Source organism: Erpetoichthys calabaricus, chromosome 16 (assembly GCF_900747795.2).
Source record: "Erpetoichthys calabaricus chromosome 16, fErpCal1.3, whole genome shotgun sequence".
In the NCBI taxonomy this organism is placed as follows: domain Eukaryota; kingdom Metazoa; phylum Chordata; class Cladistia; order Polypteriformes; family Polypteridae; genus Erpetoichthys; species Erpetoichthys calabaricus.
The window spans coordinates 47,473,256-47,738,139 of NC_041409.2; the positions used below are offsets into that span (position 1 = coordinate 47,473,256).

The 264,884-nt window shown below is 39.1% G+C and overlaps 2 protein-coding genes across 2 annotated transcripts; one reads left to right on the forward strand and one right to left on the reverse strand.

Annotated features, from left to right (window-relative positions):
- Window positions 1-27,680: 27,680 nt before the first annotated feature.
- vangl2 (VANGL planar cell polarity protein 2) lies at window positions 27,681-129,270 on the forward strand. Its single transcript, XM_028821129.2, has 9 exons — window positions 27,681-28,358; window positions 72,479-72,559; window positions 79,036-79,356; window positions 80,966-81,086; window positions 96,839-97,446; window positions 113,609-113,745; window positions 114,531-114,666; window positions 119,342-119,573; window positions 124,384-129,270. The coding sequence occupies exons 3-9, from the start codon at window positions 79,286-79,288 to the stop codon at window positions 124,642-124,644; spliced, it is 1,566 nt and encodes a 521-aa protein (XP_028676962.1). The 5' UTR covers window positions 27,681-28,358; window positions 72,479-72,559; window positions 79,036-79,285; the 3' UTR covers window positions 124,645-129,270.
- Window positions 129,271-149,704: 20,434 nt separating this feature from the next.
- ncstn (nicastrin) lies at window positions 149,705-208,637 on the reverse strand. The gene is made up of 17 exons (XM_028821161.2): window positions 208,470-208,637; window positions 197,704-197,808; window positions 197,479-197,602; window positions 195,735-195,853; window positions 195,496-195,641; window positions 191,981-192,131; window positions 185,470-185,579; window positions 185,090-185,248; window positions 184,072-184,176; window positions 183,383-183,460; window positions 172,872-173,041; window positions 163,155-163,257; window positions 162,689-162,787; window positions 161,791-161,878; window positions 152,829-152,992; window positions 151,346-151,558; window positions 149,705-150,987 (listed from the first exon to the last, which is right to left on the reverse strand). Exons 1-17 carry the CDS (start codon window positions 208,525-208,527, stop codon window positions 150,865-150,867), a joined length of 2,115 nt encoding a protein of 704 aa, XP_028676994.1. The 5' UTR covers window positions 208,528-208,637; the 3' UTR covers window positions 149,705-150,864.
- Between the last annotated feature and the right edge of the window lie 56,247 nt (window positions 208,638-264,884).

Consider the following 264,884-nt stretch of genomic DNA (forward strand, 5'->3'; position numbering starts at 1 on the left):
ACACAGCATATTATAACACCAGAAGCTTAGCCCATCTAAGTTTAGTATTTTGTTGTGGTGATATCTATTTTTAGTTTAATATAGATGAATACTGTAATAATGCAAGTTATCATGAAGCCCACCAGATAGTACTTATAAGTTGCATGGATACTCAATTCTGAAAAAATGTTCTTTACTTAGTTCTAATTAGTTCTTGCAGTGATGAATCCTTTAAAACACTATAATAATAATAATAATCAATAATCCGGATAGAATTCAGTGGGAAGAGGTGAATGAAACGTTAGGATCTAGCGGCCATCAGTGTTGCCAGATTAAGCTGACCATTTCTAGCCCAACCACAATTTAAAGCCCCACTTGGTTCAATAAAAAAACATCCAATCAAAAACCTTTCAATTATCTCTGAATACCACAAGCCAGGCCATTACACACTTAATAGAAAACACAAATAAGCATCAAATCTGCTTCAAATAATGCATCAATAAAGTGTATTTTGTATGGTTCTTACATATGTATGCACAGACACACACACACACATCCAAACAAGCAAGCAGAAAGACTTTTTTTGTGGCGGTATGAGCTTCTAGGATGTTAAATTGGATTCTGACTTTGGTATTACAATATTGACAATGTGTCTTACACTCATCTTTGGCGACAGAGGCAATTCATATTTTTAGTTCTGGATGATCTGTCTCCCATTTCTTTCGATGTTGCTTCTTGTACTTTCTCACTTCAGCATGATGATTTCAACCGACATTTTGTCAAATGTCAAACCTGCCCAATATCATCTTTCTACAAGAACTATGAGAACACTACTGTGAGAGTTCCTGCCATCATCAGTGATTCCCTTCCCACACAAAGGCCTAATTCAAATAGTTGTACATATATTTGCATACCGACAATGTGTCCAAATGTGCAGATACTGTGCAGATGCAGCGCTTAAATTATTAGTTACACCTAGATCATAAATTACTTGCTCACATTATATACAAAATTTGAAAAGAGTAATTCGCTTCCCGGGTCTTCCCTGCGTGGAGTTTGCATGTTCTCCCCGTGTCTGCGTGGGTTTCCTCCGGGTGCTCCGGTTTCCTCCCACAGTCCAAAGACATGAAGGTTAGGTGCGTTGGTGATCCTAAATTGTCCCTAGTGTGTGCTTGGTGTGTGTGTGTGTGCGCCCAGCGGTGGGCTGGCGCCCTGCCCGGGGTTTATTTCCTGCCTTGCGCCCTGTGTTGGCTGGGATTGACTCCAGTAGACCCCCGTGACCCTGTAGTTAGGATATAGTGGGTTGGATAATGGATGGATGGATTGAAAGAGTAAACAGATCAGTCAGCCAGTTCACGTTGAAAAGCCCCTGTGGCTAAAAACCAAAGAGTGGACAGAACCTGCAAAAGAACAGGTAGAGAACAATTCATCAAAGTCTGCTTTTCTAAAGCTGGCCCCTGTTCAGAACACAACTCCAAGAGTATAGCTCTTGGAAATCTAAATCAACTTAAAAACCCAGTCATCATCATGGGACAAGAAATCAGTATAATCCCTAAATATGCACTCTCTTCTAATTCTCCCATTTCCAATGTCTTCTAACAATGCTAAAGCAGCTATGGTAGTTGAAATAATTTGGCCATTCCATGCACCAATATGTGGTTACAGATTTTGTAAACTATATGCATTTAATTTTGGTCTATTTGATAAAGCCCACTTCATGGATGCAAATCTAAAAAAGAAAGGACACTGGGAGCTGCCCGTTTACAAAACCGAGCAGAAACATGCGTACACATGGTCTGAGGCTGCTGTGAAAATGTGAGTGGCGTTATGCCAAGTTTAGTTTTTAATCCTTTTGGATGTGAGCGTGGAAATAGGCATATGCAAAAAAAAAGCTGAAAGATGGTCATCTTCCCCCTCTTTGCTCTGGTACCCCTGGAGCTTTCACTTCTGGACAAAACAACAGGATCTCTTTGATTTTTCCCAGCAGCTACTGTCTTCTCAGATTGGCACATTGAGGTGATTGGTCACTTAGACAAAAGTGCGGTTCCTGTTTGGTAATGTACTTAGCACTGTGGCATCTTTGTAGTGTCCTTTTCCTTGGCATCTCCTTTCCAGTATGAAGGTGATGTTCTGCCAAGCCTCTAACACAGCCATCATCAGCTCCTGCTTGTTTTGGGGGCTTGTCCCCTTAAAGTTTTTCTTCAGCATATGGAAGTCCTGCTCAATTAGATTTAAATTGAGTGGCTGGTTTTGCCATTCAAGAATTTTCAATTTTTTAGCTTTGGAAAATTCCTTTGTTGCCTTAGCAGTAAGTTTGGCTCATTATCTAGTTGTAGGATGAAGCACCGTCCAGTAAGTTTGGAGGCATTTAATGGAACTTGAGCAGATCAGTTGTTTCTATACACCTCAGAATTCATTTTGCCACTGCCGTCAACACTTCCATTATCAATGAAAGGAGTGTGCCAGTACCTGTGGCACCCATACATGCCCAAGCCATAACACTGGAGGCTGAAGACTCACTATTTTAGAGTAGTATACCCATCTTTGAGTGAATGGTGAGGGTGTTAATGTCACTTATTAATAATTGTGGCAATCTCTTGCATTATTTCTTATTAAATATCATTTTCTTTTGTTTGCTTATCTCACTGGAGTTTTCCCAGTGACCATTTAACCATGTGACGCTGGACAACTGCTTTGTTAGGCACCATTACTATATATATAATATATATATATATATATATATATTGTAAGACGCTAGGGGTCGGTATAACCCCTGTAACCCCAACAGACAGATATGCTGGACACAGGTTAAAAACAATAAGAAGTTGTTTTTAATTTTTTCTTTTAAATAGTGCCCTTCAAGCGCCATCACCACCACCACTAAATAGGCAAATCAACTTAATAATATTCACAAAACACACAAATCTCTCCTCCACACCTCCCAGCAAGCTCTGTCACACTCCTCCCGTCTTCCGGCTTGCTTGCTGGGTTCCCATCAGTCCTTTAAATATTCCTTGACCCAGGTCAGGTGGAGCACTGGTTTTTCTTCAGCCCGTTAGTACATCAGGGCTCCCGTCCTCATGACTAGTGAGTACTTCTGGGCTATGAATGAGGCATGTTTCCTTTGGTCCTGTTACAGCTCTTCCTGGAGGCACCTACGGTGCCCAAAAGAGCTGAGAAAACACACTCCAAGTCCCAGGATGCCCTTTGTCCAATAATGCATCAGTCACAAAAAACCCGTGGAGAGTCCAGCCAAAACCAAAATAAGATTCTGAAATCCAAGACAAATTTTGTATTCATACTGTACTGGAAATTATACAATATAAGTGGATGTTCCGAACAGTCTAATGTGAAAATCAAATACTTGAGTACTTCAAGAATCGCTTTGTTTCTGAGGCACCAACCAAGGGTAGAAGTAGCTGCTTGATAATGTAACAGGGGCACCTTGTGCACCACAAGGATACCAAGAACATAAATAAAATAGAAAAGAGTCAGATTGTCACACTTATATTTTTGTGCAAGCAAATAATAAAGAGAGATGCAGTAATAACAACTACTTAGCAGTTCTTATTAGGGTTTTCTAGACTAAAATAGTGAGTCTTTTGCCTCCATTCACATATTAACAGTTTGGAGACAACACTAATACAATCAATTACATCATTCCACAACTCTGAAGGTACTGTAGCTACAAGCTTGACCCTCCACTATTATTTTACTAATCCCTGAAAAATTTAGTAGATTGTGCCAGGGAAATATTTTGTAAATAAAGAAATGTCTTTAGTCACCTTCACAAATGTAATTCAATATGGCCATCTTTATTTCTTCAAGCTTAAAGGAACTGGTCAAAGTGCACTCTTCCAGTTTACTCCAGCCAACTGACTTGAAATGACAGCATAAGATTTTAATAAAATAAGTTCATTTACATATCATCTGAGTTATTTAAATTTAAATTAGTCAACACACAGAAAATTTAAATGTCCTAATGTCATAACAACATTTATATAATAATCTGACCATAAGTCCCAAATTTGTTAACATGTTAAAAGTCTGACACATTCATTCATTTCTAAAGAGAAAGTTCTTATTTATAAATTTCTAAAATTTGTTTAATAATAATTATTGCATTGTTCCCTTGGTGACAAGGACACTGTGGGGACAGAATCTCTTTGTTTCACCGGAACAACACACCCAGAACACTCATATGTTCACAAAGAAAGAAATAAAACACAATGGGATACATTTATTTCCTTTTCCACTACAGTTCCTCCCTTTTGTTGTTGATGAACAATTAATCACAATATTATTCTTCTCATAAAAATGCAGCATAGAAAGAAAATTCTGGTGCTCCTCCAAACTACTTCAATGCTACTCACTATAATATTTTTCCTGCCGCAGCCATCAATTGTCTGAGTCAATAGCACAAATATAATTGTCAAAAACACAACAAAATAGTTATGTTTAACATAATAACAATTGGATGACAACTTATTAAGCCAATCTTTCGCTGTAGGCAACCAACTTTTTAAAGAAGTCCAACCAACTATGACTTAATGTAGATTTAATTTCCTCATGCAATTAGTACCTTCTTAACCTTGTCAGCTTTTTATTGTGTAATCATTTTTTAACAGTGGCATTTGTTCTGTTTCCCTTCTATAAATCTTAGTAATGTGCTGCTGTAAGCTTTTCCATAGATGTGGCGGTTCTAAAGGTGATGGTTGAACACTATCAATGCCTGCTGACCAAGGCCATATCTGTCCCTTAGTTGAAGTTAGTTTGATTTCTTTCTACCCAGTAAAGGCTAATCAAATTAGTTTTACAAACTCTACCTGGTCCTTTATTTTGTCTACGATCAGACCATTCTGTAGTTCCATTGGTAACAATAAAGGCAACAGTGGCATTTACTTCAAAATTCACTTGTTTATGTTGCCAATGACATTCTCCAAAGCCAATGTGTGTACCATAATGACCAGAGATAGTAGTTCTCATACAAACAAAACCAATCCCCCATTTATTACACATATCTATAGTCTCAGAATCGCCATGTTGGTTAATCCAGTCATGGTCTATACTGAATTACCACTCTTGGATTCCACTAAAGATGGCAAGTGTCTGTGTTGAACAGTAGGTCTTATTCCACTCACTACTCACATTGATGTAAGACTCTGGTCCTTTTCATGGTCACATTAGAATTGCAAAGGTCATACCCAAGTTTCTTTACTGATGTTAAATATCTTCTGCCACCAGTTAGGATTGTTGGTTTGCTGCTGTACTTTCCAATTCACAAACTGCACACTCGCAGCCACTTGATTCATGAAGAACTCTATCTCTGTCATACTGTAGTGCAATCACGACCTTACTCAGCTTCAAGGTACCAGGTACAAGGTATTGCAATTTCCATATTGCTTTGGAAGACTTGTTGGAGGGTTTCACCAAATTTCGGTCCCCAAGAAGACAAGATCTTAATAATCTGATCTGTATCATCACCAACAGTTTTTAATTTATTACTGTATATATCTCTGCTAGGCTAATAAAGTTATTCACTCCAGTACCAAGTTTTACTGTTCTTGAAACACTATTAATACCTTCCTATAAGCTTTGTTTACTTCTTTTAATTATTTTCAGAAAATTACCTGGAACAGGCCAAAAAACAATAAATCCTTCATGCTTAGTTCCATTAATGCTAAAACCTGTACTATACCCTGTAATCTATGGCGTAGCAATGGATTGTGCAGATTGTGCAAAGCACAAGGGCCTACAGGCTTGAGGGACCTATTTGGGGCTGTATAGATTTTTTTTTAAATCTGAATAACTTAACTGAAACAGCAGTTTCACAGTCTCAATGCAGTGGCTTCAACGTTCAATGCCTTTTTACCATCAACTCTAACCTCGATGGCTGATGACGAATATGCTGCTGCTGATCTTTTCGTTGACTGCTATAGTACCAGCATTTCACCAGCATTTTCCACTCCATTGTTGTCATCTCATGTATGTTTTCAATCCATCCTGTCAACACAAGTCGACTGTTTTTCGAAGTAGCTGAACTGTTGCTGATAGATCACTGTGCACTGCTCTCTACTTTCAGTGATGTTTGCACGGTTTACATGTTAGTGCTGACCATATCAGTAACTGTTGCTGCATGTTAACGATCATTATCCAATTTAAAACTCATCAAAAATTACCTCAGAAGCACCATGTCGCAAGACAGACTTTGTTGCTTTACTGTACTCTCAATCGAAAACAAGCGTACCAGAAAACTTGACGTGTCTAACATTGTTGAGACTATTACGCAACAGAAGAAGTGATATTATAGGTAATATAATTTGTGACTTGTCAGTCAGTTCCATTTTTGTAAGCTTTAACAGTTTAACATGTTTATAAGCTGTTTTATTGCATACCTTATTATGGCTTACTGTGAATTTGTGTCACTACTGTGAGGATTTGTGAGTGTGACCACTTTATGATATCCATTTTCTCAGAAAACATGTAAAACGTTTCGATTGTGTAGTTGTATCCTTTCAGCTGGTGTTGTCATTTTAATTTGTTACAAATTGAAATTGCTTCATTTTATAGCACAGAACAGTTTCTACTTTTTAGCTTACATAACATTTTAATCATCTTCCTTCACAAAGTTGTCTTGGAATAGTAAGCGGGTCCACATTTTACATATGTTTATGTACTACTACTACTACCCACACCTCCCACATTTCATTTCCGCAATTTTTTTTATTTTGGATAACTTACAGTGACTGTAATGAAGCAATTCAAAAAGTTATTACAAATTCCGTTTAGAGAGCCGGCTTGTTTGTCACCAGCATGTAATTTGATAATGACGCAGACGCCACTGCCCAGCCAGGCCCTACAATCTAGTTGTGAATAAATTACTAACAGCTGGTCAGGATAGGCCCACCATAGGGCGCTGCACAAGAGCCTTAAGCAAGCTAGCTACGCCACTGCCTGTAATGTTAACATTAACTACCAGTAATGCTTTCATTGGGGTGACTCTGGTTGGCATATACGTCTTAAAATACTGGTATTAAACGAAGGGTCTTCTGGTGGAAGTCTTATAATACTAGCATTAAAAGAAGGGATCCCTGGCAGCATACTTCATTTTATGTGTTACCATTTGTCTCCAAAGGCAACTTTGTTATTCCCCATTTACTTTCAAAGTGATACAAATAGATGTGGTAGAGATTCAGGTTTCCTATAGAGCAATCAGTTTCTAAAATAGTATTTGCTCCCAGTCCAACTGCTACAATAGTCTTTGTTTCTGAATGAATTGCATAACCCATTTTTAACATTGCACGATTTCAAGAGAATATTGCATTACTTTTTGGTCTGTCGTGCTTGTGCTATCCTACACTAACATTCCCACTGTAAACATAACAATCCAACAAACAAATAATACATTTAAATTGTAGGGATGTGTTGCAATGGCCTTTTTTGTTCTACCCATTCACTTTATAGCTTTGATCCTTCTTGGTAGGCTTTGTTACAGAAAAAATAAACATCAAGTTGTGGCAAAATCCTCTTCACAAGTTGTTGCAAATCCTCTTCTACTGTATATTGGGCTTTTTTAATTAGGCCTTGGGATGCAATATCCCAAGGCTAAGTTGTCAGACGTTAGCAGCATATCTTTTTCTTTTATTATCATTTTTAGTTGGCTTGTTTATATTAAAGATCCTTTTAACTGATGTTTAAGGACATTGCAGTGAATGGAGTTTAAGTTGTCTGAAGATGGAACCTTTTGGTAATGGGAAGTGTGGACCCAGTTTGGTCTCCCTTTGAGTCTCAGTACTATGTTTGTTGTTAGGCTTACCTGGCATGACCCATTTCATCTTAAGGTCAGGCAATTCTTCCTCTTGAAAAAGTCTATAATAGCCCAGTGTCTAGGTTCAGTTCATGTGTCATTGACTCCAATGAGATGGGAAGAGCAGCTATCATCTGCAGCTAAAAATACTTGAGATTTTTCTCATTATTAAACAGTAGTGCAACATTTCATCTGACATTGCTGAAAGCGTTTCTGAGTCCACATGGGAGAGGAAGTTGCCGGTTGTTGCGTTGATCTTTCCATTAGTACCTCATGAGGTGTTGGTTCTGCAGTTTTGTGATGAGTATTGACATTAACACTAGCAGTACAGCAGTTTGCCACTTTAATCCAGTGTGTTTATATTTTGATTAATGTGTTTTTAATGGTCATATTGATCATTTCCAACTGTCCTGAACTTTGAGGATGGTAAGCACAATGAAAAGGTTTTTCAATTTGTAATCCTTAACATAGATCCTGAATAACAACATTTACAAACTAGGTCCCATGATCAGAAGACACAAGCAAAGGAACTCCAAACCTGGGTATGATCTCCTTTACTAAAAACTTAGTACCACTGTATTAGCATCTGCTTTAATTGTTGTTGTGGCTTCTACCCATTTAGAAAACATCATCCACTACAAGTAAATATCCATAAATCTGATATTTTGGTAACTGAGCAAGGTCTTTCTGAATATGTACAAAGGGACACCATGGATTTGGGTAAGCTAATGAAGAACATCTAGCCAGTCTCACAACAGTAAATTTTTACTATATCAGATAGTTGGAACATACTTACACTACTATAGAGGTAACCCTGGAGAAAACTAGTCTTTGTTTACAAACCTTTTTAAATGTGTGAGGATATATGTGTCAATTTTGTTAACCATACAGTGAGGTGGGGACCTCAAGGGTTCTTGTGAAGAAATCCACGTTTCAATCTTAAACAGCTGCATTCAGTGTGCTAATGGCTCCTTATTTAGTAATAAGATGTAAAAGACAAAGCAGCCAGAAGTTCTCCATCTAGCAGCTAGGTGGAGAACTTCTGGCTGCTTTGTCTTTTACATCTTATTACTAAATAAGGAGCCATTAACATACTGAATGCAGCTGTTTAAGATTGAGATAAGCAATTAAGGGCGGGGAGACTTAACAAGCGAGACCACTAAAATGAAGCATCAAACTATCACTTAAGCAATAAGTGTTTCATCAGCAATAATTGATTGCTCATTAAGAAACTGGGTTGGAACAAAAACCTGCAACCACTGCGGCTCTCCAGGACTGACGTTGCCTAACCCCTGGCATAGTCTAAAATCCACTGTTGGGAGTAGTTACAAAGTCCCAAAAAAGGGGAGGAGTCACTTGCCTTTACTGGGTGTCTTCTCTGTACTGTTAAGGGAACAAAAGAAGAGACGGTTAGCACTAATGCCCCCTTTCAACCTGGTTTGGTATTACCCCCTTAGAATAGCCTGGAGGGTGATCCACAAACATGCATGCATGAAAGTGTGTAGTGACTCTAGGAATAAGTAGAATAGCAGTTACTATATCAGGGGTGATGTGTTGTTGGTCTCCTTTAAATTGGAACCATAGATAGGTAATGGATTCTTGACAAATTTGTTTGGAGATGAATGCTTTGTACCCCTTCTCAGCCAAAGCTTTCAAGAGGATTAGTGAATCCTCAGTGCATTCTGCCACCAGCATGGTTTGCATATGGGCTTTCCAATTGGCTGATAGTGAACAGAGCAGCAAATAATCTACATATTGAATTAACATGGAGTTTTGAAAAGTCACATCTTTTAAATTTGGTTTCAATGCTTGACTGAACAATCTGGGTGACTCACAGTAGCCCTGGAGCAGAAATGTCCTGGTATACTGCTGTTCTTCAAATGTGAATGCAAATAGAAAATATGAGTCAGGGTGGAAAGGAATTGAGGAAAAGGTGCTGCAGAAGTTCACAACAGTGTAGTGGGTGGTTTCTGGTGGGACTGAATAGAAAATGATTGATGGATAAGGTACCACTGGGTTCCTGTGCAATACTATTGTACAGATCTCCAACAGTTTGTTCCAAGTTTCTGTACAGGAAAAATCAATGTGTTGCATGGGATAGTCAAGTCAAGGTGGTGAGCATGCACTGGTACAGTGCGTTGCTGCACCCACTACACAACGAAACAACTCGGGATCCTGGTTTGCAACCCCCCAGGCAGACACGCGGTCCAGTCCCACCCTCCGGAAAAGACCCTCTATCTGCCGCAGTCAGGTGTTACATGGGCAACTCCTTGGTCTGGTCCAGCCACTCGGGTCCCCAACAATGAGGATCTTATGAGCTGGGTCACTCTCAGGGAAACGCTCCACATGGCCGTAGTGCCGTAACTGACACTCCCTCACAATGCAGGTAATGTGCCTCATTCGGGATTCCATGAGCAACCGCCCATTTGACACAAAGTCAAACCAACAGTACCCAAGGATTTTCTGGAGAGACACAGTACCAAAGGAGTCCAGGCTTCATCTCAGGTCACTGGATAGCATCCATGTCTCGCAACCATATAGCAAGACAGGAAGCACCAGGACTCTAAAGACTCTAAAGACTTGGACCTTCGTCCTTTTGCATAGATATCGGGAGCGCCACACACCCCTTTCCAGCAACCTCATAACCCCCCCCATGCTCTCCCAACACTCAGACTCCTTGCTCAATCTCTCGAGCGCCCCGATCAGGGCCTCCATTGACTCCACGAAGATCACAGCATCATCAGCAAAGTCAAGATCCGTGAACCTTTCTTCACCAACAGATGTCCCACAGCTGCTGGACCCCACGACCTTGCCCAACACCCAGTCCATACAAGCATTGAAAAGAGTAGGAGCAAGAACACACACCTGACGAACCCCAGAATCAACTGGGAAAAATCAACCTGCCTCCACTCTGCACAGCACTCACAGGACCAGTGTACAGGCCGGTCATGATATCCAGCAACCTCGAGGGTATCCCACAAATCCTCAGGATGTCCCACAGGGCAGCTCGATCAACTGAGTCGAATGCTTTGCAAAAATCGACAAAGGTTGCAAAGAAACTCTGCCGATATTTGCGTTTGCGCTCCATGAGAACCCTCAGTTCCAGGATGCGGTCGATGGTAGACTTCTTAGGCATAAAATCAGACTGTTCCAGTTGCTGGTAGGAGAGCAAGTGATCAATGATCCTGTTAAGGACAACCCTAACAAGGACCTTACCTGGCACCGAGAGCAGTGTTATCCCCCTGTAGTTGCTGCAGTCCAGGAGATCACCCTTCCCTTTCCAAATAGGGATGACAAGTTCCGTTTTTCAGTCATTTGGGATGATGCCAGTCTCCCAAATGGAAGCAAAGATTGCTTGCAATGCCAGGAGGACAGCCTTACCACCAGCCTGAAGAAGTTCACCCCGGATACCACAGATCCCTGCAGCCTTTCCCCCCCCCTCAGCTGGTTCACCACCTGTGCAATCTCAGTGAGATTGGGTGGTTAACAGCTAATTGGAGGGTCAACCTCAAGAACTGTGGACCCAGAGATATCCAACATCCTAGCCGGAGGATCAGCTTTGAACAACTGCTCAAAGTAGCCAGCCCAGCGGGTCACAACTGCAGTGTCATTCAAAAGGACCGTTCCATCAGCTGCCCTGACTGTGACTCTCCGAGGAACAGATTCAGATGTGTGTAATGCTTCGATTCCTCTGTAAGCAGGACGTGGGTCGCTGGACCACAGATGGTGAGTCACTTGCTCACAGATTCCTCTAACAAACGCCTCTTTATCTGCCCTCAGAGCCCTCGCAGTTGTCCTTCTCAGTTCCCGGTACAGACTATAGTTGCCATTGAGCTGTGCGCTGTGACTCCTCTCAATGATATCCAGGGTGCCCTGCGAGATGAAACACCTCCTTCTGAGAACACTGGTAACACCAACACAACCATCAGCAACCTTCAGGATCTTGTCACGGAAGGTCTCCCACATCACATTAGGATCAGCAGTCGTACCCAAATCTGCATGGGATAGTAAAGGGTATAGTTAGATCCTTAGTAATGAATTGTTTCAGTACTGATCTAACCTTCAATTGCCTCTTTCTTTTAAGTGAATATTGTGTTACACAAGGATTTCACATGTTTGATTTTACTGTAATCAACAAAATCAACTTCATCTTTGCACTTCATCTGTCCTACTTCATTTTTAGAGGTTGCCCAGACTGCCACTGGGAGTTAAGACAGTCTTGGAATGTGGTATTGTCTTTAAGAGGATACTCACTGCTTCCAAGCACTGGTCTTGAATTGTTGTTTCTACGGTAGGGAAGGAATGCAGAAGTAAAAGGGCTAGTAGGTGACATTGAAATTACTTCTAGATAAACTCCATCTGACGAGCATGCAGCATGGTACCTAAGTTTACACATGTTCTCGGTGGAAGCAACTGCAGGTGAAATGGGGTGCCAAATCAGTCATTCCAGTTTAATTGAAACAAACTAGCAAATGGAAGGTGGTCTCCATGGTGCCACACAAATGAAAAATCAGGGTCCTTTTTTCAAGAACCTTTCTTTGCTCTTAAAGTCTCGTACAGTCCCGATAGGAAGGAGCTTCATCCTGTGGTACATTCTCTCAATGAGTGATGACACCTTACAATAACCACTGGATATATAGCAGTGTGACCAGAAATGGCAGAGTAATTTGCTTTCACTGGGCGTCTTCTTGGCACTGTGGAGGAAACAAAAGAAGATAACGTTAGTGCCAGTGCCCCCTCTTGATCCAGAGTGGAAGTACATACCTCAGAACATCCTGGAGGATGATCCACTAACATGCACATGTGACAACAGTAAATCTCAACCTAAAAGATTTAATGTAATCTAACAATAAGAAAGACTGTTTTGTTGTCAATGAACGTATTTGTATAGAAATGTGTTGAGTTTGGGTTACTGCATCTGGCTTACCTCCTATTCCTATGACCATGAGGCTTTTACTCGTAAGTGGTACTTGAGTCAGGTTTTTAGTCCGAATTGTTGAAACTGGATCCCATGTCAATCAGGAAAGTCATTTCTTTATCATGCACTTTAACTTGAATGGCAGGCTTGCAAACAGCAGAAAAAAGAAGCTGAAAGAGTCAAGCACTCCAAAGAAGGACCAGTTAATTGTTGTAACATAGGATTTTGCGCATTGAGAGGATTCTGAACAGTGAAAGGCATGTTGGGACTATTCCGATTTCCCCTTCCTAAAAGGGAATTCTCTTTGCCAATGTTCTGTCTGCCCACATTGATGGAGGTGGTTGTGGTGTGAGGCCCATTTGTCTTCTTCACTGACCTGATTGACATTATGGTGTACTTTACCATTGTGTCCAGTCTGGATTAAATTTACCTCTGCTGCAGCCTCCACCTTGTCTCCTGGAAGACTGGTGTAAAAGGCGCTATATAGCGCCCGACCCGGCACAGACTCAGGCAGAGGCACGTACTTAAAAAAATACTTTTTTATTTCTCTTCAACCGTGGGGCACCCCTTCCCCGTGTCCCACTGGCCCAACACAGTCCCAAATACACTCACAATTACTTTCTCTCTCTCTCTATCCACCTCAGCACCACCACTCCTCCTCAGGCTTAGTCCTCCTCCTCCCAACTCTGGCTCTCTCGAGTGGTGGTGGCTGGCCTTTTTTATACCCCACCCGGAAGCGTTCCAGGTGCTTGATTACCTGGTCCTAATTGACCTTCTGGGTGGGGCTGACGAGTCGACCAGCTGTGCTGGAAAGTCCACGCAGCTCCCCCTGGCGGCCATCCAAGCCCCCAACCAGGCTGTAGAGGACTCCATCTCCCATGGAGCCTTGCGCCAGGTTGGGGAATCATTGTCCACCAGGGAGACTGCCACCAAGCGTCCCGGGGGAGGTACTGAGCTGCCCATGGTGGCTCCCCCGGAACAGATGCAGCAGGGGCGTCCCTGTCGGGCATGGGACCCGGCTGTCCTTCACACTGGTTAGTCCAATTTCCCTGTCCATTCCTGTATTCATATAAAACAAATTTATAGCTTTATCTTGTTTCTTTATTTTAAATTCTTCTTCCTTTTCTTCATAACATTGTACAAGACTTATTCGTTTAAAATAGGATTATCTTGTGCTAATTTCCTAAGATTGAGTGGCAAGCCTGGTAGAAAATTAGTATAATTAGTAAAATTAGTAAAATTAGTATAATATAGAGTCCTGCCATGTGCAAAAGTTCGCTGATGACACTGCTATCGTGGGCTGTATCAGGAATGGGCTGGAGGAGGAGTATAGGGACCTAATCAATGACTTTGTTAAATGGTCCGACTCAAACCACCTACACCTGAACACCAGCAAAACCAAGGAGCTGGTGGTGGATTTTAGGAGGCCCAGACCCCTCATAGACCCAGTGATCATCAAAGGTGACTGTGTGCAGATGGTGCAGACCTATAAATATCTGGGAGTGCAGCTGGATGATAAATTAGACTGGACTGCCAATACTGATGCACTGTGCAAGAAAGGACAAAGCCGGTTATACTTCCTTAGAAGGCTGGCTTCCTTCAACATCTGCAATAAGATGCTGCAGATGTTCTATCAAACAGTTGTGGCGAGCGCCCTCTTCTACGCAGTGGTGTGCTGGGGAGGCAGCATTAAGAGGAAAGACGCCTCACGCCTGGACAAACTGGTGAGGAAGGCAGGCTCTATTGTTGGCATGGAGCTGGACAGTTTAACATCTGTGGCAGAGCGAAGGGCGCTCAGCAGGCTCCTATCAATTATGGAGAATCCACTGCATCCACTAAATAATGTCATCTCCAGACAGAAGAGCAGCTTCAGCGACAGACTGCTGTCACTGTCCTGCTCCACAGACAGATTGAGGAGATCGTTCCTCCCCCAAACTATGTGACTCTTTAATTCCACCAGGGGGGGTAAACGTTAATATTTAACATTATACATAGTTATTGTCTGTTTTTTTTTTTTTTCACCTGTATTATTATCATTCTTTAATTTAATATTATTTATTGTATCAGTATGCTGCTGCTGAAGAATGTGAATTTCCCATTGGGATTAATAAAGTATCTATCTATCTATCTATCTATCTATCTATCTATCTATCTATCTATCTATCTATCTATCTATCTATCTATCTATCTATCTATCTATCTATCTATCTAAATAATCATGTTATGATCATCTGACCAGATTAAACTGAAATGTTTAATAGAAGTTTCTTTACATCTGTCCCAACATCTGTTGGGTGCTTCTCCTTTCCCCATTCTAATATTATTAGCTGCTCCCCAGTTAACACAAGCGGCTTATAACCAGTGTCACACGCATGCACATGGGAGACAGCTTAAAGGCTTGGGTGATGGTAATTCTCTGCCGATACAGGAGATGGCGCTGTCCCTCTTCAGAAAGGAAGACTGATGGCTTTCCACATCTGATGTCACTTCCAGGGTCCATCCACCTGGAGACATCTCTTCCTCCCAGACTGCCTCCATCTTGGGTAATCAACCTAAACTGATGGAAGTGTATGGAAGACTAGTTTAGCATTTTTACACTGTGGACCACCAGGGAGTATACGGCTCACCATCCCTGACACAGACAGGCTGAAACACAAGGCTTGCCAGACAACACACCTTTATTTAAGTGGGGAAGTGTTTTTCTGTTGTTCCCCACTACACAGCACAGTACAAAGCACCAAATATATTACATAGTTCTTGTCTCTTTCTCTGTCTTTCTCAGTCACTTCTATTCCTCCTCATACGCTTTGTCCTCCACCTCACGACTCTGGTTCCTCAACTAATGGTGAAGAAACTCATTTTATAGTACACCTGGAAGTGCTCCAGGTGTTTCTTTACCTTCTTCCAGCTGCACCTCCGGATGTGGCGGAAGTGGTTCCTCTAAGGACTCAGCTGCACTTGCAGCACTCCTTTGTGGTACCCACGGAGCCCAACAAGGCTGCTCCAAACTACTACTCCTGACATGCCCTGTGGGGATCTGTGGTACTGTAGCAACCCAGGGGGGCTGCCCTCTTGTGTCTCGGGGAAGATAATGACTCCAATGTAGTCTCTCCCTCGGTCCTTCCACCTAGCCAGCATCCCGGCCAGGTAATGGCCCTGGCCATCCGTCATAAAACTCATTTTCTTTTCATTCCATCTTTTTCAATTATACAGGGTTGGTCACAAGGTCCGCCTGTCTTATCATTACACCAGACATCAAAAAATTGTCTTTAACATTTTTGTATAGCATCACAATCATCAACCTTATCCCTCAGTTCCAGCCAGTTATACTCAAAATATAACTTAACCTTCTTCCAGTCCTGTTGTCCTATAATACCAGTCAGTAATTGATCAATTTCTGCATATGTTACTTCATATGATGTTAGAACATGCTCCACTCCCTCACATAATTTGTGTCAGTTATTATGAGATTTAAGTGTAGAAAGCAATGTGCAGGTATTATTTTCTGAAGGTGTCCAAGGTTTATAAATCAGCAATTGTCTATAGTAGCTATTTCTATCTGCTATCACATTAACTTGAAATGGTGCCAGTATTAGAACTGAGTCATCCCTGCTTCCCTTTATTTCTTTCTTTTGGTATTATCTCTGTTAAGGCTTCACTACACTTTCTACTTTAACATCATTCCACTTCCTCTCTTGCTCTGAACACTTAATGTTGTTTTCAAAAAACACCAGCCAGAAAAGGATGCAGACTCATCCCTGTGCTTCCATCGTTGATAGAACAGTGGGTCAGGGCTGCTGCATCCCCACATTTTAATCATTAACAATCTGCTGAACCTTTTTTCAAATGATTTGACCAGGCCCTTTAATTGCTTTCCCTGTTTATCCTTTCCATGTCACAATTCACATCCTTCCTTCCACATGTTAAAAACTACCATTAGTGCATGTTTTCCATTTAGTGCTATTCTTTGGATAGAAATCTCAAATGGTCCCAGTCAAGTGCTCATCTAGTGGCTATTGCAGATTTTTAGGTTGCTTTTTAACCTCTATATTTAAATCATCCCATTGCTTATGAAGTTTATTAATTTTATTTTTCACCTATATTGTTGAAGCATAAAGACAACTGGGGAATCCAAAATATATTTCTGCTCTTAAGAAAGATATGAACTCATATTAACTTTTGTATACCTGTGACTTTCAATATACACTATTATATACTGTCGCACATGTGCGAATAGAAGGCAGCTGAAGGGCTTAAAAACTAATAGTAACACATCTGTCCAGGGGGCATCGGGGTCCACTAACTCTCCTTCTAAGTCTCCTGCAGACTTTTCCTGGGAAATCCCACCAGGAGCTGCTGCCTGCCTCACTTCCGGTCCCGGCCCCGAGGACAGCACCACTTCCAGTCCCAGCCCCGAGGACGACATCACTTCCCCCAAACTTCCTATAAAACCTCAATCCCTTCCTCTGGATTTCTGTTCTGTTTTGGACTCTGTCTTGTAAACATTACTCGCTCTCAAACCTTTTTACTTTTGCAGCCAGGAACACATTATAAGGGTGGCTGCCCCAAACCTTTACAACGTATGGTGTCTCTTCTTGTTACAGTGGCATAGTCGGCAGGATGCTGTCCCAGAAGAAACCAGGATGGAACCCAAGGTAGGAAACCATAGGCCAATCTTGAAATCTGGGAGGGCAGAACGGCCACTCTAGTGGAACCCCTAGGGACTATGTCCCACTTAATAAGTCTCTCTCACTCAAACCGGAGCCCGTGCCGAAGCGCCTGGACCACTTGGTGAGCAACCTGTCTGGGAGCAAGGCAGAATACAGGAGGACTCGGGGATATTGTTTGTGTACCCTTAGCAACCCCCTGGTGGCTTCACCTACCGGAGAAATACTTGTCTTAAGGACATGGCGTTGTTTGACTCCGGCAGTAACGTATCTGTCATTGCTCGCCGATATGTGGACTAAACAAAAGACCAGTCTTAGGTGCATACATGGAGAAGTTCGGGGAGGAAAGCTTAAAAGACTCTCCATGGCAGTCCTTCCCGACCCTCCCTTTCCTGTGATTCTAGGGCGGGACTGGTCTGATAGTAAGTGCAGTAGACTACTGAGTACTCCCAGTCTGCAGCTAGGCCTCGCTATAGATGAGGGTAACTCATCTCAGGATGCCTCCATGCCGTGCAACCAGCCGGCTGAGAGCAAGACGGAGAACCACGAGGCCAGCGTGGAGATTCCTGGTCCGTCACGGGCAGTTACATAATCTTCCCGCACCCTGGTGGGCCAGAAGGAATCCCCGCCCCTTCAGGTCACACCAGATCCCCTCTCTGACTTACAATTTCAATTTAGAATAACACTCTGATCTCTGAAATATGCGAAGAATGCAGTAGTTCTCGTCAATGGCCAACACACGGATCAGCCCATGCCACAGGGACCATGCTTCTTTATTGAAAATGACCTATTATATTGGGTCGCGAAGCATGAGGGGGAGGACCGAAAGTTGCTGCTAATCCCACGAACCTACCGGCGACAGGTTTGTGAGTTGGCGCACGCCCACCTCCTTGGAGGCCATCTTGGCTCCGAAAAAATATTAGAGTTAATCAAGCTCCGATTTTTCTGGCTGGAAATCAATGAGGAGGTTCGCCATTTTTGCATTTCCTGTCTGGAGTGTCAACTACAGCAAATTACCATGCTCCTCTTGTTCCCCTTCCCCTAATTGATGTTCCCTTTGACTGAATTGGTGTCAATATACTAGGACCCTTAGAGCCCCCACCCCGAGGACATAAATATATATTAGTCCTCGTGGATTATGCGACCTGATACCCAGAGGCTGTTCCTTTCCGCTCGGCTACTTCTAAAGCAATCACACAGGAACCAGTAGGAGTCTTTGCACGAGCGGCATCCCTAGAGAAGTTCTAATGGACCAAGGAAAAATTCAAGGAAATGGCCAGGTTACTGAAGATAAAGCACTTAAGAACTGTTGTGAGCTGGGGGTTATCATCTGAGAGCTTCCCTGTAGACTCCCAGAGGTAAAGAAAGCTGAAGTGGAACTGGAAATAAAGTGAATGCTGGAACTAGAAGTGATTGAGGAAAGTTTTAGTCCCTGGTCCAGCCCCATCGTCTTGGTCGGTAATCCCGACGGCAGTTGGAGGTTTTGCAATGACTTCCGTCGGCTTAACCAGGTAACCCAGTTTGATGCTTATCCCATGCCACACGTGGACGACCTCCTCGAGAGTCTGAGACAAGCTAGATTCTAGACCACACTTGACATGATGGAAGGGTACTGCCAGATTCCTTTAACGGAGTCTGCAAAGGTCAAGACCGCGTTTAGCACTCCTAGCGGACACTGGCAGTATCGTGTCCTTCCATTCAGGTTACACTGGGCTCCTGCAACTTTCCAGTGTCTGGTGGACAAAGTGCTCCAGCCCCATAATGCGTATAGTGCTGCCTACCTAGATGACGTCGTCATCTATTCCAGCACGTGGAAGGAACGCATACAGCAGGTCACAGCGGTATTGCGGGCACTAGGAGAGGCTGGGCTTCGGATCAATCCCAAGAAATGTTTACTCGGACTGAAAGAGGCTAGATATTTGGGCTACTTGGTGGGCCAGGGATTCTGTGAAGCCACAGTGTTCAAAAATAAATGCTATTCTGAAATGGCCCCGTCCATGAAAAAGTGGCAGGTCCAATCATTTCTCAGTTTGGCCAGGTACTACCGCCGGTTTGTACCTATATTCTCCAAGAGAGTGGCGCCCTTGACCGACTTAACGAAGAAAAGAGCTCCCAACCAGGTGGTATGGTCTGACAAGACGGAAGCTGCATTCTGTGACTTGAAACAGGCTCTGACTTCAGCACCTATATTGATAGCCCCTAGCTTTTCTCTTCCATTTATCCTCCAGATGGACTCTTCGGACACAGGCTTGGGAGCCATGTTGAGCCAAAGCGTTGATGGTGTTGAACACCCCGTCATGTACCTGAGCCGGAAACTGTTGGATTGGGAGACCAGGTATGCAGTGATGGAGAAGGAAGCCTTGGCGATTAAATGGGCGATTACACAGTTGTGGTACTACCTCTTTGGCCGGGAGTTCACTCTGGTGACGGACCATGTGCCTTTAAAGTGGATGGCCCTTCACAAGGAGTTGAATCCGCGGGTCACTAGGTGGTTTCTTGACCTGCAACCATACAAGTTCTGCTCGTTTATCGGAAGGGGTCTCTTCATGCCAACACTGAAACCCTCTCTCTGGCTCACACCTCTCGGTGCAGGCTACCCGACCCAACGGGTCTGGGCTGAGGGGGGGCCTTGTCACACACGTGCAAATAGGAGGCAGCTGAAGGGCTTTAAAACTAATAGTAACACATCTGCCCAGGGGGCGGCGGGGTGCACTGACTCTCTTTTTAATTCTCCTGCGGACCTTTCCCAGGAAATCCCACCAGGAGCCGCTGCCTCAGCTCGGGTCACATCACTTCTGGTCCCAGCCCCAAGGATGACATCACTTCCCCCAGACTTCCTATAAAACCTTACCCCTTTCATCTGGAGTTCATTTCTGTTTTGGACTCTGTCTTCTAAACATTACTCGCTCTCAAACCTTTTTACTTTTGCAGCCAGGAACACATTATAAGGGTGGATGCTAGAAAAACCGTTTGTGATGTCTGGTGTCTCTTCTTGTTACAATACCTAGGAGGGTCTTTAGAGACTGGGCATATATTTATATTTGAATCAAGCCACAAATAACTATAACTTCAAACTTTTATTGAAACATATTCCCTGAACACTTTACTACTTTTTAAACTAAGTATTAATACTTAATTATTTTGCATTCTTAATATTTATATATAATTACACAATCATTGTGTGCTACTTATTATAATAGTCCCAGACCACAGTTACATTTGTGTAATCATCGCAAAGTGTCTCCTAACACATTCTGCAGTTTTGCAGTCCAGTGATACTGAACATATGTGGCACCTTCTATGTTTTTTATCCTGTTTTGCTTCTTTAAGAAGCTGTTTCACATGACGTGACTTGTGCTGTTGCACTCTACTGCCGCTGCCTGCCCCTATCACTTTCAACCTTCTCCTACTCATCTAAGCTCTGCTGCTCCACAATTCCTTACAAAGAACATTCAGGATCTGATGACATCAGAAGTGTCACTCTGCACTGCCTCAGTCTGTTGTACATCATTTGTCTCCCTGCTGTGAGCTTCTCAGTCTCTCTGTGACTCATGATCTGCCATCAATGACAAGAATTTTTTAAGGGCTTCCTATGCTGACAAGTATTAGAGGTACTTCTTATGTCTTATTTCTCTAAACTAATAAATACCTAACTAATAAGAAATATGATAGAAATAGAGCCATAATAACACCTTGTTTTTGTTTTTTGTCTACTTTTACTTTTGTAAGAAGAGGTTTCAGGTGATGTGATGAATGCTGTTTCACTCTGTTCAGTGGCCACCTTCACCTTCATTCTCCTACTTCTTATCTGAGCTTTGCTCTTCTGCAGTTTCCTGCCCACAACATTCATGATCTGACGGCACCAGAAGTACTGTATTACTCTGCACTGCGTCTCTCTGACTCCTAATCTTATATCAGCAACAGGGACTCTTTCAAGGGCTTGCTGTGCTGATATGTGCACAGTAGTGCTTTTCTTGACTCTTACTTCTATAAACTCATAAATGCCTGGTGTAATGAACATATAGACATAGAAAGAAATACTGAAAAAGGCATGTTTTGTTCAAGTGCTATTTACAAACACAGCACTTAAAATGTGCATAAAAAATAATTGACACTTTACCACATACAGTATAGGTTCACTATCGACCCTATATGTTTTAGGTAAATAAATGATCATAATAAAATAATAAAATAACTATTTTGACATTTTTTGGCAATAAATTGTTGCAGATGAAATGAATGAGGCATACCCATGGTGCTGTGTCCAAACTCTATCATATGAATTGTTGAGAACTGTAAACATGACATCATGGGTCACTAACGACACAAAGTATATACTGTATATACAAGGGTTAAACGTGACCCAGACAAGTATATCTCTAATTTAGAAGACACAGCTGCAATCTTAGAAAATTGTATTCTCCTATTTAAACCTATTTGTCTTCTTATTAGCTTTCTGAGCAGGTTTTTTTCTTTTTTCTTTTTGTTTCTTTAACTGGCCTCAATAGCATATTAGTAGAAGGACTCTAGTCCTCTACTCTTTTAATCTACTTTCTTTTTATTTTTTTATTGCATGTTTTTCTTTGTTTTTTATTGAGAAGTACAGCCTCCTCTTTTTTTATCTTTGTCAGGGTCTTGAATACTGATAGTACACCCACCATTTAAATATTTTATTTTTTTCTTTTGTGGGTACTGAAATAACGCACTGGTTATCTTTAGAGATCAAATGTCTTTCACTTGCTTACTACATAAGCCCTTAATCTTAAACAAAAAGCGAGACCTACGGTACTCCTCCAAATATTAGTACTTACTAACGAGCATGTCCCAGACTTTGGTATCGGCAATTCCTTTGGAAAAAAACTCCTACCATTGGCATTCTTAGAAATCGCCTTAGTCAATGGGTGGGCCTCTCTGGCAGCGTCTTAAATTGGTTTGAATCCTACCTGGCAGGGAGAAAAGTCTTTGTTAGTTGTGGTAATTACAACTCAAAGACACATGATATCCCATATGGTGTTCCACAAGGCTCTATCCTGGATCCGCTGCTCTTCTCAATCTACATGCTTCCATTAAGTCAGATTATTTCAGGGCACAACGTGAGCTACCACAGCTATGCTGATGACACACAGTTGTATTTATCAATTGCACCTGATGACACTGATTCTCTTGATTCACTAACACAATGTCTAACTTGTATCTCAGAATGTATGAATAGTAACTTTCTCAAATTAAATAAAGAGAAAACTGAAATCTTAGTGATTGGCAATAATGGATACAATGAGGCTATTAGAAATAAACTGGATGCATTAGGATTAAAAGTCAAAACGGAGGTAAAAAGTTTAGGGGTAACTGTTGACTGTAATCTAAATTTTAAATCACATATTAATCAGATCACTAGGACAGCATTTTTTCACTTAAGAAACATAGCAAAAGTTAGACCTCTTATATCATTGAAAGATGCTGAGAAATTAGTTCACGCATTTGTTTTCAGTCAACTAGATTACTGTAACGCACTCCTCTCAGGACTACCCAAAAAAGACATAAATCGTTTGCAACTAGTGCAGAATGCAGCTGCTAGAATCCTTACCAGGAAAAGAAAATCCGAGCACATCTCTCCAGTTTTGATGTCACTACACTGATTACCTGTGTCATTCAGGATTGACTTTAAAATTCTGCTTATGGTCTATAAAGCCTTAAATAATCTCGCCCCTTCTTATATATCGGAATGTCTGACGTCTTATATTCCAAATCGCAACCTCAGATCCTCAACTGAGTGTCTCCTTAGAATTCCAAGAGCAAAACTTAAAAGAAGTGGTGAGGCGACCTTCTGCTGTTATGCACCTAAAATCTGGAATAGCCTGCCAGTAGGAATTCGCCAGGCTAATACAGTGGAGCACTTCAAAAAACTGCTGAAAACACATTATTTTAACATGGTCTTCTCATAACTTCACTGTAATTTAAATCCTGATACTCTGTATATCCAATTCATTATAATAACTATTCATGGTGGCTCTAAAATCTGTACTAACCCCTACTCTCTCTTCTGTTTCCTTTTCCGGTGTCCTTTTGGTGGTGGCTTGCCACCATCTACTCAAAGCACCATGATGTTCCAACAATGATGGATGGATTAAAAGCCAGAAGTCTGTATGACCATCAGCATCAAGTGACTGCGTGAGAACGCTAACTACAAAGAAGACTATTTCATTTATATTATTAGGTAGAATGCCCAGAGGGGACTGGGAGGTCTTGTGGCCTGGAACTCCTACAGATTTTATTTTTTTCTCCAGCTTTCTGGAGTTTTTTTTTTTTTGTTTTTTCTGTCCACCCTGGCCATCGGACCTTACTCCTTTTCTATGCTAACTAATGTTGTCTTATTTTAATTTCTTACTTTGTCTTTTATTTTTCTTTTCTTCATTATGTAAAGCACTTTGAGCTACTTTTTGTATGAAAATGTGCTATATAAATAAATGTTGTTGTTGTTGTTATCTCTGGCAAATTCCAGAAAGCAACCTCCTTACATTGTGCTAATACACTGAGTGGGGAGGACCATGGTCTTGAGCTCAAGGAGAGCAGCTGATAGGAAGGGGTAACTCCCCGAGACAATATTCAAACCCGACCATGCTAAAGGTCAATCCACCAGTCAAGTCACTCAACACTATTCATACTACACTGCCAATCTCCAGTGTGTCACAGTGAATCTCTGAGATGGCATAAGCTCTCTTTTAGGCAAACAAGAAGCCTCACACAGAGTTTTATATTATCACTTCTTTTTCCATAAAACCTCAAGAATTTAGGGACTTTAACCTCAACAAAGTTTCCCCTCTAAACCCTATCTGTTATAAATGACTGCAGCTGTGAAATCCAGAAAACCCCAATATAAATTTTTAACTAACACTCCATTTTGTGAGATAGTAAGACATCCAGCCTGTTCTCTAGGTAAAAAGGACATTTTGAGAAAAGCATTAATATGTTGGGTTTTTGGTCACCAAACTGTCAGGAAAATATTTTGTAAATAAAAAATGTTTCGAGTCACCTTTGCAAATGTAATGGAGGGCAGAGAGGTCCCAATGATCTTTTCTGCTGGGTGCACTATCCATTATAGGACATTATGGTTAGAGACCAAAACCAGACAGTGATGCAGCTCTTTCACCCTCATGATTGGTCACTAACTCTATTGCCAGAAAGCAATTTACAAAGGTTGGCTGGAACTGTAAAGGCAGAAGGACCTGATGTATGCTGCGGCCTGCTCAAGCCACTTTAAATACTCACAACTGGTATAACACATTACATTAACTTTCTTTCTCATCAGGCATTTCCGTCACTGTTTTAGTTATGGCTTGAAATTGTCTTAAGCATATTCAATATGTCTCTAGAGTTATTTTTTGTAGTTTGGGACTGCATGCATAATATTTCACTATTACACCACAATTACAACCTGACAATCTCTATTTCTGTGTCATATTTTAAACTGCGTAAGACATCTTTTTGACATTTAACTTTCAGCCTTGTTTTCTCCCAGGAGTAGGCTTGGGATCAGAGTGAAAGGTCTTAACCCCACAGCTGACTCAAATTTCATAATGAATAGGGATCACTTATTGTATTTAGTCTAAACACAGTCACTTGTTTCCCTCTATTTATTTACAGAAACATTTGGAAGCAAGACCCAGTAAAAGCAAAGCCAGGAAGCAGAGCTATAGTTTGAAAACAGCGAGTGGTATGAAATACTACAGTGTGATCTATAAACAGAGAAACAGTGAGATACTGTGAGCATTTGAATCATCAGGTGGAAAGGGTTCTGTCATCAGACTGGACAGCCAGCCCAGAGTGGACTGTAGAATGCCCAGTAGGGGGTGAACAGCTAGTTGGATGGGGAATCCAGGACAGTGACAGTGCTTGACTTTGAGTTTTGATTTTCTTTCTTACATGGAGACTCCAGGGGTTTATTTTCTCCAGGGATGCTGTTGACTGTACTTTTTTTTTCTTGTCCTTTTTTGTCAGCTGGCCATAGTTCAACAATTAATTCATGGACAGATATTATTGGTTTACATTTATGTTAAACAGTTTCAAACTACTTTGCTGTCCTGTATGTTTAAACAAACATTTCCTTATATGTTGTGCTAGACCAGCATTTCTCAACCTTTAAGTATTTGCGACCTGAGTTTTCATAACAGTTTTAATTGCGCCCCCCTAACGAAAATTTATTCCTATATTTTTTGCTGCCGATACACCTCTACAAGTTTAAAATTTCCCTAGCGAAATTACGCCACATATGGCAACATTCGCGCCCCCTTTTTTGTTACTTCGGGGGGTGCGCCCCACAGTTTGAGAACCGCTGTGCTAGACAACATGGGTTGGTTGGGTCCAAATGAGATGTGTCCCTCCATGGATGTCCAGGTCTTATGGGGTTCCTCACTGGGCATCTTCTTAGAGCTGTGAGTGAGAAAAGAGACAATACTGTTAGCAATAGCACACCCTTTTTCTCCTGCATGGTATCGCATATCTTTGATGAGCCTGGTTGGTGCTTTGACACACATGCATGACTAATATATACAGGTGGAACTCCATTGTAACAAAATTCATGTGACCATAAAAATATTTTGTCATAATGGAAATTCCATTATAATGAATATGGGAGAAACACGTATACTGTTGTGACTGGGGTGATTCGCCATCTCTAATGGCAGTGGTGCAAGGACAACTCCATAGTTGTTCTGCTGTATCTGGTAAACAGTAAATAAAAGGCAAAGTAATTGGTTGTCTTCTGCAGGATCAGGCTTACTGCGTAATGTGATGTTTAGAACATTTAACAGTGGGCTTTGACCTGCTCTTCCTCGCACTCTCCTGCTCTGCCACAGTAGTTCTGAGTCTCTGGTGTTCTTCTAATCTGAATATGGGAACTAAAGCAGGACAATTCCCCCTATGTTGTGGCTCTTATCTTGTGTGCTTGAGTGCTGAAGTAACAGCTGCTATTTTGAATGAAGTCTTGAGACTGTACCTGCCTTCTCTATACAGTAATAAATTACATGTATTTTCCTTAGAAACCTGAACTTACCTTTGTGTCTCTTATGCAGCACTGTGACCCAAGCTTGGCAATACCTGTACAAAAAAAACGCTTCTTAAACTGCAAAAAAAAAAAAAGATTTGAAAATTAAATGTTAGATTTGACTTTTTTGTAGAAATACAGGTATGAATACAGAATGAAAATGAGATGTTAGATGTAACTTTTTTTTTTTACAGAAATACAAACACACTTCTTTTTTTTCCACTCAGCTCCCAACACCAGATCTTTAACTTTGTCTTTTTTTTTTGATCCTTCAAAAATTTTTTACAGCATTGAAAGCACAATTCTGAACGCTTTCCTCATTCATTTTTCCTCATTCCGATATAATGTTTTTCCACGTTTTTTTTCTTTCAGCGTAAACTGGCACCATTTATCACTTTTTTCTTCATCGCAAAGAAAATTTTGAGAAGCGCCATGAAACACTTTGACAGTACAGTAGCCGCACACTACTCAGTACCTGTGCCCATCATACAATATCTGAAAATAAAGAAAGGTGAAATTCTCAGAAAGGTTGATCTCTCAGGTCACCAAAACATATTGACGATGTTCTTAGAAAAAAACAGAAAATCAACAGTTTTGGAAATGTCTGTTGTGTCAGCTTCTCATTAAAAACTGATTGGAGTGAAATTGGTTGGAGTTTGAAGCTTCAATTGATCTGGCCATATGTCAACTCGTTTCATGTCTCATTTCTAGTATGCTGTTATTTAATGAAGAAAAGAATCAATTCAGAAGACTGAATCCTAACAACATGACTATTAAAATGAAGGGAAAAGAAGTTAATTAGCAGTGAAACCTGGTCACTGATTAGGAAAAGGGTTAGAATGAAAACCTGCAGCTACAGCGGCCCTCCAGGACTGGCGTTTGACACCCCTGGTATATATTAAAAAAGAGCAACAGTCACACCACACCACACGGAGACACCACTTTTAACATCACCTAATTATGAAAAGTTACCCTCATCATGACCGTTTGCTTCCAATGTTTTGTGTGTTCTGAATTGATACTTCTTTTAGTTTGATCACTAAACTTACATGTGGTACCTCATTAAAAGCCTTCTGAAAATCAAGATAAATATATGCACCATTCTTACCGTTATTTATTTAACACTCCAAAGTATATAAAATGACAAGATAGGAAATGTGATGCAGTGGTATTTTTGTTTCGACGTGCAGACATGGCCCTATGCAATTTAGCTGTCTCGGATGTTAAGGGAATTGTATAGTAGTAAGGTGCGCCATTTGTGTGTCAGGCCACAAGACAGTGCTGTTACGCGTTTGTGAACAACGTTCTTTTCCCAGCCGTAACTCATGTAAACAGAGAAGAGACAGAAAACGCAACTGGAAGAGAAAGCTGGGGGGTGGTGGTGGGAGCGAACGTGTGAATTCAATAGCGAAAGAAATGGGGAGGTGGGATTCAGGGTGGAAGAGCCGGCTTCGCTTTTGAATGAGAGAGAGAGAGAGAGAGACGGGGGACGAGCGAGAGCGAGCAAGGAAAGATCCTGGAAGAAGAATCACTGTTGTTTAAAAGAGAGAGAGAGAGAAAGAGAAGAAAGGGGGAAAAAGAGCAGGCAAGGAAAAGCTGAAGGAAACAAAGGAGGAACTGCATTTCCTGTAAAGTATGCGCCTATGATCCTTTCCACCGGAGATTGTCTAATCTGCAATAAAAAATTAACATAACGAGGTATCGGATTTGGACGTGGAGATCGGAGGAATTCGGCTGACTTAATAAAGCAACCTTCTCTGGATGTACAATTAATTGCTAAGGAACTTCAACGTGTGAATGAATTCGCGTTTCTCGGGCATCTTTTAACTCAATGAAAAGGAAACAGCCAGGTCGACGGTTCGATTAACAATAAAGTCAGAATTTGGGAGCTGACCCTTTCATCAGTACAATTGTATTCCCCCCATTGTCTCCGCCTAACTGTGAACGGTAAGTCTGTGTGGTGCTTATGTATTCGTGCAAACACAATTTTCTACAATTTTCCTTGTACTGTATATTTGCAAATTTTCTTTACAAATTCATTTTTCACCATTACTCAATCTAATAATTGGGAGAGTTTATATGGTGATTTCGCATGTATGGGAGCATAATTCGCTTTGAATGTTAAATTAGATATTCGAAACGGTCTCGGCGGCTAACCCCTGCTTTAATAATTCGTGTTCTGAAGAATTGGGAAACGCCGGCATGGGTCCGTTTTCTTCTGCTTCATTACTCCAATGTCTCTTTCCCAAATGCGATTCACAGCAAAGTGGTGCGCGTGGTTTGTATTATGATTGAGGTACACAACTGCCCATCTAATTAATGACATCGGGCAGAAGAAAAATCTGTTGGAACACTGCCGCTTTTCATTTTAAAATGCTGAGAACATCCGCCCAGGAATGTTTACTGCAAATGGAAGAGTCTATTGCAGAGTAGGCAATTTCACCCGGTAATTTTAGTATTATTTAAGCACGTTGAAGTCAGTGGTAAAGTTTTCTGCAGCTGTCCTCAGATCAGGCAGTGCATGTTTAACAACCATTTATATATTTCTATTAAGTTATCATGAGCGGTGACTTTTTGTTTCCATTTCGGTATCCAAGATAAACAAAAGGCCTTCCAGCCTGGGATTCGCCTGCTTGAAGCAGTGCAGCCTAGTGGTGGGATCATTCCGCCAGGATTTGCACTCGAAAGCCAGGAGTGCGGCTTGGCCTTTTTAGAGAGGAACATTGATGAACTGAAACGCTCACAGCTGTTGGAGTTTGCGGAGATGTTAGATTTTATTTCCGTCTTCTCCCTTTCTGTAGCTAGAATTTGTCAAATGCGGCACAGAATGATTCTCATTGTTAAGGTTAAGCAAAGCAATACTAGTGCTTAACTGTTAAAGCTTATTCTAGTTTAATGGCAGTGAATGTTATTCAAATACAGTAGCCATTTCTTTAATTGTGCACTACTACAAATATAATAATGAAGCCAATACAGATTTGTTTTCATGCACTTTCCTACTATGTCCAATAGAATTTATATATAGTAATAGGCAATATTTTAAATCCATGCTTTACTATTGGATCATCTGTTTGTGCTATTTATATTTATAACAGAATAATGTTATGTGTTGGTAAAGAAAGGTGATTTGATGTTTTTTAGAGAGAAAAGGAAGAATTAACAGCCACCACACAATTGACACTTCTGGACTAGCAAATTTTATTTCATGCAATTATGAGAGCCAATGTGTGGTTTGCACACCCTTGGGCGTATGGTTGGCTTTCAGAAAAGACTTCACATCTTTCATGGTCACCTTGCAGTTTTATTTTAACATAACGTGACATTCTCAAACTGGCAAATTTGAGTTGCAGTTGGAATGGTCACTGTACTGACCTTCTCTGTCCTTTGCAGAATTTCATGCTTTAGTAATTGCTGTTAAAAATGCATAGCCAACCTATAATCTGTTCTCAAGTTGGAAATAAAATATTATGGAAAGAATGGGAAAGGTTCTATATAAATAAAAAACATTATTATTAATAAAAATTACCTGGAAAGACTATTTTTATTTTTCTTACCTTTAGGTACGAATTTCAGTCCACCCTGTTGTTACAATAAAAAGCTTGAAAGTAAGATTATAGAGTGCATTTAAAAAAAAAAAAAAGGCTTGAGTTCTAGGCTTTGTCAATCTTATTTTAAAAGCAACATTTCTTTGGTTCAAAGCTACATCATTATGTAAATTAGTTGGTTCTTGACTTTACAATACAAATTATTTTTTGTATAGCGCTCATCACTGAGCGCAGGCACAGAGGAGTTGTTAACAATCCTCAGGTTAAAATAAAAGTATAGCTTATACTCATTACAAAATAAAAAACTGGTAAACAGATGCAGATTTCTTAAAACACACAAAAACAATGCACAAACTGATTAAACATAAATGGAGGCAGAGTGGTGCATTGGTAAAGACTTTGGACTTCCAACTCTGAGATTGTGGGTTCAAATCCTGCTACTAACTCTCTGTACAGTATCCCTGAGCAAGTCGCCACTTCTGCCTGTGCATCATATGGGGGGAAAAAAAATAAATGTAACCCATTGTATCGTTCAAATGTTGTAAGTCACCTTGGATAAGGTCTTATCGATGTAATAAGTAGTAATTTATGCATGTTTGATTTAGAAAGCAGATTTATTTATTTTTTAAATTGTTTTACATTTACGTATTTGGCTAATGCCATTATCCAAGGTGATTTACAGCATTTGAGATACATTTGGTTGTATTTCTTTTGCAATTGGAGGACTGGCAGGTGAAATGACTCCCTCATGGTCACATAGAGCTAGTAGACAGGAATTTGCACCTGCAGCTTTGGGGTTTGAAGTCCAAACCACTATGCCACACTGCCTCTTTATAATACATCTAAAGACTGCTTAATATTTGGCGGACACCTTTTACCAAGGCAGCTTACAACATTTCAGATACGATTGGTTACATTTATTCTGGTTTTCCAACTGGAACACTGGCAGGTGAAGTGGCTTGCTTATAGTCGCACAGGGTCAGTGGCAGGATTTGAACCCACAACCTCTGGGTTTAAAGCCCAAGACTTTAACAACTATACCATAATGTGAAGTTAGTGGAGAGCCACCTCAGCATGCATCTCCAAAAGTTAAAAAAGGTCACATTGAAAAACATAGAAAAGAAGCTTACTGAGACATTTTTTGGTGTATAAACTTTACGCACTGAAGCCTTTATAGTCAAAACCATGTATCACTGTTCTTATTTCTGTTTTCTGTGTTTGTGCATAACTTATAACTTTTTCTTGTCTTAAAAATTACTTTTGAACAGTTTCAAAAATGCACTTTAGAAACTGAAGACCTTGAAGAACAGTACTAGAACTGAACCAAGGTCAATGAACCTGTGAAACCAATATGATTCTAGTTTGGTTAACTTTACTACACCTGCCTGTTAACACTTCAAAGGTTGTGGATCTGCCAGAAGAGACATGTTGTAAATGTAAATGCAGTAACTAATTACAAAAAAAACCCACATCCCCCAGCAATTTTTATTAAAATTGTATGGCAGGATAGTTAAAATCAGAAGCAGTGCCAAACACATTGTGTATGTTAACTGAAGTGTTAAATCGTCAATACAGTGATTATATCATTTTGACTACACTAGTACTCTGCACCTCTGCTATCATGGTGGACAGCTACAGCTGCATTGACCCTATTGATTGTCAAGCAGCAGTGGTTTGTTAGTTCTGATCTAGCCTTGGGTCTAATTGTAGTGAGAAGATTGTTGTTATTTTGCTAGCCTGGAATTTGACATCTGTTAAGTAAGGATTAATGATGAGAATATTCACTATTACATTAGAACAATTAGCATGTTTTTTTTGGCCCCACATTAAAACCTGAAAAGGCTGTCATCACCCCAATTTATTTAAGACAGAGACTGGAAAAGAAAGATAAGAAGGTGTATCTGTGAGCATCAGAAATTAAGGACTGTGTGTAATTTGTTTGACAAATCTCAAGTTATTTTGAATATCCTATAATAACTTGTCTCCTAAATTTATAAGTGCAAACAATAACTCTAAGGTGTTAAATTAAGGAATGTGTTGTATAGTTTAGCAATGGTTAGGAAATATTTTAAAATAATAAATGTATAATATTTTTAAAATTAAAAATTACGAGGACAATATCACGTTTGTCTGATATTTGCACTTCTGTCTGTGAATGCTTGATCTAATGACAAGGAGAACAAGCATAGGCCATGGTAACACTGCATGTTTTCTAAATTGTTTGATTTATGTTGTGAAATCAACTTTTTGGAGAACTCTCCTCATACTTGTTGTTCATAGGTGTTGTGGAGCATTTACATTCCAACATTTTACATCCATTTTTACAGTAGAAATGGGCAGATGATCAGAGGTATAATTTCAGAAACAACTTCTCGTGAACTTCTAAAATATAAATCAGCACTTTATAATTGGAAATAAATTTACATACAGTAGAATCCCGGGTCACGACCGTAATTCGTCCCAAAACTCTGGTCGCAACCCGATTTGGTCGTGACCTGAAGCAGTTTCCCCCCCATAGGATTATATGTAAATACAATTAATCTGTTCCGGACCGTACGAGCTGAATGTAAATATATTGTTTTGAAAGATTTTTAAGCACAAAAATAGTTAATTATACCATAGCATGCACAGTGTAATAATAAAATAAATGTAAAAACATTGAATAACACTGAGAAAACCTTGAACAGAGAAAACTAACATTGCAAGAGTTCACGCTAATAGCCTTACGACCCGATGGCTGTAAACACTTTTTTTTAATGAGTTTTAAGCACAGGGAAGAGAAGAAACATTTGAATAAATCCGAACTGTATTTAAAAACCAACTATAAACAATCAAGAAAGTAACATTGCAGGAGTTCACACTAATAGCCTTATGACCCGATCGCTGTAAACAATTTTTTTAAGTTTTAAGCACAGGGGAAAAAATGAACATTTGAAAAATCCGTAATTTATACAAAAACTAACCATAAACAACCAAGAAAACTAACCTTGCATGATTCGAGTTCTGGCATGAAGGAAGTGAGGAGGTACTGGGTGGAGAGGAGATTACAGTTTTTGGTAAAGTCCCTCTGCGCGATGCACGTCTGACCGAGAACAATGTACTGTACAGGTATAGGGAGAGACTGAACATGTGTGTAAATCACCGGCGCGTACGAACCGGAAGGGAAACGAAATAGAGCACAAAGAGTTCACAGCAAATGCACAGGGAGAGACTGAACACGTGCGGAAATCATCGGCGCGTACAAACCGGAAGGGAAACTGTCTTGTTCGTCACCCGAGTGTGCGGTCGTGAACAGATTCAAAAGTTTGTCTAACTTTTAGTCGTAACCCGATTTGTACTTGTTCAGAGACGTTCGTGACTGGAGGTTCCACTGTATCCAGCTTTTTTTCTATCTCTACTTACGAAGTCTGCACTGCCACCTTCATACTGTGAGTGTTTTGCATCCTTGATTAGTAAATTAAACAAAGCAGGCTTACTGTAGCTTAAAAAGAAAAATAAAGCAAAACTCAAACCAACTGCAAGCATTTTTGACTTCAGCTTAAATTCCATTTCAGTCCAAAAAATGTGCCTTCACTTAATAAGAACACTTCCCTTGACACTAATTACAAATTAGAGATATCCTTTTATTAAGGCGGATGTTAACAACAGTATAAGTGTCTGTGTATCTGTGTGTCCATCTGGTTGCTGTGTTCCTGTCATTCCAACAGATGATGCATCAAAAACATTTATAGTAATAGCATGCATTTCAGTTGTCTTTCATACATATGACACATTACAAATATTAACACTGCTTTTATGAATCCTTTACCAAATGGCATATAACAGAGACATAAGTAGTGCATTTGTCATTTCCAACAGATGGCACATCACAAACATTTGTGTTGATAAAATGCAGTGCATTTGTCATTTCAACAGATGGCACATCACAAACATTTGTGGTAGTAAAATGCATTTCATTTGTCTTTCCGACAGATGGTGCTTCACAAATACTGCTTTTATGAATCCCATACCAAATAGCATGTACCAGAAACATGCATTGCATTTATCCAAAACATGGCATTTATTGTTACATGCATTACAAAATAAGTTACTATTGAAAGCGCACTGCTTCAGTGTTAGCGCAGAGGTCTACTTTTGATTATTTAGATTTCAGCCCGTCTTAGATGGGTAGCTGTTAGTATAGCATAAAGCAAATGCAGTATTGAAACACTAACAGAGATATACTGCTCATTCTGGATGGGGATTGAATGCTAAGTTATTTTCTTTGTATTAATTTTGAAGCATACTGTTGTATGTTAATCATATTTATTTGATTAAGCTGTATTCGCTTGTAATGTTTTTTTTTCTAAATAAAGGGCAAAAAAACATGACGTTACTTCACTGTCACTCTTTAAACATATGAACAGTGCATGTGTCAAGTATTTTTCTATATATATTACTTGCCCCAACCAAGGCCATTTATATACATATAATGTACCAACACGGTTTGTTTATTTGTAAACATGTGAAAGTTTTTCTCATCCCACTCTCCACTGTTCTAGGTACTGTGGTTGCAGCCTGATGTACTTCATGACAAAGGCTAATTACAACTATTATAGTACAGTACTAATAGTCTGACTGTGGATCCATGATTAGTGCTGACACCACTCTGAGCCACACCAAGTTCCTTAATTAGACTCTAAGAAGAAAAAGAACATTTGAAAGATTTATACAACGTAATGGCCTAAATTATTATAAAGCAATATGAATATTCCCGACAGCAGCTCTAACAAGCATATGCTCCAGTAATGAATCTTTATTCTTGAATACTGAATACTAAGGCAGAAGAGACGTCACTAATGTAGCTAGATCATTACAGAGTTAATAAGGTCTGTTAGGCATGGGAGCCTAAATCATTTATGGTTTTATATGTATAAAGGAGCATTTTAAAATCTACTCTTAAGTTAAATGGAAGTCGGTGTAGTAATTTAAACATTAGAGTTATATGGTTGTACTTCTTAATTCTAGTTTTCAACATGTCTCTCAACATGCCAACAGTGTTATAATCCATATTCATAATTATTTTATACCTGCTTTACTGAACTCTATCCTCAACAAATAACATCCTTAAATCTATTTTAAGTTACTGAATCCATTTATGATAATACTCTTTGGTTTAGAAGTAATTTTCTACTTGTTATCTTTTCTGTATTTTTCCAATGACATTTTGGTTTTCCTGTGCACTGCTATTTTGGCCAGCAATTACTGCTATGCAGTATTCCTCACAGATGCGCAATGCTATTGTCATCACTGCGATGGGACAAAAGGTTGGCACTGTGCACTTTCTGGTCTTCCAAGTTTGCTGATAAATCAAAATATATATCTGCATATTTGATTTTAGGAATTATGTCTAGTGTCCAGACCCCCTTTTCTGGCTTCTCGGTTTTGATTTTTGGTTTAGTATTTAGGACTGACAAAATATAGGACAGTCCTTTCCTTTCCTTCCTTGGTTTGATTTTTGACATTTCTTCTCCTAGTCACCTCCATTACTGAAAGTTTTCCTTTCCTCAAAATAACCACAAGAGACAGCAGATAGGAGCTAACCCTGTACCGGGTGCAAGTCCATCAAAGGGCACATACTCAATAGCACTCATACCACTCCAGTTTAATGTGGCCAGTTAATCTAACAAAGGTATCTTTGAAAAAGGCTAATATACTGTAAAATGTAATTAATCTTCAACGACCATTTTGCTGTTTAATAATTGGAGCTAATTTTGATGTTGCAAAGCTGTCTAAATTTCCAAGCTGTGATAGAAATACATAAACGGTTAAAGACCATGCAAGAAGCTATATGATTAACACAATGACAGAGCATAAATGATATGCTATTATTTTTTGAAGAACTAATGTATCGGTACTCGGGTGTTGTCTTTCATTTGATACACTGATTTGCAATATAAATAAGTTACAAAGAAAGTGCACAACAAAAATAATAATGCTTCACAGCTCATAGACATATTATGTTTCTGTATCACTGTGATATTTGCAAACCCTAATTCAAACAAATATGTATTGATTGGCATATCTATATATATATATATATATATATATATAATTCACTAAGCCGACAGAACAAGCAAGACAGCCATGGGATACGCACGGCATAGCCACGCCCGCCAACTCACAGAGACCCGCCCACCAACGCTAAGACCATGGGATATGATGACAACTCACAGAGCCATGCCTGCCGACAACACAGAGCCCTGCCCACCAACAATTCACTAAGCACCCGACCATGGCACACGCCCGACAACAGTTTGAGCGAGAGCGAAAGCAGTTGCCAAGAATGTTTTCATTAATCAAGAACGAAAGTCGGAGGTTCGAAGACGGTCACATACTGTCATAGTTCCGACCATAAACGATGCCGACAGGTGATCCGGCAGCGTCATTCCCATGACCCGCCGGGCAGCCAACCGGGTAACCAAAGTCTTTGAGTTCCGGGGTGGGGAGTGTGGTTGCAAAGCTGAAACTTAAAGAAATTGACAGAAGGGCACCACAAGGTGTGGAGCCTTTCGCTTAATTTGACTCAACACGGGAAACCTCACCCGGCCCGGACACGGAGAGGATTGACAGATTGATAGCTCTTTCTCAATTCTGTGGGTGGTGGTGCATGGCCATTCTTAGTTGGTGGAGCGATTTGTCTGGTTAATTCAGAAAACGAACGAGACTCCCGCTTGCTAAATAGTTACGCGACCAAAGAGCGGTGAGCGTCCAACTTCTTAGGGACAAGTGGCTTTCAGCCACGTGAGATTGAGCATTAACAGGTCTGTGATGCCCTTGGATGTCCGGTACTGCACGTGCGCTACACTGAATGGATCAACATGTGTCTACCCAGCGCCGAAAGACGTAGGTAAGTCGTTGAACCGCATTCGTGCTGGAGACCGGGGCTTGCAGTTGTTCCCCAAGAACGAGGAATTCCCAGTAAGTGCGGGACTAATGTTAAACCCATAAACACTTATTGAACTTTGGAGTTATGGCAGGAAAAATCAAAGTTGGTTAGATACAGTAAACCAAGATCTGAAGTCACTCCACCTCACAACAAAAGTTTCAGCAGACAGTAGCATTTAGAGAAGCAGAACCCATGAGGCTGATGGCTCACCAGTGAGGGACTTGACAGCCAGAAGGAGGGAGAAAAGAACTGAATAGACTGTTCCTTTTAAAACTTTATCTTATGTTATTTAGAGCTTATATAACTTGGCAAAGCTGTTTGATTTACAAAACAATAGAATGCTGAATAAAGTTTCATGTCTTCCTGAATATATTTAATCACTTCAGATATTAATGCAGAATATTTGCATAGAATTCTCTTGTACTTCAGACAAATTGACACATGCTTTTGAAGTTAATGGCATTTCTAATGTGTTTGTTATGATTTGCAGAGCTGTGGGTTAGAGTTGTAGTATCCAAAATTAAATTCCTTATGAGATCAGCAACCCTTTGGGTTAAGGTTAGTGGTTAGCTGTTTTTTTTTTTTGTATATCTTGATTGAGTGTGTGTTTTTAGTTTTTCTTTGAATGCGGCATTGAATGTTGCACTATTAGGATGGCATGTTTGCACAGTGGTAGCGCTGGGTGTTCCCTCCTTGGAGTTTGCATGTTCTCCAAGTATTCTAGTGGGTTTCCTCTGAGTGACCCAGTTTCCTCTCACAGTGCAAAGAGAGGTGAATTAAGTTAAGCGAGCTGGTGTTGCTAAATTGACTGGTGTTTGTGTGTTTTCTCCCTGTGGAGGACTAGCACCCTTTCTAGGTGTTATTTCTACCTTGTGCCCTGTGATTGCTGGGATAGAATTCAACTGACTTGTGACCCTGCACTGGATAAGCGGACTAGGAAGATGGATGGATGTTCTCCTATTACAGATACATTTTACTTTGCTGTCCAAATGTATGGAATATTCATTAAAAAAGTATTTCCAAATGTTTTTGCTTATTGCATGCAGAATAATGCAATTTTTCCTTCAAAGATATGTATTTTGGTAAAATTCTCCAATATTGTATCTGTTTTTCTGACTCTTTTATGCTAATTGTGTTTTTATTTAGGTGTCTTAAATTTTAAAAATTAAAAAATTTATATTTAGAGTATTTAAATGAGAGAGGCATGGTTTGAGTCTTTATTTTTCCAAAAGATTTTATTAGTGCCTTTAGCTTCTAATAAGCCATTTCTTTTATTCCCTGATTTGGAACATGATAGTCCATGAGTAAATAATGGCCTGCACTGGGTATTAACCAAAGGGTTCCATTTCTAGACAATAAAATTATGAGGCTCATAAAGAACAACTCAGCTACAATGTTATTTTTTTACTTTCTCTATGCTTCTCATTGATTTCATGAAAAAATCAGCTTTGAGGTTTCAAAGAAAAAAACAATTTTTATATCCATAGAATTTGTTTTGAAGATGCATGCAAATGTATATCCACATTATGTGTGTCTATGAAGTAGGTTTATGAATACTGTAAGTCAAGAACTAATAGACTAATTCTTATAAAATTCTGTGAACAACTTTCACTTGTTAGTCTTAACAGTGGATTATGTTTTTGGTGAATTCCTACTTTTCAGCTTTGAGATGTTAAAGTTCAAAATTTTTAAAACTGATCCCAGCAGCAGCCAAGTGACTGCTAAAAAGTTCACCGTTCACAGTTCTGAGCTTAATCCAAAGCTTGTGCTTTGAGCTTTTAACTTGAAAAACTGACAAATGCTATAGTGGTGGCATCTTGCATTTATTTTGGTAAACTCCTATCCTATACTGTGTTAATGTTGTAAATTTTGAGAAGTTCACATGTTGGCTACATCCGATTTTTTTTTTTTTTTCTTGATAGGAAAGTTGCTAAGGTGTGACATGTTTAGTTAGGAATATTCAGACTGAACTGTACCTAGAAAACATCTCTGTTCATCTGCTCTGGGTGGCAAAACTGACTTGTTTATTACTGCTGGTTTAATGATTCCTTTGTTGTTAGTCCACTAAACCCAGGATACTCCCATCTTAACCATTTAAGTTCATAAAGCCCAATATGACCTTGAAATGTTTGTTTAGTAACACACATAAATCTGTCATCTCACATAAAGCAGTAGGGACAATAAAAGTGAAGAAGGACAATAATAGTAGAGTGCAGAGTTAATTGTATTTACTTAATGATTATTTTTTGTGATGTGCATGAGTCACAAAGAAGTTGCAAAGACCTACTGCGGGTTATAAAATACTTGCTTGACAGAAAGCAAAATCAGGCTGAATTTTCACACTTCATTTTCACATCTCGTGCTCCCCACCCCAAACTTCTCTGCTGCTTTAAAGTTAGCAGATTGGGCTGCCTCCTTCACTGGGGGCAAATACCATCTATGAGCAATCTATGATACTGTGCGGGGCAGTATCTGATGGCAGGTGTGTGTCATTTTCTTTCCTTAGTTTAAGTGACATGTGGTGGGTGCGGCAACATGCTGTATCAGCACATTCTCCTAACCTACCTACCTAAGTGTAGAGTTACTACCCTGTTTTAAAATGTCTTCCTTTACTAGTAAGTTCTGTAAAACTTTGCAAAGAAAGCAAAGTTCTGCTAAACAGTCAAGCCCTACAGTCATTTTCATTGCCTGTGTCCCTGGTTCAGTCATATGTGTGCTGTAAGTGAAGACTCTCTGGTATTTTTTTTCCCCCAAATTTTTCCAGCTTTGTTAACACATATACCATCTTAATAAAATTCTTTGCAATTTTGCGAGGCCTGTCCATAAAATTTCCATATCAGCTTTTTTGGTATTTTTGATCGCATATGACTCAGCCCTTCTGCCTGTGTGAAAGGATACTTCATTTGTAACCTTACTGTAAGCCAATGTGACATTACATGCTATAAAACAAGGAGTAGACACTGAATAAGGTTTGAGGCATATCTGTGACTTCGTATAATGAAAATAAAAAGAAATTGATCTTTTTACACAGATAAAGTAGACGTCTGTTCAGATGGGAGTCCGATAGTGAGCTGACTCAAAGATAGCCAAGCGACTGGTTATATAGTTTTCAGACAGGAAGGGACGGGTCCAAGAGGGTGATGCCAGAGGTGGAAAAGCCATCAAGTTTCCATTCTTCAGAGTGAGGAAGAGAGAAGACATTAAAACATGGCACTAATCCCTGGTTTGGCGAGTTAACTACCATCACCAGAGCCCTTACCCAAGCACATGCACGTGACAGTACCTTTTAGCTGTGGAGTATGTCAGACTTGTAGACTGGTTTTTGCTGATGTTGTTGCTGGACCATATCAGTTTATACTACTGAAAATTGCTAGACAAATCACATTTAGCAACTGGCTGCTAACCTATCAGCACAGTCGCGCTCACCCCTTTTTGTCACAGTCAATTGTCTGCTGAATGACAGAACTGGTGCTATATGAAGGATTAACAGGTACAGCAAATTCAGCCGTAATCTCTGTCCTTTTCCTTTTTCATTCTGTCATGGTACGTAAAACATGAGACATCAGACAGACAAGCCTCTCTTCTGTTTGTCATGTCCAAAACACCTATGTTCCTTATTTCTTGTTGATGCGTTATATGAAATATATTTCCTGATGAATATTCTCAGGCTGTTGACTGTCATGCACACAGAGCTAGCCCCTACACTAATTATGTTGAAGTAAGTAGAATTTTGCAGTGGTTGGTTGCACTTCTGGACTGGCTTCAGGGAGCATACCGCCAATTGTTTCTGATACGCTAAGATTTTGTGAAAAGACCATAGCTAAAAACTGATGCAAAAGTTGTGCAATGTGACATTACCTTTAGTAAGTAAAGGTTTTCCCTTCATACGCATGTGCTTCTACATACAAACCCACATATGTTCTTTGCAATTTTTGTTAAACACTTTAATACAGAGTTGAACTGGTAGCACACTTAACTGACTGCCTGGGTAGAAGAAAAGTTTATTACATTGTAGGCTTTGTGGTGTGATAAACCAGCAAAGGGTAGAAAAAAACAAAAAACAATCATTTATTTGTCCTGTGAAGGTTATTGTTTTCTGACAAATAGTTGATGTATTTTCTATTTACTTGTTCTGATCTATGTTACGCAATGTATCATTCAATCAAACGTACAATATTTGCAGAGTTAACGTTATTTTGCACTGTTATACAAGTGTGTAGCACAAACCTGTTTGTTTTGATCACACTAATCTTGGAAACATTAATAAGATGGAAGGAAGCAGGGCTAATGGAATAAAGAAAGTATGTCAGGAAAACATCCCTTCCTAGTACTGTATAAGAAATAGGAAGCAGCACAGAGGTGCAATAGTTTGCACTGTGGTTTCATAGCTGCAGTGATGTAGGTTTGATTCCTGGCCATATGTAGGTCTGTTTGGAGTGTTGGCACATTTTTTTTTTCCTTTATCTGAGAGTGTTATCTGTACTTAATGTGGTTTCCTCCCATACATGTGCAAATTGGTTTCCTTGGCCACTGTATATTTTCTTGATGTGAGTGAGTGAGAAAGCGTGACTCAGCCCACTGATTTATCATCTAGGATTGGTCCTGTTCCTGATAATGTCAGATGGGGCTGCAGGTCTTTGTGACACACTGACCCTATAAAATACTGAGAGGGTTTAGCAAGTGAATGGTGTAATTGATGCATATTTCTAAACAAATAAGTCAGTTTTGTGTTGTAGCAAATTAATTTGTCAAGGAGATTATATCATTGACCACTGTATGTGTTGTAATCATTGCTCCATGGATCACTGGATCTAACATTAAGAGGTTTCCTTTTTTACATGCTCCTATTCATTTTTTCTTGAGCCATTTGAATCAACTTAATTTTCTTATGTTGTCTAATCATCATCTTCTTCCTTGTCTTCACTTCTTGCACACCCCCAAATACTACTGGTTTTGTTAATCTTTTATGCTGCATTCTGTTTATACTGTATATCCAAACATTAAAAAATGAGTGTTTTAATCTACCACTGTTGTAATTCATTTCTAGTGTTCTCCTATCTATTTGTTGCTTCAAACGTATCCTCATTATTTCAAATTTGGTTAGCCTCTCAGTGTTTACTTTTTAATGTATGTATTATGCTTCCATTAAATTTAAGACTAAAGTTTATGTTTCTGTTGTTTTCTTAAAGAAGTAGAACAATTCCAGTATCTCATGATTGTCAATACTACTAATAAACAGGATCATAGGAATTTTGGCAAATTTGTTAAAAAAAAAAACAAAAAAAACTGAAATATCATGTTGACACAAGTATTCAGACCCTTTGCTGTGATACTTGATATTTGGTTACGGTACATCCCGTTCTATTGATCCTAATTGAGATGTTAATACACCTTGTTTGGAGTCCACCTGTAGTCATTCCAATTAATTGGATATGTTTAGGATGGGCACACAGCTGTCTGTAGATAGTCCTACAGTTGATAATGTGTACCAGAGGACAAAAACCAAATCATGAGTTCAAAATAAACTGCCTGCAAAGATTAGAGACAGGATTGTGTCGAGCCACAGAACTGGGGGATGGTTGCAACGATTCTTCCATCACTGAAGAGCCAAGTGGCCTAATTAAAGTGCAGCAAACACGATTCCTCATAGAGCTTGCTGCCCAGCCAAACTGAGCAATCAGAGGAGAAGAGCCTTGGTAAGAGAGGTGACAAAGAACCCAATATACACCCTGGCTGAGCTCCAGAGAACCTGTTTGGAGATAGGAGAAACTTCCAGAAGTACAGCCATCATTGCAACATTCTACTATTCTCAGCTTTATGGTAGAGTGGCCAGATGACACATGGAAGCTGATTGGAGTTTGCAAAAAGGCACCTAAAGGACTCCCAGACTATGAGAAACAAGATTTTACAAGATTGATAAAACAAAGATTGAACTGCTTAGCATCAGTTTCGAGTTTCACAAACCAGGCACTGCTGATCACCTTTGTAATACCATTATAAGGGTGAAGCATGGTGGTAGCTGATCAGGGACTGGGAGACTAGTGAGGATTGAGGGAAAGTTGAACAGAGCATAGTACAGAGATGAAAACCTGTTTCAGAGGGTTCTGGACCTTAGGACAATGACCCTAAGCAAAAATCAAAGACACCACAGCAGTGGTTTAAGGATTGTTCTTGAGTGGCCAAGTCAGAGTCCTGACTTGAATGTAATCTCTGGAGAGACCTGAAAATAGCTGCTCCACCAACAGTCTCCATCCAGCATGACAGAGTTTCAGAGGATCTGCAGAGAAGAATAGTAAAAAAAAAATCTTCAGATCCAAGCATGTGAAGTATGTTGCCTTATAGCCAAGAAGACTCCAGACCCTAATCACTGCCAAAGGTGCTACAAGTACTGAGCAAAGGCTCTAGTCTAAAGGATTGTGCCAATAGGATATTTCAGTTTTTCATTTTTAATAAATTTGAAAAAAAATTTTTAATTGTTAGTTCTTGTTTTTACTTTGTCATTTTGAGGTATTGAGTGTTACTAGATGAGGGAAAAACTGAATTTAAATTATTTTAGCATAAGATAACAAAATGTGAAAGAGTGAAGGGATCTGAATACTTTCTGAAGGCCCTGTATGTGTTTGGCTTAAGACATGTGCCTTCCCTACAGTTATTAAATAAATATGTGGATATGTCAAGGTCAAATATAAAGAGAAGAAATAGAGAAAATATGCACCATCCGTGGTCTGTTCTAGAATACGGCATTGTCCAAATCAGAGTATGTGGCTGAGAAGGGTTTTTAGTTAGTAAGGCCTTTAAGAGGTCTTAGGGAAATCTAAAGAACGTGCAGTCTCGTGGAAATAGAAGAAACATCTTCTGTCTTTTGGACATCATGTGAGAATATGAAATTAAAGACATTGCTAAAATACTTCTGTCAGATCATATTTACAGTTTACCCTACGGACCAAGTGCATGAAGGTTTTATGGTCTGAAAAGACCGAAGTGTGCATTTTTTTGTCTCTGTTGTGTTGCATTTTGGGTAGTAAAAAACTTGTGCTATGGGTTTGTTTCACTAAAGCAAAATGTAGAAGACAATTTAACCATGGATGGTAAAAATTCATTCTCTACATTGCAGAAACTACTTGGAGTTAAACCTTCTACAAGTCTGAAAGAGATTTAACATATGAAAGAGGGTTAATTTTTCATTTAATCACTGATTCAAAAATGTGCAGAAAACGCCACAATAGGTTCAATTAAAAGCAAAACGTTTTGGTGCTCTAGTGTGACCATTTGAAAACCTTATTCCATATCTAAATACAGTATGAGGCAGTGCCTTATATTGTAGCTCAGTTACACTCTCTATTCAACTTAAGGGGCTTATGCAATTTTATGAAAACATAAAAAGATAGTTGCCCAGTGTGCAATAATGGAATAATTATTGCCCTGTGTGGAATAATTATTGAATCTTTCTTTTATTCTTTTTTTTTCTTTTAAATAAAGGATTTTTATTTTAATAGGAAAAATGGCAGTGTGTGTTAAGATGTTAAGACTTTAATGTCCAATAGGCAAAAGAAAAATTTGAAAACACTCACAGTCTTGAAGTTGAATCCTGTAATACATCCAAAAGGAAATTCAAAACCCGTTTTTAGGTAGCAACAGAAAAAGGCAAATAAACGAGAATAAGATAGATTTATTCATGCATTACTTTTTATTTTTCACATGCTCTCAGGTTTCATTTTTGTTAATGCAATGTTTTCTTTGAAGGCCATTGTACTATTCCTTAAATAAAAATGTATACTTGGCATATATCCTATTGCATTAAATTTGATTCTTTTCTTTGTGTCAGTTTTGGCATTAAACCAAAATTCTCTTTGAGGAATCAAGAAATGCTGGTCCAGGTTTCTCATGTAGCAATACATCATACTTATTCTCCTTCAATAAACAATTATGAATACACAGTGTGTTAATGGAGGAGGTGAAAATGTATTTGTATAAAAAAACCCATTGTACAGTACATGGCAAATAGCATAGGGTTCATTACCAGAAAACAATGAAGAAAAGCCGGGGTTTTCAGATGCATTCAACTTAAGACCATTCATAGTTCTTTATAACCTAAGCTGTTTTTACTTTGCTTTCCAGTTGTTGCCTAGTCCTGTCCAACCCCACCAGATAATTAGATTTCAGTTCAAATAATCTAAAACCTCTCACTTCAGCTTATTTTACATTAAACTGTGCCACTGTTTATTTGCTAGAAATTCAGACATCTCCAGACACTGCTTTATTTTAAAGAATGTTTATGCTGTCTATTGCATTTCATTGTTAGTGTGCTGGACTGTGTTTGGAACCTGAAATCTAAACATTTCTTGGATGATGTAGCCTAACAGTAATACTGGGATGGTGGTGAGATGTAACTTTTTTTTTTTTTATAAATATCACACTATTTATGAAAATACATTTTAGCTATATTGTATTGTCTCATTATCACATGCTGGTTTTAATACTGGATTTTGTAACAGTTTATTTATGTTCTGTAAGTAGTGTATTTCTGCATAAATAGTTTTCAGGACGGAGTGTCTCCTGGGAAGCATAGAGAGCTAGTTACGTCATATCAGAGTTCATGGCAATAAAAACCACTCATCTGTGTAGTGTCCAGGTAACTTTGCTGCTGTGTATTTTTGATATAAATATGTAGACTGGGCTTATTAAGTCTGATGGGTTTCATTAGCACAATGTGTTTGCACTAGTGTTACCAAAGCATTTGCAGTATACAAGTGAAAAATTAATTCCTAAACAGTATAAAAGTTCGTGCCAATGCCTTTTCGTAGATTTTGTGTTTGAAGAGCTCTGGTGCCAGCGTGGCTCAGTGTTTTTTTTTGTTTTTTTTCTCCCCCCCTTCATGGTGGGCCTGTGGGTCAGTTCAGGAGGTGTTATTAATCTTGCTGGGGCATGTTAATACAGAGAGCCTTCTCTTTCAACTTCCTTAGCTGGATAAGCATTTTTCCTCTTGTAGTCTGGGTCTATCTGTGTGCCTAAGCCCCCAGTTCAACTGTGTCTACCATTCAGATTAGTGATGGTGTCAACTTTTGTCTGCCACCTGGGTTTGGAAGAGAGGAAGATATCTGGCCAGAGATATTAATTTATCCTACTCATTTAAATTATATTGGAGGATCATTTTGCAATACAGAAAAAATAATTCTCCATGTATTAGGGTCTGTTTCAACTAAAAATTACACAGAAAATCAGAATGCTTCACCAAGGTTTGAATTTTGTATTAAATAACAAAAGTGAAAGCATACATGATATTACATTTGCTTACACCTTTATCTTTAGAAGTATTTAACCTATCACATATCCTGTATGTGTTTCAAAACAAAGCCTAGTTTGTCACTTCTTTAGGTCTTGTTAAAACATACGTGGTCAGTATGGCATATTAACAGTTTCTGGTAGTACTGTCACATGATGGAAGGGCAGAATATACCTTTTGTCAATGATTTCATTTAGTGCTAGGCGGTATGACCAAAATTCTATATCATGGTATTTTTCAAAATTATACCGGTTTCACGGTATTTGACAGTATTTTTTTCCCATGCATGAGTGGATGTTAACCACATTTTCCACTGCAATTACTGCAGAAGGCTGGCTAAGAATAACCTATTCCACTGTCATGAGAATTGTACATTGTACAAAAAAACATTTTAATGTGCACACAAGTATTAATACAGGTTTGCATGGCCCCATAAAGTGATAGTTTTCAAGGAGGTGGCATTGATAAAGAGAAGGAATTACATTGCATGACAGTTGCAGTCAAAATATAGAGCCTTTTTATTGAACATATTTTGCAAACAACTTAAACTATAATTTTGACAACATATTTTCAACCATCCAAAGAGGCACTTAGACTTAGTAAAATATCCAGAGGTGCTTGTCAGAAGTTGTATTGCACTGAACATGTCTTAGAAAAGGAACGAATAGTAAATATTTTTTGTAAACCAACTACACTTTCTGTTAATGTTAACAGTCTGTCCACTGACACGTTAAAGTGACTTTTTAAACAACTTTACCATCATTAAACTACATAATATTTAAACTAATAAATAATAATAGAATAAATAATAGTGCAACTTCCAGTAATAATACTATTACTTCAAGACTTCAAGCCCAGGTGCATTACACAGTATTCACCAAATAAAAATAAAACAAAACAAGTGCAACTTGGTGAGATGTATTTATCAACTGAACCATCATTAAGGCAAATTGCATTAATATGAACCTTGCTTCAAGCTAAGCTATATACATAAATAATAAAACTGCAACTTGCATTTATAATGCCATTTGTGGTATAGCCCTATGGAAGCGTATTCGGGTCACAGTGAAGAAAAAAAACTATATGTCGAGAATAAAGTCGACATGTTGACTTTATTCCCAACATTTCCACTTTATTCTCATAGTTCATTTTCTCATTAAAGTAGAATGTCGTAAACTAAACTTCACCCTAAAATCAGTGTTTAATTTGCTAGATTTTCTCAAACCCTGTCATAAGTTAATGCTTTGTGTTGTGTTCCCCAGCCCAGTTTTCAATTGCTACGTGCTTCTTAAACTGACTTCCTCTGCACTAAGAGGAGGCGCAGGCAGGGATTGCCGCACAGAATACATTCACTTCATGATATTCCTGCTGTCTGAAAATTTATAATGCTAAGATAAATACTTGATGCTAGCCAATGCCCGCCGTAGCATACGGCGGTGTAAGAACAGGAACGGAAAACGGTGAGAAAGGAATTCAGAAATCAAGAAGAAATAAATACTTCTTGAAAGACGCAGTTGTGCATAGGTGTTTTGGTGGAGAAGACAGATAATGAGCCGAAAGATCTAACCCTAGAAAAAGCCACGTACAACTGACCATGGCTGAAGACAGGTATCAGGTCTGTGCTCTGGTCTTTGGGTATCCGACAGTGTATGTAGAATTTCCGGCCAAGCAGGATTACATGTGAAAGTGATAAATAAATCAGACTTTCCGAATTTACTCACTATGGCCATGGGTATCCTGATAGTTTTGTTGCATGTATCTTGGACTTCCTGGAAATGTGGACGGTAATATGATCATTTTGCCTACACGTACGTTGTTATTTTCAGCGTTTGCTTGCAGTGCGTCCAATAGTCCTTTGTATTGTTCCACGTGCAGATCTTGTTGATGTAACCTGAGATAGTTGAGATGCGTGCCCTCTGTTTCAACATACACATCTATGACGTACTGTTGGAATTGTTTGCCGCTGGAGTGCAAAATACTAAATGTATTCCTCATTGCTAATCTGTACGCATAAAATTAGCATTGAGTAAGCCTTATTCGCTTGGCGGTTCTTTTATCGGGAACATGTTGTAAATCTTTGTGCCAGCCAATGTCTCCGTAAGGGAATAAAAGTGGGTAAACTATAGGATCGCAATTCATATTGAGCGTGGAATTCTGTTTACAGGAGTTGCCTATGGGATAGATGCAAATGTCCCTTTCGGCAGGCGGTTCGCCATCTTCTCCGACGAAAATCCCTGCAACATCGGTGTGACATGTCGGGGCATTGTATCATCATAAATCCTGCTTAGGGTTTTCCTTGAAAACCATTCATACAGATACTGTTGGATTGGACTGAGCAAGTTCATGCATGTGTTTGTATGATTTAGCGAAGGGGTTGATGGTTCTGAGCATGGAATCTAGCTGGAGAAGTACATTTTCGCTGCATGCAGAGTTTGCTTTATTTTGTAAGCGTACTTCAGTAGCTTGCACTGTGTCAAAAACATAAAACTGTCCATATCCTGGAGAGGTAGAAGTGTTAGCGTATAGTGGAGAGATTTGGTGATAAATTTGCCCGTGTATTTTAAAACAGTATGGTCCGTGGCCAGGAGGTTGAGTTATCTGTGCACCCATGGAAGCAAACGCTAGAGAAGAGTTGTATTCTCGAATGTGTTCACGATAATTAGCTTCTGATGTTTGCTGTGTAAGAAGCTGCTGTAAAGACACAGGAGCCGCAGGCAGCATGGGGAAGGGTTTGGAAGAGGACGAATAGGAATCATAAAATGCCGTGACGGCTGCGTGTGGGCGGAACTGGTTTTGAAGTAGAAGCAGGACGAACCAGAAGAGAAATATATATATATATATATAAGAGATCATTTTCATGATGAAATGCATTAAAGCAGGTATTAAACATGCACGGTAGTGAGGCAGTAGTGCTGCTCCTTCGCAGTAAGGGGTCCCCAGGTGTACGTTCAGTGTAAATTTTATGGCAGGTGTGATGAGGCGTCAAAAAACTGGATGTATGAATGGGTATCGCACAGGTTTAACTTAAATATTGTGTAAATGTTGGGTTTGTGATCTGGTGGTTGGAGACACGAACACGGAAATCGATGGATGTTCTTCTGAGTAGGCTTTCTTTATTGCATGCATGCTGTCTCTATCTGATGTACCAAACCCCCAGTTCCTATCCTTTTTCTTTCTCCACATAACCAATCACCACACGATAAACGTCTTTGTGAAATTAAATCTACTTATAAACTTAGACCACGGAGCGTTCAGAACTTTAAAAAAATCTTTGTTATACATGTTTAAATATGAGTGGCACAGTGGTGCAGTGGTAGCGCTGCTGCCTCGCAGTTAGGAGACCTGGGTTCGCTTCCTGGGTCCTCCCTGCGTGGAGTTTGCATGTTCTCCCCGTGTCTGCATGGGCTTCTTCCGGGCGCTCCGGTTTCCTCCCACAGTCCAAAGACATGCAGGTTAGGTGGATTGGCGATTCTGAATTGGCCCTAGTGTGTGCTTGGTGTGTGGGTGTGTTTGTGTGTGTCCTGCGGTGGGTTGGCACCCTGCCCTGTGTTGGTCTGCTGGAATTGGTTCCAGCAGACCCCCGTGACCCTGTGTTCGGATTCAGCGGGTTGGAAAATGGATGGATGTTTAAATATGCCATCCATTCAGGATTGCGCCCATCCCAGCAAGCATTGTGTGCGAGGCAAGAGCAAATCCTGAACGAGGCTCCAGCACATCGCAGGGTAAATACAAGCAATACATACACAAGCAGGGTCAATATAGCAGAACAAAACCCCACATCCTACATGACTTTGAAAGGAAACTGAAGCACGCCAAGTAAACCCACCAGAAAAACATGCAAATTCAAAGCAGGGAACACCCGGGACCCCTTTGCTGCGAGGCAGCAGTGCAACCTCCACACCACCGTGCTCCCACATGATTAATACATGCTTTAATGCATTTCATCATGAAAATTATATCAAGTACTTATCTTAGCATTCTAAATGTTCAGGGAGCTAGAATATCATGCGCCTCCGCTTAGTGCATGAGGAAGTCAGTTTAAGAAGCACGTAGCGAGTAACATGGCATGAGGAACACTTAACACAAAGCATTTAACGTGCTACATAACTTATGACGGGGTTTGAGAAAATCTAGTAAATTAAATATTCATTTTAAGATGAAGTTTAGTTTACGATGTTCTACTTTAATGACAAATTATGAGAATAAAGTCAACATGATGACTTTATTCTCATCATAAGCGTCAAGATTAAAGTGGAAATATCGAGAATAAAGTCAACATGTTGTCACACTATTCCACAGTACCCAGGTACATTACACAGTATTGAAATAAATAAAACAAGTACAACTTGGCTTGCAGTATTATCCAGTAGTGTAGAAACAGTATTCACACATTTGGACATAATGGTTCACATCCAACCTTTTAAATCCAAAGTATCTCCAGACAACAGATGTGACTCCTTTTTCCAGCAAAAGTTCTTCTCTGTCATCATGTTCAACTTTATCGTCTGCTACAGTTTCAATTTCGAAATGTTCTCTGTCCATTTTCACCGCACAACACCTCCACTACTGCATGTACTCCGTTAAATGCCTGTTTAGCGGTGTAGCAGTGAAAAAGAGCCCCCGCGCAACACCTCCACTAACACATGTACTGTACTCCATTGTATGTGTTTAGCGGTGTAGCAGTGAAAAAGGTCCCCCTTAAACAGTTTCCCACTGCGCCACGTTCCGAACGTTGTTCAGGCAATTTAAATCGGTGTTGCGGTATAAGAAAAATCCATAACAAAAATAAAAAACGTTTTTTGGTATGAACCGGTATACCGCCCAGCACTAATTTCATTATTTGGTTTAGCTTGTTCATCATTCTCATTTTTTGGTTGGCTCATTGCACCAGCTTGTGAATTAGCTTTAGAAAAATTAGCCAGTAAGCTATAGCAGTTAATTGTTGCTTGTGTTCTATTACTTGTTACCTAACAAAAGCACATACAATGTTCAGCTCTTCAGTTTGTTTGTTTTTTTGTTTTTTTTTATATGCTTTTTTAATCCCTAGGGGGAAAGTTTCATTTTGCATGATCTTTGGAGGTCAGAGCGCAGGGGTCACTCCTTTTACAGCACCTCTGGAGCAATTTTCAGGTTCATGGCTTTGCTTAAGGGCCCAACAGAGTAGAATCCCTCCTGGCAGTAATGGGATTTGAACCGGCAGCTTTCCAGATGCCAGTGCTGATCCTTAGCCTCAGAGCCACCACTTGACCCTGAGGTTTTTCATGACAAGCTTGGCAATGTACAATACTGAACTGATGCGAAAATCTGCTAATTGTGTCTGTATGTGCATATATACTATTGTAGAGCATTCCAGTGGAACCCAACTTGAGACTTTGTGGCTTGGGCTGTATTTTATTGTTTCGGCCAGGAGCAAGCGGTTGAGAATTAAAATGTGGGACTATAAAAATTGAAAGTCAAAATAATTCACATTTCAGATGTCACAAAGTACTTATAATACAATTTTCCAAATATCTTCTTCCTTTTCTACATTTGTCACAACTTTAAGGTTAATCGTTATCCATTTTTTTCCATTATGTTTGCATCACTGTACAGTCAGTCAGTCAATCAGTCTGTCATTTTCCAACCCGCTATATCCTAACACAGGGTCACGGGGGTCTGCTGGAGCCAATCCCAGCCAACACAGGGCGCAAGGCAGGAACAAATCCCGGGCAGAGTGCCAGCCCACCGCAGGACACACGCACACACACACACACACACCAAGCATACACTAGGGGCAATTTAGGATCACCAATGCACCTAACCTGCATGTCTTTGGACTGTGGGGGGCAACCCACACAGACATGGGGAGAACATGCAAACTCCACACAGGGAGGACCCGGGACGCGAACCCAGGTCTCTTTACTGCAATGCAGCAGCGCTACCACTGCTCCACCATGCCGCCCATCACTGTATAGTATAGAGGAAATATTAGCTAGTTAATAACACTACTACCATAAGAGAATGCTGTCCATAACCTGTTTTGAAATCAGATGCTGGTTTCTGCTTTCACTTAAAGTTGTGCTGTTTTTCTTCTCTACCTGTTTCATCCAAAGGATATGGTGCAGTGTATGATGTATTTTTTAAGCTTTCTTTATGGTTGAAATGTGTGTGTTTAAGTGTGCTTTGTGATTAATGTGCATTCCCTCCACAACGGGGCATTTTCAGGGCAGTCTCTACCTCCCATTTGATTGGAATGAAAAATGGAAGTGGGAATCAGTGCATTATAGTATTGCAGTTTTCATCATTTTATTTTTTGCATTTTAATCTTATGAATAGTAAAGGCTTTTAGAATATTGATACAGTAGAGTATTGCACTATTTTTGTTGTAATATGCCATTAAAACAGTAAGTACAAGAGTCTATGGTAACTTAGAAACAATGAATTTAATTGGTACGTGCGTAATAGCATGCATTTCTTGAGTACCGTACATACTCGCAGATAAGTCAGGACTTGATTTTACCCTATAATTTTCTGGTATTTTATAATGTCGGTCGTCGAATGCCGAAATCTCACACTATTGGTCCAAGAGATTATGATATGCCAACGCCCACCTGAGAGAGTCACCATGGAGCACACTGCCTTTTTTTTCTATGTATTGTGCCTGCGTGACCACACAGTAATACTCAAACTATTCCGAAGCAACGTTTTCACTTATTTGTGTTTTTTGTATCTCACACCCTCATACACCTTTATCGTAAGAGCATCCCTTATCTATGATGGATCATTCAATCAGAAGAAAATATGAAGCTGGTTTTAAATTAAATGTTGTTGAATTAGTGAAAGAAATTGGTAGCTACGCTGCTGCAAAAAAATTTGATGTATCTGAGAAACTGACGTGAGATTGGAAGAGACAAGAAGATGTAAAAAAAAAAAAAAAAGAAGATGTTAGTGTCGCTCTTTTGAACAGGCATATAAGTCGGGGGTCTGATTTTATGATTGTTTTTTTTCAGGTTTCGAGACCCGACTTATACGTGAGGTTTATATGGTTTTACATAGATGGCATACCACTCTCATAATGCATTCCTTTAATCTTCGTATAAATGGTAAAATTGCTAATGCTGACACAACTTCAGAGCTTCTAGTGTTAGTCGAACATTTCTTTTAATTTTGCCTTTCACAGTATTAACACAAAAGAAGGTACATGCAACTTAGAAACAAGTATTCTGGTACACTGCAAACTTGACAGGAGTGCTTGGAGGCTGAATTCTCCACTTTGAACTGTAGGTCTGCTTCTTTCCGTCATATACAGAAGATTTTGTATTCATGAAACCAAATGGAATTGCTCGTCACTTTATGGCTGCAGTGTTCATATTAGTCCTTTATAGTCCTGTGGTGCAGGAGAGCTACATATGGACAAGAAAAAGGTCCTAATGCTTAAAAAAGAAAAATGTTAATAACAAAAAATGTTTGTGACCCCAAATGTTAAATGCACTTTCATATGTATTTAAATGATTGACAGTGTTTTAAATATGATATATTATAATCTCAGTTATTGGTTAAGTCTTACTAAAAATGAGGGCTCATTAATAGAATAATCACCTAGTAATGTATAATACATTATGTATTATAATACATAATGTGCCGTAAGTAAATCTGCACTGTCTCACTATGGGGGTGCTGAGGTACTGAAGTTCATTTCCACAGTTAAAAATATTTATGTGAAATGTATTGCATCAAAGTTTTATTTAATAATGTGAAAAAATCTAATACATTTTTGCCTATACAAACTGAATTTCAGCATGTGATTTTGGGAATTTTGCCTTTTATTTTAAATACTTAATAAAACTGGAAGATCCTGCTGTCATATGAGTAGTGGTGGCAGTGTGCTTTTAGTAGTCCTGTACAACTGATCATGTTTGGGAGAAGAGGCTATTTGGGGTTCTCCTTGGAAGTGCAAAGGGTTGGTGAAATCACAGATTGTTTTTCTAAGAATGAGTTGTTTGTGGGGTGAAGTGCTGGTACTCATTAAGGTAGAATAGGAAAATGGCAGTAGTGTTTGATGAATTCATCATGAAGATCTTTTCGATTACCTGTGTAAAATTAAAATAATGCATAATTTTTTTAGGATTCTTTTTATTTTTTTGAGTTGTTAAATGAAAAGAAGTTTGTGCTAAACAATTTGCAAACTCATTTAGAAAGAATTTATTGTTAATGGTGAAGCTCATTTAAAAAAAAAGTCTATAAAAATACATTTTTTGCTGCAAACCATTATTTAGAAAAAATGATTTATCTCAGCTTACCAAAACATTCTGCTAAGCATTACATTGCCAGTGATTAAACCTTAGAAATCCATACCCTGTTTTGGATAATAGTTTTATTGCTTTATTAAAAATGTGTGTGTTTTCCACTTTACTCTTTTCGTAATGTTCATGTGAGAAATATGTTTGAATGGAAACAGAAAACTTTTTTTTTTTTTTTTTTATTATATGACCATTGTCATATGTCTTTGTTTGGCTCCCTGTAATTCTGGTAATAATCCTCGTGTTTCGTCCTTGTGTGGTACTGCTTTTCTTATTTGGGTTGTCAGATTAAACATTTTAAGAAACCCGGAGTTATCTATATATATATATATATATATACATATATATATATAAAATCCCTATGTGCGTCCAGGTGTCCGTGTGTGGGTGTCTTCTGGTGAAGTGCGCATGCGCGAGAACGCGGTGCTATGCGCGATATTACTGTCAGAGAAAGTTAGAGGCGTTTTACGGAAATACAAACCAGTATTACTGCAAGAGGAAATTAAAGGTACACAATACAGTGACGCATATTACAGCCACATACAAGCCAGTATTACTGTCAGAGGAGATTAAAGGCATATTACCGACGCGCACGCCTGTATTACCACCAGAGAAAATTAAAGGTATATTACGGACGTACAAGACGGTATCCTTCAATAAGGGCGCGCACAACAAGGCGAGCCTCAAAAGGACGACCTCAATTGGGCGCAGCGAATAAAGGCGCGTGTAAATAAAGATCTGCACCTGTTGCTCTTCACATATTCCAGAGCCATTTGAACTAAATTATCTACGCGCCCTTATTGAATAGAGCCGTACAAGACAGTATTACTGTCACAGAAAATTAAAGACACATAATACACGGCGGCAGCCCACGAAGAACGGTCAGCTCAGCAAGTAAACATCAACAAAAGAAAGGCTGAAAGAAAGAAAAATCCGACCAACAAAAAGAATGAGGTCAAAGTCCCTTGCCATTTAATATAGACTGTTCCTACTAATGTTTATGCACTACTGTTCTAGCGCCCGTTATTGTAACAGGCTAAATGACTAGTAATTACTATAAAGACACTAAGATGTGTTGAGCAAATGACTCCATTGTGGTGAACAATAGAAGGAGATCAGGACTAAGGCTGTGTTCACACTGCAGTTAAAAGTGACTCAGTTCCTATTTTTGGGTTATATCAGATTTTTTTGTTTGACTGTTCAAGATAATCTTGCAAACAATCCAAATCTGATATGAACAACTAACAGCATGCTTTTTCTGCAGGACATTTGTAGCTCATAATGCTCATAGCTCATAATAACAAAGAAGAGAAACCGAAAACCAAAGATTAAAGCGGCTGCTTTGAGCTCGGCCATTCCTGCCATATATCTGTACACAGAAACCTGTAGACTCAAGAGTGGAGGCAGAACTGGTGGGGTCATGCTATAGAATTTAATATATTTAATATGGTATTAGTACTTTCACCCTTTTATGTTAAGTCTAATGTTGAGTCTAAAGTTTATATTGTCACTTCGTTGAATGAGACTCCATTAAGGAAGATAGGATTTTACCAATAAGTGCAGAGTTAAAAGAAACAAAAAGGAATATTTAGAGAGTAATAACTTGACAGCAAGTATTTAAATACCATAATTGGATCTTTGGCATCATTGGCTTTGTCTGAGTTTGTTTCCGGTGTTTTTATGTTACAATATTTGTTACTATGATCGGCTGTTCAGTAGCCTTACAATCACTGGACAGAAACTGTCTTACTAAATTTGAGCATGCTAGTGATCCTGTACCATTGCCAGAGGGAAGGAAAAATGACTGGGTAGGTTGGTTGTGGCCTTTAATCATACTGTTTGCTTTTCTAAGGCAGTGAGTGTTAGATATATCCAGAACAGAAGACAGCTGACTGCCAGTAATATTTGTTGCAGCCTTCACCACCCTCTATAGTGCTTTATGACCTTGAATTGAGGAGATGTAGCACCAGGATGTTATACAGCCAATTAGAAGACTATATTGGGCATTTGTAGAACTTAGTGAGACAAAATGGAGAAGTCTTTGGTTTCCTCAGATATCTGAAGAGGTAGAGGTGTTGGTGAGCCTTCTTGACAATAGCTAGAATGTGTCATGCCCACCTTGGTTAATCAGTGATGGTCATTTCAAGAAATGTAAAACTGATCACCCTCTCAGATGCCTCTCCTCAAAATTAATGATGGAGCTGTGGCTGGCCATAAAGTCAGAGCGAACAAAGAGTGCATAATGTGACTTGACACACTACATAGTGGAGGATGTGATGATGCCAATCCACATGTTCTGAGGGATTAAAAATTTATACAGTAATCCCTCCTCCATCGCGGGGGTTGCATTCCAGAGCCACCCGCAAAATAAGAAAATCAGCGAAGTAGAAACCATATGTTTATATGGTTATTTTTATATTGTCATGCTTGGGTCACAGATTTGCGCAGAAACACAGGAGGTTGTAGAGAGACAGGAACGTTATTCAAACACTGCAAACAAACATTTGTCTCTTTTTCAAAAGTTTAAATTGTGCTCCATGACAAGACAGAGATGACAGTTCCGTCTCACAATTAAAAGAATGCAAACATATCTTCCTCTTCAAAGGAGTGCGCGTCAGGAGCAGAGTCTGTCAGAAAGACAGAGGAAAGCAAACAAATCAATAGGGCTGTTTGCTTTTAAGTATGCGAAGCACGCGGCACAAAGCTGTTGAAGGCGGCAGCTCACACCCCCTCCGTCAGGAGCAGGGAGAGAGAGAGAGAGAGAGAGACAGAGTTTGTTTTTCAATTAAAAATCAATACGTGCCCTTCGAGCTTTTAAGTATGCGAAGCACAGTGCAGCATGTCATTTCAGGAAGCAGCTGCACAAAAGATAACAACGTGAAGATAATCTTTCAGCATTTTTAGACGAGCGTCCTTATCGTCTAGGTGTGCGAACAGCCCCCCTGCTCAATACCCCTACGTCAGGATCAGAGAAAGTCAGCACAAGAGAGACAGAAAAGTAAGCCAGGTAGCTTCTCAGCCATCTGCCAATAGCGTCCCTTGTATGAAATCAACTGGGCAAACCAACTGAGGAAGCATGTACCAGAAATTAAAAGACCCATTGTCCGCAGAAACCCGCGAAGCAGCGAAAAATCCGCAATATATATTTAAATATGCTTACATATAAAATCTGCGATGGAGTGAAGCCGCGAAAGGCGAAGCGCGATATAGCGAGGGATTACTGTATTTCAAAGGGTGTTGTTAAATTCTAATATCGAGGAGTTTGATGGTCAGTATTGCTGGTACAACAGTGTTGGCTGTAGTCTACAAACAGGACTCTGGCATTGCAGTTTTTATTGTCCAGATGTGGCAGGGAGTTTTGCAGTTCCAAGGGACTGGTTGTGACATTATGCAAACAGGAGATGATTATAATTATCTGGAATACACTGTTTGATGTGTCCTGGCACCAGCCTCTTAAAGCGTTTTATACAATACAATACAATTTTTTTTTGTACAGCCCAAAATCACACAAGAAGTGTTGCAATGGGCTTTAACAGGTCCTGCCTTTTGACAGCCCCCAGCCTTGACTCTCTAAGAAGACAAGGCAAAACTCCCAAAAAAAACCCTAGTAGGGAAAAAATGGAAGAAACCTTGGGAAAGGCAGTTCAAAGAGAGACCCCTTTCCAGGTAGGTTGGGCGTGCAGCGGGTGTCACTGGTTAGAGTGAGTGCCACTGGTCTGTTGTTATTCAGAAAGTCTGCTTTTGTTTTTCTTAGACACAGTGATAATTGTTGTCCTTTTGAAACAGGTGGGGACCACAGATTCTCTAAGAAAAATATTAAAGGTGCTTCCTCAGATTATCTGAAGGTTGCCAGTTTGCAAATGTCAAGCTGCGCTTAGATTGAGGCACCAAAGAACAAATTCCCAGGCTCGAATATCTCGTCAGATGAGTGGACAATTTTTCCTAGAGTGTATAATTATAGCACAGCCTGTTCAATAGAGCACAAGTCATGCACAATCCCCGCCATGGCAAAGTCAATATCAGACTTTGAGAACAACTCCACAAAATTACCAGTGATAAATGAACACTAAGTGTAAACATGTCTTCACTCTTTCCATATTCACACTTGTAAGAGTTACTTTCACTCTATAAAAGAGTTTGTGTAACGCTGGCAATTTTGCTGTGCACCTGGAATGATACTTTCATAGAACTTTGAAGAAGTGCAACGTGGAAGAACCGTGATTCACCTTTTAACACTTGATAGCCTTTTCAATATTGAAGAATAAGTGATTGGTTAAATGTATTAGGATTTTTTTTCACTGCACAGCAGGAGAATTTGAATACATTAGTATTAAATTAACTTACATTGCATATTGTTTTCTGTGACAGTTTTCAGTGAATCAGTGAGTTAACTATAATTGATTCATTATCGCGCTATACTTCCCTCCTAATCAGGGGAGACATTATATATGTTTTATTCTTTACATTTTTTGCAATGATTCCAAATTTATTTATTTATATTTATGTGTGTTGTTCATGTCCGTAATAGTCTATGTAATGCGTGTATGTTTCAGTTTTATAACATTTACTACAGTAGGTTAGACCTCTGCTTGTAATGTGGCCTAAGTTAGTACACCACTTAGTTCCCCGCCACTGGCACCAAGAAGAACACTGCAAAGGCAGCTAGTCTCAATCTGCTGCTAGTGTGCAGCTGAAGTGCAAAATGCAACAACACTAAACCTCACCGTTTTGTTGCTGTAAATACTAAGATGAAATTATCTTGGGGTGATCCTGTGCTGAATGTATACTAAAACTGCAATAATGGTACTGATTCAAATTAACTTTCAAACAATTTTTTTTAAATTTTCCATACCAATTTCATTAAATTAATTAAAATGAATGTCAGATCTTTATGCTGTTCTGTAGTAATTGTAGTTTTGTCCTTCAGATTCAAGTCTCCTGTATTTTTCTAAATTGTGTATATTGCAATATGGAATTAGTATATAGCATTGTGAAATTTTCAGAAGAATAGTGATCTCTAAGAGTTCACGGAGTTAAGATATAACGGGAAAGAACTTGCACAAAACTCATTTTGTGATATCTTTACACTTTTATAAAATGATATATTACACGAAGACCTCTGATGTAAGATCTGTTCTAGTGTTAAATTATGTTTGGCTATGACAAGTGATTTATTATCATGTTATCTGATACAGCCTTCTGGTCTTTTATACACTTCTGAGCAAATGTTGACATATTTGACAAGCTGTTTTGACTTCTAAGTAAAACTGTTTCAGGAAGTTTATAGCGTATTTGCTCAAATATTTTAAGCTGTGTAAACCCAGCTTAAACTCTTTGTAGTTGTATTGTCTTTTTGTCTTCCTATTAGCCTTGTTTTCGTGGACTCCAATTATTTTGTGCCTTTCTCAGTTGCAGTCAGTTCATTACTGAATGCAAATGTTATTGTTCCCATTGTTTTTCTTTGAATATGCTAAAGGAACGCAAACAGCTGTTCTGTCATTCTGCTTGGATAGACAGAAAATGTAATAAAGCAAGTGAGATCAGAAAATCTAGGTATGAATGTGAACAAATATATTATCTATTTTGAATCGGTGAATACAGTTTTGATTATTCTCCAGTTGTTTCAGAGTAGTCCATTTGCTTAGCTAATCTGATTTAAACACTTGGTGTACAGTTTACTTTATCTATATTTATAAATCTGAAATGAGATTAAAAGGGAAAGGTTGGCATATGCTTTCGGTCACTTTTTAACCTTACAAGATTCCCACTACTACGAGGCTGGACACTTGGCAAGTGTTACCACACTTACTGAATGTACCCAACCACCATAATAGTAAAGGGAAATGCCTTCATGAGATAGCAAGGCAGATCTTGATCCAAATACTGTTTGTTTCAGGTTAGATGAGCATAGTTTAGAGAATCCTTCAATTTGTATACATCAGAATTTACTATCCTTATTTTTTTTTTTTACAGAATTGTTGTTATAACAACATACAACTCAAAATGAAAATAATGTATTAGGTACAATAGCATACTATGAAAGCAATCCATGAAATTCGGCATTCTATTCCCAACCAAACGAGAGCTTAACAACTAGAGAGGTCCGTCTAAAATGATACTTTGTTCAGGACAATCTAGCCAGTAAAATAAAACGTTGAGCACAGGGCCAACATGTTTACTTTAGGATTACATTAATTAATATCTCTGAAAAGGTTCTGAACCGATTATTAAAATTGACTTTAGTTATCAGTTGATTGTCAGCAGTAATCCTCTTTTTAGTCGGACTCTGTTGTTTTTGGGAGGGTACAGCAAAATGTGTAACTTTTTAAAAAGAAGTGTAGTACAGTTGAAATCTTCTGTCTTTGGAATTAGAATATTAGAAAAAATATGACAAGAGGAGACCAATCGCCACAGCAAAACTTGTCGACCCAATTCACCTAATTTAATCAAAAAAGAACATCAAGTCAAATACTTAAACAATTTTTATTGTTTTCTTAGACCTGTTTGTTTTAATTAAATTATGTGTTGTAATTCCATTACAATATCAACAGAAATTCCATTCTGATCCTGTCCTGCTCCATTTTTGCATAGTAGAAATTGTAATAAAGGTGGACAGTTATTTGTCTTGGTTAAACCACACCCCAGTCTGATAATGTGAAACTTCAATGATAAGTTCTGTTGTCCTGATTGACGTGACTTATAAATATACAGCAGGTTCTGCAGCTTCAGAAGTTATGTCAGCCATGGACTTCTTTTGCACAAGTATTTGATTTTGCCTAAATTTCATCCAAGTTTTTTTTATATGTCCTTATATCAATAATAGCACTCCAATATCAAAGGACATTTTTTTTTAAAGACACAGATTCCATCGTCATTAAGGTTACTTTAAAGTCTAAAGCCAGTGGCACATTACACCACTTTTAGTCAGTGGGAATATCAAACCTGACAACTGCTGTTGCTGGAGTCGTTGCAGGCAGGTGTTGGACCAAATGACTAGTGTGGACACTAGAGGCGCTGTTGCCCCGTGAAACCCCACAGACAGATGTCCAGGACACACGTTTAAAAGCGCCAAGAAGAGTTCTTTAATAATTTCTTCAAATAAAGTGCACAAAGCACCGCACACTCCACAATTCTCCAATAACAATAATAATAAACAATAATCAATAATCACAATCCTTCTCTCCACCCAGCAGCTCTGTCACTCTACCACCCAACTCCGGCCCTCTTTGCTGGGTCTTCAGCAGTCCTTTAAATAGTCCATGACCCAGAAGTATTCCTCCCGGGTTAAATGCCACATCATCCATTCTCAAGAAGCTCGTAAGTACTGCGGGCTTCCGTCCTCGTGACTCCAAAGTACTTCCGGGTTGTCGTAACAGTAGGATTCCCCAGTTTCTTTGTGAGCTCCCCCTGGCAGCACCCACGGCACCCAACAGGGCTGAGGAAACGAACTCCATGTCCCAGGATGCCCTAAGGGAATCCAGGGAACCATTGCCGTCCAGGGGAGCTGTCACCTAGCGTCCCAGGGGAGGCAGTGTCCTGAAAAGGCTGCCTTCTTTCATGCTTTTCTTTCAGGGACCTCCCGGCCGGAATGAACCACTGGCTGTCCATCACACTAGAAATAGCAGAGCATGAAAAATTACACAACTCCATGATACCTTTCCAACACAATTTTACATTTCTGTTGAATCGTGAGGTCATCCCTTTTTCTGATGGCCAATAATGTTCTGCCTGACAGAGCTGTACAGATGCTTTCCAGGTTTGGCAAGTTCAGTCACAGTCTTGTCTGCTCTTTTTTTCATGGTGTCAGGGTACATAAAACATCTGACAGACAAAGAGGAGGAAACTTTAAATAGTATTCTGAAAGGCATTGTCATCAAGTGTACACAAAACTGTTTCAAAAAGTCCACTATTCTATTACGTTAAACTTAAAGATGACAGCTTGTCTGTTTTTCTGGATTGGTGGTTCTTTTTTATGTTCAGAGCGATATTAAGTGAGTGGAGTTTTCAAGTACACATAAAGGATAATATGGAACAAGTTAGAAGTGCTGTAGTGTAGAATAATTTGGAAGTAAAGCACGTGTCTTTGTGTTTAGCACCATATTGCTTTTAAAACAAAATTGAAATGCACATGCCCAGGATGTGAAAGTAAAAAGGAAAAATTGATTTTTTGTTGTATCCATCACTGCCTTAATGTAACTGTAGCTTCAGAATTCTTGAAGCTAGCTGCTCTAACTATGCGAGAATGTGAAAAGTGATTTACTTATGTAATCACTTATAAACACAAGTTTGTTGCTCATGTTTTAACTGAACTGAGAGTGCTATAAATTATATTTTCCCATATTTTTATTTTGAGGGTTTTTTTGAGGTTATACCCTATGAAGGTATTTTATCTGTCAGATATATTTACTACAGTTGTGGCCATGGAATAAAAAATGTAGACACAAAATAAAAGAATATGTTTAAGACAGAATTGAAGATAAGCTTGGTATTTTTCAAGTCAAAGTTATTTCTGCAAGGTGTATATTGTATTTCTTTGCCAATGGAAATTGCATTCTAAATTGAAAGTATTTTATAAATTAAATATCCAGCCTGGGGGGTATTTTTCGTACGTCGCTTAAACCATCCGAGATCAGGTGCCTCATCCTGAATGAGTTAATGCCGGTGAAACTCATCCAGATAAGTCGGTTTTTCAAACGCAGCTGTGTATTAGATTAGTGTAGCTGGATCTAATCATACGAGATGAATGCGCGCGCCCGCACTGAGTGAAAAGCCCATATATATTGAGTATAGAAAACATGATCAGCAAGTCTTTGATAGGCTGCAACAAAATGACGAAAGAACGGGCGCATTTTTTTTCACACACGTGGCGCAAGACCTTTTATTCGAAGGACACGAAGAATTTCAAGATTTAATATACACAAGGGGTAACACTGCAAAAGCATCCCAGACCAGAAAAGACGGCTGGCAAAAAGTGGCCGAAAAAATTAAACGCTAAAAAGTGTACATTGTACTTACTGAATGCAGCGTTTCATTTCCTATGTGTCAGATTAATTATTATTTAATATGTCATAATTCCAGATCAAACGTGAGCACAAGGAGAACATGGGAACAGGTTAAAGTGAAGTACAAGAATATACTTCAAACTGGTAAATATTGGTATATAACTATTTAAAGAATTGTTGACATAAAGAATCATATATAATATAAAAAACATTAATTTTAAAGCTAATAAGGAGGCAGACAAGCAAAAAACAGGTGGAGGTCCACGCGGTCCAGACCTAACCCCTGCAGAAGAGTTGGCTCTCCAGCAAAATGCCCATTGCCCTGTTTCTGAGGGCATTCCAGGGGGAAGCTCCTCCTCAGAACCAGTGGCAGGATGCAGTGGTCATTTCATTTCAGGTAAAGGATGGTCATTGCATATTTGTCCTCCATGTGTGCTATAGGTATGTTCCATATAGCCCTCTTTTTTGTTGGGTCAGTTGCAGGGAATGTCATATCCCTTGAACCTGTGTCTGACCAACGAGATATTAACGAAGGTCAAATATTTGATGAAGACACTGTGTCTGATTATTCATCAGGAGGAGAGGTACATTTTCCAAATAATGTTTGATCAAACTCCACTCTGATCAGTTCCATGTGCCCCAATCACATTTGGAAATCCTGGTAATGAGAATGTTAGGCTGATTGTGGCATTCTTTATGGAACTGTGGGTGTTTTAGCCTGTGTATTACCTACCTGCAATGGCATGAAACGCCTCTTTTATTGTCTGCACATGCAGGTGTCCAGGAAACACTATGAAAACCTGAAGGAAATGTTTCAGAGCCAAACAGACTTTACGAATTGCCTGGCAAACTGCACTTTTCGATAGATGTTCCGCATCGCCTACAGTATATAAAAAAGTGCCGCTTGCAAGAAACCTCAAAGCAATGCCTACTGTCTGTGTGGTTGTGAGAGCCCGACTTCGCCGAGTTTGACTTCGAATATACGGAGGTAATAAATCTTTGAGGTACAATATTCCCCCTCGGCTAAAGCGGTATCTTTCGTACAGAATTTCCTCCGGGGGCAATAAAGGATCTTGCCGATTGCGCAAAACCCTCTCTATATGAAATTCTCTTCTTATAATTTGCGCACCAATATCAATTGGTCGCTCATTCATGAACGGCGAAGCCCTGACTGGATGACTTCCATGCACCGTCACTGATCACGTGTGTAAACTAATCCTTGTTTACGCAGAACAAACCTGCTCCGAGCAGGTTTGCGGATTTGGATGTGTTGCTATGACAACACTTCCAGCAAGAGTTTCAAAAAACCGACAGATCCAGGATCAGGCCAAATCGTCAACAATTACATCCGGCTAAACGAGTAATCCACGTACGAAAAATACCCCCCTGGTCTAAAGGAAACTAAAGGGTACTGGCGTTTCAATGTTTTTTTTCTTACTGGCTAGCTTTGGCTTTTATTGATGATCATTGGAAAACACAGTTTTACAGGAAACTATTATTTTGAATTTAAACAAATAATTAGCAGGATTAATGGGAATTTTAGGTATAAATATAAGTCCACCCTGTAGCATTAAAAACTGTAGTCAGATTTAAATATAACACTTTCATCTGTAATCTTGTATCGTTAAAGTTTTAGAGGGTTTAGATCAACAGGAATATACACTGAATCATGGTTTACTTTAACTTTTTACATACACCATTGATGTTTACGGGCTGCACACTTATGTGACCCATTGAAAGAATTGAATGTTTTAAGCACTGTACAGAAAAGAAGAGTTGAGAAGAAAAATTATGGTGACATATGTACATTGTCCACTTCCTGTATATTGTGTCTCTGTGGGGGAACTCTTTACTGAGCTGCACAAGCACTTAAACTTACCAAGGCATGTCATGCCATTGCCCCTGGTATGTGTTATACATAGGACTTGAAATGGACCAGTAAGCAGTCTGACCTTGAAGGGGATACTTTAGTTCTCCGCAATATTGCATATGTTTCACCACCAAAAGCCTCTTGTTCAAAGTATATGTCCTGTATATAAGTGACCTTGACAGTCCACAAGGGTCAGCCCTCACCCCCCAATCCCTTTGAAACTTGTATGTATTTTATACCACATCGACAGAGGAATTCAACAGAAGTAGGGATTACTACACGTATCCAAGGATGCAACTTGCTTAGCATGTCGTCGAATTTTCTCACTTTTGTTTCGCTTCTGATAGTGGCGTTTATTTGCATAAAGTGGCATTCTCATTTGTTTGTACAATTACAGCCTCAACGTGGTCAGCGGAGATCTTGTACTGGCATTCATTTGCATGAATTGCAAGTCCCATTCTTCTGTATTGAGACTAAAAGAGAATGTGGTGCCTAAGAATATTTCACTTGCTACAACATTTCAGATAAATATCAACAAGTTAAAAACACGTGTTGGCTAATTTTCTTTTTTTTAATAATTTCAACAAGTTTCAGTTAAATCACTCAACGTGTTTTTGAGATTTTGGGGTATTTAGTTTTTTCATTGTGAGTGGGTTATAGCAAGTGCCTACCCTAATGTACCATCCTTTCAAATTTCATCTTTTAGCTTAATGAGAGAAATATTTTTGTTCATTTTATTTTTATATGTATAATGTATAGATTCTTCATGCAGTTTCATATGGCAAATGAATACAGTATATACCATTATTGTGAAAAACATCTTTGACTTGAAAAATAAAAAACTTAATCTTTTTAATGATTCACAGTAGTTAAAAGTGTAAATTTGGTAATTATGCAGATGCACGTGAAGGGAAAATAATTTGAAAATGAAATTCTCTCAGACTTTGAGCTGCAAGTACTAACAGCCCTAAGATCTAATTTGTGAAACAGGGTTAAACTCCCACCCTGCCCCCACTGGTGTTTCCTTGGTCTTTGTATGAAATATGACACTCTGTTCTTGTTTAGATTGGATTGCACTTTGTTGCTTTTCCCATCCAATCATCTTTGCTGCCAAAGGGAAAAGCCTATTAGCTTCTCTTCAACAGCCTCAAGAATACAAAAGAGTTGCTTTGGTAAATGTTTTAAGATATTTCCACCGTATACATACTATAAAGCTCATTCCTACCTTCGTTAATCTAATGCAGGTAGCTCGCTCAATTAATGCTGTTTTCAAATATAAAGATGCCTTTTTCTGGAGCTAAAATCCTTTACTCTTTTTTAATCATCTCATTCATATATGTGAGGAGTTAGGTTATTATATTGTCTTAAAGGAATTCTCCACCCAAAAATATTTTTTCTTATTGTATGTTACTTACCCCATGCAACTTTTTATGTTAGCTGAGAAAAAAATGTTTAACTTGGACTTTTTACTGCAGAATAAGAGAAAAACTGTTATGAATGAAACTGGAAAACCATGTGGAGATGCCTATTTTTTTAAATCCATAATGAATTTATAGAAAATACTAAGTTGTAAGATTTAATAACATATCCAAAGATAGAAACTTTTTTTTTGGTTAAAAATGTCAGATCCATTCTGTAGCATTACATTATTCTGTAAGAAATAAATGGTTGAAGAACAGAATAGCTCTTAGCAGGTTAATAACTTCTGCCTCAGATTTTATGTTGCATGAATTTCTTGAATTTGTTCTGAAATTATAAATTAATGTCTGAAAGTTTTAGCACCCCAGGCTTTAACATTCATTATCAAATACAATAACAATTAACCCTTAATATTGGCTAATATGAGCAACATTTTAATGTGTTAGACTGCAACCACCCTCATAGCTAATTTTATTTCCTCTTAACCTGTGGTGAGATATGCAAAAATCTTCTTCTTCTTCTTAAAGATGTTAAGATTTGCATTGGGTGTGACGAGGATGGACAGGATTAGAAATGAGTACATTAGAGCAAGGGTTGGCAACTTCGTTCCTGGAGGACCACCGTGGCTGCAGGTTTTCATTCTAACCCTTTTCTTAATGAGTGACCAGTTTTTGCTCCTAATGAACATCTTTTGAATTCATTTTAATTGACTTGCTCTTGAAGACTCAGGCCCCTTAATTGTTTATTTTTCTTTAATTAGCAGCCAAACAATAATAAGATCCAAAATGCGCCAAAATAAATGGTTTCCATCATACAATATCTGAAAATAAAGAAAGGCGAAGGTCTCAGGAATGGTGATCTGCTCAGGTCCACAAAACATCTTAACAGTGCTCTTAGAAAAAGAAAATCAGCAGTTTCAGAAATGTCTGCTAATGTACCATGAGAGTAGCAACAAGGCACAGAATTAAAGAACAGGTTTAATTAACGACAGGGATCGACTCCTAATTAAGCAGCTGGTTGGAGAGAAATTGGTTGGAGTTTGAGGCCCTGACTTAGTTGGTCTTCTGTTGGCTCACTCACTTCACATTTCATTTCTCTTTGGGTGCCATTTAAGGAAAGGAATGAAGCAATTCAGAGGAACAATGAAGAAATTCAGGGGAACAAATTAAGTCAATTAAAATGAATTCACAAGAAGTTAATTAGCAGCACAAACGGGACACTCATTAAAAAAAGGGTTAGAATGAAAACTTGCAGCCACGGTGGTCCTCCAGGACTGGAGTTGGCGACCCCTGCATTAGAGGGTCAGCTCAGGTTGGAGTCAGAGAGGCAAGATTGTGTTAGTTTGGACATGTGCAGAGGAGAGATGCTGAGTATATTGGGAGAAGGATGCTAAGGATAGAACTGCCAGGGAAGAGGAAAAGAGGAAGGCCTAAGTGAAGGTTTATGGAAGTGGTGAGAGAAGACATGCAAGTGATGTGTGTGATAGAGCAAGATGACGAGGACAGGACGATATGGAACAAGGTGATCCACTGTGGTGACCCCTAATGGGAGCAGCCGAAAGAAGAAGTACTGTATAGTTAAAATAAATACAATGTGAAATTTAGCAAAATACAAAAGTATGTCCTGTGACCCTGTAGTTAGGATATAGCGGGTTGGTTAATGGAAGGATGAATGTATAAGAAATATAAAAATGTGCTGTATGCATGCATCTATAGTGGGGATGAGCTTCATTGGCTAAGTTTTCATTCAGGCACCTCTTTTCATTGTCTCAGACGCCACAAAAGAGCAACACACTGTTTGTCTCCTCTACCATCCAATAAATAATATAATAGCATTTGATGCTGTACCAGCCAAAGAGTTAGTTTTTACCTGCAGGTCATTAGATTGTTAACTTTCATGTGGACTCCATTATGAACAGTAAGCACTTGTACTACTAAGCAGTCTTCAATACCAAATCAATGTAACTGGCCATTCTTTTGCTCAGTTACCTGTATTGTGTGGTTATTACTTGCTCATACTGTATTGTCACGGCATATTTCTACTGGTTGGACTAGCAACAAATACTTTTAGTTGAACTGTAAAGTATAGTGACATTGAATTGAATTGAGCAATCTGGTCATGTTATTCAAATGTTAACCAAACATTCCCTAGGAGAAGGAGGATAAGTGAAAAACAAAAGTAATTTTGGTGTCTTTTTTGCTGAGAGAATGTTGCTGGCTTTCCTTGTCAGTGGCATGAGGCTGTTGCCCTGCTTGTCAAAGGCAGACTCTTCAGTAGAGGTCTTTGTGGGATTTATTGCATCTCACAGCTCCATTACTACATAAATGTTTCTTCCTCTAGTAGCTTAAGTGATATATTCCTGCTGAGAAGCAGAGAAGCCTTCTTTTCATTTTCCATTGTATTTTTCTGACAGTGTGCCTGCTGCATGGCACCAGCATGCACTTAGAAAGGGTATGGAAAAAGCTCAAATAATTTATTTTTTGCTTACATTTCATCTGCATGTCTTTAAAGTAGCTTCTTTTTTGTGGATAAAAGCCTAGATATCATTATGGTGCTGTCAACAATGTCCTGAACTATTTGTTTAAAATCAAACTAACATGTTGTTTTTGAGTAATTATGAGCTATTATGCTTTCTGCCTCTGCCCAGTTTTTAAACACTTCATAGCCATATGTGCCTACTCATATGCTTACATTGCATTTTAACCAGGTAGTGACAGTTTGCACTGGATAGCATGCAGCCAGATCTGATGTTATAACATTCATGGTGTCAAAAAAAAAGTAAATAAATTTAAAAATGGCAAGTTGGATTTACAAAAGTGGAAGGTTGTTGCTTGTTCGTTCTTCACACAGGTTAGATTTAGAGTTAACCACCCCCCCCCCCCAGTGTCTTCATGACACTGGACGAATATGTATCTCTGTGCTTAATCCTAATACTGTAGCTGTCAAGTTTTTTTTTTTTTTCTTTTTGATTCCTTTTCCAGAGTAGATATTCACAAGGTGCTTTTATACGGGATATATTTTCAATTATTGTAAAGGTAATCATTATATGTATAAATATCATGATGCACAACAGTGCGCTTCTTGAAACTGGACAAATCCTGTAGACAGTTGCAGTAAACCATGGCAAAAAATGTTACACCTGACGCCGTGGAAGACATTTTCCTGGGTTTTTTGGAGCTAAAATGGGAATCGACTTAATGTTTGTCTAATAACATGTTAAGATTAGCAGGTTTTTTTGATTTGTTTAGACTTGTGCATAGTTTTATTTTTTATTGTTTAACCTAGTTATTCAACTAGGTGGTCTTATGTGCCTCTAGTCTCTTGATTTTTCTACATCAATTGGGATTTCTATAGTGATTAAATATTAATGTATTATACATTTGTTTTTAATTAAGATCAGCTAAAACAAAGAAGAGAAGAGGAAAATTATATTCTGCAATAATTGCATCTGCCTTGGCCATCCAGCTCCTCCCTAGACTGTCCAACAATGCCACATGATAGCTCAGTCATATAATGGTCGTCTTTTCAAAATGTGAAGAAGTTTCACCATTGAGTCCAGGGTCTACCAATATTTGCATGGATTTGTATCTCTGGCATCCCAGATCCATACATGTTACTCTAACTATTTGAGTGGGCAATGTGCACAATTTAGCTCTGCAGTCTCCAATGGAATTGTTCATTGACTGGGCATCTTCTAGATTGTAACTGAGGATGGACATGTAGCAGGTGAGGAGACAGACCTGTAGTACAGTTCAAAAGTGGAGATTTTATTGTCATAAATCAGGAAGTGCAAATTTTTCAAATTTACAAAAATAGTGCATGGCCCACAAGAAATAAATAAATCTATGTTAAAAACAGAGCCATAAAAATTACTTTGTCCAAAGGGTGAATATAAACAAACATTTAAAATCCAACGAGAAGTAATTTCCTAGACTCAGGACATTACTTTGGATCACTAGGTGTTTGTTGACTCCTTCTGCCCCGCTACTGGTTGCTGCAGCTTCAACTGCACCAGTCCTGGTTGCCATAGTTCCTGAGCTGTGATCTCACTTTGCATCTACAGTACCCCAATGCCACCTTTCCCCCAACAAAATCTTGTCACACTCCAGATCTTCTTTCCTACAAACACAGACTCCCAGTTGTCTCTCTCCATTCTCGTCTGCTATGTTTATGAAAGTCAGCAGATCTGAATGTGCCACTTCCAGGAACGCCCATGGTAGCCCTTAGCACTGCTCTCTTTAACTTGCTGAACAGTGTTGATACATCTTGACCTTCACTGAGAATACCTCTGCTAATGAACCTCTGCCATTATTTTTTCCTGGACTCATCCCTCCACTGTTTAAACTATTGGCTCCAAGTTGTTGCCTAATCACCATACTGCCGGCAGTTGCATCTGTGATTACGTGCCCTCATGTGGAATTTGCTTAAAAGGACCACCGCACGGTAAGTGCTAAAAATGATCAATTAATAAATTAAATCTTTAAAAGCATCTTTACCACTTACCTCAAGTCACAAGTTCACACAGATGAACTGTATACGCAACCCAACAGTTAAAAAAAAAAAAAACTGGAAGCCCTGGCCAGGAGGCAGTGAACGTCACCACTGTTTTAAAAACCACTAAAAGCCCTTCATTCTTAACAGTTCCTGCCCCCCTACCCCCATAAAAAGAAAACAGGTAAACACAAATTGAGGACAATAGAACAATCAATAACTAGAAGCAATTAAAACAGTTAAAATTGTTTCCATCGTCCATTTTGTGTCTTCATACATCCTTCATTCAAATGGGGTAGGAAGCCACCTCTGACACTTTCTCATACAGTCCTGTGCCATCCTCTTCACTCCCTTACTGCCACTGGTCCATCCCACCATTAACACCATAATGTGATGCCAGCTACAAGCAACCCGGGCATCACTCACGACTCAGAATTGGATGAAGGGGTTAAGTTATGGATGGCTGGATGAATGGAAGTACAGGCACTCTTAATATCTGTTTCAGTGCGAAGACCTAATCAAAAATGGCAGTGATGTCAATTTCCATTATATGTCAGGGAGAAGATAAAGGGGATGAGAAATATTTAGTAACAGCCTGTCACATTGATCCTCAAAATTAATATAAATAGCCTCGTCTGCAGCTCCAGCAGGAGTTCTAAAAGTGTTCAATATATACCTACTTTTTTGCTATCTATGATCTTTTCATTGGAAACACTTTTATCAAGTGCAAATTGAGTTTTATGTACCCTCTTATGTTTTTGGGGCAGTTTAAAGGCAGATGTAAGGTCAATAAATAGCATCCTACTGTAACATAAATGTCCCGTCTTTTTTGGAGTTCACAAGTAATGCATAGGGTCAAAGGTATGTGTCATCTACAGCTATGATATTTTGGTGCACTTGAACTATCAGTATGTAAAGAATAGTCATTGAAACATATTGCTTTGGTTTTCTTGGACAATTGCAGTTTTCTTTTTTAATAAATGATCCTGCATAACATTGTTTGGGTTATTATGAATGTTGATGGGGGACTCAATGTTTGAAGCTTTAAAAACATGTGTAAAATGTTATCCGCACATATTATTTACGGTAATATGTTCTTGCTGTTCACTTTGAAAAATGTCTGCATTTTATTTGATGAAGAATTTTTCATTAAAATTTAACCAATCAAAATTCTAATTAATGAGTAGTTTTGTGACTTTTCACCATATTTTATTATATGTTGCTAGTTTATTTTATTTTTTATTTTGCAGTTCAAGACTAATGCAAATCCTGATATACCAATCTCAAAAGAAGGGGGCTCTTCACAAGTGAATTTCCTGTCAAACCAGCAGGTACGCTTTGTGTAATTAAATGGGATCTAATAATGCATATTTTATGAATAGTGTTTTGTTTGAGGAAATTCCTGTTTTGCATTTAATTCAGTCTGTACACCTCAGATTTTAAATGTAACACCAGGCCATATGATTGAAAGAAATTCTAAGATTTCTGCACTAATATGGGTCAGTCAGATGGAGAACTTTTGTTTCTTGATGCCGAAACAATTGTCTGCAACCTATCATTGACAAAACTAAAGAACTGGCCATTGATATTTGCTGCATTAGACAGCCTTTATACCCTGGTTAGTATTCATGGAATGAATGTGGAACTGTTACACTGCTACAAGTACTTGGAAGTCCACATCAAAGACAAACTGGACTGGTCTCATAACACAGAGAAACCATAGAGGAAATGGTAGAGCAGACTCTTTTTTTTTTTTTTTTTTTTCCTTAGGAGACTGTGCCCTGTTACTCTGGGAAATGACATCCTTCACATCTTCTACCACTCTGCAATGGCCAGTGCAATTTTCTATGCTGTGGTGTTCAGGGCTGGTAACATCACCACAAGGGAGGCCCACTGAATCAACAATCTAATTAAGAAAGCAGGCTTAGTGGACCTTCTAGAGGTAAGAGTGGAACAGAGAATGAAGACAGAACTGAGTGCCATTATGAACAAAGCTGCACACCCTCTCTCTGACACGGAGTACTTTCAGTTAATGAATTATTCAGCAAAAAAGTGTCAAGAAACACTACAGGGACTCCTTTATAAAAAACGGCAATAATGACCCATTGTGACTTTGACTGTTCTTTTTTTATGTTTAGTCAAGTCTGAAGTTTTCTTTTCTTTTAGTAATTCTTGTGTTTTTTTGTTTGTTGTAATATTTATGCATGTAATTCCCTTGGAGACATACATCTCTCTGTCTGTCTGTCTGTCCATCTAATCTATCTAATTTATTTCATCTGTATCTATCTAATAATCTATCATCCGTTCTTCCTATTAGGCTAAATTCAAAGCTGATTACAAAAAATGAGGCTAAAATGTAGTATCCCTCTAATGCAGCCAGTGATTAATGCTTCTTCCTTTAAAACAAAGAAATTAATATTCCTAAAATTATACCCAAAAAGCAACTTTTCAACAAGCTTTTCAAAGGATGTTTCAGCACTGACATGATAATTTTAAATTTAAGAAATGTTGTGGAAAATTGACAAGCATCAGTGATCATTAACACAGATAAACAACTGCACCTTGAATTACTGACGTTCATAATAACAAAGAAATAATAACAAAATAGTAAAGAAATTAGTTGCATTTCCTTTTAATAATCTGGATGTATCTTCAGATTAACAGATTTTGTTTTTAAATGTTATAGGCTTTTTTATTTATATTCAGTGTATTTATTCCATGTGACAGATTTTTAAAAAGGGTTGGAGTTGATTCCTCATCTTCTTGAAGTTGTAAAAGTGTTTTTACCTGCTGGACTCTTGGGAGAACCTTTCACAGCAAAGATCCCACATATAAATAGCATGGACTTATTTTATGTTGTGTAAAACTGAAACTAAAGGAAAAGCATCATAAAACATTTAAATTGTGCCTCTGATATGACCCTGCTATCCTTGTTGCAAGGCAGCAGCACTACCACTGTACCACCCTACAGTAGCACCGTGTATGATAAACGTAATGCTTAAACTGCATGCTATAACAACTCTTTACTCACTAACCAATAAAAATGTATGCTTTTAAAAAATATAGATACAATTAAACCATAATTTAAAATATTAAACAGTATTTTAAAATATTGATCATCATTAATCTCTTCCAGCAAAGCTTTTTAAAATAAAGAAAAAATACATATCTACACCTAATGAGGAGATGTGACCAATAAAGGAGGATTATGAAACAAAATAATAAAGGAGTGGAATGAGAATGATTGGGTGGATAGGCTGACTTTCACTGAGAAAGAGGAAGATGCGTTCAGAGATGAAAAAGAATTAGTGTGAAGGTAGTAAAATTGTGCGGTTAACAATAGTTTTGACAAATGCAGTGCAGTGTAGGGAATGGCATGTGTACTGTATTTTCCTCATCTGGTTCAACTCAACTTAATATTGTTGAGTACTCTTTATGGAGGACAGGCTTGGAGATTTTACATATATTTACAGCTAATATTACAATAAAAGAAAGGATAAAACCTGTTATTTAATTTCATAACCCCACATATCTAGGTAAATACAATAAAACAGAAACCACATCACTTTCACATTAAAACATGTCAAGCATAAACAGACTCATTAACATTTGAAAAAATACTTCTGTTATTTTTTTATGTTTACTTAGGAGTACTATGCAGGAACTATCTGTGCCAAGTAAATGTAATGTGCCGATCTTAATGAAGACAGAGAAGAAAAAAGACTCATGTGAACAGGCAGATCAGATTCCAAAGCTGCTTGTGTCAATTCAGGAAAGCATGACAGATAGTGTTAAGAAGAGCACAAAGCATCTGTCACACCAAGTGGCTGTTTTGAGGTATCATTTCAACACACTGCATAATTTTGTGGTATGTTGATGTGGAAGAAAGGAATTACTGTTTTTTAATATACCTGAGTAATGCAGGCGTTAGTTTAGAAGTCAAAAAAAAAAAGGCCCCTTTTCCCCACGAAACAATATCCAATTTATTTTGCACATGTTTTCTCCCCATTACTGGTCATACATAGTATGACTTACTCTTACAGTCACTGTCTGCTTAACAATATAAATCATTTATTGTGACATTTGTTACTGGTTACATTATTTTCATAATAAAATCTTATTGTAATGACAGGTTGATTTTATTAGTTTAAATATCCATCCATCCATCCATTTTCCAACCCACTGAATCCGAACACAGGGTCACGGGGGTCTGCTGAAGCCAATCCCAGCCAACACAGGGCACAAGGCAGGAACCAATCCTGGGCAGGGTGCCAACCCACCGCAGGACACACACAAACACACCCACACACCAAGCACACATTAGGGCCAATTTAGAATCGCCAATCCACCTAACCTGCATGTCTTTGGACTGTGGGAGGAAACCGGAGCGCCCGGAGGAAACCCACGCAGACACGGGGAGAACATGCAAACTCCACGCAGGGAGGACCCGGGAAGCGAACCCGGGTCCCCAGGTCTCCCAACTGCGAGGCAGCAGCGCTACCCACTGCGCCACCGTGCCGCCCTAGTTTAAATATAAAATGTTTAAATTCAGAGCATAGATTCCAAAAATTTTCATTCTGTAATTATTAAATGAAAATGAATGTACTGTCCGATTACGCTGACCCACAAAAAAAAGTTTTATGTTGCTCCCTTCCAAAATTTTGTGTATTCTTTATAGATTTGAGGGTGCCGAATCCAATCTGCCACAGAAATGCTCTATCTCATTTAGTGTTTGAGAGATGAATAATTACAAAAAAATATTTTAGAGGAAAACACATTTTTAAAATGAAGTGTTTAGACTGGGGTGGGGGGGGATGATAAATTTCACGCAATTGTTTTAAATATAATTGTTCTTTACAAAAAGCAGTCACTTGGTAGTTTTGTCCCTCTTATAAATCCTACTGAAGGTGTTCCATGGTGGAATGGCCAACAGATGTCTGTTAACATAGACTCGCTCACCTTTCCATTGTAAAATTTCTCTCCATTGGAGTGAAGTCCTGGTGGAACCTCTCCCCATGTTCATTAGAGCTACAGTCGCATTTCTTGACACACTTCTACTGAATAATTCATTGGCTGAAAGTCCTCAGTGTTAATGTGTCAGAGAGAGGATGTGTATCACTGTTCATAATGGCACTCAGTTTTGTTTTAATTTTCTCCTTTGCTACTACTTTAAGGGGGTCCAGAGTGCATCCTTTAACTGAGCTGGCCATTTTAATCTTCTTGTCAATTCGTTGGGCCTCTCTTGTAGTGATGTTACCACCCCAGCACACTAACGCTGGCCATCACAGAGTTATAGAAGATGTGCAGGATGTCACTACTAACATTAAAAGAACACAATCTACTAAGGAAAAAGAGCCTGCTCTTGCTCTTTCTTACATAGTTCCAAATACTTGTAGTAGTGTGTTCCATCCCCTGAATACTGACAAGACATAGGCTCTTTGGTGCGGCAAAAGCCACTAACCAATTTCTTGATTTTGCTGATGTTAACAACAGCATTTATTTATATAGCACATTTTCATACAAATGATATAGGTCAAAGTGCTTTACAGGATGAAAAAGACAAAATATATAAGAAATAAAATTAGGCAATACTAATTAACATAGAGTAAAAATAAGGTCTGATGGCTAGGGAGGACCAAAAAAAAAAAAAACCCCAGACAGCTGGAGACCGGTTAAGATGCAGACAATTGTCTTTGCACCAAGAAACAAAGTTCTCCACCTGACTCCTATACTCTTCTCCCTTATCAATAGACACTATAAGTGCAGAATCTTCTTCTATAATACGCTACCGTGGCTGTTCGTTTGTCTGTCCAGGATTTTAAATCACCTGTAGCTCGGTTTCACCTATTGACTTGAAATTTGGTACACATATACTACGTGACGTCTACTATCCGCTTTTGGGGTGAAGATTTTATTACTCTTTTTATTTTTTATTTTATTTTATTGTAGAATCAACTCTCGGCAGCGCGCCGCAGGGCGGCCGTGCGGCACATGCGTACAGGCGCTGTTCTCATTCCCTACCACCTTCGCTAATCATTCTTGAGGCAGATTGAAGACTTAAGTGCCAGATTAAGTAATTGCAACACAAAAACTAACTTAATCAGTTTTAACGCGAAAAGATGCAGACGAAAGAAGAGAAGGGCCGCTAGGGTGGAGTAAAGAAGAGCTGCTCGGGAAGCAGCAAGCATATCAAACTCTGAGCAAACGAATGCTAATCGTACAGAGAAAGAGGATGAATACTATGAATGCTGAAGTCAAGTGTATTCACTGCACGTTATCGTGCAGTGCGCCGTTACTGGTCATCTGATAATTTCTGCAGGTGACATGATCTAGTGTCATATTTATAGTCAGAGGTGTACAGAATGAAGAGAAAATGAGACAGGACTGTTCCTTGCGGTGCTCCAGTGTTGCTCACACAGTCCTTGAGCCTCACAGACTGAGGTCTGACTGACAGATAGTCCATTTTCCAGGACACAATAAACTGATCCATCTGCATATCTCCAAGTTTACCCCTTAACAGGAATGGCTGGATGGTATTGAAGACGGTGGAGAAATAAAAAAAAAAAAAACATAATCTTCACAATGCTGTCAGCTTTGTCCAGATGAGATTAAGCCTTGTGGAGCAGATAGATAATAGCTTCCTCCACACTAATCTTTGTCCAATAGGCAAGCTGCAGTGGGTCCAGCTGGTCTACCACAAGAGGACTCCTATAGTCCAGGACCAGTCTGTCAAAGGGTCTTCATGGTATGAGACGTAAGTGCCATTGGTCTGTAGTTATTAGGTGTAATTAATACTGTAATTATTCTAACTGAAGTAACTGATCTACACAAAAGAGTGAATGTGCCAAACTTTCCAACAATAATAATCTCCATTTCATAATTCCGTTTTCTAAAGGAAAGCACTTGAAATACTTCTCAGCATATTTTGGAACTGCCAGTTTATTTTGTACACACCCATGTACAAAATTGCCTTTCCTTGTGAGTTATTATTGTTACCTTTTTTATATTTATACAGACTTCTTGAATTAGGCAAGTACAGTCTCCTTCATTTGGTGTTAGGTCACTTGATTAGACCACATAGTGAGGAAATATAAAAACAATAGGTTTTTTTTTTTTCCTGTCATTTAGATCCCAATGAATGTCAGTCAAGTCAGCAAATCCGTACCTCACACTTTTTTTTTTTTTTTATATATAAACTAGTTATACGTTTTCATTCGGCCCTGTTCTCTTGCACGTCAATTCCCCATGGGTAATTTAATGTAAAATTCAAGTGAGAATCCCATCCCCCGCTGTAGCCCTTTTTTGTCCTTTGGCTTCCTTGCTTCCCACCCTCTACATTGCTCCCATGTTAGTTGCTATTACCCTGACAACGGAGCCTCATTGTTGGCATGGCAATGAAAGCCTTAGTTTAAGGGTGGTATGAAGAGTTTCCACGTTGCCGTGCCAATGTGACCTTGCAGCAACCCAATATGCTTTGTGTGGTTCTGGTAAACTGATGGAGATTCTTAAGAGTTTTCTATTGCCTTCAACATGATTTATCCACTCTTTTTAAAATGCATATTCTTATTTTAAGATTGGTATTTATTTTAAATGGGGAGAAGCGTCTTAAAACAAAGAATAAAATGTGTCTTGCACATCTCAAAATCCATCTGCTTTTTTAGTATCACTGAAAATACAGTTCGAATATATAGCATTATAGTACATGTAAGTAGTCAGAATAATTGCCATGGAATTAGAAATGACTTTGCAATCTCTTCTTAATTTAATGCCAGTTCTCTAACCACAAAACGTTTCAATCTCTCCTCAGGTTGTTCAGCCTTTGGCATTCTCTGAGTGGGTAACACCAGTCCTTCAAAATAGATTCTCTCAGGAGCAAAGTCGACCTTCTGAAATTACCTCTCTCTCTCTCTGCTAAGGCGGTGACCACCCGGAAACTTAAGGAAGGGGGGGTGCCATCAAGAGCTGGGAACGGCCAGAGGGAGGGGGGAGGAGGAGGGGGGAACAGCCACCCCCGCAAGCAGACCCACAGCAGTGTGGAGAAGTCAAGGAACAGCAGCATGGATACTGAGTCCCAGTATTCTGGTTATTCTTACAAGTCAAGTCATTCCCGCAGTTCACGGAAGCACAGGTAATTTGCCCATCTGTACAAGGCAGCATGAAGCTTTCATGTGATACACCAAAGTAAATTTCAGATTAACATAGTAATAGGAAACTGACATCATTCTACTGTTCCTGGAATGTAAAGGTGACTTTTTTCTGTATTCCTAAATACAGAAACATACAGAAATTACATATTTAAAATATAATGACATTTTGAGCATGTTTCTTTAATGCAATTCCAGTTTATCTCTCTTTATATTATTTTTCACATGGTTTCTACAGAGAGACCTTGTGTTGCTCCTTTATACCCTTAATTATCCCATTCTCACTATGTAATGTACTATGTGATAATGTACACACCAAACAAAAATATTGAAAAATGACAAATTATGACTGCACCTACACTTTTTTTCTGGACAGTTTATATTTTTGGGTCCAGTCCCCTAGCTGTAATTTTTTTATTATCTTCCATATTTAAAGATTTAGCATTGCTTTAACAAGAACTGTTTACTTTATAAATAGTGATTTTTATGACCTGTGGTCAGTGCATTTAATAATTTAGCAACTAAAGCTCAATATAGTGAAACATACTGCTGTTTATGTCCTTGTGATATCAATGTATCAAGACCCATAGTTAAATTTCTCATTTTCATTGTCATTTACCAAAGTGAGGCCTGCTAGTATGGAGGAATATTTCAGGCAACATTAAATTATGAAAAGTGTACATACATAAACGTTTCTTGAAATGTGTATTTTGGTTGCATAATTCTTTTTGTACATATTTAATAATTTCTTCATTTATTTGTTTCAGTGCCATGGCATGCAACACAAAATATGCCTTGAAATGAAAATTGCCATTTATGTCTATCAAAGTTGAGAGGGTGGTCTCTAGTGAATACTGTTTTTTGATTGGTGTGCACAGTGGCAGCTTTGCACATGCCTTTGAGCCAGAGGATTAACGAGGCAAGCAAAGCACATTCTCGGTGTTGTGACTGTGCGTGTCCTGGTGGATAGGAGTTGAAGAAAAAGTTTGCCAGAATTACAGCAAGAAGTCCTGAATTAATTTTTAGTAATCTGTATCAGAATGTATCTGCCTATAGATGTACCACACTAGTGCTAATTCACCGGTCAAAAGAAAAAAAGTCCTTGCAAGAGCTCATTCTGCCATCTTTGATGAGTGAAAATGTCAATTTTCATTTAAAGGTGTGTTTCATGATGTGTACAGTGTCATTGACATAAATAAATAAATGAAGAAATAATGAAATACATACATATTTAAGCAACAAAGCATTTCATGAAAAATTGAATTAGTAATGAGTAAACATCATTGTATTCAATTTACTTATTGCCATGTTTCACAAAACATTTATTTGAGTATTTATTTATTTAATTTTACCAAAATATTCCTCCATAGCTAAAACTGACTATAATCAACGCTCGTTTCTTTTTTTCACCTAATAGCAATACTGTTGTGTTGAAAAGTAGGGTTTTTTTTCCACCTGTCTCCTTCATTGTTTTAAGGAGAAAGCTATAAATCTTATTTTGGGTTGGCATTTACATTTTGGATGCTTTTGGGGTGTTTTTATTCCAAGTCTTGCACCTGTGTTTTTCATGCAGCTTCATTTCTCCTGTTACAGAGACCGTAGAGAAAGACATCGATCAAAGAGCCGGGAAGGAAGCAGAGGTGACAAGTCAGTAACAATCCAGGCACCAGGTGAACCACTATTGGACAATGAGTCAACAAGAGGAGACGACAGGGTCGGTTTACTCTTTTGGTATCAGGTTTTATTTAATCTGCTGACATTAACCTTACAGAAGCATCATAAACTCTACTAACTATGTCTTTTAACTTTACGTTTCCTAGTTATTTAGCTCAAGTAATGTCAAGTCATCACTTTGTGTTTCTCATCATGCTTATTTCTGTTTTATACTTTAATTCGTAGTATGCTTTCCTACTATGTATTTTATTGGCAATCCTATTTGTTTAGGTATTTCAGTACCGATACAGTGGATAACAAAGATTTGTGCACTCTTACTGTAAATTTTAGGTAGTACTGATGAAAAGGCTGAAACCAATATGTCTGATGTTTCTTCACCTTTGATGAGATCTTGTAACAAGCAATATTTAAGTGAAAAATACACAGACAATTTTTATGGAAAACATTTTCAAATCTTAACTTTCAGTGGTTTGGTTGTATAAATGCACCTACTGTACCATTCAGCTAATAATTTTAGTAGCATTTTTGTATTGATCACATTAGAGTTTTGATCTATTTGGGTATGTATGTGTCAACTTGACACTCCTGAACTTTACAGTTTTGTCCAGCTCTTCTTTGTAGAAGAGTTAATATTAAGTCAAATTTAAAGGGGATGTCTTTACAGATGAGTTTACAGATTTTCTACAGTCCTTTGACAAGACTCTTGAGTAGGTCAGCAGGATTTGTGCATCAGAATTTCATAGTGAATGATAAATTCTACTTTTTACTTCACCTTTCTGTCAGAGCATAGTATCTTTGTAGCAAATCATCTGGATGTTTAGTTTCACTTCTTCCTTTTCTCACTGGCCTGTTTCTGTGCCTTTGTGCCAAACATCTCTTAGAATTCAATATTTAAGGTTTTACTATGTATTCATCATACCATAAGAGATATTTTACATGTAGTTTTGGAAGGTTAGGTGTGTCTTCTTGTAACCACAGATATCTAAAATGGCACTGCACATTAGAATTGCAAGTTACACTCAACAGGACATTCGGCTCCAGCTTCCTCTGCTGCAAACTATGTAGGCGCCTCATTAGTTTACCCTAAAAAAGATTCAGCACCTTCAGACATCTTACTGTACAAGTCTAGTATATTAATTGACGTATAGAAATGAGAAATTGGGACCACTTAACTTCTGGATAACTAAAGAAGCTTGATTTACCGATGGTCTTCACTCCTTTGTCAGTCTTTTATGTTCTGTACATCTTGTTTATACTTTGATGCTGTTATGTCAAGAACCATCCATGTGCATTTTATAATTTAAGTATAATTTCTCTGGACAGTTACTACTGAAAACAACATGTATGTCTTATCATTATGTTTATATTTTGAATTAGTTAATTTAATGATTCAATGTATTTTCTCTTGAATTAACTTTTATTCATCTTATTTATTACCTCTGTACACAGTTTACTTGTGCCCAATGTATAGTCTTCTGGGAACATAAAAATTAAGGGAATATTTGATGAGAAATTAAGCAAAATGACACGTTTTATTTGCTAATGTTTCATGAAAAACTGGCCATTCAGCTCAGTACTACTGAATGCTTTTTCTTTGGGTAACGGTACAAATTTCACACTTGTTGGCTCCCCAATCCTCTACTTTCAAATCTACTGCTGCATACATTGTATTTATGCTTTTCTAAATGCACCAATGTTTTCAACCATTTTTTACAAAATTTACTCCCAGCCAGTGTTCATCTGTGCCAGTTGGCCTTGTTAAGAAGCTTACATTAAAGTAACAGCTGTCATCACAATTACTGGATCACATTGGAATTTTAAACACTTGTGTCAAGTGTCCCTTAAGTCTTTGTTTACATAAGCTGGAAAAATGTAATTCTGTCCATCTCATATCTTATAGCCCTAATTACATTACTACTTGTCTGTGTTTTCTTGAATGCTGTTATGCCCTTTTTACAATATGTGCACATTAAATGAGCCCTGAATTTGAGATAGGGTCCCAGGTTATCTGCATACTTTTAATGATGTCTGCAGATGTAGCCAACTAGTGTGTTTTGATTTTTATGTAAATCTAATCATTTCTTTTCTAACCCTTTTTTATTCAATTTTGTGATAATCGAAAACTGGGACTTATCCTGACAGTGCTGGAGCCAATGCTGAAATTAATCATGGATTGGACATTACAAGGCACCCACACGTCAAAACCCAGCCTGTCACTCATGTGAGCCTGTTTCCAGTGACTAGTCAACATAACATGCATACCATTGGGATGAAGAATCTGTATCTGTTTGTTTTTAAAAAAAAAAAAAAAGAAAAGAAAAAGAAATCCATGTGGTTACACTGAAAATTTGTGTAATCCACAGACACTGAACAAGCAAGCATTTGAACTCTAGCCCAAACTACTCTACCACCATGCCAATAAGTGAACAGTCTTCTTATATATAAACGTCTACTCATGGAAGTGTGTCTGTCAGTCCGGCCCGGAAGTGAGAGGTGGAGTCGGGCTAAGGGCTCCGCCTCCAAGGAAACAGAAAACTCTCTTAGCCACTAATAACACAAGCGAGGCCAGCACGTTGGGAAAGGGAAACCTCCGAAGAAAGACAAAATCGCTTAGCCGCTAACATCGGCAAAACGGTATCCCTTTTACTTTTCCTCCCACCACTAATGCACAAGCGATGCGAGCACGTCATCAAAACAAATCCTCATAGGAGAGAGATGCCCAGAGTAGTTCCTTTGAATTACCTGACATCTCTACATTTCAATTTTTTTTCTCACGATTTCAGTAGTTTCTAGGACCCCAGGCTTTTTACAGCACGGGCTTACATAGCTAGTTAAGTTATAAAGAGCAGCAGTCATCCTCTAACAAACATTTTTGACTTGTTCCTCTTGCTGTAATCTACTGTTTTCTCTATTCAAGACAGATTTCACCCACTTTCACACTGCACCCTGAACTCATTGATGCTTTTAACGTGCTTATTACTTGGTCATGTAGCATAATTTTCAAAGGGTTTTTCATAATATGGTTTTTCATACTTGCATTTCCTGCACTAATATTGAATGATTTTGTTGCTTACTCTTTTAAGTCTACCTTATTAAGAAAATGTGATCTTCCTGTGTTTGCTAGCTCATTTGTAATGGACATCTTTCTGAAAAACAATAGGTTGTTAAATTACAGTATAATATATAAAAATGCATGAATCTGAAAAAAAATCAATTTTGTGGCAACAAAAAATGTGTTTTGTGCATTTCAAATGTGCATTGGTGCTGAAGAGCTGTTTTTATTTTAAATAATTAAATTATGTTATATATATATATATATATATATATATTTACTAGCAAAATACCCGCGCTTCGCAGCGGAGAAGTAGTGTGTTAAAGAGGTTATGAAAAAAAAGGAAACATTTTAAAAATAACGTAACATGATTGTCAATGTAATTGTGTTGTCATTGTTATGAGTGTTGCTGTGTTTTATATATATATAAAATACACACACACACATATAAACATATATATACATATACATATACACATATATATACATATCTACATATATATATATATATATATATATATATATATATATATATACACATCCACATATCAACATATATATATACACATATATACACACACACACGCTTTATGGGTGATGATTGTTTTACTCTTTTTATCTTTATTTTATTTTATTGTAGAATCAACTCGTATCTGCGCACAGCAGGGCAGCCGTGGGCGGATGCGTATGGTGTATTCACTCCATGTTATCGTGCATTGCGCTGTCAGTGGTATTTTGATAAAAGAATTTGAACAACATATAAGAAGCGTATAAATTATTAAACAGTAAAACATTAACATTTAAGAAGTAAAGTTACATTAAGTACTACTGCAGTGCCTTCGGGTATACCTCATTTTTTGTTTGCCCATTACATGCTTAAATGTATACATTTTTTGGTGCACCTACCCGAGAACATGCGACATATAACCGAGCGTGGGAGAAGCATGGATTTTAAACACGCGTTGAGTTCATCTGCTGGTCTCCATCGTGGAATAACTGGTAATGTTTGACTAAAATCTACAGCGAGTAAAACGACATTACCTCCTTTTTTTTTTTTTACGATCTCTGAGATCTTGCTTTTTTCGGTTCAAGACTTCATAAGCTCTTTTATGTTGTATGGTGTACTTATCCCAAACCATCATCTTTGAATGTTGCAAGACTTTCGCCTTGTATGTAGATCGGGGTAATTACATTCATTGCATTCCTAGTCTGAATCACAATCTGATTGTATGGGTGGTTACCTGGCACTGTAGGGTTGCCACCCGTCCTTTAAAATACGGAATCGTGCCGCGTTTGAGAATAAAAATTGCACGTCCCGTTTTGAATCAATACTGGACGGGATTTATCCCGTATTTTTTTTTATCATTTTTTTTTTAAAGCAGCGTCTCATGCAAATCATCCCACACGCATTTTATGAAGATGCCTCCTTTCCTACTTTTGATTGGGTAATACTTGATGTCATCGTTAGTTTGATTGGTGTTTTTAACTGTCCAGTGAGGAGGGCGTGTCTTTTAAGTAGAGTCTGCAAAGTGTTGGCACTGAGATGTGGCGTCAGCGCCATAGTTGAAGCCCCTAACGTTGCGGTCAGCAAGTCGGCTAACATCCGCCATGTGCCGTCTTTCAGTTGCGAGAAGCAGATCATAGAATGGTTGAAACTGTTGCCCCTAACATTGCGCCACGGCGTGTGGTTCGTTTATACCTCGTGTCTTCTCATTAAACTTTTATCTCGCGAATATGTTATTGCAATCCGCAGCGGGAGCGTTTCTATAAACTTAATTTAAACTTACGTTTTACACCGTGCTTTGTTTCCCTTATGAACATGCTTGTATGCTTAACTCGCTCCGTTCTCAATTGTTTAATTAATTTTTTGCTCTTCGCTGTTTGCGGCTCTTCCTCCATTTCCCCCTACTTCGTTCTTTTATCTCGCGAATATGTTATTGCAATCCTTAACGGGAGCGTTTCAATAAACTGATTGAAAATAGTTTTGCATTTACCTTTTTAGTAAAAGGCGAGCTTTTAAGCCTGAGAAATCACCCCGTAAATGCACACGTTTAATTGGACATGTGTTAATATGTATGGTTACACAGTATTAAAAGACAGTGAACAACGTCAGTTACCTTTGTTCCCGCGTTTGATAAAAGGTGAGCTTTTAAGCCCGAGAAATCACCCCGTAAATGCACACGTTTAATTGCACATGTGTTAATATGTATGCTTACACAGTATTAAAAGACAGTCAAAAATTAACGTCATTTACCTTCGTTCCCGCGTGTGACTCGTGCTGTAAATGTCTTCCTTGTTTTTAGTTCACGTGATTACGTAGGAGGCGTGATGACGCGATACGTGACTCCGCCTCCTCCATTACAGTGTATGGACAAAAAATATGTTCCAGTTATGACCATTACGCTTTGAATTTCGAAATGAAACCTGCCTAACTTTTGTAAGTAAGCTGTAAGGAATGAGCCTGCCAAATTTCAGCCTTCCACCTACACGGGAAGTTGGAGAATTAGTGATGAGTGAGTCGGTCAGTGAGTGAGTCAGTCAGTCAGTGAGGGCTTTGCCTTTTATTATTATAGATATATAAAACCTCTAAGACAAGAGTATTAAGTTGAAAATTAATACTGCATAAAATGTTTACCAGAGACCTGGCATGATATTTTAGAATCATATTAATTAGCTCTTGTCATTTTTTTTTTTTAATATCCTGAAACCTTCCTCAAAAAGAGATTTATTTTTTTCCAGTTTTTAAGATAATTTAAGAAATAACTTTACCATTGATTTATGGGAGGTGAGTTAGGATTCTTCCAGTTAAGGAAAATGATTCTTTGCGCAAGTATTGCATTGTGGGGTATCATAATAGATTATACACTGTGTAATATTATTGTAGTTGGTGTTGGTCTGAATATTGCTGTTAATGACCTGGCAGACAAAGGCTATCTGAGAGATATACAAATACTTTAACCCCAACTAGTCGAAGTATAGAGCATTTGTTAAACAAGTTACCTAGCAAGGTGGGAGCTTAATGATATTGTTCATAATTTGTTTCTTGTTCTGGATACATTTTAGACTATTTTAAATAAGATTCATTTAGGCCATGAGCCATTTTAACAGAATTATCTATTGCATGCATTTTGCCGATTTTACTAATTGAGAGATCTCTTTCACTTTATTTCCGCAGGTCATTTAGGAGTAAATTCCTTGGAATTTGTTAATAGAATTTAAACAAAATTAAAAAACACTATCCAGATCTTTTATCGAAACTAGCCATCAGTTCAGGAAAAGATATTTATGAAAAGTAAAGAAGTCAGTTGGTTTTGGCAGTGCTTTTACCTGCTCGCTTGTATGGCGGAGCATCTACCCCAGATGAAGTGCTTCCATCCACGGCAGAGCTTCAATGACCTGTCAGGCACTGTTGGTGCCTGCCGGAGTTACTTTGAGGCTAGTCTCATCCCAATATAAGTGCACAAGGTGGGTTTGGCAACACCACCACATGGAGCCAGCGTAATTAGCGTTGAACCATGAACCAGCAGTATGCTGTACAGTACATCCGGGCTTCGCTGTGCACACAGGTAAGACTGGCCTATTTCCATTCATAACTTCCCAACTGGACATTTCAGCCTATAACATTATTGCTGCTGGAGTCATATACAGCATACACAGAGTGTCCATACAGTCGTGCAGTGCCTGAAAGGGAAAGGGTGAGAGAGTTAAGCACGGCTGTGCAACTGTAACTTTCTCCTTTGGTCCATTTGCACTCCATTGCATCGTCTAGCCGCCGACAGTGGACTACAGTGTGTCTGAATTCACCACCGCAGTAACACCAGAGCTGGGCTGGGGAGTGGTCCCTCTTTCAAGCCCAGGGATCACCTTCCCTGGGACTGTCGTCTGGGTGCCGCAGGTGGGATAACCAACCTCTTTTCCACTCATCGGGCCGCATGGACTGACTGACTGACCGATGCCATTTGATCTTGACCAGGCTTTATATGCGAGTCCATGATTGCCTTTTATGGGTGTACCAGGTGGTCTGGTAGGGTGTGAAACAGGTAATCACCTGTTCTGCAATCTGTTCTTCAGGACGTAGCAAGTGTACCAGCTTTTCCCACAAGTCAAAGGCCTGAGCCCTTGCTTGCAGCTTTGGGTCAAAGCACCATTCATGATATTGTTGTGCTTGACTGGAGGTGGTGAGACTGTATTGGGCCAAAATCTCACAATTCAGCATGTTGTACTCCACTGCTACTTGCTCCTGCAGATTATAGTAGGCTCTCTGAGCCTTCCCAGACAGAAAGGGTGCAAGGAGATGAGTCCATTCATGGCATAGACACCACTGTCTAGTTGTGGTGTGCTTGAAAATGTGCAGATATGTCTCAATATCATTCCAAGCTTGCATTGGGATGAGCTGTTGTGTGGGCCCCTGCCCCCAGCCTACTTGTAAAACATCTGCTGCCTTGTGACAGACATCCACATCCATTGGCTCTGGTTGTTGCACCTGCAGTTGGTTTGCCAGGTCTGCGAGTCAACACACTGCTTCTACTAGGTTTACTTGGTTGGCCATCCTGCTGACTACTCCTTTTGTGGACAAGTAAGAAATTGTAATTCCCAAGCAAAAGAATGTTGGGGTGCCAAATCGGTCATCCCTGTTTACTTCTCCAAATATTAAAAAAATACAGGTGCTCCCAGTTGCAAAAGCAACAAAATATAAACAAAATAACTGCAAACGGGCTTAAATCAGGGTCAAGCTTGGGGTACTGAAATGCTGCCATGCTTTGCTCACAGCTCGCCTTCTCCTTCTGGCTGCTTGCAATTTATCACAGAAAAACCAGATGGCACAAAGTCAGGTGCCCTCCAGAGGCTTCTTCTCTGTGTTGCTGGAGAAAAATGACTGCATATGGTTAGCAACTGTGCCTCCTCCCACCCCAAAATTATACTACATACCTTACAGGAGCCCAGAAGGTGATCCACAGATAATCATGTGTGACAACAGCTATTCAGTTAATGGTCATTTTGGATAGAACTAGTCATGAAATATCATTGCTTACATATGTTTTTCTTTTTGTCTGTTGTAATTGTCAGGGAGATTTCCTTTGACTTCTTTGTAATATGGGTTGCAACTAAAAGGAGAATGTATAATAAATTGCACACAGGCAGCAAGTATGCTAGTATTCAGCCTTTTTTCCCAGGGGCAGGATCAGTTACCACTGCAGCACCATGCCCCTATTCATTTTTGACACCATGTTTCCCTTTTATTATTACCAGTATTTAGGCGAATATCCAAGATGACTTAACTAATTTACAAATACCATATATTTGACACAAGGCAAAACAAAGAACATGACCCTTTTTAGTCTAGTGTTATATTTAGTTGGCCAAGTAGTGGGCACAGGAGCAAACAATAAACAAGAGTAAATGAATAGAAGAGTGTTAAATGCCTCAGCAGGGGACATACCTTTCACATCTTTATCTAGATAGCAGCAGATGGTAGTGGGGGTTGGGTGACCACTGTGCACATGAACACACAAGCACAAAAATGATATCATCTTAGTTTTTATATAAAAAGCATCTTTGTGTAATGTTAAATGATTAGAATTTGGTTTAATTTTTGAATTGGTAAATGCCTTATATAAACGAGCATGTTACTGTTATTGTAATTATTTATTCTTGCTTGTATGCAGTGCCTTCTGTGTGAAATTTGTAATCTTTATGTTTACACACGTTTTCTCCAAGAATTCTCATTTGAATTGTGCAAGTTACTGCCGTGATCGACAACACTAAAGTGGTATTGCAGTGAATACGAATCCTGGCCATGGTTTCTACTACACAGTTACTACTTACAAGCAGTCTGGTGTTAAGGCTAAGACAGTGAATTTTAATTCCTACTGTTGTTGGTTCAAATCCTCCTGAGATCCAGAAGTAATAAAATAGGTATTTATAGCTGTAATGTTTTCTGAAATTGTATGTCACCTTAGATAAATTCTTCAGTAAAATAACAATATTTTAGCCTTCAACCTGATTCATAATTTGGCTGCACATATTTTGCTACCCTATATATTTCTCTTGTAAAACACCTGAAATTGTACAGTGGACGATGCAGATGGAAATAAGAAGCGGTGTTGCAATTTCTGTCCTTTGTAAATTGGTATTAGTTGGTATTGCATTTGTTAATTTGGTAATTTAATGTCCTGAATTGGATTAAGCTGGATGGAGAATGCTTTATGTTATTTTGTGTCCCTTTTACTAAGATCTGTAATAATTTGTTAAAAAAAAAAAACAGGATTCAAATTGGGTCGTGCAGTTTATCGCTGCTGGAAAAGTGCAGAAAAACCCAAATTTTAAAATGATACTAGGATTTCAGGATTTTCAGTTACAGTACAATACAGCGTATTTCTTGTATAGCATTTGTCATGAAGAAAAGTTCTCTTTCTCTTAAAGAAGGCAGTCTCAGAGACCAGATGGGAATGCATAAACATCTTTGTTACTCAGTGTAACAAAGAGACTTGACCATGGTGCAAGTGCTTAAACTTGGAAGTGCAATGTTTTATATTACATTCCTTATTATCTATGTAAAATACTCTCCTTTTAGTTCTTCCCACCATTACTTAATGTTCAAGCTCACTACTGGCCATTACCTAGTGACCATCATCAGAATTCCATGTTGACTTTCCCCTCCCCTTTGTATCATGTAGGCGAGCAATTCTGTGTCACATCAGGGAGTCTAGACTAAGATTGGGAGATTTGGAGTTAATGTGTTATTTGCTTTGGAACCGTTTTGATACTACTACTAAGTCTGAAAGCTGGAATCCATGCTGAAGTCAAAATTTTTGTACAAATCCAAAACTAATTCAAACCCACATAAAAAGGTGCTCCTTTTACTCGACTAACATTAGTCATTTCAACACCAGTCTGTTATCAAGGCAAATCCTAAGTGTTTTTTTAACATTACTTAAATTAAGTTAAATAGGGTGTGAAAAGTTGAACATATAAGCTTCAAGAAAGGAACGAGCAGTTGCACTGGCTTTGTGACATAATAATAATCATCAGACTCAAAACTTTATTAATAGCAAAGGAAATTGCTTAGATAGATAGATAGATAGATAGATAGATAGATAGATAGATAGATAGATAGATAGATAGATAGATAGATACTTTATTAATCCCAATGGGAAATTCACATTCTCCAGCAGCAGCATACTGATACAATAAATAATATTAAAGAAAGATAATAATGCAGGTGAAAAACAGACAATAACTTTGTATAATGTTAAATGTTAACGTTTACCCCCCCTGGGTGGAATTGAAGAGTCGCATAGTTTGGGGGAGGAACGATCTCCTCAATCTGTCTGTGGAGCAGGACAGTGACAGCAGTCTGTCGCTGAAGCTGCTCCTCTGTCTGGAGATGATACTATTTAGTGGATGCAGTGGATTCTCCATAATTGATAGGAGCCTGCTGAGCGCCCTTCGCTCTGCCACAGATGTTAAACTGTCCAGCTCCATGCCAACAATAGAGCCTGCCTTCCTCACCAGTTTGTCCAGGCGTGAGGCGTCTTTCCTCTTAATGCTGCCTCCCCAGCACACCACTGCGTAGAAGAGGGCACTCGCCACAACTGTCTGATAGAACATCTGCAGCATCTTATTGCAGATGTTGAAGGACGCCAGCCTTCTAAGGAAGTATAACCGGCTTTGTCCTTTCTTGCACAGCGCATCAGTATTGGCAGTCCAGTCTAATTTATCATTCAGCTGCACTCCCAGATATTTATAGGTCTGCACCATCTGCACACAGTCACCTTTGATGATCACTGGGTCTATGAGGGGTCTAGGCCTCCTAAAATCCACAACCAGCTCCTTGGTTTTGCTGGTGTTCAGTTGTAGGTGGTTTGAGTCGCACCATTTAACAAAGTCATTGATTAGGTCCCTATACTCATCCTCCAGCCCATTCCTGATGCAGCCCACGATAGCAGTGTCATCAGCGAACATTTGCACATGGCAGGACTCAGAGTTGTATTGGAAGTCCGATGTATATAGGCTGAACAGGACCGGAGAAAGTACAATCCCTTGTGGCGATCCTGTGTTGCTGACCACAATGTCAGACGTGCAGTTCCCAAGATGCACATACTGAGGTCTGTCTTTAAGATAGACCCTAAAGATGCTTATGTTACAATTATACATTGTTACATTATACATACACAATACATAGACAAAGGCACAAGTAACACAAAGAACAAATATAATAAATAAGCATATAAAGTAAAATAGAATATAAATATCAAAATAAGCTACAATAAATACTCATTCATTATGCTCTACAGGGATGCAGTGAATTAAATATAATAGACTGTATACATCTGAGTATTCTACAAAATCCCAAGTTTACTAAACAGAATAACACAGAAGTATTTCACATAATAATATTGCACATATAGGTGAAATGTTGCACATTTTGAGAACAAAAAGTTATAATTTATTCACATAAGAAACAACAGATGAGTTATTGCACATTGAATTAGTTGAAAAAATGTTCTGGGAGATCCATTAAGGATAAAGGGAACAGCTTATTGTGTGGATGAGTGACCAGAAGAGGAGCTATGGAGTCTGATGGCTATGGGGAGGAAGGATTTTTTGTGACAATTCAATGGAACACTTTATGCTAGTCCGTTTACTGCTAAAAATGCTCCTCTGTTCAACCACAACACTAAGAAGTGGGTGATTAGCATTTTCAATAATAGACTGATATGTAGGCAACATTCTCCAATCTGCCACAGTTTCCAAGCTGTCCAGTTTCTCTCTTACTTCAGAGCCAGCCTTCTGAATCAGCTTTTTAAGCTTCTAAATGTCTGCTGCCTTCATATTGACCATTCCAGCATGCCACAGCTAAAAAAAATGGCACTGGCAACCACACACTCGTAGATCATCCGCAGCATAGTATTACAGACCCTAAAGAATCTGAGTCTAGGAAATCCAGCCTACTTTGACCCTTCTTGCATATGGCCAGTGAGTTCTTAGACCAGTCTAACTCACTGTTCATATACACCTCCAGATACTTGTAGTCCTGAACGAATGAGCTCAACATCCACAGCTTTAATAGACCAGGGAGTAAATGGAGATCATGCTCTTCTCAAATCCTCCACCTGTTCTTTGGGTTTACTGGTGTTTACCTGCAGCTGATTTGGCTCACACCAGTCAACAGAACTGTCTACTGCCCTCCTATATTCCATCTCATCACAATGCCTGATACTTCCCACTATTGCAGAGTCATCAGAAAATTCCTGCAGATAGTAGCCCTCTGTGTATACAAGGTGAAAAGCAATGGTAGCAGCACTGCCCCTTGTGAAGCACCAGTACTAGGGAATCCATTCCCGGACGGGTTTATCCATTCCCGGGAATTCAGGAATCCCTCATGTCATTCCCGGGAATCCCGGGCTCCCGGGAATGACTCCATGCACGGGCATCTCACATGTGAACAGTTTTAGAACAACTGACACTTATTTTTAATAAAACTACTGCAATATGTTGACACAAATAAAAGACTAACCATATCTACAAGCAGTTCATGCTGCCATATAAGTACATGTATCTTTAGTTGCGATAAGAGCGTAGAAAGCACAACGTGTCCAGCGTGCGGTCGTCCATGCGAGAGTGCACCTTCGTGCAGAAGTATGCCAGCCGCTGAGAAAGCACGCTCTGCCTCCACTGAGTAAGCGGCACAATCATCAGATACCGATATACTTGTTCTAAACAACGCCCACGCTTGCCGTTGCACTGAAACACCTCCATTTCAGCTTTTACTGATACATCCAGTTTCTTGTCATCATTCTGTGATGGCAAGTTTCTTGGCACAGATAATACAGATGCAACAGACTGACGCATTGCAATTTCAAGTTGCTGTTCAAAGCTATTGTCTGATGAAGTGCAAGCTGCAGCAATGGCGCCACCTCAATTATTTTCAACTATAACTGTTATTTCTTAATCGATTTTTACACGCTATATACGCGAGCTTGGCCGTTCCTTTTTCCCGGGAATTATAGCAGTTTCATTCCCGGGAATGAAAAATGTCTGGAAATGGATTCCCTAACCAGTACTACACAGCAAAGTGTCAGACACACAGCCCTGTAGCTGCATATACTGTGACCTTCCAGTTAAATACAGTAATCCCTCGCTATATCGCGCTTCGCCTTTCGCGGCTTCACTCCATCGCGGATTTTATATGTAAGCATATTTAAATATATATCGCGGATTTTTTGCTGGTTCGCGGATTTCTGCGGACAATGGGTCTTTTAATTTCTGGTACATGCTTCCTCAGTTGGTTTGCCCAGTTGATTTCATACAAGGGACGCTATTGGCAGATGGCTGAGAAGCTACCCAGCTTACTTTTCTCTCTCTCTCTCTCTCTTGCGCTGACTTTCTCTGATCCTGACGTAGGGGGATTGAGCAGGGGGGCTGTTTGCACACCTAGACGATACGGACGCTCGTCTAAAAATGCTGAAAGATTATCTTCACGTTGCTACCTTCTGTGCAGCTGCTTCCTGAAGCGACATGCTGCACGGTGCTTCGCATACTTAAAAGCCAAACAGCCCTATTGATTTGTCTGCTTTTCTCTATCTCTCTGACATTATCTGCTCCTGATGCGCACTCCTTTGAAGAGGAAGATATGTTTGCATTCTTTTAATTGTGAGACGGAACTGTCATCTCTGTCTTGTCATGGAGCACAGTTTAAACTTTTGAAAAAGAGACAAATGTTTGTTTGCAGTGTTTGAATAACGTTCCTGTCTCTCTACAACCTCCTGTGCTTCTGCGCAAATCTGTGACCCAAGCATGACAATATAAAAATAACCATATAAACATATGGTTTCTACTTCGCGGATTTTCTTATTTCACGGGTGGCTCTGGAACGCAACCCCCGCGATGGAGGAGGGATTACTGTAGTCCATGATCTACGTGACTAAGGGGGCATAAACCTGCATTGCAGACAGCTTACTCCCCAGTCTGGCTGGCTGGATGGTGTTAAAGGCACATTAGAGATCAAAGAACATAACCCTAAGTGTTCTTCCTGGCTTGTCTTGGTAACTAGGTATTGTGCAGAAGGTGGATGATGGCATCTTCAACCCTGATCCTCTCCTGGTAGGCAAATTGGAGGGGATCCAATACAGACTTAACCAGGGGGCGAAGTATTTCCAGGACCAGTGTCACTGGCCTGTAGTCAGAGAAGGCTCTAGGATGTTCCTTATTTGGTACAGGAACCAGACAAGATGTTTTCCACAGCAGTGGCACCCCTATTTATAATTTAAAAGTACTGGGAAAGTCATATTTTGTAACAAAACAATCCATTTCAAACTGTATAAATCAAGTTGTCCTATTTAATTGTGTCTAAAAAATCAGTGCTTGAATACTGTGGGTTAACGTTTAACAAAAGTCCGGAAATCGGAGGTCTTGTAATACAGTAATCCCTCCTCCATCGCGGGGGTTGTGTTCCAGAACCCCCCGCGAAAGGTGAAAATCCGCGAAGTAGAAACCATATGTTTATATGGTTATTTTTATATTGTCATGCTTGGGTCACAGATTTGCACAGAAACACAGGAGGTTGTAGAGAGACAGGAACTTTATTCAAACACTGCAAACAAACATTTGTCTCTTTTTCAAAAGTTTAAACTGTGCTCCATGACAAGACAGAGATGACAGTTCCGTCTCACAATTAAAAGAATGCAAACATATCTTCCTCTTCAAAGGAGTGCTCGTCAGGAGCACAGAATGTCAGAAAGAGAGAGAAAAGCAAACAAATCAATAGGGCTGTTTGGCTTTTAAGTATGCGAAGCACCGCGGCACAAAGCAGTTGAAGGCGGCAGCTCACATCCCCTCCGTCAGGAGCAGAGAAAGAGAGAGAGAGAGACAGAGAAAAACAAACAATCAAAAATCAATATGTGCCCTTCGAGCTTTTAAGTATGCGAAGCACCGTGCAGCATGTCGCTTCACGAAGCAGCTGCACAGAAGGGAGCAACATGAAGATAATCTTTCAGCATTTTTAGACGAGCGTCCGTATCGTCTAGGTGTGCGAACAGCCCCCCTGCTCAATCCCCCTACATCAGGATCAGAGAATGTCAGCGCAAGAGAGAAAGAGAGAGAAAAGTAAGTTGGGTAGCTTCTCAGCCATCTGCCAATAGCGTCCCTTGTATGAAATCAACTGGGCAAACCAACTGAGGAAGCATGTACCAGAAATTAAAAGACCCATTGTCCGCAGAAATCCGCGAACCAGCAAAAAATCCGCGATATATATTTAAATATGCATACATATAAAATCCGCGATAGAGTGAAGCCGCGAAAGGCGAAGCGCGATATAGCGAGGGATTACTGTAAAACATTTAAATATTGATGACATTACAAATAAATTATTGACAATGTAATTGTTCACAAACTATTGAAACTGCTTTTCTTTAATGCAAAAACTGAAATATCTTTTGAAAAATTTGCCTGTACCCAAGTATACGGCTATCCTAATATGTTTAACGTTTTAAATATACTTAGCAAGAAAATCATTCATATTCATTCCGACGGGAATTTGCCATGCTATACTGATCTCTTATATTATGGCATGCATTCTTTGAAAACAATAATTCCAATGATACAGCAAAGTGATGACATTCAGATGTGCGCTTTAAAAATTGATCCATGAGGATTGTATCTTCTCTGAAACTGACTAGATTTTTTTTAATTGGGTTTTTGATTTCTTAGTAGACTCATTTTTCCATTTTAATTTACAGGATGATAACTGGGGAGAGACCACCACAGTAGTCACTGGAACATCAGAACATAGTGTGTCTCATGAAGATGTGACTCGCATAACAAAGGATGTGGATGAATCTGTGACTCCTGACTGCCGTCGTTACCTTGGACCAGCCTTGTCAGCAGGTCTTGGTCTCTTTGCATTTGTAACTCCTCTGGCATTCCTTTTGCTTCCTCAGCTGCTATGGCGGGATGACTTAGAACCATGTGGCACTCCTTGTGAAGGCTTGTATGTGTCCCTCGCCTTTAAACTCTTGGTTTTACTTATTGCATCGTGGGCACTGTTCCTCAGACCTCCTCGGGCCACCCTTCCTCGGATCTTTGTATTCCGCTCCTTGTTGATGGTACTTGTCTTCCTGTTTGTGGCATCATACTGGTTATTTTATGGTGTGAGGGTCCTGGAACCCAGAGAAAGGGATTACCGTGGTATAGTGGAATATGCAGCTTCACTGGTGGATGCACTTCTATTTATTCAATACCTGGCCGTCATTTTGCTGGAAATAAGACAAATTCAACCAGCCTTCTGCCTAAAAGTAGTTAGAACAACAGATGGTGCCAGCAAGTTCTACAATATTGGACACCTCAGGTAAGCCAAATGTAAAATAATTGCTAATTATAAAGTATGTGCAAAGATCTTAATAATATTGTTTATGGTTAATGTTTTAATATTTAGCACTAGTTGTGTAAGCTCTTTAATTTGTTCACAAAATTGTTTACATTAGAAGTGTATTCTAAGATTCAAAATTTATTTCACTATTAGTTTCAATTACAATTATTTATTCAACTGGGTGTATTTCAAGTTTTCTCCTAATGTTATCTAGAATTTGCAGTTTTCAAAATACTATTATTATTGGTGCCTTCAGTTAACTTTTGATGAACAGTCTGTCTAAATGTTAAAATAAAATAACAGCCAAAGTAGATCTCATCAGGCCTTGCGGTGGGGCTTAAAGAAGTTTGAAGTTAGTAAATGGTACTATGATCTAGTAATTACTTAGATCGTTATCACCGCAGCTTGCATCTCAAGCCATGTGTTTGTGTTATAGTGGCTCCAGATTCTTATTCAGTCCTGGCACACTTAGTTTCCCTATAAAAAAATTATTTTATACCTCAGTGTACATGCAGTTGTATAAAAATACATTTTACACTCTAAAATCTGTGAAATAAATAAATAGATTAAAAGATACCCTAAAATATCCCTTATCAGGATTTGTTTTTATTGGTTGGTCCCTCTGTGGAAAATATTCTTTTAAGCAGTATGCGAGGTGGCTTCACATGCCATACTTATGTGCTGTTTGCAGTCTTTAATGGAGCAAAGCAAACTTCCACAATGGAGAAGCAATTTCTGTGTTTTTATTTGTAAATAAATGTTTAAGGTGATCAAAATATATTTTCATGCTGCTGGTTAGCATTGTGTTTAATATGTCTATCCAATTATCCATTTTAACACTAGTGTCTATAGAAAAAGTATCTTTATTTCTCCAGGTTACTGAGATACTTTCACATTATGCCAATTTACAACTCGGGCAAAGAAAGATCGTGAACCCTAACTTTGGATTTAAGTTTCAGAGTTAAAGGAGATTAAGATTCAACAAAACACCAATGAACAGAATTTAAAGTTAGTTATATGAATTAGCAGGTTTATATGTGCTTCAATAACCCAATTATTCACAGAAACTGGATTTCTAAAATGCGATGTAAGCCTTTATTTCGATTAGACAAATCAGGTTACTGGCCTCAGAGAAACCCGATTAACAGACATAGATTTCTCTGCAAATAATTTGATTATGTGGCCATGTAAACCCTTAACCGTGTTACTGTTATTGCTTTTGTAGTCTGTGCATGTCTGTTGCACTTTGTGAATGTGAACACATATTTGCTTCGCACATGCTTTCAGCAGCCAAAATACATTTCCAGAAGAAAACGTTCAGGCAATCATGCTATTCTTTCTCCTGGTTGAAATAGTCTGTCTCAGTATTTCAGAAATTACTACATTTATTTTGATGAGTTAAATGTACTAATGTATGCAGTAGTGCTAACATCACATTAAAAGTAACATGAGTTTAACAGTCTGATTACTTTTTAAAGTAAGGAGTAACCTGACGCATACAGTGCATCCGGAAAGTATTCACAGCGCATCACTTTTTCCACATTTTGTTATGTTACAGCCTTATTCCAAAATGGATTAAATTCATTTTTTTCCTCAGAATTCTATACACAACACCCCATAATGACAACATGAAAAAAAGTGTACTTGAGGTTTTTGCAAATTTATTAAAAATAAAAAAACTGAGAAATCACATGTACATAAGTATTCACAGCCTTTGCCATGAAGCTCAAAAGTGAGCTCAGGTGCATCCCGTTTCCCCTGATCATCCTTGAGATGTTTCTGCAGCTTAATTGGAGTCCACCTGTGGTAAATTCAGTTGATTGGACATGATTTGGAAAGGCACACACCTGTCTATATAAGGTCCCACAGTTGACAGTTCATGTCAGAGCACAAACCAAGCATGTAGTCAAAGGAATTGTCTGTAGTCCTCCGAGACAGGATTGTCTCGAGGCACAAATCTGGGGAAGGTTACAGAATAATTTCTGCTGCTTTGAAGGTCCCAATGAGCACAATGGCCTCCATCATCCGTAAGTGGAAGAAGTTCGAAACCACCAGGACTCTTCCTAGAGCTGGCCGGCCATCTAAACTGAGCGATCGGGGGAGAAGGGCTTTAGTCAGGGAAGTGACCAAGAACCCGATGGTCACTCTGTCAGAGCTCCAGAGGTCCTCTGTGAGGAGAGGAGGACCTTCCAGAAGGACAACCATCTCTGCAGCAATCCACCAATCAGGCCTGTATGGTAGAGTGGCCAGACGGAAGCCACTCCTTAGTAAAAGGCACATGGCAGCCCACCTGGAGTTTGCCAAAAGGCACCTGAAGGACTCTCAGACCATGAGAAAGAAAATTCTCTGGTCTGATGAGACAAAGATTGAATTCTTTGGTGTGAATGCCAGGCGTCACGTTTGGAGGAAACCAGGCACCGCTCATCACCAGGCCAATACCATCCCTACAGTGAAGCATGGTGGTGGCAGCATCATGCTATGGGGATGTTTTTCAGCGGCAGGGACTGGGAGACTAGTCGGGATAAAGGGAAAGATGACTGCAGCAATGTACAGAGACATCATGGATGAAAACCTGCTCCAGAGCGCTCTTGACCTCAGACTGGGGCGACGGGTCATCTTTCAGCAGGACAACGACCCTAAGCACACAGCCAAGATATTAAAGGAGTGGCTTCAGGACAACTCTGTGAATGTCCTTGAGTGGCCCAGCCAGAGCCCAGACTTGAATCCAATTGAACATCTCTGGAGAGATCTTAAAATGGCTGTGCACCGACGCTTCCCATCCAACCTGATGGAGCTTGAGAGGTGCTGCAAAGAGGAATGGGCGAAACTGGCCAAGGATAGGTGTGCCAAGCTTGTGCCATCATATTCAAAAAGAGTTGAGGCTGTAATTGCTGCCAAAGGTGCATCGACAAAGTATTGAGCAAAGGCTGTGAATACTTATGTACATGTGCTTTCTCAATTTTTTTATTTTTAATAAATTTGCAAAAATCTCAAGTAAACTTTTTTCATGTTGTCATTATGGGGTGTTGTGTGTAGAATTCTGAGGAAAAAAATGAATTTAATCCATTTTAGAATAAGGCTGTAACATAACAAAATGTGGAAAAAGTGATGCGCTGTGAATACTTTCCGGATGCACTGTATCTTACTGAAGTAAAAATACCTGCATTGTTGTTATTCCAGTAGCACTGGGTAAGGCAAGAAGCACATGTACTGGCTCCTTTGCAGGGCTCAGGCACACAGCCAAGCAGGAACGAGTTAGCTGTGTGCCATCTGGCAACAGAAACATAAAAATAAAATGTCAATTTGACTAAACATATTTATAAAACACAAGGAGATTTTCATAGTTATGTTCATTTTTCAATTTACAGTGATGACATTTGACTCTGTTTTTGCACAGTTTAATGACTTCAGAGTATTTTGCCAAAAGAGAACTCCACAAGGTTAATTGTGAGTGTAAACGTGGATTATTAAGAAAGTGGGTTTCTGCTTTAACCGGGTTATTCAACCTGATCATGTTTGTGCAGGTAAATGCATTGAGTGAGTGCTAAAAGATACAGTAGCTGAGCAGAACATGATAATCTTGCACTATTAAAGTTTGTAATGATCCAACTGAGAATCCTTCAATTGTCTGATGGCTCGTAATCAAATTCTAGGGCTGTAGTGAGGCTAGTGTTTATCCTTGCAGAATGTTGGAAATGTATATATACATGTAAACAAAAAAATATGCAGTGTAGTTGTTACAAGATGAAGAAACAAACTAATATATGGAAATGCATACACACAGCTTGACAAAGCCAGGACTTTGAGAGAATCCTCATGTGAAGTGCAATCATTCATTTATAGTGAGCAAGCTTGGGAGGTAAGATACGCAGCTCATCTGTTATCGGCGAATAAAAGAGGTTCACTTTGTGCCAACCACCTGATGTGTGCCCAGTTCGAACCATATCTGGTAGAAAACTGATTTTGTAGAGGCTGAGGGTACAGGATTAAATCACTGATTCTAAAAGCCATGCTGGAGAGCTTTCCTAAGACGGTCCATCTCCTTGCAGAACTCTTCAGCAAATTTAAACTGTCCTTTCTTCTTTAATTTAAGCATTTAGTAGACCTATGAAAACCATGTCAGGATAAGTTAATAACAATGATATGAAATGCCTTTCCAGCTACTGATGTTAGGTGGAATTGTTCCAGAAGTACAATTCTTATTTAAAACTGACATATCAGATTTCCTATTTAATGTTAATACTTTGAGTTACAGTTAGATTTAAATCAACCATAGAGAAACAAATGAGGATGTTAATGATTAATTGTTGTTTAATTAACTTCCTTTACAGGTTTAAACTAAATAATCTTATGTTTATATGATTCATTTAAAAATTGCTTTTCATAATAACACAGAAAGCTTTGTGGGATCTAGTATACCAACCCATGACCTCAGTGCCATATTTCCTTTAGACCCAGCAAGGGCCAATTCTTTCTTTCCACAAATGTGAATCTACACTCGTGCGTACAGATGAATTATCTAAAATGCAAATGAGTGGACTCACCTAGGGAACCGTCTTTGAAATTCCATTTTTTTGTGTCTGTACATGTGCTGAAAGTGACACACATGGACGCTTTGGAAGTATAGGAGATATGCACATGTTGAAACTGTGACAACTTGTTAAATATAAGCAAAGCTCTACCTTAATCTTCCAAGATCACCATTTGTGTAGGTAGGAGTTTGTTAGGTTCCATAGCTGTTTAATTTATTGTTTGTTTGCTCCCAACAGCATGTCAGCTGAAGTATGTGGGAGTTCTGACATTTAACAGACTCCAAGCACGTACAGTAGACATGGTCCTGTTTCTAAATCAAAATGCTTAAATTGAAGAGACAGTCGGTGACACATTTTTAATTAATGTTAAAGCAAATTATTTGAATGATGAATAAACAAAACCATTTCTGGGAAATTTAAGCTTTGCATTATTTTCTGTGTTATTAAGCAGGTTTTGACTTTTTTTTTTAAATGATTACCAATTATTTATCTTTCAGAAAAGGTCAACATTATTATGAAATGAGATGAAAACTAGTGCTACCCCCTTCCACCTTGTCTGCTGCACAATATTTTTCCTGTTTCTAATTGCACTAATCACAAAAGTTTCAAACCCCTGGGGTCTCTGATTGCCGTATGTGGTTCATCTGTGAACTTAAAAAGGTAAAATGTGTCCCGGAGCAACATGGCCTGACTTCCATTCCACATATGTTTAAATTAAAAAATAAACAAAAATCTTGCAGTATTACTAGCACTGCCAATGGGTATATAATATTGACGATATATTTCACTGATCATGTTGTGCTTGGCAGCACAGCACAATATGACTAATTGTGCATGCAAACTAGCCATGTGCTCTGTAAGATCTTAAAACAAGCCTTAAAGGAACCCGCACAGGACACGCTGTGAGATAATTAAAACAAAAGATTTATTATTGTTCACAAGGTGTTTCTTTTTTCTTGATGGAAGAAGAAAGTGCAAGGCATCTGCACAGCTACATTGAAATCAAAAAAGATGTTTTCATAGTGTCCAGAGCCGTGACTTTAAACAATGGAATGAGCCAGTCCCATACCACTACTTCGGGGCATGGCTAACGTGTGCCCCAAGATTGGCATTGTCTCAGCGCAAAGATCTAGATTTTATTTCCATATCACTATGGACTACAGTCTGTGGCTGTTTGTTGTACTTTATTTTGTGGTATTTGTTCGGTGTGTCTTTTGTTGTTTGAGGCATGGTGGTGAAGTGGTTAGCACTACTGCCCTACAGTGTAGATCACGTAGTTGGCCCCGATAATCAGTCAAGAATTGTTGGCAGATTTTTCCCTAACCCTCAGGGACACTTAAAAGACCATTGCACCATTAAAATCCACTCAAAACTAGTTCAGGTCCTCCTTCCCCATTGACCCTCCACATTCCACATAATATAAATGTTCCTAAATGAAACCTGTTAGTTTTCATGCATTACATGATAGGATTTTGAGGAGGCTGGTCCCGTGGACAGATGAGACACCTGCCTTCATTCCATCATTTCATGGGGGCTGCATGGTGCTTTGATCAGGCAATGATGGTGCAGACTGTCTCTACTGAAAGAAGCCAAACCTCTGCCTAGCATTGTTTAATGGGGAAATAACTCATTATTTTAGATTAGAAAGAAAACTAAATTCATTCTCCAAGGGACAATAAATACCTTTTTCATTTGGTAAGTTTTCATTAATTAAATAAAAAAAAATATTTTAACATATTAACTGTTGCTGATCCACAGGCTTTGAATGACTACTTCATATAATCCCAATTCAATTTTTGTTCTTTCTAGAAGGATTGAGAAGGAACTATTTAAATATGTTAGATTCAGTCATTTAATTGTGTCACACTTTGCTTTTATTTGTGTTTTAATATATGCATTGTAATCATTTTAAAAGCAGTAAAAGTTAAGCAAATAAGTAAAAGAAAAAGAAAAAAGTAATTCTAACACACTTATGACTCTTGTCATTGTTTAACCCACTCAATCCAGGGTTGCAACACGGAGGGGGTGGTGGCTGGAGCCTATCCCAGCTAGCATAGGGCACAAGGCAAGAACAGACCCTGGACAGGGCGCCAGTCCATCACACAGCAAACACACACACACACACACACCCACTAGAGCCAGTTCACCCAAAATGTACGTCTATGGACAGTGGGGGGAAACCCACGCAGACACGGGGAGAACATGCAATCCTCATGCAGGGAGGACCCTGGAAGCAAACCTGGGTATGCTTACTTTGAGGCAGCAGCGCTACCACTGTGTCACCCAAAACTAATGTCAGTTTGATTAAAGGAAATATCATAAGGAGAATTCCTCACTCAGACTGATGTATGCATGAAATGTGCCGTAGACCCCATTACCCATCATGCATGTATAAATGATTTAATTATCATGGTCTGTAGGGAATATGATATGATGGGTTATCCAATTTTTAATTTAAGGATAACTTATGGCAACTCTAACTAAAGAGTAAAAAGAAATTTAAGATGAATAAAAATGACATTGTCATCTTTATTTCAGTATTTTACATCAATAAAAGCTGAAATATATGTAAAGGAGTGTAGATTTCACATTTTTACTGTACTGTATATATTCAGATGTACCCATCTGACTTCATGACCTAACAAACAAGTCTGGAGGACACTGAATTAATTCAGTTTAAGCAACACGTGTCGTTTTCCAGGTACATTTTAAAAATGTTTCATACCTGTTTTACAGTTGCATATTTTACATTATTCCCTTCTGAAATAGAATTTTTCTAACACATAAATTTAAATAAGACTGTAAAGTTCTGTTTGTAGTAATTCACCTTCAGCATTGATCACCTATCTTGGGTAATGCCTAATTTGCTCAAGGTTTTCTTTGCACTTCCCGGAGTCTTCCTGAATATAATTAGATGACCTGACCTGATCTCTCTATTATATAAAAAAAAAAATCCTGAGACAAGACTTTTTCAAGAGATTTTTTTCAAGTCCCATGAGACGAGACTTTGGCCATGAGATTTTTTCAAGTTGCGCCCTCCTCTCAACCATATTCAACCACACACACACGGTCCTCTCACCTCTCATTTGTGTGAATGCTTTTGACAGACACAGTTCCTGCTTTCTCAGCTCATATAAATTGAAATGTTTTCCTCATGTTTCCTGCACTCTCAGATCTTATAAATTTTAACGTTTTCCTCACTTTAAGTTCCCAATTAAAGAAGACGTATTATGTCCAAATCTTATTGAAGAATTTCATCACAAAGGGTTATCAACAGAAGAAATGAGTACACGGGCAATCCTAGCACCGAGAAACGATGAAGTCAAACAAATTAACACTAATATTGATGATCGGTTACACAGCAAATTGGTTAAATGCGTATCAATAGACTAATATCTACAATATTACGATATTACAATAGAAGAATATCTACAACCCCATTAACATCGTCCAGTCTTCCACTACACAAATTACTATAGAAAGAAGGATGTATACAAGAAAGGTAATGTAGTACATCTTTTGCGGATAACATTAGACAACAAAGGAGATCTTGATGTGCTATTCATATTAAAACATTAACAGTTTTCCAGTAGAATAACTTTTGCAAAGACAATTAACAAATCTCAGAGCCAAAAATTCAATAAAGTTGTTTTATTTATTAGAGAGAGAAACGAAATTCAATCACGGGCAGTTATACGTTGCGTTGTTACGATGAAAGTCCAAACACGGAATCAAAATTCAGTGCGATATTGTTTTTACTGAAGTTTTACAGTAAAAGTGTAAGTTTTAAAAGTATTTATGTGTTAATTTCAAAGCCAAACAGAACAAAATCGTATTACGCAACAAATACCTGTAACGCAACATGAAACATAATTTTACTATTTTTTAATATGGTTAATTACTCTCTGTAATGTAAACTAGTTTGTTATTTTCACGGGAATTGTTACATATGCATAATATAACTATCTGTTTAAATTGTACATCTGCATCCCCATACGCGAGCGGCAGAGTCGCAAAGTGGCTAGCGCATCGCGTCCGCCTGGGAGTTGGTGAGCAAAGCGAGAAGGGGGCAAAGCCCCCTAGTTTAAGAAAGAAAAAAAAAAAGCAGAACACACACACACACATACAGTCTCATGACATTGCCACTTTTATCCCATTATGAAGTTAAGTCAGAAACAGATTTGTGCGTGCTGTGACTTGTATTGTCACAAATTTGAGGAAATAATTAAATTAATCAGAAGTGACAGTCCTGATAAATGATCAGAGGCTATGCATCCATTCTCTGATTATAAAGGGTACTTTTTTGATGTCCATCAGTCCAAGCATCTGTCTAGTTTCCGACTGATGTATACAGTTCTCGGTCACGCTGGGGTGAGACTTGCACACATCCGCAGTTATGCATGTAGGACTGTGGGATGTAGGAGGACAGCCAGCACAAACAACTGTTGTAGCAAGACTCAAACAAAGTGGCTATTTGGCTTGTCTACACCAGCAGGGACATGAGTTGCTACTTTTGTTAATACCAAAATAAAATGTATTTAGTGTTTCAATGCTTCGAACGACAGGGAACTTCTCTCACTATTAATGCAACACCGTACTACATTAACAGAGATGCGTAGTCACCAAAAAAAAACACAGCAGCACAATCAAAACGGCATATTTCATTAAATACAAATTGTAAACACTGAATGTGTGTCATTCTTTTGGCTTTAAGTGCAAACAACCATTCATTAGTATAACCCGTAAGTGAAAACACACATCATGTACAGTGTGTTTGATTGGTACTATGAAGAATATAATGCTGTCTCACAATTATCATTTTATTGTAGTACAGTTAACAATTTTCTAATTCGGGATTTTTACACAGGCATAAGCATTAACAAAATGTGATCCCTTACATAAGAAACCTTGAAAAGAGCAAAACAAATGCTGTTCCACCAGAGTTCTGAAATACAGGATTTGTGTAAAATGACAAGTTTGATTTCACACAGAAAGCTTTAAAGTTGGGACACATGGTTAAAAAAGGGACATATTTGGAAATTTAAAGTACCATGAGTTCCTGATACTTGAAATTTGAATTAATTTGACTCCTTCATTAAATATTACTCTTTAGTAATATTTTTTAAACCAGATAATAATGCAAATATAAATCTTACAAAAGCAAATATTGCAAACCTAACCAATTGGTTCACTGACATACTAAATTTTACATGCATGTTACAAAACTAGCTTTATAGAGTTTGCTTAAATGAAAATATCTGCAATTATCTTGGCATTCACTGATTCAATAATACACATATTATAATGTTTACATTTTTATATTTTAATATGGATTTTAACACATTGACTGCAGGACCATTTATTACAAGGACACTGTAGTCTAGGTCTATGCATATATTTGGTATGAAAAATAATTAACTCATTCAAAACTAAAAGTAATGTATCAGAAAGCAATGGCTTTATTACCAACAATAACACTGTCAAAAATTTAAAGAAACTGTTAATTACTTTAATTACGACTAAGTCTCCATTGGGATTAGAGTCCTAGAATCATGGCACCATGCAGAGTACGACTTTAAAGCAAAAGTGCCACAAATATAACGCGTGTCTTTGTCCACACTTGTTGCACACAACACATTTGGCAGTTGGTGACTGGTTGTGCCCAGTCGGTGACAGAATGTCCATGTACTGCTGTCCTGGCAGTCGTGACAAGTCAGATGACTTGTGATGAAGAAATGACATCGGGGCAGCTCTCCTCATCAGTCCCAGAGTCTACAGGTTTCACACCAGCCTATTGATTATCAGTATCTCAATCACATCTCTCACAGAACATCTCTATATATGCCGTAAACCTAACATCACAGCAATGAGACTTTTTTGATATCAGTAATATTGAAAAAACCGAATACAATACTTCCATGAGGCATATTAATGTTTAAGGTAAGATAATATATGTTGGGGGTACATTTGCAAAATACAGCAGTTTATCAAACAATATTTACACAGATTTCACCAATTTAACTATTTTATGCATTCATTCTTTCAGTGATATTCCACCACTCTGCCTCCTTGCTGTATTACTCTTCTTTTGTCGGATTTGCCGATAATCTTCATGCACTACCACCAGTGCTGTGGCACGAGGGTTGCTCCCCTTTGATTCTCAGACTTGTAGTCCAAGGCTGATTGGCTCTTCACTGCTCAACTCACAATGGCTTGTAAATTTTGCCATGAACATGTACTGTATTAATACAAATCAACCTATCCGTTATTGTGTGAGCTAATTGAAAACCAGTGTTCTCAAACCAGCTATTCTGTCAACCGGAATTTGTTCGGAGATCCAGGATTATCTGATTGTACTTTCTGGAGCAGACCCCAGGGCTGTCGAGTTGGTGCACTAAACCTTTAAGTTTGACTTCTCAGTTTATGGACTCCGACACCTGTATTTGTAATTAGACTAATATATTTACTATGTTGATTAAAACCACACAACATATAAAGATAGAAGGCATTTCGGCAACTGCCAGTGTGAGTCATCAGGCTTTTTTTTAGCTGTTAAAGTTTGGGTGTTAAAGGCTGTAGTGATGCCATTGTGGCTTTTTTATATTTTTTATTAAAGAACTTGCAAACATTGAGTAGCATTAAACATAAAACAAAACTTACAAAATTAAAAAGAGGCTATGTTTTATCAAAAGACTGGAAGAAAAAAATAGTTTAATTAAATTAGTATATGTTTATTTGGAAATTTTAACACATATTTCAGCTGACACTTATTCAGAGCTATGAGCAAATACAAAACATGGACTTAAATAAAATATGAGTCATGGTTAGCAAACATGAGTCACTCCAGCACCATGGTCATCAGGTATTGCTCTTACCTTGAAACCATTGGAGTCTTCTATCTTTCCCCAAAGTGACTTGTTTAAAAGGTAATTTGAAATTCTCAGAGACACTGAGCAATTATTAGCTTAAAGTATAATGGTAGCTTATATTTGAGAAAACCTCCATCAAACTTGCACCCAACACAGCAGTGGAGAAAAAGGCAATGGCAAAGAAGTGGATTCTTTTTTATTACCTGAACAAGGGACATCATTTATTTTAAGCACCATGAAACTTTTTCTTATAATCAAATAACTTCTATTTGAAAAAGCCAAGTTTAAATAAAAAGCAAAATTCAAAATAAAGACTGGTTTAGTTTTCAAAGACACTTACCAAAAATTGTTTGTCTGCAGGTTCAGCTATAAAAAAAAGTCTGTACAAATTTGATAAAATAATATTGTGATTATTTTGACACATGTTGTGATTGCAATTTGAAATGTGATATGATAAACATTTAACTTAACATTTCATATTGCTGCTTTGTTAACAAGGCTAAAAAGCACATTAAAGCACAATAATACCGTATATACTCACATATAAGTCGGGTCTTGAAACCCGAAAAATCGATCATAAAATCAGACCCTGACTTGTACGCCTGTTCAAAAATGCAAAACTTACATTTTTTTTTTTTTAATTTCTTCTTGCTTCCTCCAATCTCGCATCAGTTTCTCAGACACATCGAATTTTGTTGCAGCAGCACAGTTACCAATTTCTTTCGCTATTTCAACAACTTAATTTAAAACCAGCTTCATATTTTCTTCTGATCGAACACTGAATCATAGATAAGGGATGCTCTTATGATAAAAGGTGTATGAGGGTGTGAGATACAAAAAACACAAATCAGTTCAAACATTGCTTCGGAGTAGTTCAGATATTACAGTGTGTTTACATAGGCACAGTAGATAGGAAAAAAAGGTTGTGTGCTCCGTGGTTACTCTCTCAGGTGGGTGTTAGCATATCATAATCTCTTGGACAAATAGCGGGAGTTTTCCGCATGCGACTTATACGACCAGCATTATAAAATACCAGAAATTATTTGGTAAAATCAAGCCCTGACTTATCCGCAGGAGAACTTATCCGTGAGTATATATGGTAAATCACACATAAAAAGGAAAATTTTGAAATTGCATCTTAATATTGACAATTAAAAACAAATAGAGCAAACAGCACTTAATGATGAAAGGCTGCAATTACTTCAGCATCAGACTCGCTTTTTTAGGAAATCAATTACTTAACCAGAGCATTTGGAAAAGCAGAATGAAAATCAGGGTGAAAATATTACCAAAAATTTAAAAAAAAAATTACACTGTTAATATATGACTGTTTAATACATTTTAGTTAAAATTTATCAAACTTGACACAGTGTAATTTCATTATTGGCCCCAAAACACGGAAACTGGGAAAGAACAGCTCACATAGGGTGTACTCAGACTAGGCCTGAGCACAGTTGTCCCCTCTCACTACTTCCCCGCTGGCCTGCACTCATACTGCGCTTTAAAGTTCTTGGCCTGGGCACACTTTCGTCATCACCATGTGACTTGTGCAAAGCCAAAATGAGATCTGAGCACGGAGTGACAGAATGCACGTCAAAAGGATTTTCCTTATATTGTGGTTTTATTGGAGTTGTGTAGGGCAGGATAACGCTCTGCCCTGTTACAGATTTATTGAGTGTGCAACACAGAGTTTTGCTATTAATTGTGCAGCGTGTACGAGAAGATTTTTACAGAGACAAATCATGTTAAAGGAGGAATTTGCAGCTTTTCTTGCCAATTATAATTCACAATCATCTGTAAGGTGAGAATAAAAATGTATTTTTAAATCAAATTGTGTAGAATGAAATGATGTTACATCATTGACGACATGTCTGTGTTCCATGCTGCTCAGGCACATTTAGAGATCATACTGTTCTTGAATCCTGCTGAATGGCGCTTAGGCCTATCTCTTCCAAGTGGGCTAAGGCACGGTACAGTTGGCCCAGCACAGAGCAATCACACTAGTTAAATGAACTAGACTTTGAAGGGGTTACATGTGGACAAACGTGCTCGGGCACAGAACAAACTGCTAGTGTGAGTACATCCTTAATTAGTTTAGGAGTCTGATTTTACAAAAAGAAGTTGATTGGAACAAAAACCTGCAGCCAACAGGGGGCCCCCAGGACTGGGTTTGGGAATGATTGTTGTAGGGGGGCTTCCCCAAAAAGGTTTCACGCTGTAATTGCTGCCAAAGAGTCTTCTACAAAGTACTGAATTAAGGGTCTAAATAGTTACCTTGTATGAATGAGGAATTTCAGTTTTTGATTTTTAATAAACTTGCAGACCTTTCTGAAAGCCTATTCCCACTTTGTCATCATTCATATTGAGCATCCATTTAAAATTAAATCTACAAAACAATAAATTGTGCAGAAAGTGAAGGGGTCTGAATACTTTCCAAATGCACTTTATTTTATGGGCACAAGTCAAAAGAAAGCTAATCACGTGAAAATTTGCCCGCGAGGTGTTTTCGATAATCCAGTTAAAATACATCCAGTTACAATGCAGAATTTTTTTTTTTGTTTTTTTTTTTTTAGGTTCAGGCTGTTCAAAACAACTTCTACGTTATTCATATAGGTTATGCTTTAGAATGCAGCACAGATTTTAACTAGCAGTTAAAGGAAAACCGATGTTCAGAGAAAGTACAGTACTGTAGAAGTGCTGCAGAGTATAATGCAGTCTGCAAGGTGATATGCTGTAGTTTTCATTATGATAGGTACAATAAAAAACAAATATTCATTAAGACACTTGACCTATTCCCATATTAGCAGTTGGTGCTTTAAAGAAGTAAGTAAGCATACATATAAACTGTTAACAGAAATTTCTTCAAAAGTCATTGTAAACTGGGAAAAATCCTAAGGACTGGAAGCTAGCAAATATTATCCTGTTGTACAATGTTCAATCACAGATAAATTACAGGAATCAGTTGTTAAGGAAAACATCGAGCAGCACTTATCTGGAACAAATGTTATAGCAAATAGCATGGGTTCAGATAGGGAAAGTCATGTTTCACTATTTTTCTTTTGGTTATTTTTTATACTGTATTAATATGTCTGAATTCTATGAGGAGTCAACAAAAACATATATTATTTACCTTGATTATTAGTGGGCTTTAGATAAGTAGTCATTTGAAAGATGGGCAGATTTTTGGCAGACAAAATGTAATGAAAGTAAATGTAAACTATTACATGTATGAAATTGAAATGTTAGATTTGAATACACATTGGGAAGTCCAAAAGTTCAAAATACATTTTATGAGAAGGATCTAGGAGATGTAATGGATTCAATACTATCTACATCCAGACAGTGTGCAGAAGTGATCAAGAAGGCCAATAGAATCTTAGGTTACATATGTCGATGTGTGAGAGGGGTTATGTTTGTTATGTAATGCACTAGCAGTGTTGGATAGGAATTAAAAGTTTGACTTCAGTATCGATACCAGCTTTCAGACCCCTGTACTGGTACCAGAATGGTTCACAAGAAAGTAATGGATAACTTCAAAACCCTTGACTTACTCTTCACCACTGCTGTGAAGCCGAAGCAATTAGGGGGTGTGAAGGTTCTGTCGTGAAGTTCTGAGTGTATCAAAGCAAGTCTCCACGAAGTCGCAATCACATCAACACTTAAAGTGGAATAAGAGGATACCCCATGAAGTTCTGATCATATCAAAACAATAGGGGGAGGTGTTCCTCGGCCGAATTGTAATCACATTAAAGTGTGTAGACTCATTTCATGAACTCTTTTTTTTTTTTTTTAAAAAAGGACGACTCAACTCAAGGGCGAACATCAAGGGAAGTGGGATAGGGGATATGGAAGAAATCTGATGTTTACTTCCAGAACCAAAAATCCAGAAATGCTGATATTGTACCGTTTTAAAATTTAGATTTTTCTGTAATTTTACAGCACTAGTATACAGTGCAACCCTATACACTTGTGAGGCCATGCCTGTAGTACTGTGCGTTTTGGTCTACATATTTCAAAAAAAGATGTGGCACTACAGAAAGTCCAGAGGAAATTGACCAGGCTGATTCTAGGACTGAGAAGTATAATTCTTTAATAATAATAATTCTTTGCATTTATATAGTGCTTTTCTCACTACTCAAAGCGCTCAGCAATTGCAGGTTAAGGGCCTTGCTCAAGAGCCCAACAGAGCAGAGTCCCTATTGGCATTTACGGGATTCGAACCGGCAACCTTCCGATTGCCAGTCCAGATCCCTAGCCTCAGAGCCACCACTCCGCCTATGAGAATTGAGTATGACAATTGAAGGAAGCAAAAGGAGATTAAGAGGTGACATGATCAAAGTGTTTAAAATTTATGAGGTGAACGAGTATAGTGGATCCCAGTTGATTTTGCACAAAAACCATAGACACATGGAATAAATTGCTAAGTAGTGTGGTGGAGAGAAGGAGTTTATGCACCTTCAAATTCTCAATTTGATGCTACTTTGGGGAGTCTAGGGGAACGGAATGGATGAGCTTTTCAAGGAAATAGTCCATACCAAATAATCCTTTAAAACATTGTGTGCCTCCTTAATGTAACTGAACATGTTTATTAATGATGCAGAATAATGGTATACTACATATAGACCTCTAAATTGACCTGTATAAATTCTACCACATTTTGCGAGTGAGTTTCCAACTGATGTAGCATGCCTGATTGTCTTTTACTTGGTATCACAATTCTGTCTTCTCTCTCTTCTTCAGTATTCAGCGTGCTGCTGTGTGGATTCTTGAGAGGTACTACAGTGATTTCCCTGTGTACAACCCTGCTTTGCTGAACCTTCCTAAGTCCATTCTCTCCAAGAAAATGTCAGGGTTCAAGGTGTACTCTCTAGGAGAAGGTAATAAAATAATATCCCAGCAGCATTATTAGTCTACTGATGTAATATTTTTCTTGGCAAGTTAGGCTTTTTGGCTTAAAGGAAAAGGTAAAACTATAACATGCAGAAAATGCAAGTCTGATTTAGCACCGCATGGTAGTACAGAATGTATGCTCAAGCATCAGAAAAGGACACATCCTAGAACAGGTGAAATTTCCACAGGACTATGAGTAGAGCTGGGGTAACTGCAGAGCAGAAGATTGAAGAACAGTGCAAAAAGGCTACTATTACCAAATTCAAGTCATACTTTCATTACTAGGCAGTATGCGTGGAGGTGTATTTAATGTAATATATAATTTGCAATTGTTAAATGTGTGACATTCGTGTTCTGATAAAATGATCTACCTGATTTGAATGGGTAGAGTAGTTCAACAAAATGAATTATGCTTAGCAAAATCACGGAATCTCAACATATCCTGCCAAATTAAAGAAATCCTTAGTATATGTCTCTGAATGACAACTGCAGAATTGACAAGCTCATAATCATTTGTCTATTAGTCTAAAGTTACCACGGTTGTAGTTCAATATAATATACTACTGACAGCGTGTTTTCAGCTTGTTTACCCCTTGCCATATATCTTTTTCAAAATTGTGTCATCCTATCAGAAATAAATATGAGCTACTTTGAAAAATGGTTTATCTAATAACTTTCAGCTCATGCTGTCATAGCTTTATGTCAGTTTGGTTACGTGAAATTGTTTCTGTGTTTAAGTTTTTTATTAAACTAATTTTCCATGCCTACTCAGAAAACAGTACCAACAACTCAACAGGCCAGTCCCGTGCAATGATTGCTGCTGCAGCCCGGAGACGAGATAACAGCCATAATGAATATTACTATGAAGAGGCAGAAATGGAGAGACGTGTGAGAAAACGAAAAGCAAGGTAATACTTTTGATGATTATTTGAAAATTGATCGAGACTGTTTGAATTGAAGAACATTTGTGAATTTGTAGTAAGGTAAATAGTTAAACTAACCTGAAAGAACACAAACTAACAAATAATTAGGAAGTCTATATCAATGTGCAGGGTTTCCCCAAAACCCAAAGACTTGCTTTAACTTGGTTAGTGATAAAACGTATTGATATTGATAATGAATTCGTTCAAAGACAAGGTCCTGCTTTGTATCTGAATAGAAGATACATAGCCTGGCCATCTGGTATAAAGAAAATTCTAATGAATTTACATGAGTTACTAGGAAACATAAAAAATATTGTCTGCCACTAGAAGTATTATTTTGAAGAAAGAGCAACTAAACAATGTTTGGGCCATGATTGAAGTGTTTATGCCTAGTGGCCTCTGATATCACATCACATGTGTACCTTGGAATGCTTTGAACTTTGTGTGGTCCCATTAATCCACCTAATAACAACAACAACACTCTTGTACGGCCCAAAATCACGCAAGGAATGTCTCAATGGGGCTGAACAGGGGCTGTTTTTTGACAGCCTTGACCCCCTAAGAAGGTGGAAAAAGTTTCAGTCGGGGGCTTGGGTGGTTGGGTGGGGAATCCCCATGTGAAAATTTGAAAGATGCAGATACAGTCCAACAGTACTTACTGGTACACTAAGTAACATTGTCTGCATTTTAAGTTCAAATTGAAACAGCCCTGCTCAGAAAACTAACAAAGGGAAAACGTACAACAGACAGCGTCCAGATATGGTTATTGAACCCATGCCACTTGAACTTTAAAACTGCATGCCGCAACACTTCAAAGTTATGCTATACAGTAAGTAATACTTAAAAGTCAAGTGTGTCCTTCAGCAAACATGTCATTCACAATAGTCAAAACTTAGGTTCTGATCAAACTCAAGGGTCATAATCCATATCACTAGCATTGAGTACATGTTCTAGGGCTTCCTAAACTGTATGTTGTCGTCTTCATCAAAAAAAGAAAATGACATTTTCTCTAGTACAAACTTCAAGTCTTATTGCATGTCAGCAAAACAATCCACATGTACTCTCACAGAAGCTTGTGTGTTAAAGTGAGTAGTCGCACGTCCAATTTATTTCCTGTCATTTACACACAGCTGTGACATGTAATATGAATGACCAATCATAGACAACTATACATCATTGGAATGCTCTGAACCTCAGCATTGTAAAGAATTCACCCCTAGAGGATCTCAGGGTGAAATGGGGAAAAATATTGTTAGATTAGAATTTGTGTAAGAAGTGGACCCCGTCTGTACAGAAAACTCCTAAAATGTGTCCTGTACATGAGTCAAACGGTGAGCACTGTTGACCGGTGCCCATCTTCACAGGTTGCATGTTTTGGGAGAGCTCTAAACTCAGCCCATTTTGTGTTGGATTTTTTGCATACCTTTTGGATTGGGTAACATGATCTATAAAGGAAAACCTATTGTGATATTCTAGACTGAGCTAAAGTGGGTCACTGGTACATATACTTTAACTGATAGTATGGTGTAGCACAAATAGAATAGCTGCATGCTAGTCCATGGAAGGGAAGACGGTGTGTGCGAAATGCATTAGCCATACGGCACAGCGTGGGTCAAAACATACCTTAAAGGGCCTTCCAAAAGATAGAAAACATATGAGACCATGTGAAATAATAATAGTAATAATAATGAAAGATTTATTGATATTTACAAGGCTCATGGAGCTGGAGAAAAGCATGTCCGATCAAGTTGCCTCTAACCCCAGTGAGCAGTGTGAAGCTTAACCAGTGATAAGAATGTGCAGGCAAAGGACAAGGCAGGCAGCAAAGGTGTTGCAGGGTAGCAGTGGAGGGAGAGTCTCAAAGCCGAGATCTGGACCTGAAACACCATTCATCTGCTCACACACGATGGACAGATCACGTTTAACATCCCTGCTACATCACATGCCAGTACAGCAGTCAACATCACTGCTGTATCATCTGACAGCACAGGGCTCAACAAGTCCACTGTGCCAACTAACTAGGAAGCACTCAAGGGGGTGAGGGCGGATGTCAAAAAAGTCAACATCCTGGGGTAGAGGGCGATAAACAGCTGTAAGCTTTGAAAAAAACTCACTGTTATGGTAAAGGTAGACTCTCTTTGCCTGAAGGAATGTTAGACTTGATGACTTGACATCTAATCCCTGTGTGTGTGTGTGTGTGTGTGTAGCAACTAGTAAACAGTGGCAAAAATGGCATCGACATCTGGAGAAAGCACGAAGCCAAATACGTAGTGGACAACATTTTGCATATATTGTATTATTTTGAATTGTTCTCTGACTTGTTGGTGCAAGTGATCTGGAGATCAAGATCTAAAATGAAAGTGCGTTACCGGGCTCAGCTGATTGGTCCCCAGGTGATTATGCTGCAGAAGATATTCATGCAAATGTGGCGACGTTCGCCTGAGAAATGCCACTTAAAATGACAAGAGATACAAACCAGATTTCATAGTATTGTGCCCACCGCTGCTGCTGCTGTCAAGAGACACCTAACATGTGGCCAACAGTGCACTGCATGCAGCAACAGACATTTTATGTTCAGTTATATGAGAAATTATTGCTTTGTGTGGTTTTCAGAAAACTGAGTTTTTTGGGAAAAATATTTAGCCCTGGAAGAAAAGGAAAAAATAAATCAGCCCAAAAAGAGTTAAAAGCTGACTGTGAGGGAGCCAATAAAAATGGCAGGGCAACCAACGTCAAAAAAGCGTTCCAGCTCAGCAATAGCAAGCTGCCTAAAAGAGCCTTGTAAAGAGCAAAGGATCCAGTGACTCTGCGGCAGCGAGCACCACAGTGGTGAGGCGATACAATATTAATTTAATTTAGGGAGGCACGGGGTCCTGCTGCCTTTCAGCTCAAGTCACAATTTTGGTCACAATAATCAGTCCAGCATCATTGGCGGACGCATCCCTAGCATTTATGGACACTTAAAAGACCACTGCACCATTATACAATGCTTTTTCCATGAAAAATAAACTATGAAATACCATGGCAATTCAAAAGACGGGCAGTAGAAAACCATGGAAAAATGGCAGCTGCAGACACTTCACTGGAACCAAAATGTTTTGCAGAATGTTTTGTGTACAGTACTGCATTTTATTATTAAAATCTCTAAAAAGTATCAAAAGCAAATGCTTCTTATACTGTATCTGTTACATTACAAATAAAATGTACTACAGTATACATATAACTTAAATATGCAGAGTGTATCATTCTCTGCGGTGGGTTGGCACCCTGCCCGGGATTGGTTCCTGCCTTGTGCCCTGTGTTGGCTGGGATTGGCTCCAGCAGACCCCCGTGACCCTGTATTCGGATTCAGCGGGTTGGAAAATGGATGGTGTATCATTCTATGGCTGGCAGTGCAGCTGCAGGTGTACAGTTCTTGTGTCACTAGGACGTAAGTATTAATGACCTCCACTTGGTCAGAAACCATTCAGCACATGTCTGTATTTATGTGCTAGTTTCTCGTTCAGTTTTAAGTCAAAAAAAAAAAAAATGTAAAATTGGGCTTATTGACAATTGGGTGGACTGGCTGATAATACTGTGCTGAGGATGTGATCAGACTGTGGAACCATATCCTTCATTTTACCTCAGCCTCCTCCATTCTTTCACTAAAGATGACAACAGCACCCTTCTCGACATATTTTATCTAGGCCTATCCTGACTGTAAAATACCATTTTGCTTTACTTTTTTCTGATGGAATTGTGCAGTTTCGCCTGGTTCAGCAATCCTGCAAATTGAAAAGTTTACCTTTGCAACTTACAGAAGCAAAGGTGAAACTTCTAGAAAATCCACAACATGTGACAATCTGCATCAGTCAAATTATGTGGCAAGCAAACAGTGCAGTTGTGATTAGTGAAGGCCACCATGCATATCACCCCTCTCTCCAGAGCACCTGTAATAAAACAATTTCTTAAATGTTTAAAGCATACCTATGACCTCCAGTACTAGAATATTCTTCTCTTATACATGTTGTATGATAGGTTGTGTATTTGTAATGATGATTATATTGAAAGAGCTGTTAGTTTTGAAATACGCATTAATTGTCAATTCATGCCAAAATGCCTTATTCTTCTGAGAAGATGACACAGAAATGACCTGCCTACCCGTTAACTTCATCTGTCCATCCATTTTCTAACCTTCTTATTCTGCTCATAGACTGGTGCCAGTGCCAACAGCATAGGGCCAAATGAAATAGGTGGGAGCCAAACTATTGAAGGACATCTTCAGGCACACACACACTCACTGTCGGTTTAGAATCACTGGCTAACCTCTACTGAATGTTTTTTTGTGATGTGGGTAGTGAACTGGAATACCCAACGAAAACCCCAAATAGGTAGAGTGTGAAAACATGCAAACCTCACCCAGGCCAGCATTAGAGCCCAGGAATCTGGAACTGGGAGGCAGTAGGGTTAATGCCCATTGCAGTTTTCACTTATTTGGTTCTTACTAAGGACATGCATGTTACCTTAGAGTTCTTGTTAAATTGATTCTGAGCGTATATCAGGCATTGTTACTTTACTTTTCAGTTATAATTTGTGTTTTGCTTTGACTGTTGCCTTGGGCTTACAGCAGTGTCTAAAAAATTAAGATTAATTTTATGTATATTTAATGTTATTCTTTTAGACTTGTGGTTGCAGTAGAGGAGGCTTTTACGCACATTAAACGCTTGCAGGATGAGGATCAAAAGAATCCACGAGAAATTATGGACCCCCGAGAAGCAGCCCAGGCAATATTTGCCTCAATGGCACGTGCCATGCAGAAGTACCTTCGGACCACAAGGCAGCAGCCATACCATAGCATGGAGAGCATTCTGCAACACTTACAGTTCTGCATTACGCATGACATGACACCTAAGGTAAGCCAAACTTTGCTTTACACATTAAAGGACTAAGTGGTGTGTGTGTGTGTGTGTGTGTGTGTGTGTGTGTGTGTGTGTGTGTGTGTGTATGTATATGTATGTATGTATGTGTGGGTGGGTGTGGTTGTCTTCTCATCTCACATTAGGAAATGAAAGATTCCTGAAGCTATCACAAAAGCCAACATCACTGTCACTGTAATATCATCTGCTTGAAACTTGTTTGTATTCTGGGGAGCTCTTAGAGGTTTTTATGTTCTGTACTAATGATTTTCAGACAGACTTGTCTTTAGCATTATTTAGTTGAAGCCTTCCTTTATTGTAACACTTGAAATGAGGACGTCCAATTTTATTTCCTAAAGCTAATAAAAAATGATTGAAAAATTCCTATGGAATTCATAAACAACATCAAGTTTACATCCCTCTTGTTTAATTAGGTGTTGTTTAGTGATCATTGGTTTCCTTTTGTACAGTGTAGGCCTATGTTTCCTAAAAATGTAAGACATAGTGAAATAATTAGTAACTTTTGTATTTTTTTAAGCATTATGAATTTTTATGTTTAATCTTATCCATAATCTAAACTTTAATAGAAACTTCTCCATGTGGAATTTACATGTTCATGATATGTTTTGGTCAGTTTCCCTCTCACTTCTCTAATGATTAGAGTGTTGGGTTGATTGGTGATTTCAAATTGGCCCTGCCTGAGTGTGGGTGTGTGCATGGGCCCTTTGGTTTCCATTTTTTTGTGAAATCATGGGGAAAAATGATGGAATTCACACATGAAGACAGAATCACACAGAATTTCAAGTTTTATCCCATTTTGCAACATTAAGGCATCCATTTATCTTTTATCAAAAACAAAAAGACATGCTTTATTGATGTGACTATGTAGTATGTACATCAGATCACACTGTATGAGAAAGTAGTTTAGTGTTCATAGTCAAGTGTATCAAATTTAATTTGCAATATGAGGACATGCAAAGCAGATGGCAGTTTTGTTTGAATTATTTTAGAAAGGTAACAACACGTTGAGGCATCAGACAATTGAAACTTCAAAGCCTTCGAAAAATGAGAAATTCGATACGGACAGCCAAAGTTAGTGATGAGACAAGTACTATAGTTCAGCAAAGCATAGCAAGACATCATTGACAGGACCAGCGAAGACACTTACGATAACCACCTTAAGTCAATAGCACAACTCAAAAACAAAGAACGGAGGCAGGATTAGAAGAATTCTGCAGCTCAATAAACCACAGTCACAAGTGTGCTAAGAGCTTGTGATTTTACACATGAGTTTCTGGAAGATCTTGTTGCTTCTTGTGCTGAATCCAATATTCTGCATGAGAAAAATGAAGAAACTGTCCATTTTTAATTAGTATTGTAAGCATGCTGGTGCATAACCAGGAAACAAGATGCCGAAAATAGAAAGCCCTCATGGACAAAAACAAAGTACACCTGACTATTTCAACTATCCTTTAAAACATTTCAATGGAGAGGTTTTTTTAAGATGGCAAAGTGACTAGTTCTGCGTTCATGCAGTTTCACTTCAAATATGGACTTTTGATAAGGCTCAAAATGTCTACATTTATTTACTCTTGCAAGTACACTAAAACTCATTTTAATTTGTGACGTGTGTTAATGTAAACTTTAATCTTTAAGTTTAACTTGCATGTTAAGGTTATACCAAAAGCAATACACCTGCATAAGGCCTCACTTTCTTTCTAATATTTTCCTTTTTAGTCATTCTGGTGTGTGTTCAGACTATTGTGTCTATCTATCTATCTATCTATCTATCTATCTATCTATCTATCTATCTATCTATCTATCTATCTATCTATCTATCTATCTATCTATCTATCTATCTATCTATCTATCTATCTATCTATCGATCGATCGAAAGCAAAACTTCCCCCGAGACAAAGTTTATTCAATCCATCAATTGATCTGTCTATCTCCATTCTAATCTAATCTGATCTATTTAAAGGGCTTCTGTAAAAAGCAAAAATTTTCCCTGGGGACAAATAAAATTTGTTTGTTTGATTGATTCATTGATCGATTTATCTCTATCTAATCTAATTTAAACAATTTAAAGGACTTCTGTAAAAAGCCAGATATCCTCCTAGGGTCAATTAACACTAGAATTACCAGAGTCTACGAAAAAACTCGTAGATCCGGCCCACCTTAAAACCGTTCTCAGCTGTCTTTTGTCTTCTAAATGTGCCGATTAACACGAGCAGCAAGCAGCCGGCTATCACATCCCCCACCATTGCAGAACGTTCACTAAGTTTTCCCACCTCATGCCTTGTTTGATTATCTGGGAGTGACTGAAGTGCTGGAGTTTTAGAGTGGAAATAATAGATCACTATTTGGAACACACGCAGTTCATGTGTGTTCTGTTTTTACAGTAATCTGTGTAAACACATTTTTAAAACAGAAACGTTTTTCATATTTTAGTAGTAAATGACAAAATGTAGGCATAAACTATATAATGTGTGAGCCCTGAAGTCTAAAGATCAAGTTAACACTTTCACAAAAGGTTCAAGGATAATACAACAGCTTCCTTGGCGTAGCGGTAAGATTTGCTGAATTGTAATCAAGAGTCCCCGGTTCGATCCCCACTCATTCCTATATTTGCCGTTTTCAGTAGTGAGCTGCTCTTTTTGTTAATATTATACAGTACACACATACATTTGCTTTGCATCTGTAACATACGGTGTGCATTTATAGGGCTTGTAGAAGTTAGTTTTTTTTACTTTTATTCTCTCTAAATCACAATCACGATACATACTATCACCCCCCCAACCCAGGGATCTGACGCTGTTATTTTTTATTTGAAATGGAATAACTGGAGATGTGAGTGGTGTTTTGAGACAATGGAACTGGACATTCTCTCATCTGGAGGGATAAAAGCTGACACACAAATGCTGGTGAATCTGCCTTCTTCGTATCTCACCGTCACTTGATTTTTTTTTTTATTCAGTTTTATTAAGTGTTCCTGCTCATGCTGAATTAGTGTGCACCTTATGGTGTATGATGTCACACCATGTGTTACAGACGCAAACTAAATGTATGTGTGTACTGTATAATATTAACAAAGGAGCAGCTCACTACTGAAAATGGCAAATATAGGAGTGAGTGGGGATCGAACCGGGGACACTTGATTACAAGTCAGCAATCTTACCGCTACGCCACGGAAACTGTTGTATTATCCTTGAACCTTTTGTGAAAGTGTTAACTTGATCTTTGGACTTCAGGGCTCACACATTATATAGATTATGCCTACATTTTGTCATTTACTACTAAAATATGAAAAACGTTTCGGTTTTAAAAATGTGTTTGCACAGATTACTGTAGAAACGGAACACACATGAACTGTGTGTGTTCTAAATAGCGATCTATTATTTCCACTCTAAAACTCCAGCAGTTCAGTCACTCCCAGATAATCAAACAAGGCATGAGGTGGGAAAACTTAGTGAACGTTCTGCGGCGGTGGGGGATGGAATAGACAGCTGCTTGCTGCTCGTGTTAATCAGCACATTTAGAAGACAAAGGAGAGGTGAGAACGGTTTTAAGGTGGGCCGGATCTACGAGTTTTTTGTAGACTCTGGTAATTCTAGTGTTAAAGTTTGTTTGTTTGATCTATTGATTATATCTAAAGAGCTTCTGTAAAAAGCCAAATTTCTCTGGTGACAAAGTTCAATCTGTTGATTGATAGATCTATCAATCTATTAATCTAATCAGTTTTATCTAATCTATTTATAGAGCTTCTGTAAAAAGCCAAACTTTCCCCCTGTTTGATCTATCCATCTGTCTGTCTGGCTAGTTTGGTCTAGACTAAAGAGCTTCAATAAAAAGCCAAAAAAAAGTTTATTTGCTCATTTTGTCTATTGTGACTCGTGAGTTGCTGCCTTCCGCCCAAAAGATGAGGCAGAGTCTAAGAATTTCAGGAAAACTAGCATTATTCCACTTGAAATTGGAACGGAAAGGTTATTTATTGCAGCGGGAGCTATCATGCAACTACACACAGAAACAGTAAACGGGTAGAGCAGGGGCCAGTTCGGTGGCCAAGTTATAATGTTCCCCACATCACCCATCAGGTGACAGATGGATTGCGCGAGGAGGCGGTGAGCTTGCGGTTGCCTCAGTTGCACTGTGTACCTGTGGTTGCCCCACTGACAAAAAAGAAGACGCGTCAGTTGTGTTTTGGCGTTTCGCCCCATGGTGGGGGGTCTCAAAAGAATTAAAAAATCTCACACTATCTTCTGTAAAAAGCCAAATATCCCCCTGGAGACAAATAAAGATTGTTTGTTCCATCTGTCTATCTAAGACAATTAAGGTTGAAAGTTTCAGCACTTGTATTGGATTATTTTACATACAATTTACGTGAAGATGTTAAAAAGAAATAAAATAAACACACTCCATTTTTTATTGAGCCCTTATTACACTATTTTTTGCAACAGAAAATAAAAACATAAAAATCTGAATCAAGAAATAAATATCTAAAGTCCAAAAATGAAAAAAATTAAAGTGGAATTTGAGAAAAAATAAAATGGAATCCATAGGGCCCCACTCTCTTTCAGAGCTGTTTCCTGCTTCTGTGTGCAGCGCTACCCAGATATGCTGCATCCCCCTGTAATCCTGAGTTTGATTAAACAGGTTTGAGAATGTTATATTAGGGTGGCAACAAGCAAATGTAAAAACAGATTTGTTTGCTTTTTGTAATATGACAAGACTGCTTAGTGGTAGTATTCTTAACTATAAACTTCTCTAATATTTACAGTATCTCTCTCTTATTTTCCCCGACTCACAGGCATTTCTTGAGCGGTACTTGCTGCCAGGACCCACAGTCCAATATCACAGAGAAAACACAGCAGGCCGCCAGTGGACCCTGGTCAGTGAGGAGCCAGTAACCTCGTCTTTGAGAGAGGGGGCAGTTTTTGCTCTGAAAAGGATGGATTTCTCCCTAGTGGTTACTGTGAAGCAAATTCCCTTCTTGCAGGTCCGAGAGGAGTTCATTGACCCAAAGAGTCACAAGTTTGTGATGCGACTACAGTCGGAGACCTCTGTCTAATTTCTACGCCTTCAGGAGCAGCTTGTTTACAAGAATGCTTGTCAGATGGTCTTTCAGGTTATAGATTGTTTACATCATAATGGAAGAGCTATATGTGATCCTTAATTAGGATTATAGCATCAAGCCAGGACAGAGCCACACTACCTACATTTTAAGCTTGTCACAAGCTACTGTGATAGCATCAGTCCCATTGATCTGAGCTACTACATGGTGGGTAGTCTGTTTTTTTTTTTGTTTTGTTTTGTTTTTTTACCTGGGACACTTTTTTTGCATTGATTTTTTTTTTTTGACTTATCATAAAGTGCAAACGGTTGTACTGATCATTCCCCCAAATGTTCCTGTTGCTACTGCTAACAGGATTCACTTTTTCTGCCTGTGTCCAATGAGTAAAACACAATTATGTAAACAGAATGCAAACTTCTTGCATTTCTCATACCAAAAAATTGAAAACAAATCTCAATTCTGGTTATGGCTTGTTGGTTTCTGTGTGTGTGTGTGTATATGTATGAATGTATGTATATGGTGTATATGTACAAAGAAGGTGTGTGTGTGTGTATAAGAGAGTAATGAAAGAGGAAGTGAACAGTTATAAAGGAGATGTCTTCAGAGGTTGCTTTGCTAAGTTAAAATTGGTCTTTTTTTTTAAATTCCACTCTTAAGTTGCAGAATTTTGCTTTTGCTGTATTTGTGCATTTCAATGTAAATGTGGCCTTTTTCAGTTTGCTAGCATTGAAGAGCGGAGGTGGTGTTTTTGTTTTTTTTTAATGTACACAGTACAGTGTGCACAATGTATGTGAAATCTGCATCCATGCACAAGCTCTCCAGATTAATGTTTGCATACAAAGGAATTTGTCTTGGACCCTTGCCTTGTAAGGAGATAGTGGCTCCGCTGGTGTGAAACATACCCATTCTTGTTTTCTACTCATATCAAGACTTTTACTTTTTTTTAAATTTGTATTCTGACGTTAATTGTGCACTACTAAGCCAGTGGCCTGCCTTTGATCAAAGTTGCCTTAGCTTATTTTGACATAGTGGCCAGAAAAAACAACAGATACGGCAGCGAGCGCTGGCTTTGGTTGTCAAGGGTGAAGAGCGCCTTTGTATTGTAATCTAAATGTAATTTACATGTAAGTAAGAGTTCTGGTGAGATAGTGGAGAGCAGGCAGATACGCAATGCAAAGGAAATAGTGCTGGAAAAAAAATACCTCACCTTAGAAAAGGACACATGTTAGGACCTGGTTTGGTCATATCAGCTGGAATGGCTGACTGAGCTGTTTAGCGAACTGGCACATAGACTAAGAGGATTGTAACCGTAAAAAAGAATGGGAATGTCGCCTCTGATGATTGGGACTGCTGTAAGTGTCGCAGGTTTTGCATTTTGATAAAAAAGGGGGAGTGGCTAGTGGATTTCTCTTGCCATCAGTAATGCACAGCTTTATTTGTTTTGTTTGTTAGTTGAATGTCTTAAATGTTCATTATAGTGAGAAGAACAAAAAATCATGTGGTATTAAAAAGACGAGAGGAGACACTTGGATGAAATTGATCTTGCATATCAGAATGGAAGATTCTCGCAGTCGAGCATCGGAATAAGACAAGAGCACCTTTCAAAAGTCACTGTGATATCATCTGCCTGAAGCTTTTTTTTTATGTTCCACAAGTCTGTAGTGTTCAAATGTGGACTAAACCAATTCTTCTTTACTGTGACCTCCTCCGAAGACAGATGACAGTATGGTATCATCACAGTGGGTCATCATACAACTCGTCCATTCAGGACACATTCTACATGGCCTTAAAAAAAAAAAAAAAAAAAGTTCTAAAGTGATTTTGTTTTTTAGATTTTTCTATCATCAGCAGTTCAAAAATACTTTTATTGTGGAATACCTTCAGCAAAACAAAGCTGGCTGCTTTATGTGACATGGTGAAGACGTATTGTCCTTTTTTTCTTATAAAAGCACTGTTTTATCTTGGAAACCTTACTAATCTCCTGACTTGGTCTCTCCAAATGTGGCAGAATTAGTCGAGAGCGATCATTTTCTATCAAGTCCGATTCACAAGCACTGGATTTATTGTAAAGCTGGTGTCCCTGACCAGCCAGAAGAGACCCCATTGCAGAGTTTGTCTGTTTGTACAATGAAAACAAGAAGCCACCAAGGCTGGATATTTTTCTGTAAGCACTGTTTACTTGAGACATCACTGTACACATTTCTACTTGCTTTGTTACTGAAACAAGATGGACTCTTCAGCTGGATGCATCTTAACTGTTGCCTTCAGAGTGTCCCTTGAAGGAATTTAAAACTGGTGGAAGGGTGGGGGTAGGGTTGGGGCAGGTTGGTGTGAGGGGGGCCATGATATTTTGTATTTGCAGTGAAGTAATTTTCTAGTGTTTTAAAATGCTAAACCTGTGGGCATCGTGGTGCGTCACCTTGTGAGAGGGGTGGCTCTGGTGAACGGGGAGGAGCTCCGGGAATGTTGGCCAAGAGGTAGCTCTCGTACAGTTAACCAGGAGTCACCTTCTCTCGGTCATTACTACTGCTGGTGTGATGTCATGTAGTACAACTGGGTGAAGGTTTATGTGGGCCAGGTCTTGTACAGGTCTTCCAGCTTCTTTGCTGATCATTTACAGGCAGGCACATTTTGAAGCCTTTTGAACCACTACGGAAAGCAATACTTCGGTTATCTTATCAAAGTATAGATATGTATGTGATTTACTGGTGCTCTGTTTATAGAGTTTTCATGAACATTACCTTTCTAATGGTATTCATCTTGCTAAAGCAAAAACGAGTTAATCTGCTCTTCTGCATTTTTTGAATATACCTTTAAAATAAGGACGTGCATGATATTTTATAAATGAACAAAGCTTGGTGGGGAAGAAAATACCTACTGAATTCTGAAAGCACCTTCAATTTTATATTTCCAATGTATATAATATGATGTCTAGTGATAAACTGTTTAAAAATGTGCAGGGTCAACCTTGTGAGTTGACTTATTGACTTGATTCTCTTTTTAAGCCTTGCAGTTTAGTTTATGAATATCCTTCCATAGTTTGTGAACATTTTAGTGCCAAAAATCAATTATGTAATGTTTTACAGAGATTTGTAGAGTTGCATTATTCCATTTAAATAATGTTAGATATCATGAATGACTTGCTCTTCTTTTCTTGTGGAGTATCTCATTTCCTAACAGGCTTTTTTGATTTGTGATTTCTACCATAAGTATATTCTGATAGTTAATAAAAATCACGATACACAAATACCGCTTATTCATTAAGAACTAACGAAGAGTTTGTGTTTCATCCCAGTAGGCACAGACCTCAACGCATAGCTATGAATGTTTATTATTGACCTCTGTTTGTTCATAAAGTTTTGTTTTAATTTAATTCCTCTTCTCCTTCGATTCATTTTTCCGTGATGTATAAATTACTTTGTCAAACTTCAATACTCTTCCTCTTGTTTAACAAAAATGTCTAAGTCCTATTTGGACAGGCTTAGTTTTACACCAGGAGGGTGGGGTGAAGTAATCATTACTGAAAGACCTCTGTAATTTTTAATCCCATCCAAATCGCTCAAATTATAGAGTTTAACTGACTTGTCAATTCACACAGAACTAGTTTTACATAGGATAAATGTTTTACCGACTTGGCTTGGTAATCTTTACTGTGACGTGAAAACGCAGTCAGTAAAATGTTACTGACATGAGCAAGTCACACAGTGACTACATTTACTGAGGTCCTCCAGCAATAATTCATCTACCCCCACCCTCTGGTGTAGAACTAATCCTACCCCCCAAACAGGCTTTAGTTAGTTTTATTTTAGGTGATGACATTTTCCTTGGTTGGTTACATTGCTAGCCTATCAGAGAATATTTTGTTGGCAGATGAAGGCTCTGGAAATGATCCACTTTACTCTAAAGGAACAATGTGATCGTTATTTTCAAAGGAGTACATTAACCAGAAAGGGATCAAGTTTCAAGAGGTAAAGAACCTGTCTAAGGCCTTGAGAGTGTTTTAAAAATCACAGGAAAATGAGTGGAGGTGCACGGTCACAGTTCAAGAACTAATTAATGAACAGATATTGTTCATTTCCTTGTATGTTAGTCAGTTTCTGCTTTGTTTTCTGTGTCTTTATGTGTATTAATTCTGTATGTAGCAATTCTAATATTTATGTTTGCATTTTACCTGAGAACTTGTCACAGCACTCAGTGAATAGTGCTGTACAAAAATAAACTGAGTGGACCTGGTAAACAAACCAAACTCGGGGAACAACTTGCAGCCCACACAAATATTCACATGAGGTACACATTTATTACCGCTATCGGTCGGAACTGGCTCAGTGTATCCATTAAATACAGTATAGTACGAGAAACTTATAAGTTTGTGCTAGGTGATACTAACCTGTGAAAGTCTTTCATGTTGAACCAACATAATTGGCAAATTGTTACTTAATGCAGTGGGAGTTAAAATATTAGCAGTCGCAAAGATGCTTAGACTTTAAAGGTGTTTGTTAATAGATACGTTTAATATGGACACCAATTACCAGTAACTTAATTGAATCTGTGATGGATCGTTAGACTTCAAACACAACTAGACGCCCAGCCATTATCTTCCTGAATGTTACTTTAGTATCATTAAAACAATATATATTTATATATATATATATATATATATATATATATATATATATATATATATATATATATATATATATGTCTGCTATATATTTTCATATTAATGTACATTAAGGGGTGATCAATTAATTAATCCTATTTGTCCTTACCTTATAAAATGTATTTGTTGCAAAGATAGGTCTGTGTGGCACAATTCAATTTGCCTTTGTACTGCACTCTTCATGGAGTCAGGCTCAGAGCTCTGTAACAAGTTCACAGGTAAGTGCATTTACAAACTTTACAAATTATTAATTACATAATAAAGGCACACAGGAAGAAACAGCAGTTCCAGACTAACATAAATGGACCTAATATCAGTCCATTAACGTAATTATTGAACTATGGCTAGTTGACTGTGGATTTACAAAACATAAAAGCACAAATGATTATATTTTTATGCCCATATAAATTAAAGATGCACATGCCTGCTTATGTTTAAACAACAATAAGGGGCTTTTGGTTTTATTAGAAAGTAAAATTCTAGTTCTATATTGATGTTTAATACTGTGTGCATATGTATGTGTGTGTGTATATATATATATATATATATATATATATATATATATATATATATATATATATAGAGATATTTATAGATAAAATATACACACACATGTGAGGCAAGTCTATTAAGTGTTTACTCATGTCTTTCAACTGCAGTTTACTCAGACTTGTTTAATTATGCGTTATTAAAAATTTTTTTCCTTTGCATGGTAGTATATTAAATCTTGAATTAATAGACAGTAACATTTTCTCCGCAGGTGAAGGATTTCCATACTTATGCTCTTGGAATGTTCGGAGCACCAACTTGTAACACTTTTCTTTCCTACCGCAGGGTGTTCACATGGGTTTCCTGTCGAGCAATTTGGAGAAGTGTGGAGTCGCTGTTGATTTGTTACTTAGTCTGCAAGAAAAAAAATCAATAATAAACAGCATTTTTCATGAAAATAAAAAGCAAAATAAACATGACTTTTGTATCACTATGTTCCAAATGCTGTTTTTTCACTGACCAGGTTATATATTTTATTTTTTACAACTGACTTAAGATGAAGGGTCATCATTACATCGCAACTCCAACCATTCACACAGCTTTGTTTTTTCTCCGAAATGTCTGACTTGTAGTGCAGAGTTTGTAGAGAGTTCACGTGGAATTTCCAACTTGGAAGCTCTGGGTTAACCGTCTGTCCAAGACCACATGATCAGTCCTAGACCAGGGGTGTCAAACTCCGATATTGGAAGGCCACGTGGGCTGCAGGTTTTTGTTCTTCCTCCAATAGGAAGTAATTTCTGCTGCCTTTGAACAGGCTTCTTTTGGTTAATTCTAATTGGCTTGCTTTATTAAGTCACTGACCCCTTGTTTTTTTGTTTTTTTTATTAACTAGCTGCTAAAGAAAAATAAGATGCTTAGTCAGTCAACTTATGACAAGTTAAAATGGGGATCTCAAAGTCCAAGCAATTTTTTAATTAGAAGCCAATTCTTGTTGTTTGTGAAACCAGCCACTTAATGGTGCTCGTATTTCTACCACACAAAATATTTTCAAAACTGTTTGTTGTTTTTTTTTTTTTTCTTTTCTCAAGGGCACCACCAAAATGTTTTGTGGACCATTACAGATCAATGTTTCTCCAACTTTCACCTGAGGGACACACTGGTTCGCTTGTCATGTTGCGTCACTTTGTATTCGTTATTGTTTGGTTGCTGGTTGAGGAAAAAAAAAAATCTTAAGGGTTCAGAGTCTTAACAATCACCTTAATGTGTTTCATTGTCATCAGAAATCGGCTAGTAAGTAACAAAGTGGCCGGACTGAAAACCTTGCAGCCAATGTGGCCCTCCAGGATGTGTGTTTGAGGAGGGTCTTGCCTTGTAACCAGTACTGCTGGGATATGCTCTGGCTTGTCATGACACCCTGCATTTCATGTCTGAGAATGGTAGGTAGAAAGACGGAGAAGTCGGTGTCCAGTTTGTACAAAACCTACAGCAAATCTAAAAGCGCCATGCTGTCTGTTAACGCGTCATAATCCACAGTTCTGTGCTTCTTTAACTAAATTAAATTATGACTGTACAAAGGAAGCCTGAAAACCTTTGTACGAAATTAAGAAATGTGAGCATCATTCACACAGCCTTTAATATAAATACATTCTTCTTTGGTCTAAGACTGTTCTAAGAAAATCAGTTATTTGATGTGAATTGCATATCAGCAATGCACTTGGTTGTTCTCATCATTTAAGAAACTAAAATGTTTTTTGTTGCACAAAAGCTTTTGTTAGGAAATCTTTGAAATGTTTGACTGGCTAAAAAGAGAGAAAATTCACAAGCATGTTTAGGATCAATTTTTGCTGGAGAACTTTAGTGCAGTCAAAATGCAAATAATTCCTAACAGTTTTATCCAAAGTCCTGCTGACTTTCTCCATGATGGGGCATCATAGTGTCAAATGTGTTTTATGCACTCACAAAAAAGAAAAAATCCAACTAGGACCCCAGCAGGTCTGAAACCACCTTGTTGTCTTGTTGCTTTTCTGGCAGCCAGGAGCTTCCAAACCTTCACTCGTTGTTTGCTTCCAGTGTATTATTATGACATCACACCCTAACAACATTTTCACCGAGATCTTTTTTTTTTTTTTTTTGTTATTATAATAAATTGTAGATGGTTGAAAAAGTTCAATTTGTTTGAAGGATTAAGAAGAGTTTAATGCATGCTTGTAGAATCACAATACTGTAACTACATACTTGTTTTCTCTTTTGTTTTATGATGCAAAAAATGTTTTTACTACAAGCTCTTGAGAGCTGCTTTTAAATGTTTGTAGATTAAAGCGTGTGTTTTTAATTTTTTTTTAAATAATTCTAGAACTAAAAAGTGTTAAAAGATTTTTTTTTAAATAAACTGTTCCTTTTGAGCTTTGTTATGTTGTCATTGTTTAAAAAACGTAAGTTTAGAAATGTGAAAATTGATCCCGGTTTGGATAAAAACAAGTGTAGATCTTGACCTTTGTGTAAAATATTGAAAACATTAGAATGTTAGAAAAACAACTGTGACGAGAAGGGATGATCAATGGGCACCTTCTGCTTACCAGAGTATCTTGTAGTTCGTAACCGCTGATGAACAATTGAGGACACAGAAGAAGTTTGAGGTGCAAAGTGCTTCATGTCAAAAAGGCAACAAATAGTGTCTAAAAAGTGCAAAGTAGTTAAAATTTCCTCAATAAATTATACAAAAACTAGGTGTGTAAGTCCATGCTGTAAAAAGCCCAGGCTCCTAGAAACCAGGGGGTCTGGCACTTCAATCAATCGATCGCATCGGTTGTACATTACCGGCTAAGCGAGTTTCTCTCTCCTCTGAAGTTTCATTTTTCCAATGTGCTCACCTTTCTTGTGTATTAGTGGCTAAGAGAGTTTCTCTTTCATCTGCGGTTTCACTTTGGCAATGGAGTCGATTTCTTTCAGCTTCATGCTGTAGCCTCGCAGTTCTGGGCCAGACAGACAATTCCACGCATAGATGTTTATATATAAGAAAAGTGCAGTGAAGAACGTTAAAAAAAACAATTCAAAATCCAATAGTTAAAATAAGATAAAAATCACAGTCCGAATCTGTGTTCTCCCCAAGTCGTTCTCCAGTGTCTCTCCCTGTTATCCCTCCTATTGCTTGAGGTCTTTTTAGCAGGAGTGAGACGCCGAAGAACATGGTCCTCGTTTCAGCTCCCTTCCTCAACCATCACCATTGGTATCCACTGGGATCCATCAAGCTTGGCTCCCTCTTCCTGCCACCTCCTTCAGTCACTGCCAAAGTCCACAATCACCTCTGCTTCCCTCAGTCAACAGATCTGATTACCCCTGAAACGACACTGCATTTGCACTGGCGGGTTCATTTCCGTTTCTCTTGCTCTGGATCGACAACCTGGGTTTGCTGTCCCCCTTTTTTCCTTCCTCATTCTTTTCTCCTCCTTCTCTGGCCTACTCAGACCTTTCATATGCTGGTGAGTATAGGGGTTTAATAATCCAAAGAGCACCAATGAGGGATGGCTGTGTCAATTGCGCTCGTGCGCTTGAATGAGTAATTGGCCCCTTCCTCCATTATGTCTCTCCTGCATATCTCTACACTAAGGGAATTTGAGCCACACTATTAATAAAAACCTGCACTCTACTAATCCATCCCAGAGCCCTCACAAACTGTGCCGCATGAGAACAGGCCATCTATCCCAATGAGCTATCGACCATCCTATTCATTTAGGTTATCCAAAATAACTGAGTTGAGATCTGAAGGTCTCTAATGTCCTACTCTACCCTACGACTTGGTAATTTACTCCATGTTTCTGATACTTTGCATAAAAGAAAAGATTCTAACAGTTGTGTAAAATCTTCTTCAATAATTTTCTGATCATGTTCCCGTATTGTTCTTGCAGAATTTCTTTTACAGTAACAGCTTGGATCCACTAACTTCTTTCATAATTTTAAACACATCAAGTGTGTCCCCTCTTGACCTCCATTTTCTTAAACTGAAAAGGTTCGACTCCCCTCAATACAATTTATTTTGTATAGCCCAAAATCACACAAGGAGTGCCGCAATGGGCTTTAACAGGCCCTGCCTTTTGATAGTCCCCCAGCCTTGACTCTCTAAGACAACAAGGAAATACTCCCCCAAAAAAACACCCTAGTAGGGAAAAAAAAATGGAAGAAACCTTGGCAAAGGCAATTCAGAGAGAGAGAGACCCCTCTCCAGGTAGGTGGGTGTCAAAAAAAAGGGGTCAATAAAATACACAGAACAGAAAACAAGTAATCCTCAAAACAATATAATAGTGCAATAGAAATATTACTAGTACAGAGCAGAATTCAACAGTAGACGATATCACATAATAGGATTTTATTTTATTTAGAGTCCTGGGGCCTCATGTATAATGCCGTGCATAGAATTCACACTATAACATGGCGTAAGCACAAAAGCGGAAATGTCCGTACGCACAAAAAAATCCAGATGCATAAATCTGCATTCGCCAACTTCCACGTTCTTCCGCTACATAAATCCCAGTCAGCGTGAAAAGTAACACACGTTCATGCGCCTGCTGTCCCACCCCAATTCATCCCAGAATTACGCCAATTTGAATATGCAAATCAATATAAATAGCCCTTAAAGCTCAGCATTCTGTGAAAAAACAATGGCAAATGCATGAGGGAAAATAGAAGAATTTCAGCGAATACCAAGTGGAGGCAAAGAAAAACGTACTATTTGTTGGTTTAAACGGTGATATAAACAACAAAAGGAAGTTGAGCGAGTGACATAGCGTGTCGGAGAAACTGGAAAGCTCAAGTTCACAAAGTCGCACAGTGCCCGAAATAAAAAAATAGAAGTTGTCAGATATCAAAGTCGCCATGAAAAGGCAAGTCGTAGCCCACTGTCTGAGTGTCATATGAAATCTTATTAGGGTACAGAGAAAAGAAAAAGGCACACAGTGGGGAAAAAGCATGAAATGTCAACTTTAATCTTGAAATTTCCACTTTAATCACGTAGTTTATTTTGTCATTAAAGTAGAACATCATAAACTTCATCTTAAAATCGTTTAATTTACTAGTTTCTCAAATCTCATCATAACTAAAGTAGCATGTTAAATGCTTTGTTTTATATGTGTTCTTCTATGTGCTCTGTGTGTGAATCACTACATGCTTCCGGGCTTTCTCTTTCTCAGACAGGACACAGACTCCATTCGTAATATTATAGCTCTCTGAATAATTTAAATACTGAGATGTATACATGATATCATTTTCATGATGATAGGAGTTAAAGCTTGTTATTAAACATGGGAACACGGTGGCGCAGTGATGGTTCATGTCTCACACTAGATGCTTGCTGCGCCATGCTCGACCTTCGATGAAATACTTTATTGTAGCAGTACTGTCTCTTTCAAACGTACTAGCCTCCAATTCCTGTCCTTTTCTTTCTCCAAATACCCAATCGTCACACAATCAGCTCTGTAATAGACGTTAAGCCATCTGTAAGCTTAGAACGACGATTCTTCAAAACTTTTATGGAACATCAAAATATCTTCATAGTACATGTTTAATTATTCTATCCGTCTATCCTTCCATTGTCATGCCAGCACCAGCAAAGAATACAGCGCAAGGCAGGAACAATCCGTGAACGGACCGCCAGCTCCTCGCTAGCGCTGCAGTACCGTGTCTTCACATTTTTAATTATTAACAATATAGATTATTTAAATGAAGTTAAAGTTTTATCTATATAATAAAATAAACATATTTTGCTGCATTTCATCTTAATGATATCATCATCATATGTAAATACGCGCTTTATAAAGTGGCTCAGGTTGTGCAATATTGTAACTGTAGTGCAAGTTTACAGTGAGGTAATTGTACTTATAAGTACAAACAGTTCTACAAGGAGCACTTGATGGACTGATTGAGTGTGTTTATACTTCCTGGGATAAAACTGTTTCTGAACCGTGAGGTTCGTACAGGAAAGGCTCTGAAGCGTTTGCCGTATGAGAGCAGTTCAAATAGGCAGCATGGCTGAGGCAGCGTGTGCTTGATGCTGTATACCAATAATTCTCTTTCCAATCATCTGCTGTAGAGCTGTGATTCCACACACAGTGATATAAATAATTTGAGTGGTGCAGTGAAAGTAATATGGAGAAAGATGATCTGCTGTGGCAACCCCTAACGGGAGCAGCTGAAAGAAGACGAAGAAGGTGCAGTGAGAGTAACAACGCTAAAGCAGTTATGGCATTTGGAATAGTTTGGCTATTCCCTGGACCATTATATTGTTTGTAATGTATATTAATACATTATATTGTATTAATTACAATCGGATGCCTTAAACTAATAAACAATATGCACTTAGTTTCAGTGTATACGATAAAGCCGTGTCAGGGATGAGGATCTAAAAAAGAAAGTGTAACCACACAGGAACAGTAGCACTGCTTTGATGCTGGGTGCTGCCAGTTTGCAAAACCGAGCAGGGAACTTGCTTTTGCCAGGGTTGGAGCTACCGTGAAAATGTGCGTGGCTTTATGCCAACTTTAGGTTTTATACATCATGATTTAAGCGTGGAAACATTCATATGCAACATTTTTGTGTGTACGCACCGTTTATACATGAGGCCCCTGGAGACCTCGGCCATCAAGCAGCCATTCCATAGCTGAGACAGCCAATCCAATGACAGGATCCCTCTACCCGACGATTCCTGCTATCCTCCATTAGAGATGGCTTTACCTTAGGTAGGCAAAACAACTTGGCAGGTGGGCAGTGGCACCAAGTGCCACATTTGAGTACCGAGAAGAGAAACCGAACAGCTCATACCTCACAGTCTAGGAAACAGCAGCACTAGAAAAAATCCAGACAATAGTGACTAGGCAATGTCTCTTTTTGTAATATCCACACCAAAACAGTACCCAGTGCTCCGGGCAAGGTCTCACTAGTGCATTATAAAACTTAAGCATACCCTCCAGTGACTTGTACCCTGCACGTTGTGATATACAGTATAACATAACATCCTATTAGCATTCTTTATCACTTCTGTCCGCTATCTGGAAGTAATTACAATAATACATTTTATTTCTATAGCCCCTTTTCCATGCTCAACAGTAATGAGTCCTTCTCATAAAGTATACTTTCAAGTTTCAGACCTCCCATATTTAAGGTAAAATGGTTCTATACAATCTAGAAAAGGCCTGTCAATATTGAGACAGAACTAAGATAAGGATTTAGAAAGCCCAGCCCAAAAAAACATCATGGAACGAGAGGTGAACGGTAATGGATGAGATTCGGTCTGCATCCCTGTCCTCGTGTTTGGTCGTGCGATGTGGGTACCAAATGAAACGTTAAGACTAAACAGCTGAAAAGAAGTTCCTGCAAGGAGTTTGTCAATATGGTTGGACCCTGGAGTGGAACTAATGCTTTGTCTTGGTCAGCAGTTGAGGTTTTTAGTTAGAATGTCTCTTACCAAAGAGAAGACCCAGTGAGAGCTGACCTTGGACACGCTGGAGGGACTTTATCTCTCGCCTACAAAGAGACTGCTTGGAAATTCGCCAAAGAAGAGCTGGAAGAAGGTGGACTGGACAGTCCAAGTCGGCATATTGCCATGTGACTCTCACCAGGGAAGTGAAGTGAGGAAAGAATGAAAAAGGTAATAAAACACTGCCTTAGTAACTTGGAAGAAACAAAAGCAGCCTGCCAAAGGGTGAGACACTGGTACATTTGTGAGTATGCCTGTTTTGTGTCAATATTACTGACATCAAGCATACCGTATCATCTTTATTGTTCATGGTTTTAGTTAGTGCAGTTTCAGAATTCAGCCGGTCGATTCGCTACAGCACGATGAATCTCGTTTGGCTCAAGACCGATGCTGTCGAGATACCATGCTGCTTTTTGTTTTATTTGACAAGATTGCCTTCCATGCCACCCACGTCTTTGAAAACCAGCACTTAAAAATTGGTGGCACGCTATCATTAGCATTCAAGTGTTTTCCGCCAAGTGCTCGTCTAACTGGAGTGGATAATGACTGTTTTGGGCTGAGGCCTGCATATCATTTTAATTGAATAAACACTCCCTGTTGATCTTAGGCTTTTTAGAATGGTTCCTGCTGTTAGTTCATGTTATTCAAATCATTTGGGGTGTGAAAATGTGAAGCCCCACAGCCTCTTGAGAAGATTGCTTCTCTGTGCGCCCACTTGTCATTAATTCTGTATTAATTCACAGCCCTGCGGATGTTCGGTTCAAGAGATTTTGTGTTTCTATCGAGACGACCTCCTCTTTAGTGAAAGGCAGAAGTCAATAACAATGTCCTCAGTGTTATTTTCTTCATGAATTGATGACAGATTACAGCAGTAGTTCAAATGCTCAGAGGTTGATTTGCGAGTGAGGACGTGGATGTGTTTCGTTCGCCTTCACAGGCTTTGTCAGTGTTTTACCATTCTGGTTGACTTATAACTGTAAACTAGAATGAAGTTAAACAAGTACACGAGGAAAATAAACTTTGTAGGCTCTGATCTGGCCAAAGCAGTACTTGCAAGCAGTTCTACTGCACAGGGAGCACTGCATTTATAAGAAATATCATTTCTTATCTGAATTGATCAAAACTGAAAACAACAACTTGAAAGTTCTGCGAGAATCAGTTTAGTTTTACAAGTCTCTATGGGGGTGTCCCTCTTGGAGATTGGCAAGACGCATTTCACAGCAGAGCAATGGCGATTACTGAAACTGCTGGCAGCGACCCAGCGCAATTGGAGACACGTTCCCATACTCATTTGAATCACGACTTTGCTCAAGCCAAATGCAGATGACACCTGACCCAAAATGAGTTTAAGAACCTCTGACCTCGATCGTCCAAAATAACACTAAGTCGAGATCGAGATCCCTACTGTCCTACTGCACTACTTGGTCATTTATTCTTCGTGTCTATGTTTTTTTTTATGTAGAACTTCCTAAAATTGGTGCAACATACATTCCCAACAATGTACCCAAGTTCTTTTTGCGAAATTTATTTTAAAATAACAGCCTGGATCCTCTGTGCTAATTCTTTTCAGAATTTGAAACACCTCAATCACGTCCCCTCTTAATCTCCATTTGTTTAAACTGAAAAGAAAATGGCAGCATGAGGGAGCTGGGCTTGGTATGTCCCAGTGAGGACTGAAGGAAGGTGGCTGGGACGGGAGTCCGTTTATTCAATGGAGAGATGTGAACGTGAGAGAGGAGTGCTGGGAGTGGTGGAAGGGAGCTTTTTAATCCCGATTTTAGCCATTGCTTGTTGCCTTTTGTTTTTAATAAAAACACAATTTTCTCTTTTTTGCACCTCCAAACTTATGTCCTCACTTGCCCCCAGTCTGTTCTCAGTTATGACCATCAATGTCTCGGGAGAGCCGCTCACAGCTGCAGGCACGCTGGACATCACGATCCCAATTCCCCTCCTCTGCTTTCACAGATTGTCTGGTTTTGGATGGTGATGACTACTAAAGTCCGTCTCATATGGCGTACTTTCAAGTTTCAGGCCTTCAAATTATAAGATTTGTACTCCACAGGTGCAAAGCTTTACTTATATTTACATTCAACTCCAAGTACCAAATATCTGTCCAACTCTAAATTCTGTCCAGGTCCTCCTGTAATAATGTCGCAGCAGGTTCAAAGTCCTCCAGAATCCCCTTCGTGTCTTAGGGGAGCTTCACCAGCTTGTTGGTTACATTCTTATAGAGAGCTCCTATAGAAATGTAAGATCTTGTTGGCATCCCACCTTACAATATCACGCTTTGGTTTCTTAGTTTGTGCCAGTTTTGCAGCTGAACCCTGAGCTCCCAATTCTTTTGGTTTGATCACTCCAGCCTCATCAAGTACCAACCTCCTACAGATTGACTCTCTTGATCCAGGCTTTCTCTGCAGCTTCTGTTGTTGTTGTAGATGGCTCTCCTCCTTCTTTCCATCAAAGATGCTGAGTGCAAAGCCTCTGCTCCCCATCTCCATGGCCATTCACCTCTCCCTCCATCCTTGTTTGTGGTAGTTGCTGACCAGGACTACATACTTGCTTCTCATCTGCTGAAAGGTCTCCTTCAAATGCAGGAAGCTCCAGCATGACCACAGTCCTAGTATCAGGAAGCACAAAGAGTATGTCCAGTTGGAGAGCGGTCTTAGTAGTGATGTGTCACTCGTGAACGAGCCAGCTCTAAGAGCAGATTCTTTGTAGCGAATGAGAAGAGCCAACTCCCATCGGGGAGAGCCAAGAATACATGCAGGCAGGGGCAGGACTTTATTTTGATGGGCACACCATGCGGCAAATCACGAGCAAAGACAGACTAGAATCATACCATTATGTGAAAGAAGGAAGGGGGCAGACGCTCTGAAGACAGCGAGTGTCGTGATACAGGCCAGGTACACCGTGTGACAGAGACGAGGAGCCGGACTGAAATGCAAGCCCGTCAGGGAAAAAGTGAAGAAATGAGCGAAAAATCAAACAAACCGCAGCATCATCTGGTGGCATTTCAATGATATTGGAGACTGCAAAGCTGAGTGCAGAATTTGTAAAATGAAAATATCCGTGAGAGTAGGATCAACAACAAACCTGCACAGGCAACTAAGGACCGCTCGCTAAGTGTCATGATGTTAAGACTTTGGCCTTTATTTATTTGATTTGTTTGCTGTGGTTTTGCATTCAGTTTAAAATGATTAAATGTTAAACAATAGTATATGTGTATTTTTTGCAATGAAAAAAAAAATTCATAAAATAAGGCTTTTATGAAAACCCTGAATAAAAAATTGCTTACCAACAGACAAACCATTCATAATTGATACTAAATGAAGAACCATTTGGAAGCTGTAAGAGTCGGTTCTTCTAAGGGAGCCGAGCCAAAAGAGATGAATCTTTGAAAAGAGCTGGACCCCCCAGCACTCGGTCTTAGCACTACGCTGTGGGAACTTACACTAAGTGGCCTCCCCAAGTCTACTATCAGCTACACATCCTGGGTTGTGTTTAGTAGTTCTGGTAGTGTTCTCTCCAGCTCTAATGAAGTGGATGAGTGGCCTTGTGGGTTTAGATCACCTGCACACAGTAGTAGCACTGCTGATGGCCTTAAATAGCTGGTCATGCCACAAGAGATACTGGTCTTCCCACAAGGCATTTAAACAGCAGTTCAAAATGCTCCAGAGTCCCCTTCCCATGGCAGAGATGGAGATCTGGTTTCTCCACCAAGCCCCAGCAGTATAGGTTTAATGGCTGCCGGGACCAAGAACCTGACATGAAGGTTAGTCCAAAAGATCTTTCTCTTCACAATTTATTCCCATCATGTCTAGGCACCTTGCTGTCTCGTCACTCATAAAAAAAAATTAAAATTCAGCCATTCCCTGGTAGATTTACCAGCATGTTTGGCATCATTGTCATGGTGCAAGGTCCACTTTCAGTTGAGCCTCTGACAGGTGGCCTAACATTATTCTCAAGCACACACGGGTACAATGAAGAGTCTGCACACAGGATTCTATGATGGCGAGCTGCCCAGGCCCTGAACCATAACATGTCCACCACCATGCTTTACAGCTGGTATCACGTTCTACTGGTCAAATACTTTTCATTTTTTGTCAAATGGTACTGTGGCCAAATAACTCTTATGTTTGCATGATGTGGCCAAAGCACGTTGTTCCAGAGGTCCCGGTCTTTGGCTGGGTGTTCATGGGCAAACTATACTCTTGCTCTAATGGTACAGTTCCCATGTAGATCAACTTTACGCAGTCTCTTTGTATTGCAATTTGACACCAACAGTGGTAAGAGCTACCTATGGGTCCCATGATGAAACTCTGAGATTCTCAGAGACTTCTTTCAGCATCTTGTGCTCTGCTCTCAGCCCGAACTTCCTGAGGCAGCCTGGCCAAGTTGGTAGTTGTTTGTTTAAAGTCTTCTCCATTTGTAGATGATCTTCCAGACACTGCAATGGTTGACTTCCAATTGTTTGAAGACCTTCTTGAATCCCTTCCAAGACTCCTGTGTGTCTTGTATCTTCTTTCTGAAGGCCTGTTTTTGATCTTGGTATGGTGAGAACACCTACTTCTACAGCAAAGAGCAAAGTTGCACTCACGCCAATCATAATAAAGTGCTTTGAAAGGTTAGTCATGTCACACATAAAGACTAATCTCCCGGCCTCCCTTGACCCTCTTCAGTTTGCATACCGCTCAAACAGGTCAACTGAGGATGCCATATGCTCTCCCCTTCACCTCTCCCTGACACATCTGGATAAAAAAGACACATATGTCAGGATGCTATTCATAGACTTTAGCTCTGCCTGCAACACAATCATCCCTCCAAAGCTGGTTGTAAAACTGAGCAGGTTGGGCCTGAACACCACCCTCTGCAATTGGATCCTGGACTTCTTGACAGAGAGGCCCCAGTCAGTTCAGATGGGCTACAACACTTCCAGCATCATCAAACTGAGCACTGGAGCGCCACAGGGCTGCGTACTTAGTCCACTGCTCTTCACCCTGCTGAATCACGAGTGCACAGCCACTCACAACACCAACCACATCATCAAGTTTGCGGATGATGCAACGGTGCTGGGACTGATAAGCAGGGATGATGAAACAGCATACAGAGATGAGGTGGAACGGCTGTTTGCATGGTGTGAAGACAACAATCTATCTCTCAATGTCGACAAGACAAAAGAGATAATCGTGGACTTCAGAAAATCACGTCCTGCCCACAACTCATTCAGCATCAACGGTTTAGATGAGGAGACTGTTAGGAGTACCAAGTTCCTCGGCGTGCACATAACTGAGGAACTTACGTGGACACAACACCTCATCACTAATCAAGAAAGCCCAGCAGAAACTACACTTCCTGAGGCGGCTGAAGTGAGCAAGTCTTCCCCCCTCCATCCTCACCATGTTCTACAGAGGCATCACTGAGAGTGTTCTGACCAGCTGCATCACTGTCTGGTATGGCAACTTCAACATATCTGACCGCAAGCACCTGCTAAGGATAGTGAAGACAGCAGAGAACATTATTGGGGTGCCTCTCCCTTCACTACAGGACATATTTTACAAACGCAGTGTCCGCAAGGCCTGCAGCATTGTGCAGGACCCCTTACACCCCTCACATGGACTTTCACACTTCTGCCATCCAAGAGAAGATACTGCAGCATCAAAGCCAGATCTGCCAGGCTGCAGGAGAGTTTTTACCCCCAAGCTGTTAGACTCCTTAACACCAGGCTGTCCGCTGGGACCTTCCAAACGGTCTCAACCACCTCTAAAAACAGAACTTTTATACATGTGAGCCACTGTCCTGCAAAGACAAGTGTGCAGGTAGAAATGAACTGAAAATCTCGTACTGACCTTTAAGTATTTTGACACTCTTGATATCCTTCTGACCTGTCATTGTTTACACGTCTTAAACAACTATTATCATACAATGATCATTTCTGCATTATCTATATCTATTATTTATTATTTATTTATTATATTACACATCAATATTGCTGCTACTTCTTTGTCTTGTCTTTGCACAATGTCTTGTCTTGTTTGTGTTTTAATTTTAAATTTAAATTCTATTTTTAATTTATTTTTTGCATGTCATGTTGTTGCACTGTGGACCCCGAGCTTTGCAATTTCGTCTATCTGTATACTTGTATGTGGCCGAGATGACAATAAAGTTCGCTTTTACTTTGACTGAGGTTTAAATAACACAGCTTTAGACGCAATCCCAGTCAATGAAATTCGAATCATTTGCACCTAATCTGATTCTAACTTTAGGCATCTGAGGTAGTGATAAATGGGCGGGTGGACGTGTGAAATTTGTATTAATGTTTATTTAAGTTATAACATTTACATTTTGTAGTCCATTGAATGTGATGCTTGTTACATTAGAATCCCCTTTTATCTGTAGATAAAAGTTTAACTGAAGATCAAATCTTCTTATGTTAAATTATGTTAAAAATATGTTATGTTTAATATATGTTAAAAAAGAAAATCCAAATCATGAGGTTTGTACTAACTTTTTCACAAGTATTTTATTTGTGGCATTTCTGCAATTGTATTCTATTATGACATCTACAGTATGTCTGCCTATTATCTGTTGGCTAATAATTTAAGAAAAAACAAAACATATCAAGAACTTTTAAACTTCCTACCTGTTTTACTTCCTACCAACCCACACCCACCATTCCCCATTTTAAATAGTCGTCCGCTAACCTTCTCTTACACCTACCCAATATATCGGTGCTTCGAGAGTGGAAAACAACCTGTCCTGCCCAAAAAGACACCACCACGTCCTTAAAATCTCTGCCTCTTAATATAGTCTCAAGATCTCAGCCCTGTGTTAAACTGTCTTATTCAATCTTAACTAGAGTGGAATATGGCGAGGGCGGAACTCAGAAACCCACCTTTTTGGTTTGGCTTACATCCAAAGATCGATGTGCACCAGGATGTCAACACATCCAGTAAAAGACTCTGAATATGCTGGAGCAAACATATATGTCAAGCCTCCAGTCCTAATTTATCCCCCTTTTCTGGGGAAGCATTAAGATCCATCCATCCATCCATCAACCTGTCTTCCAAAGCAAGGTCATGGAGAAGCTACAGCTTGTCCTTCCAAGCATCAGAAACAAAAACCAGAACAGGAACAATTCCTGGACAGGACGCCTGCCCCTCACAGGGTGAACACACACACACACACACACACGCATCAGGGGGGCAATTTAGGATCACCAATCCACCGATCTCGCACATCTTTGGACTGTGGGAGAAAATCAGAGCATATATATAACAAAAGTATATGAAGGGTGTCCCATAGTTATGTATATAATTGAAAAGGCGTTATTTTCAGGAAACTACCAATGTTATCATCAAGTAATGGAACATGAACATTAAGAACCTTAAACTTCCTGGTGGTCCACCAATGCGCCATCCAGATCGATACACACCTGAAGAACCACCCAACTTTGAAAGGCATTCACCACAAGAGCTGTGTTGGCATTGGTACGCACACTCCTGGGCCCACCTGCTCCCTTTGCTTGCAAAACAGTTCCTCTGATGCCGAATTTTGCGTTTATTCTTGTGATGGTTAGTACACTGGGACCACTGCCTTCAAACTCAACTGCCATCCTCCGTTTCACCACCGCATATAGTAGTTTGTTGTGGAGTATAAAAACGCACAACGTTCGCGCTGCTCTATTGACAATTGATTCGCCGCCATTCTGTATTCGAACACAGCAGGGGTTGCTCGGTCCAGCACATCGTTACTCCTATTCTCAGGCTACACAGTGATGCTATTTTCAATACTTTTCTATCTATACCATATATATATATATATATATCTCCCTTTCTATTATATATATATATATATATATATATATATATATATACACACACACATACAGTCATATGAAAAAGTTTGGGAACCCCTCTTAATTCTTTGCATTTTTGTTTATCATTGGCTGAGCTTTCAAAGTAGCAACTTCCTTTTAATATATCACATGCATTATGGAAACAGCAGTATAGGGTGGATCTAACTATGCAACTTTTAATGCAATGCAATGCAATAATTGCATAGTTAGACCTGGACCACCCTGTATTTCAGCAGTGACATTAAGTTTATTGGATTAACAGAAAATATGCAATATGCATCATAAAATTAGACGGGTGCATAAATTTGGGCACCCCAACAGAGATATTACATCAATACTTAGTTGAGCCTCCATTTGCAAATATAACAGCCTCTAGACGCCTTCTATAGCCTTTGCTGAGTGTCTGGATTCTGGATGGAGGTATTTTTGACCTTCTTCCATACAAAATCTCTCCAGTTCAGTTAAATTTGATGGCTGCTGAGCATGGACCATGCTGAGTATGTTTCATGTCAAATCATCCCATAGATTTTCGATGATATTCAAGTCAGGGGACTGTGACGGCCATTCCAGAACATTGTACTTCTCCCTCTGCATGAATGCCTTTGTAGGTTCTGAACTGTGTTTTGGGTCATTGTCTTGTCGGAATATCCAACCCCTGCGTAACTTCAACTTTGTGACTGATGCTTGAACATTATCCTGAAGATTTTGTTGACATTGGGTTAAATTCATCCGACACTCGACTTTAACAAGGGCCCCAGTCCCTGAACTAGCCACACAGCCCCACAGCATGATGGAACCTCCACCAAATTTGACAGTAGGTAGCTGGTGTTTTTCTTGGAATGCGGTGTTCTTCTTCAGCCATGCAAAGCGCTTTTTGTTATGAACAAATAACTCAATTTTTGTCTCATCATTCCAAAGCACTTTGTTCCAAAATGAATCTGGCTTGTCTAAATGAGTATTTGCACACAACAAGTGACTCTGTTTGTGATGTGAGTGCAGAAAGGGCTTCTTTCTCATCACCCTGCCATACAGATGTTCTTTGTGCAAATTGCGCTGAATTGTAGAACGATGTACAGATACACCATCTGCAGCAAGATGTTCTTGCAGGTCTTTGGAGGTGATCTGTGGGTTGTCTGTAACCATTCTCACAATCCTGCACATATGCCGCTCCTGTATTTTTCTTGGCCTGCCAGACCTGCTGGTTTAACAGCAACTGTGCCTGTGGCCTTCCATTTCCTGATTACATTCCTTACAGTTGAAACTGACAGTTTAAACCTCTGAGATAGTATAGAAGGAAAAAATTTTATACATTAAGCATAAATAGCATATTAGCATAAATAACCATAAAAGTAATTAATAGCTTCTGAAGCATTAGATTTAGCATAAATTAGAATGTTAAGCAAATAAGATAAACATTTGCTTGATCTAACTAAAAAATCAGTCATATTACATTTTCTAGTAAAAAAGGAAAAATTACCAATATTAAAAGAGGAAGAATAGAACAGGACAAGAATGACACACAGAAACTACCCGAGGACAGAAGAAGTGGGGGACCAGGACACCTGTGTTCAAAGGTTAGGAAGCTGAGGAACGATACCAATGACATAATATAGAAAAATAGTCCTGGTAGGCACGCGAGAAGCCAGCTGGGATAGTGAATCAGCAGAAACAGCAAAAGGCATTGCTACTAACAAGGTCAAAATGATGTAATGCATGAAAAGTAAAATTAGCGTATTCATGTATTAGTATAAATAAACATAAACAAATATATAAGCATTAACCTTAGTGTAGATACTAATGCAAGTCAGGATTGCCAAGTAAATGATTAAATTAAAGCACATGCCATATTTCTTTTTAATTAAAGCTTAGCTTTAAGAGGCCAAGTATAAACTAGCATGCGGGCCAAGGAAGGGGAAGTGATAAGAAAAAGCCCAAACATGGAAGAAGGAACTTCTGCCCAGCTGAGAACCAACAGAAATGAGCAAAACAGAAAGTAAAATTAACAACAGACGGTGAAAATACCGGAGGGGCCAGCTGCAGGGAAAGTCAGGAGATAATAATGGTTCCCAGGGAACTCAAGGTATCGGACAGACAGGAGCAGAGGGGAGTCACAGAAAAAGAGCAAATGAGCCAATATGAGCGAGGTCGGAGTGATAAGAAATGACTATATAAGTTTGGAGTCCTGAATTGTTCAGGGCTCAGCTCAATTTGGCCGTATTGGGTTGAGTCCGTGTTATTATTATGGTTATTTTATTGCAATAACACTATAGACTCTGTTTGCCTATCCCGAGACTCCTAATAGCCTTCATTTCAGGTACAGTTAGGTCCATAAATATTTGGACAGAGACAACTTTTTTCTAATTTTGGTTCTGTACATTACCACAATGAGTTTTACATGAAACAACTCAGATGCAGTTGAAGTGCAGACTTTCAGCTTTAATTCGGTGGGGTGAACAAAATGATTGCATAAAAATGTGAGGCAACTAAAGCATCTTGTTAACACAATCCCTTCATTTCAGGGACTCAAAAGTAATTGGACAATTGACTCAAAGGCTATTTCATGGGCAGGTGTGGGCAAGTCCAGTGTTATGTCATTATCAATTAAGCAGATAAAAGGCCTGGAGTTGATTTGAGGTGTGGTGCTTGCATGTGGAAGATTTTGCTGTGAACAGACAACATGTGGTCAAAGGAGCTCTCCATGCAGGTGAAAGAAGCCATCCTTAAGCTGCGAAAACAGAAAAAACCCATCAGAGAAATTGCTACAGTATTACGAGTGGCAAAATCTACAGTTTGGTACATCCTGAGAAAGAAAGCAAGCACTGGTGAACTCAGCAACGCAAAAAGACCTGGACGTCCATGGAAGACAACAGTGGTGGATGATTGCAGAATCATTTCCATGGTGAAGAGAAACCCCTTCACAACAGCCAACCAAGTGAACAACACTCTCCAGGAGGTAGGCGTATCGATATCCAAGTCTACCATAAAGAGAAGGCTGCATGAAAGTAAATACAGAGGGTGCACTGCAAGGTGCCAGACACTCATAAGCCTCAAGAATAGAAAGGCTAGATTGGACTTTGCTAAAGAACATCTAAAAAAGCCAGCACAGTTCTGGAAAAACATTCTTTGGACAGATGAAACCAAGATCAACCTCTACCAGAATGATGGCAAGAAAAAAGTATGGAGAAGGCGTGGAACAGCTCATTACCCAAAGCATACCACATCATCTGTAAAACACGGTGGAGGCAATGTGATGGCAATCACCGGCCAGGCCACTAGGATTTCTCTATGGCTCCCCACCTCGATGGTCAGTCCGGGCTGAACTGCTCCACAGAGTTACACAGCATTACGGTAACAATCTTAATAATAAATAAATGTACTCGCCACGAGTCAGTAAGGATTAAAATGCTAGCAGCCCAAGCAACGAACATACCCTAAAAAGAGAAAGAACAAAAAATAGCACAAGTTGTAAATTTCAACTGGACCACTCAAAACAACTTTGGGGGTTGGGAAATCTTGAAGAAATGACTTCTCCTTACTCTGTACATCACATGTAACAGCAAACGTGTGAATAGTCATCAAATGAAAGAGTCTCGTGTCCTAATATACTTGTGGTACAAAAAGAATTCTACTTTAAAATTGTACACATTTGCACATAAACGTAAAACAAAATGAACTTAAGGAAAATGTTTATTCATGTCACATCAGATTTTTTTTTCCAAAATATTTACACATGGTTAATTCTTTAAATTAGATGGTTTCACAGCAGTTATAAGAGCATTTCATTAAGAAAAAAAAACAACTTGTGAAGCTAACAAACAGTTCAGCTGGCTACTCTGAGTAACTTGAGCACATTGGGACTTACAAATTGAGAAACGTCTCTCTCTGCATCATCTTCATCTTCATATACCATATGTACTGAATCCCTGTCAAACACTATGGTGTATATTGTGTGTGTTGGTAACATTACACACACACACAATAATTTATATATATATATATATATATATATATATATATATATATATATATATATATATATATATATATATATATATCTACATATACACACACACACACACATACATAAACATACCTATACATATATACTGTATATACACATATACATACACACACACACCAATACATTTCAATCCATCCATAACGGGTCAGTTTAAAACAGTAACTTTAATTTGTTCTAAGGTCAACACTCCAGTGTTTCACACTCAATTACAGACTAATTTTAAGAACCAAGTCATTCAGCCTCTGAAACAATGCCTGCGTATCTACTGTTTAACCAAGCAATTTAAAATTTAGAGAAAAAATATTGGGCAAAAACATTGAAATGCAGTGCTCCATACAGTATATGAATTTTGTAGATTCCCAAAATCATTCCTAGTCTCGCTACTCAATGTCCAGCTGAGCCTGAAATTCAAGACAGTGCTTTTATTTTATAGATTTCTGAATTCATTTTGAAATCACATAAATGTCTTAGAAGAAGCAGTTCATAATTCTGAATGCATAAATAAACTTTATATTCAAAATGACAAAAATGTAGAAATAAATACATTTTTTTTTCAGAAACATGGGCAAAAGCAAACAATTTATTCTTTTCATTCGAGGTAGAATTTAAACTAACAAATGGAATACAAAAATTGAAAAAAGGTTAATGCATTTTTAAATAATGTACTTCCACGCTATACATACAGTGTGAAATCCCCTGAATGGAAACTTTGTCTTCGCAATCCCTGTAAGGAGTCCAGCTCAGGGATTAGTGTCACATTTATGTACAGATGTGATCACATTAAAATGAGTTTGTCGTTCTGGTTAACAATGCATTGGTTTGTACCGATTAACCCGGCGACCATAGCTTTTATAAATACCGCATACCAGACCTGCTTACCGACATTCAAAAATACATCTTGTACTTAAGTACACACCTTTTATTTTATTACACCTCATAAAATTCTGAAGTGGCATGTTGAATGCAGAAATATAAAATAATTACATCAAATTACCAATCATTCAGACAAAACTTGAAAAAAAGGAGCCTTATTAAATCACCTACTTAAGTCATCTATCTACGTGGCATTACCCTTCAATCTAGCAAGATCGATCTTTGAGCAGAGAAATTACAAATAATACACTAAAAAGTCCAGCAGGACGATGTGTAACCTTTTAAAGCTTAGGACTGCAGTGGGGTCGACTCCTGTCAACTACGCGTTATCTGGCAGTTGTGCGGTGCCACATTTAAATACTGATTTAATACAACCTTGAGTGAATTTAGCAGAAAAAAAAAAGGCATCCATTGTATCCATTATCAAAAACAAAATTAGACGATGAAAGAGGGTTCACAAATTTCTGTGTGTTTACATGTAAAGTGATAAGAGATGCACACAATTACAGTAATAATAAACCAGCAATAAGGAAGGAAATGTTGAATTAACGTGGGCATGTTAAACACGTACTGAAAATGAACCCTAACCTAACAAAAGCTGGTATGGGAACGTGTTAAAATTCATAGGCTGGACAGGGCAACAGAAACCAAATGTGTGTGATTAGCAAATCCAATTTAACAGTGCACACAATCACTTAGCAGTGCTACAAAAGGTCCATTTTATCAGGATTTTCATCCATCTTGGAAATGTAGGTTCATTCTCATCAAAGCTGAATTTTCCAGTCTTCTAGTGTTTATTTTTAGGAGCACTGTCTTGAACAGACGACTAGTCCTTTCCTAAAAATGACAGTCCATCAATAGGCGGCTGTGCTGGGTTCTCGGCTCACAGTGAACAAAATATCTGCTTTGGTGCTGATAAAATACGTCACCAATAATGATATGACCAGAATTGCAATTCCAATCGCAAGAGTCAACATCTGCAGAGTAAGACAAGGGTGGTGGTAAAAACAAAAGTGAAAAAGTTAAACTTAGAAATGCCCAAAAAAGGCAACACAGGTTAGGCTATATTTTATCGGGTCTATCAGAGTGTTAAAGTAAAATACTAAAACATGAACTAAAACAAAGAAGTCCTTTACTTCACATAGATTTAGGTTTTAGTAGAAGGCATCTGCAGCAGGTCACAGAGATTATAATAGCAAGTCACAGGAAAAGCACTTTGAATAGCTTTTACATTTTATTCATTGTACTATACATTCTACAAAAATATGAATGCCACAGTGCTGCTAAATTTATTAAGTTACAAGAAAAATATTGACTGACAGAATACATATTTACCTCCAGTTCCTTGCTTGAGACTAAAAATATTCGAGCTTTAATTTCTTTCCAGCGGGATTCTGTCCAGGTAGAATAATTAAGGGCACCATATTGCTTAAGGACAAAGGCTGGAGAAACAGCTTCACCCAGACGTACTGTTGAGCGTACGCAATAGGAAACTGGATCAGAACCGTTCAGAGGCACAGAGCCTTGAATCCAGAAATAATCATAAAGCTACAGGTTTACAAAAAAAAAAAAAAAAAGAAGAAGAAGAAGAAGGCTTTAAAAGTCTAACAGTGAGCAAACATTGACATTAACACAAATGTTTCCACCTTAATCTGCAAAAGTGAAATCTGACACATTTTATTGTGAGTAAGCCACTCTGTCATTTGAAAGGATAAACTTGCTTAACATGTTTACAGGAATGCAGATGTTTTGTCCCGAGGTCTGTGGACACATCATCATTTAGTATCTCATCAAGCTGCTGCTCATACTTCTTACTATTTCACTAACTGAATAGATGTTACCGCTAATGGCCTTCACTTGCAGTGGATTCAGAAAGTACTCACTTCATGGTGTTGTAGATTCAATTGTAAAATAAACAGATTTGCCATTTTTGCCCATCAATCTACACTCAATAACCCACAACGACAAATTGATAACATGGTTTCAGAAAGGTCTGCAAATGTATTAAACTCAAAAACTGAAATCTCTCATTCATGTAAGTATTCAGACCCTAAATTCAGTACTTTATAGAAGCTCTTTAGGCAGCAATTCCAGCTCTGAGTCTCCTTGGGTAAATCTTTACAAGCTTTGCACTCCCAAATTTGGACAGTTTACCTCATTCTTTCTGGCAGACTCTCTCAAGTTCTGTTAGACTGGATAGGATGTGTCTGTAAACTTCACAGATGTTCTATGTGGTTTAAGACTGGGCTTTGGCTGAGCCACTCAAGAACAGTCAGAGACTTGTCCCAAAGCCACTCCCGCATCGTCTTAGCATTGTTGTAGTGAAAAGTGAACTGTCACCCTGACTAATGCCCTTCTTGCAGTGTTACTCAGTTTGGCAGGACAGTCACCTCTAGGAAGAGTCCTGATGGTTCCAAACGTTTTCCATTTGCCAATTATTGAGGTCACTGTTTCTTGGAGCTGTGAGGTGGCAGCGCTAGCCACTATGTCACTGTGCTGTCAAATTGGGATAGATGTTTATAAAATCCTCAATATATGATTCATCTCTTTCTCTGCTAATACTAGACTTTTTGTCCCCACCAAAGTTTATATAACCAAGTGATGAAGTACAAATCACTAAGAAGCTTTGGGGAGAACTTTGCTCTTTTAACAGAAGTTTACTAAAATGCATAAGTGCCTAATTTATTCTGAAAAAACTCTCCAACAAATACAGTACTTCCATTATTTATATTTCTCAGACAAATATAAAGAATTTTTACATGAAACTTGAAGTGAAAATATTAAGCCAATTATTCAAAAACAATTCATTCATACTGACCTCTCTGTTCTGGTCACCACTCTTGTCTGTATTTTGGCATTGTTCTTTAGTCAGGTTTGCCACTGTGCCAGTTAGGTTTGCCAAGACATACTGAATTAAACGCTTTTGTTTAGGGCTTGAGTTTGGCAAAATCACTCCCACATAATATTGAGGTGGTCCGTTCACTGGAAATCAAAAGTGATTTTATTACAATATACCAGGTTGCCTTTTTATGGTCAATAACTAGTCAAATAAAAAACAACACACAAAAAGTCATAAAAAGCATCTAACACAAATGTAAAATCCCTTGGCTCATGCAAATTACCAGAATATCCTGTTAGATCAATATATTCTGTTATATTACTTACTTTCTTTATTTTAACAACATGTCTTAGAATAACAACAGTACATTACCAGAAATGCATTATAATCAAATTAATTCTATATACCAGCAAAATTACCAGTATATGACTGCCATTGTATCTTGTCAAAAAGGGACAGGGTTTTCCATACCACATACCATAATCTAAGTCCGTTTAATCCTGAGCAGGGTCATGGGGGGGCACCTATCCTACCAAGCACTGGGCACAAAGCAGGGACAATCCCTACGGAAGGGTGCCAGTCCACTGCAGGGCAAGCACACACTTGCCAATTCACCTAACCTGCATCTCTTAGGTCTGTGGGAGGAAAGTGGAGCACCTGGAGAAAACTCAGAGACACGGGGAGAACACGCAAACTGCATGCAGAGGGGGTTCCCTTGTAACTGGACAGATGTAGAAATTTTTTGCAAGTAGGAGTGGGCAAATGTGGCCAAGTCCAGATATGTCAAATTGATAGACTCGTCCCCCAAAAGACCAAGTGCTGTAATAAAATCAAAAGGTGCTTCAACTAAGTATTAGCTTAGGGGGTCTGCACACTATTGCCACCAGGTTTGTTTGGATTTTTTTTTCCTTTCTCACTGAACAGTTTCCGATTTGTTTTCACCTTCTTTGTATACAGTGCAATTTTGCAATAACAGAAAGTGGAATAAGCTCTGGCAGGATTTAGCTTGGTTTCTTTGTTACATGAAATGTGCGATTTGTAGCAGGAGTGTGTAGACATTTTTTATATCCACTGTAACAGGAGAAAGCTACACGTGTCATCAGTTTAGTCCCTCAGGGGTCTCTGCCCTTGGACTGCTACTTTTTTCTAATTTATTATTAATTACATCAATTCCAGAGTAGTTAGTAAACTCTGCACATGATACTAAAATTGGAGTGATAGCAGATACTGAGGAAGGAGCAAACACAATTCCAAACAACTTTGACAATTTTTAGAACTGGGCAAACACTTGGAAAATGTACTTTAAACTGAGAAGTGGGACACATGGGCAAAAGGAACACCAATTATAAATTAAATTTGGGAGACCACTGTCCTACGGGAAGCACCCTTTAGGGGTTTACCTTGATACAACATTGTCAAGGACTAAGCAATTGTGCAGAAGTGATTAAAAAGGCAAATAAAACATTGAGGGACGCTCTTCTCAGACTATGTAACTTAATAATGAGATCATATCTGGATGGCTGTGTGCAGTTCAGGTCACAATGCTACAAAAAAAAAAAAAAGATACAGCAGTACTTCAAGCTATACAGAGCAGAGTGACCAAGTGCTTCCCAGGAAAGGATGTGTTCTGTTCTGACAGGCTCCTGTTTAGTCTCGAGCAGAGGGGACTATGTTGGGGGGACCCAACCCAGGACATCAAATTTCTCAAAGGCACTGATAAAGTAGATCCAGCAGAATTCTTTCGGCTAAATGGCAAATTGCACACTCAAGGATGCCAATGAAAATTAAGAGCAAGCACATTTAATACTGAAGCCTAGAAGCACTTCTTCATACAGAGTTGTGGTAATCTGGAATAAACTATTAAACCAAGTAGTTGAATCAGAAACCTTGGCAACCTGTAAGAAATGTCTGGTTGACATATAGGGATGCCTTCGCTATTAGCTAAACAAACTGAACTGTCTCCTCTTGTATGCAAAATATCATCTGTTCATGTTCCTGTTTCTTCTAACAATTATTTCTATGCTTGTTTTTTTAATACTTAACCATTATTTAATTCTGATTCATTTTGAAGTTTTTCTGATCAATAATCTGTTCTTCAAGTATTAAATAAAGCATTTCACAACTACTTATTTTAGGCACTTGAGTTTTCAGATGATATTTATACAACAAGCTCAAATAATGAATACTGTACAGTTGTGCTTGAAATTTGTGAACCCTTTAGAATTTTCTATATTTCTGCATAAATATGACCTAAAACATCATCAGATTTTTCACTCAAGTCCTAAAAGTAGATAAAGAGAAACCAGTTAAACAAATGAGACAAAAATATTATACTTGGTCATTTATTTATTGAGGAAAATGATCGAATATTACATATTTGAGTGGCAAAAAGTATGTGAACCTTTGCTTCAGTATCTGGTGTGACCCCCCTTTGCAGCAATAACTGCAACTAAACGTTTCCGGTAACTGCTGATCAGCCCTGCACTCCGGCTTGGAGGAATTTTAGCCCATTCCTCCGTACAGAACAGCTTCAACTCTGGGATGTTGGTGGGTTTCCTCACATTAGAGTCAGGTGTTTTCAATCAATGGGATGACAATCAGGTGTGAGTGGGCACCATGTGTTATTTAAAGAACAGGGATCTAACAAAGTCTGCTCTTCACAACACATGTTTGTGGAAGTGTATCATGCCACGAACAAATGAGATTTCTGAGGACCTCAGAAAGAGAGTTGTTGATGCTCATCAGGCTGGAAAAGGTTACAAAACCATCTCTAAAGAATTTGGACTCCACCAATCCACAATCAGACAGATTGTGTACAAATGGGGGAAATTCAAGACCATTGTCACCCTCCCCAGGAGTGGTTGACCAACAAAGATCACTCCAAGAACAAGGCGTGTAATAGTCGGCGAGGTCACAAAGGACCCCAGGGTAACTTCTAAGCAACTGAAGGCCTCTCTCACATTGGCTAATGTTCATGTTCATGAGTCCACCATCAGGAGAACACTGAACAACAATGTTGTGCATGGCAGGGTTGCAAGGAGAAAGTCACTGCTCTCCAAAAAAAACATTGCTGCTCGTCTGCAGTTTGTTAAAGATCATGTGGACAAACCAGAAGGCTATTGGAAGAATGTTTTGTTGACGGATGAGACCAAAATAAAACTTTTTGGTTTAAATGAAAAGCGTTATGTTTGGAGAAAGGAAAACAGTGCATTCCAGCATATGAACCTTATCCCATCTGTGAAACATGGTGGTGGTAGTATCATGGTTTGGGCCTGTTTTGCTGCATCTGGGCCAGGACGGCTTGCCTTCACTGATGGAACAATGAATTCTGAATTATATCAGAGAATTCTAAAGGAAAATGTCAGGACATCTGTCCATGAACTGAATCTCAAGAGAAGGTGGGTCATGCAGCAAGACAACGACCCTAAGCACACAAGTCGTTCTACCAAAGAATGGTTAAAGAAAAATAAAGTTAATGTTTTGGAATGGCCAAGTCAAAGTCCTGACCTTAATCCAATCGAAATGTTGTGGAAGGACCTGAAGTGAGCAGTTAACGTGAGGAAACCCACCAACATCCCAGAGTTGAAGCTGTTCTGTACGGAGGAATGGGCTAAAATTCCTCCAAGCCGGTGTTGCAGGACCGATCAACAGTTACCGGAAATGTTTAGTTGCAGTTATTGCTGCAAAGGGGCGGTCACACCAGATACTGAAAGCAAAGATTCACATACTTTTGCCACTCATAAATATGTAATATTCGATCATTTTCCTTAATAAATAAATGACCAAGTATAATATTTTTGTCTCATTTGTTTAACTGGTTTCTCTTTATCGACTTTTAGGACTTGAGTGAAAATCTGATGTTTTAGGTCATATTTATGCAGAAACAGAGAATTCTAAAAGGGTTCACAAACTTTCAAGCACAACTGTATATACTCGCATTCAAGTTCTCCTGCGTATATGTCGGGGTTTGATTTTACTGTATAATTTCCTGTATTTTATAATGTCGTTCGTTTAAGTCGAATGCGGAAAACTCGTGCTGTTGGTCCAAGAGATTATGATATGCTAATGCCCACCTGAGAGAGTAGCCACGGAGCACACAACCTGTTTTTTTTTCTATGTATTGTGCCTACGTGACCACACGGTAATATCCTAACTATTCCGAAACGATGTTTGCATGGATGTGTGTTTTTTTTTTTTTGTATTTCACACTTTCATACACCTTTATCATAAGAGGTTCCCTTATCCACAATGGAGCATTCGATCAGAAGAAAATATGAAGCTGGTTTTAAATTAAAAGTCTTTGAAGTAGCAAAAGAAATTGGTAACTGCGCTGCTGCAACAAAATTCGATATGCCTGAGATACTGGTGTGAAATTGGAAGAGGCAAGAAGATGTTAAAAGAAAAAACAAAAAAAAAAAATTTAAGAGCCGCATTTTTGAACGGGCGTATAAGTCAGGGTCTGATTTTATGATCGATTTTTACTTATACATGAGTATATACAGTAATTTCAGGCTGTTTTTAGTCTGTGTGAAAAATAAACCTTTATAAACTTAACAACAAAATCCTAATTCAGAAAAAGTGAATTCATTTAATGGTAAGGGTAAGTTTTGCTGTGGGCCTCTATTCATTACGCATTATGTGGTTCACTTCATGTTATTAGGTAGAATCAGTCACAACGGAAAGACACTCTTGCAAAACATATTTCAGATACAGAGGTACTCTATTTAGTACCACAAGGTACAAACAGAGAAACAACTGGACAAACAAACACAAAGAAGACTACTTCTTCCATGTATGCCAGTGAAAATCTCTCCACGGGTTACACACAGGTTATTGTTTTCAGCTTATGTAAGATTCTCATTAAAAATTAAAACAAACCTAAAGTAAGCATATGCTTCTTATACTAAACCATTAACAGAAACAAACCTACATTCAAGCATGCAGGCAATGATAAACTTGTAAAGTAGATAAAGATGTACCCATTTGTCAGGCCAATTAACCAGAAGTCATACAAAAGTGTTTAGTGCCAAACTATTAATGCTTCTTAGGGTAATACTTTAGACAATAATTAAAGAGAGGAAATATAAATTTGATCCCCCTATACAGGGGCAGGAATAAAAAAGTGAACTTAGATTTAGGTTATGTTTATTGGTTTTCATCTGTGTGTATACAGTAACACCCCAGTAAACTAAGTACAGTGGAACCTCGGTTCACGAACGTCTCGGTTTATGACCAAAACGTTCTCCAAACTTTTGCCTCGGTTCACGACCACACACTCGGTATATGAACAAGCCAGTTTCCCCTTTCGGTTTGTGCGCGCCGATGATTTCCACACCTGTTGTATTGTTCTCGGTCAGACGTACGTGCGTGCTTTCGCTGTGAACTCTTTGTGCTCTATTTCATTTCCCTTCCGGTTCGTGCTGCGCCGATTACTGTATTTAAGCACGTGTTCAGCCTCTCCCTGTTCATTGTTCTCAGTCAGACGTGCGTGCTTTACCTGTGAACTCTTTGTGCTCTACAGTATTTTGTGTGCTTTTGCAGTTAACCATGGCTTCTAAGCAAGTGAAGAGTGGTGAGAAGAAAGTGTTGCAATGTTACTTTTCTCTTTTTTTCAAATGTTTATTTTTTTCCATGTGCTTAAAACTCATTTAAAAAGAGTGTTTACAGCGATCGGGTTGTAATGCTATTAGCGTGAACTCCTGCAATGTTACTGTCTTGGTTGACTTTTAAATAAAGTTCGGATTTGTTCAAATGTTCCTTTTTTCTCCCTGTGCTTAAAACTCATTTAAAAAGAGTGTTTACAGCGATTGGGCTGTAATGCTATTAACGTGAACTCCTGCAATGTTACTGTCTTGGTTGGCTTTTAAATAAAGTTCGGATTTGTTCAAATGTTCCTTTTTTTCCCCCTGTGCTTAAAATTGTAAGGCTATAGCGTGAACTGCTGCAATGTTACAGAGAGAGAGGGGGGGCTCGCGTGCTTCTGAGAGACAGAGGGGGAGGGGGCTCGGTGCTGCTGAGAGAGAGAGAGGGGGGTGGGGGCTGGGGAGGCTCGAGTGCTGCTGAGAGAGAGAGAGAGAGAGAGCCTGCGTGTGCAGCTGAGCTGGGAGCCTGGGTGTTTGTGTCAGTGTTATTCAATGTTTTTACATTAGTTTACTACTACACTGTGCATTCTATGGTGTAATTAACTATATTTGTGCTTAAAAATCTTTAAAAAAATATATTTACATACAGTTCGTATGGTCTGGAATGGATTAATTGTATTTACATGCAATCTTATGGGGAAATTGCTTCGGTCCACGACCAAATCGGTTTACGACCAGAGGTTTGGAACGAATAATGGTCGTGAACCGAGGTTTCACTGTAGATGCATTCCAGGATTTTAGCAGGGATGTTTGACACCATGGCTTCAAAGAATGTATCTGTTTTAAAGCACCTCACTGCTTCGAAGCAGTGTATCAAAGCTTTACAACCTCATGAATTGTGATGGCCAAAGCTTTAATCATTACTGACATGCCAACAATGCTCTGACTGCTTCTCTTCGAAGATATGCCCAACTGCTTTGAAATGCTGTGAAAAGGGGATGTGAAACTATTTCTCGTATCTTATGCTCAGAAGATACTGAAATAAATTAGGAATCCAGAAGTGTGGAACCAGTTATGTGTGCCCTGTTCCAAAAACACATTCCCAAAACCCTGTTATGATTCAATTTGTCCCTTAGGGCAATTATTCCCTAAGTACTAATGAAAAAAATATTAACCTCTTATGTTGTCTCGCAGGAAAAAAAAAACACCCTGATGTGATAAAGATGTCACATAATTTTATTAATCAGTGGTGACTTATAATGTTATGGTAGTGCTGAGCACCATTGCATTTTTGTTGTTTACATCGCTATAGCAACGCAGCTGTTAACACTAGAATCCCTGAAGCTTACGATTTTTTTCCATTGTCCCTGGCCTCCTTATATTTTCCTGATATATGCCAAGAAGCTCGCTGCTCCTTATCACTGCCCTAACACCCTGCTTTTGTTTAACAAATGTGTGGATTAGCAGAATGCAGCCTGCTACACCCCCTATTCAGTCAGATGAAGGCATTTCCCTGCTGCAATCCTCACAGTTCAAGTGTGTTGAAGTGTTAACCTGGCGATGCGTTTGTAAGGAATTAAATAGGTAATGAAATATCGTGATTTGAAATACATACAATTTATGTGTATTCCGTGTCTACAGCGATCTGAGTAAATATACAATGACAGAGGAAAAGTGAGGCAAGAAATGCTGAATACACAGATAAAACATAAAACTGTTTTTGTATGTTTTAGTAATAATGACATAATTTTGAAGTGAAGTGTAGGATGGTGAAGCCTAAAAATTCAAAAACACTTTTGCAAAACAAGTATGCTTTTATTCAAAAATAAAACCGAAGAAAAAGAAATTGCTCAACTGACATGTTGCTGAAGCCCAACTATCAGTAGGGACAAAGTAAAAGACGTTGGCCTACATGTGTGTTTATGCGTCTCATTTTCAACCAGTTGTCACAGTGGTAACACTACACCAGCATAGTCTGTGCAGATAGTTCAGTGGATAAGCTACCGCTTAGCAGTGTCGAGGTAACAGGTTTGAATTCCACATCAGCTCTGCATTTAGCGCTTTAAGTACTGAGCTCCTTATTATTATTATCATATAACAAAAACATATATTTGATATGAGTCTGTAACATCCTGTGTAAATTTATGGTATTTCTAAAGAATGCTACTTTTCCTCGCATACAGACATTTGTATCAACAAGTCATTTGAATTTTTTTTTTTTTTTTTTTTTTAAATTCAGTTTTATTCTTGAACTCTTCAAGAAAAAAGTCAATCAAATGACATGTTACTGTGAATGTCCACGTAACAGAACAGAAAAAATGTTCTTCATAAAAATAAATAAAACAGTTTCTAATTAAGAAACTGGCTAAAACGGAAAACTGCAGCCACAGTGGACCACCAGGACTGTAACCGAGTACCCCTGGCCTAATCATTCCTGCTGCCAGCTGCACCTTACATGGGTTTGGAGACAATATCATCTGCCTCACACTCCTCAAGTTTGTAAGACAATCCAAGCAAGGAACCTTAAGAAGACATTCTGGAGACCAGGTTTGCAGACTAATAAACTTTTGCAGCAGAGAAGCATCTCTGAAGTATTTCCAGGTAAGTGTTCTGTATATTTGCCTCCTCTTCCAGCTTTTCTCATCACCCAGTACTAACTCTAATGATTCAAAACATGACATTGCTTTTCTCCATCCTCTGCTTTCTTTATAATATGTAAATTTTAGTTTCTATAGATATTGCTTATTATTTTTATAAAATACTGGAAATATTGTTCCTTTATAAAAAAAAATTATTAATGTAACTAGAGTGTGTACAAAAAAACCTAAGCACTCATGTGTAATAACTTTGCATTCTATAACACACAACATCAATGACAGATAAAGATTCTGTGTACAGAAGGTGCACAATATCAGGACACTAGCTGACTGGTACTTGAACTTGCCCATGCACAACTTATGAACTTTATGAATAAATGGTAAATTTATATATAAAACAAACTTATTTAACTAAAGGTCTTAATTTTTCAAATTAAATGATTTTAGCTATACATTCTGTTCATTTTCTATGAGGACCAATAAAATACATTTGAGAAAGAAGAAAACAAAAGCTCATCTAAAAAGATAAAACCTCTTAAAAAACAGTACATTCCTGCTGCAACATTCCAAGGAACTGCATAGTGTGATGTGTGTCCATTATCTTTTTTATAATATTGCTTTAGATTGTACTTCTAAAATATGAAAATACATTTACATAATTTCAAACAATGCTTAACAGAGAAGACACAAGGCTATCATAGCTAAAATGGGACACAAAGTAAATGAAAAATAATCTCGATATTGCACATGGGTTGGTCTTACCTAGACTTGGCTTAACGTCTTGATTGACGAGTGACCTGAACCATGAGTTATTGGATCGAATTGCAAATCCATACAACATTTTTGTAACCTGGTGAGAAACAAAGTAGGTTGGTGTAATCAGTTAATAAAAATTCAAAAGTAAGAGAATATACACATCAAGAAAATAGCAAAAGTGAAGGCAGTTTAAATAAACACAGTAAAAAATGTTAGCTGAACCCACTTAACAATAACTACCTTGTTTTTCCCGAGGTAACACACTAACATGGATGATTTGATTTTGGAGACACTGTAAAATTTTCCTTTCAACAATCTAGAGTAGCGAGTCATAGGAAAAAGAGATTGTAGGTGGCATGCTGTTCAGTGTGAATATGGTATCATATTCTGAAAAGAATAGCCCTACTCTTCTTTTCACTGTCTATAAAATGTTTTGCACCCCTTAAACATTTTTACTGTTATTTAACAATGCATCTCAGTTACCACTTTGGACTCTTTAATGAAAACAAATCTCTGAAAAACAGTTTAAATCAACTACAAATATAAAACACAAAATAACTGATTAAGTACCCTCCCCCTTCAAGTCAGTATTTAGTAGATGTGTTTTTAACTGCTATGACATCTCTCTTTCTAATAAGCTTTGCACATCTCGACCCTGCCAATTTTCCCCATTCTTTTTTGCAGAACTGCTCAAGCCGTGTCAGGTTGCATAGAGATCGTGAGTGAACAGCCTTTTAAACAGGTATTTAATAAATACACTGTCAGGAACGTATCACAGCAATTTAAAAGCACCATTGTTGGCCAGAAAACCCTTAGTTGTGGCCACTTATACCATTCATAACACAAAAATGTTAAAAAGATTAAATGCATCCATACATTTTGTAATATCTAGTTCAAAACTAACCGTTTTGGGGTCAGCCCGCACTTTGAACAAATCTTCTTCACTGCCACCAGCTTGTTTGAATAAGGTTTTGGCTACAACCGTAGCTACCTCAGAGAGAGACTGTGGAAAGATAAAGGAAAACATTAAAATTACATAGTGAAAAGAAACCTAATGTCTATTAATTAGATAGACTTCAATCGACGAGCAGTTCATATCTTTTTGAAAAAGGCTCATTCATGTGTTTAAAATCTTTCCTGACTTACATCTCAAAACCTTGCTAACATTTCCAAAAGAATTAATTTTATTATAATTTTTTTTTATAAACAGGTTTTCTCTTAGATTAAACAAATAGTTATTAAATGGCTGAATCAAAAAAAGCACAAATAGGAGACAAAAATGTTTGCTGATGCAGTAACTATTAGGTTTACAAAAAAGAAAATTAAGCCAGCTTGATGGATAACTTGGGAGGTTCTTTTCTTTATTTTACCTGAGCTGCAGCAGTAACAAATTCTAACTGCTCTTCTGGCCCCAGTTCACTGGGATACGACATGTTCAGATTCTCAGAAGTGTCATAAATGCTCTCATAATACCTAAATAAAAAATAAAATAATCAAATATTTATTTTTAAAAGCATTACTAGTTAAAACCTATATAAAATGTGTATATGCACTTAAACTGCCATCAATGTTTCTGTTATTGACCATGCTTAATTCAGTTCAGTACACATCTATTTATTATCAAAGTAGTTGTGCTACCTGTCTAAGACAAGTTGAAATCTAAGTAAGCAACACAGAACTCAGTGTTAACGTTTGCAGTGCAGTGTCTCCATCCAGATGCTATTTCTCTGCTACATAACGTTTGGTACAGAATTCATAAAACTAGTGCTAGGGTTTGCCATATACCATCTGCTGGATAACGGAGACATAACAACCGGATGGACACACAGAGAGACCCAAAGACACTTGTCCTTTCATTAAGGTGGATATAATATGTATCCATGTATAAGGAGATCACAGAAATAACAATTTGGATGAGAACAGGATATTCAGGAAATCAATTCTTGCCAATCCTACTCTCCTAGATTCTGCTAAATTTCACTGAGTTGAGATCTCAAGGTCCCTAAAGTCCTACTCTACCACACTACTTGGTCATTTATTCCACGTGTTTATGGTTCTTTATGTTAAGAAAAACTCTTAAATTTGGACGTAAGAAGCTTCCAGCTCTGCCCCTGTGTTCTTGGTGAAAATTTCATTTTAAAGTAACAGCAGGAATCTACTGTACTCCTTTCGTAATTTAAAAAATTTCAATCATGTCACCTCCTCATTTCAGTTTACTTAAACTAAAAAGTTTCAGCTCCTGCAACTTTTCCTCACAGTTCATACCACTCAGTTGTGGAATAAGCCTAGTCGCTCCTCTGGATTTTCTCTAGAACACCCAAGTTTTTTTTTTTGGTGATAAAACTACACATTACTCCAGGTGTAGCATCACTAATACGTTATATAGTTTAAGCATAACCTACATTTGACTTGCATTCCATACATCATCCATCCATCCATCTATCCATTATCCAACCTGCTATATCCTAACTGCAGGGCCACGGGGGTCTGCTGGAGCCAATCCCAGCCACCACAGGGCGCGCACACACACACACCAAGCACACACTAGGGACAATTTAGAATCACCAATGCACCTAACCTGCATGTCTTTGGACTGTGGGAGGAAACCGGAGAACCCAGAGGAAACCCACGCAGACAACAGGGAGAACATGCAAACTCCACGCAAGGAGGACCTGGGAAGCAAACCCAGGTCTCCTAACTGCAAGGCAGCAGCGCAACCCACTGCGCCACCATGCCGCCCTTCTATACATCATGCTATACAAAATCTAACATTCTATTAGCCTTCTCAAATGCTTCTGTATACTGTCTACATTTGGACAGTGACAAATCCAGTATGACTCCTAGGTGTTTCTCATAGGGTGTGCTGTCAAGTTTCAGACCTCTATTTGTGTATTCAAATCTAACATTTTTACTTCCCAAGTGTAAAACTATACTTTTACTTACATTAAATCTATCACCCCTAACCAAAGTGATATAAACCAAATTTATTTTATGGATGACATAGCTATGATTTAATCTGTCATAAAATTGCCCAAGTCTGTATTATTGGTCTGATCCCTGTAATGATTCAGATGATTTGCCTTTCCACCGAGTTTAGCACTACTTGCAAACTTAACTAGCTTCTTGTTCACATTCTTATCCTGACTATTACAAAGAGCAGCAGCCCCAGCACCAATCCCTGAGGGACAAAATTTTTACCACCTAATTTTGAAGAGGTTGCTTTCACCATAACCCTTTATTCCCGGTGTCAAGTCAATTTTTACCTGCCTACAGACAGTGCCATAAATCCCCTTTTTATCCCCTCAAGTCTCATCACTAACCTCTCATGTGGGTCCTTATCAAATGCACCTGTCTGGTCATACTCTTTTGTGCTTCCTCATAGAATTCCATCATATTAATAAAACATTTCTCCTGTCTGAATCTATGCTTGACGATTTGCTAATACACTTTTTCCTGACATTCGATGCTCAGTCTTCTCCTTAATAAATTTCTTAATTTACCTATGATGCCTGTTAAGCTTACTGGCCTATAGTTACTTGGATTGGCCTCTTTTATACAATGGGGTAATATTTGCTAGCTTCCAGTCCTTCAAAATTTCTACGGTGTGTGAAGAAATTGTTTATATATGTATACAATGTTAACTGGTCTTGGTGACAACCCAATACAACAATCAATTCAATAACTGATTAAATGTCCCTGTTTTAAAATGAGCGCCAAAGCTAGTTAGGAGGGATTCTATGTACCGGACCTAAATAGTATTTCTTCACTTAGTGGTAAACTTACTATTTTACAATTAAGAGATTCGAGTTCCTATGTAGTGATCCAACACATTCTAGATTATCTGCCAATCCACCTATTATGGTATCATCTGCAAAATTAACCAGCTTGTTATTTATATTGCTATCCAAATTATTTACAGCGCATCACTTTTTCCACATTTTGTTATGTTATAGCCTAAATGGATTAAATTCATTTTTTTCCTCAGAATTCTACACAGAACACCCCATAATGACAACGTGGAAAAAGTTTACTTGAGGTTTTTGCAAATGTATTAAAAATAAAAAAACTGAGAAATCACATGTACATAAGTATTCACAGCCTTTGCTCAATACTTTGTCGATGCACCTTTGGCACCAATTACAGCGTCAAGTCTTTTTGAATATGATGCCACAAGCTTGGCACACCTATCCTTGGCCAGTTTCGTCCATTCATCTTTGCAGCACCTCTCAAGCTCCATCAGGTTGGATGGGAAGCGTCGGTGCACAGCCATTTTAAGATCTCTCCAGAGATGTTCAATCGGATTCAAGTCTGGGTTCTGGCTGGGCCACTCAAGGACATTCACAGAGTTGTCCTGAAGCCACACCTTTGATATCTTGGCTGTGTGCTTAGGGTCGTTGTCCTGCTGAAAGATGAACTGTTGCCCCAGTCTGAGGTCAAGAGCACTCTGGATCAGGTTTTCATCCAGGATGTCTATGTACATTGCTGCAGTCATCTTTCCCTTTATCCTGACTAGTCTCCCAGTCCCTGCTGCTGAAAAACATCCCCACAGCATGATGCTGCCACCACCATGCTTCACTGTAGGGATGGTATTGGCCTGGTGATGAGCGGTGCCTGGTTTCCTCCAAACATGATGCCTGGCATTCACACCAAAGAGTTCAATCTTTGTCTCATCAGACCAGAGAATTTTCTTTCTCATGGTCTGAGAGTCCTTCAGGTGCCTTTTGGCAAACTCTAGGCAGGCTGCCATGTGCCTTTTACTAAGGAGTGGCTTCCGTCTGGCCACTCTGCCATACAGGCCTGAATGGTGGATTGCTGCAGAGATGGTTGTCCTTCTGGAAGGTTCTCCTCTCTCCACAGAGGACCTCTGACAAAGTGACCATCGGGTTCTTGGTCACCTCCCTGACTAAGGCCCTTCTCCCCTGATCGCTCAGTTTAGATGGCCAGCCAGGTCTAGGAAGTCCTGGTGGTTTCGAACTTCTTCCACTTATGGATGATGGAGGCCACTGTGCTCATTGGGACCTTCATAGCAGCAGATATTTTTCTGTAACCTTCCCCAGATTTGTGCCTCAAGACAATCCTGTCTCAGAGGTCTACAGACAATTCCTTTGACTTCATACTTGGTTTGTGCTCTGACATGAACTGTCAACTGTGGGACCTTATATAGACAGGTGTGTGCCTTTCCAAATCATGTCCAATCAACTGAATTTACCACAGGTGGACTCCAATTAAGCTGCAGAAACATCTCAAGGATGATCAGGGGAAGCGGGATGCACCTGAGCTCAATTTTGAGCTTCATGGCAAAGGCTGTGAATACTTATGTATTTTCTTCTCTTCATTATGTAAAGCACTTTGAGCTACTTTTTGTATGAAAATATGCTATATAAATAAATGTTGTTATTGTTATGTACATGTGCTTTCTCAATTTTTTTATTTTTAATAAATTTGCAAAAATCTCAAGTAAACTTTTTTCACATTGTCATTATGGGGTGTTGTGTGTAGAATTCTGAGGAAAAAAATGAATTTAATCCATTTTGGAATAGGGCTGTAACATAAAATGTGGAAAAAGTGATGCGCTGTGAATACTTTCCGGATGCACTGTATATATATTGAAAATAGAAGCAGCCCTAGCACTGCCCCCTGTTGGACACAACTCTGAATATCAGCCAATTCTGATAGGGTTCCTCGCACCATCACCCTCTACTTTATGTGTTTTAGCCAATTCTGTACCCACCAACAAACACCCTGAACTCCTCCTCTGTTTAGTGTCATGCCCTGCCTCTCATGTGGCATCTTATCAAATGCTTTCTGAAAGCCAAGATAAATAATATCATATGCTCCACTCTGGTCATGTCCCTTTGTTGGTTTCTCATAGAATTCCAACATGTTAGTAAAACATGACTTCACTCTTCTGAACCCATGCTGACTATTCAATAAAACTGTTCTTTCCAGGTGTTGTTCAATCTTTTCCTTAATAATTCCTTCCATTAAATTTACCTTTGATGCACATTAAGCTTGCTGGCCTGTTGTTGCTTAGATCTGCCAGATTACCCTTTTTACATAATGGGATAATGTTTTCCTTTCTTACAGTCCTTCAGAATTTCCCCAGTGGGCAGTGACTTCCTAAAAACATGTGTCAAGGTTTTATATGTGTACTCACTACTCACTAGTACTCAAGGATAAATATTATCTGGTCCTGGAGATTTGTTTGATTTCAGCCAATTTAATCTAAGCAGTACTTCTCCCTCTATAATTTCCAAATCACTCTGTACCTCCATAGTAGTCACTTTTATCTCTAGGAAGTTATCTACTTCTTCACATGTGAAGACCTGAGAAAAATGTGTGTTTATTGGGCATCTGCTATTTCACTATCTGTATTTTTAATTAGTTTCTTCTATTCCAGACACATTTCAACTCGTCCTTGACAGTTCTTTTACTACTAAAACATTGAAAGAATCTCTTTGGGTTATCTCTTGTCTTATATGATATACTAGCAAAATACCCGTGCTTCGCAGCGGTGAAATACTGCCTTAAAATTGTTATTAAGAAGAAAAGTAAACATTTTTAAACTGAGGGAAAATATACAAATAATTATTTGTTAAGGATCTCTTTGTATACCACGTTGTCAGTTCGGCCCTCCGGTTGTAATATGACCAAGCTGTGCACTGAGCTTACTCTTGAGCATGCAACGTACAGTTGGCCATGTGAAAAGCAATCTTGCCTCAAATCAATGCCAACCTTTTGTAGGGTTTGTCCCTGAGACTTAATTGTCGTTGCAAAGCAGAGCCTTACTGGAAATTGGAGGCGTTTGAATTGAAATAGGAGATCAGAGGGTATAACGGGGATGTGAGGAATAAAAAGTTCTCCCCTGAGCCACTGCCAGTAAAAATAGTTGCCTCAATTAGGTTCTTTTGCAGACACATGACCTGCAGTCTCGTGCCATTACAAAGTTTCGGTGGCTGTACGCAAATCCACAATCGGGTTTTTTGAGCCAAACCTGTTGTTTTTGTATTAGCCGCTTTTTAGTATTGGAATCGTACCTAGAAACAGAAGCTCTATTAACTTGTGGATTTGTGTGCGAATATTTAGCGGCAGCGTCTCTATTAACTTGTGGATTTGCCTGCGAGTATTTAGCGACAGCGTGTCTATGAACTTGTGGATTTGCCTGCAAGTATTTAGCGACAGAGTCACGAAGTTGTTTCCGCCTAGCTGCATCAGAAAATGTACCACGATGTCCGACATGCCTCCTTTTTACTGTTTTCTCACAGCTTGGATTGCTGCTGTCATAATCGGTTTGAGTTTCATGGTTGGTTTCAATTACGTTAGTATTTGCAGGACTTGTTGTGTTGAAGTAACATTCGGCATCTGTCAAGCGTTGTAAGCATACAACCGGTTTCATCGATAACTTCGCATCCAGCTTTTGAGAGTTGAAACATTCATAAACATCAAAGTGTCCACTACTCAAATCGTCACCTGTGAATCTAAGATGTTTAAGAGGCATTGGTGGTTCTCCAAACGTGTAAAATAGGCACGCAGCCAACTACATGGGAGGCGTGGGGATGGGGGACGCAATATAGGCAGGCAGCCAACTACGTGGGAGGCCAGGGGACGCAGGACGCAACCCTGCGTCACATGGCGACCAAGCTGAAGGCTATGGACGTATATACAGTATGTACATAAGTAGGATTCAGTTATGACCGTTACGCGTAGAATTTTGAAATGAAACCTGCTTAACTTTTGTAAGTAAGCTGTAAGGAATGAGCCTGCCAAATTTCAGCCTTCTACCTAACACGGGAAGTTGGAGAATTAGTGATGAGTGAGTCAGTGAGGGCTTTGCCTTTCGTCGTGTCGCAAAAGTCAATGAATGACTGCTAATAAAGTGACCAAGTTAGAAGAAGTAAGGCAGGACAAAATTTGTTTGTATACAAATCTAAAAATAGCCTACCTAATCTCCAAGAACGCGCACAAAAGCAAGGGAACGATGGGAGCACCAGAACTCTGCTCACATCGCGTCGCTTCGTACCGCAAGCCGCAAGTAGTAAGTCTGTGATAAGCGGAATACCGCTACGCTTTGCACTCACGGGACAGAAGGACAATCCCGACCGCTTTTATATAGTGTCTTGATTCTTCTCCGACTGCCTTTTAGCTTCCTCAACATCCTTCTTAATGGCTGCCCTCTTGTTCTCATACACCGTATGATTCGATTTGGGGTTATCAGTCTTACAATCCTTGCATAGCTGATTTTTTTTCCTTTGCAGTTTCTTTTTTATTTTCATATCTCCCCACTACAATTTTTTTATTATTTCCTACTAATTACAGCTTTTGGGAGGCACCTGTCCTGCATTATGTGTAAAATATAAGGAAATGCAACAGTTATGAACTAGTGACTACTCTATTCTATTAAACAGGCTCTCAGACATGGTCCTTGCATGATTTAATTTATATTTATCAAATTGATTTCAGTATGTTCAGAAATACCTTGCTAGTACTACATCAATATTTTCATAAGTTAGACATTGTGTCCTGAATGGTTCAGTACTTGGGCACTTACTGTTTTCATTTTAAACGCTTGTCTTATAAAACAACATTATAAAACAACATTCACTTTCACTCAAGATGATACTCAGCTATACTTTTCTTTCAGACTAAAGGATTTTTCTCCCAGTGTCCTTAATTAGTGGTTTCTATAAATCAAAAAAGTGGTCATTTGCCTGAATACAGAACAAACAGAAATGTTATTTATTGTGGGATTGATATATCCCAAAAGATTGATCTGTCACTTTTTAACTCTCTAGGTCTAAACATTAGTTTTACTAAAACAGTATGCACCTTATGGATAATACCTAATAGCAACCTGTCTTTTAAAACATATTACAACACTAACGCCTATTTTGTTCAACCTAAAAATACTGGAAAATTAAGATGTTTCTAAACATGCAAAATACTAAGAAATTAAGTCATGCTTTTATGCAAGTATACAAAAGTATGGCAGTTAACAGTCAAAATAAAAATATCATCATCCACAAGACAGGGATACAACTTTAGGCATGTCAAAGCAATGAAGATAAGAGAAAAATTGGTAAGTCAGGACAGTACTGCAGTTGACTGAGTAGCCCCTCAACCAAACAAACATACTCTGTCATCCCTAACCAGTGTGATATAAAACAAACTCATTTTATGGATGACATAGCTATGATTAAAGAGTTTAGAATTAATTAAATGAAAATGCTCTGAGCAGATGGTGCACTACAGTTCACAGGAAGTTAGATAAACAGTGAATCAGTTTAATATTTTAAACGCTTGGACTCTGGCATACCATGTGTTAGGTGAATGGCAATGTAATGGATTTCATCATATTATGTAACTTTCTCATTTACTGGTAGATAATCAAACATTCTGTAGTTTAATCACACACACACACATTTGTGATGCCCTATGCCAAATAAATAATTCTGGCAAAAACTTGAAATGCAAATTGCTTCATTATCCTGAAAAATATTAAATGTTAACATCTCAAGAAAGGCTAACCTATGCATCATCCAGAGCTTCTCAAATAATTGGAATCTAACATTTTTGCCAAGACCTATATAATTTTTGTAATATACAGGTAATCACAATTTACATTTTAAACCACCTTTACATGAACAGCTACTTTTAAAGAAATAGGCATTATAGGTTAAGCATACTGTATATGCTAAAAAAAAGACCAATTGTCAATATGAGGGTAAATCAAAACTAAAAGTAATTTAAAAATTACGTGGTAACTACAACAGATAGAAACTGACGCAATACAACACATTCATGATGGCTTATTTGTAGTTCAAACATGCAGAGAGTAGCGCCCTGTCATTAGTCTAGTTGGAGCCAAATAAACACGGATGTTCTGCTGTCGGATTGCACCACTACTGAACAACGCACCATGAGATTTCTTTGGGCAGAGGAGTGAAATCTGCTGAAGTTCAAGGGTAACTAACAAAGCTTGATCTGGTTGACCACTGACATCGTGCGCACAAGCCCACATTGACATGCCAAATGCCTCCATTACAGAAAGTCAATGGATTATGTTGTCTGCTGTTTCTCCACATTTGGATATCAGCTATTGATTTGCACATGCCATTGTGCATGACTTGGGGTACCGTAAAGTTTATGCAAGATGGGTACCCAAACAGCTCACTGATCTGCGCAAGCCAACATCCTTCAGTGAATTTCAGAAGGTTTTACTCCCTTTGCCCAAATAAATCTCACTATAGGGCGTTATTCAACAATGGTGTAACCCTGCAGTGGAGCGTCCATGTTCATTTCACATAACAGCAGAATGCTATGCTGTGCTGCGTGTGTTCAAACTATCCATAAATCATCACAAACGTTTTATATTGCATCAGATTCTGTCCATTGTGGTTACCACATAATTTTCAAATTGCCTTTACTTGTTTTATTTACCCTCTTACTAAAATTATCGAGAAACACCGGGAGATTGAAAACCTTATTAACTGGTTTAGTAACAGCTCCTTAACAAATCCTCAAATATGGATTTTAGGAGGCATGGAAAGTGTGATATGCCTTTTGACATTAACGGGTTGCTGTGGCGAAAGAGAGAAGCTTTAAGCTCTTAGTGGCCTCCATTACTGAATTTTTTCATTGTCCCCTAACACAACAGTCACCTTAGGAAGTGACATTTATGGGTGTTCAGTTCGATTTTGAAATGGTGCTTAAAGTTCACATTTGCTGTTTGCAAATCTGCTTATTTTCATCTTATGTCCACAGGAAGGCTTAAAGTTAAATTTGGTAAAAATGAAGAAAAAAAAATTTTTAATCTAAATTGTCCATTCAACAGTGATGCACATAGTACTAACCAGCTAAGTTGTACTCCACATACGGATGCAAACATTTATACCACGACAGTAAATGTTACAAAGCTTACAAAGCTGACAAAACTGTTTTTAAAAAAAGCAGCTTTAAAAAGAGTTCATGTAGTAATTCTATAATAATTTTTGATCTTACTGTATTAAACTGGAATAATATTACATTTATATAGCACTTTTCCCAATGCTCAAAGCACAAATTTCTGTATTTTATTTTGGCCAACTTACCTGTTGCTAAATGCTGACTGGTGATCTGTAAGAACAACACCTGGGATATACTGAGCTTTTAGAAAGCTCTGAAAGGAGGAAGGAGGAAGGGGCTGAGAGAAACTGGGCTCGAAGATAGGAACATTTGAATCATTGCCAACTTTCATTAAAGTGGATGACAAATTTTTCACCTAAGTTTAAAAAAAAAAAAAAATTAGTACTGAACCAAATAATGATCACTCAAACATTCAAAAAACAATTAGTCTCTGCTTCTTCCAGTTTTTCTTCTCTAAATATCAGTCTGTAATGAATCACTGCTCTGCTACTTTTGGCTTAGTAAACTTTGAAAGAAAGAACCCAGGGCAACCCAAGAGTTACTTCTGGGATCAAGCAACAGCTGCTAATAACAATACAGTTAGTGGGCATCACTATTCAGACTACCTGATGTTACCTCCTGTCTCAGAGAAATAAATCAGAAATGTTTCCAAAAAAAAAAATGAATGACTACAACCTGCTACTGCCACCCATAAACTCCTAACAGCTTCCAGAAGGTTTCTCATCACCTGCCTCCTTTATCATTCCTAAGGTATCACTGACAAGTATGCCATAAATGAACAATGTGATCCACTATGTATGATATGTCCCTTAGAGCAGACAAGTAGGCATTTGGCACTTGAATAACCACTCGAACCGTTTCAACACAACCTACTGAACATTTTAGGGTATTTGGTGTCAACTCTGAAAAATGTCACTTATCAGAAAATTCTACATATACATTAAGTACATTTAAATAATTCTTCCCCAGAAAGTATATATCAGTAATGTCAATGGTGATAAATCGCTCAGGATTTTGCCCCACTCCATTATGCATCCTCACACAGAGAGGCTGGCTGTGACCCCAAAGCCTCAGAGGCAGAATTGAATGAATCAGAGGTCCTGGGTTCACAGCCAGCTTCTACATGTGATGAAATGAAATGGAGAGAAACAATAACCGGAGAGATTCCTCACCAGTGACAATTTAAAAACAACAAAAAAAAATTGCATAACTATATTGAGCAAATATATTAAGAAAGTAATACCAGACATGAAAAAGTATCATTTTTCACATCCTGGCTTATGTTTCTTTAAGAATGTGGGTCTCTAAACTTTCAGCTAAAGCACTGTATTATCAAAAATATTTGCAGGTGAGAAACAAACATGATTGTCAAAAGAAATTTTTTTTCCACAGAAATAAATTATTGCACAGTTGAGAAAGAATATCCCATGCAGTGGAAAAACTGCCATATTTCATATTTTAAGGAGGGTGCTTTACTCTAATAAGCTAACTATGCCCCCTGAAATGACTATATAATAATGATACTTATTGACATAGCACTAGATTGCTCCTTTCAATACAGCTCTTTCCTTTTTGAGACCTGCACCATATTTGCAACATATTAATGAAGATGTGGTGTCTTCTGCATCCAACAACACAATAATCACTCAAAAATGTCACATTTATAATCACTTATATCATTTTATCATGTGTGATGAAAATAATAGAAACAATCTGAAAAGTTGTCAGTGCTCCAGTTATATCAGTTACATAAAAATGTATATAAACTCACCTGAAATGGCATCAAAATGCATTTCACACAATCAGTACCAATTTCTAAGTGGCCCGCAGGTGAAAAGCACAACGCTGAAGGAAGCACGTTTCAGAGAGACAGCAAAATCGACAGTGTACAAAAGTGCGAAAATAAATAACTAGCTTTCTTTGCTTGTGATGCAAAGATGCTGACACACATCAGAGATTATACTGGGCCTGAATGCCAGAAGAACCAATCTGACAGGCAATTTGACTGTATACAAGACACTGTTTAGAGGAAGAAAAAAACAAACAAAAAAAAAAAAAACATATTGAACGTACTGAATCACATACAGACAATATGAATGGACAGAAGATATGTATTCAAATCATATCATCTTTGTTGTTCCTTCTAAATGGCACCTCACAGCATACTGACTTTGCTGATGCATAGTCACTAGGCAATCATTTGCATTAGAGGTCAGGTCAGAACACATTATTCTTGATAAAAAGTCAATGTCTTTTCACTCAGTATATGTCAAGTAAACCCGACAAGTCTTCCTGCTTAAGTAAATAACAATTTCATGTATATTTACAGTTGTGGCCAGGACTTTACATTCACTCATCATGGACAGGAATGTCATGGTAATTATGAGCTTTGTTTTCTTTGAACTGTTCATTTTTGGGGGTGGAAGAATTGTACAACATACACCGTTAATGACTCTAAAAAAGAATTTGATGCACAAATTTATTTTGTAACCTTGCTCCACCTCATTCCACAATCTTCAGCAAGGTGTACTTGGACTAATGAGCCAGAACTTGAATTTCAGACTGAGGCTTCCAGAATCATGCCAATTACAAATATATATTTTAACGTCATGTATTTACATGAGGGTGATACAATGTCAAGATTAAGTTTACATTAAACCCCTGAATGCAACCTTAGAGCTACAGCTGGCTGCCCAACAATCCATTTTCTAATTGGCCCATCTAGTTTAGGGCTGCAGGGAGCATGTGTCTATCTTGGCTATACATGGCACTAGGAAGTAAAAACTGAAGCAAGTTTTAAATGGCATAACTGTTCTGTCCCTATGATTAGTCTACAGGTTAATTCCAAAAATTAAATAAAATTTATTTAGCTTTTCAAAACTTCCATATTAACCAAACGTTTGTGTGGTTCAGTTCCTATTTGAAGTATGAGGCAAAGCTAATGATCTAACACATAATGAGCTCACAGAGACATATAATTATAGACTTATAAACTTTGCAGGGCTGCTAAAACAGTATACTTCACTGCTGAAATCACATTCGCAAGCATTACATTTTTATTATTTATCTTTAGAAGCCTAAGGAATTTTCATTAGTATAACAACTAAAATGTGTCAAATGTAGTGAGGTGATGTGTGTATGTGTAACTTCAACCATTTTATGATGTAACACTTTTACTGTCGGCACCTGTTTGTAGACCTGGATGTTGTGTTTGATTCTGAACTGTTGTAATTTCATAAGAAAGGTTTGTAAATCTACCAATTTTCATGTTAAGAACAAGTTTGCCTATTCAGTCTTACCTTGACTACCCTTCTGCTGAGGTTCTTAGTCATGCTTTTAATTTTTCACCCCTATGATAGCTTAATGGCCTTTTATAATGTTCTTCTTAAGCATTCACTATAAACACTTAAGATGGTTAAAAATTGAGAAGCTTGCTTTTTGCCACACACATAATTGTGAGAGTATTACTCCATTACTATCTTGTTTGCAATGGTGTTCTATTGATAAACATGTACCATTTAAAAATTTTATGGTACATGTAAACTTTACATAGCTGTTCATCTAACTATTTTGCAGATTTAATTAGTCCCCATGTTCAAATTCTCCATTTTGATGAATCCCACCATCTAGTGCCATGGATTATTTTACTCCAAGTCTCTGGAATTGTTTGCCACTTTAAATTAGATAAATTCAATAACTTCACTTATTTAAATCTAAATTAAAGACTTACTTACAAGCATATTTATATTAGTATATTTATTATGGTCATAGGTGAGGTGAGGGATGAGACAAAGAGCGGTTATACAAACCTCCTATGACGAATAAAAAATTTGGACGGCGTTTTCCCTCGCCCGGACGCGGGTCACTGGGGCCCCACTCTGGAGCCAGGCCTGGAGGTGGGGCTCGATGGCAAGCGCCTGGTGGCTGGACTTGCACCCATGGGGCTCGGCCGGGCACAGCCCGAAGAGGCAACGTGGGTCTCCCTTCCCATGGGCTCACCACCTATGGGAGGGGCCAAGGAGGTCGGGTGCAGTGTGAGTTGGGTGGTGGCCGAAGGCGGGGACCTTGGCGGTCCGATCCTCGGCTACAGAAGCTGGCTCTTGGGACGTGGAATGTCACCTCTCTGAAGGGGAAAGAGCCTGAGCTAGTGCGTGAGATTGAGAGGTTCCGGCTAGATATAGTTGGACTCACCTCGATGCACGGCTTGGACTCTGGAACCAATCTCCTTGAGAGGGGCTGGACTCTCTACCACTCTGGAGTTGCCCCCGGTGAGAGACGCCGAGCGGGTGTGGGTATACTTATTGCCCCCCGACTTGGAGCCTGTTCATTGGGGTTTACCCCGGTGGACGAGAGGGTAGCCTCCCTCCGCTTTCGGGTGGGGGGACGGGTCCTAACTGTTGTTTGTGCGTATGTGCCGAACAGCAGTTTGGAGTACCCACCCTTTTTGGAGTCCCTGGAGGGTGTGCTAGAGGGCATACCATCTGGGGACTCCCTCGTACTGCTGGGAGACTTCAATGCTCACGTGGGCAATGACAGTGAGACCTGGAAGGGCGTGATTGGGAGGAATGGCCCCCCCGATCTGAACCCGAGTGGTGTTTTGTTATTGGACAAAACAAACACAATGTTCAAGCATAGGGGTGTTCATATGTGCACTTGGCACCAGGACACCCTAGGCCTCAGTTCGATGATCGACTTTGTGGTCGTGTCGTCGGACTTGCGGCCACATGTCTTGGACACTCGGGTGAAGAGAGGGGCGGAGCTGTCAACTGATCACCACCTGGTGGTGAGTTGGCTTCGATGGTGGGGGAGGATGCCGGTCAGGCGTGGTAGGCCCAAACGTGTTGTGAGGGTCTGCTGGGAACGTCTGGCAGAGCCCCCTGTCAGAAGTAGCTTCAACTCCCACCTCCGGCAAAACTTTGACCATGTCCCGAGGGAGGTGGGGGACATTGAGTCCGAATGGGCCATGTTCCGTGCCTCTATTGTTGAGGCGGCTGACCGGAGCTGTGGCCGTAAGGTGGTCGGTGCCTGTCGTGGCGGCAATCCCCGAACCCGTTGGTGGACACCGGCGGTGAGGGATACCGTCAAGCTGAAGAAGGAGTCCTACCGGTCCCTTTTGTCCTGTGGGACTCTGGAGGCAGCTGATAGGTACCGGCAGGCCAAGCGGAATGCGGCTTCGGTGGTTGCTGAGGCAAAAACTCAGGCATGACAGGAGTTTGGGGAGGCCATGGAGAACGACTTTCGGACGGCTTCAAGGAGATTCTGGTCCACCGTCCGGCGTCTCAGGAGGGGGAAGCAGTGCAGTGTCAACACTGTATATGGTGGAGATGGTGCACTGCTGACCTCGACTCGGGACGTTGTGGGTCGGTGGGGGGAGTACTTCGAAGACCTCCTCAATCCCAATAACATGCCTTCCAATGAGGAAGCAGAGCCTGGGGACTCGGAGGTGGGCTCCCCCATCTCTGGGACTGAGGTCACCGAGGTGGTCAAAAAACTCCTTGGTGGCAGGGCCCCAGGGGTGGATGAGATACGCCCGGAGTTCCTCAAGGCTCTGGATGTTGTAGGGCTGTCTTGGTTGACACGTCTCTACAACATCGCATGGACATCAGGGACAGTGCCTTTGGATTGGCAGACTGGGGTGGTGGTCCCCCTCTTTAAGAAGAGGGATCGGAGGGTGTGTTCCAACTACAGAGGGATCACACTCCTCAGCCTCCCTGGAAAAGTCTATTCGGGGGTTCTGGAGAGGAGGGTCCGTCGGATAGTCGAACCTCGGATTCAGGAGGAACAGTGTGGTTTTCATCCTGGTCGCGGAACAGTGGACCAGCTCTACACCCTTAGCAGAGTCCTGGAGGGTGCATGGGAGTTCGCCCAACCAGTCTACATGTGTTTTGTGGACTTGGAAAAGGCGTTCGACCATGTTCCTCGGGGAATCCTGTGGGGGGTGCTCCGGGAGTATGGAGTACCGGACCCCCTGACAAGGGCGGTTCGGTCCCTGTACAACCGGTGTCAGAGCTTGGTCCGCATTGCCGGCAGTAAGTCGAACCCGTTTCCAGTGAGAGTTGGGACTCCGCCAGGGCTGCCCTTTGTCACCGATTCTGTTCATAACTTTTATGGACAGAATTTCTAGGCGCAGCCAGGGTATTGAGGGGGTCCGGTTTGGTGGACTCCGGATTGGGTCACTGCTTTTTGCAGATGATGTTGTCCTGTTTGCTTCATCAGGCCGTGATCTTCAGCTCTCTCTGGATTGGTTCGCAGCTGAGTGTGAAGCGGCTGGGATGGGAATCAGCACCTCCAAATCCGAGACCATGGTCCTCAGCCGGAAAAGGGTGGAGTGCCCTCTCAGGGTTGGGAGCGAGATCCTGCCTCAAGTGGAGGAGTTCAAGTATCTTGGGGTCTTGTTCACGAGTGAGGGAAGAATGGAGCGTGAGATCGACAGGCGGATCGGTGCGGCGTCCGCAGTGATGCGGGCTCTGCATCGGTCTGTCGTGGTGAAAAAGGAGCTGAGACACAAGGCAAAGCTCTCAATTTACCGGTCGATCTATGTTCCTACCCTCACCTATGGTCATGAGCTATGGGTAGTGACCGAAAGAACGAGATCACGAATACAAGCGGCTGAAATGAGTTTCCTCCGCAGGGTGTCTGGGCTCTCCCTTAAAGATAGGGTGAGAAGCTCAGTCATCCGGGAGGGGCTCATAGTACAGCCGCTGCTCCGAGGAGTCAGATGAGGTGGCTCGGGCATCTGATTAGGATGCCTCCTGGACGCCTCCCTGGTGAGGTGTTCCGGGCACGTCCAACCGGGAGGAGGCCCCGGGGAAGACCCAGGAGACGCTGGAGGGACTATGTCTCCCAGCTGGCCTGGGAACGCCTCGGGATTCTCCCGGAAGAGCTAGAAGAAGTGGCCAGGGAGAGGGAAGTCTGGGCATCTCTGCTCAAGCTGCTACCCCCGCGACCCGACCTCGGATAAGCGGAAGAGAATGGATGGATGGATGGATGGATTTATTATGGTCTTGTTTTATACTGTTACATGTAGAACTTGTTCTTGGCTATCTCAGTGCTTCGATTACTTTATTCCCATTGTAATTGTTTTTTTTTTTTTTTTTTAATTTTGTGTTTGTGTTAGCAATATAAAGTACACATGATATTTTTGTATACGATATACTGTATGTCATATGACATTGAATGGTATGGGAGCAAGGGTGGCATGGTGGCGCAGTGGGTAGCACTGCTGCCTTGCAGTTAGGAGACCTGGGTTCGCTCCCGGGTCCTCCCTGCGTGGAGTTTGCATGTTCTCCCCACGTCTGCATGGGTTTCCTCTGGGTGCTCCGGTTTCCTCCCACAGTCCAAAGACATGCATTGGCGATTCTAAATTGTCCCTAGTGTGTGTGCACCCTGCTTGGGGTTTGTTTCCTTGCGCCCTGTGTTGGCTGGGATTGGCTCCAGAAGACCCCCGTGACCCTGTAGTTAGGATATAGCGGGTTGGATAATGGATGGATGGTATGGGAGCAAACATGATGCAGTCTCCAGTTATGAATAACTGGAACATTAGAAAAACTATGATGAGAGCAGGCCACCATTCTGCCCAACAAACTTGTCCATACTATTCATTATAGTAAGTACTCCACACAGGTGGCACAGTGGTAGTGCTGCAGCTTTGTAGTAAGAAGATTGTGGGTTTGCTTCCTGGGTCCCCCCTGCATGAAGAGCTCTTTGAGTAGTGAGAAAAGCGCTATATAAATGTAAAGAATTATTATTATTATTATTATTTGAAGATCCCCAAAGTCCTGCTATACACCACATTACTTCCTAATTTACTCCACATGTCAATAGTTCTCTGTGTGATGAAAAACCTTTAAACATTTGTGTGAAATCTGCCCTTAGCAAGCTTTCAAATGTATCCCCGTGTTCTTGTTGCACAATTTATTTTAAAGTAACAACTGGGACCTACTTGCATAGTTTAAACACCTCCATCATACCCCTTTTAATCTACGTTTTCTTGAACTGGAAAGGTATTACTCCTTCAATATCTCCCCATACCTCTTATCATAGAACCAGCCTAGTCATTCTCCTCTGGGCTCTCTCTAGATCCTTTTATGTCTTTTTGCAACATGGAAACCAAACCTGTACACTAGTACTCCAGGTGAGGTTTTACTAGTGTGTTATGCAACTTAAGCATAACCTCCCTTGACTTCTACTTCATACCTTGCAATATACAGTATAACTTGACATCCTATTACCCTTCTTGATCACTTCTTTACTCTGTCAAGATGTAGATAGTGACAAGTCCACTATGACTTCTAGGCCCTTCTCATAAAGTGTATACTTAAGTTTCAGACCTCTCATTGAGTAATCAAATGTAACATTTTTAATTCTGCATGTAATACTTTATATTTAATTACATTAAATTCAATCTCCTACAAATTTGTCTACAAATAATGCTATTTGTATTCTTATTTTATTGTAAGCACCAAGAGAAAAATTAAAATTAATGTGGACTTTACACATTGTTATTTTTAAAGACAGAGCATCAGTCTGATCAGCTAGCTCCATCTCGAATGTTATCAGTCAGTATTCTCAGCACAGCAGGACTGTGAGGTTCAGTCAGCATAGCAACAGACCTTTCTGAGGCAGTATCCACTGATGATTCTATTGATGACTGTTTGCCTAAACATTTTTAATTTAAAATATGAAATATTAAAGATTTACTTTGCTTTAGGCAGTGCTAAAACAATAGTGTCTATTAATTGCGGACATATAATTATACTGGCAATGTTAGCAATGTGTAGTTCACCAAGCAGAAGGACAAAACAAATGTTAATAGAAATTTCTTAATGCACTAATAATAAACAAGATTCCCATTTATGGTTACCTACAGAGAAATCAGGGGTGGGATTAGTGCTGGGTCAATCCTCTTTTATCTATACATCTCCTCACAATATCCAATCATCCAGGCTCTTGGTTTCTCTTATCAGTGCTATGTTGATGATAGACAGCCGTACCAGTCATTATCTCTCAAGGACCACAAAGTATCAGCTAGAATCTGTGCATGTCTCACTAGAACCGCAACCTGAATGGAGGAAAACCATCTGCAGGTCAACCCGCCAAAGATGGACCTCCTTATTATCCTGGCTCGTCCATCTATTCAGCACCTCAACTCAGGAATAATGTATTGAGCTGAACAAACACCTGCCAAGTCAGTGAACAACCTTGAGGTGGTGATCGATCACCAGCTGTCCTTCACTGACCATGTTTCAATGGTCTTTCAGGCTTGCAGATTCACTCTATATATAACATCCACAAGATCAGCCCGTATCAACAACACAACTCCGGATTTAGGCTTTGGTCTTGTCATGTCTGGACTAATGCAACTCTCTGCTGGCAGGAGTGTTGTGATGTGTTACCAAACCACTGCAGATGATTCAAAATGCAGTGGCACATTTGGTGTTCATCCAGCCAAGGTAGGCCTATGTCACTTCTCTTTTAAGATAATATGTGCTACTGCAGGAAGACAGTGTAGTTAAGTTCAAGTCCTTGATGTGTGCCTACAGAGTATTCAATAGGTCAGTACTTATATCTACCTGGGGACACTTGTGGAATCCTATACTCCATCTTGCCTACTCGGGCCTGTTGATGAACAGCATCTGGTGATGCCACCTAATCTTAATCCACACTCTTTTCATGTGTAGCACCTAGGTGATGAAATGAGCTGTTCAAGCTGTAGACTCTTCAAATGTGTTTAACTGTTTAAAGACTCCTGTTCTGTGACTTTCTGTCTAATTGATAATGGCTTTGACAGGTTCTTGTAACCAAGAAAGTGTAGTTAGCTTGTAAATTTTTTGTTTGATCTTTTGTCATGATTAATTTTATAACCTTGTCCTGAAACACTTCCAAACAGTCCTTAGACTGATGTTTACTTGATTATGTTGATATCTTTTGTAAGTCACTTTGGATAAAAGTGTCCGTTAAGTAAATAAAAGGTACGTTTATTATCGAAATAGTAAAAAGTAGCAAACTATTCTCTAGTCTGGTGAACAAGTGATTCCTAGTAAATTGCTGGGCAATTTAAGCTTGAAATTACGCTTGCTTATGGTTACTGAAGAGGCTTCTGACAGCTTAAGTTTGATAAAACAGTGTGCCAATTCACTGCCAGGTACAACTATAACAACTCCCATCAAATAAAAAATGCACTTTAGGCATATTATAAAGTATGAACATCCAAAAATCATATTAGAATATTTATAAAATTACACAAAATAATTTTTAAATACATGATTTTACTATGAAAAATTAACTTTCTTCAACTGATATAATAAAGTTAATTAATCAGTTTTGGAAATAGTAAAACAATTTGCATTTGTAGCAAACACAACAGTACATGAATAGCTTATTTACTTGCAGTCAAATCACTTGACAATTACTGAAAACTGAGGTGGCTAGGATTATAAATAACAAAAAAAAGTAGAAAATTACCTTCTTTAACCTCAGTTCTTAAATCTCTTTGTTGGCTCTCATTTACAGTTAGACACATTTTTGGTTTCAAAATCATAAGGACAAACAAAATGACTAAAAAGCATTAGAACCTTCACTTAAATACATTAAACGTCTGAGTTACCAGTAAGGTAAGGAAAAATGTATAATTAATAATTACAGAAGCATATACTTCATTAACCAGTTAAAAGGAGCACAGTTCAGAAAGAGTTACCTCATTGTCAATTGAGGCATTTTGTCGGGAAACTGGATCACTGTGAATCCAAAGCTGTGATGCACTTCGTAATCCCACCTGCATAACAATACAGAGTACAGGACATGAATCAGAATAGCAAGAAAATTAGTAGTATATGTGATGAAAAATACAAATGATCTAATTTCACCCTTATAATAATCAAAAATGCCAGAATGTCTAAGAGACGTTTTCTGGAGTAGGCCACATTGAGTCCTGACCCTAATGCAAACTAAGACTTATTTATAGAACATTTGGTCAATCCACTCCAAGATTCTTCACACCTGTTCAGGGTTAAGGTGAAATGCCCCAAAATTACATAATCATAATATGCAAGACTGGTAAATATCTATTTTACAACAATCAAAACTGTAATTACTACCAAGTATATCTCCTCTATGTAACCTATGTAAATCTAATGGATTTCAATTTTTATAATATATGCACTCCTCTCAAAACCTCCCTTAAAAATGAATGTGCTGTGCTTTAAATTGTTAAAAAAATAACAGTATTTTATGCATATAAATGAGGATTCATTAACATAAATGCTAAAAAGACAGGCACTGCTATAACCTTTATAAGGTACATCTCTACAACATGGTAAGGTATTACTTATATTACTTTTGAAAGCTTTACATGGAGGAAAAGAAAAAAAAAAAAACTGTACACACTTGGCCAATTTCAATAAACGTGTCAATGTTTTCTAGGCCAATGACAAATGTGCCCTTCTGCATATCGTACACCATACGGGAACTACCAATGTAGTCAAACACCTCCTAAAACAGAAGAGAAAGAAGCAAAGAATCTATCAATTTTTCAAAGAAGCAGGGATTGAGTACAACACACAAAACAAGTATTTCTATGTAAAGAAAGCTAATAAAAGACTACTTGATAATAAATGGTGCAAAGATCATTTCAATACAGGATTTACACCCATGGACGGTGTTGGATATCCCAAGAATTCTTACGTCTTAATAATATCATGAACTACCTGATAACTGTCTCTATTATCTGTGTCAAACTCAATTAAGAAGAGAGAACATATGGGTAAGACTAATCTATTGCCCACAGTATGCTCAGGAATGAATGTAATATCACAAAAAGCCTAGTTATAAATTCAGAACACATAAAAATAGCTCCACACAAACAGGGGGTTTGGGTTGGGTTCAAACAAGTCCCGTGATTTTGCTTAACTCATGGTAAAGCAAACTCTTTAGGGTTCGCGCACCACCAAGGAACAAAACAGGAGAGTTTCTAGACTTTAATTTAATGGAGTTCATAATCAAGTGTGATATAGCTAGGAAAAGACTGTACACTGGGAAAAGGCCAAGTCATTGTCTGCAGTAATGGAGGTGGGCAGGTATAAGAGCCCTCCCAAGTGAAGGAGTTAAGCCAAGTTTCATTTACAACTGAAAGTAACCAATGGATTGATGCAAAGGTGGCAGACCCAAATGTTAATATGGGGCACAAGCTCTCTTAAAAAACTTTCAATTCAGATGTCAATCTATGGACTCATTCCACCTATTTATACCCTTTTTCTGAGGTGTGTTCAACCCCATGTGCTTCTTCCTGCAATATCCACTAAGCAAAATGATGGGGAGTAAGTGAGACACAGAAACTGGAAAGATGCACAAGACTATGAAGACTGTCAACGCAAAAAAATAAAGCTACCGATGGAGAGCCACTTACACCCTGGAAGAACGAGAACAAGATATTTTTTTTTAAGGGACTGGTAAGGTTTTCAGATATTTTTGATAGAGTCTCAGCAACAGCCAGCAGTGTTACAAAGCCAGAGACAGCACTTTCGCCTCCGGGGGCAAAATCCCAGAAGAATGACCGTGTGTCCATCTGCCCAAAAAAAAAAAAATAAAATCAATATTACAAACTTTACTTTAATTGCACTGTTCAGTAATAAATGTAAAACATGTAGAACATTAGAACCTTCTAGACGAGAGGAGGTTATTCAGCCCAACAAATCTCCCCAGTCCCATCCACTTAATTCTTCCAAACTAATGTAGTACCAATATTTTATTGAGTAATCTATGAATTATTAATACATATAGTCTTACCCTTGCAGCAGCAATAATTACTTTCTCATCAGGGTTTTTAGGTCCAGAGTTGTTAACAGGATGTAGGAAACTATAGATATTATAGTCACTTAATGGGTCGCATAACACTTCTGCAAAAGAAGTACAATATTCCAGGTTAGAATTTTACTGCTCTCAGTAGCATTAGTTGAACTAGAATAGTATTCAAAAGGCAAGTATATCAATACTTCATAATTAAAAGCATTTGATACATTGATTATCATTTTCCACATAAGCATGCTTTCTTCTTCTAAATTCAATTTATTTCTAGCTCAAAGCATTATACACTATTACCAAGAATAAAAAAGTAAAAATTAAACACTGCACATAACACCAATGTGCAATTTGTACACAAAAATATATAATCTACAGATTTTTTTTTTTTAATATGGTAAACAAATAAGTGAGAGGATAATAAAAACACTTGACATTTCTGAGGAAGAACCTTTAAAGCAAAACCTGAAAACTCCAATTTTTCTTTTCAACTGAACTTCAATTTTCATCTAGCAAAATCCTTTGTTTAGTTACAGTATAAACAAAGCAAACTAGTTTTGACACAGATGAATACATAACTGGTGTCACTAGAGGTAAGGAACTGCGCTACACTTTTCAATCATTGTGTGCTTTTATGCACATGTCACTGACACAGGTAAACGCAAAATCCTTTGTTTAGTTACAGTATAAACAAAGCAAACTAGTTTTGACACAGATGAATACATAACTGGTGTCACTAGAGGTAAGGAACTGCGCTACACTTTTCAATCATTGTGTGCTTTTATGCACATGTCACTGACACAGGTAAACAGCTCGATTGGCAACTAGCTGCTTAACTGGTGATAGAAACAGTTGCTGTAATTTCCTAAAATCCTAAGTAGGTGTCCCAGCCTTGTCATCTCAGCGAGTTTAGATGCTATATGGGAGAGTTAACACTCTTAACAAGGTGGGTTTTTGGTCCATTACTATACCTTTTCCAACTCTATGAGCTACAGTATCATCAAAAACTGTAGGATTGTTGAGCAGAAGGTCAACATACTATACACTGCTGTAGGTCATTTTAGATTAAATTATCTGTATTTTGTAACTTAAAGTTCAGTAATATTCCATTAACTGTCATTTGACTAATAAGTTAGAAAACTGTTTTGTAAAATAAATAATAAACCATTATGCATTTTTGCTTATATTTCCATTAACTGACATATTTAGAGCAAGTTCTTACTGTCATACAAAACTTTGGGTTACGAACACTGGCAGGAATGGAACTCATTCATAACCCTAGGGTTGCATGTTACATAGATATACCCAGCAGCTACAGCTAAAGAAAGCTTAGGTGCTGCTGAAGCACTTAAGAGTTAAATGCTAGACATAGTTCACAAATACTGCATTATAGGCAGTGCGAAGTTCACTGTCCTGTGTTCGTTTTCTCTTTGATCATGTCACTTTATACACATAACTTTTTCCTCAATGTGTTTATAAGGTAGGAGTATTACAATCTCTCTATTATAAAAAAATCCTGCAGAGAAACAGTAGGGCGTCGAGACGTGATCTTCACGTTAAGATCACGGAAGACATTTAAAAGACCCGCGAGACTAAAGAGATTAAGGTCCCTGCAAAACGCTCCGTGGCCAAACATGAGACTTTGTGCCAAGAGATTGACCCAGGACCATCTCGCGATGATGTAGAACATGAGATTCTTGCAAGACACGCCCTACTTACAACCAAATAAGATCAAGGGGCGGGCAACACACTCAAATCGTGTTTTGGCTTTGAGCACACACAGATCCAGGGCTCTCAGCACATATAAAGCGTATAAGGACAATACATTATAGATGAAACGTAGACAACTAAGTAGGGGTGGGTGGTATGACCAAAATTCTATATCACGGTATTTTTCTAAATTATCCCGGTTTCACGGTATTCAACGGTATTTTTTTCCCCATGCATGAGTGGATGTTAACCACATTTTCCACTGCAATTACTGGCTAAGAATAACCTATTCCACTGTCAAGAGTATTGTACATTGTACAAAAAAAAACATTTTAATGTGCACACAAGTATTAATACAGTGATAGTTTTCAAGGGGGTGGCACTAATGGAGAAGGTATCACATTGCATGACAGATGCAGTCAAAGTATAGAACCTTTTTTTTGAACAAATTTTGCAAAAACAAACTATAATTTTGACAACATATTTTCAACCATACAAAGAGGCATTTAGACTTAGTAAAATATCCAGAAGTGCTTGTCAAAAATTGTATTGCACCGAATATGTCTTAGAAAAGGAATAAATAGTAAATATTTTTTGTAAACCAACTACACTTTCTGTTAATGTTAACAATCTCTGTCCACTGACACGTTAAAGTGACTTTTTAAACAACTTTATCATCATTAAACTGCATAATATTTAAACTAATAAATAATAACAATAAAATAAATAATAGTATTATCACTGATAGTTCCACTATTACTTCAAGACTTCAAGCCCAGGTGCATTACACAGTATTCACCAAATAAAAATAAAATAAAACAAGTGCAACTTGGTGATGACATCTTTACCAACTGAACCATCATTTAGGCAAACTGCATTAATATGGATCTTGCTTCAAGCTAAGCTATACTGGGAAGAAAAAAACAAACTATATGTCGAGAACAAAGTCAACATTTCCACTTTATTCTCGCCGTTTATGTCGAGATTAAAGTCGACATTTCCACATTATTCTTGCCATTTATGTTGAGATTAAAGTCGACATTTCCACTTTATTCTCATAGTTTACTTCATAATTAAAGTAGAATGTCGTAAACTAGACTTCTTCCTAAAATCAATGTTTAATCAATTACTCAATTTACCCCGTCATAAATTAATGCAGCACATTAAATGCTTTGTGTTACGTTCCCTGACCCAGTGGTTAATCACTACGCTTCTTAAACTGACTTCCTCCGCACTAAGAGAAGACAGCGATCACCATACAGAATCCATTCACTTCATGATATTCCTGCTTTGTGAAAATTTAGAATGCTAAGATAAATACTTGATATCATTTTCATGATGAAATGCATTAAAGCAGGTATTACACATGCACGGTAGTGAGGCAGTAGTGCTGCTCCCTTGCAGTAAAGGGTCCCCAGGTGTATGTTCAGTGTAGAGAACTTTATGACAGGTGTGATGAGGCTCCAAAAAACTGGATGTATGAATAGCTATCGCACAGGTTTAACTTAAATATTGTGTAAATGTTGGGTTTGTGATCTGCTGGTCGGAGACACGAACACAGAATTCAATGCATGTTCTTCTGAGTGGGCTATCTTTATTGCATGCATGCTGTCTCTATCTGACATAGGCTACCAAAACCCCAGTTCCTATCCTTCCTTTTTCTTTCACCACACAACCAATCACCACACGATAAACGTCTTTGTGAAATTAAAAATAGTTATAAACTTAGCCCACGGAGTGTTCAGAACTTTAAAAATATCTTCGTTTAATTATGCCATCCATTCAGAGTTGCACCCATTTCTGAACGAGTCGCCAGCACATCGCAGGATGAATACAAGCAAAACATACACTAGCAGGGTCAATATAGCACAACAAAACCCCACATCCTACATGACTCTGAAAGGAAACTGAAGCACACCGAGTAAACCCACCAGAAAAACATGCAAATGCAAGGCAGGCACACCGCCGTGCCCCCATATGATTAATGCATGCTTTAATGCATTTCACCATGAAAATTATATTAAGTACAGTATTTATCTTAGCATTCTAAATGTTCAAAGAGCAGGAAGATCATGAAGTGAATGTATTCTGTGCGGCGATCGCTGCCGGCGCCTCCTCTTAGTGCAAGAAGAAATCAGTTTAAGAATCACTTAACACAAAGCATTTAATGTGCTATATAACTTATGACGGGGTTTGAGAAAATCTAGTAAATTAAATATTCATTTTACGATGAAGTTTAGTTTACGATGTTCTACTTTAATGACAAATTACGAGAATAAAGTCAACATGTCGACATTATTCTCGTCATAAGCGTCAAGATTAAAGTGGAAATGTCGAGAATAAAGGCAACATGTTGTCACACTATTACACAGTACCCAGGTACATTACACTGTATTGAAAACAAATAAAACAAGTACAACTTGGCTTGCAGTATTATCCAGTAGTATAGAAACAGTATTTACACATCTGACCTTTTAAAACTAAAGCATCTCCAGGCGACAGACGTGACTCCTTTTTTTCGGCTCTCTGTCCATTTTCACCGCACGGCATACCTATGCTACCACCCACTATTTGGTGGTGTAGCAGTGAAAAAGAGCCCTAGTGCAATAAATCTGTGTTTAGTGGTGTAGCAGTGAAAACTTGAACAGTTTCCCGCTGCGATACGTTCTGAACGTCATTTAGGCAATTGAAACCGGTGTTGCGGTATAAGAAAAATCCATATCATAAAAAAAATAAAAAACGGTTTTCGGTATGAACCGGTATACCGCCCAGCACTACGACTAAGCGAAGAAGAAAGCAGCGCGGAGAAAAGAGATTCAAAAGCGTTGGAGAGACAAAAAAACAAAAAAAAAAAAAAAGCACATCCAATCCGGACGTTCATGCTATACACATGCAGAGCAGGTTAGAGATTATGAAAGCAATGGAATTCAAAAGGCTCAAAAAAAAACAAAAAAAAACAAACAAAAAAAAAAAAAAACCTTGGTGCAATACACATCTGGAGAAAGTTAAAGAATATGAAAGTAGGAAAATTAGACAGTATAAAAAAAAAGAAAGATCGCAGTAGAGCAAACAAACGGAAATTATTAATCAAAAAAGTGAAAATAATCACCATGGACCATGTGTCATTGAAACAAAAGCAGGAAAAAGCGAGGTCAGAAATAAAAGAGAGTAGAAAACAAAGTAAAACGTCATAAAGAGGTTAAAAAACAAGGGGGCCAAACACATGCAGAGCAGGTTTGAGATAATGAAAACTGGAATTCAAAAGCCTCAAAAAAAAAAATGTAGGTGCGAAACACATGCAGAGCAAGATACAGAATATGAAAGCAGAAAAAAACGACAGTGTCAAAACAAAGAAAGTAAACATCGCATTAGCGCAAAGAAAGAGAAATTACTACTCGGGAGAAATAACGAAAAGGTGAATAGAGATCGAATATATGGACATAGGTGATATGTTAGAAGTATGTAAATATTGTAAGACTTTGAAATTTAAGTCAAGAGAATTTCAAAAACGGAGTTTACCACACATGCATTTATTGGTTACTTTGCAAAAAAAATTATTAACTGCTGATGATGTAGATCATTTTTTCTGTGCTTAAATTCCAAACAGAGAAACCTATCCTGAATTATGCTACAAAGTCATTAAACACATGTCTCACTGATCTCATTTAAAAGATTCAGCACATTGGGACTTGAAAGATTCCAAATATTGTTTGTACAGAAGTTCAGAAATAAAAGTGAAACTAATGAAATAGCAACAATCCAAAGAAAAAAAATCATAAAAGTATGTATCCGGAAAAACAAAAACGGGGGTTGGTGAGCGAAGCCCCCTAGTTAGTGTAAAAATAAAAGCATTTAAAGTACAAATGTACATACAACACCTTGATTTTTTTAACCTACATTTGAATATATACTTATTTTTAATATGGATACTTTAACCTTAATTTTTGGATAATTTGACAGCAGTAATGTAGAGAGTGAAAGGCTCTTCGGCACTCTCTCTAATATAATAAATGAAAGAAGGACTAGGCTATCAGCTGAGAAAGCTGAAATGGTCATTTTTCTAAAAAAAATTTTGACCCTCATGAAAAAATTAGTTGACAAGGAGATCTGTAAATGATTTCTCCATCAATCAATAATTCATGATTTTTGTGTTTAAAGTTGGTAAAGGTTAAGCAGCTAAGTCAATTTGATAAAGAGGTCTTTTCTTCAAATTATATTGCATTGTTTAAGGGTGATTTAAAAAATAGCACTATTTACTTTGTGTCAAAATTATGTTTGAAGTTTGTTTTATTTGAAGTATACAGAGATTTCATTATTTTGTTTGTTAGGTCAGATCTTTTGATGCATTTCTGGGCACGTCAAAACTTTTGATTGATACTGTAAGTTGAAAAAGAAAATCAAAGAATTCATTTTTTTAAAATGCTGTAATTTTACACAAATATAAACTTTAATATATGTTTTTGTGAGAGTTCAATTAAATGAAACAAAGGAGTTTTGTTTAAGTGATGCTGTAGTATTTCTTCCTGTAGAGTAACAGAGCGTTTGTTTGAGCAGTTTCAGCATGGCACTTGTACAGCGTCATCTCAAATGAAGTGCAAGATTCAACTAACTCACTTTAAAGCTTAGTAATTGTTAAATAGTAAAAATATTAGATCAGTATTGGCAGATACTCAAAATTTCAATGTCAATATCAGAAAAGACAAATTGGTATTGTGCTATCTCTGATAACATTTTCGCTCCATAAGCAGATCAGGCCCCTACTAACTAGCTACCCTTGTAATTTGCTCACCTGGATTGATACTGAAAGTTGCCTGGAGATCATTACGCCTCATACAGGTGACTGTGTTGGTGGCAGCATGCATATGTGAAAACAACTGCATTGCACACAATGGATAACTGGGTCCAGAGCCATTCACAGGGACATTGTGATCAAAGAAACACTATTAAAAATGAAAGGAAAAAAGTATAAAGAACTGAGAAAAAAAATAATTAAGTGCAGTATACAGTTGTTTATTAATTTACTTGATACACTTGCCCTTTTGACATATTGATCAATTATTTATAATGGTTCTGCTATGTGCAGATAAGGCTAATACAACAGAGAGACCAGCAAAACGTGTGTATGTCAGAAAATCAGATAAAGAATGTGCAAAAATAAAGATTTGTCATTTTAGGAGTGGTATAGTAATGGCTGACAATTTCACCAGAATAAATCGATCAAGAATAGCAACAAATATCAGAACTCTATTAGGACCGTTTAAGCAGAGTAAAACAAGGAACAAATAAGTGAACTAACAGGCGTCTACAACAATAATAACAAATGACAGACATCTGAAAGCATACATGTGCACAGACAGACAGACAGACAGTCACCCACTCACTCACTCCCATTGACATGCTCCAGCAGCAGCATACTGATAAAAACAATATTAATTAAAGAGTGATAAAAACACAGTGCAAGTTAAAAAGTGCAAGGTGGAGAGTGCTAGGCAGGTATAACAGTCAATAACATTATATAATGTTACCGTTTAAAGACCCCTGAACCCCGGGGGAATTGCAGAGGCGCATAGTGTGAGGGAGGAACGATCTCCTCAGTCTGTCATTGGAGCAGGACAGTGACAGCAGTCTGTCGCTGAAGCTGCTCCTCTGTCTGGAGAGGATACTGTTCAGTGGATGATTTGTGAACTGCATTCTATTACATTTTCCTAACTGAGCGGCACGTCTGACACATGGTCATATATCCCAAATGGTGAATTTCAAGGAGAGCTGGTTACACTTGTGCTAAAATGATGAACAAAGGGCTGATTATGCAATAGGTCATTAAAATGCAAGGAAGACATGAAAAGCATTAAAAATGCATCTACCCATCATGTATGTCCCCTGTTATGAAGATTCCTGTGCCCCATACTAAGATATGGTTGTCATGTTTTCGCACATCTTTGTACACCATTTCTCTTTTGATTTAATGCAAGCTCCATACAAAATACCAGCCTGTCCCTCAGTAAACATGCATCTGCAGGCAACGGCCTGCTGTTTCAGAGCAATGTCCTGAAGTCTGTGTTTTAAGGTTGCAGGTGTATTACATGTTATTGTCGTACCATGGGGGCGCTCCATGATTGACGATGGAGAGTAAACTTACTATCGAAAAATGTTACTTATCAGCTGTTTCGGAGTGCACACTATAGGTTCTGTTACCAATAAATTCTTCGATGGCAGATCATCAACAAAGAAAATGGAAAAACATTATGTAAAATATTAATAATTAATTACTTGACACCCAATAACTCTGTACAATGACATTTAAAAGATAAATCATTAAAATAAATGTCCTAATCCATTTTCATGCCATATGTGGTCCCTTGACACCCAATAACTCTGTACAATGACATTTAAAATGTAAATCATTAAAATAAATGTACTAATCCATTTTCATGCCATATGTGGTCCCTTGCTCTTAAACAACAATAGAAAAGAAGAAATATTTCAACAGGAAAGGCTTTGTTCTGGAAGTCATATGTGCGATTAAAACCATGTGAATTAAATAGTTTAAGTTCTATCAAAAAAATGCCTTGCCTGTCATGACCACCCCTTTAAACTGGGAGAGGATCTCATTTTAATAGCAGGTATCATTATCCTATAAAATTATTTTTTCCTGTATATTACATGCACAGCTGACCATGACAGATTAAAACTGATCAAAGTTTTTAAAAAAAAACTTGCACAAAGCATTAAATGGCAACCTTTATCTGCTGTGCCCCCTTGCAAAATGAACACTGGGTAGTTAAAATGGTGCACAGTGTCTTTAATAAGACTATTGGTCAGTCTTCATGTCCTTCAGTCCTCTGTGCCCCTCCATCCCTTCCACCAGAAGGGAAACTCATTTCCCTAGCTGAGCATTTGCTGTAGAAATATGAGCCCCCTGTAAGATGTTTCCAAAATGAACACTGCCAACTAACTCCTTGAGGTTGAATTTTTGTCTGGAGCGCTGAATACGAGTGTTTTGGGCATACTTATATGAGCAAAGCTACTGATGCAAGCTGACTATCCTGAAAGTAGCTGGCCAATTATCTGTGTTTAACATCATAAGGTTCAGAACCCCATATGGGCCATTTGGCATAAAGGACAGATCGTCAAAAGGTGTGTGAGAAACTCCATTCCATCAGAGAAAGAAAAATACAGAAAGAGAGACAGAGAAACATCCATCTGGACATCAAAGATGCCCATACTTCAGCTCAAAGTCTGGGTCAAGATAAGATATCTTATGACACTTAATATTTCCTTCTCTCTCCACTCTTCAGCTTTGAAATCTCCTCAAAGCCTTTTTGATTTTGGAACAAGTGTGTCTTTTTATTAGGGCTTTATAGCCAGATATCACTATTTTGTATCATTTAATTAATTTATATTTTCTGTTTTTATTATTATGTTTTAATAAATATTTCCTTGCTATTAAAATTGTATACTTTAGCCATACATCTCAAGTCACTAAAGTAATAAATTATCTACAGCACTCCTTGTGTGGGGAGACAGTCACTTCTTTCCTATAGGGTAAAGGGCTGAGGAAGGATGCCTCCAATGGTCAGCAGTGTCAACTGGAGTAGTGCACCATTTAGGTAAGTGACATTTACTATGTGTGTGTGTATCAGCCTCCAATATCTACAGTCCATTTGGGGACCAAGCCTTTAGTGTTTGTAACAGTTAGGGATACCCATGTGGATTACTCAATCCAAAGGTAGCTGGTCCCTTTGTGGAGTACTGAGGAGTGACAGGCTGTTCTGTCTCTGCGTGTGTGTCTGTGTGTGTGTATGTGTGTGTGCGTGTGTGTGTGTGTGTAAGCTAAGAGTGCAAGAATACGCCAATTTATAACTAACTTGGTGAGGCCCACTCGCCTCATGATAATAAACCACTATAACTTTACAAAATTCAAACGTAACAGTTAGGGTTATAATGTTATCAAGACGTTATGTCTGTTTCTTATATTGATATTTCTTCACTCATTTTTTTGACATATTAATTTAATCAAAGAAAATAGAATACAATATTGTGAAATTTCAGAAGCATTGTTGGCATATGCAAAAACATGATTCACCACTGGTAAAAGAATAAAAGCCAGTGTTTGATTTAAACATCACATTGACGAAGAGAAATTAAGAACTATTTAAATTTTGCATTTCAATGGCAAATCAAAGACACTTCACTAGCTTTCCAGAATTAAAGTTCTCTGTTTGCTGGATATGTAAACAGTATAATAGCTTATAGGAAGACAAAATGAATTTTAAAAAGTTTGAAAAACCACTTCAAACTTGCCTTTTTCACAACTTCTGTCTCATTTTCATCCTGCATCATAAAGATCGGGAAATGGAAATCTTCATATGACAAGTCATTACCAAGGGGGTTCCACACTGTCTTGTTACAGTGGGCATATTCTTCACCATAACTGTTTGAATAAACACCTGCATAAAAGGAATACATTAGGCATTAATCCAATAACCTAAATTAACAAAATGTTTTAAGAGTTCCTTCATTATTGATGTAAGGTGACCTACTTGATTTGTCATTTGGACATTTCTGATGTGGTGAAAAGCCACCTTCAGGACCTTTCTTAGGAACTACCACTGCAACACCTGCCACACGTGTGCTGTCCTTCATTTTTATCATCACTTCTCTATAGTGATTGGAGAAAAAAAATAAATAAAACATTTGCCCCAGGAAAACTAATGGTAAATTTAAGAAAACAACAAAATGAAAATAAAAAAGGTTCTGGCATGGTATTATTAAGTTAGTAAATTGCTTAGCGTACAATAACACTGTATTAAGAACAAAAAAAAATTGGACAAACTGTGCACAAATTAAACTTTTCTAATTGGTTCCCTAGGTAGATGAAAGATTAGAATTTTAAGTGAAACAACATAACGTCATTCTCTTTTTATTATTGTTGCACAGACTAAATGGCCTATAATAAAGTGAATTTCCCTAAATACACAAATATCTAACAATCAACAAAAATGTCAAATTTTAAAGTAAACTAAATTAATATATACTACTAAGAATTACAGGATAAAAGTTAAAATTGTATTGGCCAACCAAAGATAAAAATCAAAACACGATTGTTGTTTTTTACCACTGGATTCACACCGTATCTGAAGACTACTAATGCTATCACACAGCACAATCTTTGCACGACTGAAAACACAGGGGAGAGATTTATAAATAGGGTCATTCCATGTCAAATCAACAGATTTTTCAAAAATTCCACACACTTTGGTGTCAAAAAATTCAAAAAAAAAAAAAAAATACCAGGTACACCCATGTTATCTAGGAGACACATAGTAAAATTATTTTGATGCAAGATCAATGCTTTCCAAGATACAGCCAATGTTGTGAGGGGAGAGGAGTGTCAAACTTGACACAACTTTAATTTGTCATCAGTTTCACAAGACTGTATCTCAAAAACTGAACCACCTAGGCAGGCTCAAATTTTACATACCGGTACCTTTATAGGTATAGTACATAAAAAAAAGGAAAATGTTCGGTCCAGATGACAGCACTTGGTAAGAGTAGACCTTCAAAATCGGAAACAAAAATATTTTGGTCTTTGGGTTTGCCATGTTCGGGCTTTCAGAAAGCACACTTTTAAATGATAGGTCTGCTGACATTTGTTCCATGTTTTGATATCTATACAGGGCTTTTCAAAAGGTTATAAACAAACAAGAAACTGCATCAGCGTTTGACCAGCAGACCCCTCAAATGTGAAAAAAATCATGTGGGGTCTAATTTTCAGACCAGCTTAAATCACTGAGGGAATGTCCAGACATTTTTATAATTATTTTCCTGTATCCTACATGGTCCAGTCTTTCTCAAGAAGCACGTCTTACTTTTCTTATGTGAATCTTTCATTTTTATTTTCTATTCTAAACATGGGTTAAATTCACCATTTGTCAGTAATGATAATCTTCAAGTTCTTCATCACTAACTTGGGTATAGGATTAATAGAAAAAAACAAATCACCAAAGACATGATAAGCACAAAAAAAAGGAACAACAGCTGCTTGTTTCATCATTAAATACAACACTATTAATAGTGAAATGTTAACATCATGCTATTACAGCAGCAGGAGTGTGACCCATTTAATTTCTGTTTCAGTTGAAGTACATAGTGTAGGGCATCTATGTCTTTGAGATCAAGATGGTACTGTAGCCTCCCACTAAAATCAATTAGTTGGATTTCTAAAGGCTACTCTTTTCTTTAAACAAACAAACAAAAACAAAACAAAAAATGAAAATGAATTACCTTGTAAAGAGTGACCCATCCAGTAGCACCATATAAGGTGGAGTATTCCCGGTTTTAAGAACCCATTCTAAATCAGAATCGTCACCGACCACGTGGATAACACCAGTATCGCCAGAAATTGACGCTGTTTAAGTATTGTGCAGTGAAAAGAGAAATGATAAATTGAAACAACACTATCAATGAAAAAGGCAGAAAAAAAAAAGAGTGAGCAAAGAAAGTACTTACATTGGCAGCCAATTTGATGGGTTGCATTCAGTAGTCTAACACAAGGGACAGTTTTGTTTAAAGTCACATAGATTTTCTGTTCAACTGAATTGCAGTAGATGCATTCTGTAGAAAGACAGTTGCACATTAAAATGAACAACAAAAAAATACATAACCTAACATTCCTACACTCGACATTAAATCTAAACACTTTAAACATGGCCATGGTAGAGGTCACTAGCCTACCCTGTAGCCAGTTGAAAGGGCAATGCTGCAGCATTCTCTGCAATGGTTGCAGTGGGGTTGTCGGCTTTGAGACAGAAGCTATTGTTAATCCACATTTATGACATAAAACTAATTGCACACCTCCACACACAATTTCAGAAAATGCAAGTGTTTGCTGAAAAGTATCGTTGATGTGCTGAAATTAGGAGAAGTGATAGATGTTGAAATGAGGCAATGACGCAAGACACTAAACAGTGCACTAACAGATGGACATGGATGGTGCCGAGTTAGTAGCTCAACTGGTTCAAAATGATCAGGGTCACAGGATCACCAGCTTGTGGCATAAGGTAGCAACCAGCTTTGGCCAGCACATCCCAAGGCACATTTACAACTATCAATTTACCTAGCATGCACATATTTGGAGAGAAAACCAGAGTACCCTGAGAAAAACCTATGAAAAAAGTCCACTCAGATAGTGCCAAGAGCAGGCTATTATTCCAGGATGTTGGAACTGTGAGGCAACAACATTAAACAGCCATAGCAGTGGTTAACTACTGCACATACATACAGTAATTAGCTTTATAAAATGCATTACCCTTAACCTTTTCCAAACACAAAGTATTATAGGATTTTTACTAACAATACCAGTCACCATGGATGTGGGTGAAAATGATCATGAATTGTCTGCACGACAATATGCCAAAGAAAGACAAACAAATGCATACTACTTTCCTTTGGTCCATTAATAAATTTTCCTCTTGTTTATTAATCCTGTTGACTCGTGAATATTCTCCACATGACCACGCAAGGTACAGTTAAACATTACAATTACTGTTACCAAAAAAGTGAGATGGTGTCCTCTCATGGACTTGCGCTCGCTTCATAAAAGAGATGTCCAGGACCAGTCTGGCTGTTATAAGTACTGTACATATTGAGTAAATTAAAATTCAGTTCACACTAAAATAATGACTGTCCCCTTGTGGACGACTTGACTCAAGCTTCAGCAGACAAGACTCTGATAGAACTACTGACAGAAATTTTGAACCTGGCTTGCTAACATTACGCAGCATTTTAGCCACTTAAATGAACCCATTCATGAAGCATCATCAGAGAGATTAAACATCACTCATATACAAACGTGATGCTCAATTGACTGGTGCCAGAAAGCCATGAATTTTCTATAACATTTTGCCTCCTTCACAAAATCAAAAGCAGTACTACTGCGACTGAGAGAAAACTGCTAACTCATCTATACATTCAAGGTACCTGATCTGCACATATTTCTATTTTCAGCTAACAGAGTTTCCATCTCTTAACATTTAGTAGGTTGGCCCATCTAATATTTATGAGTACTGTGCTGCTGCTGTTATTGTCCTTCATTTTTGATGCAGGTAGTGTAACAAAGCACTGCATTTTACAAATGACAGCATTTTTGTAGTCTCCATGGGAAGGTGGACCAGGAGGAAACACTTACAACAAATGAAGAAAGAATAGAATCAGACTGTCTGAACAGTCCAGTTGTAGTTACATACAATTACCTAGCCTAGACAACAAGTATGGTTATCTCCACTATCTAATACTATAGAATACAATTCCTGAAAAATTTAAATTTCCATTAAATAAACTAAACTAAAGTTGTCCTAAGTCTGCATGCTTTTCGATAGAGTGATATTTTCCATACTAAAACTTGAAGAAAAGTTATTAAACTTGAAATGAATCCTAGTAATGTCTCAAAAACTGCAGGATTTTAGCTGGACTGGAAAAACAGAAAAATATAGCTTCCTTACAGCACTTGTTCTTCAAATAGGTTATAAACTAATTTTTGCGAGATGAAAGGTAAATATGGAAACATAAAAGAAAAATTCCAAATGGGCTAAGCATTCTAATCAAAACACATTAAATATCAGTATGTTAGAATTACTATTAAACTAGTGTAGTCTGTTAATGCTGAGACTGTAACATGTACATAAAATAATTTTAAGCCTTTTTTTCCCCCTCACTCTACCCATTAATCACAATCAATAGTCAAAATCTGATACTTCCAATATTATAAGCAACTGTAAGTTATTTTTTTTCAGTGAGTTATCAATTTCAAATTACAACATACTAATAGTCAGTGAGAGTACAGGCAGTGAGTTTATGAGTAAAATCGATATGGGATGGAAAATGCAAGGATTAAAAATGAGTATTTTGTTAAGAAAGAATGTTAAGGTGTAGAATATACAAAAAGGAAAAACAAAAACATGCATTCATATTCTTTTTGAAAATAAGCTCTTTCCATAATGTTTAATGTTTGCTTCTGAAAGCTTAACAGAAACTAAAATGAGTCATTGCAAAGCAAGTATCCCACGTACAGTATGTCGAAAACAATGTTCATTATTTCCAATACAGCACAGTGAAATGTTAAGAGAAAAAAAAACACCAAAATAATTAAATACAACTTCTTGAACCCAGAACTGACCTTTAGGAATGCCAGTAACACAAGTGAACAGAGTAACAGGTTACAGGGGTGCTAATGCAATTACAAAGTTTTCTCTAATAACCAATTAGCATTTATACATGACTAACTAGTTGTGCTATCTGGCTTCGCCCAGGAAATTACTTAAGACCACAGGCCTCAGTTACAGTGCTGTTAATCGGCTGTATCAAAAGTACTTTTCTGTGTACAAAATTGATTTCTTCCAGGGGTTCACTGAGGCTCTTCGCTCTCAAACATGTTACACAGAATTGTCCAGGAGTAAAACATTTGTGCCGTAGATCAATTCTTGCTTACTAAGTTTACCATTAGCAACTTCTGCCAAAATTGTGCTTTGCAGTTATATATCAGTCAGTCAGTCCTTGTCCAACCCCCTATATCCTAACAGGGTCACGGGGGTCTGCTGGAGCCAATTCCAGCCAGCACAGGGCACAAGGCAGGAACAAATCCCGGGCAGGGTTGCGTGTACACACGCGCACACACACACACACACACGGGACAAATTTCCATCCATCCATCCATTTTCCAACCCGCTGAATCCGAACACAGGGTCACGGGGGTCTGCTGGAGCCAATCCCAGCCAACACAGGGCACAAGGCAGGAACCAATCCCAGGCAGGGTGCCAACCCACCGCAGGACATACACAAACACACCCACACACCAAGCACACACTAGGGCCAATTTAGAATCGCCAATCCACCTAACCTGCATGTCTTTGGACTGTGGGAGGAAACTGGAACACCTGGAGGAAACCCACGCAGACACAGGAAGAACATGCAAACTCCATGCAGGGAGGACCTGGGAAGCGAACCCAGGTCTCCTTACTGCGAGGCAGCAGCGCTACCACTGTGCCACTGTGCCAACCCGCAGTTATATGTGAATAATAAATTAAACATTGGTCATTTTAAACAACAATAGTCAAAATAGACACTAGTAATATCTTAGCTATATTTTTAAATCTCTTTAATTGTAACTTGCCCAAAAAAAAAAAGTATCAATTTATATCAAAAATATTAAACTTTCTGGGTTTGTTCAGAAAGATTGGTGGTGTCTAAAGTCAAATAAATTAGTAAATAGATTTTGAATTAAAAAAATAATAATAAGACAATCTCAAGTGAATATGCCAACTTACTGGAAATAGTTGAACATAATTAATGTATAGATATGTTTTTTAATCACAGCTGCTTATTAAATTTGTTAAGAGGTGAAGCTACATGAAAAGTAATTGTGTTGCAGTGCATCCGATTGAACATATACAGTAAAAGAATTCATCAAAGATGATAACTTCATGACTGATGAGAAGCATAGATGAAAATACCATATTCATAATTGCGCTGACAATTCTGAAACTATGAAGGGAAATGAATAAGCAATACTTGCAAAGGTGTCTTGAAGGGGCATCCCACTTCAATATTGGGCTATGCATAGGGAGGCCTCCCTCTCTAAGTAATGCACTTTGATTCAAAGTTGAAAAGCATGCAGCAAAGGGTAAACAAATTTGAGACCCACATAAAGAAACATGTTTGGATGTGCCTTACTGGCTAGTGCTACAAAATCAGGTGCCCACTGCTCATGACACGAAAGTGGAATAAGCTATTTTACTTAATGTGTGATTATGTGAATAAAAGCGAATCTTGTGAGAGCAAGAACGTGGAGCAAAGCTAGATCAGAATGTAGCATTACTATTTCATACATAGTCAAATTACTGTCACAAGGAATACTGAAGTGTTTGCTTAAATTAAATGAAACGTCTATGTTATTTTCCTGGCATGTTTACAAGATTTATCCATCCATCCATCCATTATCCAACCTGCTATATCCTAACTACAGGGTCACGGGGGTCCGCTGGAGCCAATCCCAGCCAACACAGGGCGCAAGGCAGGAATTAAACCCCGGGCAGGGCGCCACACACCACATACACCAAGCACACACTAGGGACAATTTAGAATCGCCAAAGCACCTAACCTGCATGTCTTTGGACTGTGGGAGGAAACCAACGCAGACACGGGGAGAACATGCAAACTCCACGCAGGGAGGACCCGGGAAGCGAACCCAGGTCTCCTAACTGCGAGTCAGCAGCGCTACCCACTGCACCACCGTGCCGCCCCTTTACAAGATTTAGTAAAATAAAATGCAAAAAATTGTACTGCTTGACATTATCATGAATACTCTATTACTGACTGATAAAAATGATTTGTTAAATGGCTTGTAGTCTGGAGAACACTAAGTCAATATATCCATCTATTACATAATAAAACACAATGGTCCATTTGTCCAGTCCCTCTGAGCAATCTGATTGGTTAGTTAAGGCTTGGTGATGCAATTGAAAGACACAAAAAGAAGTCAAGGCATAAGACACATGCTGAAAGCATCACCTTCAAAGATAGCAAGAGTCTGAGAAGGGGTGTGCACTTGCGCCTACTGTGTTCAATGCTTGCATGGACTGGGTGTTGGGCAAGGTTGTGGGATCCAGTGGCGGTGGGACATCTGTTAGTGAAGAAAGATGTGCTGATCTTGGCTTTGCTGACGATGCTGTGATCTTCATGGAGTGAATGGAGGCTCTGATCAGGGCTTTCGAAAGACTGAGCGAGGAGACTGAGTACCTGGGCTTATGAGTGTCCTGATAAAAACCAAGATTAGGCCTTTAATGACCTCCTGGGCACAGCCATCAGCAATGTGTTTGTCTGTGGTGAGAGTGTCGACCTCATCAAGAGGTTTATTTACCTCAGCAGCGACATTCATGTCTCTGATGACTCTTCCTATGAAGTCAGTAGACAAATTGGGAGAGCATGAGAAGTCATGAGGTCGCTGGGAAGGGATGTGTGGCTCTCCTGATATCTATGCAAAGGGACAAAGGTCCAAGACTTTAGAGTCCTGGTGCTTCCCGTATTGCTATATGGTCTCAGTGACCTGAGACAAAGACCGGACTCCTTCATTACTGTGTTCGGAGAATCCTTAGGTACCGCTGGTTTGACTTTGTGTTGCATGAGCGGTTGCACACGGTGTCCCGAATGAGGCACCTTGCCTGCGTTGTGAGGGAGCGTCAGTTACAGCATTACGACCATGTGGCGTGATTCCCTGAGGGTGATCTGGCTCGCAGGATCCTCATTGTTGAGGACTCGAGTGGCTGGACCAAGCCAAGGGGACCCCCATATAACACCTGGCTGCAGCAGATAGGCCATTTTCAGAGGGTGGGACTGGACCCCATGTCTGTCTGGGGGGTTGCCAACCAGGATCCCGAGCTGCTTCGTCATGTGATAGGTGTGGAAACACGCTGTACCAGTGCATGCTTCCCAACCTGACCTGAGATAGGCTTTACGGGAACACACTCGAGAGTGGGAGTGCTGGTGAAGAGACTTTGTAAAAGCATAAGATGCACACTGACAGAGTTGCCATTAAAGACTAAAAGTATAAAACTGGATAGGAAGCGAGAAAGGCATCTTGAAAATAATGAAAGCCTGAGAAGTAGGCTTTACGGGAATGAGCTGAGAGAGGGAATGCCAGTAAAGAGACATTCATATACGATTGAATACAGATTGAATTTAATTATTCTATCACCCATCTTCAGCAGGTACCCTGGCAAGACTATATATAAAATGCTATGGTCTGTCCATCTGGCACATAGTTTACTCGCAAACTACTGGAGTTAGAATCTTGACTTTGGTCTTGATCAAAAGGTTACGACTTGATACATTCTGGAAATACTAACAATTTGAGACAGCGGCAATTGGACAGGCTCGTGGGTTTATTACAGGAAAATGGTCAGTAAGTAAAGTGACATGGTGAAAAGAAAAAGAAGACCAATGACATCTGCTGAACCGATGACATGATGAAGAAAAACAGCATTTTAGGCTGTTTTCTGACCTAATTTTGTGCAGGAAATTGCACTCTTATGATAAAAGGTAAACCAATAGGTGTCTTAAGCTAAAATGATCAGAAGGACTTGTAGTTGTGCATGCCACATTAACCAAATCCAGGGGTTCACCACCAATGGGTTATGAGGGGTCAAAGTTAATCCTTTTCACAAAAGTTCAAAAAAATGGGGATCAGTAATATAACAATGTGGAGTGTCGTTTTATACTATTTTGAAGTTGCTCATCACGAATACAATCATATTTTTGTTATTTGATTCTTTACTGATGGTCCCAACTCTCTAGGAGCCTTCTACAGAAGGTTAAAATGACAATTTTAAAACATAAGCATGTGTGGCATCATTTTAGACTATTTCAATGTTAGTGATTATGAATATTATGTTATTTTTGATCTTTTACTATTTACATAGCCCTCTATGGACCTCTATCAGAGGGTGACAAATGACAAATTTCTATTACAATTAAGAATGTATAGGTGTTAATATTTAAACTGAAGTACAAAATTTAATATTTCAAACATTTGACACAATTATTCGTAATAACAATAAATTGTGTACATTTATATAGTGGTTTTCTCAGTACTCATAGTGCTTTTACATATAGGGACATTTCAACCACCACCAATGTGTAGCTCCCACCTGGATGATGCACTGATAGTCATTTTGTGCCAGTACACTCAACCACACATTAGATAATAAGTGGTGAAGAAGTGAGAGAGATAGCCAATTAGGGACAGGGGATGACTAGGCTGTGGTGGGCAATTTAGCATGGTCATCGGGGTACACTCTACTCTTTATGACAGACATCCAGAGATCTTTTATGACCACAAAGAGTCAGGAATGCGCCATTTTTACAGTGTCAGTGTCCATGTCACTGGACTGACGCATTGGGATCTAGTCATAAACCACGGGATAAGACCCCCTGCTGGTGTCACCAACACCTCTTCCAGCAACATCTCAAGCATTTCCTAGATGGTCTCCACTGACATAGGAATGGATTGTGCAAATTGTGCAAAGCACAAGGGTCTACGAGCTTGGGGTCCCACTCAGGGCCGTATAGATTTTTTTTTTTTTTAATTATTTTTTATAACTAAACAGTGGTTTCACAGTCTCGATGCAGTGGCTTCAACGTTCAATGTCTTGACCTCGATTGATGATGACGAATTGTATCTTGTTGAACGCTATAGTACCACTCAATTGTTGTCATTTTGTGCATGTGTTAAATCGATCCTGTTAACACAAGTTGACTGTTTTCGAACTTGTAGCTGAAGTAGATGAACTATTGCTGATAGATCACTGTGCACTGCTCTCTACTTTCAGTGACGTTTGCACGGCTTACATGTTACTGCTGACTATACCAGTGACTGTTGCTGCATGTAAACGGTCGTTCTCCAAGTTAAAACTCATCAAAAATGACCTTAGAAGCACCATGTAGCAAGACAGACTTAGTGGCTTGGCTGTACTTCCAATCGAAAATGAGCATGCCAGACAACCTGACTTGAGACTTTTGCGCAACAGAAGGCACACAAGCAAGTATTTTAAGGTACCCGCTGTGGCAACCCCTAACAGGAGCAGCTGAAAGAAGAGTAATATGATTTGTAACTTGTCATTCAGTTCAATTTTTGTAAGCTTTAACATTTTAACAAATCTGTAATCTGTTTTATTGAGTACCTTATGGTTTACTGTGCATTAGTGTCACTACTGCGAGGATTTGTGAGCGTTAACACTTTACGGTGTCCATTTTCTCAGAACTTGTGTAAAACTGGTTGATTGTGTAGTAGTATCCTGTCAGCCGGTGTTGTCGTTTCAATTTGTTACAAATTGAAATGGTTTAATTTTATAGCCTAGAACAGTTTCTACTTTCTATCTTGCATTACATTTTAATTATCTTCTTTCACAAAATTGTCTTGGAAAAGTAAGTGGGTCCACATTTTACAAATATTTATGTACCGCTGCTACTACTACTACTACTACTACTACAACTACACACACCTCTCACATTCCATTCTCACAATTTATTATTACAGTGGCTGTAATAAAGTGATTTAAAAAGTTATTCCAAATTTCATTTAGGATCTACTTGCGAATTAATTACTAACAGTTATGCAGGACAGGAGGGGCCCACCTCAGGGCACTGCACAGGGGACTTCAGCAAGCGATCTACTCCACTGATGTTCTCCCATCCAAGTATTAGTTGTGCCTGAACATGCATAGCTTCAGGTGGATGTGATATGGCTGCCAGCATGCTTCTTGATCTTTATGTACTTCAACATCATAAAGTAAAATTATGTTTCTTCTGAACACACAGAATTAGGTTTGCTTAAGCTAATTCAGACTTTAATCTGTGTTGTGTTTTGTTTAGCTGACATATTTTGAGAAATACTACTTTATTTATTTTGTTACTTATTTATGCAACGTGAAGTTCATGTATTATTTCACATATTCTTTCTTCAACAAAACAATTTTTATTTTTAACTTCCATGGGCTCCATTTTCAACTTGCTCTATATGAGCAAAAAAAAAGTAATAAAATGTCATAACTTCTAGTGAAACTGAAAGAAGAAACTATTTAGAAAACAAACTAAGTATCAATAACTCCTTATATGTAACAAAGTGTTGATTTCCCCATTATTTTAGGACCATAGGTCAGTGTGTTTCACTAGTAATAATTACTTAATAATAGTTCTTTACATTTATATAGCACTTTTCTCAGTGAGCAGGGAGCCACTTCAAGCACCACTGATGGGCAGCATCCACCTGGCTGATGCAACACAGTCATTTCTGTGCCAGTACGCTCACCACACGTTAGCTATTAGGTGGTGAAGTGGTGACAAAGACAGAGAATTAGAGAGAGATGATTAGGGGGCCAGAATGACTAAACCAAATTTATCCTGGACATTGGAATACACCCTGCTCTTTATGAAGGATGCCCAGGGATTTTTTATGACCACGGAGAGTCATGACCTCAGTTTCATGTCTCATCCGAAGGACAGCACAGCATCCCCGTCACTGCACTGGGATCCACATTCAGGCCACAGGGTAAGCCCACCTGTTGACCTCATCGACACCTCTTCCAGCAGCAGCCCATGCTTTTCCTAGATGGTCTCCCATTCAAGTACTGGCTGGGCAAAAATTCGCAAAACTGATGAGATTTTAGCAGAAAATGTACTTTCTGTGAAAACTTTTAAAAACATAATAGCCTCATACCTCAGAAAACGTTATTGTTCTTTAATTGGCCAACGAACACAACCAGGAATTAAGCTCGTTAATTTTCATGGCTGTTCAAAAGAATGAGATACCAGAGTACTGGACCTTAGCTGAGTTAAGTGTTGAGGTGTATTTAGGAATGGCGATGCCCTTTGCCTACCTTTTTATAAATAAATCACTTTTCAGAAAAGAAGAAAAAAAAAAACTGTTCACACGAACTTAGTTTTGGCAAAGGGTAACGTGTCCGGAACGACACTTCCGCCTCTGTAAAGCGTTCCATTTCGCTCTTTAATCGAACGCCGTTTGTTATGTCAGTGTAAGACTTCAGACCAGTAAGCTTCTTTTCCTTAAAATCAATGAGTGTGTGGACTAGAAAATAAAAGAAACGAAGGAGGAGTTCCGTGGGGTCGCGGACAATAACAATTTTACGACAAAAGCGAAGAAACTATAGCGACCAAACTAGAATTCGTTTTTCGCACAACAACGCATTAATTTTGGTATCAGTAAGAAACAATTACGTCAGTAAGACGTAAAATACTAAGAAATACACATATTGAGGAAATCTACCATTGAAGCCCAGCCCATAAAATAAGGTGGGACAGCTCGGCTCCCATCACAAGATCAGCTGACAGATTTAGCAACTTCTTCGGAAGAGAAAGGCAAAGTCGTGATTATTACAACTTTTAATATACACATAATTAAATTCAGAAACACACAACTCTCATATAGCGCAAAGAAAATTCAGGCAGATCAAACAAAAAAAACAAAACATTCTTTTGGAATTTAAACCATGGCACGCACAACTTTTTCAGCGTTAGAAGATGCGATAAATTCTTTAAAACTGGTACACAAAAAATTGTGTCCAACATATTTTTACCGCAAGTATAAATTCTACACCTGAAGTAAAAAAGCATAAAATGTATTCACCCAGTTTTTCATTGTTTCGCTTAAATAATAAGATTTCTCACTCACTCGCGCACTACGCGTCGATAACATGAAACATGCTTACCTGAAAATAAAAAAGAAACTATTAACAATAAAATCCATTTTCCTGTAGCGATAAGCATCTTCACACGAATAATTTATCCACCAAAATCTGTAAATTTGTACAAGAATAATGAAACACTCCAACCAGTATCACTGTTTGGGATCCGCCCGGCTTTTAGACGTCATCAAAATGCGACTCAGTCGCGTCAAACATACGGACCTTAACAACATGTCGCTGAAGTGGCCCGTACGTGGGACGGACCCTCTCAAAATGGCGACTCTTTCTTTTTTTCCCTCCTTGTTATCATCTTTGTTTTTTTAAACACCATCTTGCAGTGGAGGAAGGAAACGGTAAATGGTGGAATGAGACCGGACTGACGAGGCGGAAGTTGGGTACTTATTCGGATATTCCGTTTTCAACCGATAGATGACGCTAAAAATATTTTTTAACATAAGATATTTTGATAAAAGTGTTAAGTCTAGCAATGATGAATGGAGATGAGACGCGGGCTATAAAGGGATCGCAGGAGAAATTCAAGAAAAAAATTAGCATGTTGCGATGGATGTGTAGAATTACAAAAAAAGGACAGAATAAGAAATGAAACAATCAGAGATACAAGAAAAGTGGGAGAGAAATTTAACAAAGTACAGGAAAGTCGGCTGAAGTTGTATGGGTATGTGAGGAAGAGAGACAATGAAGATATGGGCAGAAGAGTGATGGGAATGGAAGCACATTGGAGGCAGAAGTGGAGGTGAGGGGATAAGGTAAAATATCTAAAGGAAATGGGTTTGAATGGGGAGGAGGTGTAGCACAGTGCTGTAAGGAGAAGGTTGATCAGGCACATCAACCCTACACAGAAGAGGAAGAAGAAGGTAATATTTAAAAACTGAACGACCACATCTTCATCAACTGTTATGGCTGAAGAGGAAGACAATATTTGAAAACTGAACGACCACGTCCTCATCAACTGTTATAGCCTTATCTTTTCTTTTGTATATTAAAATACATGTCTTCCACTATGTGTATGTTGAATTACAAGATACAGTATGTTACTATGGGATCCATATTACTAACCGAGAATGGTAAACCGGTTGGCATGGACGCAGGTACACGGCGATGGGACCATGAAACGTACTGCGCAGGCGCGTACAGCTCAACTAACGGAAATAGCAAATAAAACAACCGCCATATTGTGAGTGGCACTACTGCGAAGTGAAGTTAGGAATAATGTGCTGCAATAGATCCTTCTAATGTGCCATGCTGTGGGTTCTTTACTTCCTTTGTTCGTCATCTACACCTTTACAATTCGATATATCTCATACATTCATCAATGTATTTCGGGTTACCCAACCCCTGGGGTAGGCGAGCGAAGCGAGCAGGCCTTGTTTTTTTCTAATTTGTGGCTCTCTGAACCACTTATTTGTGAACTACAGGCCATCAAACACACCACAGTCTGATTTATTGCTCTAGAGTCATCATTTCTTTTTTACACTGCTGCACAATACTGACACAGGGATATTAAAATAAATGTGTTCCAATGCAGATAGGCTGAATTACAAAAATGTTTACTGTGGAATTTGTTTTTATTTGTACCATTCTGAACCTGGCACTTGTGAACATTTGGCCAACCAATACACCACATTCTGCTCTGTTGCTAGAGGGTAATAATTTCTTTTGAACACCGTCTCACAATAATGACACAGGGATATGAAAATACACATGTTCCAATATGTAAAGGCTGAATTGCAAGAAATTTTACTGTGGATTGTTTTTTAATGTGTGACACCTCTGAACCTGTTACTTGTGTTAGTGAGCAAATGGCCAATATACACACACAACATTTTGCTATATTGCTATAGAGGTTTCTTTTTTACACTGTCTCACAATAGTAACACAGGGGTATTAAAATACTTGCATTCCAAAACATACAGGCTGAATTACAAAAAAGTGTACTGTGGAGTTTTTTTTATTTGTGCCCCTCTGAAGCAGTGAACATTTGACCTACCACACAAGATATTCCACAATATTGCTATAGAGTTATCTCACAATAATGACAATACATTTGGCATGAATGTTACATAAAGTGTTGGAGATCTGGAGATCTAAACAACAATGTGGAGGGTTACATTTTACACTTCCAATGTGAAAATGATCCTAATAAATGAAGAGCCAATTAACACGTTAATCATATTAAACTCTTTGGTTTAACATTTCATAATGTTATCATAAAAAAACGTGTATTGAAACACTTTGTAAAAAATTCTGCATATGATAAAACACATTTTAATTTAAAATTTGGGTGCAGATAATACCACTTTATTAGTAACTTATACATTCTTGAGAAAAGTAGTAGTACATTATGGATGTCACACCTGAAGATTTTTTAGATATTGTACAAATGTAGGCATTGTGAATCTGTTTAGGTGGTTTTCCAATTTCTCCAGTAACAGCTTTGCAAGTATTATTGATAAAAATGCTACTCAGACTTTGAAAATGACAATTAGATTTGGAGTTTGGGGTTCAAAGGAAGAGAAAATATAGTAAACATACATGAGGTAACTACCATATTAATACATGTCTTTGTTGGTCAATAGATTTTCTGTGGTTTTTGAAAAGAGTACCAGTTGATATTTCTTTTTTTTAACATTTTATTGAATTTATAAAAAGCAAGTAACATTCCATACAAGCCAGTCAAACTTGACAAAACTAAATTCAAATCAACCCCAATTTTGATATGACACAAAGGGAGGTTCAAGTAAGAAAGTTAAAACCACTAAGAGTTGTTTGGGGAATAAATACCGTAGAGTGGATGTAAGATATTAACAGATGGTTCAAGACAAGAAAGCTTAGGTAAAGTTGGTTCAATTTTTTATTGTTCATATATATATTCATATCTCATATTGTTAAAAAATGGCAGAGGGGCTTAAAACTATAAAAGTCATCCACTGTTCAGACTTATTGTAAGTTCTGATAACTATAGAGTGTCTGGGCAGAGTTCAATCAGACAAGATTTGGTGATGGATATTTTGCATGTGTTGTAAACTTCAGAATTTCTTTAGGTTTTTTATGGTGTATGATTCAGAAGGTAAAAAAAAAACATAAAGGGTAGAAATTAATGTTTTGTTAGGGTATCAAATAATATAAGCTATTATTAAACAAAGGATGGCACATTTATTGCAACATTAATTCATACAAGTATTACATCTTTAAATATTTATGATGCTATCATTAATAGAGTCAGACGAAGCCATTGTGTTTTGAATATTGCTTTATGATTTATTGAGGAACAAAGAGATGAAGTGCTGTACTTGTGACATTCATTTTTATTTTTTTTTTACATATTTTACTTCATTGTTCACAATATGTATTACACAGGAAGTGATTCATTTGGAATATAAATTTCAAAAGAATAACATACATGTTTACGTTCACCTATTCTGTTTCTTTTCTCGGTTCTCGCATGTGTCACTTGGTACCTCTGCTCTACTGCCAAGTTGTTTGCCTGCCTATGAAAAAGTCATTTCAGATAAAGGAGCATTCAAATGATAGGGTGGACGGGGGCTCTTTTTCAGATTGTCCGGTTAACTATTATAGTTAACGAAAACTCAAATCAAAACTGAAACTCTTATTAAAAAACATTTTCATAAACTGAAATAAAATAATTAACAAAACTGAAATGAAATACTAAAACTAAACAAAACTATTAAAGTAGCTGAAAAGACTAACTGAAATAAAATAATAACTTACTAAACATAATTTTAGTTTTCATTTTTGAATTAATTTTCTTGCTGTTAGTTTTATAACCTTTATAACATTTAACTCTAAAACTGAAAGCCATCCACCATGAGCCGCCCGCACATATTCAACCAGTGATCAGCAGCTGGTGATGGCGGGTGGGTGTTCACACTGCATTTGCGGTGACAGAGTGAGCTGAATACGCGTGTAAAGCCTGTGGAATAGAAAGCGATTTACGTGCTGCCCTTCTCTGCACTTGTTGTATATCAAGATGTAATTTAAACGCCTGAAATCAGACTCTGCTGCTCAACAAAAACTTTACGGTATGGACAGAAAAATCACAAGTGAGTTATGTTTCAGTTCATTCTCAGGTGCCTGCATTTTGGTGACAGTAATTCAACTGCCACTTCGAACTCGAAGTATACAAAGTATAGAGAAAGTATACTAATCATGAAAAAAAAACTGACTTCGACATTTTGATGAATCTTGATGTTTTAGACCTCCCCGAGTCAGAAAGTACATCCATCCATCCATTTTCCAACCCGCTGAATCCGAATACAGGGTCGCGGGGGTCTGCTGGAGCCGATCCCAGCCAACACAGGGCACAAGGCAGGAAACAATCCTGGGCAGGGTGCCAACCCACCGCAGGACACACACAAACACACCCACACACCAAGCACACACTAGGGCCAATTTAGAATCGCCAATCCACCTAACCTGCATGTCTTTGGACTGTGGGAGGAAACCGGAGCGCCCGGAGGAAACCCTAGCAGACACGGGGAGAACATGCAAACTCCACGCAGGGAGGACCCGGGAATCGAACCCAGGTCCCCAGATCTCCCAACTGCGAGGCAGCAGCGCTACCCACTGCGCCAACGTGCCGCCGTCAGAAAGTACAGTTTTTTGGAATTATGGTCTGTGTGTGTTTGTGTATAAACACAATATCTCAAAAACGCAACTAGATAGATGGATGAAACTTGGCATGTGGTTATTACATCAGAATTGTAGTTCTGTATTAACTTTTGGGTCAAATCCATTAACCGGAAGTTGTTCTTTACCTGAACACATACTCGAATTTGTTTTTATTCATGCAGCTGCAGAGTCCAATTTATTCAACTTTACTTTTATAATAATTGTTCAATATATTATTAATTTGATTTGATTTGTTGTTGATGGTTCTTTAATGTACATAATACAATCATCGTCATGCGGTTTATTCCTCAAATATCCATCCCCATATCTGAGTACACGAGAAAGTGGAGGGGATGCCACTCCCGATTTTTGAAAATAAAACGGCACAGATTGAGAGACTGACGAGGTCATCATACAAGATCAGCATATTGTTGCTTTAAAAACGTCGTTTAACAACAATGCGATACAAACCTTGTAAAATTCCTGAGTTGGCAATACCTCTCTTGAACTACAGGTAAGTGGGGGAAGAGAGCCTGTCAAGTGGTGAAAAGCTAAACATACTAGTTTGTTTTTGTATTTATTCTATATTTATTAATTTATCTTTTTTAGTTCATATTCACAGCTCAAAATACCTGCTATTGTGAAAATAATCCAGTAGCAGAATTATGCTTTAAAATATCTGTCCCCATTTTTTCAATGTTTCTCTCCCTCTCAAATCAGATAGTTGAAATATCATATTCTTTTTGCTCTTAACATCTGCCATATCATACATATTGCATACCAGGGATTTTTTTTGTCTTGCACCCAAACTTGCTGGGGTAGGTTCCAGGTTCCTGCGATCCTGCTATGGATGAACAGGTTTAGATAATGCATAAATTGTTCTTAAGCTCAGATGCTGTTTCTGTCGTTTTGTGCCCGTCCATACTCTTATTACCTGCTCTTGCTCTGGTCATTAAGGGTTTACTGTTCTTATGATGGGCTATTCATGTCTCACTGCCCCTAACCTTCACACTACATGCTTGTTTTTCTTTGTTTCCCTCAATACAGCTAGGTGGGGTCTGCACACTGATTCAAGCCTAAAACCCCTGTTCTTCCTTAACCCCTGTAATTTTCATGGTCACACCTGTCAAAACACAGTAGATTCCATCCATCCATCCATTTTCCAACCCGCTGAATCCGAACACAGGGGTCTGCTGGAGCCAATCCCAGCCAACACAGGGCACAAGGCAGGAAACAATCCTGGGCAGGGTGCCAGCCCACCGCAGGACGCACACAAACACACCAAGCACACACTAGGGCCAATTTAGAATCGCCAATCCACCTAACTTGCATGTCTTTGGACTGTGGGAGGAAACCAGAGCGCCCGGAGGAAACCCACGCAGACACGGGGAGAACATGCAAACTCCACGCAGGGAGGACCCGGGAAACGAACCCAGGTCTCCTAACTGCAAGGCAGCAGCGCTACCACTGCGCCACCGTGCCACCCAACGCAGTAGATTCTCTTTGTTTATTTTTTTTATATCTTTCCAGGACTGCAGGTGCAAAATTCTGTCTATAAATTTTTTGTGCCTGAAATGGAAAGGTAGAAAATAACAAAGCCCAGTGTTTGAGATTTTTGAATGAAATATTAAAGGCATTCATTATAAGCACATTGTCGTTGGAGCAGGAGAGTAAAAAACCCTCACACCTTAAAATTCACCGAAGTTCATTACAAATTTGCCCATTCTGGGCAATAAAAGGAAAAGAAGAAAGTGCCAACAGTCAGCGCAGATTTGTTCAGCACAAATGACATAGAAAATATTTTTACCAGACCAAAACAAAACCAAATAGTAAAGTGTGTTGTGTAATGTAGCAAGCTTCCACTAACATTAAATTCATATCATATCCAAACCCGTTAAGTGTACAGTTTTATCTCATTGTGACACAAAAACTAAACTCCATAGTAGCTCTTTAACCATACCATAATTACTAAAACTGAAACTAATATATATAAAAATAAAATAGAAATGTCTTTGTAAAATAAAAACTTAACTAAAACTAAAAATACATGATGAAGGAAAACTAAAACTAAACTGAATTTCCAAGTAAGGTCAGAAAAAATATAGAAATAAAAACTAATATAAAAAGGCAAAACTATAATAACCTTGGCACACACATACACTAATGTCATTTTAGCGTCACCAAATCCCCAAACCCTCATGTCTTTGGATGGAAAACTGAGCACACTGAAAACCCACCAGGAAAACATGCAAACCCCAGGCAGGGATCATAAGGGACGTGACTCCCTGCGAGACAGCAGCGGTACCTCTCTGCCACCGTGCCACCTCAACATGTGTAACTATTAACAGTATTCATTATTTAAACAAAGTTAATGATTTATCTGTAAAATGTAACATACATATTTTAATTCATTTCATCATGAAAGTAATATCAAGTATAAATCTAAGAATTCTAAATGTGCACAGAGCTGGAATATCATAAATTTAATGTGTTCTGTGTGGCGATTGCTGCTTGCTGCTGCTGTCAGGTCAGTAGGAAGCCCCAGAAGCACGTAGCGATTAACAACTGGGTCGGTTTTAAGAAGACGTTTATGATGGTCTACTTTAATGATAAAGTACTACGAGGTTAAAGTGGACATTTCGAGTTTAAAGCCGAAATTTCCACTTTAATCACAAAATAGACATCTTCGTTGTGTCCTTAATTTTTTTTCTCTTTGGCTCAAATATGCCACCGTCAAGCAATAATAAAAAAAAGATGGCATAGAAGATGGTATGTGAGACTTTTAAAATGTATCGTGTCATTATGATGGTGAATATGCAACACTTGAATATAAAAGCAACATGAATAAATTTGTATGTCTGCATTTTGCTTCACCACATTGACCCATTCATCAAACATTGAAGGATGCACATCGATCCTGGAGGATCCTAAAAGTGGCTGGAGTAGCAAGAAATTCAGGCTGGAATTCAGGGTTTGAATGTGGAGAGTTATGACGATATTCCAGAAGAAGATGACATGACTGTATTTGGATAAATGTATATTGTTGTACATGAATAAATATAAGACATCCCCTGAAAATAAGCCCTACTGTATCTTTGGAGCAAAAATTAATATAAGACCCAGTCGTATTTTTGGGGAAACACAGTATTGAGTGGTATCGCTTATTCTTGCATTTTACTTTGTAGTTTATATAATTACTATTGCACTATTGTATTCCTGAGGTGACAATGATAGGTTGGCTATCTAGCTTTATAAAGAGGATTACTTTTGTTCTGTTTTGTGTATTGCATTTACCTCATTTCTTTGACACTCATTGCACACCCAACCTACCTTGAAGGTGGTCTCTCTCTCTCTGAATTGCCTTTCATAAAAACCAGGCCTGTTAAAGCCCATTATGTGATTTTGGGCTATACAAGAAATAAACTGTTGTTGTTTAGAGAGTATTTTGGCACTAAATGAATACAGAAGAAATATTTTTATGAAGTATTATTTTATCTAGAGGAAGTGGGCTTTTCATATTGAATCTGATCCATCCAGCATAGGGCAGCAGTATACTTATTGATGTAAACCTACCAATACAAATCTAAGAACTTGAAGAAGAGGGTGAGTTGCTGGAACTAGGATCATTTATTAATAAATGTGCAGGATACTATGTGCAATGAAGAAAGTACAAGACGAAAGTGAAATTAGCAAGAAAGAGGAAATAATAAGAGGTAATAATTTACTTTTGACGTCTGTACATAATAAACAAGAATAGTTGTGTCAGATATTTGTAATATTAAAATGTTAGCTTCAATTTAAATGTTTAAAGTCTAGATATTCTCAATTGTAAGAGAAAGTTGTCATTTTTCACACTCTGATAGAGATCAATAGAGGGCTAGATCCTGAGTAAAGAATCAGAAATCAAAAATAACATAATATTCATAATCATTGGCCTTGAAATACTCTAAAGCGATGCCCCACATACTTACGTTTGAAATTTGTCATTTTAAACCTTCTGGCATTAGTTCTTAGTTGGATCACTAGCAAAGAATCAAATATCAAAACACAGAGTTTGGACTGCAATATATTTTTGCATATTTGGAATTAGCAGTATGAAAATAGCATAAAGCAACACTCCACATGCCTGTGTTACCGATCCCCATTGTTTTGATGTTTTGTGAAAAGAAGTGACTTTAATTCCTTGTATCATATTATGGGTGAACCAACGGGGTCAGTTGATGTGGCATGCACACCTCCAAGTCCTTCAGATTATTTTTTCTGAAGACACCTATTGGTTTACTCTTTATCATAAGGGTGTGATTTCCTGCACAAAATGTGGTCCAAAAATGGCCTAGAAATTAACATTTTCAGGTCTACAGTTCCGAAAGTAGAGTGGAGCCCCAAAAAGCTTGACATTTGGCATTACTATACATCAAGATGAATTGACCAGTAAATCATATGTAGTGGTTTTCTCCTACTGGTGAGTCAGGATATGCTAGACAAAAAGACTAAAGTGATTTCAAAGCATTTATAAGTAATTTTTATGAAAAAAGTAAGTTAATAAGTAAGGCATTAGATCACAAAGATGAAACAGTAGCTAGTGATCCTATAATGTAGTAATATCCCAATACTTGGCTCATAATACAAAAACTATCTTTGGGTTTCCTGGTATTTATTTGCACACTCCTATTGTATGGCTATGTCACCAAAAGCATCCAGTTAAACCCGACAGCCACATTCTGAGACCATGCCTTAGGATGATATTTTGGAAAAACTATATACTAACACCCCGTGACCCTGTGTTCGGATTCAGCGGGTTGGAAAATGGATGGATGGATGGATATATACTAACAGAATTTATTGCTGTGCACTAATTAATACCAACTGCTGACTGACTGTTATGAGCTGTGCTCATTGCCAACAGCAGCCAAATTGATTTAATGAAAATACACTTGTTTTAAATTCTACAGCTATCAAAAATAAAACAAGTGAGTTGGAGTTGTATGTAGCTGAGCATAATTATGATATTATAGCAATAACAGAGACCTGGCTAAATAACAAAGATGGCTATGAGTATAACATAGATGGTTACACATTTTTTAGGAAAGACAGGCAGAACAGAAAAGGAGGTGGGGTTCCCATTTACAGGTAAGTGGCCTTTGGCATATTTGGGTGACAAGTGATTTCTGCTTCTTTTCATGCTTGGTATGTGGCAATAGAGCTTTGATATTAGTCTCCTCACATATTTACAGTGAGGAACAGATCTGTTGAATTAATGAGTCTGGATGTATGTAAAACAGAATTAAAATGAGAATTTTCTTCGGTTGGATGATGAGCTATATCTTAGTTGGGCTAACCTTAAAAATAGTGCAGTACAAGGGCAGGAGTTTTTAAATGTAATCAGTGACTGTTTTTTAATGCAGTATGTTAAAGCACTAATGCAGGGTGAAATCCTTTCTAGATTTAGTATTTTGTAATAACCACAATATAATTCAAGGTGTAGAAATGATTGAACCACTAGGCCATAATATTATACAGCTGTCAGTGTTTTGGCAGAGCACAGATGCAAAGACATAAACTGTTAAGTTTAACATTAGCAGGGTAAATTTTGAACAGATATGACAAAGTATAAAAGGGTTAAACTGGGATAGGCCTTTAAGTGTAGAAACTGTTCAGGAGTAATGAAACAGGTTTAAAAATGTTTTACAGTACAGTACATATAATGCAGTACAAGTTCATCCAAAATTTAGAAGCAGTAAGAAATTTTTAACAACTTCACAATGAATAAATAAGAAGATAATAAAGAAACTGTAAAGGAAAAAAACAGCTATATAAAGTGTACAAGACTAATATCTCCAGTGCTACCCACAGGACGTATGACAGCATGGAGGGCAACCATTAAAGATATTAGGCAAGGTAAAAGGCAATTACAGAGCAATATTAAAGGAAAGGGAAAATATAACTCAAGGATTCAGTACTTTAGTAGAAAAAGAACAGTCAAGGAGGAGGTAATATGCATCTGGAACAATAAGGATGATTTACAATATATTGACAGGGAAACAGCAAATATTTTAAACTTGCATTTTTCTTTACAAGTTTTCACATTTAAAGAAGTGGAAAATTTCCCAGCAGTAACAGGGACTACTAAGGAGATGTTGAGTGATTTGGAAATTGTAGAGAGAGAAGTACTGCTTAGGTTAAATATGCTAAAATATAACATCACAAAGACAAGATAATATTTATTCCACAGGGTTTAAGGAGGTAAGTGGATATATGCCTTTACAAAAATGAAATACATTTAAAATAAATCTTTTTAAAATAAATTGCTACCAACATGAGTATATTTTATATAATTGTTGTGAACTTGGAGTCCCAAACAAAAAAGTCCCAAAAAGCACTTCCAAGAATGCCCACTAGATAAATGGGCAAACACAGAAAGTTTATAAGAATACAAAGCTTTTATTTCTGGAAATGATGCTCTATAATACCAAAAAAGTAACAGCAAAATGGAGTTGCCTACAACACGAAGCAACCTAAGCAAACAAAGTCCTAAATCACAAATCAACAAAACGGTCAAAGAAGCAGAGGAAGGGAGGGTCAAAAATCCAAAATTTCACTAAAGCACAGCAAAATGCAACAACTGCGCTAAACTCTAGCACATTTGAAATGAACCACCAGGAACTAAGCCCTCCAGACTCTTGGGAGACAACCCATAAAACATGTGGAACATAACAAGGCACAAGCTACATGAAAGTAATAGTAACATAAAACAGTGACCCAAAAGTGAACAAAAAAATTCATAAAACAATATGAACCACACGCAGGGGAGGAACCCTGGCTGAAATATAAAAACAATATACTTTAAGGACAAATACATTACGATATCTTGCAGTATGCTGATGTGTATTCTAAAATATGTAAATTTCTGCCATTTTTGTATGGTACCATTGTCACACATGCGCATAGGGGACAGTTTAAGGGCTCAGACAATTGCATTCTTCTTCTGAAAAGCCAGAGGGCACTGCCGACCTTTTCTCTTTTTCTCTCTGCAGACCTGAAGATTGACAACCATGAGAGCTCTGTCGTCACGTCCGGTTTCCACCTGCCTAGACCTGCTCAGGATCTTTTATCACCGGAAGCAACTCCATCTTATTCAGTCTGCTTTGGAGGCTTGTGTCATTTGACTTTTCTTTTCTTTTTAAAGCCCTTTACTCGCATTTTCTTTGAATATACGGGGTTAGCCTTTAAGGTGCCCCAACGATCCTTAATCTCTTTGTGTCCTTTTGTTACATCATGTATTTTTCAAGATATAAAAAAATATTTCTCAATATATTTTAAAATAGTAGGAATAATATACTGTAAAGCATTCAATATACTGTATGTTTCAACTCATTTTTAAATATACTGTGAATTCTAGTGATGCCGTACCTTATATTTTATAGTATATAGATATTTCAATACATTTTTAAATGTATTTGTCATCTCTGTATAATATAAAATGACAAAATGTCCGGTGTCAATCCAGTGCTTGGAGGCAGTGTCATCTGGCATCCACAAAAGGGCAGGAAAGTCCGATGAACCAAGATAACAAGATACACAAAGAAATGCAAAAGCTAATATATTCAGTGAACAGAGGTCACTAAATGCAGGACATGATGGACATTTGGGCATTCCATTTTGTTAGTTTTTATATATTTCCACTAACTTTCCCCTAATAGAAAATTTGGTTGAGAACAGATGCTCTGAAAATTCCAGACCGATTTATATTTAAAACCGTTAGGCTGACAGTAGATTTACTCCACACATGAAACTAATATTGAAGAAATAAAAATTTGACAAACTGGTAATTTATCAAAAAACATTATGCTTACAGTACATGTTTGAGCAATGGAATACGTTATGTCTTACATGTCTTGACACCAGTCAATTGGAATCATTGATTAGCCTGTGTTTAATAATTTCCAGGCAAAAACACAAGCCATAAATGATCTTTCAGAAACGCAGAACTGAACACACAGTATACTGTATGTCTAAAACACATTGCTTTAACAAATATGTTTATTAAAATATATTTATTTTAGTGTATGTTTGATTATATTTCAAATATAATCTTAAAAATATACATATATTTTATAATATATTGCAAGATCTTTCCACATATATTTCAGTTATATTGCAATACTAGGGGGCTTTGCCCCCTACTCGCTTCACTCATTAACCCCCGGGCCAGCGCTACGCGCTAGCCTCTTTGCGGTTCTGCCGCTCGCGTTTGGGGATGTGGATGTACAATTTAAACAGATTTAAATTTTCATATGAAGTGTCACATTTGCATCAACACGACGTATAACTGCCCGTGATTAAATTTCATTTCTTTCTCCCTATTAAATAAAATTACTTTTTCGAATGTTTGGCTCTGAGATTTGTTAATTGTATTTGCAAAAGCTGTTCTAATGGGGGGCGGCACGGTGGCACAGTGGGTAGCGCTGCTGCCTCGCATTTGGGAGACCTGGGGACCCGGGTTCGCTTCCTGGGTCCTCCCTGCGTGGAGTTTGCATGTTCTCCCCGTGTCTGCGTGGGTTTCCTCCGGGCGCTCCGGTTTCCTCCCACAGTCCAAAGACATGCTGGTTAGGTGGATTGGCGATTCTAAATTGGCCCTAGTGTATGCATGGTGTGTGGGTGTGTTTGTGTGTGTCCTGCGGTGGGTTGGCACCCTGCCCAGGATTGGTTCCTGCCTTGTGCCCTGTGTTGGCTGGGATTGGCTCCAGCAGACCCCCGTGACCCTGTGTTCGGATTCAGCGGGTTGGAAAATGGATGGATGGATGTTCTAATGGGAATCTGTTAATGTTTTAATATGAATGGCATATCAAGATCTCTTTTGTTGTCTAATGTTATCCCCTGAAGATGTACTACATTACTTTTCTTGGATACATCCTTCTTTCAACAGTAATTCGGCCGGTGGAAGACCAGACGGTGTTAACGGTTATAGATATTCTTCATGTTATTGTAAGTTGATGTTTTAATCTTCCACACGATCACCACCAACTGTTTCAGCAAAGTTTATTGATATGCTTTTAACCAATTTGCCGTGTAACCGATCAATATTTTTGGTGTAAATTTGTTTGACTTCCTCGGTGCTAGGATTGTCTGTGTACTCATGTTTTCTGTTGATAACCCTTTGTGATGAAATTCTTCAATAAGATTTGGACATAATACATTTTCTTTAATTGGGAACTTAAAGTGAGGAAAATGTTAAAATTTATAAGAGCTGAGAGTGCAGGAAGTGTGTCTGACAAAAGCATTCACAAGACTGAGAGGTGAGAGTACCGTGGTCTTGTTTAAAAATGGTTGATTGGAGGGCATGACTTGAAAAAATCTCTTGGCAATATTCTTGTCTTGCTGGACTTGAAAAAATCTTTTCCAAAAAGTCTTGTTGCGTCGAAAGATTTTTTATATAATAGATATTTAATTTTTGTAATTGTAAATCCTTGACACAAGTCACAGCACCCTGGGGAAATTCCTAAGGACTGGAAAATAGCAAATATTACCCCACTATATAAAATAGGTGAATGGGCACATCTAAATCACAGATGGCAAAAACAGGAGTGTTACAGAACAGTCAGCATGGGTTCAAATGGGAGAGATTGTGTTTTACTAATGTACTGCAATTCAATGTGGAAGCAACAAAAGGATATGATCAGCAAGGTGCATATGATATTATTTATCTTTATTTTCAGAAGGCATTTGATAAGGTCCCACATGAAGAAATGGAAGTTGAGGGTATACTGTGTCGATGGCTGCAAAATTGGTTTAAACAGGAAGCAAAGGTTTATGGTACAAGGAGCCTTATCAGAATTGGCTGATGTTAAAGAGTGGTGTCCCTCAGGGATTAATATTGGGACTTTGCTGTTTTTAATATATGTAAATGATCTGGACAAGAATATAAACAGATATGTTTGCAGATAATACTAAAGTGAGTGGATTTCCAGATAATACAGAATCAGCTGAAACCTTAACAGAGGCACTTGGAAACCATACGGGCTTGGAGATACTTTTGGCCAATGAACTTTAATGTCAGTAAATGTAAGGTACTGTTAGATTTGAATACAACCCTACTCCTAACTCTAACTCACTTGAAAGTATACCTTATGAGAAGGATTTAGAAGTTGTAGTGGACTCATCGCTATCAACATCCAGACAATGTACAGAAGCCATTAAGAAGGCTAATAGAATGTGAGGTGATATCACACAAAGTGTGAAGTTCAAGTCAAAAGATGCTATGCTTAAGCTTTGTAATACATTAGTGAGACCATACCTAAAGTACTGCATGCAGATTTGGTCTCTGAGATACGAAAAAGTCCAGAGAAGAGCAACTAGGCTGATTCCAGGACTGTGGAGTATGAGCTATGAGGAAAGATTGAAGGAGTTGAACCTTTTCAGTTCAAGCCCCAGTAACACAGGGACAGAGTTGGAAACTTGTTAAGGGTAACTTTCACACAAATGCCAGAAAGTTTTTCTTCACACAGAGAAGTACAGACACATGGAATCAATAACCCAGCAGTGTGGTAGACAGTAGGACTTTAGGTACATTCAAAACTCGACTTGTTGTTGTTTAGGAAAAATTACATGGATATGATTTGTGACCTTAGTTGGGCTAAATGGCCCATTAGCATAAAAATGTTTCTAATGTTTACACAAACTTGCTAATTTGCACAAATATACCCTGTGAGGCATTGGCTTCCCATCTAGTGTTTGCATCAATGTGTTTTGTGTTAAACTGTAAAATTTAAGCATTAGTGGACATAATTTGGGAGACATATGATTATATTAATTATATCAGGATAACATATTGAGTAACACTGCTTCCTCAAGACTGGTTTCAAATTTTTCAGAAATTTATAAATTGGCAAACATATGCACAAACCGACTTTAATTTTCTTAGTTTATAGCTTAGGCATGGTGATAGACTATTTTTAGCAAATTACCTGAATGTGTGGTGCAATAAAGTAAATAATGAATAAACAAAGCCCTAAAAGTGATTAATCATTGGGCATCAATTTAAATTAGGCTACTAGATGGCAGCAAGGTGACCCAATGCATTATAAATGAGACCCTGCTGAATTTAGACAAGTGACGTAAGGTAGGCCTCCCCCTTTGAATGAAACATGGGGGCCAGGATTGCTTGGACATCTAAAGGCATTAGAAAATGTTGTAGGTTGATGGCTTCAACAGTTTCCAGCATCATCCCTGATCATGGGAATGAATAGGCTCAAGGGTACCTTGCATGTAGTTTCTGGCTGGGGCCTAAAAGATCCTTCTAATTGCCAGTTGGAGTCAAGTGGATTGGCAAGATAATGAAGAGAAAAGATAAAAAGAGCGAGCAGGAGGAAAGTCACTGAGGTACAACTTTATGGGAAAGTATGGTAGGCTCCCCAATAACGTACAATCCACAGCTAGGCACAGTGAGACTGTAGGAGAGTTGCTTTTTAATTGTTAATTTTGTATTACATCTCTGATAACCTGTGCCCTCCTGTTCGCTCTTTATTTTGTAATAGGTTCCTTTTTTAGCCTCTTTGGTTTATTTTGTGGATTTTGGTTCTGTTCAAGAATCGCTCACCAAAGCCTGCAGACTTAAGGAAGATCTGCTTTTGTTGCTTTGGGTGAATGTCAAGAACCAAATTTGGATGGGGTAAGAGCCCAATTGCAGATTTGATGCACTTATATGAAATCCTTTTATCTCCAATTCTATACAGATAGTTAGGAGGGTAGAATTCAAATACATTATGCTGCCTCAGTGTGGGAGGCACTCTAACTGCTGAGCCTCTCGACAAATTATATGCTTATAACTGAATAAGAATGTATCCTTCAGCTAACACCCAAGCATGTGTTTGCTGTATTTTATGAAAGTAATGAAATATTCAGACCCATGATCCTAAAAAAAATACAAACGTTAAGGAGCCTGTCATAATTCTAATGATTTCTAAATAGTTACTTGTTTCTGTTCGTCCAGAAGTCATAATGTATTTTATTACCTCTGGTGGGTCATTTAGGGCAAGTGGAAATTTTCTGCTTTGGGAAATATTTTTTTTGTATTCGATAGGAAAAAATATAACTTATACATTGATCACATCAGTGATGCAACTTTGCTAAGTAGTGTTATTTGCATGACACTCAGCAGATATGGCTGCTCTTCTTTCTCTTCCACCATTATGGTGGTTATCACTTGGTTTTGTGATCCTTTATTGGCATTTAATAAAGTTCAATGTTCAATGATTAATAAACACAATAATTACCCTTCATTCTGAATTCTGACAAAGACACAGTTTTCCTTGATTTACCCCTCTGCTCTACACGAGGGGTAAATCATAAAAGTATGCAATGTGCACTTTAATCATGTCTGAATTGTTTGATTTATAATTTTAATCTTAAGAGGGGTACATTGAGGAAAAATGTGTCTTTGTCCCAAACATTATGGAGTGCACTGTATGCGTTCAGAATTCAGAATCAAGGGTAAGCATTGTGTTTATTGATCATCGAACACTGAACATTGAAAAGATGTCAAAGTGATTGCATAGCCAAGTGATAACCACTATAATGGTAGAAAGAAAAAGAAGAGCAGCGACATCTGCTGAGCTTCATGCAAATTCGTGTTCTGGGGGATTATTAACAGATGGGCCTGCAAGGACTATGGTTTTATTACAATAAACTTTTCTGGCCACCAGTAAACAGGCCATTAGGATGCCAAAACCTACTATTTTTTTTATTTTCCAGAACATATCAGGCTATGTTCAAGATTACTTCTTGCCTGTCTATGTGCTCAGCATGTCGTGTGCCTGTTCTTTCTCATTCCTTGTCATTTAATTGCCTTTTGTGATGTACTTGACACTCAGCAGATATCACTGATCTTCTTTTTCTTTCTTCCTATTAGTGTTCTTTGTCACATAATCAGCTTCTGTTGTTTGCATATGAAATGTAATGATTTTCCAATTAAGAAAATGACTGCAGTACTGTACTTCATCTAAAGAAAAGAGCTTATGTTATATTTTTTAAGGTTCAAAGCATGATTGTTTGCACTAACAATAAATCTGTTTTGATTGTCATAGATGTTTTCTTAAATACACTTTTGCATAAATAGTCCACTTTCTATTCTTGTATAAAAGTAAAGTCTCCCAATGAATGAATTCTACAAGTTGATATTTCACATGGGCGGCACGGTGGCGCAGTGGGTAGCACTCCTGCCTTGCAGTTAGGAGACCCGGGTTCGCTTCCCGGGTCCTCCCTACATGGAGTTTGCATGTTCTCCCCGTGTCTGCGTGGGTTTCCTCCGGGTATTCTGGTTTCCTCCCATGGTCCAAAGACATGCAGGTTAGGTGCATTGGCGATCCTAAATTGTCCCTCATGTGTGCTTGGTGTGTGTGTGTGTGTCTGTGTGCCCTGTGGTGGGCTGGCGCCCTGCCCAGGGTTTGTTTCCTGCCTTGCGCCCTGTGTTGGCTGGGATTGGCTCCAGCAGACCCCCGTGACCCTGTAGTTAGGATATAGCGGGTTGGATAATGGATGGATGGAAATTTCACATTATTTAAATGTCTAATGTACTAAAGTTTTAAACCTAATTTTACTAATGGAGGGCGGCACAGTGGCGCAGTAGGTAGCTCTGCTGCCTCGCAGTTAGGAGACCTGGCTTTGCTTCCCGGGTCCTCCCTTTATGGAGTTTGCATGTTCTTCCTGTGTCTGCATGGGTTTCCTCCCACAGTCCAAAGACATGCAGGTTAGGTGCATTGGCGATTCTAAATTGGCCATAGTATGTGCTTGGTGTGTGTGTGGGTGTGCGCGCCCTGCGGTGGACTGGCATCCTGCCCGGGGTTTGTTTCCTGCCTTGCGCCCTGTGTCGGCTGGGATTGGCTCCAGCAGACCCCCGTGACCCTGTAGTTAGGATATAGCGGATTGGATAATGGATGGATGGATTTACTAATGGATCTTAGGGTGGGTAGTTGACTTTTTTGTACACAGGTAAGCAGTCAGCATATCAGACCACACTGGAATCATGGGAAGACAACATCACAAAACCTTTTCTAACAGTGCTGGTCCGTAATGTGAATTTTTGGCAATGATTTTTTTTCCCTTCAAATTAGCCTTTTAATGTAATATTTGTGAAATGTATAACAAATTCAGGTATTACTTTTAAGATTCTTCCAAGTCATCAGATGTTACCTTCTTAATATGGTCATGAGCATTAAGGTATTCTTGCTTTTATATCAGCTTAAATTTTTTTTTCTATTAGAGTGTTATGGTTTCTGCACCTTAGTGTTGGAATGATTTGTGTTCTAATTTCAGAGAAAAGCAGACTCGTAGAACTAACCAATAACTTAAACATTCATCCATCCATCCATTATCCAACCCGCTGTATCCTAACTATAGGGTCACGGGGGTCTGCTGGAGCCAATCCCAGCCAACACAGGGCGCAAGGCAGGAAACAAACCCCGGGCAGCCCACCGCAGGGCGCACACACGCACACGCACACACACACACACACCCACACACCCACACACCAAGACATACAAGTGAATATTCTAACTAAATAATACTTTTGTGTCTGTATGTTCTGCTTTTTTACATATTTCTAGATAAACTCTTTAGATGTTCCTTTCAAGTTCTAATAATGCAGACTATACGGTTTTTACCACTTCCTGTTTCACTATTAATTCTCCAACAACAAAACAGTTTCCTGTATTTTCAGAATCCATCCATCCATCCATCCATCCATCCATCCATCCATCCATCCATCCATCAATCCATTCTCTTCCGCTTATCCGAGGTCGGGTCGCGGGGGTAGCAGCTTGAGCAGAGATGCCCAGACTTCCCTCTCCCCGGCCACTTCTTCTAGCTCTTCCGGGAGAATCCCAAGGCGTTCCCAGGCCAGTCGAGAGACATAGTCCCTTCAGCGTGTCCTGGGTCTTCCCCGGGGCCTCCTCCCAGTTAGACGTGCCCGGAACACCTCACCAGGGAGGCGTCCAGGAGGCATCCTAATCAGATGCCCGAGCCACCTCATCTGACTCCTCTCGATGCGGAGGAGCAGCGGCTCTACTCTGAGACCCTCCCGGATGACTGAGCTTCTCACCCTATCTTTAAGGGAAAGCCCAGACACCCTGTGGAGGAAACTCATTTCAGCTGCTTGTATTCGCGATCTCGTTCTTTCGGTCACTACCCATAGCTCATGACCATAGGTGAGGGTAGGAACATAGATCGACTGGTAAATTGAGAGCTTCGCCTTGCGGCTCAGCTCCTTTTTCACCACGACAGACCGATGCAGCGCCCGCATTACTGCGGATGCCGCACCGATCCGCCTGTCGATCTCACGCTCCATTCTTCCCTCACTCGTGAACAAGACCCCGAGATACTTGAACTCCTCCACTTGGGGCAGGATCTCGCTACCAACCCTGAGAGGGCACTCCACCCTTTTCCGGCTGAGGACCATGGTCTCGGATTTGGAGGTGCTGTTTCCCATCCCAGCCGCTTCTCACTTGGCTGCGAACCGATCCAGAGAGAGCTGAAGATCACGGCCTGATGAAGCAAACAGGACAACATCATCTGCAAAAAGCAGTGACCCAATCCTGAGCCCACCAAACCGGACCCCCTCAACGCCCTGGCTGCGCCTAGAAATTCTGTCCATAAAAGTTATGAACAGAATCGTGACAAAGGGCAGCCCTGGCGGAGTCCAACTCTCACTGGAAACGGGTTCGACTTACTGCCGGCAATGCGGACCAAGCTCTGGCACCGATCGTACAGGGACCGAACAGCCCTTATCAGTACCCCATACTCTCGGAGTACCCCCCACAGGATTCCCCGAGGGACACGGTCGAATGCCTTTTCCAAGTCCACAAAACACATGTAGACTGGTTGGGCAAACTCCCATGCACCCTCCAGGACCCTGCTAAGCGTATTGAGCTGGTCCACTGTTCCGCGACCAGGACGAAAACCACACTGTTCCTCCTGAATCCGAGGCTCGACTATCTGACGGACCCTCCTCTCCAGGACCCCTGAATAGACTTTTCCAGGGAGGCTGAGGAGTGTGATCCCTCTGTAGTTGGAACACACCCTCCGATCCCCCTTCTTAAAGAGGGATTTTAAATTTTTTAAATTTAAAATTTAAAATTTTCAGAATTTAAAAACATAAATTGCAGCGGGGGCGGCACGGTGGCGCAGTAAGGAGACGTGGGTCTGCTTCCCGGGACCTCCCTACGCGGAGTTTGCATGTTCTCCCCGTGTCTGCGTGGGTTTCCTCCTGGTACTCCGGTTTCCTTCCACAGTCCAAAGACATGCAGGTTAGGTGCATTGGCGATCCTAAATTGTCCCTAGTGTGTGCTTGGTGTGTGGGTGTGTGTGCCCTGTGGTGGGCTGGCGCCCAGCCCTGGATTTGTTCCTGCCTTGCACCCTGTGTTGGCTGGGATTGACTCCAGCAGACCCCCATGACCCTGTGTTCGGATTCAGCAGATTGGAAAATGGATGGATGGAAGGAAAATACTTTGTCAGTTTAGTGATTGTAGTTTGGGGGGTCCATGATATTTTATATGGCGTACTTCAAGGATCTACTCTGGGCCTGGTATTCTTTTCAATCTACATGCTGCCGTTCGGTCAGATTATATCAAAACTCAAAGTGGACTACCACAGTTGAGCAGATGTAGTACAGCTTTACATATCATTTACTTGTATTTTTGAATGGATGAGTAGTCATTTCCTCAAGCTAAATAAGGAAAGAACACGAATCTTAGTTTTAATCAAAAATGGAAATAGTGAAGGTATTAAAATAAACTTGACCCCTTAGTATTAAAAGTAAAGGCAGAAGTAAAGAATTTAGGTGTAATCATGAACTATGACCGAAACTTGAAATTGCATATTAAATGTAATATTGGGTCTGTATTTTTTCATTTAAGGGCCATCAAAAAAGTTAGACCTCTTATAAAATTGCAAGATGCTGAGAAACTAATTCACACTTTGTTTTTAGTTAAATAGGTTACTGTAATGCACTCCTAACAGGACAAGCTATGAAAGACATCATTCAGCTGCAGTTATTTCAGAATGTAGCAGCAAGAATCCTAACCAGAAAAGACAATCTGAGCGCATCTCACCAGTCTTAGCATTGTCACATTGGCCCTTTGTGTCCTTTACAATTAATTTTAAAACACTATTAATGGTATTGTCACACATGTGCAAGTAGGAGGCAGCTAAAGGGCTTGAGTGGGGTGCGCTGACTGTCTCTCTCAGTTCCTTGCAGACTATTCTCGGGAAATCCCACCAGGTTCTGGCGCCTCTGATAATGTCATCACTTCTGGTTCTGGGCCCGATGATGATGTCCCTTCCGGTCCTGATGACATAACATCCGTTTCTGGGCCCAATGATGATGTCACTTCCTGTACTGGCCTTTAAAGCTGCCATCTTGACTCCACACAATCAGTTCTGTTTTGGACTCAGATCAGTGAACATCTCTGGAACAATATATGGGTGGCTGCCCAAAACCTTTACTTTTCCCTCATCTTTTTCACAGTATATAAACTCCTTATGATGGACTGACACCCTGACCCAAGATAGTTCCTGCCTTGCATCGCTATTCTTGTAGGGATAGGTTTCGGCTCTCTTGTGACCCTGCTCAAGATGTAGTAGGTTAGAAAATAAATGAATGGACAGTACTGTATATAAAGCTTTAAATAATCTTACTCCTTCCTATACTTTTGAGTACTTTCCCTGTTACAATTCTCAATTGTAACCTTAGATCTTGTAATACCAGTTGCTTATAATTCCAAGAGCTACTCATAAAAGAAGTAGTGAGGAGGCCATTTGCTGTTTTGCACCAAAAATCTGAAAAACTTTACTGTGAAAGACATGCCTGGCTAATACTTTGGAACATTTTCATAAAACTCCTAAAAACTGACTTTTTAATTTTGGCTTTTTCATACTGGCATTTTAGTTCTACTTCAATCAGATTATACTACATATGTCTATAAATATTATATTCATATTGGATTTTCAGTTATAATTAATCTCTACTTTTCTCTGCTTTCTTTTCCATTTTTCTGTGGTAGTGTTTTGTGCCACCACCACCACCGGATGAAAGTCCTGCATCGCTGCCTATGATGGAATAAAAGCAGATACTCCAACTGTCAATGAGACCCACTGGATCAATTCTTCTAGGACAAAGCTTAAGAAGCAATAAAGAATAACATAAGTACATCTATGTGAGGTACAATGCCCAGTTGGAAGCCCTACATATTTTATTTTCTTCTCTACTATCTCATCCCTGGAGATTTTTTTTTTCTGTCCTCCCTGGTCATCTGACTATAGCATCACACTTATCATTGGAGACTTAAAAACAAATATTTAAATGCTTATTTATTAATCTTTATCTACTATTTGCGGTATGTCATTTATTTATTTTTATCCATTTACAATTTGTTTTGTTTTTTCTTGCAACTTTATCTTTGACATCTTGAAAAGCACTTTGAGCTATATTCTTTGTAAGAAAATATGCTATAGAAATAAATGTTGTTGTTGTAGTAAAGAGTCACGAGTTTCAGATGTGCCTGGATTAGTACAATCTTAATTTACCATTTTATCTAGTGTATTTTGCAGGTCAGCACTTATTACTTTGCTTTACCACAATAGACAGAGTCTCGATTAATCTCTTTTTTAGAACTATTATGCCTAAGACGTATGGCTGGAAACCACCAGATTTTATACTTACACCTATCCCTGACTCATTCACTTTGTGATCTTGAGCAAGTTTTTCCATGTCCCATATCTCACATTTTAGTAATGTGTAAAAACAGTTACATTTGTAAAATGCCTTTTTTAGAAACAGGAAAATACATGTGAGGTTTGGATAATAGCCATCAGTCCATGCAAGCTAATTATGTATCAGCTGTCTTGTACGGTTAGAAAATGAAAGCTAACTCTGACTATCAAAGTTTAATAGTCGTGGCAGTATCACACCATCAGCTGACTGAGCCTCACATGCCAGAATCCTCGTGTCATCCCAATAGGATGTTTTCATTGTACTGTATAGCCAAATAACACTTAAAGCTCACATTATATTTTTGTTAATAATTTTATTCTCTTTTTATTTATTGTCATTGCAATACTCTGAATACTTGTGCCAATGTGATATTTCAATTAATATATTTGCAAAAATAATCCTGGTTTTGCTTTGTCATGCTTAAGTGTTGAGTGTTGTGTGATTTGGGGAACAAATAATTTAAATGACTTCATCATAAGGATTAAAGATTTCAGTTTTTTTCTATATATTGGGAAGTTTTTTAAAGCACAAAGAACCAACTTCATATGCGAGAACTTGTCCCAGACTAAAACAGTGCTTTGTCAAGCAATGGTTCTATAAGGAACCACACAACCCAGTGAAGAACCATAAAATGCCATTAAAGCATCAGTATTTTTAAGAGTGTGGGTGGAGGGAAGGGGTGAGGGGGAAGACAGCGCCCCACTGGTTTTCATAGTGGGTAGTCTGTACTATTACACGTAAACAACCTTCACCCTCGGTGTCTGGAGTGCATACCCTTCAGCAACATAAATGACACCCCTCTGTGTACATACCACACACTTTATGGAGTGTGCACCCCTTAACTTTCCTAATTTTATTTTTTGTCAAGATGCTGCCCTATGCAGCTACCCATGTTATCCATACCTAAATCCACCACTAACTATAACCAGGGATGGATCTGCTATGAAACTAATGAAATTTAAGCTTCAGGGCCCCTAATCCTGGAGGGGTCCCAGAAGCAACTTTAGTCCACATTGCTCAAAAATTTGGTATGTCCAATGTATGAGAAGGAGTGTTCAACAGTAATATTCTTCTTCTTCTTCTTTTGGCTGTTCCCATTAGGGGTCACCACAGCGGATCATCTTCTTCCATATCTTTCTGTCCTCTGCATCTTGTTCTGTCACACCCATCACCTACATAGGCCTCCCTCTTTTCCTCTTGCCTGGCAGCTCTATCCTTAGCATCCTTCTCCCAATATACTCAGCATTTCTCCTCTGCACATGTCCAAACCAACGTAATCTCACCTCTGTGACTTTGTCTCCCAACCATCCAACTTGAGCTGACCTTCTAATGTACTCATTTCTAATCCTGTCCATCCACATCACACCCAGTGCAAATCTTAGCAATCCAGCAAATCCAGCTCTGCCTCTTGCTTTCTGGTCAGTGCCACCGTCTCCAGCCCATATAACATAGCTGGTCTCACTACCGTCCTGTAGACCTTCCCTTTTACTCTTGCTGATACCTGTCTGTCATTTCACATTCAACTTCAAATTATATATTTTACAGGTTTTATATGAATTTTGTTGTGTTAAAGGTAATGTTTTTTATCGTTTTATATTTTTTCAAAATTTTTTTTACAATATATACATTGTAAAAGGACAAAAGAGTAAACGAAAGAGGTCTGAGGCACTTTGAAGGCAAACCCTGTATATTATTAATAGGCAAACGGCATAAAAATAAATGCATTGTATAGCGCAAAGTTGAGTCTTCCTGAGAAGATCAGTCAGACTGCCAAAGATGGTATTTCTTCCTATTCTGATGTTTTCTGGGCGGAAGAGGTGGGTTCAGGTGGTGTGACCCCAGTCGTGACATCACAGGGTGGAAATACATTCGTCTTCATTTCTACAAAGGGGAAAGAAAAAGAGAGATTGTTATTACAGTGTGCCCCCTCATGTCTCGGCAGAGAATCACAATCACAAAAGCCCTTAAGCTGTTCCCCAAGTGCACACACACAAAGGGAGAAGATGAGTCTGGTATCTTAAAATAGTTTTAGGAATAAAATCGATTTTAAGATACGTTACTCATCTTCCATGTGGATTTCCAGCTACAAACCCTGCCCAGGGTTTGTTTCCTGCCTTGTGCCCTGTGTTAGCTGGGATTGGCTCCAGCAGACACCCGTGACCCTGTAGTTAGGATATAGCGGGTTGGATAATGGATGGATGGATGGATATATATACAGTATATAATATAGTTTTTGTTCAATGTTCAGAGAAGACATGAAACAATGTCTGTGCCACAAGAGGTATATGTGAATTAAGTGTATTACCCTAAGTTCTTGTCTATAAGCCGGACTCATGTATTAGCCGGAGACCAAAAATCATACGAATTTTTAAAATAAAATCGTATCATAGATAAGCCGGACTCATGGATAAGCCGAACGTACTATAACCTATAACTAATAGAAGGGAGGGAGGTCAGTGGTCTCACTCGCGCCCATTTAATTTCTTTAAGGGGGGAGAGAGTGTGAGATATTGGCGTCTCTCTCACTCCCCGCATGGCGCGGTTGGAGCGGCCGGAGCGGCCGGAGCGCGTTCTTTCTGCTCTGGGCGTTGCCGAGTCAACACGAGTGCGTAGCGGTCATTTAAATTGTGATTTTATATGTAAGCATATTTAAATATATATCGCGGATTTCTGCGGACAATGGGTCTTTTAATTTCTGGTACATGCTTCCTCAGTTGGTTTGCCCAGTTGATTTCATACAAGGGACGCTATTGGCAGATGGCTGAGAAGCTACCCGGCTTACTTTTCTGTCTCTCTTGCGCTGACTATCTGTGATCCTGACGTATGGCGATTGAGCAGGGGGGCTGTTTGCACACCTAGACGATACGGACGCTCGTCTAAAAATGCTGAAAGATTATCTTCACGTTGCTATCTTTTGTAAAGTTGATTCCTGAAAAGACATGCTGCACAGTGCTTCCCATACTTAAAAGCTCGAAGGGCACGTATTGATTTTTGACTGAAAAACAAACTCTCCCTCTCTCTCTCTTTGTCTGCTCCTGACGGAGGGGGTGTGAGCTGCCGCCTTCAACAGCTTTGTGCCGCGGTGCTTCGCATACTTAAAAGCCAAACAGACATATTGATTTGTTTGCTTCACTCCTTTGAAGAGGAAGATATGTTTGCATTCTTTTAATTGTGAGACGGAACTGTCATCTCTGTCTTGTCATGGAGCACAGTTTAAACTTTTGAAAAAGAGACAAATGTTTGTTTGCAGTGTTTGAATAACGTTCCTGTCTCTCTACAACCTCCTGTGTTTCTGTGCAAATCTGTGACCCAAGCATGACAATATAAAAATAACCATATAAACATATGGTTTCTACTTCGCGGATATTCTTATTTCGCGGGTGGCTCTGGAACGCAACCCCCGCGATGGATGTATAAGCCGGACTTATGTATAAGCCGATATTCTATTTTTTCATTTTCACAACTTTTTTCTTTAGATAAGCCGCGGCTTATAGACAAGAACTTAGGGTAATAGGGATATATAGTGGCTTCATACATTTCAAAGTACCCATTATGGAAAATGCTGTGACCGTTGTGCCTACCACTGGAAGCCTTCCTTTTTAATTGCTGTTGATGGTTTCACACGTGTTATTTAAGGCATCAGCCCTACAGTCGGGTACACTGTTACATATTGGATTTTTTGGACACCAACAAGCATTTCAAACACCCCCTTCACATTTTATTCTGGAGCCCAGATTAAGGTTGATGGTTTATATATTAGATGATTTATATATTATTCAGGATGGTGTGAACAATTTGTTGCCAAGGCTGCAATTTAACATCATTCACCATCCTAACTACCAAATGGCTCTGGAGGCATGGAGGCAGGAGATTAATCACAATACCAAAACCTTGCTAGTACTCCTCTTGTAATATCTGCTAGAATGATGAGTTGAGTTGGATCATCTATGACATTACAATGAAAAAAGAGACTGGATAACAAATAAAGCTTTGGAAACAAATGAAGAAATAATGTTTTAGCATTTTCAAGCAACTGAGTCTGTGTAAAAGAATTCATGTAATTTTTAAGACCCGTAATGATTTTAAAGTAATTTGGAACGCTGTAGCTAAAACTCTACAATTTTACACAGAAAGGGTTCACAGTCAGAAGTGTTTCCAGCAGGGGGCGCGTTTTCTCCCCGGGTGTGTTTCTTGATTCAGAAGTGACTAGAACCAATACCATCCCTTTTGTACCCATGGTGGAAACTAATTACAAGGGAGAAACATGGTACAAAAAGAGATATATGTATTTAACTTGCTTTACATTCATTTCCAGAATATAATGCAAAATTCTGTATACATACATACATATACAGTACAAGCCAAGTGGGATAGTGCTGACACACAGATGTCCCATCCAGCGAGTAATGTCGGCGGCATGGTTAGACGCTTCTGACGTCATGTTGGATGCTTGTCATTATAAACACATAATTACATATTCATAGAATTCATGTCAGATATGGGAGACTATCAGAAGAACTGGCTGGTGATTAATACCTTCACACACTCACAGTGTTTTTTAACCATATTGGTCAAGCAGACATTAGCACTTTTTAAAATAACCTGCTTGTGTCCTTCACATGTTTTCTGCCTATCTCCCTAGCCTGCCTTACAACTGTCATTTGTCAATCACCCTTTATAGTCTCTCTGTCTCTCACAGCTGAATTGCATGACTTTGTGAAATAAATTTCACAAATTACATTTGGCACAAATAACTTACTTGCTACAGAAGTCACATTGCTGTTATTGCAAGTTGGTATGCTAGTTACCTGGTGGACCTGTAAAAAAAGCCCTGAACACTGGCTTCATGGTTTGGTATAGAAAGAAGCCAACATTTAAAACAGTTATTTTAAATATCACTCTCCTAAAACCTCTTTTTTTTATTCTTCAAAAATCTTCACCTAAAGTGCTGCGCAAGATACGTTCACACAGACCCACAAAACCAAGCATTTACAAAAATTCAAAATATGACACAGTGGTCAAAACGCATACATTTGGAAATTTGCTATTACACAACCAGGTTATAAATTGCCAAATACACACATAATTTTTCTTTGGGAGGAGCTCATGACTGTCATTCTCTTCCTCACATTCTATGAAGATAATGATCCAGCAGATCTTACATTTCCATTTATGTTCTGGTTTTCTGGTTTTGATGTGAGCATTGTGTGAAGTTCCTTTTTAAGATGACTATATGACAACAGGAACCCATGAGACAGCATTTTTCATCATATCACTAAATGTTGCACCAACATCTTAGGATAAGAGGTATTTAATACTGTATGCAAATGAAAAGTGTTTTATAAACTAGGACATACCCATCAAAGGATACATTTATCCTCTCATTACATACTTATTGAGCAGATTCTTAGGACCACTGTAGTAATACTAGGTATGGCCTACTTTTTTTCTCAAAACAGCTTCAATTCTTTGTGGCACGGATTCCAAAAGGCATTGGAAACGTCACTTCCTTTGAGATTCTGGTCCATGTTGACATGATTGCATCACATAATTTCTGCAGATTTGTCAGAAGCTTGGGTTTCTGCTAGAAGAGGTTTTGGTGAATTCATGAAGGGGCAATTATCCTGTGATCTGTGTCTGGATCCCAATGCCCCAGTGCAATAAGGAGGAGCAGTGTGCTGTAAAAATGGCTCCATCCTTCAAATGAGACATTAAACTGAGTTCCTGGCTGTCTGTGGTCATTAAAGATCCCTTGGCATCGTTCAAAAAGAGTAAGGTTCATCCCAATGTCCAGGCTAAGTTACCCACCATAACTTTTCCATTCTGGTCCCCTAATCAATTTCCTGTCTCTAACTGGCTATCTCTCTATCCCCTTAAGCACCTTACAGCTAATATGTGGTGGGTGTACTGGTAATAATGGCTGCTGCCGCATCATCTAGGTTGGGCCTACACATTGGTGATGGTTGAAGTGGTTCGCCCTTGTCAATGTAAAGGTCTTTGAGTAGTAAGAAAGTGCTTTATACATGGAATTTATAATTATTACCATTATTATTATGTGTGAATCTCCTGCACTACCACATCCTAAAGGTGTTCAATTTGATTCAGATCCAATGACTGGGAAGGCCAATGTAGAACAAGGAACTCACTGTCATGTTTATGAAACCAGTTTACTTTGTGACATGGTGCATTATCATGCTGGAAACAGCCATTAGAAGACAGGAAAATTTTGGCCATGAAGGGATGCACATGGTCAGCAACAATACTCAAATAGACCAAATCTAGCAATGATTTATTGGTATTAATGGGTACCCAAACCCATTGGTGGACACCGGAGGTGAGGGATGCCGTCAAGCTGAAGAAGGAGTACTACAGGACCCTTTTGTCCTGTGGGACTCCAGAGGCGGCTAACAGGTACCGGCAGGCCAAGTGGAATGCGGCTTTGGTGATTGCTGAGGCAAAAACTCAGGCATAGGAGGAGTTTGGGACGGCTTTGAGGAGATTCTGGTCCACCAAACAGCGTCTCAGGAGGGGTAAGCACTGCAGTGTCAACACTATATTTTTGTATATGGTGGGGATGATGCATTTCTGACCTCGACTCGGGACGTTGTGGGTCGGTGGGGGGAGTACTTCGAAGACCTCCTCAATCCCACTAACATGTCTTCCAATGAGGAAGCAGAGCCTGGGGATTTGGAGGTGGACTCTCCCATCTCTGGGACTGAGGTCACCGAGGTGGTCAAAAAACTCCTTGGTGGCAGGGCCCCAGGGGTGGATGATATACACCCGGAGTTCCTCAAGGCTCTGGATATTGTAGGACTGTCTTGGTTGACACACTTCTGCAACATCACATGGACATCGGGGACAGTGCCTCTGGATTGGCAGACCAGGGTGGTGGTCCCCCTCTTTAAGAAGGGGGGCCGGAGGGTGTGTTCCAACTACAGAGGGATCACACTCCTCAGCCTCCCTGGAAAAGTCTATTCGGGGGTCCTGGAGAGGAGGGTCCATTAGATAGTCGAATCTCGGATTCAGGAGGAACAGTATGGTTTTCATCCTAGTCGCAGAACAGTGGGCCAGCTCTATACCCTTGGCAGGGTCCTGGAGGGTGCATGGGAGTTTGCCCAACCAGTCTACATGTGTTTTGTGGACTTGGAAAAGGTGTTTGACCGTGTCCCTCTGGGAATCCTGTGGGGGGTGCTCCGGAAGTATGGTGCACCAGACCCCCTGATAAGGGCTGTTCTTTCCCTGTACAACTGGTGTCAGAGCTTGGTCCGCATTGCCGGCAGTATGTCGAACCTGTTTCCGGTGAGAGTTGGACTCCGGCAGGGCTGCCCTTTGTCACAGATTCTGTTCATAACTTTTATGGACAGAATTTCTAGGCGCAGCCAGGGCATTGAGGGGGTCCGGTTTGGTGGGCTCAGGATTGGGTAACTGCTTTTTGGAAAGATGTTGTTGTCCTGTTTTCTTCATCAGGCCGTGATCTTCAGCTCTGTCTGGATCAGTTCGCAGCCGAGTGTGAAGCGGCTGGGATTGGAATCAGCACCTCCAAATCCGAGACCATGGTTCTCAGCTGGAAAAGGGTGGAGTGTCCCCTCAGGATTGGAAGCGAGATCCTACCCCAAGTGGAGGAGTTCAAGTATCTCGGGGTCTTGTCCATGAGTGAGGGAAGAATAGAGCGGGAGATCGACAGGCGGATTGGTGTAGCAAACGAAGTGATGCGGGTTCTGCATCGGTCTGTCATGGTGAAAAGCAAAGCTCTCAATTTACCAGTCGATCTATGTTCCTACCCTCACCTATGGTCATGAGCTATGGGTAGTGACCGAAAGAACGAGATCGCGAATACAAGCAGCTGAAATGAGTTTCCTCCGCAGGGTGTCTGGGCTTTCCCTTAAAGATAGGGTGAGAAGCTTGGTCATCCAGGAGGAGCTTAGAGTAGAGCCGCTGGTCCTCCGCATCGAGTCAGATGAGGTGGCTCAGGCATCTGATCAGGATGCCTCCTGGACACCTCCCTGGTGAGGTGTTCCGGGCATGTATAACCGGGAGGAGGCCCCGGGGAAGACCCAGGACACGCTGGAGGGACTATGTCTCTCGGCTGGCTTGGGAACACCTCGGAATTCCCCCGGAAGAGCTAGTAGAAGTGGCCAGGGAGAGGGACGTCTGCGCATCTCTGCTCAAGCTGCTGCCCCCGCAACCCGATCTTGGATAAGCGGAAGCTTGTGCCAAGAAAATCACTTCCCACTCCGTTAAACCACCATCATGGACTCTTGATATAAGACAGGTGCTGTGCATGGATTTATGCTGATGGCACCAAATATTGACCATGCCGTCGGTGTGCCTCAACAAAAAATCGAGATTCACTGGGTCAAGTTACGTTTTTCCAGTTTTCAACTGTCCAGTTTTGCTGAGTCTGTGCTCACTGCAGCCTCTGCTTTCTGTTCTCAGCTGACAGGATTGGGACCCAACATGGACTTCTGCTGTTACAGCCAAGATTTGATTTGTTGTACAATCTGAGATGCTGTTCCGCTAACTTGTTTCTTTTTTTTTGTTTTAGGTGCCATTCTGAGTAACCTTTAGAGACTGCTGTGCACGAAAATCAGAAATACTCACAGCAGCCCATCTGGGACCAGCAATCATGCCATGGTTGAAATAACTGAGATTACATTTTTACCCATTCTGGTGTTTGATGTTAATATTAACTGAAACTCCTGACCTGCATCTGCATGATTTAATGTATTGTGCTTCTGGCACATGATTGACTGATCAGATAATTGCATGGACAAGCAGGTGTACAAGCATATTGGTTTATGCAGTGTCACGCACGTGAGAGTAGGAGGACATTGTATAGATCAAGCGAAGGAATAGTACACCCCAGGCCAGGGGTACCTGGGTGCACTAAATCTTCTCGTTATCTTTGCAAACCAGCCGTGGGAAACCCTGTCCGACTCATCACTGAAGACGTCATTTCCGGTCCCGATGCCTAGGATGATGTTACTTCCGGTTTCCGGCACTTAGGCTGACATCACGTCCTATTCCGACGCCTAAGCTGATGCCATGTCCGGTTTCCGCCACTGTAGCTGATGTCACTTCCAGTTCCAGAGCTTAGGCTGACGTCAGAAGAAGGTCACTTCCAGTTCCCCTACGTCACTTCCGGTCTTGTCAGTTAAAACCTCCATCTTCTCAAACCTCAAGCAGTTCACGTCTGGACACCAATAGAGACACTTTTGTCTACAAAAACAAACCCATTGCAGCCAGGGATAATATACGGGTGGCTGCCCCAAACCTTTTCAACTGTGTCGAGTCTGATCCTGTCACAACAGGAAGAGAGTTCTATTTAATGAGGAAGACAGCAAAATGAAAGAAAATGAAAGATGATCTTTACATGGTAGTGTAGCATATAACAAATGGATAAAGAAGTGGAACTTTTCTAGAAATAACAGCTGTTAAATTTAAGTTAATGTTAAAAATATCATTAAAATGACAGTAAAATGCAGCCAGAGCAAAGTCTAGTTTTGTAAGACTTTGGGCTAAACCACTCCCAGAAATTAGTTCTCAGCTTATTTTCAAGTAAGGACCCAACCAGATTTATTATGAAATACATTCTTGAATCAGCCAACAAAAAGACCGGTCAGGATATCAGAATAGGTGTTTTGTGAGTCCGGAAATGGAAGTTAAAAGCCTATTTTGGTCTTCTCTTCAAGACTCACTTAAAGTTGTCAATCATTTAAGTAATGGCTTGCTTCTTGCCACATTAACAATTCATATGTCTTCAATGTTTGCTAATCATTCAAGTACCTTTCATAGAAGAATTTGAAGTATTGTTTAGCTGAATCAGTAATTATTCAGTAATTCTTCCTGTAGTAAAAAATATGAAATTTACAAATAGCCAATGGGTGATTCACATCCAAACTAGGACATTTCCCTTTATGGGAAAAATTTTGTAACTAATTCAGTAGTTACATTAATGTTAAACTTAATTCATCACACATTTGTCACAAAGTATCACCTTTACCCTAAGTTCTTCATTGAAAAATGTTTGAGATGGAATAACAATTTATTAATTGAAATTCTACAAAACATACTACTGTAAAATGTATTACTCTGAATTAAATGTGCGTGTCATGTTTGACAGTTGAGCAACAATCTGAATAACTCAACCTGAACTTGTATTTCTCTGGCCAACTGTCCTCTCTGAGGATGATTTCCTTTCTTTTTGTCTTCTCTACTCAGCTATGGTCTTCTCATTTCATCACCCCTGTCTCATCCTTCCAACATCAGGGTTTTCTCATCTCAATTCAGGTCCTCTTACTGAGTTGTCCCAGTCGGGAAAAGAACATTTCTTTTCTGGACACTTCTTATGGCTCTTTAGACTATTATGGATTATGTTTTGGGGTATCTGCAAGCCCCTATTAGATGGAGGGCTATACTATGTTTTATCCAGGGTTTGATACCCAACTTAAGTATTTCTCCCTCTTTCTTGGTAATTTCTGATGTTTTTGTGCCATTGAAGGTCCATCTTCTTGTCCAGGTAAGGAACCTTGCCCCATCCCGGTTGAGATGCACACCCTTGCATACTGTCCATCACAATGCCACGGCCCATTTGAGTATCGTTGATGACAATGTGCATCCCTTCATGGTAACAATTTACCGATCTTCAAATGGGCACTTCTAGCATGATAATACACCACGTTATAAAGCAAACTAGTTTTATGAACATGACAATGAGTTCTGTGTTCCTGATTGGACTTACCATTCACTGATCTGAATCCAAGGAACGTGGTAGGACTGGAGATTCACAGCATGAACATGCAACCATGTTAGTATGTACCAGAATCTCAAAGGAATGTTTTCAACATATTGTGGAATCTATGTCAAGAAGCATTGAGGCTGTTTTAAGAGCAAAAGGAGGTCCTACCGAGTATTAGTAGACTGGTCATAAGAATTTGTTCAGTGTGTGTATATTAAAATGTTCTGGTTTGAAAAAATGGAAGTGAGTGGAAGAGTGTGGAGGAGTTCAAGTATCTCGGGGTCTTGTTCACGAGTGAGGGAAGAATGGAGCGCGAGATCGACAGGAGGATCGGTGCGGCATCCGCAGTAATGCGGGCGCTGCATCGGCCTGTCGTGGTGAACAAGGAGCTGAGCCGCAAGGCGAAGCTCTCAATTTACCAGTCGATCTATGTTCCTACCCTCACCTATGGTCATGAGCTATGGGTAGTGACCGAAAGAACGAGATCGCGAATACAAGCAGCTGAAATGAGTTTCCTCCGCAGGGTGTCTGGGCTTTCCCTTAAAGATAGGGTGAGAAGCTCAGTCATCCGGGAGGGGCTCAGAGTAGAGCCGCTGCGCCTCCGCATTGAGAGGAGTCAGATAAGGTGGCTCGGGCATCTGATCAGGATGCCTCCTGGACGCCTCCCTGGTGAGGTGTTCCGGGCACGTCTAACCGGGAGGAGGCCCCGGGGAAGACCCAGGACACGCTGGAGGGACTATGTCTCTCGACTGGCCTGGGAATGCCTTGGGATTCTCCCAGAAGAGCTAGAAGAAGTGGGCGGGGAGAGGGAAGTCTGGGCATCTCTGCTCAAGCTTCTGCCCCCGCGACCCGACCTCGGATAAGCGGGAGACAATGGATGGATGGATGGATGGTTTGAAAAAATTAATTAATTATGCTTTATTTTCAAAATACAATACATTTTTACATATGTAAAGCACTCTCCCTTACTTTAAGCTAAACATTCATTTAGTTGAGCCAGTAAGTAATGAGCTGAAAATAAAAATACAATCATTGCACTGGACTGGCACTACAAGCTTATTTTTGTATTGAGCCATGTTACTTTACTTTACATCTACACCCTAATGAAATAAAGATGCTCTGCGCCTGCACTCATTGAAGAGTGCTATACGAAAGTAAGTTGCATTGTATTGCGTAGGTAGGTACAGAAAACTAAACCAACAAATTGAACAATTGATGAAATGGAAGCTTATGTAGGGTTGCTTTATGACAACCCACCATTGTACGGAATAGTTGAACCTGGAGTGTGGGATAGATGGATAGATAAATACAAGATATATAGTTTATTTAATTTTAACACAGGAACTACATCCTGGGTTTTTATAATTGCTGCCCTGACTCATCCTTGACTTACTCACATCAAACATAGCATGTGTTTCTTCCTACAACATACTAAAAATATTCTGAAAGAAGAGAGGTGCTTAAAGGGAAGTGTACAGTCATTTCCCAGACACTTATAATAGATCTGAAAATGTGTAAGACTTAGTAAGAGATCAAACACTACATTGTAACTTTGGAAATGATTGCTTGAATTCTTTCTTAAACTGTGTTAATTTATACCAACATAATTTGCACAATGTATAACCATTTGAAGATGGTACATTTTTATGTTCATAGCTTCCTTAGGGAATAAATCTAAGAAAATATATCATTTAATTAGTTATATGTATATGGCACTTTTCTAACTACTCAAATACTTTGCATAGACAATGGTGAACCACTTCAACCACCAAATGGGTGATGAAAAGACAACCATCCTTTTGTCAGTACGCTCACCACACATTACCTATTAAGGAGTGAAGAAGTGAGAGAGATAGCTAAAAAGGAACAGGGGATGATTAGGAGGCAAGAATGACCAAGCTGTGTTGGGCAATTTAACCATTACATTCGGGTACATCCTACTGTTTTCAAAAGATGCCCAGGGAATGCCCACAGAGAGACAGGACTTCGGTTTTATGTCTCATCTGAAGGACAGTTCCATTGTTTTCAGCACACTCCAATACCACAGAGTAAGTGCATGCTAATGGTCTCAACGGCAGCAGCCCAAGCTTTTCCTAGATGGTCTCCCATCCAAGTAGGTACTGTCCAGGCCCATACTGTACATGAAGTGCAGTTGATATGGATGTTGGCTAATAATAACTAATAATACAAAGTTTGAGTCTTCCTTGTTGTCAAAACAAAAACCGTTACTTTAAAAATAAATTCTTAAGAACATGGGGACACAAATGAAAACTTAGTAAGTGTACATCTTCAAAATCTTATAAAGCTTTCCTTTGCACAAAGAACCATAGACAAATGGAATAAATTACCATGTAGTGTGGTGGAGGAGAACAGGACTTTAGAAATCTTCAAAACTCAACTCACAAACACATATCTTTCCTGGGCATCTGGACAGAGTGGTTAAACAGAAAGAAGGCTCAGAAAGTCAGGGTTAGTAGAACACCATCTTGGAGAAATGTTTTCTGAAAGAATGGATTGAGTCAGCTAATTTATTTAATTTAGGGAAGTTGTCCCAAAGTCTGGACACTAAAGAGTTGAAGGCTCTGTCACTCATGGAGCGTAGGTTAGTATGGGGCACAATGACAATCAGTGGATCTTAGTAGGTGGACAGGAACAGAGTGATAGTGGAGGTTACAGAGGTACTCTGGTGCAAGACTGTTCAAAGTTTTATAGGTTATTAGTAGAATTTTATGCTCATCCCATAAGAGACAGAGAACCAGTGAAGCAGAGCAGGGTGGAAGTTATGTGCCTGCTGTTGCATGTCTGTGTAAGGACTCTTATAGTAAAGTTCTGAACCAATAGGATCTGCAATAACAGAATGGAGTTCCAGAAGTTGATGCAGGATGCAATAAAAGAATGGACAAGTTTCTCAGCATTGGAAAAGGAGAAGAATGATCAAACACAGGATATGTTACAGAGGAGATGAAGGTGGGTGGAATAAAAGGGAAGGAATCAAAAATGACACCAAAATTCCTAGATGAAGAAGAACTGATGACATCGTCACCAAGAGTGATTGAGAAGGCGCTCATTAGCAGGATGCTGGTTTTATAACAGTTTCATTTTAAAGAGTTCTGCTCCATCCAGGTTATATTTTCACTGAGGCAAGCTCTGATCTGAGAATGCTCTGATGAACTTGAACTTTTAACACTGAAATAGATATGAGTATCATCCACATATAAATGATAACCCAGTCCAAAGCTATGAATAATATGGCCAAAGGGAAGCATGGCGATGCTGAAGACCAGAGGGCTGAGGACAGACTTAAGGGACTCGTGTGAATGGTGCTAAGCTGGACCTGCTGTTGCCAAGACTAACAAACCCTTGCCTCTCAGTCTGATAGGACCTAAACCACTGGAGGGCAGTGCCAGACAAACCCAACATGTTCTCCTTACTGGACAGCAGAATATCATACTTGACGGTATCAAATGCTGCCCTAATGTCTAATGGAATTACTATGTTGTTTGCTCAGAGTCTGTTGCCATAAGCAAATCATTAATTACTCAAAGGAGAGCTGTTTTACAGCCTTGCTGTACCCTGAAACCAGATTGAAAGGGTCCCATCAAATTGCTACAAGTTACGTGACTGGTGAGTTGGAAGGCTACAACACACTCGATGTAAATGAGATATAGGCCAAAGATTGTTCAGATTGTCAGCATCAATAGAAGACTTTTTCAATGCTGGGGTTACAGAAGTGATTTTCAAAGTAGCAGGCACAGAGCTGGTGTCAAGGGTTGCACTTATTTGAAAAGTGTGGTGGGCATGGGGTTCAGTAAATAAGCAGTAGATCTCATCTTACAGACCAGGAGCCTCATGCATAACGCCATGTGTAGAATTCACACTAAAACATGGAGTACGGACAAAAGCGGAAATGTGTGTACGCACAAAAAAATCCAGATACATAAATCTCTGCGTACATCAACTTCCACGTTTTTCTGCTCCATAAATCCCGGTCAGCATGAAAAGTAACGCACATGTATGCGTCTGCCGCCCCACCCCGACTCCTCCCAGAATTACTCCTCCTTGAATATGCAAATCAATATAAATAGCCCCTTATGTTTTGTGTTCTGCGAAAAGACAATGACAAAAGCACAGGGGAAAAAGAAGAATTTCAGAGAATAAGAAGTAGAGGCAATGAAAAACGTACTATATGTTGGTTTAAGCAGTGATATAAACAACAAAAGGAAGTTGATCGAGTGACTGAGTGGCGGAGAAACTCGAAAGTTCATGTTCAGAAAGTCACACAGTGCCCAAAATGAATAAGAAGTGGTCAGATGTCAAAGTCGCCGTGAAAAGGCGAGTCATAGTCCACCGTCTGAGTGTCATATGGAAACGTATTAGGGTACAGAGAAAAGCAATACAAAATAGCGACTTTAATCTCAATTTTAATCTTGAAATTTCCACTTTAATCATGTAGTTTATTTTGTCATTAAAGTAGAATGTCAAACTTCATCTTAAAATCGTTTAATTTACTAGTTTCTCAAATCTCATCGTAACTAAAGTAGCACGTGTGGCAGACGACCAGGAATCTTGCCCCACCGGGACGCCTCGAAGAAGGACGGACTGGGAGAGGGGTAATATCTTTCCCTGAGCGCAAGAGAGCAGCCCCTCTGGGCAGTATCTGGGCCACAATTGTGGAACACCGGAGCTCATGCCTTTTGGGCTCCGTGGCCACCGCCAGGGTGAGCGGAAAAACTTAACGAGCCCGTTTGTGCTGTGATGCAGCCACACCCGGAAGTGCAGCCTAATTAGGCTAATTACCATCTGAAGCACTTCCGGGTGGGCTATAAGAGGAGCCTGCAGGCACCACTCAAGGAGCTGGAGTCGGGTGGAAAAGGACGGAGCTTACGAGGTGGCATGGAGGTGGCCAGAAGTGAAGGACTAAGGACTGAGTATAGTGTGGTGATTTGGGCAGTGTTTTTTGTTGTGTGTGTCACAAAATAAAGGGTGTGTGTTTTGAAGACATCTGGAGTCCGTGTCTGTCTGTGCTGAGGCTGATCTCTTCCACACTTTAAATACTTTGTATTCTTTGTGTTCTTCTTTTTACTCTGTGTGTGAATCAATACGTTCTTCTTAAATGGGCTTTCTCTTTCACAGGACACAGAATCAATTACATTCATGATATTACAGCTCTCTGAACAATTTAAATATTAAGATGTATACTTCCTATCATTTTCATCCATCCATCCATCCATTATCCAACCCGCTATATCCTAACACAGGGTCACGGGGGTCTGCTGGAGCCAATCCCAGCCAACACAGGGCACAAGGCAGGAACCAATCCTGGGCAGGGTGCCAACCCACCGCAGGACACACACAAACACACCCACACACCAAGCACACACTAGGGCCAATTTAGAATCGCCAATCCACCTAACCTGCATGTCTTTGGACTGTGGGAGGAAACCGGAGCGACCGGAGGAAACCCACACAGACACAGGGAGAACATGCAAACTCCACGCAGGGAGGATCCGGGAAGCAGACCCAGGTCTCCAGGTCTCCCAACTGCGAGGAAGCAGCGCTACCCACTGCGCCACCGTGCCGCCCATCATTTTCATAATGATAGGAATTAAAGCATGTATTAACAACAACAACAACAACATTTACAGTATTTATATAGCACATTTTCATACAAAAAATGTAGCTCAAAGTGCTTTACATAATGAAGAAAAGAAAAATAAAAGACAAAGTAAGAAATTAAAATAAGACAACATTAATTAACATAGAATAAAAGTAAGGTCCGATGGCCAGGGAGGACAGAAAAAACAAAAAACAAAAAACTCCAGACGGCTGGAGAAAAAAACAAAATCTGCGGGGGTTCCAAGCCACAAGACCACCCATGGGTACATGCTGGCACCCCATCCAGAGATGGTTCTTGCTTCCCTCAAGATACTTGATGCACCTTGCGCAACCTTCGATGAAATTTATTGCAGCAGTACTGTCTCTCTCAAACGTACTGACGTACCTGTCCTTCCTTTTCTTTCTCCAAGTAACAAATCAACACACAATCAGCTCTGTAATCGGTGCCAAGCCATCTGTAGGTTTAGAGCACTGATTCTTCAAAACGTTTATGGAACATTGAAATATCTTCGTAGTACATGTTTAATTATTCTATCCATCCAGGGTCATGCCAATCCCAGCAAGCATACAGCGCGAGGCAGGAACAATCCCTGAACGGGGCGCCAGCTCATCGCTACCGCTATTCACCGTGTCCTCACATGTTTAATTATTAACAATATACATTATTTAAATTAAGTTTAAAATTTATCTGCATAATGTAATATACATACTTTACTGCATTTCAGACTGGGGACTGGCCAGATCTCTCTAGGTGGATACACTTTTTATTGGTCTGGTCGGTCTGATGGCTGTCATACTCGGGGAGTAGCTGTTGCTGTAGTGGATTGGCTTCTTCCGATGGTGTCCAATGTCACTCCTTTCAACGAGCGTATTATGAGACTCAGATTACGGCACTCTCTGGGTGCCTTGTCTGTTGTCTCAGTGTATGCTCCGACCGCGGTGAGTGATGTCTCGGCCAGGGAGACATTTTATTCGCAGCTTTGCTCTGTGGTTGATGGGTGCCCACGAGGTGACACTCCTCTGGTCATGGGTGACTTCAGTGCAGCCACTGGCACTGACAGGGCTGGCTATGATGATTGTCTCGGTCCCCATGGGTCAGGTGACCGTGGTGAAAGTGGATCCGCATTCCTTGACTTTGCAAAAGGTCAGGGGTTGCGAATCATTGGATCCTGGTTCTAGCGCCCTGAACCGCATTGTTGGACTTGCTACTCCAATACTGGTGGTGAGATGAAGGAGATCAATCACATCCTCGTGGGCAGACGCTGGAGGCTCTTGCAAAACTGCAGGGTCTACAGAAGTACCCAGTTTGTGAATTCTGACCACAGACTTGTTGCTACTCATAGGATCCAGTTTAGGTCCAGTAGGTTACCACCTACTAGGAAAATGAGCCTGGACTTGGCCAGACTCCAAAACCAGGCTGTTTCTAATGAGTTTGCATGCAGTTTGTGTGAGGAACTTTCAGATTTGGGTACGACTGCCGATCCTAATGTGATGTGGGAGACCTTCCATGACAGAACCCTGAAGGTTGCTGAGGGTTGTGTTGGTGTTACCGGTGTTCCCAGAAGGAGGTGTTTCATCTCGCAGGGCACTCTGGATATCATTGAGAGGAGTCGCAGCGCACGGCTCAATGACAACTCTGGTCTGTACTGGGAACTGAGAAGGACGACTGCGAGGACTCTGAGGGCAGACAAAGAGGCGTTTGTTTGAGGCATCTGTGAGCAAGTGACACTCCATCTGTGGTCTAGCGACCCACGTCCTGGTTACAGAGGAATTGAAGCATTACGCACATCTGAATCTGTTCCTTGGAGAGTCGCATTCAGGGCAGCTGATGGAACGGTCCTTACGGATGACACTGCAGTTGTGACCCGCTGGGCTGGCTACTTTGAGCAGTTGTTCAAAGCTGATCCTCCGTCTAGGACGTTGGATATCTCTGGGTCTGCGGTTCTTGAGGCTGATCCTCCAATTAGCTGTGAACCACCCAGTCTCACTGAGATTGCATAGGTGGTGAAAAGGCTGATGGGAGGAAAGGCTGCAGGGATCTGTGGTATCCGGGATGAACTTCTCCAGGCTGGTGGTAAAGCTATACTCCTGGCATTGCAAACAATCTTTGCTTCCATTTGGGAGACTGGCATCATCCCAGGTGACTGGAAAACGGGATTTGTCGTCCCTATCTGGAAAGGAAAGGGTGATCGCCTGGATTGCAGCAACTACAGGGGGATAACACTGCTCTCGGTGCCGGGTAAGGTCCTTGCTAGGGTCGTCCTCAATAGGATCCATGATCACTTGCTCACCTACCAGCGACTGGAACAGTCTGGTTTTACACCTAAGGCTGGAGTTATACTTCACGCGACGCGGCGCATGCTGCAGCAGACGCTCCTGCTACGCAAGTGTTGAAGTGTTTATACTTGTGCGCGTACTTTACATAAATCTGGAGGAATCCGCCAGGTGGCAGTGCAAGATATTATCACGGTGAGAACATGTTCGGCTTCTCTGTGTTGTGAATTGCCTGGAACACCCATTAAATTCTGATGACACCTTACCGCAATATCTCTGAAAAGGATGTTTATTGAATGAATCCAGGGATGTGTCCATTCCAGCAAGCATTGGGCACGAGTGAGAAACAATCCCTGGACGAGGCCTCAGCTCATCGCAAGGTGAATACAAGTACACAAATACACTAGCGTCATTTTAGCGGCACCAAATCCCCAAATCTGCATATCTTTGGAAGGAAACTGGAGCACACTGAGAAAACCTAGCAGGAAAATGTGTAAACTCCAGGCAGGGAATATCAGCGACGTGACTCCCTGCAAGACAGCAGCGCTAACGCTCCGCCACTGTGTCACCCCCATGTGTGTAATTATTAATAGTATTCATTATTTAAATGAAATTACTGAAATTTATCTGTAAAATGTAATATACATACTTTAATGCTTTTCATCATGAAAGTGATATCAAGTATAAATCTAAGGATTCTAAATGTGCAGAGAGTTGGAATATCATATATTAATGTGCTCAGTGTGGCGATCTATTGCTGGCGATTCGCTGCTGTCAGGAGCAGAGGATGCCCTAGAAAAAAAGATAGCATAGAAGACAGTATGTCAGAGGTGTGACCAGAACATCATGTGTGGGTGGGCATTTGGCTTGTCGGGCGGGGCAAAAAATATCCATCCATCCCCATTTTTGTAGGGGGGTTAAATAATAGATAGATAGATAGATAGATAGATAGATAGATAGATAGATAGATAGATAGATAGATAGATAGATCTTTATTGTCATTGATAATAACAACATAGTTTTATGTAACGTATAAAAGCAAAAATTGTAGCATAAATCATAACCTATTGTTCAATAAAATCAACAGAGGCAATGGAACTTGTATTATTATTTTTTGTGAACAAATATAGAACTACATCTACAAGGTACTGTAAATATCAATAAAGTCAAATGTATACAACATACTGTATGAGAGCAAGAACAGAAACGTTGGTTATTGTAGTCATAGGAGGCTATAGGACATCAGTTTCCAGCGTTTAACCTGGATATTATCTACAGGACCAGTCTGCAGTTACTCTTGGCAAATTCTGAAATAAATTCATTCACGTCTAGATTTTCTGTGATGTTTTCCTCATGTACCAGAATGACTAAATTTCTCTTCCTTGAATGCAGCATTGTTCGGCAGAGTGGAATGAGAATGTGGTTCAAAGTAGAGAAAAAGCTTTCGCATGCAGCTGAAGACACACCAATGATGAGTGCAGTGATGCAGACATGGCTCTGACGTGCGGGATACTAGACACGTGTTTGTGGAAGCCGCCACCGTCTTTTTCTAGAGCTTTTTTCCAATTAGTGTAGCCATGTTTGGTGAATATGTCCTCGTGGTCCGAATTGGAAAAACTAAATTTGCGGCAGGCAAAGCAAAAGCTGCCATCACGGACAACAGAATATTCAAGCCAGGGTCGAGTCTGATACCAGCTTGCACTAAAACATCTGGGTGTCTTTAAGAATGCGCGCTTGGGATAATTAATTAAAATGGGCTGGGATGGGCTATCCATATTTAAGTCAGGCAGACCGGACTGTATATTTTGTTGAAGACAGAGGTTTGGAGTACCCGACACGGGTGCAGAGCTGGAGGATTGTGTAGGCTTATCTACATCTTTTGGAGTTTCAGTTCCCGACGTGGGTGCGCTGTGCTCCGTGTTGGTAGTAGAGGTGCTGGGTTCAACCGTGGATCCAGCAGCTTGCGGAGGGACAGAGGTTGAAGATGTCTGCTTTTTAATAAGCCACCTATGCATAGCCTTTGGTGTTACCAGCCAGAAAATAAAAGAAGAATGGAACGTATACTCTGTTTTAGTTAATGAATGCGGTCAACAGGTTCAAAACATGACGCAAAATGTGCGGCGAAGTGAACTGTGAGCAGCACGGTGCCTGTCTAGTGGAGGAGACACTGACGGATACGCCCCAAATTCAAACGTGCCGATTGGAAAGCAACTCAGTTTTGAAATCAAATGTTATTCTTCTCCAGAATTTTCATTGGACAGGCAGAGCATTTCGCAGGGGGGGCACGGCTTGTCTCTGGGGGGGCAGTGCCCACCGCAGCCCCCCCGTGGTCACGCCTCTGCGGTATGTGAGAATTTTAAAACGTATCGTGTCATTACGATCGGGAATATGAAACGCTTGAATATAAAAGCACCACGAATACATTTGTATGTCGGCATTTTGCTTCACCACATCGAACCATTTATCAAATATCGAAGCGCGCACACCGATCTCGTAGGACCCGCAAAGCGGCTTTCTGTTACATGTAGATAGTAAACAGAGACTCTGACGTCACATTCCAACTTTTAGCACACTACGCCCCCCAACTTTTTGCTGGTACTGCAACTCGCGCATGCGTCACGTTAATTTCTTGTGACCTGCTCAGAGGACGCATTAAATGAATGCTCAGAACGCGTGGCGGCCATGATGCGGGCGCGTATGCGTTCTGAGTGTGAAGTATAAATGAGCCCTTAAAAGTCTACCATCGACCATAACCTGGCACTAAGGGTTCTCATGGAGCGCAAACGTGTATATCGGCAGAGTTTCTTTGCAGCCTTTCTCGATTTTCACAAAGCATTCGACTTAGTTGAACGAATTGCCCTGTGGGATATCCTGAGGATTCGCAGGATCCTCTAGAGTCTAGAGGTTGCCGGATATCATGGCCGGCCTGTACATTGGTACTGTGAGTGCTGTGCAGAGTGGAGGCAGGACCTCTGTGTTTTTCCCAGTTGATTCTGGGGTTCGTTAGGGGTGTGTTCTTGCTCCTACTCTGTTCAATGCTTGTATGGACTGGGTGTTGGGCAAGGTTGTGGGGTCCAGCGGCTGTGGGGCATCTGTTGGTGAAGAAAGGTTAAAGGATCTTGTCCTGGATAAAAACCAGGATCCAGGCCTTTAATGACCTCATGGGCACAGCCATCAGCAGTGTGTCTGTTTGCAGAGAGAGTGTTGACTTTGTCGAGAGGTTTACTTACCATGGCAGTGACATTCACGTCTCTGGTGACTCTTTCAATGAAGTCAGTAGACGGATTGGGAGAGCATGGGGGGTCATGAGGTCGCTGGAAAGGGCTGTGTGGCGTTCCCGATATCTATGCAAAAGGATGAAGGTCCAAGTCTTTAGAGCCTTTAGAGTCCTGGTGCTTGCTATATGGTTGCGAGACATGGACGCTATCCAGTGACCTGAGACGAAGACTGGACTCCTTTGGTATTGTGTCTCTCCAGAAAATCCTTGGGCACCTTTGGTTTGACTTTGTGTCGAATGAGCGGCTGCTCATGGAGTCCAGAATGAGGCACATTACCTGCATTGTGAGAGAGCGTCACTTACGGCACTACGGCCATGTGGCGCATTTTCCCCAAGGGTGATCCGGCTCATAAGATCCTCATTGTTGGGGACCAGAGTGGCTGGACCAGACCAAGGGGTCACCCACATAACACCTGACTGCGGCAGATAGAGGGTCATTTCCAGAGGGTGGGATTGGACTGCGTGTCTGCCTGGGGGGTTGCAAACCGGGTTCCCGAGTTGTTTAGTTGTGTAGTGGGTGCGGCAATGCACTGTACCAGTGCATGCTCCCCAACTTGACTTGACTTGACTGCATTTCATCTTAAAAATGATATGAAGAGCTTCAAGAAGATTGGGCTTGGAAATCTAAATCGACTTAGAAGCCAGTCGTCATCTTCTTTATAAAGTGGCACAGGTTGTGCAATATTACAACTTTAGTCCAAGTTTACAGTGAGGTAATTGTACTTATAAGTACAAACAGTTCTACAAGGAGCACTTGATGGACTAATTGAGTGTGTTTAGAGCTCTTGGGATGAAACTGTTTCTGAACTGCAATATCTCTACAGGAAAGGCTCTGAAGCGTTTGTCGTATGAGAGAAGTTCAAATAGACTGTGCACATGGTTGAGGCAGAGTGTGCTAGATGCTGTACACCAATAATCCGATCAGCTGCAGTAGAGCTGTGATTCCATACTCAGATACAGTGGGTTAAATACTCTGAATGGTACACTGAGAATGACAACGCTAAATCAGCTATAGTATTTGGAATAGTCTGGCCATTCTGTGGAACATTATATAGTTATGGATTGATTACAATCAGATGCCTTAAACTAATAAACAATACGCTGTTAATTTCAGTGTATTTGATAAAGCCGCGTCAGGGATGTGGATCTAAAAAAGAAAGGGAAACCACACAGGAACAGTAGCACTGCTTTAACACTGGGTGTTGCCAGTTTGCAAAACCGAGCGAGGAACTTCCATATGCAAGGGATTGACCTGGCATGAAAATGTTAGAATATGCGTATCATTTTGACAAGTTTAGTTTTTATAACATTGCAATGTGAGCGCGGAAACGGTGTGACACCCCGTGTACTGGGAATTGGGGTCATCAGCCTACACTCTACGTGTCTAGTATGCAGGAACGAGCGTGACCAGGATGATGGTGTTAAGACAGTGAGACACGGACACAAAATGGTTGGGTTTTTGCAAAAATAAAGTAGAGAAAAGTCAAGTAAAATGACACCTTTTATTGGCTAACTAAAAAGATTACAATATGAAAGCTTTTGAGGCAACTCAGGCCCCTTCTTCAGGAATGATGTTTAAATAGGACCCCAAAAATTATGACTATTTACGGTATTTACAGTGCTGACTCAAAGTCCCAAATGAAAAAGAAAAATGTACACAATATAATGAAAACCCATATATATATATATACAGTGGAACCTCGAGATACGATCACCTCTGTATACGAGAAATTCAAAATACGAGGAAAGTATGAGTGAAAAATTCAGATCTAAATACGAGCATTGGTTCGCGTAACGAGCCACGAGCCAGGCTGTGGGTATAGCTCGCGGCTTAGCGAGGGGGCGTGGTAGCAGTTGTGAGCCGCGATCTGCGGTGTCTGCGTTTCTCACTTAAGTGCACAGGTGGGAAACTGCCCACATCCATGATTGTTCCTGTGGCTGATGGGCTGCAGCTGCCATGTCCTCCCCGCATATATAGAGAAGCGTGAGCCGGTTAAGGGGGAGAAAAAGTAAAAGAAAAGAGAGAGAGAGAGAGAGAGCGCGAGCGCGCGCACAAGCAGGCAGGCAGGCAGGCATGCGGGCGGGCGAGTGAGTGCAGGCTCGTGTGTAGCTGAACAGTGAGCTGAACAGGCGAGCCAAACAGCTGAAGCAGGACGGTGTAGAGAAGGTCAGCTGCATTAAGAGTGTCTCGCCTGTTGCAGAGCCCGCAGGTGAGACGCTAACAGAGAAGAAGCACCGGGGATTGTCATCTGTTTTTTAAAGACGGCATCCTTTTGACGTTTTAACCTCGTGTTAAAGGATTGTTATTCTTGTGTATTTTAAACCTCCACTTCACAACTGTTTTAAGGATTATTTATTTAAAGATTTATTGAATGCTCTACTGCACTTTGGACACCTGTTTTGATTCTTTTAATAATCAGTTATATTATTTACCAGTGTTATTTATTAAAGGTAGACTACAGTATATATAATTTATCAGTGTTATTTGTTAGGAAAATTGATTTTTATGTTAATATATTTGGGGTGCAGAATGGATTAACTGGATTTCCATTATTTTCAATGGGGAAGTTTGTTCTAGATACGAGAAATTCGCTATACAAGCTCAGTGCTGGAACAAATTAAACTCGTATCTAGAGGTTCCACTGTATATACAAAAATCAAAAATAAAGCTGTCTTCCTCCACAAAAATCCAAGTTAGGAAACGGATATTACATGGTTTACCAAAAACAAAAATATTCAAAATATAGAAAACGAAAAACTGTATATACAAAAATAAACAGTGCACCATTAACCACAACCCAATAAATACCTCAACCAAAGCTAATCCAGAGATATTTACATAAGAAGATAAATATTTACAAAAATCAAGGCAGAAGCCGCAGTACTTGTTAAACTCAAGACAATGTTCTACCAAGTACCTCTCTCTCTCTCTCTCTCTCTCTCTCTCTCTCTCTCTCTCTCTCTCTCTCTCTCTCTCTCTCTCTCTCTCTTTCTCTGCATGATTAAATTACATTTAGAATAATACAGTATCTCATTTTCAGGTAATGCATTCCTGAAGTGACAATTTTGAAGTGGATCAATGGAAAAATAAGCTGTTCAAAAATCACTTTGAAAGTTAATACATTTTTACTTGAGACCAAATAGAAAAACACTGAGTGAAAATGAAATTAAATAAAGTGCAATTTTTAGATTCTGAGTAACACAAAGTTATACAAAAAATATGAAATTATTTTCTCTATACATAGGTCCCATCATCATATCCCCCGTGATTTTTCTTATCATCGCTTTGCTAATGATACACAACTGTTTCTGTCATTCCCTCCAGAGGACCACGCAGTATTAACTAGAATCTCTGCATGTCTCACTGATATTGCAACCTAAATAAAAGCACACCATCTCTAGCTCAGCCCAGCAAAGATGGAACTTCTTGTCATCCCAGCTCAGCAGTCTATTCACCGCCCCATCCCTGTTCAGCTCAGCACAATATCACTAACACCTGCCAAGAGAGTGCACGTCCCTGGGCTGGGGATCGATGACCAACTGTCCTTTACTGACCATATTGTAACTGTCTCTCAGTCTTGCATATTCACTCTCAACAACTGCAAGTTCAGACTTTGTCTGACGGAGCATACAGCACAGCTCCTGCTCCTGGCTTTGGTCTTGTCACGTCTGCACTGCTGTAACTGTCGTGCTAGCAGGAGCACTGGCATGTGTCACCAAGCCACTGCAGATGACTCAAAATGCAACAGTGTGTCCGGTGTTCAGCCATCCCAGGCAGGCACGTGTCACTTCTCTTTTCAGACGGCTACATTGGCTCCCTGTAGTAGAACATACTAAGTTCAAATCTTTGATGCTTGCCTGCAGAGTAGTCAATGGGTCCACCAGCTATATATACATTTAGACACTTCTGAGGACCTGTGCTCCTTCTCAGTCACTCAGGTCTGCTGATCAATGGCATCTGGTTATTCTATTTCTGTATGGTATCAAATCTCAATCCTGACTTCTAGCTGGTGGAACAAGCTGCCCACCTCCATTCAATCTTCTGACTCCCTCAATATGTTTAAGATGCATTTGAAGACTCTCTGTTTGGTAAATACAGTATCCGTCTTCTCCTGTTAGAATTCTAATCTAGGAATTGTACCTGTCCAGAGAAAGAGCAACTAGTAAAAGTCCAGAGAAGAATGGCTAGGCTGATTCCAATGCTACAAGAGGATGAATTATGATGAAAGATTAAAAGAGCTGAGCCTTTTCAGTTTAGGCAAAATAATATTAAGAAACGACATGACTGAAGTGTTTCAAACTATGAAGAAAATCAGTCCAGTGGATTGAGGCTGTGACTTTAAAATGAGTACATCAAGAACACGGGGATACACTTAGAAACTTGTTAAGGGTAAATTTCGCACAAACATTAGGGAGTTTTTCTTTGCACAGAGAATCACAGACACATGGGATAAGTGACCAAGTAGTGTGACAGACAGTAGGACTTTAGGGACTTTTAAAACTCAGCTTGATGTTATTTCAGAAGAATTAAGTGGCTAGAACTGGTGACCTTTGTTCCAAGGCAACTCTCTTGTATTTCTGTTTTTGAACTCTTCACTTGTGATGATCAATTTTGTAAACTTGTCCTGTAACACTTGTTCCCAAGATTGATGTGTACTCGAGTATGTTGACCTTTTTTGTAATTTGCTTTGGATAAAAGTGTCTGCTAAATGTAAATGTTAATGAAATTCAGAGGCGGCCTTAAAGGTGACTAGGGCTGACCAACCCCACGCACGCAGGGCCCATTATGTCAAACGGCGTTACCAGTATGTGTGGACTGTATAAACTTGCGCGTGAATTTAATAAACATAATGTTAACATACACCGGATTTTCTCATTACAGTATTCAGCTAAATTTTTGCAAGATAACATGTGGACTTATATATAATATAATATATAATCTATTTTTTCTATTTTCTAGCGCCTTCAACACAATCCAACCTCTGCTCCTTAGGGACAAGCTGACAGAGATGGGATTAGATTCATACCTAGTGGCATGGATCGTGGACTATCTTAAAGACAGACCTCAGTATGTGCGTCTTGGGAACTGCACGTCTGACATTGTGGTCAGCAACACAGGAGCGCCACAGGGGACTGTACTTTCTCCGGTCCTGTTCTGCCTATATACATCGGACTTCCAATACAACTCGGAGTCCTGCCATGTGCAAAAGTTCGCTGATGACACTGCTATCGTGGGCTGCATCAGGAATGGGCTGGAGGAGGAGTATAGGGACCTAATCAATGACTTTGTTAAATGGTGCGACTCAAACCACCTACACCTGAACACCAGCAAAACCAAGGAGCTGGTGGTGGATTTTTAGGAGGCCCAGACCCCTCATGGACCCCGTGATCATCAGAGGTGACTGTGTGCAGATGGTGCAGACCTATAAATACCTGGGAGTGCAGCTGGATGATAAATTAGACTGGACTGCCAATACTGATGCGCTGTGCAAGAAAGGACAAAGCCGGTTATACTTCCTTAGAAGGCTGGCGTCCTTCAACATCTGCAATAAGATGCTGCACATGTTCTATCAGACAGTTGTGGCGAGCACCCTCTTCTACGTAGTGGTGTGCTGGGGAGGCAGCATTAAGAGGAAAGACGCCTCACGCCTGGACAAACTGGTGAGGAAGGCAAGCTCTATTGTTGGCATGGAGCTGGACAGTTTAACATCTGTGGCAGAGCGAAGGGCGCTCAGCAGGCTCCTATCAATTATGGAGAATCCACTGCATCCACTTAATAGTATCATCTCCAGACAGAAGAGTAGCTTCAGCGACAGACTGCTGTCACTGTCCTGCTCCACTGACAGATTGAGGAGATTGTTCGTCCCCCAAACTATGCGACTCTTTAATTCCACCCGGGGGGGGGGGGGGGGGGGGTAAACGTTAACATTTAACATTATACATAGTTATTGTCTGTTTTTCACCTGCATTATTATCATTCTTTAATTTAATATTATTTATTGTATCAGTATGCTGCTGCTGAAGAATGTGAATTTCCCATTGGGATTAATAAAGTATCTATCTATCTATCTATCTATCTATCTATCTATCTATCTATCTATCTATCTATCTATCTATCTATCTATCTATCTATCTATCTAAAAAGTGCAATTCATAATTCATAACAATACCACGACAGTGCAAAATGCGATGCGTTGCCATGTGGAAATTAGCAGGGCCTCTTCTAGAATAGTACCCAAATTGCAAGAGTACTCTGAGTCTCGATATGCAATAAGGGTTCCCCTTAGAAGCATCTCAAATATATACATAATATATACATACTGTATATACTGGAGAATATAATTTGATAAATCTGCTCGAACGGTACACGCAGGGCCTCCTAGGTGCAGGGCCTGGGGTGGTCGCCCCACTTGCCACTCCTAAACGCCTCTCTTGATGAAAATGATATCAAAAAATATGGTGACACTTTAGATTTAGCTTAATTTACTGTTGTATTTTACTTGCCTTATGTGACCACCTGTTAAAAATCAAAGTATAAAATTAAGGTATATCTTAAGTTTTATAAGAGTCAAAATATAAAAGTAAGGTATATCTCAAGTTTTAATAATTAATTGTGCCAACTCTGTATTATGAAGAAGAACTGCGTTGGTCAGGACCTCCTGACTATGGACAGGGACCCAGTGGACTGGAAATGTTGTGTCCCCAGTAACACACAAGAAGCCAGGCTTTTTCTTTTATTCCAACAAAATTAGGGACATTGGCCATTTCCTTACTACACTCATGAGCCTGAACGGCAGTATTCAAAGCAGTATAAATAAACATTTGTTTCTGTATGCATGCTACATTGTGTTGAATTCGTTATACACATAAAACTGTATTTTTATTTCAACGACATATTAAATAAAGATGTACTTACAAACAAATCCAGTACTCAGGAGTTGGTGGTGAGAAATACGTGGTTGGAGCAGCAGGAAACTAAACAGCAACTATCATGCGATAACGAACTGAAATGATGAAAACAAACCGCTAAACCCCAAAACGCAGCGACTGTGACCGAGTCCTGCTGTGTAATAACGCGACTGAGGGAACTGGAGGGAGGCGGAGCCACGTGTGCGCTGCAGAGTCTTGAGGGATAAAAAGGAGCGAGACGGGAGCGCTGGGTTATTCTGCTCAAAGAAGAAGGTCGATCGGTACGTCTAAGGTGAGTCTCATTAAAAGGCTTTTCTTTAACAATTTTCCTGTTTCTATTTCTGACGAATTTCACAGAACATTCATAGAATGTTTAAATTAAGGTTAATGATAGCGGGTATTCTGGAATTCTAATGATCAATGATAAATGTCACAAGTTTTAAGCTAGCAATGTAATGTTGAGAAATTAAGATGTTGCATTCTTTAGTATTCGAGTATTTTTAAGTATGTACAGTACAGTAGCAAATTATTATTTTAGTTTCTGCATAGTTTATTTTCCTTAAAGTGCGAGTATCAAGTAAAACGAGGGAAGCTCCTAGCAGTAGTTACCAGTTAATTTTTTTTAAATTTAATAATCATTGTCATTATTGACGCTCGAAAAATATCGAGCACTTTATAAATAAGTAAATCACTACACAAAAAATGTAACAATACAAATAATACGGTGCTAAAATAAAAGTTCGACATCACAGATTGTATAACTGTACACTTTTAAAAATAAGGATGCGAACGTGGATCTACATAACAATGGCATAGGGGAACCATGTTTGGCTCTTAAAAGGAACATCCACATGGAAATTTCAGACGGAACCTTTTAGATCCACATCAGGCCTCCACAAATTTATGTCAGTTTTGTTAATATATCTGATCCTACTTTTAAAAGTAGTAGTACTGCCTATAGTAACACACAACTACTACATTTTAAAGATTTCTGTTTTGCCCACATAGGCCTATTAGGGACCTTTTCAAAGCCCAAAGAACAATTACATATGCAAATCTTTCTCAGAATTAAACAGTTGTCAAGTGATCGTCCAACAATGAACCACACAACCTAGTAAAGTGCCATTAAAGAACCATTATATTTAATACTAGCTGTCCCCCGCGGCTCTGCCCACGTAGCAGTGAAACAGGACAAACTTTAAAAATAATAAAGAAACAGGTATCGCTGGCTAAGCGGAGGCAAGGTAACATGATAAGAAGTAGACTGGCTTGAACGGAGGCTGGCGCGTGAGTAAGGAGGCTCCCGCCCGGCTCCCTACTCCTGAAGTCACGCTTCCATTTCCCCTCGGACCTCAGCTTTTGTCTGGAATTAGCGCAAATAAATCGATCCTGCCAAGCGAACTATGATACTTAGCGCGATGAGAGAAGTCGCAAAATCAACAGGAATGTTCAAGCAAATTATAGAATAAAACCTGATCTAAATCCCTTAACTTGTTCTCTCGTGAAAAGCGTACAGATAGACATTGGATTATACAGTATATATTATATATTATATAGAGGTATGTTTAAAACCATTTTCATTAAAATAATACACCTAAAGGACTTCTACACAACAGTATAATATAGTACTCACAATATTTACCTAAATTACACCTGCTGTTTCCTATCTTCACCACCCTGTACAGGTAAATGCCCATTTTGTTTAACCTAATAACATATGTACAGTACGCCTACTAACACTCTTATTTGTTTATGAATGAACCATAGCATAATGACAGATTTACTAATACAAACAACCAAATCATTTGCATTTATGCTTGCATCCATCCAGTTTTAGCCTAGTTAGTACAGTTCAAGGGTGGAAGGATGGAGCCTATTCCAGCAGCATCAGACACAAGGCAGGAACAAAACCTGCACAGGACACCAGTGCATAACAGCAGAAACACAGAGAAGGTGGCAAAAAATCGTCTTATAACACTTTAACATCTTGAACTGTAAGGCTTACAAGGTTTTTCAGTAACACTTTAGTTTAGGTACTGCAAAAATACATGTATTACTCATTTACTCTTATGTAACAAGTCCTTAACTAAGGGTTCTGTTAGGTTCTTATTTATGCTTATAAAGCACTTCAGTGGGCTTTTGATATTCTGGTAAAATTACTTATGAATATGAAGGATTCACAAATCTTGTACTGAAGTATGCAATATCCAGAGACACTAAGGTAAGCCACTTCTGACCATTCCAAAGTGACGTTATTTCAGGTGGCCATCTAGCACAGCCCAATAAGCACTTTATTGATGCTTTGTAACTGTTATTAAAACCAAAAGAAGCTGTTGTAAAGGTCTTGTTACTAAAGAGTACATATTTTTCAATTTTGGTTACAAGGTGAATTACCTGTTCCGAAGTGTGGGTGGTATGGCTACTGGCACACATATTATTAATTCAAAAACAGTATAACTCCATTAAAACCAAAGTAACATACAACAGAAGGAAAACATTAATGCTTAACAGAAGCATGATTAAATGTGTAGACCAAAATATATATCTGCACATTTTAAATACTTCAAAAATAGAACTAAAAATAAAGCCTCTTAATTTAAACAAAGGTAAGAAAATATAATGGCATAGAATATCCCACTCCTGTTCAGTAGCACCATGTATTGAAAGACCAAGGAGAGGCATAAACTCCCAATCTGAGGTGACAATGAGAGTGTACTCTTGCAATTTAACAGAGCTCCTTCTCTTCAGTAGAATCAAAAATTCATTGTACTCCTTGAGAAATATTCTGCACTTGATATGTTGTCTGACGGATGGAGAATACCAGCCTTATTGATAATGTGTACATCTGAGTCTTAATTTTTAATGTGACTGTTTGAAGATTTCACAGATAATGTTTTGTGTTGGTATTTTATTTACTGCTATGATGGTGACAACACCATTTTGTAGGTGTCTTTTCAATGGTGTTAACATTTAGTGCATGAAGGCTGGCATTTTATATTCCTGGTGCTGCTATCTAGTGGTGTGGTCACTATAATGCTATGTGGTTACTAAGCACATAATGCACTTGCCCAGTAACCCAGTAATCCGCAGAGATCATGTTATACAGTATAAGATAAATTAAAATGTTTCAAACAAAGGATACAATTTATCATTAAAATTAGGTTAGGTTCTGGGTTATGATTTTGACTTTTAAATCAATGTCTAGTTGCCCTGTGCTAGGAACAAAGGGGTAAAGGTTATTTCAGGGCTGAAAATGAAAGAAGGTAAAACACATAACATTTCAGGAATTTTTAAAGTTGTTGAAGTTATCTCTTCACAAACATGGTATTTTGTCACATAAAATTGTGTTTTCGATAAATTTGAAAAATACATAGCCAGTCCTGGCGTCTTATAATTGAAACTATGGTTAACGGGGTGCCACCAGAAAATAAAAGTCTAAACCTTTACACCATTGAAGCAGCAAATTTTTCAATATGTGAAAACGTGCTTTCCTTGTTTGTGAAATCAAAAGAGATCTGGAAATAATTGTTTTATCGCATATTCTTGGTATTATTTTTCTTGAGTAAGGATACATTTTCTATTTGCTTGTGTGACAGAGATGGCCTTCCTGGGAGGAGATCTTACATAAATAAGTAAATCAACACAATACACCCAGTATATGGCATAAAGCAGTTTATTATGATTGTGTTTTTAGAGGAAACCATGTTCTGGGGTAGTGAAAGGTTGTTGCAGAGAATCACAAGCACTGATATAGTGAGCACAGATGGTGTTCTTTTAAAATGGCTGAATCTCATAATATTGGTGTTTGTTTGTTTGAAAATGACATGTATAAGCTATTTTACAATGTGTGCATAATCTCAGGATGCGGATCAATACTCAACAACTCTCGGGTTAAATAATGGATGAATCTGGTATGTTTTTAGGCTTTTGGTTTCCAAGCATACCACATCACATAGCTTTTCATTATAAAACACCAGGGCTGGCTATACTGTAAAAAATAACGTGTTAAGAGTACTTAAAAAAAATAAGACAACAAATTACAAGCAATATTTTTGAGTAGATTTAATATACTGCACTACTGAGTAAACTTAATTTATTAATTTACTCAAATGTACCTAAAATAAATGGGTTTGATTAAATATAAGTAGTGGCAAAAATGGTTTATTTTACTCCGATTTTCATTTGAATTACAGTACTCAAAAAAATGAGTAA

Bases quoted from the DNA above. Each gene is read 5' to 3' on its own strand.
- vangl2 (XM_028821129.2), top strand. From the start codon at position 79,286: ATGGATACTGAGTCCCAGTATTCTGGTTATTCTTACAAGTCAAGTCAT. The intron at 81,087-96,838 runs GTCGGTTTACTC...TTTAATTTACAG, and splicing joins CAACAAGAGGAGACGACAGG to GATGATAACTGGGGAGAGAC. The intron at 97,447-113,608 runs GTAAGCCAAATG...TCTCTTCTTCAG, and splicing joins TACAATATTGGACACCTCAG to TATTCAGCGTGCTGCTGTGT.
- ncstn (XM_028821161.2), bottom strand. From the start codon at position 208,527: ATGCTTATCGCTACAGGAAAATGGATTTTATTGTTAATAGTTTCTTTT. The intron at 192,132-195,495 runs GCAAGTTTGAAG...CATTTTTAATAG, and splicing joins AGACAGAAGTTGTGAAAAAG to TGTTTCTTTGATCACAATGT. The intron at 152,993-161,790 runs GTAAGACCAACC...TTTGATTTCCAG, and splicing joins AGACGTTAAGCCAAGTCTAG to TGAACGGACCACCTCAATAT.